Source organism: Dermacentor silvarum, chromosome 3, assembly GCF_013339745.2.
Source record: "Dermacentor silvarum isolate Dsil-2018 chromosome 3, BIME_Dsil_1.4, whole genome shotgun sequence".
Lineage (NCBI taxonomy): Eukaryota > Metazoa > Arthropoda > Arachnida > Ixodida > Ixodidae > Dermacentor > Dermacentor silvarum.
Genome location: NC_051156.1, coordinates 231,459,090 through 231,690,029, shown reverse-complemented (window position 1 = coordinate 231,690,029; position 230,940 = coordinate 231,459,090). Strand labels below are relative to the sequence as shown.

Below are 230,940 nucleotides of genomic sequence, written 5' to 3'. Positions count from 1 at the left end.
ATCCGCGTCGCCCGTCTGTCAAGGTCCACGCTGACATTTCTCAATGAAGCCTTGCCAAGTCACAGTAGCCAGCTTTCCTTCTCTCTAGGAAAGCTCCATCTGTATTTGGGCTTCGATTGATAGATTTGCTTCGAGCATGGAGGTGTTTAACAGCCGCATTTTGTTAAGATAATTCCAGATGATGCCTAAGACAATTTGCAGCGCTAAATTTAAAAGGTAAGCATTAAGAAAAGAATGTGTTTTTACTCTGTAGTTTTCAGAAACAGCATGACAGTAACAATTAGACGGTAATTTACACAATTACTCACGACTTTAGAGGAAGAGACGCTAAACCATGTGACAAATGACCTGACATTAAATTACTGACAATCCGGCAGCACAACACATACGAGACACAAAGAAGTGACTATGTCCCTTAATTTTTTTTTGTGCTCGCAGAGTGGCGTGAAGGAACAAGCACTGAGTGGCTTCGAGCATTGTCTTTTGCCCGAACAACGGCGTCATGGTTGAGACGGCAGTGGTCGCTGGTGTACGCTTACGCTGTAGCTTTGAAAGAAAACCGGCTGCAGCTCAACGTTTGCGGCGAGCTAGAACTTGACTGTGGAAATGCAGCGCGTGAATGGGCACTATGACAGGGATCATTTATCACGCACGACTGCGTAGATGCCACGGTGGCAGTCACGGGCTGCCAAAGAAGGAATTTGAAATATGTGCCTTGCATCTGGTTGCAACATTTATATGACAACGCCAAGAAAGCCATGGCGATTTCGTGGCATTTACACTTTTCACAGCGAAGCTGTTTAAGCCAGCTGTAATTTGTGGTTCGTGGTTCGTATCAATAAACTGCTACGCCGTAGCCATGGCAACCAGGAGGGTGACGCGGCGCATGCGCATGCAATCTCCTTCTCGCCAGCTCTCTCCCTTCCCGACCCCCACCTCTCTTCTCTCCGCGGCGCGCTGAGCCAGGAGAAAAAAAATCTGGCCGATTGATATCGAGCGGCTAGCCTCCACCGCGTTCGGCGTCGGCAAGCAACAGCGTTCTTGGCACTGTGCCAACCTTGGTTAGCCTGCCTGCGTTTGTGGCATGCCAGGAACGCTGTCGCTCGTACGCGCCGACGCGTCCAGCGAAAGTCGCGTGAAAAGTCGCGAAAGGGAAGGCACCTCTGAAAATGATCGCTCGAGAATACCTTGCTACATGCGTAGTCAAGTCAAACCAAGTTACGACTTAGCAGCAAGCAAGTTAATACCTAGCAGTAGCAGCCCGTAAGACTTGAGGATCGACAGTTTTGCTGTGCCTAAGCTTTGCACGACCGAGTGCAAGCTTGCCCGTTTTTTTGCAAAGCGTACAATCATTACATTCTACCGACGCTAACATATCGGGCAGAAACATTGAGGTCAAAAAAACTCGAAACAAGTTAAAGACGGTGCAAAGAGCGATGGTTAGACGAAAAAAATGTTAGGCGTAACAGTAAGAAACAAGAATTGAGTGGCGTGGATCATAAAGCAAACGGGGATAGCCGATATTCTAGTTGACATTAAGAGAAAAAAAGGGAGCTGGGCAGCCCATGTAATGTGTAGGGCGTATAGCCGGTGGACCATTAGAGTTGCGGAATGGGTGTCAAGGTAGGGGAAGCGTAGTCGAGGACGGCAAGACTTTAAGGGGCGGGGAAAGGAGGTCATGAAATCAGGAAACTTGCACGTGCGAGTTGGAATCAGCTAGAGGGATACCGGTGGACCATTAGAGTTGCGGAATGGGTGTCAAGGTAGGGGAAGCGTAGTCGAGGACGGCAAGACTTTAAGGGGCGGGGAAAGGAGGTCATGAAATCAGGAAACTTGCACGTGCGAGTTGGAATCAGCTAGAGGGATACCGGTGGACCATTAGAGTTGCGGAATGGGTGTCAAGGTAGGGGAAGCGTAGTCGAGGACGGCAAGACTTTAAGGGGCGGGGAAAGGAGGTCATGAAATCAGGAAACTTGCACGTGCGAGTTGGAATCAGCTAGAGGGATACCGGTGGACCATTAGAGTTGCGGAATGGGTGTCAAGGTAGGGGAAGCGTAGTCGAGGACGGCAAGACTTTAAGGGGCGGGGAAAGGAGGTCATGAAATCAGGAAACTTGCACGTGCGAGTTGGAATCAGCTAGAGGGATACCGGTGGACCATTAGAGTTGCGGAATGGGTGTCAAGGTAGGGGAAGCGTAGTCGAGGACGGCAAGACTTTAAGGGGCGGGGAAAGGAGGTCATGAAATCAGGAAACTTGCACGTGCGAGTTGGAATCAGCTAGAGGGATACCGGTGGACCATTAGAGTTGCGGAATGGGTGTCAAGGTAGGGGAAGCGTAGTCGAGGACGGCAAGACTTTAAGGGGCGGGGAAAGGAGGTCATGAAATCAGGAAACTTGCACGTGCGAGTTGAATCAGCTAGAGGGATACCGGTGGACCATTAGAGTTGCGGAATGGGTGTCAAGGTAGGGGAAGCGTAGTCGAGGACGGCAAGACTTTAAGGGGCGGGGAAAGGAGGTCATGAAATCAGGAAACTTGCACGTGCGAGTTGGAATCAGCTAGAGGGATACCGGTGGACCATTAGAGTTGCGGAATGGGTGTCAAGGTAGGGGAAGCGTAGTCGAGGACGGCAAGACTTTAAGGGGCGGGGAAAGGAGGTCATGAAATCAGGAAACTTGCACGTGCGAGTTGGAATCAGCTAGAGGGATACCGGTGGACCATTAGAGTTGCGGAATGGGTGTCAAGGTAGGGGAAGCGTAGTCGAGGACGGCAAGACTTTAAGGGGCGGGGAAAGGAGGTCATGAAATCAGGAAACTTGCACGTGCGAGTTGGAATCAGCTAGAGGGATACCGGTGGACCATTAGAGTTGCGGAATGGGTGTCAAGGTAGGGGAAGCGTAGTCGAGGACGGCAAGACTTTAAGGGGCGGGGAAAGGAGGTCATGAAATCAGGAAACTTGCACGTGCGAGTTGGAATCAGCTAGAGGGATACCGGTGGACCATTAGAGTTGCGGAATGGGTGTCAAGGTAGGGGAAGCGTAGTCGAGGACGGCAAGACTTTAAGGGGCGGGGAAAGGAGGTCATGAAATCAGGAAACTTGCACGTGCGAGTTGGAATCAGCTAGAGGGATACCGGTGGACCATTAGAGTTGCGGAATGGGTGTCAAGGTAGGGGAAGCGTAGTCGAGGACGGCAAGACTTTAAGGGGCGGGGAAAGGAGGTCATGAAATCAGGAAACTTGCACGTGCGAGTTGGAATCAGCTAGAGGGATACCGGTGGACCATTAGAGTTGCGGAATGGGTGTCAAGGTAGGGGAAGCGTAGTCGAGGACGGCAAGACTTTAAGGGGCGGGGAAAGGAGGTCATGAAATCAGGAAACTTGCACGTGCGAGTTGGAATCAGCTAGAGGGATACCGGTGGACCATTAGAGTTGCGGAATGGGTGTCAAGGTAGGGGAAGCGTAGTCGAGGACGGCAAGACTTTAAGGGGCGGGGAAAGGAGGTCATGAAATCAGGAAACTTGCACGTGCGAGTTGGAATCAGCTAGAGGGATACCGGTGGACCATTAGAGTTGCGGAATGGGTGTCAAGGTAGGGGAAGCGTAGTCGAGGACGGCAAGACTTTAAGGGGCGGGGAAAGGAGGTCATGAAATCAGGAAACTTGCACGTGCGAGTTGGAATCAGCTAGAGGGATACCGGTGGACCATTAGAGTTGCGGAATGGGTGTCAAGGTAGGGGAAGCGTAGTCGAGGACGGCAAGACTTTAAGGGGCGGGGAAAGGAGGTCATGAAATCAGGAAACTTGCACGTGCGAGTTGGAATCAGCTAGAGGGATACCGGTGGACCATTAGAGTTGCGGAATGGGTGTCAAGGTAGGGGAAGCGTAGTCGAGGACGGCAAGACTTTAAGGGGCGGGGAAAGCTACGTGGGGGAAAGGAGGTCATGAAATCAGGAAACTTGCAGGTGCGAGTTGAAATCAGCTTAGAGGGATACCGGTGGACCATTAGAGTTGCGGAATGGGTGTCAAGGTAGGGGAAGCGTAGTCGAGGACGGCAAAACTTTAAGGGTCGGGGAAAGGAGGTCATGAAATCAGGAACCTTGCAGGTGCGAGTTGGAATCAGCTAGAGGGATACCGGTGGACCATTAGAGTTGCGGAATGGGTGTCAAGGTAGGGGAAGCGTAGTCGAGGACGGCAAGACTTTAAGGGGCGGGGAAAGGAGGTCATGAAATCAGGAAACTTGCACGTGCGAGTTGGAATCAGCTAGAGGGATACCGGTGGACCATTAGAGTTGCGGAATGGGTGTCAAGGTAGGGGAAGCGTAGTCGAGGACGGCAAGACTTTAAGGGGCGGGGAAAGGAGGTCATGAAATCAGGAAACTTGCACGTGCGAGTTGGAATCAGCTAGAGGGATACCGGTGGACCATTAGAGTTGCGGAATGGGTGTCAAGGTAGGGGAAGCGTAGTCGAGGACGGCAAGACTTTAAGGGGCGGGGAAAGGAGGTCATGAAATCAGGAAACTTGCAGGTGCGAGTTGGAATCAGCTAGAGGGATACCGGTGGACCATTAGAGTTGCGGAATGGGTGTCAAGGTAGGGGAAGCGTAGTCGAGGACGGCAAGACTTTAAGGGGCGGGGAAAGGAGGTCATGAAATCAGGAAACTTGCACGTGCGAGTTGGAATCAGCTAGAGGGATACCGGTGGACCATTAGAGTTGCGGAATGGGTGTCAAGGTAGGGGAAGCGTAGTCGAGGACGGCAAAACTTTAAGGGTCGGGGAAAGGAGGTCATGAAATCAGGAAACTTGCACGTGCGAGTTGGAATCAGCTAGAGGGATACCGGTGGACCATTAGAGTTGCGGAATGGGTGTCAAGGTAGGGGAAGCGTAGTCGAGGACGGCAAAACTTTAAGGGTCGGGGAAAGGAGGTCATGAAATCAGGAAACTTGCAGGTGCGAGTTGGAATCAGCTAGAGGGATACCGGTGGACCATTAGAGTTGCGGAATGGGTGTCAAGGTAGGGGAAGCGTAGTCGAGGACGGCAAGACTTTAAGGGGCGGGGAAAGGAGGTCATGAAATCAGGAAACTTGCAGGTGCGAGTTGGAATCAGCTAGAGGGATACCGGTGGACCATTAGAGTTGCGGAATGGGTGTCAAGGTAGGGGAAGCGTAGTCGAGGACGGCAAAACGCTAAGGGGCGGGGAAAGGAGGTCATGAAATCAGGAAACTTGCAGGTGCGAGTTGGAATCAGCTTGTGGAGATGAGTTTGCACAAGGCTTACCCTACGAGCGACGGTCAGGAAAGGGCACGACGCTCCTCCACTCCGCAACGCACAAAGGCGCTACGGCAGGGTTCGTCGACTCTCCGACACGGCGCAGAGAAGGCTCCCGGAGTCAGATCGCCAACAAACACGGGTTTATTCACCCAAGATACAGCGCAGTACTACAGTCACGGCGCTTACGGGCCAAGGCTCGCCGCAAGACTGATCGAGTACGCGCGCCCGCTGCGCTAGGGCTAACCGGGTAGCGGTCCGCCAAGCGCGATAACGAGGAGTCGCGAGAACAAAGGTCTCATGTAACCACCTCGTTGCGAGCCTGTAAGCCTCTCCCGCGGCGAGGAAGCGCTCAGCGGACGAGAGCTCGGGTGGAGAGGGTGCCCGGGGGCCGCCGCGCGGGAGGCCAATCAGGGCGCGTCCCGGTGACGTGTCTCGCGGTCCAAGTCCAATTCTGGGGGGGGGGGGGGGAGAAGCACGGTTTGCGCGGGAAAGTAAGTCCGGCGCGCTAGCCGTGTCCGCCATGTTGCCGTTACGGCGGCGGTTCCCGGGGATCGAGCTAAGCGCCACGCGCGAGCTGGGGGACGAGGCGCGGGAAGGCACCTCGATCCCCACATTCCCCCCTCCTAAAGACCGAGGCCAGCCTCCTAAGTGGCTGACCGAGGCCAAGTGGCAAGGTTGACTCAGCCAAAGAGGGCTAAGCCAACGGGGCAAAGTCCAAGAGGGTGTCGTCGTCTTCCTCAGGACCAGGACAGGGAGAAGGCGCCACAGCAGTCCAAAAAGGTGAAGACGTCGCTTCTCTTGACACAAAGCCAGGGGTTTGCCTTGGCCACCAAAGTTCCGCACACCGGAAGGACCCCCTGCCAGGTGGAAGAGTCAGCAGCCCAGGCAGGACAGCACCATGGTTCAGCCAGCAACACTCGAGGTCCACCGGACTGGAGCAGCCAGGAACGCGCGAGGCGTGGCTGCCATTTTGGCGCAGCAGCCACCACAGAAGTCACTGGGCTCCCCGGATTGCGCAGGAACAGCAGGCCGGGATAACCGGCAGCCAGGTCAGCAGCGGCAGCCGGAGTGACCCTCCTCGGCCAGGGGTCAGCGCCTGATTGGGGACCAGCCACAATTAGCGGCAGCCTAGGCAGCAGGAGGCAAGGCTGGCACGGGTTCGTGGCCCCCAGAGGCAGGAGTCATTCATGGCGGAAGGACCAGGAGCAGCAGGCCTTGAGGTCGGCAACAGGCTGACATGGTAAGACCAGGGACAGCCGGCTTCGTGGTCAGCAAGACTGGTGGCACAGTGGAGCCAGGCGCAGGGAGCAGACTGGACGACGCAAGGTGAAGGACAGGAACGCCCCCCGGCATAGCCGGCGTGCCAAGGAAGTTGCCCGCCTGGCTGACAGCCCAAAAAGGGGCGTTTGCCAGGCTGAGGCTTGGGCAACACATAAGAGGGTATATTAGGCCCAAAGGGCCTGTCACCACTTCAACGTGCGCCTTCGCACCGTAGCTGTGTCTCTCCGTTCATCGGTGTGGTAGGGAATAAAGTCCGGCTACCAGCTGGTGGGAGAAAACCTGCCTAGGTGCGTTTCCGTAGGTTGTACCGGTGGCGTGGCCTGGGACCAGCCGTATCACGGTTTGCCTGCGGTTCGTTGACCGCCTCCCCCTTTCCCCAGTCGTTGCTACGGGCAACGAAAGGTTTGAGGTCCGAGACGTGAACTGGACCGCCGACTGGTCTCCCTTGGGAGTCAGCCAGCTTGTATACCAGAGGGGACATTTTGGTCTCCACTCGGTACGGGCCCAACTATTTGGCCGACAGGGAGGCAGAGATGCCTTTGGCGGCGTCACTCAAGACATGGTTGCGTCTGAGGACGAGATCGCCGACACCATAGTGCACGTCCCTATGTGACCGGTCGTACTGGGCTTTTTGTCCAGCTCGCGCTTTTGCCAGGTTGGAACGGGCCAGGTCAAGGGCCGCGTCCATCCGTGAGCGCAGTTCCGCCGCGTAGCCGGAAAGGCCGGCTTTCGTGGCGCACGCCCCGCTGCCGGTCCGCAGAACGCGGTCCATGGGGTTTGGCAGCTCTCTCCCGAAGTTAAGGAAAGCGGGCGTGTACCCAGTCGAACGGTTCACCGTGGACCGCAAGGAGAAGCCTATCTCGTTAAGACAGACATCCCAATCCCTATGTTGCTGGGCAAAGGCCGCGAGCAAGGCCTTCAGGTTCCGGTCAATCCGTTCTGTCGGGTTGGCCTGTGGGTGATACGTGGTTGTCTTGCGGTGCTTAATGCCAAAGGCAGCACACGCATCCACGAACATCTTGGCCGTGAAGTAGGACGCGTTGTCCGTTATCAGCTCCGCCGGAAAGCCAAAGCGGTTAAAGACCTCGGTCAACTTGTCCCAGATTGCGCGTGCCATTAACTTCCGAAGGGGAAAAAGTTCAACCCATTTCGTGAAGTGATCTGTGACAGCCAGGAGAAAAACGTAGCCTCGCCGGCTTCTGGGAAAAGGTCCCATAATGTCACAGGCCGCGACTTGCCAGGGTAGCTGGCTGTCGATTGGCTGCATGAACCCGGGGGGTTTGCCCGCGCGAGGCTTCACACATTGGCACACGCGGCATGAGCGGGCGTAGTGAAGAGCGTCACGCTTCATGCCTGGCCAGGTAGCGGAGCGGCACAACTTTTGGAAAGTCTTAAGGCCACTCGCATGTCCGGCCACCCGCGAGTCGTGGAAATAGCTCAGGGTGGCTTTCCTTAGACTGCGGGTTATCACCACCTTGAAAGACTCCTGGGGAGCCTCCTCAGATGGGATATAGCGCAGGAGAGCTTTATCGGCGTCAAGCAGATACGTATCCAACGTGCCCGCAGCAATACTAGCTGTCCGGGTACGCCCGGCGGCTTTGCCGCCCCACTCCTCTTGGGAGCTCGGCTCTTGGAGCCTGTCAACGATTTCTATTTACAAAACGGGTCGTTCTGCTTAAGCAGATACGGATCCCACGTGCCCGCAACAATACAAGCTGCGTGGCACTCGGCGCCAACAGCAATACCAGCTGTCCGGGTGCGCCCGGCGGCTTTGCCGCCCCGCTCCTCTTGGGAGCTCGGCTCTTTGAGCCCGTCAACGATTGCTATTTACAAAATGGATCGCTCTGCTGAGCCTTTAGCAGCTCTTGCCTGCTGAAGACAATACCCGATGAGGTAACGGGATCCACCAGGTAAACGTCCTCTCCCGGGGCTGGCAATCCGAGGATCGCTTCGCCGTCGGGGGTCGCGCCTTTCGAGCCATTAGAGACACAGGCTCCGGTCTCTACTAAGTGCATGAGGTTCGCGCCTTTTGAGCCATTGGAGACTGAGGCTCCGGCTTCTACTTGGTGCGAATGCTCACGGGAGTGGCGGACCAAAGGATCAAACGCCGAAACGGGGGCTCGCGACAAAGCGTCAGCCACCACGTTTGGACTCCCTTTCCGGTAGCGCAGAACAAGGTACCACTGCCATGTCAACGCCCAGCGCGCGAGGCGGCCCGATGGCTCGCACAAGCGCTTAAGCCGGATTGTACGTCTCCACGGCAAACGGCACGTACGCTAACGCCAACTTCCGGAGAGCAAAAAGGACCAACGGACAGGTGGTCCGCTCAATGCACGACCGACCGAATGGGGCCAGTAAACGGCAAAGAGAAGAGCTGGGCTGCCGCTCCGACAGGCGCATGAGGCCTCACATGACCGGCAGACGGATCGACAGCGGAGCGGGGTGACTCACGCACGTCGAAAATGTCGCTCGGATGCGCGTGAGACAAGCGGTAGGCGGAAAACGCGGCGACTTTGTCGGCTGAGCGGGGTGGCTCGCGCTCGACATTGCTTCCCAGCTGCGCTCGGGACAAGGAGAGGCCAGCGAGCAATTTGCACCAACAGCGAGGTAGGGAGGCTCAGCTGCGGCGCACGGGACACCGAACTGCGCTCGGGACAAAGGCAGGCCAGCGAGCGAGCTCGCGCCTACAGCGTAGCGGGAAGGCTGCACCGCGGCGTATTCGTCCGAGAAATGCGCTCGGGACAAAGGTGGGCCAGCGAGCGTATGCGTGCGCGTATCTAAGCAGGGTGGCTCCGATGCGGCACATGGCGCAGTGAACGACGCTCGGGACAAAGGGAGGCCGGCGAGCATATTCGTGCGAGCATCTAAGCAGGGTGGCTCCGATGCGGCACATGGCGCGACGAACGACGCTCGGGACAAAGGGAGGCCGGCGAGCGTATTCGTACCGGCATCTAAGCAGGGTGGCTCCGATGCGGCACGTTGGGCACAACTGGGCTCGGGACAAAGGCCAGCGAGCGGAGACAGCACGCCGGAGGGGCTAGTAGGCACCTGCTCCCCGCGCGTCTCAAACAGTTGATAAAACCCGTAACTGGCGTGGCTATATAGGACTAGCGTACACATCCGAGCTGTCGACATCACCTAGGGCGCTCCAAGGAAGGGATCGCTCCCAGTGGCCGAATGCATAGGGTCGCGAAGGCGAACTTACCTCGTGCTAACGGTGTCGTTCGCTCCGAAGGACGATAAGTCCGCAGCCAGGGGGTCAGGCAGGAACGAGGGCCGTTAAGGGGCCTGCTCTGATGCCATGCCGAAACCACGTTGGGCGCCAGTTATGTGGAGATGGGTTTGCACAAGGCTTACCCTACGAGCGACGGTCAGGAAAGGGCACGACGCTCCTCCACTCCGCAACGCACAAAGGCGCTACGGCAGGGTTCGTCTACTCTCCGACACGGCGCAGAGAAGGCTCCCGGAGTCAGATCGCCAACAAACACGGGTTTATTCACCCAAGATACAGCGCAGTGCTACAGTCACGACGCTTACGGGCCAAGGCTCGCCGCAAGACCGATCGAGTACGCGCGCCCGCTGCGCTAGGGCTAACCGGGTAGCGGTCCGCCAAGCGCGATAACGAGGAGTCGCGAGAACAAAGGTCTCATGTAACCACCTCGTTGCGAGCCTGTAAGCCTCTCCCGCGGCGAGGAAGCGCTCAGCGGACGAGAGCTCGGGTGGAGAGGGTGCCCGGGGGCCGCCGCGCGGGAGGCTAATCAGGGCGCGTCCCGGTGACGTGTCTCGCGGGGCAAGTCCAATTACGGGGGGGGGGGGGGGGGGGAGAAGCACGGTTTGCGCGGGAAAGTAAGTCCGGCGCGCTAGCCGTGTCCGCCATGTTGCCGTTACGGCGGCGGTTCCCGGGGATCGAGCTAAGCGCCACGCGCGAGCTGGGGGACTGAGGCGCGGGAAGGCACCTCGATCCCCACAAGCTAGAGGGATACCGGTGGACCATTAGAGTTGCGGAATGGGTGTCAAGGTAGGGGAAGCGTAGTCGAGGACGGCAAAACTTTAAGGGGCGGAGAAAGGAGGTCATGAAATCAGGAAACTTGCAGGTGCGAGTTGGAATCAGCTAGAGGGATACCGGTGGACCATTAGAGTTGCGGAATGGGTGTCAAGGTAGGGGAAGCGTAGTCGAGGACGGCAAAACTTTAAGGGGCGGAGAAAGGAGGTCATGAAATCAGGAAACTTGCAGGTGCGAGTTGGAATCAGCTAGAGGGATACCGGTGGACCATTAGAGTTGCGGAATGGGTGTCAAGGTAGGGGAAGCGTAGTCGAGGACGGCAAAACTTTAAGGGGCGGAGGAAAGGAGGTCATGAAATCAGGAAACTTGCAGGTGCGAGTTGGAATCAGCTAGAGGGATACCGGTGGACCATTAGAGTTGCGGAATGGGTGTCAAGGTAGGGGAAGCGTAGTCGAGGACGGCAAAACTTTAAGGGGCGGAGAAAGGAGGTCATGAAATCAGGAAACTTGCAGGTGCGAGTTGGAATCAGCTAGAGGGATACCGGTGGACCATTAGAGTTGCGGAATGGGTGTCAAGGTAGGGGAAGCGTAGTCGAGGACGGCAAAACGTTAAGGGGCGGGAAAGGAGGTCATGAAATCAGGAAACTTGCAGGTGCGAGTTGGAATCAGCTAGAGGGATACCGGTGGACCATTAGAGTTGCGGAATGGGTGTCAAGGTAGGGGAAGCGTAGTCGAGGACGGCAAAACGTTAAGGGGCGGGGAAAGGAGGTCATGAAATCAGGAAACTTGCAGGTGCGAGTTGGAATCAGCTAGAGGGATACCGGTGGACCATTAGAGTTGCGGAATGGGTGTCAAGGTAGGGGAAGCGTAGTCGAGGACGGCAAAACTTTAAGGGGCGGAGAAAGGAGGTCATGAAATCAGGAAACTTGCAGGTGCGAGTTGGAATCAGCTATCGGGAGACAGGGGTAATTACAGACAGGGCCTCTGGGAGAGGCCGTCGTCCTGCAGGGGACACAAAAATAGGTTGCCGATGAGGAGGAGGAGGAGGAATAAACTTTTATTGGGGAACCAGCACTTTATCATGGCCGGGCCTAAGCCTCCCATGAGGGGACGTCAAGGATTTGCCTCGCCGCCGCCTCACGGGCGTGCTGGGTCGCCCAGGTTTGGTCGTCGAGGGCGAAGCTCCGCAGAGCCTCACGCAACCTCGCCGAGAGGGTCGTGGTGTTAATTTGTGTGTGCTGTGCTGGGCACTCCCACAGCATATGCGGAAGCGTAGCCGGGTGAGTGCCACAGCACCGGCAGTTGGGGGTACTGTAAACTTCAGGGAAAATAAGGTGGAGGCGAGCGGGTGAAGGGTACGTATTTGTTTGTAGCAGACGTCGGGTGGTAGCCTGCGCCCGGCTGAACTTGGGGTGAGGTGGGGGGAAGGTTCGGCGACTAAGATAAAATGCCTTAACGAGATCGTTATAAGTAGTCAGATTGTCCCTGGTGTCCAACTCGTCTCCAGTGTCTACGGCGCGGTTGACTAGGCCTCGCGCAATGGATTGGGTGACCTCATTGAGGTTAGGGAGGTGATGTTATAGTTATAAAGCACCGCCAGGGACGCACCAACTCACCAAGCTGTCCCTACTTTTATTGCGATAGCAATTATATGGACACTTCAACCGGATTTCTGCCGTCGGCGTCGCCATCGCCGTGAGGTTCCGTATAAAGTCCAGGGGTGATAAAATCGTCGCCCCGCGCCGTATGCGCGAGTGAAACCGCGCGGGGGACGCGCGCTATCACGGAGAGCGAACGCACGGCGGAAAACAAACGCGACCGTCTCGCGAAAGACCGTGGGGGTATGAGAGGGAGGCGGGGCGACGCTGTGCTGCTTCACCAAATGCTTATCTTGCAACTGGGCGCAAGGGGAACTGGCCACTCAATCTCCCACGCGAAAGCAAGAAAGCGGGAAGGCAGCGCGGAAGGGAGGGGGGGCAGCTTCTCCTCTGCCAACAACTTCTCCTCTGCACAACTCCTCTGCACTTTGCGCCGCGGTGGCGGTCGCCCGCACCGTCTCTTATCTCCGCACGGCTCTGACCTTTGTATGCGCTGTGCATTCGCCGCTCAGTTTCCGTTGAAGCGATAGACCGCGCGAACCTTCGCCCTCTGTGGCGGCTGCGCTCGCTGCCAGAGTTTTGACAGTCGTTGTCTGCGGTCATTCAGTGTGATCTATTCATGTTTGCTTCTGCGCGCTGACACCACGCTTGTTAATTCAGTTAGTAAGCGAATTTGGCCAAGTTCATGCAGCCGATAAAACTACTATTTCTACTCCGAATAGCTCTCTACTAATTTGCTATCGTAATTGATGCTTCGCTTTTCCAGCGAAACTGCTTTCTTTTTATAATCAGTATGATGATCACACTTTTTTCAAACTTAAATGTACAGCATTGAATGAGAGCATTTGCACAAGCAACGATAAAAATGTCAGGCATATCGCACGCACTGTAGATGGTGGTGGTAAAAACTTATTTATTGGCCCTAAAATTGCTGCGAAGAGACTCCGGCTGGTCGGAGGTTTTTGGCTTGCGGTGGGGGGCCCTCCGTCCAGGGCTCCGCTTGCGGCTGCCACTCTGCGGGCCCGGTCAATCAGACTTAGCTGATCGTCCAGGCTCTCGCTGGCCAGCAGCTCTTCCCATCGCTCCACTGTGGGGTGTTGTATGGGGGGTAAAGCAGTAATAGCCTGACATGCATGCCCACGTGATATGATATAAGGTTGCTTTATCTGAGCACCATGGGCAGCGAGAAGGGTATGCGTAGGATGCATTTTACTGAGGATATGCAAATTGGGATACGTGCTGGTTTGGATTTGTCTCCAACTGACCGATTCCTCTTTCTTTAGTGTTCGGTGTGGTGGGGAATTGGCCGGTTCTTCTAAGTCCTCCATAGTGGTTTAGAATGATCGAGTAGTCGCACGGGACAGGAACGGGTTCCTCAGGGGAGCAGTTGGAGGGTTCTCGGCTCGTGTACCCTCGAGTTACCCTATCCGCCACCTGGTTTCCTTCCAGCCCCATGTGACCCGGGGTCCATATTATCCGATGCTGTATTGTGTGTGTGTGTGTGTGTGTGTGTGTGTGTGTGTGTGTGTGTGTGTGTGTGTGTGTGTGTGTGTGTGTGTGTGTGTGTGTGTGTGTGTGTGTGTGTGTGTGTGTGTGTGTGTGTGTGTGTGTGTGTGTGTGTGTGTGTGTGTGTGTGTGTGTGTGTGTGTGTGTGTGTGTGTGTGTGTGTGTGTGTGTGTGTGTGTGTGTGTGTGTGTGGTGTGTGTGTGTGTGTGTGTGTGTGTGTGTGTGTGTGTGTGTGTGTGTGTGTGTGTGTGTGTGTGTGTGTGTGGTGTGTGTGTGTGTGTGTGTGTGTGTGCGTGCGTGCGTGCGTGCGTGCGTGCGTGCGTGCGTGCGTGTGCGTGTGCGTGTGCGTGTGTGTTGAGGTGCTCGCCAGTGTCTGTCGCGCTTTGCATGATACGGAGGGCAGGCTGGCGGATGCGCCCTTGTAGATAGTTACGGCAAGCCGCTTGGGAGTCCGTCAGAACTGTGAGCGATCGTCTATGGCTGTAGCCGTGGGCAAGAGCGAGCGCAATGGCTGTTTCTTCGGCTTCGGTGATGTTGTGGCATCGTATGGAGGCGCTGGTCAGTTCTCGGAGTGTGTTGTCCAGAACTGTGGTTACTGCCTTGGTGTTCGTGCGGTCGTAGTTGGCAGCGTCAACATAGTATGTGGTGTTCTTGTGCCCGTACTCTCGTTCGAGGGCTTCCACTCTGGCTTCCCGCCGTCCCTGATGTAGTCGGTGGTCCATATTAAGGGGGATTGGGGCGACCTGATAGGTGGTGCAAAGGTGGTCAGGAATAGGGTTGCGGCGAGCTGCTTCATGGAGCTGGCCGGTATAGCCGAGACGTCGGAGTAGTTCGCAGCCCGTTGGTGTTTGTGCAAGTCACTGCAGCTGCGTGGCGAGTTGCGCTTCGCAAAGTTCTGCATAGGTGTTGTGCAGACCCAATGCGAGGAGCTTCCTCGTGGGAGTGCCCTGGGGTAGCTTGAGTGCCGCCTTATAGGCCTTCCGGAGCATGGCTTGATGGCCGTCCACTTCTGGGAGTGCAGGAGATGGCCGTCCACTTCTGGGAGTTCAGATGTTCTTTTAATGACGGTGGTGCAACGGTCCCGAATTTCTTTAATTTGCTCGCACCAGTCAGTGAGGTTTGTAAGGTTGCCAATTGAATTCTCGCTCTCGCGACGGAAGACGTCCCACTTTGTGATGCGGGCTTGTCCAATGGAGCGACGCATCGCACTCTCCGTAATTTGTGTACGGAGAATGCAGTGGTCGCTACCCAAGGATTCCTGTAAGTTGTCCCAATTATAGTTTGCACTACCACGGGCGAAGGTGAGATCGGGACAAGTGTCCCTGCATACGCTGTTGCCGATCCGGGTAGGGTTTGCGGGGTCCGTAAGCAGTTCGAGTTGGAATTTTTCGGTGGCAGCTGCAAGTTGTTTGCCTTTGACATCCGAACGATTGTATCCCCAGCGTTCGTCGAGAGCGTTGAAGTCCCCGAGGCGTACGAGTTCCTTCCCCTGGGCTAATTTGCAGGCACCCTGAACGAGACCGTGGAAGTCGGTGGATTTTTGTTTCGGGGGACTATATACATTGACGATTATGATGCTTCGCCTCTCGGCTTTCTTTTTGCGCCTGAGAAGTATCTCCACTATCACATGGTCGATATTCGTGTCTGGGATGTTGTCAAGACCAATTGCAGTTAACGCTTTGTTAATCAGGACGGCCGCTCTGCTTTCTGTCGGGCTATCGTAGGACTCATAGCCTGGGAGTATGGGTGATGTGCCAGGTTCCTGTAGCGCTATGACATCTGGTTGAGCAAGGTGTGTGTTAATGTATTGTTGGAGGAGGCTCCGCTTTTTGCGGAAGCCGCGGCAGTTCCATTGCCAGATTTCTAATGGTTCGCCAATGGGTGGGGTTGTGCTGCCCATGGTTAATTCGTCTTGTGTTGAGGCGTGGTTGTCGGAGTGTCGGCTTGCGAGGCCGATGTGAGGGTGAGGTCAGCGTGTGTCAACGCCGGTGTAGAGTAGAGTTCAGGGGCAAGCGATTCCAAGCTTAGTCTGAGAGGGACTTGGTCTTCCATGGTGCGGGAGCTGCGGGTGGCCCTCTTCCTTCGTTGGGAGAGCGCAGACAGCATTTCCCGTATCTCTTCGCGTGTGACTGCGGAGTCCGTCGGGGTGGGAAGCGAGGGCGGCATCTTAGGGGTCGCGCCTGTCTTTTGGGGTTGGTTTGTGAGTGGCGTTCGGTGGATTCAGGTGGCGATCCAATGCGCGCCATTAGAGCGTGGAGTTGAGCGCTGTCCTTAGCCTGACGCGCCTTGACGGCAGCCAGCTCCTGTTTGATCTTGAAGTTTTCCGCGAGAAGGTGTTCGTACGCGGGGGACTGAGTGTTGGGCGGAGCGATGGGTGTCGCCCCTACTGCTGGCCAGCTCACCTTGGTATCGGTGCCGGCTGAAGAAGTGGAATTGTGCTTCTCGGCAGACCTGCGAGAGGCCTGCTGGGGCTGTTGGCGTGTGGGTTGCTGCTGTTGCCCCTTGGTCTTCCGGTCCTGGTTCTGCGGCTGTTGCTGCTGGCCAGGTCCTGCAGGGGGTAGGGGAGGGAAAGACTGCGACCGCGAGTGAGAGAGGCTGCGCGAAGTCTCCCCCTCCTCGCTGAACCACCTGCGTTTGGGATTGGGTGGGTTGCGCCCACGGGGTTGGGTGGGTGGGGTGGGCCGTGCCCGCAGGGTCTTTAGTCTCTGTGAGCACTCTTTGGCGCCCGTCAGGTGGCCTTCCCCACATATTTGACATTTGGGAGCACAGGGGTGACCGTCCACGGCGTCGAGGGTACCGCACTGCCGACACACTCGAGCGTTCGGCGTATGACACGCGTCTGATCGGTGCCCCGGTTGTAAGCAGACTTAGCAGGCTTGCGGCGTCGGCATGTATGGGTGGCAGGATAACTCCCCCCCCCCCCCGTAATACAGTACATAGTGGGGGATGAGGGGGCCCTCGAAGGTGATCAAAGCAGATTTAGTAGCACCAAGCATCCGCGCACTGTGCACTCTCATCCCCTGCGTGCGCACGCGGAGGTTGGCAGTGAGTTCTTCAGGAGTAGTGCCGGGGTCTATCCCATAGATGACTCCACGCAACGTGTCTTTGGGGGCCGCCACGTAAGTGCTGAATTCGTGGTTATTCCCCCCAAGTGTCAGGGTGGTGATCTGGTGGAGAACTTGTGCGGTGTCAATATGTGGCGTGCTGGTAATAATAATGTTCGATCCGGGGCGGGTGCGGATGATGAAGTGGTCACCTGTGCAATGTTGTTGAGAATCACCCGCCACCACAACGGCTCGGGAGATTTGGTGTGTCGTGAAGTTCCGAATGGCCAGACCGTTTTTCGGCCGCATGATGAATTTTAGGTCTGTGCGTGGGAGCGGCTGCAGCTTCCATCGTAACTGGCGCGGCTCCTTCACACGTGTTGTTCGCGCCGACGCAGCGCAGGCCGCGTCTTTCGGCGCAGCGGGAGCGTTCCCCGCCGCCCCGGCGGCGGCGTGGCTGGGAGGAACGCTTGCAGGACCGGCTGCCTGCATTGTTTCCGCCCGAGCTTGGTCGAACTTTTTCTGGCGTTGGCGTTGACCCGACGGGAAATCGCCAGTTTCCAGTTCGCATCGGTGTCAGTCACCGGCCCCCACGGTGCAGACGAGGTGGGCTGAAGTACTGGGGCCTCGTCGTCGCTTGCCGAGGTGAGCTCGTCGAGTTCGAGGGTGTCCGTGGGGCCCAGGGGCTCGGAGGGGTTGACCGCAGGTTGCAGGCATGGGGTGGTGGTCGTGCTGGCAATCAGCGTGATGGGAGCGTCCATATTGGTGGTGGAGGGTGCCGCGTCGCCAGACCTGTCGGCCCGTACTCGCCGACGTGAACTAGGTCGACCCTTAGGCCTAGCGGGTCAACGCCCGCTTCGGATCTTCTCGAGCCGATAAAAAAGAGAAAATGCCCTACCGGCTCGGGAAAGATGTCCGGGTGTTCCGGCTCGTGAGTTCTTGGTGGTCCGACGCAATGTCGGTGACGATCTCGAGGTAATCTGGTCAGTGAGAGCACATGTTCGGCGGAGCTCAAGCGACACACATCCGCTCACTCCGAACGCTCCAGTCCGCACTGTAGAAATCAACGTTACGCGAAGGATATTGCAGGTATAGCAGACTATCCAGTCTCGTCTGGCGTTCTGCAAAACGTTACGAGATCGACGAACGTGTTTATGTAAAAAGAGCGTTCTGGCTTTTGACGTGAAACGTCTTTTATTTCGGTCAGCGTAGTTGCTAAACCCACATGCAACAAATAACACGAGGCACTAATATCGCTTGCATCTTTTCAAACCCACGCGCTTTACGCTGGTATCGTTGTGGAGTGCCCGTGACTCCGTCATGCACGTGTCGAATGCGCAGACGGCACCGTTGCGACATCATCAACTAACGCGCAAAAGACATCGGACGACAGCGGGAAGCACACAGCGCCTCTGTCCTGTGTGCTTCTTCTCACTGTCGCCAGTTGACGACGATGTCTGTAATAAGCACCCACTGTGTTCTCTTACGGCACCGTTATCGCGCAACGCATAACGACATCGGAGCTAAATTTAGCCTCCTTGCGCACGGCATTCACTGAGGCGCAGCTGAGCGATCCGAATGGTCGCGTGTCTGATGTAGTACCATCTAACTCAAACCGGTGCTCAGTAGCAGTTACAAGGACTACAGGTGTGCAATTTGTTCCACAAATTTAGCGCTTGCTCGGCTCTGACGCCCCTGCGTCTGAGACGTACGGTCATAGTCCCTTAATAGCTTTTTCTGGTCACGAAACTCCCGCCTCAGTTTGATATAGAGCCAGCGCCTGCCGCTAGGGGCGCCATAGTAAAAGAAAGGCCACCTAGCCGAGCGGTATTTTTTTCTGCTCTGGTCACGTTGCGGTTGCTTTTCGATTTTATTTACATTCTATTGAACTTGAACATCTGAGAGTGTTTTCTAACCGAAATCAAGGCGCGTACAAAAAGTTGTCGCAGTTTCACCGGAAAGGCGAAGCATCAATTGCGATAGCAAATTTGTAGAGAGTTATACGGAGTAATGATAGTAGCTTTATCAGCTGTATAAACTTGGACATGCATCAGCACCGGCAACACGCAGAACTGTTGTCGACGCCGTCGGCGTTTTGCCCGCGTTCGCACAAAACGCGTGCGGCGTTGGTGACTGTTGCCGGAGCCTCTGGGTGGTGGTGGTGAAAAACTTTTATTTGTACGACAAAACGTACGAGGAGGTATGCTCGGGACGACCCTGAAGAGGCCGCCCCTTACAAACACTAGGTGGAGTCCCTAGTACGGGACCCCAGTGGCAGTAGCCGCCGCCTGGGCGCGCTTAACCAGGGCCTTTTGGGCCCGTAGGTCTGAGCAGCCAAGCAGGGCAGCCTCCCACTCCTCCCGGGTAGGGTTGGGTAAGGGGGAAAAGGCAGGGTTGGATGGGCAAGCCCACACCATGTGGTAGAGGTCCGAAGACTTCTCCGCACAGTGCGGGCAGGCTCCAGTAAAGGCCGGATCGAAATGTTTAAGAGCCGCCGGGCACAGCATAGTGTTCGTGAAGAGACGGAGCAGGAGACGCTCCTCCTCCTTTTTGAGGCCTCTACACGGGCGGGGGTAGAGTTCGTGGCCGGATTGATAATAAGCTGTAATTTCTGTATACGAGTAGATTGGCTTTGGGGTGGAGTCCTGATCGGCGGGGTCAGAGAAATAAGGAGCCCGGTGAGAAAGCGCGCGGGCGGCAGCATCCGCTGCCTCATTTCCCTCTAATCCCATGTGAGCAGGAGCCCAAACGACGTATCGGGGGTCGGGGTCCCCGGTTCGGCAGCTAGATTGAAGGACGCGATAGGCCAGGAATGGTATCTGACCCTGTTCGTAGTTCCGACAGGCCCCTCGCGAGTCGGTAATGATGGTTTGAGAGCGAGAATCGGATGCAGCCAACGCGATGGCGACTTCCTCCGCATATGTTATGTCTCTAGCGCGAAAGCTAAGGCCGTTAACTGTTTTGCCTTCGTGGACCACCGCGGCCGTAAACCATCCCCCATGGTGTGGGCCGGTGGCATCCACGTAGAAAACGCCGGGTTTGGAATCATAATGGCGCGCCAGGGCCTCCGCCCGAGCCAGGCGTCTGCCATCATGGTGTGTGCATGCCATGTTCCGGGGAAGAGGGCGCACGTGCAGGGCATAGCGCCATTCTTGTGGCGTACGTACGCGCTCTTCCATCTGTCTGAGAGGTTGGAGGTGTAGTCGGGCAAGGAGGCGGCGACCCGACAGTGTCTGAGAAAGACGTGTGATTTGGTTGGTAAGATGAGCTTCCTTGAGCTCCCGATACGTATTCACCATCCCCAGGCCCAGAAGGCGCTGGTTAGAGGTGCTGACCGGGAGATCAAGGGCCCGCTTAATCATCTTTCGGAGGATGACCTCAAGGGCGTCCTCCTCATGCTTGCGGAGATGGAGGTATGGAGTCGAATACAAGATTCGACTAGTCACAAATGCATTAGCCAGCCGCAAGGCATCTTTGCATCTGAGACCCCCGCGCTTATTGGAAACCCGGCGGACCATGCGGCCCACCTGGTCCCCCACCTTCCGCAGCTTCCCTAGTGTTGTGTCGGACCGGCGGTGTTGGTTGATGAAAAGTCCGAGGACTCTAATTTCGTGTTGTTCAGGGATTCGACCATACTCTAGAGAGAGAGCAATTTTGGACGTGCATTTGGGCGAGGGGCGGAGATGCACGAATTCAGACTTTTGGGGGGAACATTGGAGGCCACAAGCGTGAGCATATCGGTCCACTATGGTCGCCGCTTGCTGCAGGTTGGCCTGCATGTCTCCCAAAGAGCCTTGCGTGGCCCAGATGGTGATGTCGTCCGCGTAGAGTGCGTGTTGCACCCCCGGGACAGCCTCCAGCTGGGCAGGCAAGTTCTTCATGGCCAGATTGAACAATAGGGGGGAGAGGACAGCGCCCTGTGGTGTACCTCTGGACCCTAGAATGTATGGGCCATGTTCGGTGTCCTGTATGTGCAAGTATGCGTGTCTCTGTGTTAGAAATTGTAAGACGTACTGAAAAGCGTTACGCCCGCAGTTGGTTTGAGAGAGATGAATTAGGATGATTTCATGAGTGACGTTGTCGAATGCTCCCTTAAGGTCCAAGGCCAGAACCACCTTGTCATTATGGGGGCATTCGATGGGGTCTAGGACTTCCCGATTAAGTTGGATGAGGACATCCTGTGCGGATCTGTGGGGGCGAAACCCGAACATGGTGTCCGCAAATGTGTTATGGTCTTCCATAAAAGTAGACAACCGGTCCCGCACCATCGTCTCCATTAACTTGCCCACACAAGAGGTGAGCGAGATGGGGCGGAGGTTGTCCGGATTTACGGCTTTGCCAGGTTTAGGAATAAAGGTGACAAGTGCTGTCTTCCAATCGATAGGGATGGGCACTTCTCCCAGCCAGATAGAATTGAAGTATGCCAACAGTGAATTGTAAGTCGAGTCTGGTAGGTTTGCCAGGAGCTTGACTGTAATTTTGTCCCGTCCGGGTGCAGTGCCACGTTTCATTTTGGCCAGGGCTGCCTTCAGGTCATAAAGCTGGAAAGGGTGATCCAGCTCGGCATTCTCAGAGCCTGCATATGAGTATGCCGTCCCTCGGGTATCCTGGGTAGTGCACAGGTATTGGTCCCTGAGCTTGTGTGCTAGCTGAGTTGTGTTACCAGCAAAGCCGTGGATGGCGCGCTGCAAGTGTTTCTGCGTTTCAGTGCGGGTTTGTGTGGGGTCAATGAGGGCGGGAAAGAGACGCCATGTGTTTCGGCTGGACATTTGTCGCGCAGCCGTATTGCAGCGGCTAACCCAGTTCGAGTCGGCGAGCTGGGCCGCATACTCTGCCGCCTTCTGGGTAAGCTCTGCTATGCGAGATTTTAGTTGCCTATTGTGTTTCTGATGGCGCCATCGGCGGACGAGGCTGTGCCGGGCTTCCCAAAGGTGGAGGAGGTGGTTATCCACATCCGAGACCGCCTCTGAGAGTTTGATGTGTGTTTCCGTAGAACGCAAGCTAGAAACCAATTGCTGGGACCAGGCCTGGTAGCCGTACGTGTGTATGGGAACAGTGTCCTGCCAATTTTGTCTGAATTTCGTCCAATCTGGGATGTGGGCTTGTTTGAAGGGTCGTGCCATGGGGCGTGTGCGAATGGTTGTGTTGATGAGACAATGGTCGCTACCGAGGGTTTCCTCAGTATTGACCCAGTCGGCGAACTGAATGTTGCGTGTGAAGGTCAAATCCGGACAGGTGTCCCTGGTCACGGAGTTGCCAATCCGAGTTGGGTGGACAGGGTCAGTGTGAAGAGTGAGGCCCAGCGTGGACGTAAGCTCCGCCAACTTGCGGCCACGCTTCTCTTCACGGCGGTACCCCCAGACCCGACTGGGGGCGTTGAAGTCGCCCACAATCAGGAGGGGGTCCCGGCCCGCAACTCTCAGCGCACGACTGAAGAGGTCCGCGAATGAGACGTTTTGGAGTTTTGGAGAGCAGTATACATTGAGGATGTGAATGGATGGGTCCTGTTTGCGGAGCGGGAGGAGAGTCACCATTACGTAGGAATAGTCGGTTTGGAGGTCAAGATCGACCTTGTTAGCTGTGTAATTTCGATGAACGCAGAGACAAGACGAGGGGTCCTCCTGGAACGTCGAATAGTTCGTAAGGGTGGCGCCCTTCCCTGGCTCTTGGAGGGCAACCACCGCGGGCAGATGCTCGAAGGTTGAGAGGAAAAGTCGGAGGTCCGCTCTCTTGGTGCGAGAGCGGAGGCCCCGACAGTTCCACTGGGTTATGATGATGGGTGACGCCGATTTGGAGGGGGCAGAACGCCTAACTTTAGGGGTTCCCGCCATGGTTAGGTTGGGCGTTAAGAGTGAGTGGAGCTGCCCCAGAGCCAGTCGGCAGGACCAGAGTTTTGGCATCTAGGCCTGCCAGGGTGCAGTCTTCGTCATCGTCAATGTCTACAATGCGACGCGAAAATTTGGAGGGGCGGCCGGATACGTCCCTAAGGGGACCCGCTTTGCGCAGCGTGCGGAGTTGCGCAGCGACAACTTGATTAACTTTACTTGTGATCAGCTCATCAATTTTCGCGAGCATCTGGGCCATCGCGGTGCCGATCAGGAGCTCCATTTTTGCGCTGAGGCGCGCCTCCATAGTCTCAAAAGAATCATGGCCCGACGGCTTCGGCAGCGTACTCTCACTATCCATAGACTCCGCATTGGAGGCGGAGGGGGAGGTAGGAGCAGACGGTGGGTTAGAGAGTTGAGCCTCAAGGCTCGCAATTTTAGCGCGGAGAGGCTCCGTGTGCTTACGGATCTCCTCGGCAATTAGAGTAGGAGAGGGAGGGGGGGATTGGAAAGGGGAGGCTGCCCCACCGGGACCGCTCACCTGTTTGCCATATTTCACTGCGTTCGCCCAGGCACCGGCTCCCGCATCCTTTCGCTGTTGCTGCTGGCCGCGGTTCCCCTTGCCGTCGTGTGGTGGCTGCTGCTGCGCCGCGTGGCCCTTGACGTCACCTCCACGTGGTGGCGCCTGCTGCGTTGTGACGTCGACGTAGCGTGATCCGCCGTGCGAGAACGCCGCATGATGACGAGTCTTCTTCCCCGACTTGGGGAGGCCGCTCTGCTGAGGGGTGGTCATCTTGGGTTGTCTGTACTTGGCTGTACATTCGCGCGAGTTGGTGGCATGGCTTCCTCCACAGACCGCGCACTTTGGGTTGCACTCGTGAGGGGTCCGCACCCCCTCCACTAGCTCCGCCTGCTGTCCACACAGGCCGCACTTTGCATTGGCTGGGTTGGGACAGGAATCAGCCCGGTGTCCAACGGTGCCACACAGTCCGCAGGCCGGAATGGTCCGGTAATAGGGTTGAACGAAGGTGATTTCCGAGTTGTAATGAATGTAGCGAGGCTTGACTCTGCCAGCAAAGGTGAGTCGTGCCTTGTTCGATGTGCCGAATTTTCGTATATCCAAGAGTTCGCCTGCGCGCCACTGCAGAGCCTGGCGTAGGGTGTCGGTCGTCTCGTGGTTGGCGACCGTGACCACGCCGTAGCAGACGTTCTCGCCATGTTGCTTCAGGTGGCCGTGGGCGGCCATCTTGCCTTTGTCAGTTTGTAGCTCGAAGTCGCCGAGCAGCTGGTCCGCCGTTTGGGCCTCCCGCGTGCTAGCGATGATGAGGTTCTGCTCCGGCGAGAGAAGCAGGTTGAGCGTCGCCGCCTTTTGTACTCCGACGAGAGTGACGAAGGCGGCGCCGAGCGCGCCACGTTGAAAGACGTCTCGTAGCGCCACTGGCTCACGAGGCTTGATGATGACGACAAAGTCTTCTGGGTGTGGTCGAGGCAGAGGCTTAGGCTTCCACGTCGTTGTAGGCTTGCTGCGCTTCGCGCCGGATCCTTGTGCCGCACGCGTGGCGGATCCTGTCTGAGTTGAAGGCGCCTTGCCGGCGGGCGGAGCCGATGGAGCCATTTTCATAGCTTTGCGCTGGGAGCGGCGCTCAACCATGCGAAAGAGATCTTCGTTGCGGATGGGGTCCGCAGCCGCAGATTGCTGTCCCTCGAGGACCGGGATCGTCGCCCACGCCATGGCGTCGGGATCGTAACCGCGTTGAGCAGAGAGATCCGTCATCTTGCAAGACCGGTCCGTTCTCACCCGCGCGCCGACGTAGCCGTTAGGCTCAGCGTCGGCAACGCGAGGTCGGAACGGAAAATCGCTCTAAGTTTGCCAAAAATGGGCCCACCTGGATGAGATTGGTGTCCTCGGGTGCCGGGCAGCTTTAGGAGTCCGATGGAAGCAAAATTGATGCGGTTGCACGAAATTGACCGTGGCTTTCGTCAGTAATTGACGGAGCCGATGCACCACACCACGCAAGAGGCAAACGCCAACCGCGTTCCCCGCCTCTGGGGGCGGCTCGGAGGTTTTCGACGACATCAGAACGGGACACTCGTCGAGCAGCGTCGGAAGTCTTTACCACCTTCTCGCCTCTCAACGTTTTTATATAAATAGGCACTTGGTGCCGCAGCTAAACTTCGCCTCCCTTCCCTCCCCCCTCCCTCCCTCCCTCCCCCACGGCCTTTCGCGCGTCGGAAGAAGGCGCGTTTTCTCTACATATGTGGTGATTGTAAAAGAGGAAAGAGACGCCTACTTCTGCAGCCCTTAACCCAGGCAGCACATTACATGGGGCCAACTAGGGCCGATGGTGGTTTTCAGCCGGCACTGGCTGGGCCACGAAGGCCCGCCGTTGCCTCCGTAATGCCAGTGCTGGCAGAACCACTGTAACAGACATCCAGCACTGGCCCTGCCTTCCCGGTGAATGCCCTTTAATGGCTAGGCCGGGTGACGCAAATGGCTACCCCGGGCCTGCTTTGCCGTTAGAGTGCCGTCATTGGCTGTACATCTCTAAACATTGGTTAATAACGTCCGTTCAAAGCTATAGGCATAGCCACATTGTTTAGCAGTTTTGATAGACCCGTAAATATCGGCCCGTCAAACAGAATGGCATTTCAATATTATTTTTCACGCAGCATTCGCTGGCCATTCCCGATTATATACGTATGTTTACAGCACGCAATATTTATTTGAATTTTTCACCGCTCACGCCAACTGCAACGAGATCACTCTGGTAATTTTTTTTTGTGTCTTACTAAATTATTATGTATGTTCTGCATATTTTGTTCGTTTTATTACAAAGGCTGTTAACTTTGGCGTAATTGTATTTATTCTGTTGAATCATTCGATCGGAGATTATTTACAAGTGACACAAGGGCACTTGCGCGCTTGCCGTGTGCATCCTCGATAGGCGCAATAACAAATTCAAGGGGGTGTATAATTAAAAAGCATGTGCGCTCACATGTGCGTCGTTTAAATAGTGTTGCGGATAGTGAATTTCAAAATACTGCATAACTTAATGGTGCCATCATCTGTACCACTTGCCAGTGATGCCGTTGCTAGCTGAACTTCTGTAGCGGCTGTAAATTTTGTTGCTAGTACAATACAAGTAATTTTGGATGACTGCTCCCTATATTATTTTTCTGTATAAAAAGCATATCGAACCGTGTAGTAGTGTCTCCTGCAGCCCGCTTCATTATAATCTTCGGTGCCTTTCCCGGAAAGCTCTGTCGTGCGTTTCTTTTTTTTTTTTTTTTTTTTATACCAGATGATTTTTTCTGACCAACGAGCACAGTAGGCGTAAATTCCTCTCCGCAAAAAGAATCGGGGGGAAAAAAGAAGTGGTGCCATGTTGAAGAAGAGGTTTCTGCTGGACTATTGGTGCATATTTCTAAAACAAAAGACTGCAAATAGAAGGGACAAGAATGTGAGACAAGCTCAACGCTAACTTAGAATGAAATGCTTATGTTGCACGACGCCAGATATATCTGCACTGAAGAGAAGGGGGAAGGCGGAGAACAGAGACAACGCCACAACAGATAGACGGAGGTGGGAGGGGGGGGGGGGGAGTGAAGAGAAAAGGTTTGGTCAGACGACCAAGACGAGTACACACGGAAGGGAACACGGAAGGGAACAGTTCACGGAAGGGAACAGAAAATAAAGAAAAATAAAAAAAGAACAGGAATGTTCGTGGCCCGCCGCGCCATTCCGAACCTTGACGGATGGCTGAAAGAGTTGAAGTTACCGACCTAGGACTGAGAACGAAGAGCGAGGCTAAGAATAAGGAGAATACAGGAAAATAGAATGGAAAAAGAAAGAAAATGAACGCTACCGGATAAAAATGTAAGCTACTGAATAAAATTAATTTCTGATTAAAAAGTTAAACAGGCGCAAAAAAAAACCACTAAAATATATATACATTTTTCAAGTATACTTGAACTCTTTTTGTGAGAGCAACAGAGATTTGAATAAATTGTTCGCTGACGTTTGCATCTTATATCAGCTAATCAATAAACCTATCGTTGTTTTGGCTTTGCAAAGAGGCATACATGAGCTGCCTTATTCCTTATTAAATTCAGAATCCCACTTACACCCTCAACGACACACATCTGGTAACTTCTTCCTCTTGTAGATATCTCGGGATACACATCTCACACGCAACATTTTTGGAATATTTATGTCGAGTTTTAAATTTACCAATGCCAACCATATGTTTGGTTTTCTGCTCCGAAATTTTCTTCATGGGAAGCTTTTATTTTATAAATACATGGTGGGGTCCAGTAGCGCACCCAGGATCTCTGCCAGGGGGGGGGGGGGGGGGGGGGGGGGGTTGACAGTTTGCCAATACCATCTAAACAGCACTAATTTCGATTTATTCACGGGAAATTGTCAAAAAATGCGCTTTTTGCGAGTGTGCAGACGATTGCGCGTATTACATCTTAGTTGCAGTACTCAAATGCGTAAGGAAAGAAAAGGGGTTAAACAAAAGGGGGGGGTTAAGTCGGCCTCAGGGGGGGGTTACAACCCCCGAATCCCCCCCCCCCCCCCCCCCCCGTCGGTGCGCCACTGGTGGGGTCAATCTTCGAATGCACCAATTCTGTCTGGAATCCAGCAACTGCTATACCATATCGCAAGCTCTCGAAAGTGTCCAAAACCTTGCCGTCCGTGTTTTGATACATACAATTAATTACTCACGTGTAGCCAGTGCGTCTTCTATAAAATCATCGCTTGATTCACCTTGTCGCCGTATGCGATCTCGCTTGAGTTTGTTTATTAGGATTTATTTTATTACTCCCCTTGCTTAAACGACACATTTTTCTACCTCCCACCTACGTTTCTTCTCGCAGCGGCCAGGTTTGAAACTTTGTTGCTTATGAAAGGAAGAAAAAAACTGCCCGCTTTTTTTATGCAATGCCTTCGGGCTTTGACACTATACTAACATAATAAAGTAAATTAATATGGCGAACTTGAACGAGATCCTTGTACTCGCTTTTTGGGCTTCACTTATATGTTATGCGCCGCGTAAAGTATTGTCGCGAGGTTTCTTAGATACGGCTGCCGCTCCTATGTGTCTATTCATTTTTTTTTTCGAAGGGGGAGGTTGTATTATTTAACTAGAAGCAAGAAATGCATGGGGGCATGTTAGCAAGTGATGTGCGCCGGACTACCCCTTTGCGCACACGTTGTCTTGCTCTACCGTTCTCCTGGGATAAGCAGCGCAAAAAAAATAATAATAAACATTAATTTATCACTTTGAGTTGTTCTACAGGCCCATTTGTCATGTTTTACATTTCAGCTATAATATATAATAAAATCAGCACGAGTGCTCCACAGCAGCTTCTGCAAAAATAATAATAATAATAATAATAATAATAATAATAATAATAATAATAATAATAATAATAATAATAATAATAATAATAATAATAATAAATAAAAGAATAAAAAAACGTGCGCGTCTCGTTCTTCACTACTATCAGGCGAAGTGACGTCAAATCACCAAGATTGCGTTTCACTCTCACCACGTTTTCCCTGCGTTCCCTCACTTTGCAGTGTCGAAGGTATGCACGGTCTATAATGCGCACAGCCGAGCCTGCGTTGCTAATCAGAACCGGATGGGCGCACAAAGAAGCGTGAATAATGCCCTGTCAAATTTGTTGCTCCCTGCGCGGACCTCGCCCGCTTCCAAAAAAAAAAAAAAACGTGGTGACTCTCGGAGGACGAGGGACCCGTACACATTCTGCTTCTGCCTGTGAGCTGTCGTAGCCCACATTTCTTGAACCATGTTTTGCTTCCGAAGCATGCATCAACTTGTCCAGCAACGTGTTCAGTACCAGCGGCTTGACCTTCGCCACTACAAGCTTGGTTCCACACTGCCATTGGGTAAAACATGAACAACTAGCAAAACGTTGAAACACTGCATTTACTGCGAAATAAACTAAATTATCGCAAGGTAAGTACAATTGTCTTATTTTTATTCTCAAGTATAGTGTTTCAACTAAGTGCATTGCCCAATACGTGTATTTTCTTTTTTTACAGAGATAATGTACGGCCACTTTTTACTACGTACGTACGCGGTGCTGCACCGCTTCAGCGTCAGCTGAAACGCACTGTCTGTTTAAAAACACGCAGCACGGCACATTTCGGCTAGTACACTCAAGAAGACCAAAGTTGGATTGTCGTAATTGGCCTTTTCCAGTAGGGTGCCTCGATGCCAGCGCCGCCGTTCAGGGTGGTGCCATCCTTTGACCGCACCCGCGCCGCCGCTTTCTCGCTGCGACGCCATCTTGAGTCACAGCGAGCGGTTGCGAGTGCTTGGTGCCGGTGCTTAGTTCGAGACACAGTGCGCGCGGATGCTTCGCTGACGCTTCTACTTGCTGGACAGTGTTCAGCCCCATGAATGACAAGCTTGTCAAGTGCATCGAGTCGACATGACGGGCTGTTGTGTTCCCAAGTGCACCGGATTGACGCGTAAAGGGCTTCGTGTTTACGCTTCCCCCGGGACCCAGAGCGAAGGAAGAGATGGGAAGCCCAAGTAAAGCGGTATCACTGGAAGGCAACGGATAGCTCCTACATTTGCGAGGTAAGTGTCAAGAAAGTTTAGATTATCGCATCGTGTTTTTCATTTAAATAAGAAAGTATTCTCTGATCCTCGCTCACGAACTAAGCACTGCACCGATGCTGAGTAGCCTATGGTTTGCGAGCGCAAGTCGCATAGGCTTCTGCCGTTTTGATCGGCGCAGTCTATGCGAGTAGTACCCTTATTTTAAGAACTGACGAAAATGCTTCGCCGCGAAATAGGCTTACATTAGCTACAAATCGTCATGTAAACCACCTATTTTACTTTTTCACGGGAAGCACACATCGTGTGTCTCTTGTTTCTTTTTTTTCCCCTCAGTTTCTTTTTTCGCTACTGGTTAATTGGGACTAAAGAACGCAGTGCTTCTTCTGGGGAGAGCGGCTGTTGTGTACGTGGCAAGCGAAGCATTGTGATTTTCTCTGATTTCTCAGCAGATATCTTGCGGATGTCGGGTTGTTACGTTATATAGCTGATTTTTTAGACGAATATATTTGTAGCGTGGTGCTCGTAAGCCGATGGTCATTCGTGCTCATTCCCGATCGTAGTGGGTACTGTGACGGTCTTTAAATGCCTGTGCACGGTATGCCCAGGTGTAGTAGAGTTAAGGGGCATCATGGGACCAAAATGTTTCGGCGCTTTCTGGCATGGTGTCTGTTGTAGCCTGTGCATTTCTTCGAAACGTGTGAAGTGAGGTAATACAGCCTTACTTCTGCGAAAATTTATTTTTAAGCACTGTAATGGCTTCTCTGTATTTACAAGGCAACTTTTCATATCAATAATCACTTTTGTTGTTTTACTTGTACTTAGAAACACTTTGAAGAGGACCAGTACGAGGGAAATCGACAGGATGGGCGCCGTCTGTTAAAGTCAACAGCCCTACATCATCATGGACTATATTTTCGAAGTGAAAAACATTGCTAATCTGTATTTGACTGTCTTAGTTTCATTTATGGTTTTTGTACGCGATATGTATGCAGTGTTGTTTATTTTTACAATGTAGTTATCAGTGTTCTAATGGTTATTTATAAAATGTTCTGTATTCGCCATCGATGTATTTGGCTGATGCGACGTATTCGATGGTAGCTGATGTATTCTGACTGGATATCTTGATTAATATTACCCGCGGTTGCGTTTTCTTGTTTTCGATTTATATTGTGTGTAATAAGGTTGATGTACTCACTTAAACCCCCCCCCCCCATTTAATGAATAAATTTTAAAAAACTCACTATCCCAAATTGTGTGTCGAGCAGTTACCTTGCGAATTTTTTTTTATCTCGTCTTTCAACATGACCTTCAGGCGCCACACAGTACATATAATTTTTCATGTACATATCTCTTTCATGATTGATTGTACTAGACATTATAAGTAAATGTATTTTGTGCATCGTTTGGTTTCTTGTGTGTACTACGCAAGATTGACACAGACAAGTTACGTTACATGTTTCTCTACAGCACTAACTAAACCTTATTTTCACATTGCAGTTATTTTTACACTAGCTTAATTCTGTCAGCACACAGTTTTGTGGGCAAAAAAAAAAGCAAAATTGCACGTAGATATCGTCAAATAATTGCAACGAACGCGAAGAGCACGCGCAACGCAAGGGAAACGAACCGCCGTGCGCGAGTGGCTGGCTACTGTAAAGGAGGCGTGACGTGTAAACCAAAATACAACAGCGAAAAAGAAAAACTTCCACACACAGGGGGTCGCAAACCTTATATACCAAGCATCGAAGCGCAAAAAAAAAAATAGTGCCTATTTCAAACATACACACGGCATGTTAAATGTAAATTGAATTAGGCAACTTGGGGCATGTTCCCGGCGCCATACATTTACCTCTTGGACCTTCGACGAGTTAACGGCTGTTGGTTATAAAGATGTGCAGATGCGATACCGATAAAAAAAATCCTCATCAAGGCAAAGCACTTGGAAGTCCGCCGCGAGTAACACTATTTATGAATGCAAGCGTAGCTGAGTCTCAGCTCGTGTGACTCAATATGGCGGCGCCAGCGGGGTTGTCTCCACCCTGGACGGCGGCGCTGGGCATCGAGGCACCCTATTTTCCAGTAATTTTCCAGAACTGCGGCGCGCCTCTAGCGGCGACTGCCAGAATCACGACTTGAGGCTCTCTCCCCTTCCTTCGCCCGTATTTACCGGCTGTCAATGCATGTGCTTGCGTGCTGTCGTGTCTCGTATTACTTGCGCCGGTGGTAATAAGGAAAAAAAGTTTATTTTATATCTTGATAGTTTCTTGATACGAACCACAAATTACGGCAGGCTTAAACAGCTTTGCCACAGTTTCGCCCTAAGGGCGAAGCAATGAATGCGATAGCAACACAGCAATGTCATACGAAGTAAGGTGAGCGGCTTTGGTAGCAATATGAATTGTAGTAAACATGAGCTGATTAAGTAAGCAGGTGTGCTGCGGCGTAAGTAGACCGACATGAAGAGAGACTCGATGACCACGAGAAGGCGCGTGTGAAACGGTGGTGTTGATGAGAAGCGCTTCCCGTGGGCAGCGCGTGCGAAGGGACACACCTGTAGCGCTGCACTGCCGACCCGGGCAGCATTGCATGTGTAGCGTGCGTTGGAAATAGTGGCCCGACTATTACTAACTGATTGAACAAGCGTGGTGTGAGCGCGCACAAACAAACATGAATAGATCACACTGAATGACTGCAGACAACGACTGACAAAACGCTGGCAGCAAGCGCATACGCCGCACCAACGGGCGAAGGTACGTGCGGTCTATCGCTTCAACGGAAACTGAGCGGTGAATGCACGGCGCATAAAGGTCAGAGCCGTGTGGAGATAAGCGAAGGTGCGAGCGAGCGACGAGCGCGGTTGTTGGCAGAGAGGAAGTGCGCCCCCCCCCCCCTCCTCCGCTCCCTCCGGGGCTGGCTTAGAGCACTGCACGGGCTCGGGCTTACCCGAAAGCCCGGGCCCGGCCCGGCCCATGGGCCGGGCCGGGTAGAGGAGTTTTTTCACGGGCTCGGGCCGGGCTTGGGCACGGCGTGTGCTTTTTTACCCGGGGCTGGGCTCGGGTTTTTTGACGCGGGCCGGGCTCGGGCTTTCTGCGAGTTATTCTCGGGCTTCTCAACTCTGAAAAACATGTATTTTTCGGTCTCGGGCCGGGTTCGGGCCGGTTTCGAGTCGGGCTCGGGCCGGGCTCGGGCTTAAGGCAAAGGGGTGGCGGGCGGGGCCGGGCGGGTAACGTAGACTATTTCCGGGCCCGAGCCGGGCCCGGCTCTCGCCATAAAAGTTTTCATCGGGCTCGGGCGGGCCGCCCAATGTAAAAACGGGAACGGGCCGGGCCCGGGCCGCAAAAATCGGCCCATGCAGTGCTCTAGGCTGGCTTCCCGCTTCCTTGCTTGCGCGTGGGAGATTGAGTGCGTTCGCTCTCCGTGATAGCGCGCGTCCCCACACGCTTCCGCTCGGGCATACGGCGCGCGGCGAAGATTTTATCTATAGGGAACCTCACGGTGACGGCGACGACGGCAGAAATCCGGTTGAAGTGTCCATATAATTGCTATCGCAATAAAATAGCAGCTGTCTTGTGGTGTGCTATTCGGTCGTAGGTGAAGCAAGCATGGACATCAACTTTTCTGGTGACGAGGTGAAGAAATGTTTAGGCTCAGGCGGCTCGTGGACTGCCGACCTGACCCATGTGCCGCGCGTGTGTGAGCGTGTCATTGAAGCCCATTTCGGTGCGTCTACTAGCCGCGGGCTGCAAAAGGGTTGGAAGTTTAAAGAAGTATATTCGCCGTTTGGCATGCTGTATCATACTTCTGGATGTGAGCTTCATATCCTAAGGAGCATTTGCCTCTGCTCAATGAAACCTGGGCACTACAGACAAGTCGTTGCCCTCCGCGAGGAAAATGTGACATGTGCTGTTCGAGCTTACTGCGACTGCGTTGCTGGGTGAGTGCTGAATTTTTTTTTCTTATTCAGTCGTGTTACTAAGGAGTGCCACTTCCAATGTGCTTGTATAGGAATCAGTGCGTCTTTTCCAAGGCTTGTTGCGGTTACTTGCGCCACCGTAACGCGTAGGTGAATCACGGGCGCATTTTACGAGGTGTAAAAACATCTTTAACGTGTCCGTCGCTTCCTTAACTAGACGAGACTGGACAGAAGTACATATCCGCTTGTCCAGAGAACATATGCGGACGTGGTTGTTTCCTTCAATAAAATATGTACGGACCTGTTACCGACTGACAAAGTAAACATGCTAGAACAGCATGGGCTGGTTTGATTTGGAGTTATACTATCAGCCTGTCAGAGGAAACCAGTAAAGCAGTCGTATTTAGGATCTGACTCTAATAATACTTTTATTGTTATTCCATGCCGAGGACTCTACTACGACATTCCTTTTGAAAACTAAACTGTCAGAAGAAAAAAATGAGTTGTTGATGTGTTGTTTCTACTTGCAGGCTCAGTCAAAGCTGCCAACACATTGCTGCTCTTCTTTTTGCTGTTAGGAGCATTCAGACGCCATCCTGCACCGGCATGCCTTGCAAGTGGATGGCTCCAACACAAGGTAAACAGTTTCTTGTGAAACGAAAATGCGCCTTATTTTAACAACCTAGCGATGTCTGTAAGCCGTGGTCTTGTAAAGTTGCCGCATAACGGTATGCTTGTAGGTCCGCGTATTATCATTATTTGCATATTAACAACTGTACTCCTTCACACTTCCCAGTCGTTTTCAAAAACTAGTGTACCATGTGCAGAAAGCCTACAGCAAACACAGTTTGCAGTACAGAACGTGTGTTCATGTGAAAAGAAAGTATGAGAAATGCGAATAAGCACCAACTTTTTAATCAAAAGTACAGTGGTACAAATAGGCAGGTAGATCAATCAAATCATAAATCAAAAACTGCTAGACTACAAAGAATACTACATGCATCTTGATTTTTTTTTCTTTCAGGTCACAAGCGCCAGCCATCACTGCCACTTTCGGACATAACATTCCGCAAGCTTGTGATGAACAAGACCGGGCGAGCCAAGGCGAAGCGATAGCTACCACCTGGATTCCAGTGAAAAGAACAGTCTGTTCTTAAGAACTTCAGAGAAAGAATGGCACAGTGCGCTCCACATTTGTCGTGGAATCGGTACAGTGCTAGCAAACCAGCACCCGTGCAAAACACCAGTGGCATCGCCGACATTGGGGACCTCCACTCAAGGGAATGCTGGACATAGTTTTCAAATTACTGGGCACAGCAGGTGCCACTCACAGCTGCAGAGAGAACCAAAATTTGCATAGACACGGTCGGCCAGAACAACAACCCACTGTGGAAAGCTGAAAGGACTGGCCGCCTGACAGCCTCTTCCACAGAATAATGCGCTGCATAAAGCCTGATGGACTTGTTAGAGACATTTTGTATCCTCGCCAGAAAGAGAACCTTGGACCAAGTGACCCAAGATTGTATGGACTCAGAAATGAAGCGGTCGCTGTGGAGAAATACATTGCAATAATGCAGCTGTATGATAAAGACATTGAGGTCTCTGAAACCGGACTTCATGAAGCTTACCCCTTCATAGCAGCATCACCAGACCGCTTGGTCACAGATGGGGCTCCTTGAGGTAAAGTGCCGTGCCTCTAAGGCAGGGCAGACCATTACCGAGGCATGCCAAGACATTTTGTTCGCAAGTGGTTGATGGTGTTGTTACTTTAAAAAGAGACCATCCTTATTTTTTTCAAATCCAGGGACAACTAGCGGTCACCGGAAAGACATGGTGTGATCTTGTTTTGTGGACGAACAGAACTGAGCTGCTGCTTAGTACCTCTGTTGAAAGGATTTATTTTCACAAAGATGTGTGGCATGAAATGCTGCAAGCACTGATATATTTTTACAAAGCTGCCATCATTCCTGAGCTCCTAACACGCCGCAAGAGGCGGTTGGGTTTCCTGTATACCACAGGGGCCGGATATGTGCCTTTCAAAAAGTACGCTCAAGGCTTTTACATTGCTGAGACATCGGATGACCCAAATGAAGCTATCATTAAGGAAACTGAAGTAGTGGATATTGTAAATAGCAAGAAACAAGTGTCTCTAAACTGCAGTAGCATTTGGTGGCTCCACGTGTTTTGTTCTTGGGTGAATGCTAAGGCTCAATACTTGTCAGGGTTTTAGCATTTCAACCACCCAATAATTGAGAAGAAAATGTGTGCTTTGAACAGTGAAAACTGCTTGCTTTCATGCTGAAAATTTCGTATTTAACTAGCACTGCAGTCAACACTAAATATAGAAATTTGAAGCTCTCTATTTTTCTGTAAAAGTGCAATTCAGTTTCGCATGCAATAACTTAGGTGCAATTATATGTATGAATTACAGTGTAAAGTACATGTCTTTTCCTTGGGTTCATTTGTAAGGATTAAATGTGTCCATTCAAACCTAGCAGAATTTGCGTGTTTGGGCAAGAACGACATGCCATGGCAAAGAGATGATTGAAAGCAATGAAGGAGAATAAAAGGTGTTTTCAAATTTATTAACGATTATCCAAACTCATTCATTCGATTGCATGTCAAGCTGTTTACTGAAAGACATTCTGGTCCAATGGCCAGAATGACCAAAATATTCTGGACCAGGAGGGAAAGCACTTCCTCTCTGGCACATTTTTTTTTAAAGTTTATTTGTCCATGCAGCATATACATACATAAATTCTGACACACTGCTACCACTGCATGTTGCGGGGCTCATTGAACCTCTTCGTCCTCTATCGTCTCTTTATCCTTATTTATCAGCGGCCCTCTAAAGTTTGACAAGTAGGCACATGTTGTAAAAACTGCATCTGCCAGGTCCAGCATGTTTATAGGAAATGGTTTGTCTAAAATGTGGAACTCCTTAATTCTCCTAATAACTCTCTCTATATGAACTCTCGCAATGGCAATATGCCTGGTTTCTTCAACATCCTTTCCACTCATTTGAGCTTCGCCAGTAATGCGAAGAGGAGGAATATGAAGTGAAACACCACGTGGAAGAAGGTCTTCAACTTTGAAGCCCTTATCCACAATTACACCATCGCCTGGTTCCAACAAATCAAGTACACCTGACTGTTGTACAATTTCCCTGTCACTGGTTCCTCCACCATACAAAGCAGACACAAAACTCACAAAGCAATCCGGTGTGGCTCCCACTAGGCACTTCATCGTGTTGGCATGCTTATAGTTGGAAAAGGTTTGTCTCTGGGTGTACACCCCTGAAGGCTTCTGGATGCGAATTTCTGTTGTATCTAATATTATGCGTGTGTTTGGATACCGTCTGAAGTGGTGTGAAATGTTGCACTGTATATTGGAGAGGGATGGAAAGCCAGTGATATCTGTGAGGAGTCTTTCTAACATGAGAATCCACGTCGAGAAAAGGCGACTAAATGGCGACATTTGTATGGCGAAATTTCGACAAATCTCCCTCGTGGGCATACCTGTCCGCAGGCGTACCAACACCATAAACAACTGCTCTTTGGTGTTGTGCGCTTTTATCTCTTCATGCTTTTTAAGGTGTCGATTTTGATGTACGACTAGGTAAAGGAGGTTATTAAACACATCCATGGACGGTAGGCTTGTGTAATACAGCATGTCTTGTTCTGTCTTCGTGTTAGAGAGACACAGTGTTGTTTCTTTCAGCTCATAGTAGCTCATTATCCAGGTGTCAGTGTGCTGCTGTGCTGCTTTTAAATGCGACTCTAGTGTCAGGTTATATTGTTCTGCACTAGCTAAACGGGCTTCAAGTTCAGCTATTCTAAGGCTAGACACATTGTCGGGCTGGCATGCATCATGCATGGCAGCACCACTTTCAAGATTGGCTGTAGAATGCTCAGGTGCTTCACTAGCCTGGGTTTCTGCATTTTCCCCAGAGTCAAAATGAATGTGTAATACAGGAGTCTTTGGAAGTTGATGTGCTGCCTCGGGTTCCAGCACTGGGCTGCCATCGCTGTGGTGTGGTGGATCGTCCGGGACAGCTGGCACCATTGATGTGTTACTTCCTGAAAGCTGGCTGCTCTGTGTGGTTGCTGGCTTTGTATCTGAACGAAAAAAAGAAAAAATGTGTAGACCTGCAGACAAAACCTAATGTTACAATCCTGCAGTTAAAACGTAGAAAAGTTGTACACATGCTTGTCAGCAACTAAGCGTGAAGTATTACGAGGACTACCATTAATGATTGCCCACTGCAGTACGCATTGGACTGATGCATGTACTGTCGGGCGAGTTTGGGGTGTAACAAAAAGTACAACCACAGTCTTCACACAAAGCGCTAGACGCATGAACCCTGCAGTTTATTAAACGGAGTCGGAAAGCTACACAAATGTAAACAAATAGCATTTACTACTTGCTTAACCGTACACGCTGATAGACTCAGAGAATACTCAACCTCCGGCAACTAGCGCCTATACAGCTTTTACTTGTGCCTTAAACCACTAATCAGAGCTGTAAATCTAATGATCACCGTCCCATCTAGTGATGACTGTTTCTGTTATTGACATTGTCCATTTATTACAGTAGGTTTATTTCAACTTGACGCATATGTGTGGATTGCCGAATAGTGTCTAACATTACTCACTTGGAAGCTGAGAACGTTTGAAAGACTGGCTCGGAGTACTTCGTCTGTTGGCCGACCTTTCAAAACGCACAACAGCATCTCGGCGGCTCGCAGGCTTGTGCTTAAATATGGACGGGACGTTGTCGGGGTGGTCCGGAAACCTAGATGGTTCTCCTGCAAACAGAAATCGTTCTTATATTGTCCAATACTTTACCCTTCAGTCCACAATCACCGCAGCTTTATCACACACGCAGAGAGATGACCTAGCTTTATATCCGGGCAAACGTCAGTAGTCGATGCGCAACTAAAACCATTCGGGGCGTTTGCATGAACCAGACAGAAGCGGGTCGATTCGACTTGTCAGGCTGGGATATGTCTGTCGAGATCATGAAAACGCGGTCACGTCGGGCTCGGTCATCCCAATTTCTGACTCGACCCGCTCACGTTGGGTTCATGTAAATGATTTCGTTACATATCTCCCCACTCACGCTTCGTCTTCGCGGCGACCGCACCTCGCCCGCGTTATCGTTAGCACCGCGCTGTCTGCTTAGCGGGCCGCGGCACATGTCAACCACTTGCTTGTACACCACACTCATCATTCATCTGATATGACGAAGCTCGAAAAGCAACAGCATAGGAAAGGCAATGCTACAAAAGCGGTGATTGTCGACAATGCGCACCGTTTGCCCGACGTGAATGTTATCAATCCGAGCGCAGGAGGCCTTACCTAATATGAAATGCTCGCTGCAAACGCGCGAGTTAGCTGTAGGCTTCCACGTCGATCCGTCGACATTTACTCAGTGCATCGTCATTCGCGGCGATTGCACCCCGCCCGCGTTATCGTTAGCACCGCGCTGTCTGCTTAGCGGGCCGCGGCACATGTCAACCACTTGCTTGTACACCACACTCATCATTCATCTGATATGACGAAGCTCGAAAAGCAACAGCATAGGAAAGGCAATGCTACAAAAGCGGTGATTGTCGACAATGCGCACCGTTTGCCCGACGTGAATGTTATCAATCCGAGCGCAGGAGGCCTTACCTAATATGAAATGCTCGCTGCAAACGCGCGAGTTAGCTGTAGGCTTCCACGTCGATCCGTCGACATTTACTCAGTGCATCGTCATTCGCGGCGATTGCACCCCGCCCGCGTTATCGTTAGCACCGCGCTGTCTGCTTAGCGGGCCGCGGCACATGTCAACCACTTGCTTGTACACCACACTTATTCATCTGATATGACGAAGCTCGGAAAGGAACAGCATAGGAAAGGCATTGCTACAAAACGCAGCGATTGTCGACAATGTGCACCGTTTGCCCGACGTGAATGTTATCAAGCCGTGCACAGGAGGCCTTACCTGATATGAAATGCTCGCTGCAAACGCGCGAGTTAGCTGTAGGCTTCCACGTCGATCCGTCGACATTTACTCAGTGCATCGTCATTCGCGGCGATTGCACCCCGCCCGCGTTATCGTTAGCACCGCGCTGTCTGCTTAGCGGGCCGCGGCACATGTCAACCACTTGCTTGTACACCACACTCATCATTCATCTGATATGACGAAGCTCGAAAAGCAACAGCATAGGAAAGGCAATGCTACAAAAGCGGTGATTGTCGACAATGCGCACCGTTTGCCCGACGTGAATGTTATCAATCCGAGCGCAGGAGGCCTTACCTAATATGAAATGCTCGCTGCAAACGCGCGAGTTAGCTGTAGGCTTCCACGTCGATCCGTCGACATTTACTCAGTGCATCGTCATTCGCGGCGATTGCACCCCGCCCGCGTTATTGTTAGCACCGCGCTGTCTGCTTAGCGGACCGCGGCACATGTCAACCACTTGCTTGTACACCACACTCATCATTCATCTGATATGACGAAGCTCGAAAAGCAACAGCATAGGAAAGGCAATGCTACAAAAGCGGTGATTGTCGACAATGCGCACCGTTTGCCCGACGTGAATGTTATCAATCCGAGCGCAGGAGGCATTACCTAATATGAAATGCTCGCTGCAAACGCGCGAGTTAGCTGTAGGCTTCCACGTCGATCCGTCGACATTTACTCAGTGCATCGTCATTCGCGGCGATTGCACCCCGCCCGCGTTATCGTTAGCACCGCGCTGTCTGCTTAGCGGGCCGCGGCACATGTCAACCACTTGCTTGTACACCACACTTATTCATCTGATATGACGAAGCTCGGAAAGGAACAGCATAGGAAAGGCATTGCTACAAAACGCAGCGATTGTCGACAATGCGCACCGTTTGCCCGACGTGAATGTTATCAAGCCGTGCACAGGAGGCCTTACCTGATATGAAATGCTCGCTGCAAACGCGCGAGTTAGCTGTAGGCTTCCACGTCGATCCGTCGACATTTACTCAGTGCATCGTCATTCGCGGCGATTGCACCCCGCCCGCGTTATCGTTAGCACCGCGCTGTCTGCTTAGCGGGCCGCGGCACATGTCAACCACTTGCTTGTACACCACACTTATTCATCTGATATGACGAAGCTCGGAAAGGAACAGCATAGGAAAGGCATTGCTACAAAACGCAGCGATTGTCGACAATGTGCACCGTTTGCCCGACGTGAATGTTATCAAGCCGTGCACAGGAGGCCTTACCTGATATGAAATGCTCGCTGCAAACGCGCGAGTTAGCTGTAGGCTTCCACGTCGATCCGTCGACATTTATTCGGCGCATCGCCTGGACCCACTTTTTTCTTTTCGCTGCGTGTAAAGAAGCTGCAGGGAAGCAAAAAAACCTGACCTTCGGAAGCTTGTTGCTGGCATTTGTGCACCCCACAGCGGCGCACCTCTGCGGCATGACAAGAAAGCTCGACAGCGGAGCGGCGAGCAGGCGAGCCTCAAAAAAACATGGCGCTCGCGTCCTTCCCGTCGTACTGTGCGCGGCCATCGCCACGCATGCGCAGAGGACCCCTTTGGAAAAGGTCAATTCCTTACTCAGGAAGTACATTCTGCGAGCTGACTGGTGTTCAGAACTTCCTGCAAGAGTATAATCTGTTGTATTGCAGCTTGCTTAGGTGTTTATCATGAAACAATGCACCCTTTCTTTGCTACCTCTGTTCTAAAAGCTTACGCATTGCCAAAGGCTAAGTACAGCTACCCACAAGCACTTATGAGAAGTCTTGTGATGAAGGCATAATTCATCATTCTTTACTTTATTTTTTAATGCCGCTCGGTGATGCGCGTGCATTGCGGCCGCAGTGTCGGGTTTCCTTCGATATGTTAGAACAAAAATCGCATATTTAGATGCAGCGGCATTTCCTACCTAATTTTTGCGTATTTCTGCTTCTTTTTTTTCAGCTTCAACAATTTGTTTGAATGGAGAAATCATATCTGTGAGAGATTGCTTTCAATATAATGAACACCATCATGGACCATGCAGTTCAACTGCCGTACAACTTGCATGGGAAGAAAAGCAAGAGACGGTTTAACATGCGGCTATGCAGAGTGGGAACAGGTGATACGCATTTAATTTCTCAGTTTTGTACCTTTTGCTTATATTATGCACTGCTGACAGTGTTGGGATAATAAAGGTATATGTATTGTATGCAGATGGTGCCTGAGAGACGCAGACATCGACATCAACCAAGCGCAAGACTTCATAAGAATGTGGCTGCCAGGCGCCGTCGACTATTGCAGAAGGCGGCGTTACGCCGAAGCGGCTCAACCCCCCGTAGCGTCATAAACAAAGCTTTCGTAGGTGGCCCACAAGATTGGGGATACGAGCGATAATCTGTATCAACCTATTTTAAGACCAATAAAGAAATTGTGTATATTATTTGGTGATTTTATAGTAGATTATGGCATGTTGCATCGAGCTACCGTGCAATATTTGCGTAATTTAAAATCGTAGGAAATAACGGCATCGCCCACATACATCATAATCTGCCAATATGGCCATGCCAGTGGGTAATGCGGGACAATAAATTGACTAAAAGCGGCAGAGCCGGCTATTGACCAATACCGGTGCTGCCAGTAGGCAAGGTGGGACACTAGAATGGCAATGAACGGCAGAGCCGGCTATCTGCCTGTATTGGCGCTGCCACACGATGGCCGAAATAGGCCCTTTAGTGGCATGGCCGCGCTGGGCCATTCTTGACGCGGGTAGCGCTGCCGGTTTCGGGCCTATATTTGTGCCGGTGTTTGCCGGGATATTGCCGTGCTGGGGCCAGCCTGGTTGTGCTGCCTGGGAAGGGAGCACGGCGCAGAACGCGCGTTTGTTCTCTGCCGTGGGTTCACTCACCGTGAAAGCGCGCGTCCCTCGCGCCCTTTCACTCGCACATACACGTTCGGCGCGCGGCGACGATTTCATCTCCATTGACGTCATACGGAACCTCACGGCGACGCCGACGCCGATGGCAGAAATCTGCTTTGGAGTGTCCATATAATTGCTATCGCAATAAAAGTAAACAATCTCAAAGTCAGCTGGCGGCTCCGTGTGCCAGCAGACGACGCGCATAAAATTATTCTTACTGAGCAATCTGTCGTTAGTTGGCCCAACCGGCTTCGCTTAACAACTTTTAAGCGACTTTTATGCGCTGTACAAATAATAAGACATTAACGGCCTGGCGTTATTAGGTGTAATAGAAAAAAGGGCAAAACTGGTAAGTGGTCACTAAGCTGAAATGAAAATAGGCCTGAAACAATCTTATTTGTCGGTACGTTTGTGATGCAAACGTCCAGCAGTGTGGCGCTATGATCAGTGATTCGGGAGGGCAGCTTAATAGTGTTCGAACAATTATATCTGGATAGAATAATTTCAACCTGCACAGTGGCCACGTCATCGCTTATGTTGATATTTACTCATCCATCAGAAAAAAAATGCATGTGCAATAAGTGTAACTTAGATATAAGGGTTTCAAAAGTATCAAGAAATTCAGACTTGCTGCTCGCGGCTGGCCGATACACTGCAGTAACTGCGAGATTTGGTAATCGGATTGCAATACATTCAAGGCTAGGGGTCATGAAAGTTAGCTCTTCAATGACATCATGAATAAGACAGTAGTTCACATAGAAGGCTACTCCTCCACCATGATTTGTAGTCCTGGTAACACCATTGTATGTGTAACAGTCTAATTTCGGAAGTACTGTCATTCGGAGTGAGCAATGTTTCGAATAGCAATATTACATCAAATTTTATAGTTATGAAATGAAGGAACGTGCTGAGATAAGAAATATTGTTTTACAGCGAGAGAGAGAGAGAAACGAAGAGGGAAAGGTAGGGAGGTTAACCAAGGGCGTGGCCGGTTTGCTACCCTACACTTGGGGAGGGTGAAAGGGGAAGAATAGATAAGGAAAGAAAAAAAATCAGAGTCAGTCATTCGCAGAGACAGTCACGGAAGAATCTCCGCTGTCACAAGCGTTCGTACAATCCAGTACTCTTCACGAACTGCAGAAGGGCTTTTGTGGCCTTTTTCATGCAAGAATGCATAGGCCATGGCCCAAGAATCTTTTCTTCCGAGAGCGTTCTGTTATCTAACAGTTGAGTTTAGTTTGGAGAATAAGTCGTTGAGTATCAAAAGATGGACAGTGACACAGAAGGTGCTCAAGAGTCTCGTCGCACCCGCACAAATTGCACGCCGCACTGTTGGTCATCCCTATTAGCAACGAATAGGCGTTGGTATAAGCGACACCCAACCACATGCGACACAGTAAAGTTGTTTCACGACGGCAGAGTCCAGGTGGTAGGCGAAGTCGCAAGTTAAGGTCAAGAGAGGGCAAACGTGAGTTGGTGAAACCCGGGGAATTCCATCGCCGAAGTGTGATGTGGCGAGCAATCGGTTGAAGTTGCCGCGCAGCATCCGTTCTTGAGAGTGGTATAGGAATCAGATGATGTGTGTGATGAGCGGAGCGTGCTGCTTCATCTGCGCGGTCGTTGCCGAGAATCCTGCAATGGCTTGGCAACCATTTAAATACAATGTCATGTCCTTCTTCGAGCGCGTGATGATGAGCGCGCCTGATTTCGTACACTAGCTCCCCGTGTAACGCTTGTGGTAGGGAAAACTGTAGAGTTTGTAAGGCTGCTTTGGAGTCACTGAAAATGGCCTAACGATTTGGCGGCTCCTGGAGCACATAATTGAGGGCACCTTGAAGAGCTGCAAGTTCTGCTGTTGTAGACGTGGTATTGTGCGAGTATTTAAATTGCAAAATGACGGCGTCCGATGCAACAACTACTGCTCAGCTAGAGCTGTTGGAAATGGTGGAACCGTCCGTGTAAATGTGTATGCGGTCAGAATAATGCTCGTTGATGACAAGCAGAGACAATTGCTTCAGGGCCAGTGTTGAGAAGTCTGCCTTTTTTCTAATCCAAGGTATTGAGAGGCACACGTGAATTTGCCGGAGACACCATAATGCCGATATTGGGCGTTTCGCAGGCTTGAAGCCAGATGGTATTGAGGCATGGTGTCTTGTCACAATGCTACAGAATGTAGCCTGTGGTCTTCGCACTGACAAATCGGCTAAATGATGGGATGGTGTTGAATGTGCGCTCTTGGCGTCTCACCGACGATATGAGTGGCGATCGGGTGCTCCTGTGCAATGACAATCGTTGCAGCTGTCGATGAACATCTCAGGAGGCCAAGACATGTCCGAAGTGCTTCGGCTTGTACGCTCTGTAGTGCAAGGATATTAGTCTTGCATGTGTTAGACAAGACAGGAAGACTGTATCACAGGAATCCTAGAAAACGTGTCGTGTATAGCTGTAACATGGTGTGCACGGATGGTCCCCACGATTTTCCAGCTACGAATTTAAACATTCTCAATACAAATTAGTATTTTTCTTCATGTGGGAGACATGGGGACTCCAAGTGAGGTCGCGATCCACGATAACGCCTAAGAACCTGTGAGTTTTATTGTACTCAATTGACTGGCCCTCGATGCACACCGGGTAGAAATACATCGGTGTTCGTGTAAATGCCACTAGTGCACATTTTTCTGTAGATATCGTCAGGCCTTGTCGGCGAAGGTATGCAGCTGTCAGGGTTGCCGCTTTCTGTACTCTGGCGAGCACTTGCGGCCTTGTCACGCCGGACGCCCAGATGCAAATATCGTCTGCGTGGAGCAAGACATTAGCCGTCTGTGGTAGCGTTTCGGCGAGCCCCACTAGAACAAGATTGAAAAGAGTAGGGCTCAACACTCCGCCTTGTGGGACACCACGACTGGAGATATATCTATTTGTCGGCCCATCTTCAGTTAGTACAAACACAGATCTCCGTGATAGATAACTCCTAATCCACCTAAAGACGTGGCCTCCAAAGTCAGCAGCCTCAAGAGCTTGGAGGATGGCTTCGTGGGTTACGTTGTCATAGGCACCCTTTACATCTAAGAAGAGTGCCACAGAGAGCTGCTTCAGAGCTTTTTGTTGTTGCACGGAGATCACAAGATCAATGATTGGGCCCTTTCTGTATGCGGGCCTACAAATACGGTTGTTTCTCGAAATAAACACTCAGTTGAAAGTTAGCGCTCGTCTCGTTCTCTCCTTCTTGTCCGTGTCTTCTAGCGCTATGACCACCTCTGATCACAAGATCAATGACGATGTCAATTGAAGACCGTCCACGTCGAAAGCCAGCCATAGACTAATAATGTCATAGTAAATGTCATAGTAATGTCAAGTAAATGTCATAGTATTCGAGGTACCATTCCATACGTGTTAGCAACATCCTCTCTATTACCTTACCAATGCAACTCGCAAGTGCAATCGGGCGCTACGATGTAAGGTTCCGCGGAGACTTCCCAGGCTTCAGTAGAGGAACCAGACGGCTACACTTCCAATCGTCGGGGACTATGCCGTCATGCCAATATTGATTAAAGATATCCAGAAGATAGCATTGTGCTGTTGAACCTAGGTGCCTTAAAGCAGCGTAAGACTTCGCCCAGCCTGCTTGTCCCCTGACTAACCTGCTTCGCAAGGACACTCCCTACATATGGTCCACTCAGTGTGAGGCTGCCTTCGAGCAGCTGAAGTTTTTGCTCATCTCTGGGCCACTTCTCCGCCATTTCGATCCGGAGGCAGTCACCGAACTGCATACTGATGCAAGTGGTGTGGGCGTTGGTGCTGTGCTCGTCCAGTTTCACGACGCTCGCCAGCACGTCGTTGCTTACGCAAGTCGTACCCTGACGAAAGCAGAGAGAAATTATACAGTCACGGAACCGGAATGTCTTGCTGTTGTTTTCGCCATCCACAAGTTCAGACCATATTTATACGGCCGCCATTTCAAGATTGTTACCGGCCATCATTCTCTCTGCTGGCTCGTTGGACTGCGTGACCCAGCTGGCCGGTTGGCTCGGTGGGCCTTGCGGCTCCAAGAATACAACTTTTCCGTTGCTTACAAGAGTGGTCGGTGCCACACAGATGCCGACTGCTTATCTCGTCTTCCCTCTCAGAGCAACGGCACTGATGATGACGATTTCGACGACTACCTAACTGCCATCTCATCCGACTTTCCTGACTTCGCCGTCTTCCAGAACGAACAACAGCGCGACCCTTCAATAAAACCGATTATTGATGCGACTCACCGATCCGAACGGCCTACACCATTTGTAGTTCAGGACGGTCTGCTCTACCACAAGAATTATTCTAACAATGGTGCTCCACTGCTTCTCGTCGTCCCAGAATGTCTGCGCCTTGCGGTACTTCGGGCCATGCACGACGACCTTACATCCGGGCACCTTGGATTCGCTAGAACGCTCCATCGCCTCCGACAACGTTTCTATTGGCCTCAATCGTGGAAGACAACCAAGCAGTGTATCGCCAGCTGTGATGTATGCCAACGCCACAAACAACCGACTACAGCTCCTGCAGGAACGCTGCAACCAGTTAGACCACCGACTTGACCTTTTGAGAAAGTGGGTACAGATTTACTCGGTCCCTTCCCCAAGTCTTCCACCGGCTGCCGCTGGATCATCGTGTGCGTGGATTATTTAACACTGTATGTTGAAACAATGGCACCTGTCGCAGCTACAGTAGCCGATGTTTCGGGTTTTCTTCTGCATTCGATTATCCTCCGCCACGGGGCCCCCCGTGTGGTGATAAGTGATCGCGGCCGGCAGTTCACCGCTGACGTCGTGGAAGAGTTACTACGCCTTTGTGGAACACAATATCGCCATTCTACGCCTTACCATCCGCAAACCAATGGTCTAACCGAGCGCACCAATCGTACACTCGTCAACATGCTTTCGATGTATGTCTCAGCGGATCATAAGAACTGGGATGCCGTATTACCGTTCATCACGTATGCATTTAACACAGCCAAACATGAAGTCACAGGATACGCACCTTTCTCCTCTACGCTCGCCATCCTCAAAGTTTTCTCGACACCATACTTCCTCTTTCACCCAACGAAGATGCTGCTGTCGCGCAGATATTGTGTCGTGCCGAAGAAGCACGCCGACTTGCCCGACTCAGAACTATCGTCGCATGCTCATGCTAAGGCTCGCTACGACGCACAACACTTGCCGGTCAGATTTGCCACCGGTGACTTCGTGTGGCTATGGACACCGGTTCGGAAAAGGGGACTGTGTCAAAAGCTTCTTGCCAAGTATTCGGGCCCGTTCGTCACTCTGCGATGCTTGAGTGAAGTGACCTACGTCATCGCTAAACTGACGGCTGATAACCGCCGTTCACGCAAGACGCAAGTCGTGCACGTCGCACGGCTGAAGCCGTACCATGAACGCGAACTCGCTCGGTGAGCTTCGTCTAACCCGGAGGAAAATGTAACGCCGCACCGGAAGAGAATAGAAGAAGGAGAAGTGGCGCGAGGTTTTTGGGGCATCGGCTGTTTCGGACCATCCCACGTCTTCTCTGCCCCTTTCATTGTAAATAAATCCATTCTACATCCGTCACAATATATATATATATATATATATATATATATATATATATATATATATATATACCCTTCTGCTAACAATTTTCTGTTTCTAGCTTTATGGCGAAAGCAATTAAATCGACACTTCAGGCAAATTGTCGCGGTTATCGTCGCCGTGCTGTTCCGCCTTAAATCCAAAATCTATATACATGAGCGGCCCATACCCTGTGGGTGCGGGGAAAAGCACGTAACAGGGAGCCGAAAAGGTTGGTGGCTTGATGGGCATTATTTCCCACGCGCTCAATATTCGAGGTAGTTGTAGGTCACGTAATCAAACGCGAATGGGACGGAGAGCACGCGTCTTCTCCTCTAGCCCTGCCATAGCTGTGAATGACTGCGCGGCTGACGCTTATGGGGCCCGCGTGCCATATCTAATTGTTGGTAATCGTTGGTGGATGCAATGATAAAGGGCAACCAGGGATGGCTGCTAACTTCATGCCTGATGTCTTCCTTGCTGGGCTGTTTTTCTGCGCCCCTAGTGTTGCAGAGTTAAGAGACAGAGGTCATCGCAGATCACTGACAGAGGCCGTCAGTAGTGGACATAAAAATAGACAGATAATGATGATGAATCTAATTTTCGGAGTTGCAGTGAATCGCGCAGCTGTACGAACCGTTTGCCTCCGCTTCCGGCGTTCTTCACAATGCTTGCTTTGTAAAAGCGAGTGCTCGAGGTCATCCAGCGAGGTATTTACAGGTTTACATGGCCCATGCTTATATGTCCACTATGCTTACTATTTTAACTTTAGGTGAATGTTTACTACAATTTATATGGCCACTATAACTCGTGTAAGGGCCACACTTTTCCGTCGCGATTTTGACGAGCCCTTCATGGGACCGGGCCATGTGACCTCATTTTTCCAACTACGCGTATGAAATCCGCCATAAACCTCCGCGATCGCCTCCTCTCGACATCCAGCAGCGAAGCACGAAAGTACGCTGCGCGCGACAATTCGCTGTTGAGCCCGATCAGAATGAACGCACGGGACGCGATTGCTTCTCATTTGGATGTCTTTTTTTAATATTGGCTGTCAAGTTATGGGTGCGGAGCTTACACGGGTGCGATCCTTACACGGATTTACACGGTAAGAATCTTCCTTCGTGTAATTGTCTTCTACTTCGCTATCACTAATACTGCTTCGCCTTCCCGGCCAAACTGCACTCTTTTTTTATTTTTTTAGTACTTTGAGTCCGAGTATAAGCGCTGCTGCGCACGACTTCTAGACTTCTATTTATTCTCATTTTGAGGGAATCCAGCTTGGCATCATTTCGGTTACTGAGTGAATTCTATATACAAGGTGTTTCAGCGAACAGTTTCCCAAATTTTTAAAGGTGGCCTGTGGCAGATAGTACAATTCTAGTTCATGAGCTCGTCTACTCGAAGAGGCGGGCATTACTTGTACAAAAAATGAAATGAATAATCGAATAATTAACAAAATTTACCAATTAAGTTTTTAGCTAATTACCTTATGGCCCATGTTGCAATTTACAATTATAGCCGTGGAGTGCGGATCCACTTTGAACTATTTCACAGGCAAACACCAGTGTCGAGATATTAATTCTCTAACTTTGCGGAGAAATACATTAGCGTGCTAGTCACTTTCTCAACAAAACGTCGTTTTATGAATCAAAGCACAAAAGTATGAAAAGAACAAATTGTGGGATTTTACGTGCCAAAATTGAATTGAATTGAAAAACCACGATCTGATTATGAGGCACGCCGTAGTGGAGGACTCTGGAATAATTTACACCACGTGAGGTTCGTTAACGTGCACATAAATCTAGGTATACGGGTGTTCTAGCAAATGCAGCCGCCATGGCCGGGATTTGATCCCGCGACCTCATGCTTAGCAGTCCAACACCATAGCTACTAAACAACCATGGCGGGTAAGCGCAAGAGTAACTGGAACGCCAATGCATTTCTCCGCAATGTTCGGGAATTAATATCTCGAAACTGGTGCCATCCTGAGAATTAATACCTAGTGCATCCGCCTTGCGAATTGCACGGTTAGAATTTGTAAATTGCAACACGGGCGATAAGTTACTATGTTAAAAACCTAATTGGTAATTTTTTTAATTAGTAGATTATGCATTTAAATTTTTTGTGCAAGTAATGTCCACCTCTTCGAGTAGACCAGCTCATGAACTAGAATTGTGCTATCTGCCACAGGCAACCTTTAAAAGTTTTTTGAAAGTGTTTGCTGAAACACCCCGTATTTATGGCCTCTGCATGCAAAAAGCGATGTTTCCATCCCTAACGCGTAAAAGTTGTAAACAATTAGAAGAGCTTTATTTTTTATTTTATTTTGTCGGCAGTCGTTAGCATTGCCTACTGGAAAGAAAATCAATATTGAGACACATATCACTCACGTGCTTTTCACACGCCGTTGATAGAAGACTCTACCGAAGGGGTCACTGAAGTCTGCAGGTTTTTTTCAGGGTCAAAAAAGCACGCAAAGTAATTTGAAGTGAGGTGAACATACATCAACATATTCATTTTCTAGGTATAGGCTATCCATTTAGTTGGATACCTCCTTCTCTTTCAAAAAAATGTCACAGTTTCGCCCTGAGGGCGAAGCAATGATTGCGATAGCAACACAGCAATGTCATACGAAGTAAGGTGAGCGGCTTTGGTAGCAATATGAATTGTAAACATGAGCTGATTAAGTAAGCAGGTGTGCTGCGGCGTAAGTAGACCGACATGAAGAGAGACTCGATGACCACGAGAAGGCGCGTGTGAAACGGTGGTGTTGATGAGAAGCGCTTCCCATGGGCAGCGCGTGCGAAGGGACACACCTGTAGCGCTGCACTGCCGATCCGGGCAGCATTGCATGTGTAGCGTGCGTTGGAAAATGTGGCCCGACTATTACTAACTGAATGAACAAGCATGGTGTGAGCGCGCACAAGCAAACATAAATAGATCACACTGAATGACCGCAGACAACGACTGTCAAAACGCTGGCAGCAAGCGCATACGCCGCAGCGGGCGAGGTACGTGCGGTCTATCGCTTCAACGGAAACTGAGCGGCGAATGCACAGCGCATACCGTGGGGAGATAAGAGACGGTGTGGGCGAGCGACGAGCGCGGTTGTTGGCAGAGTAGAAGTGCTTGTTGGCATATACATAACATATTCTTAACATAACTTTTACAGCGCAAGCTGTATATGGCTAGGCGAAACGAAAAACCGTTCGTCCCATGTTTCTCTAAACGTCTCCATTGGCTGCGCCGTCAGTTACGTCGTTCTCTACGTCGCACCCAAGCGCGCGAGCCATTGGCAGCGCCGTTAGTGACGTCGTTCTCTGCGTCGTACCTGCTCTGCCCGCAACGCCGTCTCCTCGGCTTGCCGTTGTCGCATGCGTTCGACATCTCAAGTTAGCTCGGCGTCGTGGTTAGCAGCGTCCGCCCGCCATTGGCGCTTGCCTTCCACTAGAAACAGACACATGTAACCAATAATTGAGAAACGCTTCAATACAGCGCCGAGATTAACCCACTTCTAAACACCGGGGCCGCACGTTTCAGCTTCGCTGGTTAACCATCTGTACGAAGTGCTTGGGCGGTGATTTTTTCTCTATTTCTTTCTGTCTTCTTTCCTTTCTTTCTTTTGTTCTTGTCCCTGGTATGTGCCATTGAGCTTGGACCATTTCTGCACTATCGCCAGGACCGGCCCACTTTTCAGTGTGAAACCACCACCACCACCGCCGATACTTGTGCGCCTATAAATCTGCGCTTATAAAATGTCTCAATCAGACTCAGTCCCTGCCAATAAACTGAAAAGTCTCAGCTGAGGACATCCGCGTTTTCAATTCCCTGCCCCTTTGTTCAGTGAAACTGAAAATTGTGCTCGACTGAGCAACACTGTCGCAATAGGCGACCATCTAGGAGTCATACTTTGCAGTTGTCACAACGGGCGGTTATTTCAAAACGCGTACCTGCCAAGCAACGGGCAAGCCTATGAGCAGCCTACTTTCAGCACTGCGCACGTTCTCTCTCATATGCCGAAGGCATCCTCGAGTGCAACGCGCTTTCGACATCCCAAGCACAGGCTCCTTTTAGTCACCCTTGTCCCGCCTTCTCGAAACTGCTCCAAGAGTGCTGTCAATCGTGTCACACGGTACGGATAGACCGAATTAGAAAAGCTCCTTCGTGGTGCGTGGTTCATAAGTCGCCAAAGAAGAAGAAAACAAAGGCGCCTTCGGAACCACGGGACTCGTGACTACGATCGAAATGGTGGAAGGGATCAGTGCCGCGTACTGATTTGCACGTTGGGTCAATGCTGCCCGCACGTCTAATGCACAGCGTACTGGATTCTGCTGACCACTTCAACTCTAAGTTAAATTCATTCATAGAGTGACGTTTAAAACCTAAAGAACCAAAAGCGACACACTATGCACGTGCGGAAACCTTGAAAAAAAAAGTTATGGTTGATCCTTCAGGAATCGGTAGGTGAAATTCACAGAAGCTTGGTGAACTCACGGTCCGTCGCAGCGAACGGCGAACGACTGGCGGGCGCAGGTTTGCTTGGCGTCCAGCTGCCGACTCGCTTTGGCGACGACCATTTTGGTCCGTAGTGTCTTGGGCAGCCAGTTGAGTTAGGAATGCGAGTTGGTCTGTTTCACGCTTGCGTGTCTCGCGGCCGGCCAAAGCGAGCGCCGTTGCCTTTGTGCGCCGCTTAATAGCGCAGCAGTTTTCTTTGTTGCCATAGCAAGCAAACCAGTAGGCGGCGTGTAAGCACTACTGATGCATGTTGAAGCTGCACTCCGTAGGCGACGAGGTGCCACAGTCTAATCCGACGCGGAAGACAAGCCATGTGCGAAAAGTTCTAACACCAGGCTATATAGCGTTGGAGCCTCCGCACTGACATTTACCTCGCAAATAAAGACTGCATTATTCAGACCTGCCTTGATATCTCCTTAGTTGCTAAAGTGTGCAGATATGTAGATGATCTTTTAGTTCTTATCGAATGTCCAAAAGAGGTGTTTGAGCAGGCTACAGGGAAAGTGTTAGATGTATTCAGGCAAAACCTGCATCCGTTAGAGCTGACGCATGAGCTACCTGAAAATAACTGTCTAGGGTTTTTGGACGTCAAGCTGTGCTTGTCCAGCAGACATTTGTGCTGGTCCTTCGAACCGAGGAGCGGGAAAACGCTTCTTTATTTTATTTAGTCAAATTAGTCAAAAGAGGAATCGCTAATGTGTGCCTCGTCAATGCCTTCAGAAGGTCATGTCCGCATTCTATATGCAAAGAAGTTTTGAAGAGCAGATTGACCGCTTCTTATCTGCCGGATACACGTAGACTTTAGTATCAGCCGTCACGGAAAAGCTTTTTAAGCAAATCAAGCAAACAATCGAGCACCACGTCCGCCAGTGGAAAAGAAAGAACTTGCAGTACTTCCGTATATACACGATGTGTCCCACAAACTGAAGAAGGTAGGGCAACGCGCTGGTGTTGCGGTGGTTTTTTCCGCTCCGGAAAAACTACCGAAGCTTTGCAAGTTTGGTTCACAAACCAGGCGTGGTGGTTCTGTGAAACGCAGGAATGGTTTAGTGTCCTGCACCACAGGCATGGTGTATGTGATTCCTCTCTCCTGTGGAAAAAAAATACGTGGGACAGACCGGCAGGTGCTGCCTAAATGATCAAATCAAATCGAAATATTTATTTCAACATTAATTACAAGGCAAATGCAACGTTGAGGATGACAGGTAAAAAGCCTTCTTGAGGCTTGATCGGCCCTGCATCCTATAAACTTGGCAGAGCAGTGGTTACAAAGCACAAATTGATGAAAAGAAACTCGTAAACAAGGCAATGTAAGGTTTTCAAGTCAGTTTTAAGAGTATAAGTATCAGAGCGTAGAAAAGCCTTAAATTCTGGAGTTCATTTTTCCAATATCAATGTCTATTTCTTTGAAGGAATTTAATAACATCGGTAAATTATTTTCAAGCATCTGTTTGCTATAATTTGTCCTATGTCTTACAACATTCCACATTTCAGTGCGGTGGGTGGTGTAGGCAGGTACATTGTGATGTTACTCATGTAGGTTGGCGATTTCCACTAGCGTAACTGTATGTTTCTTTATACTGAAGTAATACTCCCGTAGGAGTCTATATGTGTACAAGTCATGAATTTTTCTTATGTGGTACTTATCGAAGAGTAGTGCGGTGTGGTCAGTGTAAGATACATTGGCAATAATACGTAGCGCCCTTTTCTGCATGACAAGTATACTGTTAAGACTTGTTTGTGTGGTACTAAATGACCGTAATTGATATGCGAGGCAAACAAAGCATTACAAAGCAGTACTTTAACAGAAATGGGGAAAGTGTGTCTATTGCGACTTAGCATACCAACTGTGCTGCTGAGCTTCTTGAGGACTGAGTCTATGCGGTCGTCCCATTGTAAGTTGTTGGAGAAGGTTACACCAAGAATTTTAATTGTGTTCACAACCTCAATATTCGTAGACTCAAACATTAAATTGTGATGTTGTGGGATTTATTTACCTGGAGTTGGAAAAATTACTGCTTTGGTCTTGTTGCAATTAACCTGTAGACAATTCTTGTTTGACCAAGTGGAAAGCCTATCAAGAAGTTCATTTGCCATTCTGTGTAGTTATGAGACGATAGGAAAATGCTGTCATCGGCATACATTACAAATTTTGCTTGTTTGTAAATAGATATTAGATGATTGACATTAATGTTGAAAAGTAGCGGCCCCAGAATACTTCCTTGCGGTACACCTGAAATTAGTTGTTTGGTTTGCGATTTGAATTCATTTATTGAGACAAATTGATGCATGTTATTGAGATAGGAGGATAATAATGCGAGTGCTGTGCCCCTTACTGTAGCTTACTGAGGAGAATATTGTGATTGATGCGGTCAAAGGCTTGCGTGTAATCAACAAATATACCGATTGTTATAAACTTGTTTTCAAAGTTTCTTAATATGTAGTCTTTCTGATCTAACAGTGTCAGTTCTGTGGATTTGTGCTTCTGAAATCCATACTGAGATTCAGTTATAAGGTGGTATCTGCTACAAAATGATGACAACCGATTTTGAATAATTTTCTCCAAGCCCTTTGAGAAAATTCGGAGGACCGATATTGGGCGATAGTTTTTACATTTTGTTTATCACCTTTTTTTTAATGGGGGTTACCCTGGCAGTTTTCATTCTGTCAGGAAAAGTACCACAAGAAATACACAAGTTGTAAATGTACACCAAAATAGGGGCGATTTCATAAATGACATATTTAATAGGCCGTATCTGCAGGTCGTCTACGTCACAGCTACGTGAATTTTTAAGGTTCAAATAAACGGAACACACCTCAGCAGAGTCAGTTGGTACGAGAAAAACGGAATTTTTGTTTCTATGTGTTGTGATATCACTAGTGGGGCGAGAATTCGGGTCAAAATTCTTGGCTACAAAGTACTGGTTAAATGCGTCAGCAAGTTCCTGGTCTTTCAATAGGCGTCCATTTAATGAAATTTCTTGTGGTGACTCCGTTCTGCTTCCGTCCCGTAAGAGCGTTAATCTTGTTCCATAGTTTATCAGTTTGTCCTGTGCAAGATTCAAACTCCCGAATATAATACGTGTCTCTTGGCGTTCTTAATTCTTTTGTTAGCTTATTTCTAAAGGTCTTAAGCAATTCAAGATGTAAAGGTTCCCGAGCTTTTAGAAACTTGGCATACAACCTATCTCGTTTTCTCATTTTCCTTAAAAGCTCTTTGGTTACCCAAGGCTTTCGAATCTTTGTACCGATTTTTCGCTCTTTCGTGACAAAGTGTTTCCTGTATACTGCCAGAAAGTTACTAATGAAGATATCGTAAGCCTTTTCTGCTGTGTTTTCTAGAAAAACTTTATCCCAGCAGGTCCCTCGTATCTCGATCTGAAATGCTTCCAGAGAGTTTTCCGTGATGCTTTGCAAGGTTATACACATTTTTATAATTTTCTTGGTGCTTTCGGGAGCTTTAACAGACATACATATTGGCATATGGTCACCTATACAGCAGCTTAGAACGGCACTTGAGACATTGGTTGGGTCATAATTGGTGATGAAGAGGTCGAGCAGTGTTGCTGATGTGGAGGTTAATCTTGTTTCTGACTTTATAACATTCGCATACCCATAAGATGTAAGTAGTCTTTCAAAGTCTACTGTTTTACGAGTGGCACCTTTCATGTCAATGTTAAAATCACCGCCAATAATAACTGTCTGCCTATTCTCACTTGTAAAAATAAACAATTTCTCAAGAAAAGTGAAAAACGTGCAATAGTCTCCGTGTGATGTGTAGTGCGCGGTGCGATAATAGGAGACGGTGATATGTGTGGTGTGCGACAAGGCATTGAAACAAGGAGCAGACGACGTGCGCGCGCTTCCATGTTGATGGAAAACGACGACGCCGAAGACCGTCCGACCTGGCCGGGGCCTCCTGCCAACCCATTCCATCCGTTTGGGAACTGCTGCCCGAGGCCGGTGAGCGTCTACGCCCGTGGGCAGAACGAGAGCTGTCGGGCTACGGGCCCGAGCTCCACGACCAGCTGCCCGGCCAGAACGCCTGCGCCGTCTTCCCGTGCTGCCGAGCCGTCTATCTTCTCACTCCACACCAGAGCTGCCCCGCACTGGTAGCTTGTACGACGGTCCGATACAACGACCTTCTATGGTGAGACCAACACCACTTCTCTCGTCGTCTCGTCTCCGCTGCTTCGCGTCGAGACTATAGCACGCGCACACGCCCGCTTCCTGCCCGAACTTTCCTGTGTTTGTTGCTGTAATGTCTTGCTAAGCGTTTACTTTGATTCTTTATTCTCGCTTCTAGTTTTATTAAATGTTTGTGTGTTTTTCAACAAACGGCTTTGTCCGCGATTGGGCCAGAAACATTAACACAAAAGAACCTGTCATCACACTCCGTCAGGGGGACGATAACACGTGGTAAGAAGCAAACACTTGCTTTCAACACAAAGCATTTCGTAGTCATTGGTTATAGGACAGAAATCAGTTAACAAATCAGTTTTCATAGAGTCATCTATCAATAACGAGACACCGCCACGTCTTGATGTCCTGTTCACGTAAAATGTGTTTTATTGCGATAGCAATTATATGGACACTTCAACCGGATTTCTGCCGTCGCCGTGAGGTTCCCTATAGATAAAATCTTCGCCGCGCGCCGTATGCCCGAGCGGAAGCGTGCGGGGACGCGCGCTATCACGGAGAGCGAATGCACTCAATCACCCACGCGCAAGCAAGGAAGCGGGAAGCCAGCGCCGGAGGGAGCGGCGGGGGGGGGGGGGGGGGGGGGCGCACTTCTACTCTGCCAGCAACCGCGCTCGGCGCTCGCGCGCACCGTCTCTTATCTCCACACGGCTCTGACCTTTATGCGCCGTGCATTCGCCGTTCAGTTTCCGTTGAAGCGATAGACCGCACGTACCTTCGCCCGCTGCGCGGCGTATGCGCTCGCTGCCAGCGTTTTGACAGTCGTTGGCTGCAGTCATTCAGTGTGATCTATTCATGTTTGTTTGTGCGCGCTCACACCACGCTTGTTCATTCAGTTTGTAATAGTCGGGCCACATTTTCCAACGCACGCTACACATGCAATGCTGCCCGGATCGGCAGTGCAGCGCTACAGGTGTGTCCCTTCGCACGCGCTGCCCACGGGAAGCGCTTCTCATCAACACCACGGTTTCACACGCGCCTTCTCGTGGTCATCGAGTCTCTCTTCATGTCGGTCTACTTACGGCGCAGCACACGTTCTTACTTAATCAGCTCATGTTTACTACAATTCATATTGCTACCAAAGCCGCTCACCTTACTTCGTATGACATTGCTGTGTTGCTATCGCATTCATTGCTTCGTCCTTAGGGCGAAACTGTGACATTTTTTTTTTGTTACTTCGTTCTGGTGATGTGGAAGCTAATCCGGGCCCTGACAGGCGTACTAAAGCCCTGCTCATTCATTGCTCATTCATTGCCTGATGATCCCTCCGAAAAGATGACAGTCATATTTACACTCATTGAAGACCTTCATACGCGCTCAACACATTCCTCAAAGGTCCAGAACGAGTTGGCAACTGATGTTGAAGATATAAGGACGAGCCAAAAAAAAATCGAAGCTCAAATTACGTCAATCCAGAAGAGGCTTGATGAACTTGAAACAAAAACGAAATCGCTTGAGCTCCTAGAACGTGCTGTTGATCACCTAGAGGACTCAGTCAAGTCGGTTGACACCCATCTTGGCCGTCTGAACGAGCAAGAGGACCTTTCCCGGCGCAACAACCTAATTCTTCGAGGCATTCCAGATTTTCAAGAATCGTGGGAACAATCCGAGTCCAAGATAAGGGCCACCTTAACAGGTGCGCTTGACGCCCTGTCAGACAACGCGATCGAACGCGCGCATCGCTTAGGATCATATTCGCAAAACAAACGCCGCCCTATGATCGTCAAATTTTCTGATCTCAAATCAAAAGAAAAAGTGCTTTCTGCAAGAGCAGTACTGAAAGAGAAAAATATAAGCGTTAGCGAAGACTTTTGTGTAGCCACACTTGAAGTGAGGCGAAAACTATTCCAGTTTGCTAAATATCAACCTGGCGCACCCGCCTACCAAGTGCGTTACAAAAAGTTAATTATAAATAAGAAACAATATGTCTGCAACCTGATACGTCAATGTGTCAAAGAAAACGTGTCGTCACAAACACGCAGAGCTGCAGACAATACAGAGCGTGCGCCTGGGCGCGCACCTGTTACCGGGCAGTCGACGTCCACTGCTCGCTCTGTGAGATAGGAACGCGACAGGGTCAGAAAACGCAACCTATCGAATACCTCCTTTCTCTTTACTAACATCCGAAGCATTATCAACAAAGGCGTTGCACAGGAATCGGCCATTGACACATGCGGATCTGACATTATCGCGTTAACCGAAACATGGCTTCATCCACAAATCGGGGATCATGAATTATTCACTAACTCGTGCGATTTTTCTGTTTACCGCTGTGACCGCGATACACGCCAAGGTGGCAGTGTACTGCTGGCGATAAATAAAAGGTTATCTTCAGATTGCATTAAAATTACATCCAGTTTGGAGATTTTATGGGCAGTCGTAAAACTAGCATACCAAAAAATAATTTTGGTTGTCTTCTATCGCCCCCCAAATTTCACTGCAACATTTGTGAGCGATTTGCACGATGCCATTCATAGTGTTTGCTCTCGTCACACCACAGTGCCAATTTTCTTCCTTGGAGATTTTAATATGCCGAATATTATGTGGAAAAATTATCCCCCCACAGTGTATCCTAACTCCTCTATGGCACAAGATTTCTTGGAATTGTGCAATACCTTTTCACTGACCCAGATCGTTAAGGAGCCAACAAGAATAACCACGTCTGTTTCCAATGCACTTGACCTTGTTTTTACCACCCGACCCGATCTTATTTCCGACATAACATATGCTTGCCAGGTATCAGTGACCATTGCCTACTTTCATTTAAAGTTTGCCTCAAGCAACCTAAACCGATTAAAAATATCAAGACATTAAGAAATTATAACAAGGCTGACTTTCTCTCAATTAATAATGAACTCGCAGTATTCCTTGATGAATACTTGCGTGAATTTGAATGCCGTAATGTTCAGTCAAACTGGTGTATCTTTGTTAATAAAGTGACTGAATTAATAGATAGGCACATCCCTATTTACACGATCACCTCTAATCCAAAAAAAAAAAAAACATGGTATAATCGTCACCTAAAACGCTTGTCTAATAAAAAAAAAAAGCGCCTGTTTAAATCAGCTAAACTAAGCCGTACCAATGCTCGTTGGTCAGCCTACAAACAGAGCGCCGATGAGTACGCACAGGCCGTAAAAGACGCCAAAGATAACTTCCTAAGCAGCACATTACCTTCTATGCTTAAAACTAACCGTAAACAATTTTGGCGCATGGTTAATCTTAAAGACGATAATATAATAGCGCTCAGTGACCTTAATGGTGACGCTATACCGGCCAACCAGTGTCCCGGAGTACTATATGAAGTCTTCGCAAAACATTTTTCGTTACCCAGCAATTCCACTCCGCCCCACCTACGACCATGATATAATGTTCCCTCTCATTATCAGCTGTGATGGTGTCGCAAGCATCATTAGGTCCCTAAAACCGTCCTCTGCGCCGGGTTGTGATCAGATTAATGTGAAGTCCCTACAAAGCACATTTTGCTACACATCAATCATCTTAACTAAATTTTTCCAGCAATCAATGCACGATGGTATTCTTCCATCCGAGTGGAAGGTCGGGAAGGTAATTCCAATCCATAAATCAGGCAATAAACATTCCCCTCTAAATTACAGACCAATTTCGCTCACAAGTATACCTTGCAAGATACTAGAGCATATGTTGGCTTCTCACCTAGCTACGTTCTTGGAATCACATTCATTTTTCGCACCATCGCAGCATGGATTTCGCAAATCATACTTGTGTGAAACTCAATTAACACTTTTTGTACACAAACTAAACACCATTCTTGACAATAGGTCCTTGGCTGACTGCATTTTTCTTGACTTTTCGAAAGCCTTTGACAAAGTGTGTCACAAACTGCTCATTTATAAATTACGACTGCTTAACCTCGATCCCTGCATTTTAATCTGGATTGAAAGTTTTCTTGCTAACCGTTCTCAGTTTGTTTCAGCTAACGTCGCGAATTCTGAAGAATGCACAGTCCATTCTGGTGTACCGCAGGGCTCAGTCCTCGGCCCTCTTCTTTTCCTCATATATATTAACGATTTACCACCTTGCATTTCCTCATCCGTTCATTTGTTTGCCGATGACTGCGTAATTTTCCGAGAAATAACAGGACCAAATGACGCCGCTCTTCTTCAAGCTGACATTAACGCCGTCTTTGAGTGGTGTAACACCTGGCTTATGGAACTAAACACTAAAAAATGCAAATTCATGCGAGTGTCTAGAAAGATTACTAGTTTACCTATTTATCACCTAAATAATGTACTACTCGGCAGCGTATCTTCATATAAGTACCTCGGAGTTCATATCAGTAGCAATCTAACATGGGATACTCACATCTCTCATGTTGTCTGCAACGCTAATCGCATGCTCGGATATCTTCGTCGTAACTTTGCAAAGTCGCCTTCGTCTCTCAAACTAATGCTATATAAAACACTCATTCGTCCTAAGTTAGAATATGCCGCTTCGGTTTGGGATCCGTATCATAATAATTTGGTACATTCGCTAGAAATGGTGCAAAATAATTCGTCCGTTTTATATCTAATTACAATTGAATCTCGAGCATCACGGTAATGAGAGCTAACCTTAAACTACCTACGCTTGCTTCTCGGCGTGCGATGCTTCGCTTAAGCCTTTTTCACAAACTGTATCATCCTTACCTGCGCGATTTACTAATACTTCCTCCCCATTACGTTTCGCACCGTCTGGATCATGCTCATAAAGTTGGCATTCCGTTGTGTAAAGCAATCATTCCTACAGTCATACATACCACGCACATCAAATGATTGGAATTGCCTTACCCAAATTGGTAGTAACAATCTCAGATCATGAAAAATTTGTGACTTCATTAACGAATGCATTGTAACATCTTGTTGTATTTTGCCTCTTTATAGCAATTATTGTATAATTAGAAACACTGGACTGCTTCTTTGTATTTATTGTATTTATAGTATTTTTTGGAACATGTATTCTGCCTCTTCATAACTATTATCGTATAACTAGAAACATTGTGCTGCTTCTTGTAGTTAAAATTTTGTTGTTCTGTATTTTATACCACTCCCCTCTGTAATGTCCGTTGACCCTGAGGGTATCATAAATAAATCACTGCAGCGGTTTCACCTGGTGCCCTACGCACGAGAATCTTGCCGCCTGTGTGCCATACGGCCTGATCCCTTCGCCCATTCTTTGGCGAGTGTAAGCAGTTTCCTAGACCGAGACGTCATATTTTCACAGATGTACCGCTTGTCGTTGGGGCCGTTTAGAGCCTTTCTTTTAGCCATGAAGGCATTCTTAAGTTCATGGCGAGCACAGCGCATCCCTGGCGTCTTTCCAGGCTTTCGTGGCAGTCTGGAGTGCCACTACGTCTTCTCCAGTTGCCACTTTCAGCTCTCTCGCCAAGTCATTCACCTTCTCAAAAAGATCTTCCCCCTTCGTTTCAGCAATACCGTGGATTTCGACGTTGAGGCTTCTACTACGCCACTCAAGTGCCTCGATATCAGCCTGAAGCTGTCCTAGCCCTTTTGTGGAGCCGGATTTTTCAATATTCTCCACTTTGCGCCTAAGATGTTCTTTTTCTTGGTGGTCCTGGCGCTGCTGTACGACATCAAAGCGATCTGAGAGTAGCTGGATGGATTCTTCAATGCTGTTTATCGTAATCGGCAATTCGAGCAGCATGGTTAACTTGCGGTCCATATCTACAAGCCTAGTGACCACTTCACTATCAGATGTTCTTGTAACTGCGGTCATGCCGTTTCCTGCCCTACACTTTTCACACTTCCAGTGCTTCTTTGCAAACTTTTTTGCCTTAAACTGTCGCTCAGTGACGTCAGAGCATGTTCCTACGTGAAATAAAAATTCACACTCTGTACAGGTCACTGCAAGATCATCATCACTCAGCACACGTCGACATAAGTTACACCGCTCCATGATAGTAAGTAAACAAAAGACAATAGGATACCTCGACCTAGAACACTTTCAACCATGCATGTCACGTTTACATCGTCAGTAACCCATCACACTGGCAGCAATCAGCAAACGGCGGAGCGTCTATAAAACAGTGGGAAAAACACCAATAGTCACCAACCTGTGACAGTTGAGAAACAAGGATTGAGCGGGCTGCGTGCGATGCGCTCCGCCGCTGCTGCCAAAGTGAAGGCAGCTGTGGCCTGCAGGTGATAACAGCAACGCTTGCGCACAATGTTCGCGGCGATGTGGTCGGCCGCGATGCGGCGCGGATTCAAAAGGTCGAGGAAAAGCACAGGGCTACGAAGTTTGCGGCACCTTGGAAGCTTGTGGTTCACAGCCTCCAATTCCGGGACAGGGGCATAGCCAAACGTGCCTCAAACGAAATGCACCACTCTCAGACAGAACACGACTGGCCACCTGCTCGCGCAGAAGCGTCGCTCATGTCAACGTCTCACACGGTACAGGGTTATCTGAGCATTCATTGCCGTGATAACGGGTGTAAGCCCTACTTTGACAAAAGCGAAGTGCTGGATAGACATAATTCACAGCTGACACGTGAGGCCGATTTGATCAGGAAATTTGATAGCTCGTGCGTCAGTTCTCCTTCGACTGCACTTTCATCTCGAGAAATATCTTAACAACGTTTGAACGGCAAACAGCCAGTGCGCATTGTCAGCACGTGGCTATCATTATCAGCATTGGAAACGATGCTTCAGTGTTTGGCTGATTATTCACACGTTGCGCATGGTAGTACCATATTCCTTCATGTCCTCATGAATAAACTGTGCAAGTCGTTCTCTCGTGTCCCTGTCTTTCTTGCGCTGTTCTTTTTGTTCCAATGAATCCCCAACACGCCCCGCGCTACATCGGAACAGGCATCGTGGGGTGAAGCACGATTTTCCCCTCGCCCCGTGTCCTCCTCCTCGCCCCACCCCCGATCTGCGGCGCACACGTCTCGCCACTCGGCCGCTGCATCCGTCCCCGCGCAGGTGAGTGCTGCTTTTCGTTCCCTCATTGTGGGCCGCGCCGAGTCGTTACAGATTCTCTTGGCATCACGCACTAAGTGGTTCAAGCCCTATTCGCTGTTGCACGCCGGTCCCTTTCCGCAAGGACTTTCAACGTCAGCTCACTCAGTTCCATCACACATTAAAAAATTATTATGGGGTTTTGCGTGCCAAAACCACGATACATTGTTACGGTTGTGAGACACTAGGATTATCACGTACATTACGTGAAAAATGTACCAATGGTTTAAGAAACAAAAGCACCCAGATCCTACACACATGTTGGCTTGTATGTGACGAGAAGCTTTCTTGACGCGGTTAATTAAATTCTGTGCAAGCGTACAAGTCCATGCGTACGGGTTAAAAAACCAAATCTTGCGGTTTTACATGTTAAGAGTAGAATTCTGTTTGCTTTAATTCATCGTATGCAGCGTGCAACTTCATGTAATGTTTATGTTTATCCGCCACAGAGGTCACAATTTGAATATCACGCAACTTTTCTATTAGCGCACTACACCGCTTGCAAGGTATGCTGAAATGAAAACGCCAAATCAAGCACTGCGTGCGAAACAGCCGTATATCACGAGGACGATGTATAAGGAGGGGGGAACACGTATCTTGCCACATTCGACGATTCTGTACATGTTGTTTCACACCGACCCATTCTGGAAGTCTGTACAATAATAGGCGCGCATCCCGTTACCAAATTGGTAAGTCAAAGAACTCGTAGAATATAATGGTGCTTTGCATTATGAGGTCGCTGTACTTTAAGGATGCCAATGAGCCGACATTATGTCTTTTGTAGTGGCTTTAATTACGCAGAATGTAGGTGTGCTTACAAACTGCGTTCGGCTCACACGCAGCATATGTCAAATACTACTTTGTGAAAGCGGTCATCGTCACCCTGCTCTAGTATTCAAAAATGCGTCTCGCCTATCCCGTCAAGCTTTTTTTGCAAGTACGGATCCAGCATGTTTCACCGTCGGGCATAAACGCGCTGAATGCGTGCCTCGCGTTGTCCAACGGGCAAGTGCGCCCGAAAGAGCCGCAGGCTGCTACGACAACTGCCGCATCTGCTTTCGAAAATGAGGCGCGCTTTCACAGAAAGCAAGAACGCATTCCATTCGCTGCCTCTCGATGCGATACTATTGTGTGGTTCTCGCAAGTGGACCAATAATGTAATTACGCTCCGCTACCAATCTGCTTGAGTGATTGGCGGAAATGCGTCCGTGTTGCAGCTGCTGTCTGTATATTTCGCAATTACCAACATGTCAAAGTCTCAACTGCGATTCACAAATTAAGAGAAATGTTACCTAACGCTAAGTAGCGAAGCGCAACTCTCCACCAAACATTAACTCCGCGGAGCTATATATCTTCAAGTTGCCTTCAGTTTTCGTTCGCGAACTGGCGCCAATGACCCTTGGCAACAGTTTGATTGGTTGCTCAAAACCAGTTCCGTTTTGAAGCGTCAATGGAAGACTGTGCTTTAATCATACCGTTCTGCAGACCACTAATAAATGCTTGGAAATCGTTAGTGCGTGTATACGGCGTCGTATGAGACGTCGTGCTTCTGCATAGGTTCACAGCGTACTCAGGTGAATCCGCACACACTTATGGAACTTTGATGCTGCTTCATTTACCGAAAGTAGTGAATGCTATAGGTGGGGCTCTGCGCGAACATGATGGAGAATCTGCTTGCCGTAGCGAACTTAGGTAATCAGGGCTAGCGCGGGGCTTTCTTTTACTAACGAAACACGTTTGCAGGGGCCGATCCAGGTTTTTTCTGAGAGGGGGGGGGGGGGGGGGCGTCAGCTTCTGTCAATGATGATGATGATAGTAGTCTTTTGTATTTGTCTGAATTCACCGTTTTTGTTCACGATAAACCCCACTCTTATAAGGCTAGTTCAACAGCAATAGCGAAGCCAGGTCTCAGTTTCTCCAGACTTGTAGGAATAGAATGTTCCCCAACACAGCCATGTGCTTGGCGGCTGTGCCTGCTAATGTATATGTCTGTATTATTTCTGATAATAAAATTTGGGAATATGTGTTGCAGATTCGTTATAGGTGAGTAAGCATGGGTCGGTCTTTGGAATTCTGTTCGGACACCTTGATTTCCTTAAGACGCTTCGTGTTCGACTGAGACACCTTCTTTTGCTTTGGAGGACTAAGGGTACGGCCACCCTAGCGGCAGGAACACGCGGCAAAGACGCGCGTCAAGAACGCGCGACAACGCATCATGCCGCGCGCGGCAAAAGCGGCAGGAATCGGGGGCTTTGCGGCGTGCCGTGCGAGATGGGTTCGAGACCCATTTCTGCGGCAAATGCCGCGTGCCGCGAGATGAAGAACCAATCAAGAGCGACGAGGGTGACGTCACGGAGCCATCACAACCGGACCGCCTCCGGTCCGCGCCGGGTTTTCAGTCGACGATCGTCGTCTCTCGCATGAAACAACGAGCGCTCGCGGTGTTGTTCGCTCGTTCGGAGAGCGCGGGAGACCTTATCGCGCTGCCGCGCGATAAGAGCCGCTATTCTGGACGTTCCGCTATTTTCTACGAGGCGTGACGTAGGCGTGACACTTACAAAATGGCGCCGATAGCCCCAATTTGCTTTCGTAACGTGACGCAAGTTTGACGTTTCGCCTAATAAACTATAACGTACGCATTGAATCTAGCGTTCTTTATAAAGGGAAGCAGTTTTCCTCCCCAGTAAAACTAAAGCAGCTAGCTCAAAGCGTACGATTATTCCATCAAAATCGTTTCTCGCTTCCGTCGTCTGCATGCGCACGAGCTCTCGTCTGCTTCATTAGCTAGGATGCGTGTCCTCGGGAAACGGAATGAGTCATCGTTTATTGGTGCCCACGCGCATGCTTCCTACCTTGAGCCAACATAAGCGACCTACCAGTGATGATGAGCGCGCGCTCTAGGCCGCGTTATCGCAATCTCGTGAAACGCAAGTGACTCAGCCCGACTCGTCTGGCTGAGAAGCGGCCGAATGTCATCGATAGCGTTGCGCGCGCCACAGGTATCGGCTTGCGCGACGCAAGCGCCGACACTGCCATCTCTTGTTCACTTCGCTGCTTAATCGCACCGCGAGAGGATAAAAGTAGTAGTAAGTGGTTCTTGAGGAAAGGGAAAGGTTGGCGCTATCTTCTGCAGCCCTTGAGGGAGCACGGCTCAGCGCCATAAAAGTCCCTATATAAGAAAAGTACCGCCATCTACTCTTTCCTCCGCCGCCTCCTCTCCTAAAGCGCTTGCTTTTTCTTTACTTTTTGCTTGCGAAAGCCAAGTCGACGGTGGCGCACCTAGAAAGTCCACGTTGAAGCTTTCAGGCCGGCCGCGCGCCGCCGCCGGCGACTGCGGCTGCGCAGAGTACTTTCAACATGGCTCTGAGGCGGAAAAAAAGAAAATATAAAGAAGTGAAAAGCGCGCGCTATCATCGTCCAATAGGAGATACAGGATAACACAGGAGAGAGCGAAGCGACATTTGTCAAAGGATGGCGGTACTTTTCTTATATAGGGACTTTACGAGAGGAAACATCAAGGCTCCGCCTTGCGTACATTTCTTTTTATAAATTTTTTAAAAAGTCGCCGTTGTCATAGCCTTTGATGACGCGAAAAGTCATTAATATTGATTGCAATCCAAACGCAATAGTGAAAAGCGGAAAAAGTTGCAGAAAGTTTGTTAGTTTCAACCAATATTATTTAATATAAACGTGTTTTTAATAAAAACGATGGTTCAAAGCACAAATGCCAACACCACCCGAGAGCGATGCAAATGCTATGAGCACGCGTTGTGCGCAAAATATTTCCATGGCCCCAAATGACAGGGAAAATGCGGCGATATGCATGCCTCTCGACTGCCATTGCATATGGTCGCTCATTACCATAATTCGCGCGGCTCGTCGCACCACAACTTATGGCGGAAAATCTCTGCAATGGCGGCCCAGCGCAACGTCACGCAACGTCAAATTGACGTTTACGAAACAGTCCTTGTGACGCTCCTCACGGGATGTTTCTTCAGCCAATCAGCAAGCTGACATGCCGGCTGTCTTGGAACGCCACCACATATTCGCGAAATTGCAGATGCATTGCACGGGTTTCTGCACGCTAACGTCCACTTTCTTTTTAAAGCGCTAAAGTCGCAATATAGGTGCTAAGGACCACAAAAAAGTATTAGTCGATAAAATTTGCACCTCCACGTCACGTTTCGTCATTCTGACGAAAACGCAAAATTGCATTTTGCAAAACTTCCGTTTCTCGGCACAAATTTCAAAACACGTGACCTCTGGACAGCCAATGAGAAAGCCAAGATGGCGGATAATGGCGGCCGTGCAGCCGCCATGCGTGTCCAGGACAAGGAGGATTAAAAAAAATGCATTTTTTAAAAAATCCTCCTTGGTCCGGAATAGAGCCTAAGAATAGAGCCTAAGAATAGAGCCTAAGAATAGAGCCTAAGAATAGAGCCTAAGAATAGAGCCCGCGCTCTCCGAACGCGCGAGCAACACCGCCAGCGCTCGTTGTTTCATGCGAGAGACGAAAACCCGGCGCGGACCGGCGGCGGTCCGGTTGCGATCAACGTTCTTAGTCTAAGAACGTTGGTTGTGATGGCTCCGTGACGTCACCCTCGTCGCTCTTGATTGGTTCTTCATCTCGCGGCACGCGGCATTTGCCGCAGAAATGGGTCTCGAACCCATTTCGCGCAGCAAGCCTCAAAACCCCCGATTCCTGCCGCTTTTCCCGCGCGCGGCATGGCGCGTTGCCGCGCGTTCTTGCCGCTAGCGTGGCCGTACCCTAACGCTTCCGCTCCAACGTGCCAACCACTACGCTGGTTGTTTACGATATGCGAATCACATTGTATGAAGACTCATGACCGCCACCTACAAGAATAACGATGTGGCGTAGTAGCCGAGAGCGCGAGCCAGCGTCTTTTGCTTCATGTTTTGTTTCCCACGTGATGCCACCCTTTTACACAAGGTGCGCTTCTGCTCCTGTTTCTTGTAGTTTCGTTTACCACGCGACGCCATTGTAGGCCCGCTCGCTGGCGTTGGCCGCTGACGTCACGCTCCGCCACTGCGCGCTTGAGCCTCCTATGCTTCTTGTACGACAATAAAACAGTGCGTAGTTATAATGCAAAACTTGTAGCGTACTAACGGTACTGTGCTTGTACTGGATATTGTCAATGTGTAACTGTGATCACAATCAGCGTTACAGTTATAAAAGTTGCCTATGCGTAGTTCTTAGTTTATTTGTTAGTTATTATTTATATATGAACACTTCAGCGAGATATCTTTTTCATTAAGAAGGTTGGTCGCGGAACCACCTTATTAATTGTGAAACTGAAAGCTGCATACTCCTCCCGAAGAGCAGATAGATGAATCGTAAAAGGAGTGCAGGGCGAGTTACTCCTTTGAATAAGTTGGACACAACGTTCAACTCTTAAAAATAAAAAATGCACAGCTTAACAGTTTAATATTTCATTACGGTTTATCACTGAAAAGGGAATAGAACAACGTATAACAAAAAAATCACTGCTGCATTTGTGCACTGTTTGCTCCCTGACAAATCCCGAGTTCCCTGAAAATCCACGCAAGCCAACAGCGAGAGGTGTTGAGTGGACATCGCTTCGTTTATATTTAATTGACAAAGGCTCGTCTCACATTTGGGGTACGGGCTGGGTAGTTTAATTTTTGCAGAAATGCACGATACAATTTATGTGTCACATATAGATTGCGTAACAACATGGTATGAAGTTCTTGGTGTAAATCTGGCTAGAACTCAAATCATGAGCCATTCCACTCTGTGAAGGCGGAAGACGAGTGAAGCTGTTTAGTACAATACACAGAAGCCTCCCCATTACTACGACAAAACAGAAAGGAAATTCAAAATGGAGAACGGTAACTTGTCTTTCTGGTTTTTTATATACATTCGCGGACACTTACTTTAGGCAAAAGAAAACCCTAAAACAAAGACCGTAGCTATACTTTTTTGTATCCATATTTACCTTTGCTAGTTTCAGTGTCTTGAAACGGACGTTCGGACACGGGAGAAAAACAATTATAGGGGATGCTTAGAACTTACTAAGACTATGAAGGCGAAAGTCTAGTTGGACCCATAGCGATGTGGAATGAAGCTCTGAGCCCACGCGGCGACGTATACAAGGCGCTCGAGCGCGCTGCCACCGTTTCCGGAAGGTTCTACGTACTCCGCCGCTGACATTTCCATCCTCCTCCCCAGCGCCGCCACCGAGCTTGCCCTCAACGCCCGTACTGCGCTGCTGCTGACATTTGCCTCCTCCTCCCAGCGCAGCCGTTTCCCTTTCCGTAAACACCCTCCCGCGTCACCGCTGACTTTTCCCTCCTCCTCCCCAGAGCCCATGTTGCCTTTTCCCTCAACGTCCTCCTGCGTTGAGCGCGAGGGGCAGTATGGGAACGCTGACCTGATGAGCTGCGTCGGAGCCAGCTGTGGAAGAAGACGGCGAACGCGCGAGTAGTGGCGCGAGGCGAGCGCCCTCACTTTTTATTTCGATAGCAATAATATGGACACTTCAACCGCATTTCTGCCGTCGTCGTCGCCTTCGCCGTCACCGCGAGGTTCCGTAGAAAGTCCAAGGGCGATAAAATCGTCGCCGCGCGCCGTATGCCCGAGCGAAAGCGTGTGGGGGACGCGCGCTATCGCGGAGAGCGAACGCACGGCGGAAAGCAAACGCGACCGTCGCGAGAAAGACCGTAGGGGTATGGGAGGGAGGGAGGGGGGCGGCGCGACGCTGTGCTCCGGCACCAAAGGCGTATCTTGACACTCAATCTCCCACGCGCAAGCAAGAAAGCGGGAAGGTAGCGCAGGAGGGAGCGGGGGGCGCACTTTTACACTGCCAACAACCGCGCTCGTACTTTGCCCAGCTGTGTCGCTCGCACGAACCATCTCTTATCTCCACACGGCGCCGACCTTTGTATGCGCTGTGCATTCGCCGCTCAGTTTCCGTTGAAGCGATAGACCGCACGAACCTTCGCCCGCTGCGGCGGGTGCGCTTGCTGCCAGCGTTTTGACAGTCGTCGGCGGTCATTCAGTGTGATCTATTCATGTTTGCTTGTGCGCGCTGACACTACGCGTGTTAATTCAGTTAGTAATAGTCGAGCCACATTTACCAACGCACGCTACACATGCAATGCTGCACGGATAGGCAGTGCAGCGCTACAGGTGTGTCCCGTCGCACGCGCTGCCCACGAGAAGCGCTCCTCATCAACACCACCGTTTCACACGCGGCTTATCGTGGTCATCGAGTCTCTCTTCATGTCGGTCTACTTACGCCGCAGCACACCTGCTTACTTACTAAGCTCATGTTTACTACAATTCATGTTGCTACCAAAGCCGCTCGCCTTACATCGTATGACATTGCTGTGTTGCTATCGCATTCATTGCTTCGCCCTTAGGGCGAAACTGTGACATTTTTTTTTCTAAACCTAATAACGACCTTGAAACAAAGAGATTAAGGGCTTTCGCCTTTAAAATGTCGATATCCTTTTCTGTGACGTTGTAGCGTCAAATTCCGCGCAGTGGCGACGCGGCATTGAAGGGCAGACACACGAACTGCGAAGGACAGGGGGACATATTAAGTTGAACTATTTACTGTTAAGTTGATCAATAATCATTGGTGCACTCTGACAGAAGACAACATAACACTCAAAGAAAGACGGCGTGGCTCCCGCCCTGCGCGCCTCTCCTTGGTCCAGCTACAGTGTACTATATTGTAGTGGGCTCAGAGGAGAGCGCGGGCTGATGTGTTGCATGTTGCCGCCGAGAGGAGGCGCTGCAAGACGTTCCTCCTGAAGCATGGAGCTTCTTGTGCGCGAAAAATAACAAGGAAGGGACGACGATGAAGACCGAGTGTAAAGAGCGCTGACTTCCAACTGTTTATTCTACTGACGATGCTAGGCACACGTACGAAGCGTCAGCAGGAAAGGAAATGCAAGGAAAGAAACATCAGTCAGCATGAATGGCACAAGGTGATATCCACACGATCACCAACCATCTAAAAACCGTAGTTATTCCTTTGTCAGTGGTGGCATGCTTACACACCTCTCTCCCGCACGATAAATCTTAACCGCCTCAATTATCTCTCTGACGCACTGGTCTCTGTGTCGAGATACAATCCCGCTTTTTTTTAACTTCGGCTTTTGAATGACGACGCGTAGTCTTATAACCACATTTACGGCAGTGAATCCCAAGCTTGCTCTGATTACCGTCACTTACATTCTTGCTGTGCTCTCTTAGTCTAGTGTTTATGCATCTGCCAATCTGTCCAATGTATTCGGGTCTGCAAGCCAACGGCACGCGACATACGACACCCTCGTCACAAGAGACAAAACGATTCTGGTGTTGAATCTTGCATGGTTTCTTCTCTATGATTTCTTTTCTCTCTGCAAAGGATTGAAAGTTAGCGGAGCTAAAAATCTACGCGTTTTCCAATCTTCTTTAGATTGTGGGAAGTTTGGTGGATGTACGGAATAACGGCTCTTTTCCTGCGCATGTCCGAACCTGCCACCTTGCTTTTCGTTTCCTGCTGAAGCTTCGTACGTGTGCCTAGCATCGTCAGTAGAATAAACAGTTGGAGGTCAGCGCTCTTTTCACTCTATCTCTATCGTCGTCCCTTCCTTGTTATTTTTCGCGCTGTTGCACAAGTTGCAATGAACCAACTAGCCCAGCAAGCCACCGTTCTGAAGCATGGAGGAAACACGTTTTTGCACCACCATTCCGAGGCACGTTTTTGCATTTCGCCTCCATTGAAATGCGGCCGCCGCGGCTGGGATTCGATCCCGCGACCTCGTGCTCAGCAGCGCAACGCCTTAGCTGACTGAGCCACCCCGGCGGGTAATTCTTGTTCTCTTGCCAGGCTATTGAACGTTATCTTTGTCTTCTGCATAATGATCTTCAACTCCACTCTTACACTTTCTCGATTAAGGTCCTCAATCATTTGCTGTAATTCGTCTCCATTGTTGCTGAATAGGACAATGTCATCTGCAAACCGAAGGTTGCTGAGATATTCGCCGTTGATCCTAACTTCTAAGCCTTCCCAATGTAAGAGCTTGAATACTTCTAAGCATGCAGTGAATAGCATTAGAGAGATTGTGTCGCCTTGCCTGACCCCTTTCTTGACAGGTAACTTTCTACTTTTCTTGTGGAGAACCAAAGTTGCCTTGTAGATATTTGCCAATATATTCACTTTTGCCTCTGTACTCCCTGATTATGCAATGCCTCTATGACTGCTGGTATCTCTATTGAATCAAATGCTTTTCATAATCTACGAAAGCCATATGAAGAGGTTGATTGTACTTCGCAGATTTCTCTATTACCTGGTTGATGGCATGGATATGATCCATCGTAGAATATTCCTTCCTGACGCCAGCCTGTTCTCTTGGTTGGCTGAAGTCAAGTGTTGCCCTGATTCGATTTGAAATTACCTTGGTGAATATTTTGTACAATACTGAAAGCAAGCTAATGGGTCTATAATTCATTTCTTTAACGTCTCCCTTCATATGGATGAGTGTAATGTTGGCGTTCTTCCAGCTTTCTGGTACACTTGAAGTCGTGAGACATTGCGTATAAAGGGCCGCAAGCTTTTCAAGCATGATATCTTCTCCATCTTTTATTAAGTAGACTGTTATTCCATCTTCTCCAGCCGCTTTTCCCCGCGTCATGTCTTGTAAGGCCTTTATAACTTCATCGCTAGTTTTAGAAGGGGCCTCTGTATCCTGTTCATCACTACTTCGAATGAAAGTAGCTTGGCTGCTCGGGGTACTGTACAACTCAGTATAGAATTCTTCCGCTGCTTTTACTATGTCATCGAAATTGCTGATATTACCCTGCTTATCTTTCAGTGCATACATTTTGCCATGTCCTATGCCAAGTTTTATTCTGACTTCACGCTGCGTCCATATTTTACTGCTTCCTCAATCTTTTCCACTTTATAATTTCGGATATCCCTTACTTTCTTCTTGTTAATCAGTTTCGACAGTTCAGCGAATTCTATCTGATCTCTCATGTTTCACACTTTTATGCCTTGCCGATTCTTTATTAAGTCCTTTGTTACTTGGGAGAGCTTACCTACTGGTTGCCTTGGTGCCTTACCTCCCACTTCAATTGCTGCTTCTGAGATCAGCCTAGTTACGGTTACTTCCTGTTCTAAAGCTGCATATTTGTTTGCGAGCACCAGCCTGAATTGGTCTGCTTTTACCCTTACTGCGTTGGCCTGTTTCTTCATGACTAACTTTATTATTTGACGGTGACGTTCGTCCTCGGACTCATGGTCCTTCGACGCATTCACCGCTTTTGCACGGTCCCGCTTTCGCTGTTTGTGTTCGTGTTGCTGCTGTCGACGCCTCACCGCTCTATTATATTTTTGTCTCCTGCGTGAATGCGTTACGCCGCACCCCTGGCTTTTCCAGGTAATGGTAAGAGGCAACCGATGACACCGCGACTCAGTTAATCAGGCGCGAAGGCGCTCGCGCGGGCATCGGCGTGCTTGGCAAAAGGGACGTCCCCTCGTTCGCAAGATGCTGCCAACGGAACGAGTAAGGCACGGCCGGCGCCGGGAGGTCCAAGTGTTCATGAAAAAACAACTGTATACGGCAACTTCGCGACACTACACCCCTACCAAAAACAGCTAAGCTTGCGAGCGAGCTAGTTTTACTTCTACATGGCTGCGACCACTGGTACTCTGACTGACTGAATAAACTTTATTAAAACCAGCAAGAGGTGGCTGGGCCTAGGCCTCCCACGTGGGGACGTCGAGGTGTTGCCTCTTCGCCGCCTCGCAGGCTTGCTGGGTCGCCCAGAGTTAGTCGTCGAGGTTGGAGCTACGCAGGGCAGCGTGCCATCTCGACGAGAGGGTCGTGGGATTAGTGTCGGGGTATTGTTGTCCCAAAGCATGTGTGCAAGTGTGGCTGGCTGTGTCTTGCAGATATGGCACGTGGGATTGGGGTAAATGTCTGGGTAAATCTTGTTGTAAATGTGTCATCATCATCATCCTATATTTTATGTCCACTGCAGGACGAAGGCCTCTCCCTGCGATCTCCAATCACCCCTGTCTTGCGCTAGCGTATTCCAACTTGCGCCTGCAAATTTCCTAACTTCATCATCCCATCTGGTTTTCTGCCGACCTCGACTGCGCTTCCCTTCTCTTGGTATCCATTCTGTAACCCTAATGGTCCACCGGTTATCCATCCTACACATTACATGACCTGCCCAGCTCCATTTCTTCCGCTTAATGTCAACTAGAATATCGGCTATCCCCGTTTGTTCTCATCCACACCGCGTAACGAGGGGCAAGTGTTGGTTTGTAGCAGGCGGAAAGTTGTCGCCTGCGCTCGGGATAGCTTGCTGTGCGGGCCGGGGAAAGTCCTACGCTCTAAGTAGAAGGATTTCACTACATCATTGTAGCGTCTCAGGCGATCCCTACCGGTGGGGGCAGCCTCCCCGTCTCCCGCGCGGTTAACGAGCCCTCGCGCTAGGGAGTAGGTAACCTCGTTGAGGTTGGGGAGGTGCGGGTGGACGGTGCCTACATGAGCTGAAAATTAACCAGACGCGTGTAACCTGATGGTCGGTTGAGCGGGGTGCTTGTTGCAAGATGCGCAAGGCTTGGTGGGAGATACGGCCGTTGATGTAGTTGACAACGGCGGAGCGGGAATCAGAGACGATGGTATGGCATGTTGGGTCTAGTGTGGCTAGCGCGATGGCCACTTCTTGAGCTTCCTCAGCTTCTGGGGTTAATAGGCTGATAGCATGGTGGAAGGAGCCTTCACGTGTGGTGACGGCTGCAAAGCGGGTACCGTGGGGATATTCGGCTGGCGTCGACGAAACTCACACCGTCGTTGCGAGCAAGGGCTTTGGTGAGAGCCGTGGCACGTGCTGTGCGGCGTGCGCGGTTGTATTCGGGGTGCATGTTTCTGGGGATAGGGTCGGCGTGAATCCAGGCTCGTATGGTGGAGGGGATCTGGTGTTTATGGCCGTGTTGATGGTGGTGGGTAATACCGAGCGAGGTAAGGATGTGGCGGCCCGTCGCTGTGAGTGTGAGTCTCTCCCGCTCAGAGCGGCGTTGGGCCTCGATGAGCTCCTCCAGTGTGTTATGGACGCCTATTTGAAGGAGGAGGTCAGTGCTGGTGTAACCGGGGAGGCCGAGGGCTTGTTTATAGATACCGCGTAGGAGGATGTTGAGTTTGTTTTGTTCAGCCTTGTACCAATTTAGAAACGCAGCAACGTAGGTGATGTGGCAAATTACGAATGACTGGATTAATCGGAGGAGATTCTCGTCTTTCATACCCCCACGGCGGTTGGAGACCCGCTTCAAAAGTCTCATGGTGTTGAATGCATTGACCTGGATTTTTGCGAGGGATTTCTCCGTTCGCCTCTATAAGCATGCCGAGCACACGGATATTGGTGACGAGGGGGCTGCCATCCGTGAGGTGAAGCGCGATGTCTTCGTATTGGCGGTTAGCGGTGGAATGTCTCGGACGGCGGCCATGGCGAGTAGGCCTGTAGAGGAGGAGTTCAGGACTTCTCGGGAGAGCAGCGAAGCCCCGTGCCTTGGAAATAGGTCTCGACGGTTTCAATAGGCGGATTGTAGCGCCGTTTCCATATGGCCGTCACTGCCTGGATGGGCCCATATGGTGATACACCCCTACTAAACACAGCTGAGCTTGCGAGCGAGCTAGCTTTACTTCTACATGGCTGCGACCACTGGTACTCGCGAAAAATACTTTTAAAGAATGCCGGAGGCTATATTTTCTCGAGAGGGCCTTCACCCTGGCAGCAAGGGGCGATGCAAAAATCTGAAGGGGGGGTTCAGGACATCCGGAGATCCCCCCTGGATCCGCGCCAGCACGTTTGGAAGAGGTTGTGGGCGTTCAGTACGTCATAGAAGAAATGTTTTGGTATATAGGAGCGCTATAACGTTCCAAACTGTTTCCATTCCATTTCTGCAATCAACCCTCCACGTTTGGTCAAACATTATTCGGGCCGCTCCGCGTCGCCTGGCTTATCAGGCACCGCGAGAACTCCTCATCTGAGATTATGTGCACACACTGCTTATGCATGAATAGACCGAACAAAATAAAAAATAATTATTGCCGATCTACGCCTTTTCCGCCATCACGTTATTGGTCAACAGTTTTTGGGTGACGCCCACTTCACTTGTCTGTCACGCGACGTTACAAGACCACGAGAAGATGCCACGTGACAGTGAGTAGCACGCGTGCTTATTATGCCGAAAAAAAAAAGATATTTATTTTTTCCGGGATAGCCGGAGACTGCCCCATTCCAAAAGAAATAGAAGATGGCTGCCCGTGGATTGCTCTGGCACTGCCTACTCAGAGGTGCTAAGCAGAGTGGATTTATTTGCTTATAATAAATGAATTTGCGCGTGGCAGTAAAACGTCGCCGAGCCCCTTCACCACGTACACGACCTCGCTCTGCCAACTCTTCTTCGCTGAGGACCCGTTTCAGCGGCAGTTTTAACCTGCCACGCCGCCGCGATTTGTGGAATAGCCACCGAGAACTAATCAAGGGAAAGCGGGCCAATCGCAGACGCCGGCACCGCCCTCCTCATCAGGTTGTCTACTTTCACGGCGCTAGCTCGGGCCCATCGAAAACCCTCTTCACTTCTGCACGCTCTTCTTCTCAGCCAATTACATAAGAAAACCTGTCAAGGTAGGCAGTGCTATTCGCATTGAAAGCAAGCAAAAGTGACCTCTTTTAAACGAGAAGAGCGATTGATTGGGCTGTTGAAACAACGCTGCGGGTCACCTCCCGATGCTTGCTTGACGCTTACGTAAGTTTGACGTCAGAAGATTTGCGGCCAAATGCTTGTCGCTTTAACCAAGACTGCGCTGTCACATTCGAGTTGACGGGTTGTCAATTAATGTAGTTCTGGAAAAACGCATACTGCTCACGCTTCTGTGATTTTTTTCGCAAGCTTTACCGCAATAAGTCACCACGCACTGCGCATCATATCAGACCAGCCCATCTTGTGTCCTCGCGACATGATCATCAGCTTAAAGTGGCGCCTCCGAACTAAGCTCACTGACCGCTACTTCTTCGTCAGTAGAATCAGCTTCCAGCTGACATCGTGCGTATAACTACTGATCGTAACGCTTCTTGTTAGCGGTGTGAAAGGACTTTTCAAACTGTAAACTCGTGTTTGTTAATAATACTTCCACACTTTTTATCAGCGCATTGCAATACGTCATTCTCGCTGTACTGTTGAAGGTTGATTTTTCATTTTTATTAGTTGTGTTTTTAGTTGTATAGTAGCAGATGTATTTCTGCTTACGACGTATTTGCAAATCATGCCTGAAGTGCTTCGAATTGCTGTTATAGTTAATAGTGGCACATTTATTTATCTATGTCACATTACAGTTTTGTTGCGATTCAATTTTCGCTGTATTTATTTAGGTTGTTTTTATGCTTATTTGTATATGTTAAGAACTTGCGCTACCCTGATATATTCATTGTTATGTCCCCCCTATATAATGCCTTTCGGGCTTTCAGGGTACTTTGAGTGAGTGAGTGAGTTCTGAATGGAATAGTTTTACGTTATACGGCCTCAGGAGAAGCAAGATGCACAAGACCTAGCCATCGAAAACGCCCATATCGACAAAAATCATGGGGCACATACCTCAACAGTTTGCAGTAAGTATTACTGGTAACTTCGTAGTTGTCCGTTCTTAGCATTGCTGTATAATCTCCTATTGCTACGCTAGAGCGTTCGGGTTCGATGCCAACAAAGTACAGATTTGTTCTCGGCGGCACTTCGCCTGACGTGGCAAAAATCATTTTCGCCACCTACATTTGACAAGAGCAAGATGACATTCTACTGCCCGACAGACATGCGACCGTCAGATCATGGTTATGGCACTGTTTTTTACATGTGCTGCGGACATGTAACAATTGTGGAATACAGGTACTGTAAAAAAAAGCGCAAGAAACGCGTGACCCGACGGTGGCTGCCAGGGGCGTAGCCAGGGGCGCCAGGGGCGTAGCCCCCCCCCCGAAAAAAATTTCTGGCTACGCCCCTAGTGGCTGCGGAGTAAGGGCGCAGCACTGCTTGCTTTCATATTGTCACTGTTGGATGTGTGTGGAGGTACGTCCGGCAAATTGCGGCAAAATAATAAAGGGGGCTGCGGATCGCTGCGGGAATCGCTTTGCGCGAAGATGGTGTTTCCCTGCCTAGCGACTGTTTGCCAGTAGACAAGGCACGAACCAGTCGAAGACATTTTCACTGTCAACTGCCTCGCTTATCGTACATTCGTTGCGCACTATCATGCACGTGCTGAGTAAGGAATGGCGACGACGCAATGACATGACACTGGAATCACTGCGGCAAAATGAAGAAGGCGGAACGACGACTGGATGGCGACGATGTAAAGACGACATTCGCATGACGACGGAATGGCGATGTGACGGCGATGGCACGGTATGACGACGCTGGACCACGTGATGCGGTGGCCGATTGGATGACGGCATTATGGTGTTAGGAATGGATTTCAAGAACCCGACGGCATGACGATGCTAAAATAAATACATGACGATGACGACAATGCGAATCACTGCGACAATGGAATGACGAAGACTGCATGATGGCAATGCAGTGTTGCATTACGACAACGATTTATGACGACGACGCCCATTGTATAACGACGCTGGAGCGACTACGAAGTTATGACGACGACGATGTGAAGACCAAGTGCTGGTCGGTGGAATGCCAATGCTCGACGACTGTATGACGACAGTGACATGACGGAAGCGGCAAAATTCGGCAGAGGCGCTTAAAACTGCTTACGTGCGGGAATGCGACAGCGTTTGTAGGCCTCGGAATGTCGCGAACGCGCTCGTTTTATACACTCATGACGTGGCGCCACCCCATTGACTGCGCCGTCACGTGCACAATGACGCACGCACTAGGCGACAGCTTTAGTCAGCCAGATGGCTGCGAGGTGATGTGTGCAATGACGCACGCATTAGACACACCTTTAGAAGCGTGGAGCCGCCGTGATGTCGGGGAAGCGTGCTCGCACCCCGGAGGCCCACCGAGACCGAAATGTACCCAATTTTCTTACCGAAGCCAATAATTTACTTTGGTTACAGTGTGATAACGTCAAGCGCTGACGCGCCACTGCGTTATCGCGTGCACTGATATCAGCAGCGGATAAGCAACCGCTGCCTATAAAAGTGCGTCAAACGAATAAACGCATACATCTTGTTCTGCACCTGCCACGGCTGTTTCTTTGAGTACGGCTGCCGCACGCTTCTACATCTACTGGCGACGAGGATGGGATGCCGGCGGCTTGCCACTTGCTTCTGCTGTTGCTGCTGAAGACGACGACAGCCTGGCTGGTGCTGCAATGGCGAAGGTGGGAAAAATTGATAATTTTGATGAAAAGAGTGAGAGCTTCGAGTCCTACTTGGAAAGATTTGAGCTTTACGTCTTGGCAAATGATGTGGCTGAAGGCAAGAAACTATCTGTATTCTTGACGGTAGTAGGACCTCGAGTGTATGAAGTATTGAAGAACCTGCTAATACCTCACTCCCCAGCCAGCAGAACGTATGACGAGGTCACGACTCTGCTGAAAACCCACTACAGTCCCCGAAAGGCCGTGATCGCGGAAAGGTGCCGATTTAACCGAAGAGTGCAACTTGAGCAAGAGACGGTAGCCGAATTTATTGTTCAGCTGAAGCACCTGGCTAGAAGTTGCGATTTTGGCAAATTTCTCGACGAAGCGCTTAGAGACAGGCTTGTCGCCGGGCTACGCTGCGCCGACGCTCAACGTGAGCTGTTTGCAGCTGAACAGCTGACATGCGAAGAGGCATGCAAAATCGCGTTAAATCGTGAACTAGCTTGTACACAAACTCAACAAATGAAATTAGAAGAGCCCCAAGGTAGATCGCAAAGGTCGACAGGGCTAGAAGTTGATGTTCTGAGGAAGGGCAATCGTGCTAAGGAAAGCTACCGGGTCAAGACTGAACCCCTAGAGTGCTTCCGTTGCGGTAAAAGTCATACGCCCGAAAGTTGCCGGTATCGCGAGTACAAGTGCCACAATTGCGGTGAGCAAGGTCACTTGCGGATAAAGTGTAGACAGAGCACAGGCAGACCGAAGGCGCTAAATGCAATCGATTGCCGGGAAGACGATTCCGACGAAGATCAAGAAATATACAGCATGACAATAAATAAGTCTGCGTACTATGTCACTGTTCACATGGAAGAACAAGCCATAAGAATGCAAATTGACACAGGGGCTTCCGTCACCGTCATGCCGAAGTCTGTTTTTCAGCGCAAGTTTCCACACTTGACGGTCAAGAAAGAGACTGTTCCTTTAAGGACATACACAGGGGAACTGGTGCCGGTCGTAGGATCGGTGAACGTGCGAGTCGAGCATGGTGATCAAACTGAGATTTTACCTGTGCTGATAGTAGATGACTGTGGACGAGAGTTGCCATGTCTGCTTGGTCGTAACTGGCTGAGAAAGCTTAAATTGAACTGGCAGGAAGTTCAAGCTTTACAGCAAGACGATGCCGTGAATGAAATAAACAAGATGTATGCGTTTATTCGTTTGACGCACTTTTATAGGCAGCGGTTGCTTATCCGCTGCTGATATCAGTGCACGCGATAACGCAGTGGCGCGTCAGCGCTTGACGTTATCACATACAGGAATCGCCCTGAGGAATGAAACGTCAATCCTAGCATTTTTTACGTATTTTACTTGTAGTGGACAGTGTGCTTCGCGTCCGACGAAGACGAAGACAAAGAAGCTCGACATCATGGCCGCAACATCAGCTTAGTTGCCCCGACGAATAAATTTTTATTTGTTCCGTTCCCACAAGTTGGTGACCTCGTACGTGATCCCGCATCGCAACTATTCGTCCCACCGCTTCTCTTCGACGCCATGGAATCCAACTCCCAAGACAATGCCGCACCTTCCATCGGCACACTCAAACTTACCGAGTCTTGCCCCGCAGATAGTGAGCTCTGGTTTCTCCACATCGAAGCGCAGTTCCGCCGTCACCGCATCGCATCGCAGACGGCCAAATACGACAATGTCGTGAGTGCACTCAGCTCGACCACCACAGCTTTGATCCGCGACGTTTTGCTCACTCCCCCACCCGACAACCCCTACGACATCCTCAAACGGGAGTTACTTCGACCCACGACCGACTCCGAGTCACGACGCATCCAACAGCTTCTATCGGAGGAACTTGGCGACCGAAAGCCGACCGAGCTGCTTCGTCGCATGACCCTGCTACTCGGAGGCAATTCATCTTCAACGGACTCAAAAATCGTCCGCGAGCTCTTCCTTCAGCGTCTACCGAATCAGGTACGGATGATTTTATGTGCCTCACCTGCGACAACCTCCATTGAAGACTTAGCAACAACGGCAGATCAGATCATGGATACTTCCCATCCTTTCGTATCTGCCATCGACCGTTGTCAGGCACCCGTCTCGAGTCCGTTACAGTTAGAGCAGCGCTTTGACGAACTCAGCGCCTCAAACGCACAGCTTGGCTCGCAAGTGCATCAACTAACTACTGAGCTAGCTACCTTGCGTTTCTCTGCGGGTGGAGACCAGTCGCGTCATCGCACGCCTAACCAAAGCAACTCCCGCTATTCCACTGCCGCTATTTGTTGGTACCACGCCCGACACGGCACTCGTGCACGTCAGTGCCGTCCACCGTGCAACTTTTCGGGAAACGGTCGGGCCAGTCACTGATGACGGCAAGTGCTTCCGACCCTACGTCAAGCAGTCTCTTCTACGTCACCGACCGCGTAACGAAAGTTCGCTACCTTGTAGACACTGGTGCAGAAATTTGTGTGCTGCCGCCTACCTTTGACGACCGAAGACGACATCGCCACGCCACGTCCTTTCTCACTGCGGTCAACGGTTCTAATTTTAGAACGTATGGCAAGAAATCAGTGACTCTTCATCTCGGACTGCAGCGTCCCTTTCGATGGCTATTCACCGTCGCTGACGTCCGTGGCCCCATCATCGGTGCCGATTTTTTGTGGAAGTTCAACTTGGTTGTTGACCTACGCCTATGCCGCCTGCTGGACTCCACGACAAACCTGTCGGTACAAGGCATCACCACAACTGCACCGCCCTTGCGTCTCCTACAAGCACACACCCAGGTATCGACACCTTGGTCCACCATCCTACAAGAATTTCCAGAGTTATTTCAACCCCCCTCCCCTGATCGCCCAATCCTGCACAAGGTCACGCACCACATTGTCACGAAAGGACCACCAGTATATGCCCGACCACGCCGCTTAGCACCTGACCGCCTAAAAATTGCAAAACAGGAATTCGATCACATGCTCGAGTTGGGTTTCGTTCGGCCTTCTGCTTGGGCGTCCGCTTTACACATGGTTCCAAAGAAGACAGGTGATTGGAGGCCATGCGGAGATTACCGCGCGTTAAACAAGTGACGATTCCCGACCGCTATCCTATTCCTCACATTCACGACTTCACCGCTTCGCTTCACGGTTGCTGCATATTCAGCAAAGTGGATCTAGTTAAAGCTTACCATCAGATTCCTGTGGAGCCTTCCGACATTCCTAAAACCGCAATCACCACACCATTCGGCATGGTTGAATACGTCCGCATGCTCTTCGGTCTCAGAAATGCTGCTCAAACATTTCAGCGGTTCGTTGACCAAGTGCTACGTGGGCTGACTTGTTGTTTCGTCTATTTATACGACATTCTCGTTTTCAGCCGATCTGCTGCGGAACATGAATCGGACCTCCGTAAGGTCTTCGAACGTCTCCGTCAATACGGCCTCGTTATCAACGTCTAGAAGAGCGAGTTTGGCGTCGATTCCCTTGATTTCCTCGGGCATCGAATTGATCAACGTGGCATCCAGCCCGTCTCACGCCGCGTTCAAGTAATTAAAGATAACCCGCAACCGTCGACCACAAAGGAATTGCGGCAATTTCTGGGCCTCATCAATTACTACCGCCGTTTCATTCCTCGTTATTGTGCATCCGTCTTGCAGCCGCTGCACAGCCTGCTCTCAAAAAAAAAAAAAAAACCAAGCAAACACGCCTTTATTATGGACGAGTGCTGCTGAAAGTGCTTTTGCCACTGCCAAAAATGCTCTCGCTTCCGCCACTCTTCTAGCGCACCCAAAGCCAGATGCGCCAATTTTCGTTATGGTGGACGCGTCCGACATAGCTGTTGGCGCTGTTCTTCAACAGCTGGTTGACAATGCTTGGCAGCCCATACATTTCTTCTCGAGGAAGCTGACAGTGCAAGAAACTCGCTACAGCACTTTCGGCCGCGAACTCCTGGCAATCTACCTCGCAGTCCGCCACTTCCGTCATAACCTCGAAGGTCGCCGGTTCTTTATTCTCACCGACCACAAGCCACTGATTTATGCTATTACTTCCAACAGTTCCTCACACACGCCACGTGAAATTCGCCAACTTGCCTATATTGCGGAGTTCACTACCGACATTAGACATATCAGTGGTACCAACAAGCCCGTAGCTGACGCCCTGTCACGGATTCACATCAACGCAACTCAAGTCGCTCGTTCTGGCATCGACTTTATGCGCCTAGCTACTGCTCAGCGCACAGACCCCGAACTTTTGACACTCCGAACTGCGAACAATTCCCTGCGCTTCGAAGAGGTCTTGCTACCTGGCTGCGACTATACCGTCATTTGCGACGTGTCTACAGGTCGGCCTCGACCGTACGTACGTCCCACAAGAATTCCGACCACAGGTCTTCGACGCTCTACACTCCTTATCGCACCCAGGAGTGCGAGCTACGCAACGTCTTGTCATCTCCCGCTACCTTTGGCCCCGTATGAATGCTGATGTCCGTTGCTGGGCGCGGTCGTGTATCCAATGCCAGCGTGCCAAGGTCAACAGACACACCATGAGCGCGCCGGGTCATTTTCCACCACCAGACGTTCGTTTTCGCCATGTTCACGTCGACATTGTGGCGACGTAGTAGCCACGTAGTGGACAGTGTGCTTCGCGTCCGACGAAGAGAAAGAAGAAGTTCGACATCATGGCCGCAACATCAGCTTAGTTGCCCCGACGAATAAATGTTTATTTTTATCCGAGTCCTCCGTTCCCACATCCTCTTTGCGCCGTCGGCCACTTTTGCTATCATCTTCGGTCGCGCCGACTACGACGGATTTTCGCGTAAAGGGGCATATCATGTCTTCGCATTAATGACGACAACGCAGTGGTGATGATGGTGTGACTATAAAGGCATGACGACAATGGGATGACGACCGTGCAATCACTACGACCTGATGACGACGAGACAACCATGTCGTGTTGGGGCTCACGTCCGCGCCTACGTGCATCAGCTGACGCCGCGGTCGAGGGCGCGATTCCCGACAACAAAGGGACAGCCTGGCCGTCGCTCCGTCCAGCAGCGGGTGGAAAAGGAGAGTTGCGGGAAATGGGCGAACGCGCTCACAAAGACGACGGAGCGCCCGCCGCCACAAAGAAAGCCCGAAGCCGGGGATAAGCACCGCCAAAAGCCGTCGCTTAGAACCACATAATGAAGCGAAACCTTCGCGGATGGCACAGCGTCATTTCCGTGCAAAAGTAGCAATATAGGAAGACGCATTGTACTCTGTCAGAGACTGAAATAAGCCAATTAGCAACACAATATAGGACAAAAACGCTAAATGAGGGTCAAGAAAGAGCGCCCGCTGACAAAGGACGTAACTTCAAGGCCTGTAGAATTGTTCCCAGGTAAGACACAGCAAGTCATTGACTGAACTGTTTACCAACATGGTTGGTTCAGAGCCTCCACTGAGGCTCCCAACGAACCAGAACTTATTTCATGTCCACGTCGACGGTGTCCCTTTGACGGCGCTAATAGATACTGGAGCCCAGGTGTCCATAATGAGTTCTAACCTCCGTCGTCGACTGAAGAAGGTTGTAACGCCTGCTACTACACACGCCGTACGCGTCGCCGATGGCAGCACTGTTGCCGTCACTGGAATGTGTACTTCCCGGATAAGTATCGCCGACCACCACGTTCCAGTTCTTTTTACAGTGCTGACCAATTGTACCCATGACCTAATCCTCGGACTATACTTTTTTACGGCGCATTCAGCTTTGGTCGACTGTTCTACCGGTGTCCTTTCCCTCTAACTTCCTCTACTCGCGCATATTCGTGCTGAACTGCCGAAAAACTTTAGTACGACCACCTTCGTCCGCCTGCCGCCTAAAACCTTCACTTTCGTCGATTTGCTATCACGTTTATCTGTGACCGATGGAGATTACGTCGCTACACCTGTTCCTGCAGTGTCCTTTTGACGCGCGATATCACTGTGCCCCACTCCGTCGTAACCGTCGCCGATAACCGGACATGCCTTACCGTCTTCAATTTTGGCCTAACAAAGCAACTTCTACCCCAAAGCATATCGGTTGCAACGCTGCGTGCTATAGGAGATGACCACGTCACGGCGTTTTCAGTAGACGGCTGCTCCGATTCTTCACCGTGTCCACGGGATGCTATTTGCCTTGACGCAACCTTTAGTCCCATGATTGTTCGGTCCTATTGCCTGAACAAGCAGCAGCTCTCTGTCGCTATTTGGTTTCCTACCAAGACATCTTCGACCTCAACAATCGACAATTGGGGCAGACTTCAATTGTTAAGCACCACATAAATACTGGTGCTGCCAGTCCTATTCATCGCTGGCCATATCGAGTTTCTGTTTCAGAGCGTAAGGTTATTCAAGATGAAGTGCACAAGATGCTTGCCAAAGGCGTTGTTGAACCCTCGTCGAGCCCTTGGGCGTCGCCCGTTGTGCTTGTTAAAGAATGCCACAGTTTCGCCCTAAGGGCGAAGCAATGAATGCGATAGCAACACAGCAATGTCATACGAAGTAAGGTGAGCGTCTTTGGTAGCAATATGAATTGTAGTAAACATGAGCTGATTAAGTAAGCAGGTGTGCTGCGGCGTAAGTAGACCGACATGAAGAGAGACTCGATGATCACGAGAAGGCGCGTGTGAAACGGTGGTGTTGATGAGAAGCGCTGCCCGTGGGCAGCGCGTGCGAAGGGACACACCTGTAGCGCGGCACTGCCGATCCGGGCAGCATTGCATGTGTAGCGTGCGTTGGAAAATGTGGCCCGACTATTACTAACTGTGGTGTGAGCGCGTACAAACAAACATGAATAGATCACACTGAATGACTGCAGACAACGACTGTCAAAACGCTGGCAGCAAGCGCCGCAGCGGGCGAAGGTACGTGCGGTCTATCGCTTCAACGGAAACTGAGCGGTGAATGCACAGCGCATAAAGGTCAGAGCCGTGTGGAGATAAGAGACGGTGCGAGCGAGCGACGAGCGCGGTTGCTGGCAGAGTAGAAATGCGCCCCCCTCCCCCCCCCCCCGCTCCCTCCGGCGCTCGCTTCCCGCTTCCTTGCTTGCGCGTGGAAGATTGAGTGCGTTCGCTCTCCGTGACAGCGTGCGTCCCCGCACGCTTCCGCTCGGGCATACGGCGCGCGGCGAAGATTTTATCTATACGGAACCTCACGGCGACGGCGACGCCGACGGCAGAAATCCGGTGGAAGTGTCCATATAATTGCTTTCGCAATAAAAGAAAGATGGCACGTGGCGCTTCTGCGTAGATTATCGTCATCTAACCCGAATTACCAAAAAAGACGTCTGCCCCTTGCCTGGCATTGACGACGCCTTCGATTGTCTCTACGGTGCCAACTACTTCTCATCAATAGACCTTCGGTCTGGTTATTGGCAAATTTCTGTGGATGAAAAGGACCGAGAGAAGACCGCATTTGTCAGCCCTGATGGTCTATATCAATTCAAAGTTATGCCATTCGGTCTATGCAATGCCCCAGCCACATTCGAGCGTATGATGAACTCTTTGCTTCAAGGGGTCAAATGGTCAACACGTCTTTCCTAACTAGACGACGTTCTCGCATTTTCGCCTACATATGAGACACACCTTGAGCGCTTTTTGTCAGCTGTTCTTGAAGTCTTCCGCGAGGCTGGGCTCCATCTAAATTATTCGAAGTGTCACTTCGGTCGTCGGCAGATTACAGCGCTGGGCCACCTCATCGACGCGTCCGGTATTCAACCAGACCCGGAGAAAATTCATGCTGTCACGTCTTTTCCTGTACCTCAGTCTGTCAAAGACGTCCGACGTTTTGTGGGACTCTGCTCCTACTTTCGACGGTTCGTTAAAGACTTTGCAGCGATTTCCCGATCACTTACTGATCTTCTGAAGAAGGACGTGCCATTTACGTGGGGTCCCGCTCAAACTGCCGGGTTTGCCCAGCTGACTAACATTCTTACCACGCCACCTATTCTGGCCCACTTTGACCAGTCTTCTGCTACAGAGGTCCGTACCGATGACAGTGGTCACGCTATCAGAGCCATCTTAGCCCAACGCCAACAGGGACGTGATCGTGTCATCGCCTACGCTAGCCGCCTCCTCACAGCAGCGGAGCGCAACTATTCGATTACAGACCGTGAATGCCTGGCCCTCGTCTGGGCGGTTTCTAAATTCCGCCCGTACTTGTATGGCACGCATTTCTCTGTAATCACGGACCACCACGCGCTCTGCTGGCTTTCCTCACTCAAGGATCATACCAGCCGGCTTGGTCGCTGGGCTCTGCGGCTACAAGAATATTTCTATGCGGTAGTCTACAAGTCGAGCCGGCTACATCAAGACGCGGACTATTTATCACGCTATCCAGTGGACAAACCACCCGCCAACCCTGACACCGATGCCGGCGCTTGCGTTTTCTCGGTTTCTCAGCTGCTACACGTCGCCGACGAGCAACGCCATGATGCCACCTTGCGCGCCATCATTGATCGTTTAGAATCCTCACCTTCTGATTCGTCCCTTCATTTGTTTGTTCTCCGGGATGGTGTATTATACCGCCACGACGTCCGCCCCGACGGTCCTGCCTTACTCCTCGCCATTCCTCGGCACCTCCGGTCAGCTGTTCTCAAGAACTTAACGACTTACGAACGGCAGGTCACCTCGGCGTCTCCCGCAGCTACGACCGGATTCACCGACGCTTCTTTTGGCCAGGCCTTGCCCACTCCGTCCGGAAATACGTTGCGGCTTGTGATAAATGCCAGCGCCGAAAAACACCATCGACGCTTCCTGCCGGGTGCCTTCAACCACTCGACATTCCTTCGGAGCCGTTCTTTCGCGTTGGCTTGGACTTACTTGGCCCTTTCCCTCTATCAACGTCTGGCAACGCGTGGCGTACGCTGTGGCGACAGATTACGCCACGCGCTACGCCATCAACAGAGCGCTTCCAACAAGCTGCGCCACAGATTTTGCCGATTTTCTTTTACGCGACGTGATTCTGCAGCACGGAGCTCCACACCAACTGCTCACTGACCGTGGTCGGACATTCCTTTCTAAAGTCATCGCCGACATCATGCAGTCCTGCTCAACCAGGCACAAGCTGACTACGTCTTACCATCCACAGATTAATGGTCTCGCGGAGCGTCTCAACCGAACCCTGACGGACATGCTTGCAAAGTATGTCGTCTGACCATGCTGATTGGGACCTTGTCCTAACGTATGTCACATTTGCATATAACTCTTCGCGTCACGACACTGCTGGCTATTCCCCCGTTCTTTCTGTTGTTTGGCCGAGAACCCACATTGCCACTGGACACATCCCTTCCATCCGGCGCAGCAGAGACCAGCGAATAAGCACTTGACGCCATCACCAGGGGGCAGCCCAAGCTCGCGAAATTGCCCGCGCTCGCCTCCTGACCTCCCAAGAGAACCAACAGCGTTTGTACGATCGACATCACAGAGACGTTCACTTTTCGCCTGGATCTCTGGTACTCCTGTGGTCATCGACTCGTCATGTTGGCTTGTCTGAAAAACTCCTGTCTCGGTACACAGGCCCATATCGAGTGCTGCGTGCCGTGACTCCAGTTACGTATGAAATCGCTCCAGTCAGCACCAGTGCCTCATCTGCGCCGACTTCTACTGATGTTGTGCATGTCGCACGCCTAAAACAGTATTATGCCACGTACACACTAGCGGCAAAACGCGCGCGGCGCGCCGCCGGCGGCAAAACGCAGCAGCGGCAGGGCGGCCACACTAACCGGCGGCGCGCCGCTGCGGCAATCACGTGACAGACTAGACTCCTCTCCCCTTCTCGAACTATCCGGGAGCTCACGCGTGCAGATGATAGTGCGAAACGAGAAACAAGCGGTCGGGCGGGTCGGCATGGCACCAGTTTCCCGCGCGCACGTCAAGGAAGCGGGCCGCTCTCATTGGTCTCCTTCATCCGCGGCACGCGGCAAACCGCAAAAAATCGGTCCAGGAGCGATCCCTGCCGCGGCAACAAAAACCCGTTTCGCGGCTGCTTTCGCGGCGCGCGTCTTGCCGCCGGCGGCGCGCCGCGCGCGTTTTTCCGCTAGTGTGTACGTGGCATTACCCTCCTGTTCACACTGATATTTAGACGCACCGGGACGGTGCTTCTGCAGCCGGGGATAATGATGCAAGCATATTGCGTGTTTCTTCTGAACGATGCGCGCGGGTGCCCAGACGAAGAAGACGAACTGCTATTTGCTCTCGAGCTGTCGGCTGAACTGGCCAGCGCTGCAGCTATCCTTTGTAAATATACTTTTTAAATAGTCTCCATTACTTAATCCTTCGTTCGCGTAACAATATTTTACACAAAAACATAATAATCCAAGCCAAATAAATCTCAAATAACTTCCGAACATTCATGGCCTGCGCCTTAGCAATGCAAATTGCAGAAAGGACAGTCTATAATTGTTTTTTTTTTTTGTGCTAGGGCCCACAAAGTTTATCTCTCTTTCATAGTTTCAGAAAACTGTTTCGGGCAATAGTGCACCCCGCAGTCTGAATATCTGAAAACCGTTTTAATCGACGTCAAGGACTTTACACTGTCAACAAGTCCTTTTGCTCGCTTGTATGTTGCTAGCTTGCGGGGCGACGTGGTGGGAAGGGGTACGGGCAATGCGCCTGACATGTGCTCTGAGCACTTCTAACGTCATATGAGTTGTGTCTGGATAATCTTGGGCTATCGCAATGGTTTCCCCTGTTGATGTGCAACGTGGCAAACCAAGACATACCGTCAGTGCGTGAGCAATCTCGCTAATGCATAGGGTTACTTCGGCAAGTGTTAGTCAGTACAAATAAGCTGTATCTCAGATATCCGAGAAACAGCGTCTTGTAGAGTTGTAACATAGTGTGTATAGTGGCGTAGGCCATGAATGTTCTGAAGTTATTTGAGGTTCATTTGGCTTGGGTTATTACGTTTTCAAGCGAAGCTTGTATTGCCTCACTCGTGTCGGCGTTGATGTCGGCGTTGATGTTGGCGTTGTTGTCGGCGTACGAAAAAACCCAAGCCATTCGAAAAAAAAAATTGCTCGTCGGGCGGCGGAAGCGAACCACCGACCTCCGGGTTGCGAAACCACCACGCTGACCGATTCAGCCACTGTCGTTTTTTTTTTTTTTTTTCTTTTTTTTTTTTTTTTTTTATTGCCTGGCTTTGACACACAAAATTTCACAAAAGGAACAGTACAATATACAATTGCAATATACAGTAGGGGAAGGCGTATTCAACCACCATCGTGCTGGCTGTGTCTATTTAGAATTCGTGCAGATCCACAAGCGGCTCTACTCTTGAGAGCCTCTCGGGGGGTTCCGCTAATGCCTTATTGATTTCAACAAACCAGTGCATGCTCTCACGAAAATAAATTCGTGCAGGCCGTGCATCCTTATCAACGTAATATCCTGCCATTCTGTACCGCCAAATACAGTGGAGGTCCATAAGCATAATTAAATCAAAAGGCACCCCATCCTCGTTATCTACGCTTAAGTACCGAATGCCGTACAGGTCAAGTGGAAATTCTTTCCGTAGTGTTCTCTGTAAGACATCCCAGAAATAAACGCCTTCCCAACAGTGTAAAAAAACATGATCGATTGTCTCCGGCTGCTTGCAGATTAAACAGTGTGTTCCCCACGGCAAAAACAATTCCTTTCCCTCCAAAAACTTTTTAACTGCTAATGTTCCGGTGTGTAATTTAAAAAAAGAAATTTTTCGTTCCTGGCGGCACCTGCATTTTTTTAACTCTTTAAAACATCACTACCTGGGCCTCCACTGTACACGGACCTGTACAAGGGCACTGGGAAGACAATGTCACACAAAGCATAATACAGTTTTTTCCGTTTCACACTGAATAGGTAATCATTCGAAAACCACGCTGTTAGAAATCTTACACTCCATACGATTTCTTTGCAGAAACCACGAATCCCTCCTGAAAGCTCTTCGGTTGAAACAACGTACTCGGGCAGCCGTCGGCATAGCTTCATTCGGCATACAGTACGCGGAAACGGGTCTGTGGCGTCCCGAAAAAACATGAAGCGGTTTACCAACTGCCGTAGAAAAAGGTGACCCAGTCCCAGACGCCCGTCTTTTACCGTCCGAAACAAGTTGGTACGGCTGCAGCGCAGGCGCGGATCCAGGGGGGATGTCCGGATGTCCTGACCCCCCCTCAGATTTCTGTATCACCCCCTCGCTGATAGGGGGATGGCCCTGTCACAAAAAAATATGGCCACCAGCATTCTTCAAAATTATTTTTCGTGAGTACCAGTGGTATCAGCCATTTAGAAGTAAAGGTATACAGCTCGCTCACAAGCTTAGTTGTACTTCGTAGGGGTGTGGTGTCGCGAAGTTGCCGTAGTTAATTTTTCTCATGAACACCTTGGACCTCCTGGCGCCGGCCGTGCCTTACTCGTCCCGTCGGTGACTTCGAATGAACGAGGGGACGTCCCTTTTGCCAAGCACGCCGATGTCCGCGTGAGCGCCTTCGCGCCTGATTAACTTAGTTCCGCATTGGGGTGTCATCGGTTGCCTCATTTGCTGTCATCGGTTCCGCGACCAACCTGCTTAATGAGAGACCTCGCTGAAGTGTTCATATATAAATAATAACAACTAACAGCTAAACTAAGAACTACGCATAGGCAACTTTTTTTTTTTAACTGTAGCACTCATTGTGATCACAGTTACACGTTGACAACATCCAATAGAAGCATATAGTACCGTTCGTACGCTACAAGTTTTTCATTGTAACTTCGCAGTTTTATTGTCGTACATTAAGCATAGGAAGCTCAAAGCCGCCGGATCCGTTTATCTGAGTGGGCGTTCTCGCGGAGCGGGGCGATGCCTCGAGCAGCGGCTGCGAAGTGGGGAGCGTGACGTCAGCGGCCAACGCCAGCGCGCGGGCCTAGGATGGTGTCGCGTGGTTAGAGAAACGGGAGCAGATGCGCGCCTTGTGTAAAAGGATGACATCGCGTGGGAAACAAAACATGAAGACGCTGGCTCACACTCTCAGCTACTACGCCACATCGTTCTTCTTGTAGGTGGCGTCGTGAGTCTTCATACGCGGTTGATTTCCTTCAATGATTTCCTTTGGGGAAATCATTGATCATTACAGACTAGCCAGGGCTAGATATCCGGCAGCACATTGTTCATTAAACAAGTAGCAATCAGTGGCTTGGCGGCTAATACAAACCAATACTTTCCCCAACCCCATTGCCTTCAGTCACTATCACCCAGACGTATACACAGACATATGTAAACATTGTAACAACCGAGCAGACATTCAACACATAATCTGGGCATGCCCAAAGAAACAATATAACAATAACTGTTCGAAACCACAACAACCCAGTTTAATAATAAGAAATGAGGAGCAATGGGAGACCGTGCTGCTCAGCTCGGACCCGGATGTTCAAGCAAGAGTAGTCCAAATGGCTGAAGACGCCGCCGTGGCTCAGGGGCTGCCGGCCGACGTCTAAACGGGGGACGGGGGAGGCTTCTAGTCATTACTCCCTCCTCTAACCACATTTTGGGCAAAATAAAGTTATCTCTCTCTCTCTCTCTCTCTCTCTCTCTCTCTCATACGCGATGATTCGCATATCGTAAACAACCAGCGTAGTGGTTGCCGCGTTGGAGCGGAGCGTTACGCCCGTATTCAAGAACGTTCTTCAAGTCAACACAACACCTCGACTCAAGAGAGAAGATAGCACCGTCATCCCTCCACAGAAGTGGTCACTGAGCTTCATGATCATTCACGGGAATACTTCAGAATTGCCACATCTTTATCACTCGAGAGGCGGCGCTATGCTTAAGAAGGTGGAGTGGATCGAGGAAGAGCTTCGAGTCGAGGGCTGTTTGAGAATAGGGAAGTTAGTCCTCCAAAGCAAACGAAGGTGTTTCAGCCGATTACAAAGAATCTTCTTAAGGAAATCAAGGTGTCCCAACAGAACTCCAAAGACGGACCCGTGCTTACGCATTTATAACGAACCTGCGACAGATCATCCCAAATTTTATTTTAAGAAACAATACAGGCTAGATATACCGGGTGTTCAAAATTAAGCTTTATGGGTTTCTTAAAGTTAGGCACTGGGAGGCACGTGAAGACCACCTGCGCAAATAAGTTGTGTGGCCAGGGGTACACAAAGTGAGATAATTATCGCTGTCAGCAGCCGAATTAACTAAAATTGAATAATTAACTTTTTATTGACTGCAGTAAGTGTGTATGTTTGTATTCAAAAGTTAGAGGTAGTCGTGTTTCTACGCAGTTTCACTTGGAAAAATTCTTATAGCATGTCTATGCTCCCAGATATCCAACTCCAAATTTTAATTGTCCTTCGCATGATTACGCATGCAAGAGAGTGAGGATCGGCGCAAAGCTTCTCCGTGATGTGACGCGGCTGTTGGGTCCGGCGTTTAGTCTGACAACGCGGCGGAGGCATTGGCAAAGATAATAACTGCCCCCCTTCCCCTCACGGCTAGCGAAAAAAAAAATCGAAGAACCCGTAACCGCTGTCGTAACACGCGACCGCGCAGCCTGTAAAGATGGCGGCAGCTGCCATGCCGAGATAATGGCGCGAGCGGAGAAGCCGGAGGGCAGTGCGCGTGCGTAATGGTGACTAGACGACCGGGCATGGTCCTTGTTTGGGCTACGCAAATAAAGTGACTGCTGATTTCCAAGTATTGTAAGTTTTATTGAAATCAAAAGCAACAACTGCACCATCAACAGCAGAAACCTTTTTAGCTATGCTAACGAATATTTCATACTGCCGCTTTAACTTTGGTGTTGTCATGCACAAATCTCATGACAACACTTCACCCATCAAGATGTCAATGCCCTAAAAATGTTCAAAATGTCTCCCTTCCCCAGCAACGCAAAGCATAAACCGCTCTCGCGCCGAGTCGATAACTCTGCGCAGTACAATTGAAATTTGGAGTCGGATATCTCGGAGCACGAACACGCTAGAACAATTATTCCGACTGATACTGTGTATAAACACGACAGCGTCTAAGTTTTCAATACAAACATACCCACTTACTGCAGTCGACAAAAAATAATTATTCAATTTAGTTAATTAGGCTGCTTACAGCGATAATTATCATCTCACTTTGTGCCCCCCTGGCCTAATAACTTATTTGCACAGGTGGTCTTCGCGTGCCTCCCAGTGCCTAATTTTAAGAAAAGCATAAAGCTTAGTTTTGAGCAACCTGTATTATCGGGCACAGCCGCCAAGCACATGGCTGTATTGGGTAACGTCCTTTTCCTATAAGCTCGGAGAAACCGATATATAGGGAACACCACGGTGTGTGTAGTGTTAAGAGGTCGGATCGTCATCGATCTGCACACAAAAAAAGACCTCATGTATACGTAGCTGTGGGTCCAGCGGTGCATTGGACCACCAAGGACAACCGATTCAATAGCATCAAGTATGGCGTCATGAACAACATTGTGATAAGCTCATTTTGCGTCCTGAAACATAGCGATAGATAACTATTTACATTTTTTCCGACGTTAATGTTTATAATGGTTATAATGCGTGGGGAAGCTTATGGAACACGTCGTTCTCACTAGATTAAGCAACTACATGGAGGACAGAGGCCAGGCCCAAACTGTCCACGCAGGACGTCCTACTCCAAATCAAACATCAAATCCTCGACGCGCGGGGCAGAGGAACGGGACTAAAAGCCATCTTAGGCCTGGACCTCACCAAGGTCCGTCGATAATATTACGCACAAGGCGGTCCTATAGGAACCTCCAGGACCTGTGGGTAGGTCGCAACGCCTACGCCCGGGACTTTCTCTCGAACCGGACTGCTCAAATCAAGACAAGAGAAATCAAGTCGGATGATATAGAACTGGGTAGTAGGGTAACGCCGTAGGGCTTGGTATTGTCCCCATTTCTCTCGAACGTGGCCATGATTGGCCTGCCGAAAATCCTCAGCAAGAGCCGCGGCCTCAACCACAGCCTGTACGCCGACGACGTAACATTGTGGGTGGCAGGTGGCAGCGAGGCCAAATCGAGGAAACCCTCCAGCAGGCCACGAATGTCGTCGAACGCTACGCGGCGGAGAAGGGGCTCAGTTGCTCCTCGCAAAAGTCCCAACTCCTGCTGGTGTACCCTACGACCAGCAAACAATACGGAGGAAGACCGAACATTAGATCAAGGTGAACGGGGGCCCGATACCTATCGTAGACTAGATCAAAGTCCTAGGACTGCGGTTGCATGTGGAAGGCAGAAACCTCGGTAACATCAACGCGCTAGAGAACAGCGAACAGCAAACATTAAGATTAATCAAACGGATTGCCAATAGACACTACGGCATGAGGGAGGTCAGCCTAATTCGTTTAGTGCAGGCCTTCGTCATCAGCCGCGTCGTCTGTGTGGCACCGTAACTAACATTTGCCGTGGCAGAAAAAAACAAGATGGACAGACGAGCTTTCAAACAGGCAATTGGCGTCCCAGTCACTACATACAACAACAAACTCTTAGAGTTGAGGCTACACAACACGCTTGACGAACTAATGGAGGCGCACATGACCGCCCAATACGAAAGACTCACACAAACCCCAACGGGGCGACATATTCTACGGAAACTCAATATTCTCTACGAATCGTAACACGGCACGAAACTAAGCATTCCACTAGAAACGAGGAAGTAATTTAAAATTTCTCCACTGCCCAAGAATCTGCACCACAAGGAGCGACGAGAGGCATGACGTAGAGAGCGTGGCTTACGTAGACGCCGCGGAATGCAGAGAGCGTCGTAGCGACGCACGGAGAACCCCTTGCGAGCGGAACCATGAGAACGGATAACCCCGAAGTTGTGGAGCAAGCCGCCACAGGATTAACGGTGACCTCCACCAAAGCGATAATTATCATAAGCGACTCAAAAATCGCAGTTGATAATTTCGAGAAAGGACGCATCTCGCCAGAGGTGCTCAAAATTCTAAAACAGCGACCATCATCGCGGGACGCTCCAAATTATCCCCGGCAAAGAGGTGGCTCACAACGTAGCTCGAGGACTCCGAGCAAGTGAGCCGGCCCAGCCGGGAACGAGAGGAGACCGCATGGTCAGCTGCGAAGGGCCCGGTACCCACCAGCTCATACCACACTAACCAGGAAACCGGCGGTGGCCTGGCGCCTCCTGCAAACAAACATGCATCCTAACCCGGTGGCCTGCAGCAAATTATCTATCCCGGACAATACAATTATCAATGCAAATTATGTAAAGGCAGATCTGCCACATATTCTATGGGCATGCTCGAAGGCGGCTCCTTTCGAGGGCCGCAAAATTCTAAACCGACAGCAGTGGGAGACCAGGTCCAGGTCTGGGCCGTCCAGCTAGCTGAGGCAGCCGCTGAGGCCCAGGGGATCTCGACCGTCTGCCAGGCGGAGGGAGGCTGCGTCCGCCCTCGTTTGCTGGCATCAATAAAAGTTGAATCTCTCTCTCTCTTTTCCGACGTTAAAGTTAAGGTACCAGATCTGTAACATTATGAATGGAGCGGTGGGGATTTCGAAGACCAATCATAGCGTTTGGATAAGCTGTTTATAGCATCCCAGGTACCACCCTACTCTGGCAAGCATCATGCGCTCCATCACCTTCCCTACGGAACTAGCCAACACGATTGGAGGTTATGACGTGAGCTCTAGCGGAGACTTGCCAGGTTTGAGGAGTCGTACCAAACGGCTTGTCTTGCATTCTTAAGGAACGTTTCCATCCCACCAGGATTCATTGAAACTACGCATTTCGCGGTCGCTAACCCAGGTGGCACAAGATGCCGTACGACGAAGTCCTCCTGACAGTTTCAGGAGGGCCTTTGGTAGTATTTTCAAAACTATGGGACTTCCTATTGCAAACCTTTACCATGTAACTCCAACATGACTGTTGCAACAAACTTGACTTGATATGCCATCTGGTCACCTATCACACAAAGGAAGAACCGCTTGAGCTCCTCGGTGGTGAAAGGCAGGCCATGCGTGAATCCAGTGAATGCAGCATGATGCTATGATGCCACATTCGTTGGTTCACAATCGTACCTAGGAAGCCTATATATATGTTGATTGACCGGTTATACCCCTGCAGAAAACTTGTGAAAACAGGGCTTTGAATGGCCCGTGTTGCTCGGGAAATGCCCTCGCACGGTTCTCCAGAAGTGAGAAAGAGGTTTTCGAGGGTCTAGGGATTCACAAAATTTCGCACACTGTTGAGACTCCGGTATGTCCATTCGACGCTGGATCTTCTTTTGCGTGCGTCTGGGCCATATAGACCTTGTGCGTCGGTATCTTCGCTGGGCACGCCGACGAGCGCCCGAAACATGGAAGAGCACAGAAGAATGTTTTCTCCCACATTCATCTGTGCTCTCTCGCACGGAGTTAGTCCAACTCCACCTCAGATTCGGACACCAAAGTGCGTACGTAACTGATTGGGCTAGCTGGTTTTGAAACATCTTGTGCGAAAGCGTGAAACGTTAGACTGCGAGACAAGAACACAAATACAAGGCGACGAGCGCGGTAGATGCAACGGCTGCGGCTGATTTCCACAACACATTTACAGAGCACCCGAAACATGGAAGAGCACAGAAGAATGTTTTCTCCCACATTCATCTGTGCTCTCTCAAGCTGCGTGTTCTCTGTACTCATATAAATGTGTAGTGGAAATAGCAATCGTAACTACTCGCAACTAAATTGAACGTCAGGGAGGCGCAGCGAATTCTGGCTACACTGTGCAGCATAGCGGTCTCCGCGTTCCCGCTACTGCGGTCTTGGACGATTGTCTTGCAGTGCGATGTTGCTTTGCGCTGTTTTGGGAAAGGAAAGCAGTAGTTGACGCAGAGAACATTATTTCACTCGGTATACACAGTGGGTATAATACGAGGCTGAAGTGACAGCGTGCCCAAGCATGTTCTGTGCAGGGGGGCGACACCCGTACGGCTGCATCGCTTTTAGAGCTCGAAACGCCCATCAAGTAGAATGGCCGGGCATACGGCTCTCATGGCAGGCCACCAAAACAAATTTCGTGCGTTTGAGAATAAAATCACGTCACTTCGCTTTTTAACGAATATAGCGTAACATTAGCTTTTCTTCCATTGGAAGTGTTCCTTCGTCACACAGATGGCGCTAAGCACCATGATTAGAACGAAGAAAATTCCCGTTGGGTGGCGTGAAAGCAAGATGAATCTCATCTACAAAGGCAAAGGAGATAAGGATAAGACGAGCTCGTACAGGCCAGTTACAGTAACGTCGGTGATATATAGAATGGCAATGCAAGCCATAAAATTACAACTGTCGAAGTGGGTGGAGGAAAACAGTGTATTGGGGGAACTACAGAATGGGTTCAGGCCAGGCAGACGCTTAGAGGATATGTTTGTACTAACTCAGTGCATAGAGATTTCAGTAGCTAAGAAAAGACCTTTATGGGTAGCATTTCTAGATATTAAAGGAGCTTATGACAACGTAGACAGGGAATTGTTGTGGAATAATATTAACCACGAAGGCATAGATGACGATTTCGTGGAGCTGCTGAGGGAGATATATAGAGACAACCGAGTACAAGTGGTGTGGGAAGGTCGAAAAGGTAATGAACTGGTGGGAATTCACCAAGGATTGAAGCACTGTCTCCATTGTTGTTCACGCTTTATGTTAAGGGTATAGAAAGACGACTGGAAAACAGCGAATTAGGGTTTGATTTATCCTGCATGCGTAATGGACATATGGTGCAACAGAAGGTCCCTGGACTTATGTACGCAGACGACATTGTGCTACTATACTCGCGGACAACTTTCTGTGGCAATGAAGGCAAAGCTACGGGCGCGTGGCTGCTGCTCGTGTGCTACCACGCCTAGTAGTCCGGCAGCGTTTGACAGTGCTTTTGGTTGCTCGGAACAGACGCTGAATCGACGCAGCTTCCACGTGCGACGGTTTCGCGTTTGCCCAAACGCGGAAGGGAATGCCGCAATATAAGTTAACTTTTACAGTCAATTCTGTCTTATTTAACTGTTGCTTGTAAGGCGTATATGTTTTCTCTTTTCCAGCCTAAACTGGCGTGGATTAAAACGCGGGACTATTTTCAAAAGCGCTCTCACTTGTGCGCGCTTTTCCTCCGTAGCTTTCCCTTCATTGCCACAGAAAGTCGTCCGCGAGTTCAGCGGACAATAAAAAAGATTTACAGATACTTGCGAATATATGTGGCAACGCAGCGACAAATCTAGGCCTTACGTTTAGCACAGAGAAATTAGTAATTATGATCTTTAATGAAGAGACGAGTAATTACGTCGTGTCAATTCAACAGCAAGTCATACCCATAGTCAAGTAATATAGTACCTCGGCGTATACATAAATGAAGGAAAGAATTACCCAAGCGACCACCAAGATAATCTGAAAATAAAGGGGAAGCGGAATGCAGCAATAATGAAACAGAGCACTGTGGGGCCACAATAAGTATGAGATGGTGCGTGGAATCTGGAAAGGAGTAATGGTGCCAGCGCTAACATTCGCCAATGCCATTATATGCTTAAAAACGGATATATTGGCGGGTTTGGAAGTTAACCAAAGGCCGGTTAGCGTTGGGAGCCCACGGTAAAACCACAAATGAGGCAATCCAATGTGACATGGGTTAGGCCTATTTTGAAGTCAGAGAAACACAGAGCAAAATTAGTTTTGAAGAAAGACTCAGGAACATGGATGATAATAAATGGGCGGCTAAAGAGCACAAGTATCTGTACCTGAAAAGCGTGGACACGGAATGGAGAAAGAGGTCAAGATAGTTGGCGACCAAATACAGGATAATCGAAACTCTAAATAGTCAACCAGGAGTCATATCTGATTAACTGAAGCAAGCTAGGTGACTATTTGTCACCGTCCCGTTTCAAAGGGGATGCCAATAAATCATCATCATCGTGATTTGCGCTCGTCCTGGTATTATTTTCCGGGTGCCAAAAGTTTCGCGCTGTCGCACGAAAGGGTGGGCGCGATGATAAGAACCCTTCGCTTTAGTGCTACAATAAAAATGTTCAGCCGGAAGAAATGCTAAAATATTTCCTGAATAAGAACTAGTCGCCGATGTCTTTCTTCCTGCTTCTTTTTCTCGGGTTGCGTTTTTCCCTACCTTTTACTTGATTCATTGTGTATATTGTGCTTTTGAAGATGTGTTAATGTAAACATTGCATATCTGCTGTTTGCAGCATTATGAAAATCTTGCCTGTTTTGAATGTTTTTGTATGCATTTGCCTTTTTAGTGTGCGCATAATTGTCTTGTATTCTGCGTAGTGCGTTAGGCAATATTTTATTTTACAGTTATACGATCGTCTGCATACATCTCTACGGTACGAGTCTGCTCGTGTCAAAAAGGGCGTTCATTCAAGGCTGTTCATTGTAGTTCTTCGCGTGTGTGACCCCCAACAATTTTGCGACTCCCAACAAATTTTGAAATTGAATCTGGGCACTGTTTGGCAAAGTAAGAGATAAAAAAAAGTGTAGAATATCACGCACTAATACACTGTGAGGTCGGTATGCTTCTGAGATAACTATGAGGCGACACTATATGTGGTCGTTTGCAGAGCAGTGTGGTTCTCACTGGCACTAATGTGTCGATCACAATTTAGTCATTCCACATGACCCGACTTGGGGAAAAACTCTGTGATCGATCTCAATAATTAAAAATGTTTTCCAGACATCTTTTGATATCTTTTTTCAGAGTGTGGTTCCAGACGATGCTGTCGCAGCTGTGCCGAGCCCAGCTGTGGTCCAGAAGCAGCCGCAAGTGGACCTGCAGTGAGTCCAATTGTTGTTCAGCGGGGCAGGCAGGCATGCTACAGCAGTGTTCGTGATTCTGCTGGAAATATCGCTAAAAGCAAACGCTCAGAATATTTAAAATTATGTACGTCTAGTGGGAAAGTAACATTGTTCTCAATGCGGGGAAGCAATGAGACATCACTAAACCATACTTCTGACCGTTATGAAATAGTGACCGTCATGACATGACATGCGATTATATGTCATTCATGTCATGACATTTTTCACATGTCGTCCATATGAGGTCATGCATGCATTCCATTCATATTCTGATATATATTTAATTAAACGACCGCGACAGCATCACGTCATTCATACTATTTACGTCCGGGACATACATGTCATGACATATACGTCATGACATAAATACCATGACTAAATGTCCTGTCACTGATGTCATGACATATCATTCATGGTATGTATGCATGCATAATGTCGTGCCGCCAATGCCTATTCTGATGAGCGAACACTTCCAAAAAATTTTAAAGGTTGCCTGTGGCAGATAGCACAATTCTAGTTCATTAACTGGTCTACTTGAAGAGGCGGACATTACTAGCACAAAAATTGAAATGCATAATCGACTAATTAACATAAATTCACTAATTAAATTTTCAACTAATTATTACCTTGTGGCCCATATTGCAATTTACAAATTCTAGCCGTGGAGTACGCAAGGCGGATTGACTTGGAACGAATTCTTAGGATTACACACCAGTTTAGAGATTGTAATTTCCGAACTTTGAGAAGAAATGCGCTGGCGTTCCAGTTATCTTGCGCTTAAATGCATAAAACGACATTTTGTTAAGAAAGTAATTGGAACGCCAATGCCTTTCTCTGCAAAGTTAGGGAATTAACATTATTTTTTCCCGTCCCCTGTCTTCTCTTCTGTACACAGGATCCACAGGAACATAGGATCCGCCTTGCGAAATCCACGGCTAGAATTTGTAAATTGCAATATGGGCCATAACGTAGGATCCGCCTTGCGAAATCCACGGCTAGAATTTGTAAATTGCAATATGGGCCATAACGTAATTAGTTGAAAACTTAATTAGTGAAATTGTGTTAATTAGTTGATTATGCGTTTCAAGTTTTTGTGCAAGTAATGTCCGCCTCTTCTAGTAGGCGGACAGCTCATGAACTCGAATTGTGCTATCTGCCGCAGGCAACGACCCACGGTATCACGACGTAGGAGGATAGATAGATAGATAGATAGATAGATAGATAGATAGATAGATAGATAGATAGATAGATAGATAGATAGATAGATAGATAGATAGATAGATAGATAGATAGATAGATAGATAGATAGATAGATAGATAGATAGATAGATAGATAGATAGATAGATAGATAGATAGATAGATAGATAGATGCAAACGCCTGAAATTCGCAAAAAAAATTATTCGCATAAAAAAATCACACGTCATTCTACTGCTGTGAAGGTGGATTCCAGCGAAGCAGTTGAGGTGACACAGAATTTAGATCAAAGGTATGAGCCACTTTCTCTTGAGCGGCGGTCATCCCGAAGAAAGACACACGCACACACACTTTTGATCGGCGGCATACATTCGCGTGGCAAACTAGCGCCACCTCGGGGAGCCGGAGAAAACTGGATACGCGCGACAGGACTGCCACGCCGGGAGAACGGAATAAAACTAGGCACGCAAGCGTTTTGGAACGTCGACAAAGAGACGGCGGTGCGAGTGTACACATGGCCGACGTGGGTCGCACAGTGGCAAATCTTTGATAAACCCTCTATCTATCTGATTCTACTCATCTTGAAAATGGTGCCTATTGATAAGTAATCTACAGAAAATGCATATGCAAGTGATATGAGTTGTATGAGCTCTTGCATAGAATGTGAAGCGATTAAGCATCAAATTCGGGAGCTTAATTTTTGCACACGCAGATTTGTTGACGGACATGAAAAATCTAGAGAACCCTAGCCATAGACAGCTTCACTGTAATAAAATAAAATAGCTGACTGCTGAATGTAACGCATCGTTTGAAATTGGGCGCTGTGAAAAACAAGGAAATATTGTTTTGTATTTCCCACGTAAGAAAACGTGAAAACACTACGGGACTCCTTCCAGCAGCGGTGAAAGAGGCCCGCTTTGGTTCTGTAGACTTTGCTTCATAGTCGAGAAATATTTGGAGCACACTTAAGCTTCGCCTTTACGAGTGGAACACGGTATCATTCAAAGTTCCCTGACTGCTTGTCACGCTTCCCAGCAACTGCAGCTTTCTTTTTTTCTTCGACTGCGCATGCGTCTGCAGGCTGCCGAGGAGGCGAGCGCCATCTGGATGTTGGTGTTGCAAGGAGCCGAGCGGGGCGTGCAGCTCTGGATTGTAGAAACGCTGGAAAAGCGATTTGTGTTTGAGTTTCCGCGTAACAGAATTATGTTTTCTCGTATATTTAAATTACAATCCGACGCTATCATGGCTGTAGGTTGTGTTTTAAGTTGTACTTGGCGATTTTTCTGACGCATTTTGTGAAGTGACCACGTATTCCCAAGCAGAGTAACCGAGCAAAGAAAGTTTATTACGGGTATCGCGTGCAATATATAGCACACACCAAGAAAGAGGGGAAGGGACAAAATAGAGAGCGAGGGAAGAAAGTGATTACATCAGGTGCCCAGATTCATCGGCACGTGCGGTGCACGACTATATAACATTTTGCTTTGATAAATTCAATTATGTCAGTGTGATCACCTCTGCGCCACGTGGAGGGTCTGCGTGGTTCCGAATGCGGGGTTGGGAATGCTCACCAGACGGTCGGCGCCGACGCGAGACGCCGACACCGGATTTTTGTGACACGGGGCCCTTAACGCTTTCGCGTTAAAAGTTCTCCGCTAGTGTAGATTGTTAAAGATTCTTAAAGCACCTTACAACACCCGATTCTTTTAGAGACTCTACCAGCTCTTGGTTTCCGTGTGCCTAGTGCTGGCCACAATGAGCGGGAGCAATTCGTTAGCATACAGCGATACGCATCTTTTAAGCGCCCGTTGCTGTGCCGAGCATCGTCGGCGGCGTCACCGAGCGAACGAGCACAGCGAAAGATGAAACCAAACGCGGAGCGCAGCGGGGGGATGAAAGACGCGAGGAGGAAAGTGGAGAGGAGGGTGCAGCGCAACCATGAGGCGGAAAGCGGAGGAGAGTATGGCGAAAGGGTGAGGAGGAAAGTGGAGTGGCGGCGGCGACCTGGCATGAGGCCAGCATTGAAACAGCGCTGGCGTACGCTTCGAACCCACTGCGCATGCGCTATGTCGCCTGCGGCGCCGTCGCCGCTAGAGAATGCGCTCGCAACCGGTGGAAATGCAACGCAACCGGTGGAAATGCTTCGTCTGCCGCTGCTGCTAAACGAGCTGCCCGAGCAGAGGCTCAGCGCCGCCGCCGAGAGCGCACCCTGTTGTTGAGAATCAAATTCTTTGTCATAATATATCGCGAATTCAAAACACCTAAACAGCTGCACTCTAAATTGGCACTAGGGACTAGTATCGTAATCTACGGTGATCTTTTGGAGAAATATCACTCCATCCAAACCCATGTACAGGCACTGCAACGTTTTCTAGATCTCCAGATGTTTCCATAGAAGGAGCCTCCGTATCTTATTCATCACTGCTTCGAATGAAACTAGCTTGGCTGCTCTGGTAACTGTACAGGTCGGTATAGAGAATTCTTCCGCTGCTTTTATTATGTCATCGAAATTGCTGATGATATTTTCGCGATACACAAAGCTCAGGAGCTTTATTATAGAAGCACCACGCCGTACTCGGGAGAAGAAACCAGAGGCGCCAACAACAAGAATCTCTTCTTCTCTAGATGCCTTCCGGAATCTCGAGCAGCCCGGTCGTCGTCTTTGTCGGCGCCAGGGCGCACTTGTGCACGAATACCGACGCGGCATTACCCTCCCTCCAGAGCGAGCATCGTCCCGATGCTGATCAAATCGTGGCGGAAAGACTCGTAGTTGATAGCTTGACGGTGTCCACTTCACTCTGAATGATATGGCTTCATGCGCACTACGTGCACTACCTCAGGCACCTGTTGACGGCGTTTCGAGCAGCATGAACCGTCACCAATCACCTCCTAGGTCGCGTCGCTAATACGGCGTAGAACCTTGTATGGTCCGAAGTACCGGCGTAGAAGTTTCTCCGAGAGCCCTCGGCGTCGGACGGGAGACCAAATCCACACTCTTTCCCCGGGCGTATAAGCGGGAAATTGGTGGCGGAGATTGTAGCGTCGTGCGTCGCGTTGTTGCTGACTAGTTATCCTGACGCGGGCGAGCTTTCGTGCTTCCTCGGCGAGTTCAGTGAAATCTGCGGCATCTGCATCTGAACCATTGCAGTCATGAGGCAGCATAGCCTCAAGCATTGTAGTGACTTCTCGACCATGGACCAGAGCGAACGGCGTCATTTTCGTTGTTTCTTGGCGTGCCGTATTGTATGCAAATGTGACGTATGGTAAGATTGTGTCCCAGTTCTTGTGCTATCGACATACATGCAAAGCATGTCTGCGATAGTCTTGTTGAGGCGCTCGGTAAGCCCATTTGTTTGTGGATGATAGGCCATCGTCTTCCTATGGGCTGTGCCACTCAGCGTGAGCACAATGCGCAGAATCTCAGCTGTGAATGCGGCTCCTTTGTCGGTTATGATGATCGCTGGAGCACCGTGTCTGAGGACAATGTTCTCGATAAAGAATCGTGCTGCTTGAGCTGCCGTGCCGCTCGGAATTGCCTTGGTTTCCGCAGTACTGGCGGAGTTTGTCGACGCTGCCGTAACTCGTTGAACGCCGCTTCTTGCTCCTCTGGAGAGGCGAGATGCGCAAAATTGGCAATAAATCGTCGCTAATAAGCGCAGAGACCCATGAAGCGTCTGACCGCCTTCTTATCCATAGGCCGAGAGAACTTTGCGACTGCTGCAGTTTTATCGGGGTCAGGCTTAACTCCTTCTTGACTAACTACATGACCTAGAAACTGAAGCTCTTCAAACCCGAAGTGACATTTTTCAGGTTTCAATGTGAGTCCCGCGGACCGTATGGCTTGAAGAACTGACAGCAGCCGCTTTAGATGTTCTTCGAAAGTGGCGGAAAAAACAATCACATCGTCAAGGTACACCAGGCATGTCTTCCACTTCAGACCGGATAAGACAGTATCCATGAGCCTTTGAAACGGGGCTGGGGCCGAGCATAAGCCGAAAGGCAGAAGCTTGAATTCATAAAGCCCATCAGGCGTCACGAATGTAGTCTTCTCTCGATCACGCTCATCTACCTCTATTTGCTAGTATCCACTCTTAAGGTACATAGAGGAGAAGTAGCGTGCATGCCGTAGCCTGTCTAAAGAGTCGTCAATCCGCGGCAGCGGATACACATCTTTCTTTGTAACATGATTAAGCTTGCGATAATCAATGCAGAACCGCAAGCTACCATCTTTCTTTTATTGCGATAGCAATTATATGGACACTTGAACCGGATTTCTGCCGTCGGCGTCGTCGTCGCCGTCGTCGTCGCCGTCGTCGTCGCCGTCGCCGTCGCCGTGAGGTTCCCTATAGATAAAATCTTCGCCGCGCGCCGTATGCCCGAGAGGAAGCGTGCGGAAACGCGCGCTATCACGGAGAGCGAACGCACTCAATCTCCCACGCGCAAGCAAGGAAGCAGGAAGCCAGCGCCGGAGGGAACAAGGGGGGGGGGGGGGGGGCGCACTTCTCTGCCAACAACGGCGCTCGTCGCTCGCTCGCACCGTCTCTTATCTCCACACGGCTCTGACCTTTAAGTGCATTCGCCGCTCAGTTTCCGTTGAAGCGATAGACCGCACGTACCTTCGCCCGCTGCGGCGTATGCTTGCTGCCAGCGTTTTGACAGTCGTTGTCTGCTGTCATTCAGTGTGATCTCTTCGTGTTTGTGCGCGCTCACACCACGCTTGTTCATTCAGTTCGTAATAGTCGGGCCACATTTTCCAACGCACGCTACACACGCAATGCTGCCCGGATCGGCAGTGCAGCGCTACAGGTGTGTCCCTTCGCACGCGCTGCCCACGGGAAGCGCTTCTCATCAACACCACCGTTTCACACGCGCCTTCTCGTGGTCATCGAGTCTCTCTTCATGTCGGTCTACTTACGCCGCAGCACACCTGCTTACTTAATCAGCTCATGTTTACTACAATTCATATTGCTACCAAAGCCGCTCACCTTACTTCGTATGACATTGCTGTGTGGCTATCGCATTCATTGCTTCGCCCTTAGGGCGAAACTGTGACATTTTTTGACAAGCACCACAGGTGATGCCCATGGGTTGTTCGACGGCTGGATGACATCATCCTGTAGCATCTTTTCAACCTGCTGCTGTATTGCCTCGCGTTCTCTCTGAGCTACACGATACGGGTTCTGTCGGATGGGTCTTGCTGTCTCCTCCGTGATGATGCGATGCTTTGTCAGCGGCGTTTGACCAACTCGCGACGTAGACGAGAAGCAGTCCTTAAACTGTTCAAGCAGTTCCATAAGCCGGTGTCGATCTGCAGGTGTTAAGCTCGGTCCAATGTCGACGGCGGGTGTGCATGGCGTTGTAGGAGCCTTGGCTTCTCCCTGCACAGCAAAACAGTCTTCAGTGTGGTCGATTTCATCGAGATACGCGACAGCGGTGCCTGTACTGATATACCGACGTTCGTTTGTGAAATTTGTCAATAGAACCTCTGTACGCCCGTCGACTAAGGAGACGATGCCACGGGCGATGTCGACTCCTTGGCGGAAGAGAAGGGCGGTTGCATGTTCCGCGACCGCTGCTTCGGTGAGCTGTGTGCCACAACTGACGGAAACAAGGCTGCAAGACAGTGGCGGTATGCAGACGTCCTCGTCGATAATACGTAAGGTGCGGCGTTGTCGCTCTGTTCCATTGGTCGTGTCGTTAGCAGGGGAAAACGTTACTACGCCGTCGCGTATGTTGACAACGGCGCCATACTCCCTTAAGAAGTCCATGCCTAAAATGAGTGATTTGCAGGACTCCGGCAGAATCACGAATGTGGCGACAAAAGCTGCATTCCCGATCGTAAGCCTTGCAGTACATTTGCCTGTAGGAGTCATAATCTGGCCGCCAGCATTGCGAATATAAGGGCCCGTCCATTTTGTCCTGACTTTCTTGAGTTTGTCTGCCAGCGGCTCGCTCATAATTGAAAAGTCCGCGCCAGTGTCTACTAAGGCCGTCACATCGTGCCCGTCAATCGTAATAGCGAGGTCGGCAGTCACAGTTTTGTCGGCATTATTTACGTTTTGATCGGCGTCTTGTTTTCTCGGCAACAAGGGGGCAATTTGAGGACTTGCAACCTTCCCCCTTGAGGTCGCTGCTTTCAGTTTCCCCGCCGTGGGCTGGGAGAACGACCTCTCACGACGTCAGCAAAAGTGCGGCTGTTCGGCGAGGAGAAACGTGCTGGAGACGGTGAGCGCGACCGGAGATTCGAAGAGCTCACTTGCCGGCCAGCGCGGCTGTCGTCGAAGGGGACACGGTTTTCATCAGCCAGGCGACGCGTAGTGGCATATGGGCCGCCCTGGTAGCCAGCTGGGCGATGAGGGCAGAAACGATAGATGTGTCCTGGTTCTCCACAATTGTAGCCCAATGGTCGCCGATCTTCAGTGCGCCATATATCGGTCCTACGGAGCTGGGGCCGTCTGACAGGTTCCCGTTGGGCCCAGGCTGCGACAGGAGGCTGCTGACGGTATTGTGGCGCCGGCAGGGAAGACAAGGGACGGTAAACAGCGTCTGTATGGCTGTATGTGTTCGGTTGGTACGGCGGCTCAGACGGCGACGGACGGCGGACCGCGTCTGCGTAGCTGTATGCATTCGGCTGGTATGACAGATCGGTACGAGGCTCGGAAGGGGCAAGCACCTGTCGGAGTTCCTGTCGTACCACTTCAGCGACGGAGGCAACCGGGAACTCGTGTGACGGTGCGAGCCTAGCGTTCTCCTTCGCAATTTCCTCGCGCACAATCTGGCGTATCAACTGGGGCAAGCAGGTTTCATCGTCCGTAACCAGTGCTGCAGCTCCTGTCGGTGCCCCGGCAATCAGACGATCGTACTGTTGGTACCGCTGGTGCAGCGCCCGCTCGATTGCTGTGGCCTCTTTAATGAACTCGTCCACTGTTGTCGGCGGATTGCGCACAAGGCCAGCGAACAGCTGCTCCTTGACACCACGTCATGCCATTGCTGGAGCCGGGGTGGCGGCCGTTGAGGAAGACGATGTTTGCAAGACACCAAATTCGGGGTTCAAACCTTGCAGGCGGTGGCTCGTGCGGTGAACAGGCGTCTCGACGCGTGGGTGTCTTGTGGGGCTAGATGCAGGGCTGCTCGTAGGAGTGCCGATCATGAGGCGACGGTACCCAGCACCTCCACCAGTGTCGCGATACACAAAGCTCAGGAGCTTTATTATAGAAGCACCGCACCGTACTCGGGAGAAGAAACCAAAGAGGCGCCAACAACAAGAATCTCTTCTTCTCTAGATGCCTTCCGGAATCTCGAGCAGCCCGGTCGTCGTCTTTGTCGGCGCCAGGGCGCACTTGTGCACGAATACCGACTCAGCAATATTACCCTGTTGTTCTTTCAGTGCATACATCTTGCCTTGTCCTATGCCAAATTTTCGTCTCACTGATTTATAGCTGCGTCCACATTTTACGGCTTCCTCAATCTTTCCCACGTTATAATTTCGAATATATCCCTTGCTTTCTTCTTGTTGATCAGCTTTGACAGATCAGCGAATTCTATCTGATCTCTTAAGTCGGACATTTTCATGCTTTGCCGTTTCTTTATTAGGTCCTTTGTTACTTGGGAGAGCTTACCTACTGGTTACATTGGTGTCTTACCTCCCACTTCAATTGCTGCTTCTGAGATCAGCCTAGTTACGGTTTCATTCATTACCTCTATGTTATCTTCATCTTTCTGTTCTAAACCTGCATGCTTGTTTGCCAGCAACAGCCTGAATTGGTCTACTTTTACCCTTACTGCGTCTAGGTTGGCCTGTTTCTTCTTGACTAATTGTATTCTTTCTCTCTTCAAATTGAGAGAAATCTGAGACATCACTAACCTATGGTCACTGCACTTGTGTGTGAGTGGTTGTGGTGGTTCACAGCAGCTTCAAGGGCACATTTCCAACCGCCTGGAAATCCCGGGTAGAGCGCGATGAACTGTTTGGCGTCCCGTATCGCTCACTCGGCGAGTCCATTTGCTTCTGGATGGTATGGTGCAGCGAAACGAAGCTCTATGTTCCTCTCGTTAGCCCAACGTTTCACGCGATCACTTCTAAAAGCTGGACCATTGTCAGTGATGATTACTTTGGTGTGTTTGAACATATCTCGATTGAGCAGTGAGATAACGCTCTTGGAATCTTCTTTTCCGGGCTTGCATGCCACCATGCGTGTGCACTCATCAATGGCCAGTAGAAAAGCTTGCGTAGTTCGTACTCCTTCCCCCTTTTTTCTGAGCTCCGCGAAGTCAAGGTGTATAGTCTCGAATGGCTTTTCTGAATGTTTTTGGATAATTATTGCGCTTCCACGGGGCCTGAACTTCGCATTGCAGAGCTGGCATTGATGGCACGTCTTCACATATTCCGAAATATCTTGTTTCACCGTCTTCCAGTAAAATCTTTGTTTAATCTTCCAGTAGGTCCTCCAAAAACCGTCATGGCCACCGGATTCCGGAGAATAATGGTACAGTCTTACTATTTTTCCTACACTTGTTGCAGGCACGTGTAGCCTACCATTTTTGAGAGTCATCTCTTCCGTGCCGTCCCACAACATAAGGGTGACATACTTGTCATCTTGGTTCCTAATTAGCAGTCTTGACAAGGCGTCTGCATTTGGTAATTTTTCGCCTGGCCTGTGAGCGACATCAAAGGAAAGCTGTTGTATTTCGCTCACCCATCTGGCCAATCTTCCTTTAGGTTGTGAGAGATTAAGAATGTATGTCAATGCTCATGGTTGTCGGTGAATAGGCTGAAGTGTTTGCCTTCCAGGTACGTCCTGAAATAACGAAAGGCCATTACGACTGCCAATGCTTCTTTTTCCGTCGTTGGGTAGTTAACTTCTGCCTTGGTCAATGTGTATGAATAATAGCCGATCACTTTGAGCTGTCGCTTCGGATGCTCACTCTCATCCCTCTGGTATAGTACAGCGCCAGTACCATAATGGGAAGCGTCGGTGTTTAGCTCGAACGGCTTCGAGAAATCCGGTATTGTCAGCACGGGGTCCGACGATATAATTTTTACAAGCTGCTGATATTTCTCTTCGCATTGATTAGTCCACACAAATGGCGTATCTTTTTGAGTCAGCAACGTTAGGCATTTGGTCTTTAGGGCGTAGTCTTTTATAAAAGCCCTAAAATGTCCAGCGAGACCCAGGAACACTCGAAGAGAGTGCAAATCGTACGGTTTTGTCAGCTGGGAGATGCGCTTGACGGACTCTTCTTTCGTGCTTTTTGTTTGTCCGTCAAATAGGAAGACAACGGTGTTCTCAAAGAATTCGCTCTTCTTCAATCTTTAGCCCAGCTTTGCTAAGTGCTTCCCGGGATAGATGCGAACAGTGGTCATCACGAGTCTTCGAATAAATGATGATGTCATCCACATACACGTTGCAGAAAATTCCGGTGAATCGGCTAAGCACGCTGTTCATGATCTTCTGAAACCATGCACCAGAATTTTTCCAACCGAAAGGCAGTCGGTTGTATTCAAAAATGTTGAAAGGAGTAACAAATGCCGTGAATGGTTTGTAGTCTTCTTGCAGCGGAATCTGCCAATATCCTTTACAAAGGTCGATGCGGGAAAACCATGTACATCCGCCTGTCTCGTCAATAATATCGTCGATCCTTGGCATCGGGTATGGGAATAAATCAGTCTGACGGTTTACAAGTCTGTAATCAGTGCACATCCTGAAAGTGCCATCATCCTTGGGCACAATTGTAATCGGAGATGCAAAGGTAGATGTTGATGGTCGAATAATTTCAGCATCTAGCAAGCCTTGCAACTCTTCTTTTAGCCATTTCTTTTTTTCATAGGACATCCCATAGGGCTTTCTTTTAACAGGTGTCGCGTCACTGAGCTTGAATGGAACTTCAGTTACTTTTGCTGGAGGAGGGTAAACTGCGATGCATATCAGCTCCGGGAACTGTGTCGGTACATCCGAACTTTCTCTGACCAATTTGAGACGCGTTTCAGAGTCTGCGCACACATTGAGCTGGGATGTCTCAACCGGAATGTCAACAACGACTTTATCGCGCCATGAGATGTTTATCTTTAATTTCTTCATGTCAGGGCGTGCCAGTATAAAATTAAATGCGGCGTCATGAACAAGCAGTGCTTCTACAGTTGTTTTGCTTGTTTTAAACTCCACACACACGCGTGCCCACTTGTCTAGCACTCGAGAACTTCCATCGTAACTGTGTACTTTGGCAACCTTTCCATTGAATATTTGATCTTGCGGAATCAGTAGAGAATTAACTATACTAACTGATGCTCCAGTGTCAATTAATACTTAAATCATGTTTCTGTTGACGCTCATCTGTGCTTACAGTAGGCCTGCCGCAGACTTCGCCAAGTAGACGCTTTCTTTCGGGGTCTCCAAAGAGAAGGAAAAATCCGGGCTTACCAGTTCTTTTACTCGTTTCGGGTATGGAGTCCTCTCTTTGGCTGAGTCAATTTCAGCACAATTCACTTCAGTGCTTTGGCCATAGGACGCCTGGTCTTCCGGGGATCCGATGGTAGAGCTTCGACTACTGATGTTGCTCTCTTGGTCGTTGGCTAGTAAAAGGTCGTCGGGGACGTGTTTCAGTGTCTGTAAGAGTTCATCCAATGTGGCAGGTTGTCTCATCATGATTAGACGCTGATAATCCTTTGTCATGCCCAGAATAACCAGTGGCACGATTGATGATTCCCGCAGCTCGGGGTCGGCGCGTTGCAGAAGCAAACGTTTCTCGTAAAGGTAGTCGATAACCGATCCGTCTTGCTGCTTGTATGCAATGACCTTTCCCCAGCATTCTGTTGGGTTCAAAGCGAAGTCTCGCAGAAAGTTAGCACGCCATTCAACCCATGGTACATCTGTGTTGATGGGTACGCGCAATTCGAACCACTTCGCATTTCCTAAAAGGAAATGGCGCATATTATAGATGCGGTCACAGTCCGTGGTCCAATTGTTCTGCGAACATGCATATTCATAAAAGTGAAGCCATGTTGACGGGCTTAACGATGTACCATCAAAATGTTCTGGCTTGATAAGTGCTTTCACCGCCTGCTTTGTTGATAGTAGTGTTGATGACAATAAGGTCAGAAGCTCTCGCTGTGCCTGCTGTTCCTGATTTTTCAAAAGGTGTTGTATGAGATGGTCGGCAGCTTGAGTTTCGCTTTTAACTACCGTTGGTCTACTCGAACTGTCAATCCAGCGTTGGAAGTCAGTCACGCGCATATGCACTCTGACTGAGCCAATGGATTCGAGATTCTCAAGCGATGAATTGGCTCTATCGGCTAAGAAGGCCAAGAAATCCAGCGTGCTGACCTTTTCAGGTAACTCGATGGCATTGTCTCCATCTTCCTGGTAGTTCCTCGCCAGTAGACGACCATCTTCATGTCGGGCGATGGTGAATGACACCCACGTGGTTCAAAACTGCGACTGCGCCAAAATGTAACATTCCGTTTAATCAAACATCATTATTCTGGCCCTCACTTCTACCTCTTCTCTTGATCTCCCTTGTGCGCTTTTTCCTTCTCTTTCACGAGCGTTACAATCCTGTAGTATGCTGGGATCGGCAGAGAGTATGAAATTTATTTCATTCCTTGTTTCTCCATTAGGGCTTTTCCAGGTCCACTTCCTGTTGCTGCGCTTCCTGAAGAAGGTATTCATTATTCGGAGCCTATTCCTTCCCGCGAGTCCTACCAACATCTCGCCTCTAGTGTTCGTAGAATCGATGCCTCAGTTGCCAATTGCTTGCTTCTCAGCCTTCTTTTTCCCCACTTTTGCAGTGAAGTCACCCATGAACACAGTATACTGAGTTTGCACCTTTCTCATTAATAATTCAACATCTTCATAAAACTCTTCTATTTCTTCATCATCGTGACTAGAGGTTGGGGCGTAGGCCTGTACTGCCTTCATTTTCTACCTCCTATTCATCTTTATTACGACGACTGCTAAACTCTCATTAATGCTGTAGAATTCATCAATGTTGCACGCTATGTCGTTATGGACTAGAGGTCCTACCCCGGATTCTCTCTTACCTGGAAGACCTCTGTAGCAGAGGACGTGGCCTTTAGTCAGCACTGTGTAAGCCTCACCAGTTCTTCTCACATCACTAAGGCCAATAATATCCCAGTCAATGCCTGATAATTCTTCAAATAGTCCTGCTAAACTAGCCTCACTTGGGCGGGTGCGCGTGTTGAACGTTGCCAGGTTCAGTTTCCATTGGTGGCCTGTCCGGACCCAGAGATTCTTAGCACCCTCTGCCGCGTGGCAGGTCTGACCGCCGCCTTGGTCAGGTGCTCCGCATCCACTGGTGACTGAGGGCCATGAGTTAATTGTCGGAGTCATGAGGGAGGTAGTGGCCGAATACTGCAGCAGGGAGGCCAATTCCTGTTCTGGTGAGGGAGTGACTTTGATGAAGCTTATTGGGCCTTCCTAGTTTGTTGCACCTGAACTAGTATAGCCCCACTATAGCTCTCGGCAATATATATACTTTTTTTCTTGCCAGTGTCAGGCACCGCTCCATGCCTGAAAATGTAGTGTACTGGAGTAGGATTCGAACTTACGACCTTCAGATTTGAAGCCGGGTATTCTACCCCTGCTTCACGCCACCATGCTCTGAAAAATAAGCTCCATGCAAATTTGTCAATCGGACAACTGACGAAGGGCTCATGCAGACGCAAAGCTGCATTAAAACACCGTACGGTCTGGACGGGAGCACGTCAAAGGAACACATCTGTGCCCACCGCGGTAGTTTACGGCTACGGCATTGCTCGATGTCGCCGGTTCAATGCCGACCGTGGCAGCCGCATTTTAGGTGTACGTTAACCAGGGTGTCAAAATTAATCCGGAGTGCACCACTATGGCGCGCCTGGTTTTGGCACGTACATCCCCATAATTCAATTAAAATTTAACCCTTCTGTCACGATGCGATGTGCCATGTGAGGCGATGTTCAACCCTCTCGGAGATTATAAACAATGGCACGCAACAATGCCTCAAGCTGTGTGTTCTGTGGACTGCGCAGGCAAACAGGAGTGGTGCACGCAAGGTAACGTTTAACATCAATTCACCACTCTCGTATCGGATCAAACGCTGAAGAAATGACACATTCGCCGTCAATATCACCGCTAATTATCGCCAATCAAAGCAAACAGCATACAAAAGGTTCGCTTGTCCCAGACGGCGTGAGACCCGCATATTTCTTTAATGACACATAGCGTCTCCATAGTGCGTGCACAAATCTCTGAAACGCGGAGCGCGCGCCAGCCCCATGCATAGCTCCGTGCGCCATCTGTGCAGCGCCTCCTGTGGTCAGCGTTCCGTGCAGTCGCCGCACGCACTCTCCAGCGAGGAGACTTAGCGGCAACTTCGTGGCATACCGAGATGTGGCACCCAGCCGGGCCTGATGGTCGTCGCTCGCCGTGGAGGCATGCAAGCGTGGCTGCCATTGTTGAGACCAAAACTCGAGCAAAGCGGCGGCGAAGCCGGGTCAGAGATCGCGCCCCCGCGCGCAGACCGGCACTGCACGTGAGGAATGCGCTCTGCGATTAGCGTCATTATGGTAATTATTTATTGTTGCGCCGGGTCACGACGGCCTGACCCCGCGGAGCCTGACCTCCGACCGCAACATCCGCTTCATTGGCGCGCCGAGGGAAAGAACCTGTTCTGTGACAAAACGCCGATAGTACAACGCCGGCCCAACTGCCGCGATATCTCGCTGCCTCTCGTGCCTGTTCAATTCGTCAGCGCACTGTAACAGTCGGGTCCAGTAGAACACTGCTCTAGACAACACGTGACATCCCCAACGAGCTGTCAAATCTGAAATGTACTTGCTCTACGAGTGTGTTATAGTATACGAAATTAACAAGCACAATTGGTCACGACTGTGAATTCCATTCCGACATCATGTAGTCGTAATACTCCTCATGATTATTAACTGCTCATTTCTCTTGGCAGCACATGTATTCTATGACGATGGGTGGAGCAAAATACTTCAGTGCTGTCTTTGGTGTGATTACTGCGATAACAGCGGACACGGCCATTTTTAAAGTTAGCTCTGGTGCTAACTACATGGGAACGAAGAAGTCGTTTTTCTCGGCAACCACCGCACCGACTTGTAACTATTTGTTGCATGTAAACCAACTTAAAATAATAGGCCAGCAAACTCATTCGTGAGTCGATTCACTTATACTCACTCACACTAACCCGTCAGTCGAAGTGTGTCCAACTGAGTATAACTTAAGTGATTGCGGGAGTGACCCTAGCTGAGTAGATATTTGATGAGTACTCTGAGTCCGGGAGTTAGTCTGGCTAAGTAGAACTTTAGTGACTTAGTCTGAGTGAGTGGAATTTTACTTAGTCTGAGTCCGAGTGAGCTCTAAACAAGAAACCTCTTTCGCAGGAATTGTTCATAACAGGAAAGTAAAACGTGTCTTCATAGAAGTTGCAGCTTTGCTGGACTTTAAGGGATACAATCGAGAGGGTGCTCGGGGAATGTGAAGCTGTTGAAACTAGACATCACGGGCACCCTACCACGGCACAGGCATCACTTCACTTCACTTTATTACCTTAAAGGCCCTCAGGATTGGGGGTATTACATAAGGGGTGGGCAAGAAGTATAAAGTAATGTAGTGAGGAATATGCATGTAGGCGCCGTGGGCACTGCCAACGCTTCGGCGCGAGACCCGAGCTCGAGCTGCTGATGCTAAAAGCAAGGACTGTGCCTAAAAAGCCACTTCGATCCCTCCAACGAGCTTCAATAAATCACCCTTTCATTTGGTGGAGGTGCTGGGTAACCTCGAAAACTGGAACTCCGAAGCCGTATGCTACCCACTGCTACGATCATGCCTGAGGACACCGCCCAGGAATATACACCTCAGCCTCCAGCGGTCATCGTTTCTGGTGTGTTGCGCCAGCGTGATCCTGCCATCTTTATCGGCACCGATGATCATGACGTGTAGGATTGGTTGTCGTTGTACGAGCTGGTAAGCCGGCACAATAAGTGGGACGACGCCACCAAGTTGCACAACGTGTTGTTTTACTTAACCGGCGTCGCGAACCTCTGGTTCCGAGACCACGAACACGATTTCACCACATGGACTGCATTCAAGACCAGTTTTGCAGAAGTGTTCGGAACTTCGGGCACCCCGCTGTGCGCAAGCTTCGCGCTGAACAACGCCTACGTGGGCGCGCACAACAACACGCTGAAACGTTCACCAGCTCCATCGAAGATGTCATTGACCTGTGTAGGCGGTTGAATTCGTCAACGGCAGAACAGGACAAGATCACAACGCGAAAGACGAAGCACGTAACTGACACACTAATACAACGCGCAAGACAAAGCACGTAACTGAATCGTCACCGAGTCAAATCAGCGCGTACAGCACGTCGTAATTGCAGCCTCCGCGATCAACTTCAGAAACATTTTCAGAGCTAATTGCGGAGGCCACGCTCCGCTGTGCTGAGTACGGTGAACGCCACCTAGCGCGTTTCTAACGCGTTTGTGCTAGCGTGTTACGGCGTTGGTAGTGCTTCTTGATGCCAGCGTCCCTTCGAATGCTGGCATCGAGGCGTCGTAGTGCTGAGACCACCGAAGCGTTCACTGTCGGTGCGCGTTAGTGTCATAATGCAGTACTTCTCTTTTCTGCTCGTAGGCGGCGGCACCGCCCCGAGCAAGAGCGCGGGTACACGGAGGAGTGTTAGATATATAAGGCGCGTCTGTGTAGCTCTCTGCAAATGCGTTTGTGGCGCAATGGGTTAAACGCTCGGCGATCTATCGTCGGGGAAACACATTATGAAAGGCATTGATGAGGACGCCTTTCAAATGTTGTTAGCGAAGGATCCGCGTACCGTGGCTGACGTCATCAATTTGTGCCAAAGTTTTGACTAACTACGGAAACAACGCATCTTAGCTCGACGCCCACCACCCACGGGAGATTCGCTGGCAGCATTGGTTATTGGCGACAACCAGACAACTTTGCTGACGCAGATAAAAGAATTTGTGCGGGAGGAGGCTGCGCGACAGCTCTCCATTTTGCCGACCACGGAGAAGCCTTCTCACTCTTTGGCTCCAGCGATCCGGCAGATGATTCAAGAGCAAGTGACCGAAGCTCTTCCATCTCCGTCTCAGCCGGCTCCCGTGGCCGCACCTCTGACGTATGCTGAGGCGGCTGCACGGGCTCCTCGCCTTCAGCGTCTCGCCCACCGCTGTTCTCTCCTGCGCCTTTGCCTCGGCAGCCGGCGGCTCACTTCTTCGGTGGACAACAGCAGGATACACATCCTTGGCGCACTGCTGATAACCGCCCCATATGCTACGCCTGCGGCACCCCGGGACAAGTAGCGCGCTTCTGCCGCCGGCGTTTCCCGGCCTTCATGGGCACTGCGCGGGCCCCCAGCTACGGATTTCGACCATTTCGTATGCCACAACAGCCGCCACCGGAAGTCTGCGTTGCTGATGACCTACCAGCTCTGGAGTGCCAGCCCTTTGGTGCTCGTCGCTCGCCTTCCCCTCGTCGCCGCTCCCTCTCACCTATGCGTCATCGGTCCAGTGCCAGTTCTACTGAGACGGAAAACTGATTTCCGCAGTTCCTGCGGCACGAACTGCGTCGTCGTCGGAACATCGAAGTCCTCGCTTCTCCCCCGCTAACGTTACTGAAGTGTCAGTGGATGGCTTCAAATCTTTTGCGCTCGTCGATACAGGGGCTGCTATATCCGTGATTAGTGAAAAGCTTTGTCGTTTATTACGGAAAGTGACCATGACGCCTTCGGTACCATCACTTAGAACAGCCACTGCTCAACAAGTTCAGCCAGTCGCTATGTGCACTGCCAGGGTGCTGATTCGAGACATTTTGTACTCTATTGATTTCTTTGTGCTAACCTGCTGCTCCCACGATGTGATTCTCGGCTGGGATTTTCTGTCGCGCCATCATGCCGTCATTGACTGCGCACGTGCTGAGGTTCAGTTCTCCGTTCTGTGCGATTTGCCATCTCACGACTTACAAGTTCCTGATGTTATCAAGATCTGTGTAGCTTCAGATACTGACCTTCCTCCTCACAGTGCTGTATTTGTCCCTCTTTCATGCACATCGCTTGCCGACGCGACGGTCTTGTTCACACCCGCTGCCATCTTCAGTCGCCGCCACCCTATATCGTTGCCTTTCGCCCTCCTCACGGTTCACCATGGTGCTGCAGAAATACTGGTTTCTAACCCAAATTCGCACACTTTGGTTTTGCGCTGTGGCGAAACTATTGGCACCATCCAGACTGTCGACGCTGACGTTATTGTGTCTTTCCCTGCTGCCGACGACCAGGTTACAACTAAAGCCCCAACCAGACGTACGCGTTGTAACGCGTCCGCAGGCGCCGTGCGCCTGAGAGAGTTCGTGGTTGTGAAGAGGAAGAGGCGCTATTTTCTGCCTCTTCCTCTTCACAACCACAATCTCTCTCAGGCGCACGGCACCTGCGGACGCGTTCCAACGCGTACGTCTGGTTGGGGCTTAACGTAACAGCACTGACGCCCCATGTGCCATCTGACCGGATCTCACCGGATGTTTTTTGTCGCTCTATTGCCGATGACCTCAACCCGACACAACGTGAGCGACTACTTACCCTTTTAACTGACTTTCACGCCTCTTTTGACTTGAACCAAACGTCATTAGGCCGCACAAGTACCGTTTCTCACCACATTGATACGGGACGTCATGCACCATTACGCCAGCGACCGTACCGCGTGTCATCCACCGAGCGTCGTGCCATATCTGAGGAAAGTTGCGGACATGCTTGAACGTGGTGTTATCAGACCTTCCTGTAGTCATTGGTCGTCTCCCGTGGTACTAGTTAAAAAAAAGATGGCTCGATTCGTTTCTGGGTGGACTATCGTCGCCTTAACAAGATTACACGAAAAGATGTCTACCCTCTACCATGTATAGATGACGCCCTGGATTATCTACATGGTGCCGAATTCTTTTCTTCTTTGGACTTGCCATCGGGCTATTGGCAAGTCCCGATGGATGAGTCCGACCACTCGAAGACGGCTTTCATTACGCCTGACGGCCTGTATGAATTTACGGTGATGCCATTCGGCCTATGCAATGCACCCGCGACATTCGAAAGAATGTTGGACAATCTTTTGCGAGACCTCAAATGGAAGACGTGTTTGTGCTACTTAGACGACGTGGTAGTTTTCTCCCCTGATTTCACCACTCACCTCACTCGTCTACGCGAAGTTCTTACTTGCCTTGCCACCGCAGGTCTTCAACTCAACTTGAAAACGTACCGCTTCGCAGCCCGTCAGCTGACCATACTTGGTCACGTCGTTTCCAAAGGCGGCGTCCATCCCGACCGTGACAAGCTTCGTGCTGTCGCAGAATTTCCGTGGCCGACTACAGCGTAAGAGCTCCGAAGTTTTGTGGGTCTCTGCTCTTATTTTCGTCGCTTTGTGCGCAATTTTCCTGCATCGTCGCACTCCTGACGAAGCTCCTGGCTGGGCCTGGTGACCTTCGTGATTGGACTCCGGCATGTGAACAAGCCTTCATCACTCTGCGTCATCCACTTACCTCACCGTCCATTCTTCGTCACTACGACCCGAGTGCTCCGACCTAAGTTCACACGGACGCCAGCGGCGTTGGTCTTGGAGCCGTCCTTGCGCAACGCAAGCCTGGCTTCTCGGAGGCATCGCAAATCTCTGTTTAGATTCAGCACTTCGGAAGTCGTGCATTCACAAGGTGCAGGATAGTTTTAACCTTCAATTGGGGAGGCTGTTTTCAGCCGGCTTCCCTGGTTCGGTCATCTTGTCTGTGGCTGAGACGCTTCTTAAGAAGATAAAGCACCGTTGCAACCCAGATGCCGCGAAGCCCCTGGAGGGCTTCCAGAGGCCAGAAGTGGTGCCGTACATACACAAGGTCACACATAGCCTGAAAAAAGTGGCTAGCCGGTTCAACGTGCCGTTGGCTTTCTCGGTCCCCCAGAAGCTCGCTCAGCTTAGCCGTCGCACCACCTGTGCCGAGGAAAAGGGAGGCTGTAAAAAGAACCATGAACGACGTTTCGTTCAGTGTGCCAACAACGTTGTGTACGAGATTCCCCTGACCTGCGGCAAAGTATACATCGGCCAGACGGGGCGCTGCCTCAATGACCGGCTCAGGGAACACGCAAGAAATCTAATTAACAAGGAGAGAAGTCATCTTGTCGACCACTGCATGAACTGCCCGAATTGTGAACCACGTTTCCGATGTGCAAAAATTGTAGGCAGAAGCAGACAAAAAACGGCGCGTGAAACGTTGGAAGCATTTTTAATCATAAAGGCAGGTGAAGAGTGTGTCAGCGACACTTCTATTGCGCTGTATAAAGCCGAATTTGATTTTCTTTCGCGATATGTTTGATGTTTCCGGGGGGTTGTTGTGACGATGCGCCTGCGCAGCCTGTTGGTATATATAGCTGGAGATCGGCCTTCAATAAATCAGTTGTCAGTTTGCGCCTGTGCTCGTCTGGTCTTATCTTGTGTTGTGTGGTTTTGCGCTTTTAACAATGGTTCCTATGACCCACAACAAGCAGATGCTGGCGTCCTGAAAACGTGTGAGCGACTCCGCCAGCGGTACTACTGGCGAGGCATGTATTCTTATGTGCGCAAATACATTCGGTCATGTGCAGCCTGTCGGCGACGCAAGACAACTCCTCATACGACAAGCCCACTGCAACCTTTACCGTGTTCTGCCCGTCCTTTTGACCGAGTCGGGATCGACCTTTATGGTCCCCTTCCATGTACAGCTAACGGAAATCGTTGGATAATTGTCGCAGTAGACCATCTAACGAGATACGCCGAAACTGCTGCACTTGCTTCGGCGGCTGCTCGCGATGTCGCAGCGTTCATCTTACGAGATTTTATCTTACGGCATGGCGCACCGCGAGAGCTGCTCAGCGACCGAGGCCGCGTCTTCTTGTCGGACGTTATTAATGAGCTACTGGCAGCGTGCCGCACTATCCACCGCACCACTACGGCGTCTCACCCACAGACTACGGTCTAACGGAATGGTTCAACCGCACTCTTGGTGACATGCTCACAATGTACGTTGCGTCGGATCATTCCAATTGGGACGACGTCCTCCCTTTTGTGACTTACGCGTACAATACCGCCACTCAGGCTACCACAGGCTTCTCACCATTTTTTCTTCTTTATGGACGTGAACCATCATCTACCCTTGACACCGTACTTCCGTATCACCCGGACGCCTCTGAATTCACCCCGCTTTCCGAAGTTGCTCGACATGCTGAAGAATGCCGTCAACTGGCTCGCTCATTCACGTCGGATACCCAAGGCATCCAAAAAGATCGCCGCGACCACGATCAGCCAACACACTCCTTCGCCGTGAATTCTCAAGTCTGGCTTCGGCTTCCATTCCAATCTCCAGGGCTTAGCCCAAAGCTTGCTCCAAAATATCAAAGTCCGTACCGGATCGTCGAATGTACATCGCCTGTCAACTACGTGGTCGAACCGGTGACACCATCTTCGGACAAGCGCCGCCGTGGCCGCGAGACGGTTCACATCAGCCGCCTGAAGCCGTACCACGACCCCCTCGTCGTGTCATCCCCTTAGGTCGCCAGGATGGCTCACCTTTGCAGCGAAGGCAATTGTAGTGGGCAGTATACATGTAGGCGCCGTGGGCACTGCCATCGCTTCGGCGCGAGACCCGAGCTCAAGCTGCTGATGCTAAAAGCTAGGACTGTGCCTAAAAAGCCACTTGCGATCCCTCGAACGAGCTTCAATAAATCCCCCTTTCAGTAAATAAATACACAAGGAAAGAACGTTTAAGTACACGTTTTCTCGTGGTTAAATGTGGTAGTCATACAGTTCAAAATGTGGATGGGCAGATGATTGCGGCGATGTCGCGTGGAAGGCCGTTCCAGTCCGAGGCTGAGCGTGGAAAGAATGATGAGGCAAAAGAGGTTGTGTGCGCACATGGCAGGGCGACTTGGAGGGGATGACCAATGCGAAGTGAAATGCATTCCGGAGGACTGGTGTAGGGTGGATTATGAAGTGAGCTGTAAAAAAAAATTTTAAAAAAATTGTGGCGCTTCCCCTACCGGGAACAGGTGTGGTGGTGGTGAAAAACTTTTATTTCTCTAATAGAGAGAGTTTGGGGGCCACAGAGTGCCCCGCTACATGGTCGGCGTCCCTAGTCCGGGACACCGCATGACGAGGCCCCGTCTTGCGCCCGTTTCACCTAAGCCCGTTGGGACTCCAGCGAGGAGCAGTTGAGGAGGGCAGTCTCCCATGCCTCTCGGGAAGGGGTAGGGGAAGGGGGGAGGTGGAGATTTTTAGTGCATGCCCACACCATGTGGAAGATATCACAGGTCTCCCCACAGTGCGGGCACCGCCTATCCGTGTTGGGATCGAAATGTTTGATGATTGCAGGACAGAGTAGAGTACCTGTCTGCAGGCGCCTTAAAGTTCGCTCCTCCGCCTTACTCAGCCCCTTTGCAGCAGTCGGGAAAAGACGGTGGTTTCGCTATAATGTGTTATAATTTCCCTGAACCGCAGCAGCGGTAGGTTTGCCTCCGACCTAGAAGAGCTAGGGTGAGGAGCCCGGTGGGTAAGCGCTCGGGCAGCCGCGTCAGCGGCCTCATTACCTCGTAAGCCCTGGTGGCCAGGAGCCCAAATAATACGTTTCGGTGTTGGGTCAATGGCAGCCCGTCTTCAGAATTTGACTGGCTAGGGGGGAGATCTCCCTTGTCAAGTAATGATCACATGCTTTACGGGAGTCCGTGATGATGATTCTCGAATTTGGGTCCGCGGAAGTGCTATCGCTACTCTGAGGAAGTGCTATCGCTACTTCCTCAGCTCGCGCTGAATTTTGGGCTCGGAAGGAGAACCCATCAACGTGCTTTTCCCGGTGAACGACGGCGGCCGTGTAAAATCCCGCGGGCGACGGCCCTGCTACGTCTACATAGTATACACCAGGTCGGGAATCGTGTTGTCTCTCAAGCGCCCGAGCCCGCGCATGTCGTCTGCTTTCGTGCGTGTCGGTGTCCATGTTACGAGGGAGCGGAGAGACCCAGAGCATATGGCGCCACAGTTCTGGAATACGCTCTCCCTCCTTTGGAGTGCAAGCGTGTGTTGGATGTGTAAGCGGTTCAGCAGGCGGCGGCCGGGGGCTGTCTGCATGAGCCGCGTGTATTGGTTCACGAGGTGGGCCTCCCGCAACTCCTGGTAGGAGTTGAGCACCCCCAGCGCCTTGAGTTTTGCGTTAGAGGTAGTCACCGGGAGATCCAGGGCTCGCTCAGTTGCTTGGCGGATGATGGCGTCTATTCGCTCGTCTTCTTGCTTAGTGGTGCGAAGGTATGGCACGGCGTAGACAGGGGCATAGCCAGGATGCGGGGCTGATGAAGCCCCCCCCCCCCGCCCCCCGCCCTAAAATTTTTATTGCGATAGCAATTATATGGACACTTCAACCGGATTTCTGCCGTCGGCGTCGCCGTGAGGTTCCGTATAGATAAAATCTTCGCCGTGCGCCGTATGCCCCAGCGGAAGCGTGCGGGGACGCGCGCTATCACGGAGAGCAAACGCACTCAATCTCCCACGCGCAAGCAAGGAAGCGGAAAGCCAGCGCCGGAGGGAGCAGGAGGTGGGGGGGGGGGGGGGGGGCACTTCTCTGCCAACTACCGCGCTCGTCGCTCGTCCGCACAGTCTCTTATCTCTCCCACGCGCAAGCAAGGAAGCGGGAAGCCAGCGCCGGAGGGAGCGGGGGGGGGGGGGGGGAGGCGGGGGGCGCACTTCTACGCTGCCAACAACCGCGCTCGTCGTTCGTTCGACCATACCGTCTCTTATCTCCACACGGCTCTGACCTTTATGCGCCGTGCATGCGCCGCTCAGTTTCCGTTGAAGCGATAGACCGCACGTACCTTCGTCCGCTGCCAGCGTTTTGACAGTCGTTGGCTGCAGTCATTCTGTGTGATCTATTCATGTTTGTTTGTGCGCGCTCACACCACGCTTGTTCATTCAGTTAGTAATAGTCGGGCCACATTTTCCAACGCACGCTACACATGCAATGCTGCCCAGATCGGCAATGCAGCACTACAGGTGTGTCCCTTCGCACGCGCTGCCCACGGTAAGCGCTTCTCATCAACACCACCGTTTCACACGCGCCTTCTCGTGGTCATCGAGTCTCTCTTCATGTCGGTCTACTTACGCCGCAGCACACCTGCTTACTTAATCAGTTAATGTTTACTACAATTCATATTGCTACCAAGGCCGCTCACCTTACTTCGTATGACATTGCTGTGTTGCTATCGCATTCATTGCTTCGCCCTTAGGGCGAAACTGTGACATTTTTTTTTTTTCGTTATGTGATGCACTGCCGACCGAAACAACCACCGGCGCCGGGAATCATTCTGGATTTTGTCTACAATATCTTTTTCACGCTCGAAAAGACATTTCGGCACGAACATTGCGAACTCGGGCTGGATTTCGTGCTAACGTCCTTGAACCTGGAGTCACATAACGCAAGGATCCGAGCACAAAGTTTCAAGGGCTTTTCGATAGCGTGCGGGCGCGTCGCGGCATCACGAAGCACGCGCTCGCAATCTTTCACACACACAAAAATACTAAATGTCACCGTGACTGTCAGAAGGCAGCTGATAAATTTCTGCAAACATTGCCAGGAAGCGCGCCCAATGTGATCGATCAGCTGGACCAGGGCAGGCAAAGTGAAATAAGAGAAAGCAGAAGAACGTTAACGGTCTTTATTGAGATAGTTATTTCTTGCAGGCGGCAAGGTCTGGCTCTCTGTGACCATAGGGACAGTAGTCCTATGAGCTTAAGCAAAGCCCCCGCTGAAAATACTGGCATTTTCAGAGCGCTTCTTCGCATGCGAGCGGATTTTGGAGGTACATATCTGAAGAACCATTTTGAAAGTTGCCCCAGTAATGCCTCGTATTTAAGGCCAGATGTACAAAACCAAATTATAGAAATTTGTGGTGAAATTATCAAAGAAAGCCTAAATGCAAAAGTAAACGCTGCAGGCTGCTCTTCCGTACTTGCTGACGAAACGACGGATATTGCTGGAATCGAACAGCTCACTGTTTGTGAAAGGTACCTAAACAAGGATGCCAACGACATCGAAGGAGTGTTTTTAGGTTTCAGCACAGGAATGGATGCCCTCTCTCATTGCGACTGCAGGTTCTATGTAAATGTGTACAAACTGCTACAGATTCTAGTCACCTCTTCCAGTGCTGAGCGAATATTTTTTAACATGTGATTACTAAAAAAACTACTTGCGCACTGCAATGTCTGAGGAACGCATGGTTAAGCTGGCGCTTCTATACGCCCACAGAGACGTCGGCATCAACGTTTCCGAAGTCATTGACCTCTTCGCTAAACTTCCCCGCCGCCTGTAGATAGCGAAGCAGCAAAAATCAATGCATGTAAAATTATATGTTCCTTCACGTCCATAAGCTCGTAATGATGAAAACGTTTGACTGTTCATTAGCTTTTAAAACCGCAGAAATTTTCGCCGTTTATTGTAACAGTTAGCATTATGATCAAAATTATCATGCGAACACGAAAATTACGAGGACATCAATAACCAGTTTTGACCAACCTTGCTCATTAAAAGCCCGGCCCACGTGGCATTTCCCCAAAACACACTAGGATTTTGGGTAGTTCAACTTGCCGCGTCATCTGTGGCTTTCATTGGTCATTTTCTTTCTTTTTTAGCTACCTGCTTTTACATCTTTCTTTTTTTTTATCTGAAGCAATACTCCTCTTTAATTTTGGGTGCAAAATAATTGTTGCCGCTGTGCAGGCAGTTAAATTACACATCTTCGTATTGATTTCTACATTCTTCATCTATTATTCTACCCATACGGTGCTGTCGCGACCGCAGCATTGCCCCAGTGCATATCACGATTTATGCGATCATAGTTTTGTTCTTGCCTGGATCGTCTGTCTTTCTATGCGTAAAGTTTCCTATCTGTGACTGCGCAACATATTCATTTGTCTTGTTTCACGCATTATATACAATGACGTTTGCTTAGATACGTAGATTTATTGGAGACTTATGCGTATACTTAAATATCTTGATGCGAGGTTTTGTGCATACGAGCAGTGAACTTTGTTTCCAGCGACACTTTTTTTGCCCTTTATCTTTGCATTAGTATATTCCCTTCTATCTTCGCAGTTCTAATGTATATTTTGCTGAAGTCGTGCTCTTTAGATGTACTCACTGTTGCGACTATAATTTCTGTGCAATTACTCACAATACACGACCGGTAACAGCTGCTCCTGCGCAATCCATTGCAACGAAGGACAGCGTCATTGAGGTTTTTCCCTGGCCGCTGCATATGTACAAATATATATATTTTTTTAATTATGAGGTTTTACGTGCCAAAGCCACGATCTGATTATGAGGCACGCCGTAGTGTGGGACTCCGGAAATTTGGACCACCTGGTGTCCTTTAACGTGCACCTAAATCTAAGTACACGGGTGTTTTCGCATTTCGCCCCCATCGAAATGCGGCCGCCGTGGCCGGGACTTGATCCCGCGACCTCGTGCTCAGCAGCCTAACACCATAGTCACTGAGCAACCACGGTGGGTGTGTACAAAAATTTAAGCAAGGTTCTTGAATGACAGATTCCTCAAAATGTTTGTCCTCAACTTGTTCATTTCATGACCTTTACGTTTTTCATATGAGCGGCATGCACTGCTTTGCTGGTTGCGAACAAATATAGTTCTATAGTTCGCATGATATTTTCTTTACTAGTAAGGTCACGTTGCGCTGCAACGTGGCCCCACCCCCGAACAAAATTTCTGACTACACCACTAGGCGTAGAGGATCCGGCTAGTCACGAAGGCATGGGCTAGCCGAAGCGGGTCCCTGCCTCGCAGACCGCCCCGCTTGTTGGAAACACGGTGGATCATGCGCCCTACCTGTTCGCCTACTCTCTTGAGTTTCGCAATAGTGGAGTCCGGTCGGAGTCTGTGGTGAATGAACAGGCCCAGAATCCGGAGCTCATTCACCTCTCAGATAGGACCGCCCGACAGAGAGATGTTGACTTATCCTTTGGGTTCGCTCTGACATGCAGAAGCTCTGATTTGGCTGGAGCACATTGGAGCCCACAGTCCATGGCATACGCCTCGGCTGTGGAAGCGGCCCGCTGAAGGCGGTCCTCTATTTCCCCAAGGCTCCCCTCGGTGGTCCAGACTGTAATTTCATCTGCATATACCGCGTGTTGAATGCTTTCCACCCGGGCCAATTGGCTTGGGAGGCGCATCATAACTATGTTGAACGGGAGCGGTGATAACACCGCTCCCTGAGGGGTACCGCGTGTTCCCATCGTGTAAGGGCCATATTCCTCGTCCTCGATCCGAAGAAGGGCCTGGCGCTTAGAGAGGAAATCTCTTACATATGCGTAGGTCTTAGCGCCGCAATCGGGGGAATTCAAGTTGGCCAGGATGCTACCGTGTTTAACATTGTCGAAAGCCCCCTTCAGATCAAGGGCGAGAATGGCTTTGTCATTGTGTTGCATAGTTGCATGTGGGTCGTATTACGTCCCTGTGCAGCTGGAGGAGGACGTCCTGTGCAGACATGTGCGGGCGAAACCCGAACATGGTAGCTGCAAAGAAGCCCCTGCCCTCCAGGTATGGAGAGAGGCGATCCCGTACCATCGTCTCCATAAGCTTTTCCACACACGAAGTCAGTGATATGGGCCTCAGGTTGTCCGTATTCACGGCCTTACCTGCTTTGGGGATGAACGTTACAAGTGACGTTTTCCATTCGGGAGGGAGTGGGCGCCCGTCCCAGATTTGGTTCATGTATTCTAACAAATGGAAGTATAGGCTGAGTCCGGGAGGTTCGCCAACAGTTTCACTCTTATGTGGTCCCGTCCCGGAGCCGTACCCCGGCGCATTTTAGCCAAGGCCGCCTTAAGGTCATGCAGCTAAAAAGGGGCATCGAGTTTTTGATGGCGCTAGCTGATTCGCATTTCCACCTGCAAATTTCCTAATTTCATCACTGTCACGTACGGGGTCTGGCCCCGTCCGTGAAAGGAATGCGCATCGGTTGGTGGCAGAAGACAGACTCAGTTTATTTTCTACAAAAGACACAGGCGAGCGCCGCATGTGTTCGAGGGGGCAAACTCTCACAGCCCTCGGCCCCTGTCCGGTGGCCGCATATGGGTGGCCCAGATGCGGTGGTGCGTCGCTTGTGCACAACAATCACCCCACCTAGATTTCTGCCGTCCTCGACTGCGCTTCCCTTCTCCTGGTGCCCATTCTGTAACTCTAATGGTCCACCGGCTATCTTCCCTACACATTACATGGCAGCAGTCGTAAAGGGATGGCGTAATCAAGGAGTACAGGAGGCATACGTGAATATCATGGCAAATAACTACAAAGATTCCACAGCTACCTTCGTTCTCCACAAGAAAAGTAAAAAGTTACCTATCAAGAAAGGGGTCAGGCATGGAGACACAATCTCTCCAATGCTATTCACCGCATCCTTAAAATAAGTATTCAAACCATTAAACTGGGAAAGCTTAGGAGTGATGATCAACGGCGCATATTTCAGCAACCTTCGGTTTGCAGATGACATAGTCCTCTTCAGCAACACTGGGGACGAATTAGAACAAATTATTGAGGATCTTAACCCAAAAAGTGAAAGAGTGGGGTTGAAGATTAATTTGCAGAATACAAAGATAATGTTGAACAGCCTGACAACGGAACGAGAATTCAGGATCGCCAGTCAGCCTCTAGAGTCTGTAAAGGAATATGTTTATTTAGGTCAATTACTCACAGGGGACCCTGATCATGAGAAGGAAATATACATAACAATAAAATTAGGTTGGAGTGCATACGGCAGGCATTAACAAATCCTGGCCGCGAGCTTACCACCGTCGTTGAAACGAAAAGTGTACAATCATTGCATTCCACCGGTGCTAACATATGGGGCAGAAACTTGGAGGTTAACAAAGAAGCTGGAGAACAAGTTAAGGACCGCATAATGAGCGATAACGAAAAATGTTAGGCATAACGTTAAGAGACAGGAAGAGAGCGGTGTGGATCGGAGAGCAAACGACAATAGCGGATATTCTAGTTAACATTAAGAGAAAGAACTGAAGCTGGACAGGTCATGTAGCGCGTAGAATCACACATGGAATTCCAATTTGTTGTGTCAAGGGTGGAGCAGTGAATTGTCAGTGTTGAGTTTGTCTAAGGTGGTTGTTTTGAGATTGGGTCTATAAGGAGACGTCTAGTCTCAAGAGGTGCGTGTGGTCCGTAGTTTGGTAGCCGCGGTAGTGACTGGGACCGCGTTCGCTGCAGCGAGTCCACCCACACAACATGGGACTCGCAGGCGGCGAAAGAGGTCCCAGTTGGTTCTTCACAGCAAAGCTGCCTATGGCTGGGACCCCGTTCGTCGACCATCAATGCCTCGTATACGGTCGTAAGCAAGTAAACAAAATTCATGGGGCTGCAACATTCATATGGGGATGGATTACCAGCGAAGCTGTTTAGGCTGCATACATTATGAAATGATACATTTCTTTCAAGCGCCGCCGTGGTCACCGCACCTCCCATGCGTCTGCCGCTGCTGCATCTGTTATAAGCGCAGGCACAGGCGCCACACTGAGAATTGTAAGAGGAGTGACCTCCCACAAGGATCGCCGCGCTGCGAACCAATGATGACAAACCGTTCAGCCACCCTTGCGTTCGGCAATGCATTACGCATGTGTACGCGTTCTGGAGCGTCTTTTGTGAGCGGCAAGAAATTTAGACCGCGCCCTGGCACAGCTACAAACGCCACGAAGATGAAATTAAGCAAAGACGTAAGAAAAACTATCACAACTTTGTGTGCTAAGTGAAATCCCTGGGGATTAAATACCGCCTTTTTTTATAGAAATGTCGCAGTTTCGCCCGAAAGGCGAAGCATCAATTGTGATAGAAAATTTGCAGAGAGCTATTCGGAGTAGGGATAGTAATTTTATCGGCTGCATAAAGTTGGACACATTCACTTACTAACTGAATTAACAAGCGTGGTGTCAGCGCGCACAAGCACACATGAATAGATCACACTCGATCACCGCAGACAACCACTGTCAAACCGCTGGCAGCGAGCGAAGGTTCGTGTGGTCTATTGCTTCAACGGAAACTGAGCGGCCGAATTGACCCTTTTCGCGGCGATCTCGTGGGCGCTGCCATGTTTGATCACGTGGTGACGCGCCCATTGCTTGCCTCCGTTGCCTCCTTGCATATAATGGAAGTGCATGACGCCGGCGCAGCTTATAAAACCGCTGTTTTGGGAGATAACGTCGACGGTGACTGGGTGGACGACACGAACCTTTCATCACAGCTTCAGAGAACATGCAAAAGCGCTTTCGGAGCTGATTAAGCTATGTCCAAACGGCGCCAGCAGCGTATATATGGTGCTTGTTCTAATAGCGGGGCTAAATATGTATTCCAAGCTATCCAAACATTCCGCTCATGAATTGAATCAGGATTAGTGTGTTTTGCTCTTTGTTCTTTATTTGGCAAATATTTTGAAGCAGCGGCTTGTCAGTTTCTGACTCAGTAAAGTACCTCGGTGCGGCCACTATATATGGTTATTTTCGCCCTAATCACTCGCGGGTGTGCTCAGTTCTGATAGATTTGTTCTTGCTGCGCACAAGGCTTGAAACGTAGCTGTTTTGTACAGTTAAATACCTTGTAGCAAATATATATATTACCGCTAATTACTCGCTTACTCTTCTGGACCGTCGCGAAACCATTCGTCGACCATTCGTGCGTCATCGGTGTAGTCCGTCGTTTATTGTTCGTATTTAGTGCACATATATTCAAGTGTGTGCCCATTCACTTATTGTTGATACGTCGGCGATATATTGGGTGTAAGTTTTCCTGCCCTTTAAGATAGATGTGCAAGATAACGTGCGCGAAACTTACTATGACAGGAAGCAGCACTACGCTCTTTGGGATTGCTAACGAGTGGTACACACTCTTGCCGACGTTACGGGGCTGAAGCCCTTTCTTTGAAGGTTAGCGATACAATGCTGGTGGATGAGCAAATTTCTGTATCCTCGAGGAAAGCCGTACATCACGAAGTGCCGGTAACACGTTCGGACTGTTGCAGCAGCGGTCTGCGAACTTGGCCACATAGATTCATTCTATTCCTCAATATGCCAGTCACTATTTTTTGCAGCCAACTACTGCACACATCTTCAATCCACATGATTCAATCTAGCATGATTGGAGCACAGTGCGTTAGCGAAAACTCAGTTATATTTCCGACAGCTGATCACACTGAAGCAAGGTAGAAGCGGAAATGGTTTCGTATTCGTGCGCGGTCGCTGAGGAGACGTATGGCATTCCGACGTAAGCGCCATCTTGTTTCTCTAAAACAAACTGCTCCTCGAAAAGGGTCAATGCACAGCGCATACAAAGGTCAGAGCCGTGTGGAGATCGCTTGCAAGGTACGGCGCGCGCGACAACACCGGCAGCCCGTACCAGCGCAAACATAACAAAGAACCAAGCGCATGAACGCATTTCTTGGCAGAGTAGAAGCCGCGCTCCCTTCCCGCTTTGGGAGATTGCGTCGCCAGTTCCCCTTGCGCCCGGTTTCAAGATACGCATTTGGTGCCGCAGCAAAGCGTCGCCCCCCTCCCTCCCTCCCATACCACCACGGCGTTTCGCGCCACGGAATTCGCGTTTGCTTTTCGCCGTGCGTTCGGTCTCCGTGATAGCGCGCGTCCCACGCGCGCTTTTACTCGCACATACGGCGCGCGGTGACGATTTTATCGCACTTGGACTTTATACGGAACCTCACGCCAACGGCGACGACGACGGCGACGCCGACGGCAGAAATCTGCTTCAAGTGTCCATATAATTGCTATCGCAAGAAAGCTTTCTTAACTATGTGCTCAAAGGCGTTATGTGACCTTTTTATCCTGTTTCCCACTGGAGGGGGTTTTGCGTTAAACAAAGCTTACATCTGGCGAAAATAAGCGGCACGTTATGGGTTATGTGTACGCGAATTGATAGTGTTTCGGCTGATTACGTCCTCGGCAATAAATTGCGCAATCAAGCGCTCCCGAGCACATATATGATTTACCTTTACAAGCGGCGGAACATTTTGCAAGCAGCCGTTCCATAATTACAAAGGGCACCAAGATCAAACTTAGCAATAATAGGGGGACTAATGGAAAATATGTGTGTTGATCAAACACAGCTATCGCAAAACTGAGAAAGTGCTGCCAAATGTCACGCTGCCGTTTCCCAATACCCGGAATCAACTCTGCGCTGCAACACAATCTTCACATCTAACAGCAGTGAAGGGCATCTGAAGTGTCCGGTAGGCTGCCTGCTTTATTAGAAACGTTACAGAAAATTCATTAACTCTCGTTTTTGCGCTATTTCCATGCGTTACACGACGCTCGCCGGCTGTTTTCGGTGAAATAAACGAGGCGCCTTGTTTCTGTTTGGTGAAAGTAAGAGCCAGATAACGCGTATGCAAAACTGAAAGTGTCTGGGTTTATTGCTGCTTTTGGAATAATTTACGTGCGCTAGCACTCCGCAGCGTGTTGAGTGTTCTCCGAGTGCACAGAATTTGGCAAAACAGAAAATGCCACCTAGAATTAATTTCGCGAAAGTTGGGGGAAGGCTATTAAAAATCTTGCAAATGCGGGTGAAATAAATACTGCTCTTGCTAAAAAATTTAGCAAGTGTTCGAAAATATCATCTGCCGTTGTCAGTTATGATTCCCGATAAACCAAGATAACTATCTTACACCAAATTTATGTTTACTGGAAGCGGGGGTCATGTTTGGTGCAATATATGCCAGAACTAACTTTTCTGGCCAGATGAGAAGTGCTGTAAATAATTACTGAATATACAAGGTTCCGAGTAGGTTTCTTCGGGGTCCTCGATAAACTACAAAATACATATTGTTTATATTTGCTTAAAATTAGAGGCAGCTTATATGTAATATAAAACAAAGTTCAATGTGTGCGGATAAATTACAGGCCTTAGCTGTGAATTACCTATTCCGGTTATACGCAGCGTTATAACTGTTCTAGGAACAACGCAGAATTTAACATGCGACCCTCGCGGACCTGTTAACTGCAACAAGATCGCCTATCTGGTGAAAATTCTCGCCAAGTAAAATGTGTGTAGATGATTTACTGCACTTGTAAAATTGTCTGAATGGCGGTATGCGTTGGATGGTTTCAAGCTGACCAATCATATAGGGGCAACGTTTTAAAGTGTGTAATTGAATTAGAGGCACATGAAATTATTAATGCAACTGCTCGAAAGAAACGCTGGAAATTCGTCTGTGATTGAGTCACACAAGCGTGCAATTTTCGGACACAAAAGTGGGCGATTGGTTTTTTTGCGTCGGAACAAAAGTTGAACTGTCGAAAATGACGAATACAACAACATCAGAGGTGGTCATAGCGCTAGAAGACACTGACAAGAACGAGAGAACAGGACGAGCGCTAACTTTCAACTGAGCGTTTGTTTCGAGAAACAACTGTATTTATTAGCCCGCATACACAAAAGGCCCAATCATGTATGTATATAACAAACTAGCCCAAAAAGTCATACTTGAATACAACAAGCTGCTTTGAAAAATGAACGAGAAACATTTTTTGCGATTTTCTGTTGCGCCTTGCCTCCAAGCGGCCGCCGGCAGAAGCTGAAAGTTGACGTCATAACACCCACGCGTGGCCAAGATCGGCCACAGCTGTCGCAGTCTTTCGGGGGTGTCCTTGCAGCGTCGGCGCTCCACGCAGGTGGTTCGTCGCAATTCCCAGACATTGCTGCGCCCAAGGCCGCGACACGTGGCCGCACACGTTTCCTAGATACGAGAAGGTGCGTAAACTTTGGATGCCAGCGCCCAGCCTGGAGACCTATAAAATATGACCACTTCGTCGACGATGATTATGTGACCAGCCGGCTGAAACGGCAACGCCTAAAGCCTGACGCTGTGCCCTCGGTCTTGTCACGAAAACGCAAGGCACAGCGGCCCGTTTGAAAAGCCGAAAAGAGGTCGGTACTGTTTTCGCTCACTTGCAGCCTTCTTGTGCAGTTCCTCACGCGGACGGCATAACCTACTATTCAGTCATCAACGCAGTGTTCAAGTACTCCACACCGGCCTCGCCTACGTGAGCTCTTGAAAAAGCAAATGTAGAGTGGAAATGACAAATAATTCTTGCACAAGTGTCTGGTGCAGAGCGAAATCTTCGCGCTACGGTTCCCGAAAACTTGACCGGCACGTCCACGGCCGCCTGCTCTTCTTCGTCGCTTGAGGCGAATGGCTCGTAACCGTAAGCGGTTGTATTTCTTGCCAAGTTGGAATGGTCCTCGTCCTCAGACGTGTACTCATCGCTGGTAGAGGCACCAGAACTCGAATCCCCGACGAGCGCGCGTGTCCAAAACGCATTAGGCAGACCAAGTCCCAATTTGACCTGATGATGATTTACTGGCATCTCCTTTGAAGCGGGACGGCGGCAAATAGTCACCTAGCTTGCTTGATTTAATCAGGTATACTATACATGTTCTTTATCTAGCATTTTTGTATACCTCTCATTATTCTTTTTCAAAAATTTACCTTGTACCGCTACCTATGATTTTAAGAGATCAGGTCGTATCCATCTTTTCCCTGCTTTTTTTCCACCAGTACTCTAATCGTCTCTTGCTGATCTCTACGGCTGATCTGTTGATGTTTCCTTCCACTTTAAACCCAAGCGCTTCTGGGAGTTGCACGTTACCTACGGTTCTCGCTGGGTGGATCCCGTCGCATTCCATTAGGATGTGCTGAGTGGTCTCTGGATCTTTACTGCAGCATACACATGCCTCATCTAGTTCCGAATATTTGTTCCTGTATGTTTTGGTCCTTAGGCAACCGGCTCAAGCCTCAAATAGCAAGGCACTGCCCTTTGCATTATCGTACAGATTTTCCCTTCTAATTTCTTTCTTCTCATTCTTGTAGATCTCCATTGTCCTTTTTGTTTCCATTCTTTGCATCCAATTCACGGTATCTATTTCTCTCACTTTCTTTCTGATGACTCCGGGTTGTCTATTTGCAGTTTCGATTATCCTATACTTGGTTGCCAACTTCCTTGACCTCTTCCTCCATTCTGTGTCCACTCTTTTCATGTAGAGATACTTGTGCACTTTAGCCGCCCATTTATTTTCATCCATGTTCCTTAGCCTTTCTTCAAAACTAATGTTGCTCTGGGCTTCTCCGACTTCAAAAGAGGCCCAACCCATGTCACCCTGCACTGCCTCATTTGTGGTATTACCGTGGGCTCAGCCCAAAGCCAACCGGCCTACTGATCTTTGGTAGGGTGCCTCGATGCCCAGCGCCGCCGTTCAGGTTGGAGACAACCCCGCTGGCGCCGCCATATTGAGTCACACGAGCTGAGACTCAGCTACGCTTGCGTTCATAAATAGTGTTACTCGCGGCGCACTTCCAAGTGCTTTGCCTTGATGATGATTTTTTATCCGTATCGCATCTGCACATCTTTATAACCAATAGCCGTTAACTTGTCGAAGGTCCAAGACGTAAATGTATGGCGCCGGGAACATGCCCCAAGTTGCCTAATTCAATTTACATTTAACATGCCGTGTGTATGTTTGAAATAGGCACTATTTTTTTTTGGCGCTTCGATGCTTGGTATATAAGGTTTGCGACCCCTGTGTGTGAAAGTTTTTCTTTTTCGCTGTTGTATTTTGGTTTACACGTCACGCCTCCTTTACCGTAGCCAGCCACTCGCGCACGGCGGTTAGATTTCCTTGCGTTGCGCGTGCTCTTCGCGTTCGTTGCAATTATTTGACGATATCTACGCGCAATGTTGCTTTTTTTTTGCCCACAAAACTGTGTGCTGACAGGATTAAGCTGGTGTAAAAATAACTGCGATGTGAAAATAAGGTTTAGTTAGTGCTGTAGAGAAACATGTAACGTAACTTGTCTGTGTCAATCTTGCGTAGTACACACAAGAAACCAAACGATGCACAAAATACATTTACTTATAATGTCTAGTACAATCAAACATGAAAGAGATATGTACATGAAAAATTATATGTACTGTGTGGCGCCTGAAGGTCATGTTGAAAGACGAGATAAAAAAAAATTCGCAAGGTAGCTGCTCGGCACACAATTTGGGATAGTGAGTTTTTTAAAATTTATTCATTAAATGGGGGGGGGGGGGTTTAAGTGAGTACATCAACCTTATTACACACAATATAAATCGAAAACAAGAAAACGCAACCGCGGGTAATATTAATCAAGATATCCAGTCAGAATACATCAGCTACCATCGAATACGTCGCATCAGCCAAACACATCGATGGCGAGTACAGAACATTTTATAAATAACCATTAGAACACTGATAACTACATTGAAAAAATAAACAACACTGCATACATATCGCGTACAAAAACCGTAAATGAAACTAAGACAGTAAAATACAGATTAGCAATGTTTTTCACTTCGAAAATATAGTCCGTGATGATGTAGGGCTGTTGACTTTAACAGACGGCGCCCATCCTGTCGATTTCCCTCGTACTGGTCCTCTTCAAAGCGTTTCTAAGTACAAGTAAAACAACAAAAGTGATTATTGATATGAAAAGTTGCCTTGTAAATACAGAGAACCCATTACAGTGCTTAAAAATAAATTTTCGCAGAAGTAATGCTGTATTACCTCGCTTCACACGTTTCGAAGAAATGCACAGGCTACAACAGACACCATGCCAGAAAGCGCCGAAACATTTTGGTCCCATGATGCCCCTTAACTCTACTACACCTGGGCATACCGTGCACAGGCATTTAAAGACCGTCACAGTACCCACTGCGATCGGGAATGAGCACGAATGACCATCGGCTTACGAGCACCACGCTACAAATATATTCGTCTAAAAAATCAGCTATATAACGTAACAACCCGACATCCGCAAGATATCTGCTGAGAATAGAGAAAATCCCAATGCTTCGCTTGCCACGTACACAACAGCCACTCTCCCCAGAAGAGGCACTGCGTTCTTTAGTCCCAAATAACCAGTAGCGAAAAAAGAAACTGAGGGGGAAAAAAAGAAACAAGAGACACACGATGTGTGCTTCCCGTGAAAAAGTAAAATAGGTGGTTTACATGACGATTTGTAGCTAATGCAAGCCTATTTCGCGGCGAAGCATTTTCGTCAGTTCTTAAAATAAGGGTACTACTCGCATAGACTGCGCTGATCAAAACGGCAAAAGCCTATGCGACGCGCGCTCGCAAACCATAGGCTACTCAGCATCGGTGCAGTGCTTAGTTCGTGAGCGAACGTAGGTACGTGAGCGAGGATCAGAGAATACTATCCGTTGCCTTCCAGTGATACCGCTTTACTTGGGCTTCCCATCTCTTCCTTTGCTCTGGGTCCCGGGGGAAGCGTAAACAACGAAGCCCTTTACGCGTCAATCCGGTGCACTTGGGAACACAACAGCCCGTCATGTCGACTCGATGCACTTGACAAGCTTGTCATTCATGCGACTGAACACTGTCCAGCAAGTAGAAGCGTCAGCGAAGCATCCGCGCGCACTGTGTCTCGAACTAAGCACCGGCACCAAGCACTCGCAACCGCTCGCTGTGACTCAAGATGGCGTCGCAGCGAGAAAGCGGCGGCTACCACTGTACGGCGGCGGCGCGGGTGCGGTCAAAGGATGGCACCACCCTGAACGGCGGCGCTGGCATCGAGGCACCCTAACCTGCCGAGGATGCGAGCGCCATCTGGATATCATTTTCGCAAGTAAAATACCTGAGAGCGCCGCTGGAGGTCTGGTAGAAATGCTGGAAAAGGGGTTTGTGCTTGAGTTTCGTCGTAACACGTTTTGTTGACAGAATTGGCGCCACCGTCTAGGAGCTGCATCGTGGCACTAACGCGCGCCGACAGGGGGCGCAGCGGCGGTCTTCTGCCGAGGTTTCCGCGCATGGTTTGTCTTTCGCGTCCGATTAGCCTGCGTCGCCTACGGTACAGTGGCTAGAATACTAGAAGTGTGATCACCGCCAAGCGGCTGCAATGGGAGGTAGTGACGCCGCTTTACGATGTTTCCGCCAGGTGGCGCGCGCTGTCGTATACACGTTAGGCTCTCAGGCTGAGTACGTTGTTCAACGCTGCAACTAGCCAGTCAAACGTGATTCTTTTGCCTGTTTTCGCTGTTCTTTCGTGCTGCATTTGCTGGTCGGACAGCCTTGTCGTGCTTACGTTGTCTTTTGCGGAGTGTGTGCCATGAGCAGACGTCAGAGCCACTGTTTTGTGCCCAGATGCTCAACTGGGTACAAATCATGCAAGGAGAAACTTTCATTGTTTGGTGTCCCGAAAGACGACCATTTGTTCCAGCAATGGCAGCGTAATATACCAAGAGCAGACAAGCCTTTGGAAAAGAACGCTGCCGTTTGCGAGCTCCACTTCGATCAGCAGTTCATCTCGCGCCACTTCGAGCACGTTATTAACGGTGAGGTAGTGCGTTTGGACAGAGCTAGGCCTGTGCTATTGCCGCATGCCGTCCCAACGATATTTCCAAATGCTCCTTTCTACCTTTCGAAACGTGTGGCGCAAAAAAGAAACCCCAAGGAGAGGTCACACCCACCGCTTGTGATTCCTCAGAAAAGACGTCGAAAGGACGACGACCGGGAGCCGCAAGAGGAGCTGCAGGATGAACCGGAGCCACCCGACCTTCCAACTGCGCCCGTTTACGACTACAAGGACGTTCCACTTCCTTCAACACGGTGGGGAAGGCACGTGTTTAGTGAGGAACCGCTAAATGTCGCCTACAGCTTGTGCACGCCTAGCTCGGACATGAGCCTTCTACACGCAGAGAAACTTGTTAAATTTTGTGCCAGTGGAAGTGCCATAACACACGAAGTATTTGTGCGTGGTGTGAAGATTTAGATGAATGGGCCATGTCTTCTCTTCTGGAGGCTGTTGATGCCATGCCCGTGTGTTCAGGGGCAAGCTTGTTGTGCGAGTTTCCTTTTGCATCATCTGGTAAGAACTTGAAGGTATGGAATGGGAAGCTCTACCAACACAAGTGTAAAGGTACCTCAAGTAAAGATGAAAGACGCTGCATGAGTTGCAAGTACTTGAGGAAGCTCCTTGTCAATCAGAGATACCGGAAGAAGCAAGCAGCAGGCAAATTGACCCGTGCAACAAAGCTTAAAGCTAAAGCTCAAACAGTACGCCGCCTTAGAAACAAGGTGAAGACTCTCGACCAGACCATTGCACAACTAAAACTAGAGAATGAAGAAATTGAAGAGGGCGCACTCTTGAGCAAAATAGACAAGCTCCCATCCAAACAGAAAAACGCTATAATGCAGTGTTTTGAAGCTGCAAGGCGCAAGTCCCTAAATGGCATGCGCTACAACCCAGAGTGGATGTTGGAGTGTGTCATCATGCACATGAAGAGCCCACGACTTTATGAGCATGTGCGTAGGGAGAAAATTCTTGTGCTGCCCAGTCGTACATGCCTCAGAGCATTCATGAAGAAGTATGACACATGCTTTGGTTTTAACAAATGTGTCCTCTCGGGCATTTCTAAGAAGACTGCTAATATGGGAGACTTTGAACGTCATGGTGGACTAATCATTGACGAGATGAAACTTGCAGAAAACTTTGGTGTTCAGCGGGGAAGCGGAAAAGTTGATGGATTTGTCGACCTTGGTTCTTTCACTCCCGAGGCTGACAAAAGTGTTCCATGTGATCATGGTCTTGTGATAATGTTTCAACCTTTGTCAGGTTCATGGCACCAAATCTTGGGGGTATTTGCGTCTAGAGGCAATGTGAAAGCCCCACTGCTTTCCAAAATCATTTTAGAAGCAGTTGTCCTGGCAGAGAATGCTGGCCTCAGGGTAGACTATGTGACATCGGATGGAGCATCTTGGAACCGTGCAATGTGGCATCGATTTGGCGTATCTGGTTCGGCATCAGCTATTAAGCCTTCAGCACCTCATCCAACTGACGTCAAGAGGCGGCTTTTCTTTGTGTCTGACTTTCCACATTTAGTAAAGTGCATCAGGAATGGCTTCATCAAAAATGGCTATAAAACACCAGACGGGCATGTTGATGTTAGGCCAATCAGGATAGCTCACGACTTGGACAAGTGTGCTACAACGTTGAAAGCTATGCCGAAGATTACAGAAGTGCACTTGAACCCCAACAACTTTGAAAAAATGAAAGTTAATTATGCATTTCATCTCTTTAGCCTTGAGGTTACACGAGGGCTTTTCTTATACAAAGAAGCAATCTCAAAGTCATGTTCATATAGAGAAGCGACAGAACAATTTGTTCGCTTCATGGAAAAGCTAATTGTTGTAATGACATCAAGAGTGCCTTCAACGGCACTGAGAAAAAATTCTGAACAGGAAAGATTATTGCAGGGTGTTCTAGCATACTTAGACCGTTGGGAAGCCTGCACCGGACCTACGAAGGCAGGCTTTTTGTCTGCTAGCACTGCAGAAGGTCTAAGAGTAACTCTGCAAGGCACTTTGGAACTTTTAACATACCTGTCAGAGGAAGTGCACTACAAATATTTGTTGACTTCACGCCTCAGCCAAGATCCAATCGAAAAGCTATTCGGGATAATTCGTCAGTTATCCGGATGCAACGATCATCCCACATCGACCCAGTTCCTTACTGCCGTGAATTCCCTTAGCTTTTACAATTTGGTAAAAGCACCAGACACGGGCAACTGTGCAGGTGGCACACTTACGTCATTAGTTGGAACTGATGAAGTGGCCAACCATGTCGACAATTTACTGGACACTGGAAACCTGGACAAAGCTTCAAGTGTACTACAGGCATCGACTCTCCTTTCTGACCATGTGTATCCTGTGCAAGTCAGTGACGCAAGACTGGTGTACTATTTGGCTGGCTATGTGGCACGGAGGAAAGTTATGGCAACAAAATGCCGGGACTGTTTTGAGCAGCTGCTCACATCCCTCGAGAACGCAGATAAGGATCTTGCGTCATTCACATCATTCTGTGATGTTGGAGGGCTCTTGTACCCGTCACCTGAACTATTTTCATTTGTGGAGGCACTGGAGGACACATTCACATTGTGGTTCAGTTATAATAAGCTCCAAAGGGACACTATAGTTGAACTTCTTAACTCAATGCAGACCGTGCCATCTCTAGGGTGCGACTCACACAAGCAAGATCTGACGAGCAACATAATCAAGTTTTATGTTCTCACACGGCTTCACTTCTTCACGAAATCTCTGAACAAACAGAGAAGTTCTGCAAGAGAAAGATCAAAGCACCTCAAGCTTCGAAGAACGATGTGATGTGCATCACCCTGTAGTGTGCTAGCTTTGTTCCCTACTTTGATGCCCCCAACTTCAAATAAAATGTGTAAGAAGAGTAAAATGCTCTCCGATTTTCTGTGCAGTTGTTAATTGAAAAATATTTCCAGCGTGAATACGCAAGAATAATTAAGTCCTTAAAAACTATCTCATGCAAAATGTTAAGTATGAAGGAAATTAACATGAAGGAAATTGATATCAATGTCGCAGTAGCATTTTGTCGTGCTTATTGAGGTTGCTTATAACCTTGTGAAATGGCAATCCCCCCAAAATGTTAATCGGTTACATTTCTTAGCACCAAGGAACGATCGCAAGCAGTGGCAAGCTTAGCTGGCCGCGATGTTTGCGATTGTAAAGCTTCACTTATGATACTGTGCGTACGCTCATACCATACGGCGATAATGTTTGATAATATCTGCCGCGAAGTTCATTTATATATGATGCACTTACGCCCTGCAATATAGTAGAAGCACATAAAAATTTACGGTGCAAACAAAACCATATCCGCTACAAATCAGCCTTGACATAGCAGCTTCGCTGCAGCGAGCCGAGCGAGCGACGTGTAAGCTACAATCAGCGCCACCTAGACAGCGCCGGTCGAGGCATCGGTGGAGAGCGTCAGCGCAGGCGGCGCGGTCTGCACACTTCCCCTATTCTAGCCACTGTACCTACGGAGTGCAGCTTCAACACGCACCAGCAGTGCTTACACGCCGCTTACAGCTTCGCTTGCGATGGCACGGCAGCGGCGCAGAAAGGCAACGACGGGCGAATTTGATCCGGCGAGACTAGCGTGAAGCACGCTGCGAACTCGCAAGCTGAGCGCGTCGCAACTCTGCCCAAGACACTGCGGAGCTGCACCAAAATGCTCGTATACCGTCGCCGCCCGAGCCTGCAACCAGAGTGGTACGCCTTTCGCTGCAGCGGACCGTGAGGTCACCACTTCTGTGAAGACACGAGTCCTATACGAAAGAGGCATCAACCTATGTTTCGTACTTTCAATTGCAGCGCTCAAAGTTGCGTCGCCCGTTACAGCTTGTTCGTCACCAAAGTAATCGTTTGCATGTGATTAGGTACTGAAAGTAATTGTGTTACGCTGAGAGTCACCGCGTACGGTAATAAATCAATTACAAAAGTGCAAAGTATGTACGTGATTAGATACAATCCGTAACGTCTGTCTCCTAACGACGTTGAGTGTTCTCTTTTCTAAAGTGGAGCATGATTAATAGCTTCGTTGAGAGAGCTAAATTTCTGCTCTGCGCGCACCATGGCAGGACGTGCGTCGGAGCGTCGCGCACAACACAGGGCCCTCTTCGTCACGTGGCTATTCTGCCTCCGGGTTATGATTGGCGAAAACATCGCGGCTCCATGTGGAGGCAGCGTGAAGCGCGCGTTATATTGAAACGAAGCTCCCCGACACAGCTCGGAGCATCCACAACAACAGCGTGGCGCAATGCCGCAGAAACTCGGTGCGATCGAGGCCTTGACCCTGCAGAGCTGAGCGCATGCATTTCGGCGCAGGAATGCGCTCCGCGCGGCTGGCGATGGCGGCGTGCGATAAGTGACCCGCGGTTGACCCCTGGGGCGGGGTCGACAAGGCCGGCAATTACCCCGTGCGCAGGCATTGCACCGACCGAGGATGCTGGCGGCACGGACGGTCGCGACCGCTTTTTTTCGTGCGCTCGCAAGTCCGAAAATGCGGCAGTATTCGCTTGCAACCAAGACGGCTCTCATTTAGTTGTTCAAATGATTGCAGTCCACCAAGTCTTTACCGAGGCCGGCATCACTAACTTCGTACTATTATTTTTATTTTATTATTATTGTGCAATGCAGCAGGTCTGACAGGCCCAAGCCGGAGTGGAATGTCAAAACAAAGATTAGTACAAATACGGGTTCACAAATACAAGTTCACAAATAGTTAACACGTGGAGGAAAACAACAAACAAGTAACACTAAAGCAACAACATCTGTTCCAGTGATTTTTGAAAATCAGTCGCTTCAAAAATGCATTTAGCAAGAGCATTCCAGTCGGAAATTGTCTGTGGAAGAATAAAAACTAATGCATTGGTTTCAGCAAATATTGCTTTTAGTGCATGATCATGAGTGTCGAGTCTTTCTGGTATTTAGGTGTTGAACATATGAAGATATGGGCATGTCTAATTTACATTTCAATATATTATGCAAGAGCACTATACAAGCATATTTCCGACGCATTTGCAATGTTAGGATTCCATTTTCTTGCATAATCTTTGTAGGGGAGTAGGACCTTTTGTATTTACCAAAAATAAATCTAGCAGCTTTCCTTTGTATCATCTCTAGCTTATGTATATCCTGCTTACTTTGGGAATCCCAGATAACGGATCTGTTTTCTATTTTTGACATATTATACGCAAGTAATTCTCTCTACTGCTTATATAGAGAGAAGCAGGCAGCAGAAAGAGCCCATGGACAAATAACACAATTTTACGCTGTATGCGAAAGGAAAGAAAGAGTGTACAAAAAAAAAAAAAACCTTGAAAACAGTCATTTAGGCTTTAGTTCTACAATACTGTAATAGGGTCATCTGTTTTTTTTTTTTTTTTTTCTGAAAACAGGCTTACTGACGATATCCTGAGGCACACATCTCAATTCTGTCACATTACCTGCGTTACTGGATGAAACGGACACTTCGTGCAAGATTGATTGCCGCGTTATGTTCGCTAAATATTAACATTTATCTTATCAATTTTATCATTCTTAAAGCACATTGGCTAATTGCGGAATTCAATCCTAGCAGTAATGAATATCTATTCAGCAAAATTATCAGCTTCGAGAAACGCATCCTCAAATTCCATTTTTCACAGTGCCGACGCGTGTAACCACCAATGAATGTATTTGGCTGCAAACTTTGAGGGCGAAAAACTTAGGTGACGAAGGTGGCCAGACCCTACGAAGTCGGCGGTGTTGTGAAAAGCGCTAGAGTTCTGTCGCTGCTGTGCTACACCGACACGACACCGATGTTGGTCTGGCGACTGTCAGCGACAGCGTCCTGTCGGCGCCCCTGTCACACTGCGCGCCAACAGTATCGGCGGGAACGGACTCGTCGCCAGAGAGCCGGGTGGTTTTTGTTTCACACTGCAAGGCCACATATCGTACACTACCAAGTGAGGGGGCACAACACCGCTGCAGGAATACCCTCATTTATTTATTTAATTTATTTAGTTATTCGGGATACCTACATCGTATATTGGGGGGTTAAAATACAGGGGGTCAAAATGGAAAAATGTTCAGCAATATCAAAATAATACATCAGTAAATGTAACATCGGTTAAGCCCTAAAATTCGCAATAGCGGAAGACAAACTAACAAAGAGTACAGTAACGTCGAGAGAATGAAAAATAAAGAAAAAGAAACCGTGCACACGTATATATGTTCAAAGCTGAATAACAGACCATTCAAGGAATACGACACTCAATATCATTTGCGATACTAGACGCTGCCATCACTTCATTAGGGAGCTCATTCCAATCGTTAATCGTGTTAGGAAAAAATGAATATTTAAACCCATTGGCACGGCACTGATAAGCTCTAATTTTGTCTCTCCTAGATGACACGGCTCTTTAATGAACAATACCAATTTTTCATATATTGTAAAGCCATTTCAATCTCGGGATTTTCCTGCGTGAAGAGAGACCCTTCCCGTATCCGCTGACAGTAAAACTCCTGTTACGAAGCGTGCTGCTTGCTTCTGGGCGCGTTCTATTTTGGCTGTGAGGTTTTTAGTGTACGGATCCGCTTGCATATTATAGAATAGGTTCCAGGTCGGGTATTGTTTTTCCTTTCGCAGTAGCAACCGCTGAGTGCCCCACTGAGTTATAGCAATGTGTGTTAAAATAATGCATATGCTTCTATCTGGCGACAAATCCAGGACCTTAAAGAATAACTGCTGTTTTAGAAACAATTGAAAGCGGGCAGGCAGGTATGCGTAGCGACTTACACGCACATATGTCCTGCAGTGGACATAAATGTAGGCTGATGATGAAGCACTGGCAAGCGTCTGTCGATGTGTAGCTGCAGCAGTTATCCTCAAGAATACGTGTTCTTGAGGTTGACGCGTCATCGTTACAAAAATTTAAAAAAGGTGCATTACCAGTCCGCCCGCCGGAAGCTAATAATTCAATATCTGAGAAACTTAAGACTATTGAATCTAGATGCGAATATCAAATATCGACCAAGGCGATCTAATCTCCTCTTTTTTGACATCCCCGACAACTCCAATAAAACGTGGTCAGCGTCAGAAGGCAAAGTTATTTAAAAGAGTTTGGTGCTACAATTGAACCTTCGCAGGTTGAGCGTGCACATCGTCCCAAGTTTCCTAGGGCTGTGTTCGTATTTCCGCCAGTTTATTAAGAACTTCGCCCAACTTGCTCACCCACTCACGTGCCTTCTTCAGAAAGACAGTCCATACGTATGGACTACAGAGTGCGAGGACGCGTTCCGTTAACTGAAGTACTTGCTAACCTCAGGGCCAGTCTTGCGCCATTTCGATCCCGAGGTCGTGACTGAGCTGCACACTGATGCTAGCGGTGTGGGCGTTGGCGCCGTCCTCGGTCAACTTCACCATGGGCGCCAGCACGTCGTTGCGTACGCAAGTCGGACACTGACGCGAGCGGAGCGAAATTACACTGTCACCGAATTGAATGCCTGGCAGTAGTCTTCGCCATCCAGAAATTTCGGCCATATCTGTACGGTCGCCATTTCAAGATAGTCACGGACCATCATTCCCTTTGTTGGCTTGTTGGACTGCGAGGTCCTTTTGGACGGCTGGCACGCTGGGCGTTACGCCTTCAAGAATACAACTTTTCTGTCGCCTACAAGAGCGGTCGGTGTCATACCGATGCCGACTGCTTGTCTCCTCTCCCGTCGCCACATACAAACGCTAACGACGACGACTTCAACGACTACCTTGTCAGCATTGCCGAGTTTCCTGACGTCAGTACCTTGTGGAGTCTCTCATGTGCTCTTGGGACAAAGGAACGACAACACAGTAATGCAAACAATCAAAAGGGCATTTATTGCACCTTTCATACACTAATGCACACTAGCCGAATTACAACCAATAGAACATTCACATGGGCACGCGACAAATCAAGGAAGTCCGACTCACCGCGACCGGATAGCGAGGGAATATGTTCGCCCCATGCTATGACACCATCGCCTAGTCGTCCACGTGTACGGTCACGCGAACGGCGCGTTCGAACGATCCGTGTTCGTCCATACCGGTGCCCCGCTCCGAGCCACGCGAGACGTCTCGCGAAGCGGGCCGGCGCACGCGCGATGCGCTCGTGCGTGTTGTCCGCCGATCCCAAGCCAAAGAGGAAGCGCCGCTGACCCCTTTCTCCCAAGTCACCCCGCAGCCCGGTGGCGCCAGCATCGCGACACTCACGCCATCTCTCGCAATGCGCCGCAACCACCACGACCACCGTCGGCACTTAGCTACGCGGTGAAGCCGGATTACAGGAGACGCGTGAGAGTCGCGCATCCCCACAACCTTTAAATGTGAACAACATCGCGATCCTACACTGATACCCCCATTGGAGGCTGCCCGCACTTCAGGTCAGACCACGCCGTTCACGCTGTGTGACGGCCTGCTTTATAAAAAGAATTACTCTGCTGACGGCGCTTCGTTGCTCCTAGTCGTTCCCGAACGCCTGCGTACTGCGATTCTTCGCGCCATGCATGACGACATCACGTCGGGTCACCTGGGCTTTGCCCGGACGCTTCATCGATTACGCCAGCGCTTTTATTGGCCGAAGCTTTGGAAGAGCACAAGACAGTACATTGCCAGTTGTCTAGGTTGCTAATGTCATAAGAAGCCGGCGTCGACGCCTGCAGGCTTTTTGCAACCAGTGAAACCCCCTACTTCACCATTTGAAATAGTTGGTATCGACTTGCTCGGCCCCTTTCCCAACAGCTCTACCGGCATTCGCTGGATTATTGTGTGCGTCGACTACTTGACACGCTATACTGAGACTGCGGCGCTTACCTCTGCTACCGCCGCCGACGTGTCGTGCTTTTTGCTCCATTCTGTCATCCTACGCCACGGCGCTCCCCGTGTTGTTATAAGTGACCGCGCACGGCAATTCACCGCCGACGTTGTTGAAGATCTGCTGCGCCTTTGCGGTTCTACTTATCGGCATTCAACGCCATACCATCCACAAACCAATGGCCTGACCGAACGCACGAATCATACTCTCACCAACATGTTGTCACTCTACGTCTCAGCTGATCACAAGAATTGGGATGCTGTGCTGCCCTTCGTCACGTACGCATACAATACAGCCAAGCATGAAGTAACCGGGTATGCGCCTTTCTATCTGTTGTACGCTCGCAGTCCCCAAACTTTCTTGGATACAATTTTGCCGTTCACACTGAACGAAGACACATCTATTAGACAGATATTGTGTAGTGCCGAAGAAACGCGTCGGCTTGCTCGCCTAAGAACCATCTCCTCGCAAGTTTCAACCAAGGCACGCTATGACGCCCGGCATATACCTGTCACTACCTGTCACTTTGGCTTCGGGCGATCACGTTTTACTGTGGACACCTGTACGGAAGAAAGGCTTGTATCGCAAGTTTATCGCAACGTACAGCGGTCCATTCGTGATACTCAACCGAATAAGTGACGTCAACTACGTCATAGCAAAACTGACCTCCAATAATCACTGGTCGCGGAAGACACAAGTGGTACATGTGGCCCGCCTGAAGCCCTACCATCATAGGGTTCCCGAATCGAGCGCTACCAACCACGTAGTTCCTTAACTCGCTCGGCGAGCTTCGTCTGCGCCGCAGGAAGATGTCACGCTGCGCGGCGGAGCCGAAGAAGAGGAGATGGAAGGAGTGCACGCGGTGTAGATCTATGCCTGACTGCCTGCAATCTCGACTCTACGCCCCCTCGATCATCTTGTAAATAAACCGATCTCACCCGCAACAATATATATATTATAAGGATGTTTATTGGACGGCACTTGAAGTAGCGCAAGGGCGACTGTCCAAAAAGCGTAGCACGGACTCTCAGCACGAGCGACGCTCGAGAGCCGTAGACAACGACCCACTAGAAGGTACTGGAGAAGGAGACCCACTTCAAGGCGCTGGAGCGGACGACCCACTCCAGGGTTCCAACGCTTCGCTACAATTACCCCGGGTGTGAAAAGGGAGCCGCCCGGCGACGTAACAGGTTGTCACCATGAGTGGCGTCATGGTATATCTTGAGGCGCTCCACGTTGACGATGTCGCGCCCTCGACGGCGCATGTCCGAAGATGGTTCTGCGTGTTTGATTAGGTAATTTACTGGGGACGTGCGTTCGACGACACGATAGGGGCCTTCGTATTTGGGCATCAGTTCCGAAGAGAGTCCAGTTGCGGTGGTAGGGACTGAGAGCCAGACGAGCGCCCCAGGGGAAAACGTGGGCGCAGAAGTGGTGGTGTCACCGCGAACGCTCTTCTGCCGCTCTTGTTCATTAGTAGTAAAGGTCCGGGCAAGGTCGCGACACTCTTCAGCATGTTTGGCTGTGGCAGATATAGGCGTATACTCAGACGTGTCTGGCTTGTATGGAAGGATCGTGTCGATCGTGTGCGACGGGTGGCGGCCGTACAATAAGAAGTACGGTGAGAAGCCAGCCAGCTCTGAGGGGCGGTATTGTAGGCGTAGGGGACGAAGGGCAGAATGGCATCCCAATTTGTGTGATCGGCGGCGATGTACATTGAGAGCATGTCGCCGAGCGTGCGGTTAAATCGCTCTGTGAGACCGTTTGTCTGTGGGTGGTAAGCAGTAGTTTTTCGGTGAACGACGTGACACTCTTTGAGAATGGCTTCGACGACTTCCGACAAGAAGACACGGCCTCGATCGCTGAGTGCATAGGCGCCGACTACGGGGGGGGGGGGGGGGGGGGGGGGGCTCTGGGGCTCGAGCCCCCTCCGGAATTTTCGCGGTGGGGCTGAGCCCCCCCCCCCCCCCCCGGAAATCCGTAGCCTCCCCCCCCCCCCCCGCCGCCCCTAAAATGTCATTACCGGAGTTCTGTTACCCACATAATGTGAGGATTCTTTTGCGGCGCCTCCACATTTTCACTTTTGTTGTGGCTAAAAGCTTACGGCACCATTGTTCGCACGGTCGTGCACGGCTTCTAATTTATACTTTCGCTTTATTTCGGCAAATCTTGACAATATAAGGAAAAGCGCATTAGAAGCACCAGCGGCGGCTACCTCATCCGTGTTTCCTCACTTTAACACTTTAAAAAATTTCCACCGAGGAAGACACAATATATTTAAATATATACAAAGGACAAAGTTTATTATATATTTTAAAGAGAACGAGGTAGCCAACTAAATGGATAGCCTATACCTATAAAATGAATATGTTGATGTATGTTCACCTCACTACCTCACTTCAAATTACTTTTCGTGCTTTTTTGACCCTGAAAAAAACCTGCAGACTTCAGTAACCCCTTCGGCAGAGTCTTCTATCAAAGGCGTGTGAAAAGCACGTCAGTGATATGTGTCTCAATATTGATTCTCTTTCCAGTAGGCAATGCTAACGACTGGCGATAAAATAAAAAAAGAGCTCTTCTAATTATTTACAACATTTACACATTAGGGATGGAAACATCGCCTCTTGCGATGATACGGGGTGTTTCAGCAAACACATAAAAAATTTTTTAAAGGTTGCCTGTGGCAGATAGCACAATTCTAGTTCATGAGCTGGTCTACTCGAAGAGGTGGACATTACTTGCACAAAAAATTGAAATGCATATTCGACTAATTAAAAAAAATCACCAATTAGGTTTTTAACATTTAACTTATGACCCGTGTTGCAATTTACAAATTATAGCCGTGGAATTCGCAAGGCGGATGCACTAGGTATTAATTCTCAGGATGGCACCAGTTTCGAGATATTAATTCCCGAACATTGCGAAGAAATGCATTGGCGTTCCAGTTACTCTTGCGCTTACCCGCCATGGTTGTTTAGTAGCTATGGTGTTGGACTGCTAAGCATGAGGTCGCGGGATCAAATCCCGGCCATGGCGGCTGCATTTGCTAGAACACCCGTATACCTAGATTTATGTGCACGTTAACGAACCTCAGGTGGTCTAAATTATTCCAGAGTCCTCCACTACGGCGTGCCTCATAATCAGATCGTGGTTTTGGCACGGAAGATCCCATAATTTGTTCTTTTCATACTTTTGTGCTTTAATGCATAAAACGACGTTTTGTTGAGAAAGTGACTGGCACGCCAATGTATTTCTCCGCAAAGTTAGAGAATTAATATCTCGACACTGGTGTCAGCCTGAGGTTTAGTTCAAAGTGGATCCGCACTCCACGGCTAGAATTTCTAAATTGCAACATGGGCCATAAGGTAATTAGCTAAAAACTGAGTTACAGCTCAGGCCGACCTCTCTGCCTTTCTGTAAATAAATTTCTCTCTCTCTCTCTCTCTCTCTCTTTTTAATTGGTTAATTTTGTTAATTAGTCGATTATTCATTTCATTTTTTTAGTACAAGTAATGCCCTTCTCTTCGAGTAGACGAGCTCATGAACTAGAATCGTACTATCTGCCACAGGCCACCTTTAAACATTTTGGAAACTGTTCGCTGAAACACCTTGTATATAGAATTCACTCTGTGTCCGAAATGATGCCAAGCCGGATTCACTCAAAATCAGAATAAATAGAAGTCTAGAAGTCATGCGCAGCAGCGCTTATACTCGGACTCAAAGTACTAAAAAAATTAAAAAGAGTGCAGTTTGGCCGGGAAGGCGAAGCAGTATTAGTGATAGCGAAGTAGAAGACAATTACACGAAGGAAGATTCTTACCGTGTAAATCCGTGTAAGGATCGCACCCGTGTAAGGGCCGCACCCATAACTTGACAGCCAATATTTAAAAAAAAAAAAAGACATCCAACCGAGAAGCAATCGCGTTCCGTGCGCTGATTCTGATCGGGCTCAACAGCGAATTGTCGAGCGCAGCGTACTTTCGCGCGTCGCTACTGGATGTCGAGAGGAGTCGATCGGGGAGGTTTACGGCGGATTTCATACTCGAAGTTGGAAAAATGAGGTCAAATAGCCCTGTCCCATGAAAGGCTTGTCAAAATCGCGACACAAAAGTGTGACCCCTACGCGAGTTATAGCGGCCATATAAATTGTAGTAAACATTCACCTAAAATTAAAATAGTAAGCATAGTGGACATAGTAAGCACGGACCATGTAAACCTGTAAATACCTCGCTGGATGACCTTGAGCACTCGCTTTCACAACGCAAGCATTGTGAAGAACGCCGGCACCGAGGCGAACGGTTCGTACAGCAGCGCGATTCTCCGCAACTCTGAAAATTAGATTCATCATCACAATCTGCCTATTTTTATGTCCACTACTGACGACATCTGTGAGTGATCTGCGATGACCTGTGTCTCTTAACTCTGCAACACTAGGGGCGCAGAAAGACAGCCCGGCAAGGAAGACAGCGCGCATGAACTTAGCAGCCATCCCTGATCACCCTTTATCATTGCACCCACCAATGATTACCAACTATTAGATATGGCACGCGGGCCCCATAAGCGTCAGCCGCGCACAGTCATTCACAGCTACGGCAGGGCTAGAGGAGAAGACGCGTGCTCTCCTTCCCATTCGCGTATGATTACGTGACCTACAACTAACCCGAATATTGAGCGTGGGAAATAATGCCCAACAAGCCGCCAACATTTTCGGCTCACTGTTACGTGCTTTTTCCCGCACCCACAGGGTATACGGGCCACTCATGCGGCTTTTGGAATTAATGCGGAACATCACGGCGACGACAACCGCGACAATTTGCCTGAACAGTCGATTTAATTGCTTTCGCAATAAAGCTAGAAATAGAAAATTGTTAGCAGAGGGTATATATATATATATATATATATATATATATATATAGGAAAATCAGAAGCACAACTTCGCGGTTATCTTAGGTTTATTATTTTCCCAACAGTTTCGGTCGGTGGACCGACCTTTTTCAAGGGATCCGATCAAGGGATCGGAAAGGTCGGTCCACCGACCGAAACTGTTGGGAAAATAATAAACCTAAGATAACCGCGAAGTTGTGCTTCTGATTTTCCTAAATACGCTTGGCCCATTGAAAAATCCCAGTTACTACTATATATATATATATATATATATATATATATATATATATATATATATATATATATATATATATGTAGTGAAGAAGAGGAAGAAGTGCCCTTGCGTCTGTCGCTGTGCGCACCATCAGCGTTCGTGGACTGCCTCGATTGCGTGAGACGTCTAATAAATCGTCATATCACATTTGCTGGAGGTGCTGCAATCCCCGACCTCACCCTGGAACTTCGCAGCCGAACGTTGCCGACTGCTTCAGCCGCTACCATGCTCGAGCCTACCGACAATCCGCCAGCAGCTTCCGCCGCGCCCATCATTTGCGGCGCCGTCCAGCGGCAGCGCCCCCCCCCCCCCCCCCCCCCCCCCCGTCTTCAGCGGAGCCGGTGAGACAGACGTGGAAGATTGGCTCTCTACCTATGAGCGCGTCAGTGAGAACAACAAGTGGGATGACCCGACGAAGTTACGTTCCGTCATCTTCTATCTTGCTGACGTTGCGAACCTCTGGTTCCGCAATCATGAGCGGGACCTCCAAACCTGGTCCGCTTTCAAGGCAGCATTCACGGAAGTCTTCGGCCGCCCAGCCTTACGAAAGCTCCGTGCTGAACAGCGTCTACGCCAGCGCGCTCAACAGCCCGGCGAGACCTACACCAGCTACATAGAGGATGTCGTCGATATTTGTGCCCGCGTCGATTCTATCATGAGTGAAGAGGACAAGGTGAAGCACATCCTCAAGGGCATCGAGGACGACGCATTTCAAATGCTTCTCGCGCGAAACCCTTCATCTGTCGCAGCTGTCGTCACTCTTTGCCAGAGCTTCGATGAGCTGCGTCGCCAGAGGGTCCTTGCGCGCAGCGCTGTTGCACCTGGCCTCTCTCTCTCGGGCCTCACGCTTCCCTCCAACTCCTCGCCAGAATCCTCACTCTCCGTTCAGATTAAGGATTTTATTCGTGAGGAGGTGGCGCGCCAACTGTCTATGCTGCCTCTCAGCGATCGACCCCTACAGCCTGACACATCTCTGGCCGCTCCCATTAGGAGAGCCATTCGCAAGGAACTTGCCGACTCGCTACCTTTGGCTCAACCATGTCCTCCCGTGGCGGCACCTCTGACCTATGCCGCAGTCGCAGCGCGACCTGCGCCGCCGACATTCGCATTTCCTGCGACAGTGCGACCTCAAGCAGTGCCAACTCCCGTGTCGCCTCCTATTCCGCCTCGAAGCCAAGTTCAGAACCCTTGGCGCACACGCGACAACCGACCCATATGTTTCGCTTGCGGTTTCGCCGGCCATGTCGCGCGCTTCTGCCATCGTCGCATGCCACCTACTAACCCTGCTGTCTCAACGCCTGGGTATGGATATTCCCACGATGCTACCGGCCATTCCATGCATCCCGACCCAGAGTATCCGCCGTCTTCTCGACGCCCTTTCGGCAACCATCGTTCTCCGTCACCACGTCGTCGCTCGTTTTCCCCCTTACGTCGTCGCCAGTCACCTAGCGAGGGAAACTAGTTGCTGCAGTTCTGCAGGCACGAACTGCCAGCTTCGCGACTTCTACAAGGCCTGCACAGTCACCACGCAATTTACTGGACGTTTTGGTTGAAGGAACCGCCACAATTGCGCTTATTGATACTGGGGCTGCGGTTTCTGTTATGGACGAAAAGCTTTGTCGTAAGCTCCGCAAGGTCACCACGCCGTTGTCTGGTTTGCTACTGCGTACCGCGAGTGCGCAGCATATAGCGCCGCTCGCTCAATGTACCGCAAGAGTGCTCATTGCCGATGTTGTTTATGTTGTTGAATTTTTCGTGCTTCCTTCATGTTCACATGACATCATTCTTGGCTGGGACTTCTTGTCTCACCATCGTGCCATCATCGACTGTGCTCGGGCCGAAGTGGCGCTTCTCCCGCTTTCCGAAGCCTCGCTGCCTGACCCTTCTGAAAGTAAGGCCGCCAAGCTCACGGTTGTCTCCGATACAAACATACCACCCGAAATGTCGGTTCTTGTGCCCGTATCTTGCTCCGCCGCGCCAGACGCTACGGTGCTTTTTACATCATCGCCTTTTTTCTACGTCGCAAGGCTCTACCTCTACCATTTGCCGTCCTCAACAGTGTATCTGGATTATCCACTATGCTTGTGTGTAACCCGCTTCAATCCCCTGTGACCTTACTGCGTGGAGAATCCCTTGGTCGTGTTCAGCCCCTTGACCCGCTTCACATTCTCGATACTACCGACGACATGGCCTGTTATGAGCTCGACGCCCTCACTTCTCCATTGCTGTGCGCCTCATCATCATCATCATCATCATCATCATTGTCGTCGTCGTCATCAGACGTTCTTGAATCGGCCTTGGACGCCGATCTTCCACCTGCGTACCGCCAGCAAGTCCTCGCGCTTCTTCAGAATTTTCGCTCGTCGTTTGCTTGCGACCAACCATCCCTGGGACGTACGGCGACCGTCACTCACAGCATCCACACTGGTTCCCATCCACCATTACGCCAGCGACCATACCGCGTGTCGGCAGCCGAGCGACAAATAATTACCGAGCAAGTCGACGATATGCTGCATCGTGGCGTCATTCGGCCTTCCCAGAGTCCTTGGGCGTCTCCTGTAGTATTAGTACGCAAGAAGGACGGCTCAATACGCTTCTGTGTGGATTACCGTCGGCTCAATAAGATAACTCGTAAAGATGTCTATCCGCTGCCTCGGATAGATGACGCCCTCGACTCCCTACAAGGCGCGGAGTACTTCTCATCTTTGGATCTTCGCTCCGGCTATTGGCAAGTGCCGATGGCTGAAGACGACTGCGAGAAGACCGCTTTCGTCACGCCCGACGGCTTGTATGAATTTACCGTAATGCCATTCGGGCTCTGCAACGCGCCCGCTACTTTCGAGCGTATGATGGACACTATCCTTCGTAACTACAAGTGGAAAACATGTCTATGCTATCTTGATGATATTGTCGTGTTTTCTCCCGATTTCCCGATGCACCTCGTTTGCTTGCGTGAGATCCTGACCTGTCTCACCTCTGCCGGCCTCCAATTCAACATCAAAAAGTGCCGTTTTGCTGCCCGCAAGTTAACAATATTGGGACACGTTGTTTCGAAGGATGGTGTACTTCCTGACCCAGCCAAGCTTCGCGCGGTCGCAGAGTTTCCGATGCCCACTACTCTTAAGGCACTCCGCAGCTTTATAGGGCTCTGCTCTTACTTTCGGCGTTTTGTGCGCAATTTTGCCACTATTATCGCACCACTGACCAATTTGCTTACGGCTAGCAGCGGCATCTCCGCGTGGTCAACTTCGTGTGACGACGCCTTCAAGCAACTACGTCGTCTACTTACTTCGCCGCCGATTCTTCGACACTACGATCCGACAGCGCCCACAGAGCTACACACGGACGCCAGTGGCATCGGACTTGGTGCAGTCCTAGCGCAACGGAAAGACGGCTACGACGAGTACGTCGTCGCATATGCGAGTCGCACTTTAAAGAAGGCAGAAGCCAACTACTCTGTCACAGAGAAAGAGTGCTTGGCCATTATTTGCGCTCTCGTCAAATTTCGTCCATACCTATATGGTCGCCCTTTTGACATTGTTACCGACCACCACGCCCTTTGCTGGCTGTCCTCGTTGAAAGATCCGTCAGGTCGCCTCGGCCGCTGGGCACTTCGCTTACAAGAATATAACATCCGCGTTGTCTACCAATCGGGCAGAAAGCACTCCGACGCCGATGCGCTTTCCCGATCCCCGCTACCTTCCGATGTGGCTTCAGTTTCAACGCCCTTCGCATCCATGTCGACGATCAACGTCGCTGATATGCCGGCCGAGCAGCGTAAGGATCCCCTGCTTTCAACTATGCTGAATTTCCTCCACGATCCATCCGTCACACCCTCTTCTCGAACACTTCGTCGCCAAGCCGCTCACTTTGCTGTCCACGACAACGTCCTTTACCGCAGAAATTATTTGCCTGATGGTCGCAAATGGCTGCTTGTGATACCACGACACATGCGTACTGACATATGCGCTTATTTCCATGCCGCTCCTCATAATGGTCACGCCGGCGTTCTGAAAACGTACACTCGGCTGAGGCAGCGTTTCTACTGGCAGGGCATGTATCACTTCGTGCGCCAGTACGTACGCGCTTGCACTGCGTGCCAAAGGCGTAAAATTCAACAGCGCCCTCCTGGCGAGTTACAGCCGCTCCCCTGCCCGGCCCGGCCATTTGATCGCGTCGGCATAGACCTATACGGGCCACTTCCCTACAGTTCCTCGGGTAACCGATGGATAATTGTAGGCGTCGACCACTTGACGCGCTACGCCGAGACTGCCGCACTTCCGGCGGCTTCTGCGCGTGACGTTGCCTTCTTCATCTTGCGGAACTTCGTTCTTCGACATGGAGCACCACGCGAACTGCTCAGCGACCGGGGGCGTGTGTTCCTGTCCGAAGTAATACAAGCCCTTATCGCTGCATGCAGCATCGTTCACCGCAAGTCTACCGCCTACCACCCGCAAACGAACGGCTTGACAGAGAGGTTCAACCGCACACTCGGTGACATGTTGACTATGTACGTTGCCTCGGACCACAGTAACTGGGACACTATTTTGCCGTTCGTCACGTATGCCTATAATACCGCCACACAAGCTACCACTGGCTTTTCGCCATTCTTTCTGTTATATGGTCGCGAGCCCTCGTGTACAATGGACACCCTGCTCCCATACCGACCCGACGCTTCTGAATGCACGCCAGTGTCTGAAGCCGCCAAATACGCAGAGGACTGTAGGCAGCTCGCCCGTACCCTTACGACCGCCGCCCAAGGTCGCCAAAAGCTGCGGCATGACAGTAACGTGCCTACACCACATTTTCCGCCTGGTTCCCTTGTTTGGTTGTGGATCCCACCTCACAGCCCTGGCCTTTCAACCAAACTTCTTGCACGCTATGATGGTCCCTACCGCGTCATCGACCGTACCTCGGCTGTCAACTACGTTGTCGAGCCTGTGACGCCATCACACGACCTCAGACATCGCGGACGTGACACGGTTCATGTCAGCCGACTTAAGCCATACTATGACCCCCTGATCCTACCTACGCCGTAGGTCGCCAGGATGGCTCATCTTCTCTCCCGGGGGCCATTGTAGTGAAGAAGAGGAAGAAGTGCCCTTGCGTCTGTCGCTGTGCGCACCATCAGCGTTCGTGGACTGCCTCGATTGCGTGAGACGTCTAATAAATCGTCATATCACAATATATATATACATATTGTAATGAACAGACACTGAGACAGCACCCGTTCCTGGGCCGGCTATTCTATTATCCCCTCGTCGTCTTCCTCTCTCTCTCTGCGCGCCCGCAGTCCGAGCGCCCGAGCCTAGGTGCTTCTTTTTCTTCATTACACTCGGCCACACTGCCGAAGATAGCTCAGGTGGTTGTGAGAACACGCTGATTATGGAAACCACGGAAAGCCGTCCTGTGCGCAACCAGCTTCTCTGGAGGTCGGCACTGACTGTTGCGCTCTGGTCGCAGGTCCCGCCGACGATTATCTCGTCGCAGTTGGGAAAACGGGGCAGGCGATCTTGGACAGTGAACCACCGTCTGTCTCACAATGCGGGATTGGTCGCACTGGTTGCAGTCGGTCGTAGTACGAAGGTGCTTCGAGATGATCAAACCGACTCGTCTTGACAAATCGTCGCGCACAACTGGGCTGTGCTCTTCAAAAGCCGTACCGTCGGCAGGATGTGATAGGCCTGCGATGTGCATTGTGAAAGGCGGTGTTGCAAGCTTTTGAAGGCTCTAAGCAGGGGACGGCTGGGTCTGTGCTGAAACCGATGGTCTCTTGCGCGCCTTTTGAGATGGCTTCTTGTGCGAATTGCGCGTTGATAGTCGCTTGTGCGTCTTGTAGTTTGTTAGCAGTGAATGAATATCTCCGCATTCGGCCAATGACGGCTGCGAAGTCAGGAGTTGGGGTTCCGACCGGGTATGAAGTATTTCATGTTTAGGATCCGTGGACAAATTGGTGGGGTCCAGTAGTTGTAGCGCTCCATCATCAGAGCTCGACGATATATTAGACAGTTGGTGCTTACTTGCGGAACCGGAAGACGAGGATGGGCCCGCGATACCCAGCGGGAAAGAGCACCGGTACTCTTGAACTACAACCTCGTTTTCGGCGCCTGTAGTTCCGAGCTGAGCCTTGAGCATGAGCCCGGCGGCCTCCCAGCAGTGGGCCAAAAATGGGGCGGTGGTCCGCCGAGTGCTATGCCCCGCCTGGTGTGGGGCTGATATCGTCGTCCGGTGAGCCGGAGTTGTCGGTTGGTGATGCGCCACCAGGTGGTAGGTCGACACAGGAGTGGCGGTCGCCACGCGTTTCCCACCGTCTGGGATGAAGCCGCCGCCGACACCCGGTGAACCGGCTGCTGTGTCGGGGCAGCCTGCGGACATTGCTGCCGGAGGGACGCATGGTACACCTGTCGCAGCATCGAGGCTGTATTTCTCAGGAGCACTGTGGTTACTGGGCACGACTGGTGCGTCAAAGTTGTGGTCCCGAGGAGCTCCGACCGCAGAGCACTGCTGGCCGGGCTCGTCGCAGGCATACGTCGCAGGCATAGAAAAAAGAGGAAGTTGGGAGAGATAGAACAGCCGGCCCAGGAGCGGGTGCTGTGTCTCTTTGTCTCCGTTCATTACAATGGCGCAGCCGGCGAACGCCAAGTCTTAAGGGGCTTCAGCCTTAAGCACCGTCCTGCGGAGGCCTTGCGTCCTCCGGCTTCTCGCCGTCCAGGGTCCTTCCGGCGAGGGAACGCCGTCAACGCTTCCCTTCGCATAGATGCCGCGCCTGGGACTACGTCAAGGTCCGATCCGCCAAGGCATGCCGTCCACGCTGCCTTAGACATGGATCCTCGCCGTCGTACGTTCCTGCTGCGGCCAGGGAACGCCGTCCACGCTTCCCATGCCCTTCATCCCGGCCCCACAACATCATCGACCTCTCAGCCAGCAAGGGATGCTGTTCACGCACCCCTGGCCATGCTTCCAGCTGCAGTGAGTACCGCGGCCGCCACCAGCCCTGGCTCAAAGGATGCCGTCCACGCTCCCTTGGCCAGTGGTCCAGCTGGCCCGAGTACTGCGGCCGCTGCCGCCGCCTCAGTGTGCGCGGTTTCCGCCCCTGGTTCCTCGCCCGGTTTGGCACCGGGAACCATGGGTGATATAACTCGAGCCATCTCAACACTGTCACGACGGTTTGAAGACGCCGCCAAGATTCTGACATCCGCTACCGCGTATGGTATGCGGCTTCCTGTGTGCGACTTAGCACTTCCTGAGTTTCGTGGGTTCCAAGACGATCCTGCGCAATGGCTGAAGATTGCCGACTCCTTGGGCGACAGGCACGGTTGGTCCGACGGTGCCAAACGTTCGTATGCCGAGGGAAGGCTTCGTGAAGCCGCGGAAGCGTGGAACAGGTACAACGGTCATACGTACCGGTCATGGCGTGAGTGGTCAGAAGCGCTGCTAACAGTTTTCGGGAGCCTTGCTTCGTCATGCGATGATCGATTTATGCGGATGCGCGCTCGCCGCCAAGGCCCATCTGAAGATGTCGTCGTCTACATTTATGACAAATTAAGGCTCCTCGGCGCATGCAGCCTGACCTGGCCTTCTCCTACGGCTCGGCAATACGTACTGGATGGACTGCTAAATCCCATACATGGGGCCATTTTGGCGGCCCAACCCCTCGAAACAACAGCATCAGTTTTTTCTCGTAAAGCAGCCGAGCTGCAAGAAAGCGGACGACGCCGGCAGGCTCTCGCTACGCTGAATACAGGCTCCTCGCGGGACCTGCATCCTCTATCTAGACAAGGCTCTACAACATTCTGCGGCAGGTGCCAATGCAACGACCCCGCAGACTCCCCACAAGAGAACCACAACCGGGCTTACTACGAGACGTGCGAGCTACCACTACTTCAAGTGCACGTTGATAAAATCGACGACTTATGTCCTGCTGTGGACACAGACGCTGAACGGTCAACCATGAATAGTGTGTCGTCGGCGCCATCCACCAACGAGATGGCCCGCCAGCCCGTCTACGAGACGACGTTAGGCCCACGTGTTAAGCAGCGAGAACCCGACCAGGGCCCGGACCGACCTTCCCAGAGTCCCGCAATCACCCTCCTCGGGCAGCAGCAGCAGCCGCGCGCAGGTCCGCTCCGCCCGAAGCCACCACCGCACCAGGGGAGCAGCCGCAGCGCCCCGGTATCCTCCAGTACCCAGCAGCAACCAGTCCCAACACCCCATGGTTCCAGCAGCAGTGGCGGTGGCAATCCCTCAGCCCCGGCTCCTGCCACCAGAGATCACGACCCGGTGTTCAGGCAAGCGTCACCGGCCATTGACCAGAGCCATCCACCACCATGGTCGCCCACCTCCGTGAACGCTCCCACCGGGGCCATCGCCGTCAAGCGCAGCATCCACGCAGGCGTCAAGGCGCTCTTTCCAGGGTCAGCGCGGCGCCCAAGGCACAGCGGCCACCGCAACGAAGCGCCGCCCCAGAATGGCTCCGACCATGCCCTCCAGCCACCCAGAGCACCACCACCCGCGGACAGCCTCCCTAGCTACCCCTGTGACAGTCCCCGAAAGCCTGAGGAGAAGAGGGGAAGACCGGCAGCACGACCCACAAAAATCAACGGAGCACCCTCCAAGGGAGTCTCCCCAACCCCACCCGAAACATACAACGCTGAGCGGCAGGACAATCGACGGCAAGACCTGCGACCAGAGCGCAATAGTCAGTGCCGACCCCCCGAGGAGTTGGTTGCGCGCTGGACGGTCTTGACGACTACTTCCGACGATGACTATCCAATGATTTTCCAGCATCAGCGCGCATTCACAACCGCCAGAGCTATCTTCGGCAGCGTGGCCTAGTGTAAAGATGAAGACATGCACTTGGGCTCGGGCGCTCGGACACCGGGCGCTAGGGGGCGAACGAGAAAAAAGAGGAAGTTGGGAGAGATAGAACAGCCGGCCTAGGAACGGGTGCTGTCTCTGTGTCTTCGTTATTGCATTACAATGGCGCAGCCGACTACAACGGACCTGACTTAAGGTGTTCCAGCCTCCAGTGTTCCTCGCACGGTGCTTCGGCGTGCCGGGTCCCTCCTTCCCAGGAACGCCGTTCACGCTTCCCCCGGTTGGAGCCCGCCCCCTACCGTCGCAGGTACCCACTGCACCGTCCGGGGACGGCGTCCAAGCCTCCTCGGTGGCTCTCGGACAGGGATGTACTCATGCCTTCGTCCACGCCATCGCCGAGCTGACACAACAGCTCCAGGGCATGACGACCGCGTTCGCGTCCGTCGGCGGTTGCATCCTGCCTGGGAACGCCGTCCACGCTTCCCTGCCGCCGGCATTCGTGGAAATACCGACGTTTCGCGGCTTTGAAGATGACGTCATCCCTTGGATTCGTGCTATCAATGCCATGGGTGACCGTCATGCTTGGTCAGACCAACAAAGATGGCAGGTTGCGGCAAACCGTCTTTGCGGTGCCGCCAAAGCTTGGGATAAGTACGACGGCATCAAGCAGGGGTCCTGGCTTGAATGGTGTGCAGCTCTTATAGCTGCTTTCCGCCCGCTCCCGTATACCTGCGCTGACCTTACATCCCCGAACATCAGCTGCGGCTCGTCGTCGTCGAAGATCGCGGCCGAGAACCACCGGTTCAGCAACAGCGGCAGCGAGTCGATCCCTCAGCCACCCCCGCATCAATCACAGACCTCCGGTTCGTGCATTTCCACGTCGGCGTCCACCGCTTTCCATAGCGTACTCGGCAGCACGGCCTCCAAGACAGCAGATGAAGCTGCATCCGCAGCGGCGGCGGAAGCAGACGCATGCGGCGACGATGCGGGCAATCAGCAGTACGGCGACCCTTGGGACACGGACCAAGCCGCCGTGGCTCTACGGCTGCTAAGGGCCGAGGATAATCGCAAAAGCCCCAGTCCGGCACACGCCACCCCTGCCGCAAAGGGGGCGTCATCCACCAACGAGGTGGCCCGCCAGCCCGTCTACGAGGCGGCGTTCGACTTACGTAGCAAGCAGCGAGAACCTGACCAGGGCCTGGACCGAATGGTGCAGAGCCCTGTCCCACTCATACCTGGGCTGCAGCAGCAGCCGCTTGCAGGCCCCCTCCACCCGGTGCCGTCCTCGTGCTCGTCTTCGGAAGTTTCACTTGTACCGGGTCGCAGGGGAGGCATCACGGGGCAGCCTTCACTGCGGGATGCCTGTTGCCCGGGGCCAACACCGCACCAGGGGAGCAGTGACAGTATTGCGGTGTCTTCCAATGTTCAGCTGCAACCAACGCCAACACCTCGTGGTTCCAGCGGCAGTGACGGTGGCCGTCCTTCAGTTCCGACTCCTGCTACAGGATATCAGGGTTTGGCGTTCAAACAAGCGTCAGCGGCCCACAAGACCATTTGCCAGAATGACCCATTACCACGGTCCTCTATTTCCGAGAACACCCCTGCTGCCCCTATCGGTGCTATCGCCGTTAAGCGCAACATCCACGCAGGAGTGAAGGTGCGCCATTCAGAGTCAGTGCGGCGCCAAGGCATGGTGGCCACCGCAACAAAGCGGAGCCGATGGCCCTGACACCCGTGCTGCTCAATATGTTCAGGTCTACATTATTGGACAATGTGTGGTCATCCTTTTCCAAGAACAGTCGGCAAGGCCTGCGACCAGCGCGCAACAGCCAGTGCCGCCCACCAGAGAAGCTGGTTGCGCGCTGGATGGCTCACCAACGACGACCTCACACCCTGGACAAGTTTCTTTGTTGCAAGCGCGCCGGAAACTCAGTTCCAGCGTGGCCTAGTGTAAAGACGAAGTGAACTTGGCCGCGAGCGCTCGCAAGGCGGGCGCTGGAGCGCTAGAAGAAAAAAAGACGACGAGGAGAGAATAGAACAGCCGGCCCAGGAACGGGTGCTGTTTCTGTGTCTTCGTTATTGCATTACAATATATATTGTAATGGGGTTTATTGACGACTCAGAAACGCGACCGTCTCAGTTGAGCGTCGGACACCGAGAGCGCGAGCCCGTCTTTGTCGGCGGGCCGATGATGATAGTGCGTCCACAGGGCGCGCCAGTCACACAGGGCGCCAGTCTTCTTCGCTACAACTGCCCCCTGGAGAAGAAGGGGCCATCCTGGCGACTCAAGGAGAGGAGAGGACAAGGGGGTCGTAATACGGTTTAAGTCTCTGGACGTGGACTGTCTCGCGTCCACGACGCCTCAAGTCAGTAGATGGCGTTAGCGGCTCGACGACGTAGTTGACCGGCGTCGTCTGTTCAACGACCATGGTATTGAGCGAGGAGTTTAGAGCATAGACCAGGGGTGCTTGAAGGTATCCACAGCCAGACTAGTGAGTCCGGCTGGTAGGTGCAGGGAGGTCGGTCATCATCGCGACGGAATTTTTGGAGACTCTAGTCTTCCGCCGTGAACGAACGGGCCAGCTGACGGCATTCCTCGGCATACTTGGAGGCTTCAGACAGAGGCGGGCCCTCTGATGGGTCAGGCCGGTAGGGGAGAATGGTGTCGAGCGTACATGTAGGTTCACGGCCATATACGATAAAGAATGGCGAAAATCCCGTTGTGGCCTGTGAAGCGGTATTATAGGCGCACGTAACATATGGCAAAACGAGGTCCCAGTTGGTATGATCCGATGCCATGTACATGGATAGCATGTCGCCCAAAGTACGATTAAACCGTTCTGTTATGCCGTTCGTTTGCGGATGATAAGCTGTACTGGTGCGATGGACGGTATGGCACGCGGTCAGAAGGGCGTTAAGAACTTCGGAAAGAAACGCACGCCCTCTGTCACTAAGAAGTTCCCGCGGTGCCCCATGACGCAGTATGAAGTGATGCAGTAGGAAGGACGCAATGTCGCGGGCTGTCGCTGTTTGCAGTGCCGCAGTTTCATCATAGCGGGTGAGGTGGTCGACAGCGACGATAATCCAGCGATTGCCAGCTGATGTGTAGGGAAGAGGGCCGTAGAGATCGATGCCGACGCAGTCAAATGGTCGGGACGGACAAGGAATGGGCTGTAAAGGACCAAAAGGACGAGGAGCAGGAAGCTTGCGTCGTTGGCACGCTGTGCACGAGCGAATGTACTGTCGCACAAAATTATACATGCCACGCCAATAAAAGCGGGAGCGAAGCCTGGCGTAAGTCTTGAAGAGACCGGCATGGGCGCATTGCGGGTCTGAATGGAGAGCGGAGCATACATCTGTGCGCAGATGGCGGGGAACGACGATCAACCATTTGCGACCGTCGGAAGCGTAATTTCGACGATAGAGAACACCATCCCGCAACTCGAAATGAGAAGCGTGGCGGCGGATAGCACGTGAAGGGCGTGTTGTTGAAGTGTCAGAAATGCAATCCGTAAGTGCCGCAATCCAGGGATCTTTACGTTGCTCCACAGCCATGTTGACGGGCACAGGCGACGAAAACGCCGATTCGATGGCTGTAATGCAAGTCATGTCACTTGGTGTAGGCGACCGAGAGAGGGCATACGCGTCGGTGTGTTTACGGCCAGACCGGTAAATGACGCGTATGTCGAAGTCTTGTAACCGTAGAGCCCAGCGCGCAAGGCGGCCAGACGGATCTTTTAAAGTCGATAACCAACATAGAGCATGGTGATCTGTAACGACGTCGAAGGGGCGGCCGTACAGGTAGGGTCGGAATTTTCCAAGGGCCCAGATGATAGCCAGGCACTCCTTTTCGGTGACGGAGTAGTTAGATTCCGCTTTCGTTAGTGTTCGGCTGGCGTAGGCTACTACGTATTCATCATGCCCACTTTTTCGCTGTGCAAGCACGGCACCAAGTCCTACGCCACTGGCGTCGGTGTGGACTTCCGTGGGGACCGTGGGGTCGAAATGGCGCAGTACGGGAGGCGAAGTGAGCAAACGCCGCATGGTTTCAAACGCATCGTCGCAAGCTGTGGTCCAAGTAGAAAGTCGTGTGTCGCCGCGAAGCAGCTGAGTCAACGGAGCAATGATGGAAGCGAAATTCCGGATAAAACGACGGAAGTAGAAGCAGAGCCCGATAAAGCTCCGAAGTTCTTTGAGAGACGTGGGTTTCGGGAACTCAGCGACGGCTTGAAGTTTCGAAGGATCAGGGAGCATGCCATCTTTCGATACGACGTGTCCGAGTATAGCAAGCTGCTTGGCTCCAAAGCGACATTTCTGCAAGTTGAGTTGGAGGCCTGCCTCGGTGATGAACTGCAGGACTTGTTCGAGACGGTACATATGTGTGGGAAAATCTGGAGAAAAGATGACGACATCATCAAGGTAACATAGGCATGTCTTCCATTTGAGCCCACGAAGCAGATTGTCCATCATTCGTTCGAATGTAGCAGGGGCATTGCAAAGCCCAAACGGCATAACGTTAAATTCATATAGGCCATCTGGGGTCACGAAGGCTGTCTTCGGGCGATCAGCAGGATCCATAGGCACTTGCCAATAGCCTGAGCGTAAATCGAGCGAAGAAAAATACTCCGCGCCTTGCAAACAATCCAGAGCATCGTCGATGCGCGGTAAAGGGTAGACATCTTTGCGAGTTATCTTATTAAGACGGCGGTAGTCAACGCAAAATCGAATTGAGCCATCTTTTTTCTTAACCAGGACTACAGGCGACGCCCAGGGACTATTAGAAGGTTGAACCACTCCACGCTCAAGCATTTCGCTTACTTGGTTTTCAATAACATGGCGCTCCGCGGGTGATACACGATAAGGCCTCTGGCGCAATGGTGCGTGGGTGCCGGTGTCGATCTCGTGACGTACAGTCGATGTGTGGCCTAATGGGGCGTGTTGACAGTCGAACGTAGATTGGTATTTCCGTAGAAGGCTGAGAAGCTGCGAACGCTGCGTAGGGCTCAAGAGGGCATCCACTGAACTATGGAAGACGTCGTGCCTAGGCTGGGAACAATGCAAGCTATAGGTCAACGAGTTCACGTCTGAACAGGTGTCGTCAAGAGGCGCGTCAAAGATGGTAACCGAGTCGGCAGACTGAAGACGTCCAAGGCACTCGCCACGACGTAAGACGAGGGGCGTGGCCTTAGCGTTGGAAACGAGTAGTCTCGTGCAGCCACCACTGACAGTTAGGACAGCGAAGGGAAGGGAACATTGTCGGCGAACAAAAATGTCCGATGGGACAAACAGGGCAGTAGTGTCAGTGGCGAAAGTAGAGCAGGCATGCGCAATCACCGAAGAGTGCGGAGGGATCGTGGTGTCTTCTGTAACGACCAGTTTGTCGCCGAGATCGTCAAGTTCATGTGAGCGGGTGTCGGGAAGCGGAGAAAATTCAATTTCGGCGCGAGAACAATCAATGACGGCCTGATGATCGGAAAGGAAGTCCCACCCCAAGATGACGTCGTATGAACAGGATGAGAGGACGACGAACTCGACTGTATACGTGTATCCTTGAATGACGATGCGGGCGGTACATGCAGCAACAGGGGTAATGCACTGGGAACTTGCAGTCCGGAGTGACAGCGCAGATAAGGGCGTCATTACTTTTCGAAGCTTGCGGCAAAGTTCTTCCGTAACTACTGAAACGGCGGCGCCTGTGTCGACTAATGCCAGTGTGACGACTCCTTCAACAGACACTTCGATTACGTTCGTCGGAAGAGAGCGAGGCCTTGTGTGGTACTGGAACGCAGTTCTCGCCTCTTGAACTGCGGTAGCTAGTTTTCCTGCTCCGATGGGGCCGGACGCCGCCGCATGGGGGAAAGTGAGCGCCGACGAGGGGATGGCGAGCGACGATCACGGGCAGAAGGAATGACGTTGCGCGTGGACGTCAAGTGCGAATCACGTGGCGGTGAGAAGGACGAAGCTGGCGAAACGTAGGAGGAGACAGGTTGGTCATGACCTTGAAGCCATAAGCGACGGCGACAGAGCCGTGCCACGTGACCAGGGATACCACAGAAGAAGCACACGGGGCGATTGTCGGGTGTACGCCAGGGTCCCGTGCTAGCTGGTGATCTGGAGGTGTACACTGGAGGGATTGGACGTGGCGGTGCAGCAAACGGTGGCGCTGAAAAAGTCGATGGGGGTGGCCGTGCTGCAACCTCGGCGTAGCTGAGAGGTACAGACAATGGTGGCGCTGCACGAGGAGACTGTATGGCTTCGGACACTTGTTCTTGGAGCATTTGACGCAACGGAGGAGCCAAGGACGGCGTAGGTCCGGGGACAGCGGTGATTAGGGATAGCTGGCGGGCGACTTCGGAGCGTATAAATTCCTTGATTTCGCCGAGCAGATAGTCGTTGTTAGTGACAGCGGCTAAACTTGCAACGGAAGCATCGGGAACAGAAGAACGTCGAGTGAGCAGACGTTGCCGCCTGAGTTCGTCGTAACTCTGACAAAGTTCAGCGACCTCGACCACGGTTCGCGGGCTCTTCGAGAGGAGCATTTGGAATGCGTCGTCTTCGATTCCCTTCATCACGTGACGGATCTTGTCAGACTCAGTCATCGATGGATCGACGCGCTTACAAAGGTCTACAACATCCTCTATGTACTTGGTGAAGTTCTCACCGGGTTGCTGGGAACGGCTGCGCAAGCGCTCTTCGGCACGGAGCTTCCGCACCGCAGGGCGACCGAACACTTGCGTAATGCGCGCCTTGAAATCGGACCAGGTGCGAAGGTCGGATTCGTGGTTGTGGTACCACACGCTAGCGACACCCGTAAGATAGAAGTTGGCGTAGCTGAGCTTCGTAGCATCGTCCCATTTATTGGGGGCACTCACCCGCTCGTAGATCGAGAGCCAATCTTCGACATCGTATTCGTCGGAGCCGCTGAAGATGGGAGGATCGCGTTGACGCACGGGGCCAGGACAAATCAATGTTGGCGGTGCCGGAGGTGTTGTTTGGCTGGCGTCGTCAGGCATGATGGCCGGCAGCGTCCGATTGCGTAGTTCCAGGGTTGGGGAAGTAGAACCCAGCACAGCTCTACCAAATATGTAATGGGGTTTATTGACGACTCAGAAACGCGACCGTCTCAGTTGAGCGTCGGACACCGAGAGCGCGAGCCCGTCTTCGTCGGCGGGCCGATGATGATAGTGCGTCCACAGGGCGCGCCAGTCACACAGGGCGCCAGTCTTCTTCGCTACAATATATTGTGAGACGACGCCCTAGACGAAGGCAGAGCTCTTGTATTGTCACACAGCGCGAGACAGCCCACGAATACCAACCCGACAAAATGATGTTTATGATATATATATATATATATATATATATATATATATATATATTGTCACGACCTCGCAGGAGACGTGGAAGCCGGCGTACAGCACGTAAACAGGCACTTTATATGAACAGCAAACGCAACGTCGTTGTCGTCTCTGTTTTTCTACCCGCGCGCTACTTCAGCGTCGTTTCCATGGTCGGGCACATACCCGCGGCGACGATATAGCATGTGGCAATATATATACATGGGTAGGTTTCGGAAAGCTGATCGGGTCCCAGCCCCCCCCCCCCCCCCCCCGGAAAAATGAAAACTGTCCGCCTATGGCTGAGTAGCTCCTGGGGTGGACCGTGACGCAGTATGAATCGGTGGAGCAGGAAGGAGACATCTCGTGCTTTAGCCGCTGGAAGGGCAGCGGTTTCGGCGTATCGCGTGAGATGGTCAACAGCGACGATGGCCCAGCGGTTACCAGCCGACGTCAAAGGAAGAGATCCGTATAAATCGATGCCAACGTGCCCAAACGGCCGGTTAGGACAAGGTAAAGATTGTAGACCTGCTGGCGAGAGGTTCGGCGAAGATTTCCGGCACTGACAATCGAGGCAGGAGCGAACAAATTTCTGCACATACCGGTACATTCCCCGCCAAAAGTACCGTTGTCGAATTCGGTGGTAAGTAATTCGGTGGTAAGAATCGTTCCACACTGCGGATCAGAGTGGAACGATTCGCATATTTGAGAATGGAAACTGCGGGGTACTACCAGTAACCACTGGCGGCCGTCGGCGCTGTAATTGCGTCGGTGAAGTAGCTCGTCGCGAATGGCGAAATGGTGGGCTTGACGACGCAAAGCGCGAGTGGGTGGTGTTGCCGACGGATGAGTGAGCAAGTCTATCAGCGAGACAATCCATTGGTCCTTGCGCTGGTCTGTAGCGATGGTGTGAAGGTCGATGGAAGAAACGGCCAGCTGAGTTCCTGAGCAGCGTGCGTTGTCGTCGGGTAAGGGGGAGCGCGAGACGCGTCGGCGTCGGCATGTTGGCGTCCGTTGCGGTAGAGCACGCGGATGTCGTAGTCCTGCAGACCAAGTGCCCAACGGGCGAGACGGCCTGAGAGATCCTTCAATGACGACAGCCAGCATAGTGCATGGTGGTCAGTAACGACATCGAACAGGCGACCATACAAATAAGGGTGAAACTTCGTAAGGGCCCATATGATCGCCAGGCATTCTTTTTCGGAGAGGGTGTATAGTTGGCCTCGGCTTTAGTAAGCGTACGACTTGCATACGCCACCACATATTCAGGGAACCCTGGCTTGCGCTGCGCAAGGACAGCGCCAAAGCCAACACCGCTGGCGTCCATGTGTACCTCTGTAGGGGCCGTAGGGCCGTGGTGGCGTAGTGTGGGTGGAGACGTCAACAAACGACGGAGCTTTGCGAACGCGTCCTCGCACACTGACGACCACGAGTCGAGGGGCCCCTTACTGCCAAGGAGCTTCGTCAGTGGCGATATAATAGTGGCGAAGTTTCGGATGAAACGTCGAAAGTGGGAACACAGTCCTACGACACTTAGCAGTTCTTTGACGGACGTTGGTCTGGGAAACTCGGCTACTGCCCGAAGCTTGGCTGGATCGGGGAGGATACCATCCTTGGGCACGACGTAGCCCAGTATTGTCAGCTGCCGTGCTGCAAATCGGCACTTCTTTAGGTTCAACTGTAGGCCGGCGTTGCTCAAACGCGTCAAAACATGCCGGAGGCGTTGAAGATGCGTGGAGCAGTCCGGAGCGAAAACGACGACGTCGTCGAGGTAGCACAAGCACGTGTGCCATTTCAGGTTGCGCAAGACGGTATCCATCATGCGCTCGAAGGTCGCGGGCGCATTAGACAGTCCGAACGGCATGACGTCGAATTCGTGCAAGCCGTCGGGCGTGACGAAGGCTTACTTCGGTCGAGCGTCCTCGGCGATAGGGACTTGCCAGTACCCTGAGCGCAAATCGAGCGATGAAAAGAATTCAGCTCCTTGGAGGCTGTCAATCGCGTCGTCTATTCGTGGAAGCGGATAGACGTCCTTGCGGCTTATCTTGTTGAGCCGTCGGTAGTCCACACAGAACCGTACGAAACGTCCTCTTCGCAACAAGAACGACCGGAGACGCCCAGGGACTGTTTGATGGTCGAATAACATCCCGTCGAAGCATGTCGTCGACTTGCTCGTTAATTACACGACGCTCGGCAGGAGATATGCGATATGGGCGTTGCCACAGTGGCGGTTGGGAGCCAGTGTCGATGCCATGCGTGACAGTGGACGTGAGGCCCAGGGATGTCTGCGCGACATCGAAAGACGGGCGAAATTCTTCCAACAGGCACAGAAGCTGTGAACGCTGGTCCGGCGTAAGGTTTTCATCGATGGAGGAGCCAAATCGGTAGTCCACACACTAAATACACTAAATAAGTTTAAAGAGATGAAGGTTTACGCACGTTATCAAAAAAAAATGTCACAGTTTCGCCCTAAGGGCGAAGCAAAGAATGCGATAGCAACACAGAAATGTCATAGTAAGGTGAGCGGCTTTGGCAGCAATATGAATTGTAGTAAACATGAGCTGATTAAGTAAGCAGGCGTGCTGCGGCGTAAGTAGACCGACATGAAGAGAGACTCGATGACCACGAGAAGGCGCGTGTGAAACGGTGGTGTTGATGAGAAGCGCTTCCCGTGGGCAGCGCGTGCGAAGGGACACACCTGTAGCGCTGCACTGCCGATCTGGGCAGCATTGCATGTGTAGCGTGCGTTGGAAAATGTGGCCCGACTATTACTAACTGAATGAACAAGCGTGGTGTGAGCGCGCACAAACAAACATGAATAGATCACACTGAATGACTGCAGACAAAGACTGTCAAAACGCTGGCAGCAAGCGCATACGCCGCAGCGGGCGAGGTACGTGCGGTCTATCGCTTCAACGGAAACTGAGCGGCGAATGCACAGCGCATACAAAGGTCAGAGCCGTGTGGAGATAAGAGATGGTGCGGGCGAGCGACGAGCGCGGTTGTTGGCAAAGTAGAAGTGCGCCCCCCCCCCCCCCCCCCCCCCGCTCCCTCCGGCACTGGTTTTCCGCTTCCTTGCTTGCACGTGGGAGATTGAGTGCGTTCGCTCTCCGTGACAGCGCGCGTCCCCGCACGCTTCCGCTCGGGCATACGGCGCGCGGCGAAGATTTTATCTATACGGAAGCTCACGGCGACGGCGACGCCGATGGCACAAATCTGGTTGCAGTGTCCATATCATTGCTATCACAATAAAACGCTATTTTAACTATGATATCCTGAATTTTTTGTGCTTTAAACCTCAAGATTGTTTTGAATTAGTCTGTATGAGCTTGAAGAAAAAAAAAACATTGCTTGAAATTTTTCTCTGTGAGCTTGTTTCCGTTACTGTCGTTGTAAGCAGGGGGTGGCGGGGCTAGTCAAGCTGCTAAAAACCAGCTTTTTTCCCGCTATCCTCACCATTTATGTACATTTTTGTCTGTATTGATGTGCCATAATGGTGAAATAAAGCAAATATCAAAAATACATCTTCAGGCGACGAATCAGACTTCAAAACAGCACTGAACGTCTGGGCCAGTGCGTGTCATCGGGTGCGTCCACAACTTGTGCGTCATCGAGGGGTTCAACTCTGCCGAGACATTCCCCTCGCAGCAGTGTGACAGTATATGGGGATGGATTGCTAACAAAAATAGCGCTGCCACCGTGAGTTATTTGCACTGTCGCAAAGGGCACCAACAATTCTTTCTTAGTGCGAACGCGGTCAGATGGCGAAAGGAGTGCAATGGTGTCGCAGAGACCGTCGCAGTACACTGACACAGCCGCGGACGCATTCGGAGGCACTTGGGTATCGTCTGTGACGAGTATCTTGTTCGAAAGTGATGGTCTGTCTGCCGGCGTCATCTCTGAGAACGGCGAGAGTTCTATTTCGGTGGGTGTGCAATGAATGACGGCGTTGTGACGAGAGGGAAAATCCCATCCCAGGATGATGTCGTGCGAGCATGCAGGAATGATGATGAATTCGACGGCATACATGACGTCCCGAATGACGACGCGAGCTGTTTATACTGCTGTTGGGTGAATACTTTGGGCGCTAGCCGTATGAAGGGATAGCCCCGAAAGTTGCGTCGTCACTTTGCGTAGGACACGGCTAAGTTTGGCGTCCATAACGGATACGGCGGCTCCAGTGTCTATAAGGGCAGATGCGCGAACACCGTCTACAAACAAGTCTATTATGTTCCATGGTCTCTGCTGACGGCTTTCACAGTTCGATAGCGTCGCAGCCCTTGCCTCGTGGACTGCGACGACTACTTTTCCCAATCTCGTGCGACCTGGCGTGGCCGCATCGGCGACAATCAGCGACGTCGTGGAGACGGTTAACGGCGGGTAGATGGAGCTGGGCGGAGCGTCGGTGGCACAGGCGGCGGTGGTTCGTAATTAGGGCGGCTGGACTGGCTCATGACGGGTGATGTGACTCGAGGCCGCTGCACGCGATTGCAGAAACGTGCAACGTGGCCGGCGTAACCGCACGCAAAGCATATTGGACGGTTGTCGGAAGTGCGCCAACGGTTTGCCGGAGAGGTTCCCACCCATGGCTCAGGACGCGATGGACGTAGCGGCTGCTGATATGCCTGCATGCGGATGGAACCTAGTGACATCGGCGTACGTAGGCGGCACAACCGCTTCGAACGCCTGAGGTCCAGCGACGGCTTCGGCGTAACTAAACGGGGCAGCCGCAGAGATCGCTTGGGCCGGCCTGGCGACAACTTGAGCGTAGCTAAGTGGCACCGGTGCCGGAGGGCGCTGGTGATATTCGGGGATGACTTCGGTGATTTCCTGTTCAATCACTCGGCGGAGGGGAGGCGGGAGTGTGGTTGATGGCTGTTCCACAGGCTGCGGGTGAGCAAAGGGCAGCAGAGAGAGCTGGCGTGCGATTTCTTCGCGCACAAATGTCTTCATTTCTGCCAGCAAGGTGGTGTGGTCAGAAACGGTTGGCAAGCCAGCGAGATCTGCGTCCCGTACTGGCGGGCGACGGGTCAACGACCGCTGCCGGCGTAGCTCCTCATAACTCTGGCACAGCGATATTATCTCTGCCACCGTGCGAGGATTTTTGGCGAGGAGCATGGTGAAGGCGTCGTCGTCGATGCCTTTCATTACATTTTTAATCTTATCCGACTCGGACATGGTCGCGTTGGTTTTCTTGCACAAGTCCAGAATGTCCTGTATGTAACTTGTGAAAGATTCCCCGGCCTGCTGAGCTCGTTCGCGCAAACGCTGTTCTGCTTGCAGCTTACGAACACCAGGGCGGCCAAACACGTCGATAATGGCAGTCTTGAAAGCGGACCAGGTCGGGAAATCGGATTCGTGGTTGTTGTACCACAGACTTGCTACTCCCGCCAGGTAAAAGACCAAGTTGCTCAATTTGCCTACCTCGTCCCATTTGTTGGGTACACTCACGCGCTCGTAGATAGCGAGCCAGTCCTCCACGTCGGTGCCATCCGCGCCAGTGAAGATAGGTGGGTCGCGTTGACGAGGGACGCCGGGACATGCGGGTGGTGCGGGAGGAGGCGTTTGCTGGGTGGCGTCTTGCGGCATGGTAGATGGCAGTGCACGGGATCGAAGCTCCAGGGGCATCGAAGGGGTTTCGGAGCGGGTGTGAGGGTACAGCACCTTCCACCAATTTATAAGGATGTTTATTGGACGGCACTTGAAGTAGCGCAAGGGCGACTGTCCAAAAAGCGCAGCGCGGACTCTCAGCAAGAGCGGCGCTCGAGTGCCGAAGAAAACGACCCACTAGAAGGTACTGGAGAAGGAGACCCATTTCAAGGCGCTGGAGCGGACGACCCACTTCAGGGTTCCAACGCTTCGCTACAATATATATATATAGCTCGTTATTGATGTAAATGCCGGCGAGTGAGGCTTCATCGGTGGAAACACTCAATGACGTCCTCCAAGGCTTCTGCGTAGGCGATGGCAGTGCCGCGAAAAATGTGTCGATGCTCATTGGTAAAATTTGTGAGCAGTATTTCAGCCCGGCCATCTCGAAGGTCAATGATGCCTCGTGCCGCGCAAATTCCTAGGTTCAGCAAAAGGGACATGTTGCCTTCTGCTAGGAGTTGGCCGTTGCGCGCCCCTTCAGATATCACCTGAACCATAACGCTGGAACGGGGCGGTATAGTCACGCTGTCGTCGGAAACGCGAAGTCCGGCTCTATGGCGGCAGGCATCATCTTGTGCCGTAGCGTTCCTCGCAGAGAAAGTGATGTAACGCTTCCTGAGGTCGACGATGGCACCATAATCCCGGAGAAAATCCATTCCAAGAAATAAATCACGCAGGATAACGCAGCTAGCGAGAAACGTGCAATTTCGGATTCGTATCCTACTCACGCCAAGCGGTGCAATAACGTGTCCACCAGCTGTACGAACTTGCATCCCAGTCCAAGGCACAATAACTTTCTTGAGAAGGCTCGCCAATTTTCCGCTAACTGAGGAATCAGCGCCGGTGTCGACTAGCCCACTGACATTTCTCCCGTCGACGAGCACAGGTATGTTCATCGCGATATTGTCTGCAGGCTGAGGTACATGCGTCGTCAAATCTCCGTCGGGTCGAGGTCGCGTCGCTTGGAGGTCTTCAACACGTCGCGCATCAGTGGTCTCGCCTCGAAAGGTCGCTGACGTCAGTTTTCCAGGCGAGGGCTCGGAGACCGTCCCTGCGTCATCCTCGATGTATCTTCGCGACTTGGATAGGATCGCCACGATGATGGCGATCGCGACTGGCGTCTTGGTGACTGAGGCGCGCGCTGCTGGGCGATGAACGCTTCAATTTCGGGCGGCCTCTGTCCTAACCGGGGTCGAGGTGAATTGGCAGCGTAACCCTGCAGTGCAAGTTGGCGGTGGTGGCACTCTCGGTTAACAAAGCGGTCGTCGGTCGGGCGTGCGCCAAATGTCCGATTTACGTGTGACAGAGCGGTTGTCGGGAAAGTAAGGTACCGCCTGTGCCGAGTGGAAAGCAACGGGACTTAGCGGAGCTGATGCAGGGATGGAGCGGCTCAATGTGTCTCCATACGTCACACGCTGGAAATCGGTCGCCACGAGTGGGGATGTTGCCGATGCAGGGAGACTGCGCCTCAACGCGTCAGCGTATGTTGTGCGCCGAAATTCACTCGTCTGGGGTGTCCTTTCGGGGCGAGGTTGAGGTACCCCGCGTGAGTGCTGCACTTCGTCGCGCACGATGTAGGCGATGAAGTTGACCGTAGGCTGCTGCACCCGGTGCAGCTGTTGCAGCTCGTCGCAGACTATCGATCGTATTAGCTCGCGGAGCACTTCAATGTCAGTCGCGAAAGCTCCCAGACCGACGGTTGTCGAAGCAACATTCACTCGCCGGTCATACTAGTTCGACCGCTGCTGCAGCGCCTTTTCCATAGCAACAGCTTCTGTGAGGAACTCGGTAACCGTCCTCGGCGGCTTACGAACAAGCCCACCGAAGAGCTGTTCTTTGACACCCCGCATCAAATGACGGAGCTTCTTGTCTTCCGGCATGCTAGGGTCGGCTCGCCTGAAGAGACGTGTCATGTCTTCAACGTACATCAGAACACTTTCATTGGGGATTGGAGGGCCCGTTCTGCTCGCTCTCGGCGATCGGGGCTCGAGTACGTGTCCAAGAGCCGCCGACGTAACTCACGCCATGATGTCAGGGCCTCTTCGCGGTTTTGGAACCAGGCGCGAACACCGTCCTCGAGGCTGAAATACGCATTCTTTAATTTCGCTCGGTCGTCCCACTCGTTATAATCTGCTAGTCGCTCAAAGTCGTCCAGCCAGTCTTCCACGTATTCATAAAGGTCGCCGTGGAAGGAACGTGGCACTCGCGGGTTCTGCAGCGTTAAATGAGTTGGTACTGTCGCCGTACCTTCCACCGTAGCTATTGTGCTCCTGGTTGACGGCACAATCTCAGGGGCCAGTCCCCGAATTCTCCGGCTGGCACGGTGCACTGGTGTAAGCTCCGGTATGGCGCTGGTGTTCTTGCTGCTAGGAGGGGTCTGTTGCATAGGTTGAGGGCTACCCCGCACCTCCACCAGAAATGTCACGTTCTAGGAGAACAGGCGACCTGAAGCGTTGAGTTCGAGTCTCTGACCGCCAGCTGATCAAACACAAAGCTCAAGCACCCGCGCGTGGATCGGAGTATCTTCGTCTGCTTCTTCGCTGGCGCCCGCCAAAGCAGGTGCCGGCGCATGGCGCGTGGACTAGCGCGCGTCTTCTTCGGCTTGCTAATTATGTTGCACATGTTGCAAGGTGTGGCAATATATATATAGGTAGGTTTCGGAAAGCTAGTCGGGCCCCAGCGCCCCCCCCCCCCCCCGGAGAAATGAGAACTTTCCGCCTATGGCCCAAGTTGTCGATACGGACACTCGCGGTAGACGTGACCGGCCTCACCGCAATTGTAGCAGAGGGCTCGTCTGTCCGACGAACGCCAGAGATCAGATTTCCGCGGGGGTGCACGGCGACCGTCGACGTCAAAGCCAGCGTGCGCTGCTTGAATTGCGCCTGGCGGTGTCGTCTGAATTGAGAATGCGGGGCGAGCAACAGTCATGGAGTTTCGCAAGCATTCCGCATACGTACGGGGCTGAATATCTGCGAACATGGGGGCCGGTCCCGCATCAGTGGGCACCATGCACGTTGGGCCTCTGTGGGTATGGGTGGCTGTGCAGTGCTTGCTCAACCTCATCGCGGTTTACACTGGCAATGGAGCCAACCATTGGCTGTCTCACTCCGTAGAGCTACTCCATTTCTTTGCGGACGACAGAGCGAACAATTTCGCGAACCCATTCGGTGCTACTGCTCTCGAAGATGGCGAACAATTCGGGAGCTGACGTGGCATTCACCTGCCGGTCGAAGAGGGCAGACCGCTGATGAACTTTCTCCATCGTCACCGCTTCAGTGAGGAACTCGGCCACACTTTTAGATGCGAGAGCATCTTATGCTCGGGGCAGTGTCCGTTCTGCGTCGTCCGCACCCATACTGCGCTTGCGCAACTCTCCCTCATTCTCCTCTCCTACGCAGGTGTGCGCTCGCCTCCTCCCCTCTACCCCTCTCCGCCACAGGTGCGGCGCAGCAAATCATTGCATATTACTCTCTCTCTCTCTCTCACTCTCTCTCTCTAAGGGTACACCGGTAGGCGGCGCAAGTGTCGCGGCGCAGTATAAAGTGCGCGTTCGCTGTGCTTCCGTCATTCTCTCTGTGCAACGATGTGCGAAATGCCATGAACAACGTCAACGTCGGTGCTAGTTGCAGCGGCAGCGCCACCGCCGCGGAGCAGAGGAAGGGTCGAGAAGCCGAACGTAAACGTCAGCGTCGGCAAGCGGACCCCGAACTTCGGGATCGGTATCTTCAAGATACCGCGCGCACCGACGCTAGGAATCACGTACGATCTCTAAATAAAGACGCAACAACCCCGTACAAACGTATCCTCTCTTCTCAATACATTCTCTCACTCTAACTTTCATTGGGTTGTGTTGCCAAGTGAAACAAAACGGAAACTCGATGCGCACCCCGCGCGATGCTTTCGCATCCCACCATGGTTGCCCGTAGGTTGAGATGATGTGGTTTTTCTTTTTTTGGAGGATTTTGCACCAGACCAGCAAAACGTTGCTCCTTCACACCACGCATCAGGTGGCGTAACTTTTTGTCCTCTGGCATAGCAGGATCCGCTCGTTTGAAAAGTCGAGTCATATCCTCGACGTACATGGTGACGGTCTCAATTGACATCTGAACGCGGGATTGTAGTTCACGCTCAGCGCGTTCGCGGTGGTCGGTGTTCCTGTAGCACTCCAGAAGGTGATGTCGGAATTCACACCAGGATGTTAACACGTCTTCTCTATTCTAGAATCACGTGCGGGCTGCGTCCTTTAAACTGAAGTATACGCGCCGGCGTTTTGTGGCATCATCCCAGCAGTTGAGCGTAGCGACACGTTCAAACTCACTCAGCCAGTCATTCAGGTCCCCATAAAAATCTCCGTGAAAGGCAAGAGTCGACAGCGGGTCCTGAAGGGTACAGTAGGTCGGAGTAGGAGGCGTCGGAATTTCCGTGGTGGTTTGAGACGACGTCATAGCAGGCTGTCTCTGGTGGTAAGCTTCGTTGTCGACGGCTTGCCCTGTGAACTTCACGGGCGTAGGACTCGTGTTCCTGCTGACGGTCTTGTGCATGGGATGCGTCGTCGTCGTTGTACCTAGCAACCTCCACCAGTTTTGTCACGTGGTTGGACGACAAGGTGGTTTTGTCCTGGCTCAGAACCGTTCAGTCGGATCCTCTACTTTCTTGTCTTCTCCGTGCGCTTTCTCCCCAAAACGCTAGGTGGCAATATTATTACGTGTAGCTGATGCCCAGGGCTATTTACAGGGGAGCTAACGGAGGCAAAAATGGCGACGCTTGCTTGCTTGACCCTCATCCGTGGCGCTTACCCACTACGGGGGATTGGCCAAGAAGCCGGCGGTTAAAGGTTAAAAGGAAGGGGGAGAAGGAAAAAAAACTACACGAAAAAGTAAATCAGAGCGAAGTATAACGTTTATGATAATTTGGAAAGAGATTTATAGGGTAGAGACAGAATTAAAATAATTGTAATTGTATATAAGCAGCAACATTTTTTGGTGGTATTAGAATAATTTCGAAACAACAATTAGCGATTTAATGAGTTATCCAATTATTTATTTCGCGAATTTACTGGGTAGTCTTTTTATGTCACAGATATAGTCACAGAGGGCCACGCAGATGTTCCTGTGGCTAAAGCCCAATGAAGAAGCCCCGAAGGAGAGGATATTTGGAGTAGTTAAAGAAATACCCAATTTACGGAATGAAAATTCCAATTTCTTCCTCTGATCCCTAAAGCGACGACAAGATAATAGAAAGTGATCAATGTTTTCGGGTTCCTGGCAGGTAGAACACAGAGGGGACGGTGCCAGACCGGACCTGTATAGGTAAAAATTTAATGGTGGTATTCGGCAGCGTAATTTTGTTATGGAGATTTCCAATTTACGTGCGGGGCACCATTTATTGTCTCATGAAAAGGACAAAAGATTAAATTCCGACGTTTGGATTTTCAGTTTCGTAGAATCTTGTAATAGGGAAAAATTTCTAAACCTAGCCCTAGTGACATAAGCCGAACTAGGCATGACAGACATAATTGGTCCATCAAGAGATATCCACGCAAGTGTGTCAGCCATTTCATTTAAGAATATGCCACGATGGCCTGGAACCCATACCAATCGTACCAGACTTAAGTTAGGAGGGGTTAACAATTTAAATGTATCGGCTACAGTAGTGTCTGCAGATGCAATGAGCGATGTGCATACTGACAGTGCACTATAACCACTGTTGAGTAATTTGAAGGAAGTTTCCGCAAGATAATCGCTGCTAGTTCAGCCGAAAATATGGGCGTGAAATCCGGAAGGCGTACTGCATAAGGCCAGGATAGTGACTCGGAGAAAATACCCACACCCGCTTTCTCTTCATTCATTGACGCGTCAGTCGCGATCACATGATCTATTCCTAGTTGCGTTAAATGATCTTGTGACGTGCCGTTTAAGTATGTAGTGGGCAGGAGTTTGGCATTCGACGGAAACATATCGTCAAATTCTATCATTATATTAGGCAAGGGTTTGTCTGAGCAAGCGGTCTCGCGTTTATTAACATTTAATGGATCGAGCTCAGCTTGTACAAACAAAACTTGAGGTCGAAGTAGGCGGGACCAATGCTCATTGAAAAATGCCCTCATTTCTCTAATAAATACAAATTGTGATCGTCTCAGAGAAGATGCATAAATGTTTAAATACGTTTTTACTGTTAGAATACGGAATCTGCAGGGAAGAGTAGGCAGTCGTGCTTCTTGATATAAAAAAATGTTAGCTACAAATTTTGACGAACCAAGACAATTCCGAATTGCCTCCCGCTCTAGAAGAACCAGGGGGTTAATTTTGTACGCTGGCCCGCCAGAGAGTAGCACGCACCCAAATTCCAATATCGGACGAACGTACATGCGATAAATCATCATTAAAGTGTCTCTGCGTAGCCCAGAGCGATGTGGGCCAAGTTTGCTTATCATGCCAACAGCGCGTGTTGCCCTAGATTTAATATGATCAATGTGATTTCGCCAGCTCAGGCTTGTGTCGCATATTACACCGAGATATTTGATAAAGTCAATTTGCGGAATAATTTCCTGATGATATTAGAGAGAGATATTAATTGGTACATTCAATGGAAACACAATCAAGGTGTTTTTGTTAACATTGAGCGACATTCGAGTATTCGCAAACCAGGCTTCAAGTGTTCCAAGTATGACGACTGCAGTGTACTCTGTAATGAGTGAATATCACTCGCAGACGCAAAGAAAGCTATGTCGTCTGCATAGACATATACTTGTACACTATCGCACAATGGGATTGAACTTAGTAAAATGTTAAACAAAATAGGAGAAAGGACAGATCCCTGGGGAACTCCTCTTGTTTGACTATATTTTTGTGTCACCAAGCCACGCTGAGAACAATAAAATTTTCTCTCCTTTAAAAATTCATGTATCCAATTTATAATATATCGAGGGAAATCCATGCTATTTAAAACGGAGTATGACATGTTCTACACTATCGCAGGCTTTAGCTAAATCTAGGGTCACTAGAGCTGCCGCCTGTGTATCAAGCGGGAACACGTCGTCTCCTCAGTGCAGCCACGCTGTGTTCCGTATCATCACCCCCGGCGGCAGTATGGCTCGCCACGTGAACGATGTCACTTGCAGCTGACGATGACGCTGAGAGGTCGGCGGGATGAGTTCATACGGTCACTTGTCGCACCACACGGTATGGGCCAGTGTAGCGTGACAGCGGTATTTCGGAAAGGCCCACACGGTGGATGGGTGACCCGAAAAGAAAAAAAAAAGCGCGCGACGCGATGGTGGCAATCATAGAGGCGTCTCTGGTGCTCCTGTGAGGCCTCGAGACGGGTGCGGGCGAGCTGGCGCACGTGGTCGGCGTGTGCGATAGCGTCGCGGGCGTATTCGGCGGCTGAACGTGCGGGCGAGGGCAGCAAAGGGCAACGCGGGTTCTCGGCCATATATGAAATAGAATGGTGAATAACCGGCGGTGTCGTGACGCGATGAAATATACGCGAACGTCACGCGAACGCCAGTAAATAAACTTGACTTGACATATGGTAAATGAAGATCGTGGTGGTCGGCCGCAACGTACTTCGACAGCATGGTCCGGTTGAGGCGCTCCGTGAGGCCGTTGATCTGTGGGTGGTAGGACGTGATAAACTTGTGCTTTGTCGAGCAGGAGCGGAGGATGTCCTCCACGACTGCTGAGAGAAAGCTACGGCCACGGTCAGTGAGTGATTGGCGCGGAGCACCGTGCACTAAAATGATGTCGTAGAGAAGAAAGTCAGTGACGTCAGTAGCACAACTTGTCGGGAATGCTCTTGTGATTGCGTACCGCGTAGCGTAATCAGTAGCGACAGCGACCCATTTATTTCCGGAGCCCGAGAGAGGAAATAGCCAAAGAAAGTCTAGAGCAACGCCGAAAAAGGGTTCGGCGGGGACGTCGATTTGCTGGAGTCATCCAGCTGGAAGCGCTTCCGGCGCTGACAGGGCTCCCAAGCGCCAACGTAACGCCGCACGGAGCGGGCCGGCCAAAAGAAGCGACGGCGTACACGGTCGTATGTGCGCGAGACGCCCAAGTGCCCAGCCAAGGAAGCGTCGTGAAGTTGGCGGAGGACAGTCGAACGCAGGTGTGATGAAATGACGAGCAGAAGGTCAGGGCTGTAGGGATCAAAATTGCGACTGTATAATGTCCCCTCCTTGAGGAGAAACAACTGGAGATAGGCGTCACCAGGCGTTGACTCCAGACGGTCGATGAGGACTCGTAACGAAGGATGGTGGCGTTGCTCGTTGCCGATTTGAAGTAACTTGGACACAGAGAAAACGGAAACGATGGCGTCCGCATCAGCCGGTTCGTCGACGGGGTAGCGGAACCAACAATATGGATCCTTGTGCGAGCGTCCCGTCTTATATACCACGGAGAAGATATATTCTTGCAGGCGTAAAGCCCAGCGAGCGAGTCGTCCCGTGGGGTCTTTCAGCGAGGATAGCCAGCAGAGAGCGTGGTGATCAGTGATGACACAGAATGGGCGTCCGTACAAGTATTGACGAAATTACGCAACAGCTCACACAAGAGCGAGGCACTCGCGCTCTGTGATTGAATAATTGCGCTCGGCGGGTTATAGAAGTCGGCTGGCATAGGCTATAACGCGATCATGTCCACGCTGGCGTTGTACTAACACTGCTCCTATGCCGTGACTGCATCAGCTCGAACTTCCGTTGAGGCAGACGGGTCAAAGTGGGCCAGGATTGGAGGCGTGGTAGGGAGAGTAGTGAGCTGCGAAAAAGATGTTGCATGGTCAGGACCCCAAGAAAACGGGACATTCAAGAGGTCGGTAAGGGGACGTGCAATGGTCGCAAAATCATTTACAAAGCGTCGTAAATAAGAGCACAGCCCTACGAAACTACGAACGTCCTTGGTAGACTTCGGAACAGGAAAGTTCGTAAGGGCGCGAATTTTGTCCGGATCAGGTCGCACGCCTCTGGCATCCACTACGTGTCCAAGTACGGTGATTTGGCGGCGAGCGAAGTGACATTTTGACGAGTTCAACTGGATACCGGCCGGCGGAGCACGTCAAGAATCGCTGAAAGACGGTCTAGATGCGTGTCGAATGTGGGCGAATGAACAATGACGTCGTCCAGATAGCACAAACAGGTGGACCACTTGAACCCCTGAAGCAAAGAGTCAATCATTCGTTCGAAGGTGGCGGGCGCGTTACAGAGACCGAAAGACATCACCTTGAACTGATAAAGGCCGACAGGGGTAACAAATGCAGTCTTCTCTCGGTCCACGTCATCGACGGATATCTGCCAGTAGCCGGACCGTAAGTAGATAAAAGAAAAATTGGTGGCACCGTACAGGCAGTCTAGAGCGTCATAAATACGTGGCAAAGGGTAAACGTCCTTTTTTGTATTTTCTTCAGGTGGCGATAATCTACACAAAAGCGCCACGTTCCATCTTGCTTTTTGATAAGTACGACGGGAGAAGCCCAGGGACTACAGGAAGGCTCGATAATGTCCTTTTCGAGCATCGGTTTTACTTCCTGTTGGATAACTGCTCGTTCCGACGCAAAGAAACGATACGGACGTCGGTGAATAGGGTTCGCATCTCCAGTATTTATGCCATGGGTCACGACGGACGTTTGACCTAAGGGTCAATTGTCAAAGTCAAAAATGTCGCGATAGCCTTCAAGAAGGCGGCAGAGGGCTTCAGCTTGAATAGGTGTAAGGTCAGAGGAAACCATCTTCTCAATGTCGACGTCACTGCCGTGGGATGACGTCACGGTATGGGCTGAGCTGTAATAATCTTCGACTGTGAATGGCTCGACCTCATCATCCTGCTGAGCGCTAATTATAGCCAATGAGATCCCCTGAGGCAGGACGTGCGCGGTTAGCGCGAAATTGACAAGTGAAAGGCAGGTGCGGTTGCCAGTAATTGTCAGCACAGTGTGTGGCACGGTAACACCATGTGTAAGTATAACGGCTACAATTGGTGCGACGACGTAATTGTCGTCAGGTACAGCTGGTGAGGAAAAAAAGTCGACGTGTGTCACAGATTGAGGTGGTAGGCGAATAAAATGTATGCAGCTCAAATGGCTTGGAGGCGGGTCCACAGGGTCGACAAGAAGATCCAAGTCAAGGCGAAGTAAGCCGGCCGAACAATCAATGAGGGCAGAATGACTGGCGAGGAAATCCAGACCGAGAATGAGTTCGTGAGGGCAATGCTCGATGACGGTGAAGAGAACGACGATGTGTCTCTCGGCAATGGTGAGTCGGGCAGAGCACATTCCAACAATAGCGACAGTCCTCCGTCGGCGACTCGAACAGCTCGGTTCGGGGCAGGCGTCAGAACTTTCTTGAGCCGACGGCGAAGAGCAGCACTCATAATGGACACATGCGCCCCGGTGTCAATCAACGCGCACGCAGGAACATTGTCGACGAGAACGTCCAAAATATTCTTGCTCATTGGTAAGGTGAAGCGAGGATTTCGTGCCAATGTCGTCCTTGCAGCTTCACCTCCAGAAGCTGCACTGTCTAGTTTTCCGGTTGGGGGTGCTGCGAGTAGGTCGGAGAAGGAGCACGGCGTGACGGGGGCGAACGAGATTGACGGCAGGAGGGAGAAGGCGAGCGGGAGTAGCGGGGTCAGAGATGTCGCAGGGTCAGATGATGGGTTCGGCATAGAAGGAGCGAAGGAAAAGGACGCGCTAGAGGGACGAGGGTGGTAATCGGAAGAATAGCGTGGCGTAGAAGTCCAGCGGCTGCGGTAGTGGTGAGCGATACGTCCAATGTGTCGACAGTTAAAACAGATCGGCTTGTCGTCCACGGTTTCCCATTCGGACGGGTTGCGCTGTCCATAAGAAGAGTAAGAAGAGCGGGGTGGGAACGTGCGTAGAGAAAGAGGTTCCGAGCGCACGGAACGAACGGAGTGCAGGCCGACGTTTGACAGCTCTTGACGGACGATGGCCTGGATCAAGGAGATCGTCGCCCGGAGAATGATCAGGTGACGGGAATAAAGGGGCCGCCGGTTGTGCTGCTTCCACCTCACGACGAATGATGCGGGTTAAGTTGTCACATCGCGAAGGCTGGTGGAAGAGGTCATCACAGGATGACGTAGCAGCTGTGTTGGGAAGTCGCGTGATGTGCTCGGATACCCGGCGGCTTTTAGCATGCTCGAGACGGCGGCACTCCTTGAGGATCATATAGATGCTGGTGACGTTTGTAAACACCAGTAAATTGAAGGCGTCGTCAGCAGTGCCTTTGAGAACGTGATTAACCTTATCGTCCTCCGACATGTTCGGGTCAGCCTTGGCACAAAGAGCCAAGACGTCGAGAATGTACGACACGTAGGACTCGGTTGAGGTCTGTACACGTGTGGCAGGGGCCTTCTTGGCATTGAGTTGGAGACCGAACTGATTCCCAAAAAGGTTGCGGAGCTTCTCTTTGAAGAGATCCCAGCTTGAGATCTCTTCTTCGAGAGTCTGGAGCTATGCCCGTGGAGCTCCGTCGAGGTAGAAAAGAACGTTGGCAAACATAACAGTCGGCTCCCAACTGTGACTAGTGCTGACACGTTCGAATAAGCGGAGCCATTCGTCAACATCAGGACTGCCGACTGCGGTGAAAACGCCAGGATTCAGAGGGAGGGAAGCGGTGACGTAGGTCGGGGCTGCAGGCGGAGACGCTGGCGTAGATGAAGTGCCGACAGCAGGAGCCGAAGTTGCAGTGGCGCCGCTGCGAAGCTTCATGACGGGTACGGGGAACGTCCACCAAATAATGTCACGTGATGCCCAAGGCTATTTACAATTTATTTACAGGGACGGAGGCACGTCGTCTTCCTCAGTGCAGCCGCACTGTGGCGACTGTTCAGTATATTGTTACGGCGCAACTCAGTCCGACGACGATGTGACGTGTAGAGGTAGAATCGGTCTCGCCAGCCATCTTGTTTATGTATCGCTGCCTCTCTTATATATATTGGAAATACACCTGTATATGTGACTTCCCCAACGTAACAAATTGATGAGCGGGGTACCCACGAGAAACAACAACGGAGCTCCGCAGCAGTCGTCACCTCGGACAGGACATGAGGGACAAAACAGGACCCGAAATGGTGCGGCCCGCATCAACGCTTCCAACCCCGACGGTTGTCCTGGCTCAGCCGGTGGATCGAGGACCGTTCTGCGGCACCGACCACCTTGACGTAAAAGACTGGGTCGCCACGTATGAGCGTGTAAGTGCCCACAACAAATCGGATCCCACGATTATGTTGGCTAACTTGACCTTCTACCTACAAAGCACGGAGAAGGTGTGGTATGAAAACCACGAGGAAGAGCTTAACGACTGGGACACGTGCAAACACAAGCTGATGGACTTGTTCGGATGTCCCGTCGGTCAGAAGAGCGCCGCTAAGAAACAACTAGCGAGCCGCGTCCAAACGTCCACAAAATCATACGTCTCTTACATCCAGGGCGTACTGGCTCTGTACCGTAAGGCCGACAGCGATATGCCTGAGTCAGACAAGGTTGGCCATGTACTGAAAGGGATCGCTGACGATGCGTTCAACCTGCTCATGAGAAAAAATTGTGAAACGATGTGGGAATCTTCGTGTCCCATAACCGCCGCACGGGCAGCGAACGTCGCGTCAAGCGCATGCGTGCCAGGGAGAGTTGGGAGAGGGGAAACTTTCCTTCCGCTGGCGGCGCGCAGGAATCGCAAGCGCTATCAGCGCCACCGGGTGGGTCACGTGAGATCCCGCTGATATCACCCGGGTCTCTTTGGTCTCCAGCAAGCGGCGACGGCGGAAGTCTCCGCCGTCGCTCCCGTATTCCCGCACGTGATTCGGCAAACGCCGCCCCCCCCCCCCCCCCCGTATTCCCCAGTTGGTAAGTCGGAAGCCCTTCTTTACCTTGTGTATTATTCTCTTCGAGGGAACCCTCAGCGATGTCAACGATAGCTAGCTGGCCTGCTCGAAGTGTTAGTTGCAGTCGTAATAAGTGCTTTCCGAGTGTACATGTGGTTGTCGTCTTTTGTTTCCTCGAGCTTGTACCGGACCGCGGTTGATGCGCAGGCATGCGCCAACCGCGGGGCTCGGTGTGTTGAGGCAGAGGGCCGCTGGCATCCCCCCATATCCCGACATTTTGGCGCCCAACGTGGGGCAAGCTCTTAGAAAACGGGACGACGATCGGTTCGGATGCGAGGGCTTTGTCCGGACCAGCGTTAGGCCTCAACCGAAGGCGTGATATGCTAGCTAGATTGGGCATGTACTTTCTTGAGTGCAAGTTAACGCTGCACTAGGGTCACCGAACTCGTGTAGACGCTGAGATTTGCAGCAAGCTTTCTTTTAAGAGTACGCCCGAAGCGAGTGAGTGCAGCAGCCGACGCGGTGGTCGATTTTCCCTGTACATATGTAAATAGCCTCCTTTCTGTATCTTTGGCTCTGGGAGCTGGGCGCCGGAAACGCTGGTTAGGACGTCAGCGGGGCGCAGTCCCAGGAGTCTGCTCGGAAGCTGTGTGTTGAGCAGTGAGCGGGGACCACTTAGCTAGGCCTGCATCTCCTCGCGGCGGCTCATTGGAACCCTTTATGGGTCTTTTGTGGCATTGGTATCCGTCATGGACGCGATTAGGCCTAAGGCTCTGCGGAGCTGCCGGTCGCAAGTTCGAAGACGACCATGCCGTGACATTTAGCGGGTGCAAACGGATTCGCTATTTTTACTATACTCGCCCGAGCGTAGAAACCTCGTTCGAAATAGAAAGCTTATTTTGTTCAGATGGACCCAATATTTTGCGGGCGGAATAACCGAAATCTCGGGAGACCAGAGAGCGCTTTGTTCATACGAGCGTCGCCCTTTTTCGCGCTGTATCGGACCGGAAAAATTCGGTCGAAGCGAATAATTTCATTCAAACGAACTGGATTGTTTTTTTTTTTTCTTCTCGTTACCACATAAAGCTATGCGGTAGACGGGTGGTTCAGCATCGTGTCAGACGGCCGACGCTGCGGCGGCCTCTACTGCCTTAATTCTAAGTGTTTGTGGAGTGCATTTGAGCGACTTTGCAGAACGAGTGAAGCCGTCATGACTTGCTATTGCTGCCATGGTCCACGTCCCTGCCTGCTGTCTCGGCCCCTCCCTGTTCGCGGCCCGATGCAGCGGCACATGGCAGCCACAATGAGGGAGGCCCACCATCACACACTCCCACGAGGATGCGTCGGTGCGAGGTTCATCGAGCCGGCGCGCGCGCCGCTTCGAGAAAGTCCTGACCCGCTGTTCCCGGGTGGACATTGCGGCGCGCATCTTGAGGGCAAGCCATCTTCAGCCCCGTCATCGTCAACCACTATGACGGCTGCCACATGTGGGCGGCCGCCACACAGGACTGTGCTGCCTATCAACGTGGATTCGGACATTTCCTGCCGGAGTTTACCATCGCATCTGCCCGGATACTTTGTCAATACGTCGTTCCAGCGATTTCTCCGCCGTAGGGCAATATTTAAGGGTGGAGGGATGTGGGAATCGTCGTGTCCCATAACCGCCGCACGGGCAGCGAACGTCGCGTCAAGCGCATGCGTGCCAGGGAGAGTTGGGAGAGGGGAAACTTTACTTCCGCGGGCGGCGCGCGGGAATCGCAAACGCTATCAGCGCCACCGGGTGGGTCACGTGAGATCCCGCTGATATCACCCGGGTCTCTTTGGTCTCCAGCAAGCGGCGACGGCGGAAGTCTCCGCCGTCGCTCCCGTATTCCCGCACGTGGTTAGTCAACCGCGTTCTTGCCGCGGCAAACGCCCCCCCCCCCCCCCCCCCCCCCTCGTACTCCCAAGTTGGTAAGTCGGAAGCCCTTCTTTACCTCGTGTATTATTCTCTTCGAGGGAACCCTCAGCGATGTCAACGATAGCTAGCTGGCCTGCTCGAAGTGTTAGTTGCAGTCGTAATAAATGCTTTCCGAGTGTACACGTGGTTGTCGTCTTTTGTTTCCTCGACCTTGTACCGGACCGCGGTTGATGCGCAGGCATGCGCCAACCGCGGGGCTCGGTGTGTCGAGGCAGAGGGCCGCTGGCATCCCCCCATATCCCGACAACGGTAGAGGACATCATAAAAGAGTGTCAATGCTTTGAACAGGTCAAGAGCCGCCGCATTGCAACGCCGTTCACACGTCTGCCGAATACAGATGCGACATCCTCTTGTGACGACAGGGTGGGAATGTAGTGACCATCATCATCAGACGACCTGCCACGGATAGTGCGGCGAGAACTTGAAGTCATGGCTCCTGCAGCCTTTCTTTTCCGCCCCGCGCGGTGAGCCGAACAACTTGCCTACAACACCATTTGTACGGCAATAGTCCGCAAAGGACTCGCAAATCTGGGAGTTGATTATGTATGTGCCGTTGCCGCTTCACAGCTGTCTAGTGCTCGTCGCCCATCCAAGGTCAACGGTATCCAGCCGAGTAGCGAAACGCAGGCGATCGGCTAATGCCTGCCGGTCACGTCGCTCGCCATTGTAACAAGCGACCGTCATTCACCAGTTGACCAGAGCCCGCGTAGTGACGAGCATTTGACGGCCAACGAGCTTGTCGACCCTATCGCCGCAGGCTCGCCGACGCAGCTCCCGGAGCTGCATTGACGACTCGACCGCAAAACCATCTTCGCCGACCAACCTGAACTTGATGAACGTTGTAGTCGGTGGCGTCCCAGCATTCATTGACACTGGCGCGCACATATCCGCGACGGCTGAACAAAGTCCTCGCACACCTGCTGCACGCCTTTGGTATGTGCACTGCTCGCATTGGCATCGCGGGGCGCGTAACCGTTTGCCATTTTGGAACAATGCCCTTACGACGTTATACTCGGCCTAGACTATTTATCGTCCCGTTCAGCCCTCTCTGACTGCGCGTCTAGTGTCATTCAGCTTCAACTGCCCCACGGCTGCTATAGTCTAGCTGTCACACCGCCACGGTTATGCACTCCCGAAGACATCCGCCTGTCGCCTCAAGCCACAACGTACGTCACTCTAATGTCGTTCCCATCTGTTCCTGACGGCGTCTATGTGCTACGGTCCTCCGCTGGCATACTGTTTGAAAGGAATTTGGCCGTTACCCATACCGTGCTCACTGTTACAGGCAATCAGACTTCTCTCCCTCTCCTCAATTTTAACTGCTCGACTCAAATTGTTCCAAGAGGCATGTCTTTGGGCTGCATCTTGTCTGTCAACGATTTCGAGATATCGGCGCTTGACGCCGAAATTCCACCTCCTTCTAAGGAACCTCTGATTCACCGACTCTCGCAGATTAACTTAGCAAGATGATCGCGCCTGACCATCTTCCTGCACAAGCTGCTGACCTCCGCCGTCTCTTGGAAACTTACCGCGAATTTTTTTTTTTTTTTTTACCTTGACGGCCGCCCTTTAGCCCGGACATCGTTGGTCACCCATCGTATTTACACCGGAGACGCCAATCCGATACGCCGCAGGCCGTACCGTGTTTCACATGCCGACCGACAAGTGATACAACGAGAAGTCGATAAGATGTTGACTAAAGGCGTCATCGAGCAATCTTCCAGTCCGTGGGCGTCCCCTATTGTCCTTGTCAAGAAGGACCACAGTTGGCGCTTTTGTATCGATTACCGGCACCTCAACAAAATCAGGCGCAAGGATGTCTACCCCTTGCCGCGTATTGATGACGCTTCGGACTGCTTGCACGGAGCCAAGTATTTCGCGTCCATAGACCTTCGATCAGGCTATTGGCAGATCTCGGTAAATCACAAGGACCGTAAGAAAACTTCCTTCGTAACAGCTGATGGTCTCTATCAATTGAAGGTTATACCGTTCGGCCTTTGTGATGCCCCGGCTACCTTCGAAAGAATGATGGACTCCTTACTACGCGGCTATAAATGGTCTACATGTCTGGGTTATCTAGACGATGTGATAGTCTCTTCACCAACTTTCGCGAGGCATCTAACGTGCCTGCCGGCTATTCTTGCTGTTTTTCGACGCGCCGGCCTGCAATTGAACTCATCCAAGTGCCACTTTGAACGTCGTCAAATTACTGTTTTTGGCCATCTCGTCACTGCCGCTGGTGTTCAACCCGACCCAGTATAGCCATAAATTTGATTACCAGTGAGCATTCACAAATAACTGGAATCCTTTATTCCTTAAACTACCTCTCTCGTTTTATTAAATACTTAGTATGTAATTCACTTTTTCTTTTGTCTTGTTTGGGGTACGGCTTGTCAAGCTAATATCGATAGATTGTATATTCTGCAAACAAGACTCTTCGCGCTATTTGCAACAAGCCCTACGAATTTAGATGCGAAGCAGCTTATGGTCGGGGCTATGTCACTCCCTCTCTCCCTCCGCCGTGTGGCGTCCACACCTCTACTGCGCATGCGCATCCTCCTACCCCTTCTCTCCTTGTCTCGTCTCCATATATATATATGTGTGTGTGTGTGTGTGTGTGTGTGTGTGTGTACGCTAAGTTCCGGCTTCCGCTTCCGGTTCCGGAAGCCAGCTCCGGAAAACGCTTCCGGCGTTTTGCCCGAATGATCCCCCGGTGCTTCGCCCACTTATCATCATTCACTTCGTGGATATGCGGTGATTTTTTTTCTTCAGCATCTTTATTTCATGAGCTTAAGACACCGAAAGTAAAGGTCCTCTAAAAGTGCTGTTTAGTACTTGCGTATAAAAAATGAGCATCAATAAATAATAAACTGTATTACCTTTATGGCTCCCTTGAAGCAACACGAAGCTCCCTACAATACAAGAAATCCCGAGTTTAGTGGCACGTACCAGAATCGCGCACTAACTACGGATCGCCAATGTTGCGCTACAGGCAACCTGGGTTACTAAACGATCTTATTGTTAATGCAATTGATACTTTTATATCTTATGTGAGTTTTATGCTGTGCTTGGGCATTGCATCATTGAGGTGTTTCTATTTCTTATGCATTTTGTTTTTATTTCTCACCTGTGAGGTATGTCGTAGGGCCTAAGATGTTAAGTTTCATTCCTCTCACCGCCTCCTAGGCAAGACTGGAGGCTTCGTGCAGGTCCCGACATTCTCAGCACTCGTCAGTGCAGATCTGGTACAGTTGGTAATGGGCCGGTTCTGCGCGAGCAGGAATTGACACTGAACTGGGGTTTTGGTATTACCTGTCACGTTGGCAATCGCAGGGACATTTTTGGAACTGCCAGGCAATACAAGTTTTCCTGCAATGTTACCTACTTGGTCAAAACTTATCGACCCGTATTTCTATGACCGTCAACGCAGTTGCAGAGCAGATATTCCCTGGATTTATGAATTATTTTACTGCAGTTTGGGCTTGCGGATGCCGGTTGTTCCCACTACACTAAGGTAACCAATGGCTCTAGTGAATGGCACCGACTGTATGTTTTCCGATGTTGCTTATTCTGGTAATTGAGTGATTCTTAACCTAATCATAACTAATTACTCAATTAACATTGTTTTGACACAGTTTGATTAACCGAGTAGTTTTGTTAAATAACATGAGAGAACTAAGCCTCGACGTTCTACAAGCGTGAAGGTGCCAGCCATAACACATGTCTGCTAAGATCGTTAACTATGTGTCAGACACAAACAAAAAGCAAAGACAGTAGAAGCTGGTAACTTGTAGCTCGTTTCTCTTGTGATTGCAGGGCAAGACAAGCCATCGTCTCCGAACATCTTCAGCCGTAAGACCAACAATCTCCACGGGATGAGCGATGCTTTTAGTAGCGAAGAAGAGAATGACTACGCTGAAGTAAGTGCAGTATAGCTGGGGAAATCGTTCGCTGTTCTGCGCTGGTTTCTACACGAAACACAGCACAAGTTAAAAGGATTAACAGCTGCCGTTTAATGTCAGCAAGCACACATCCAATACTTGCGCGTAGTGTGCGCCGACGGACGCGCCACTGGTGGCCGCCCTGCTAAGTGCACTCGGGAAAGTAGGCAGCTGCCCGCCATAGTTTTCTGCGTCGTTGCTCATAACTTTTGCGAGGTTAGGTGCTCAAATACTTGCAAAAGCTTGACGGCGACACGGTTCTAACCATTCCCTTGACGAGGGGGAACAAGGGAAGCAATCGATCGCCGCCGTTCGGCGTGAAATTTCTTGTTATCACGCTTTCTTTCGTCAACTCGATGTTTTTTGCAGTCGATCACGTTTACACGGGCAAGCGACCAAGTTCATCGCGGCCTACCCATGTTTCGGTTTGTCCGCAATGCAGCACGCGGGTTAAATGCATTTCGCTTCGGTTCTGAATGCCACTTCCTTATAGTGTTGTTCTATAGCTAGGGTAGAACACTGCACGGGCCGGATTTTTCTGCCCGAGCCCGGCCCAGGCCCGCTTTACAAGGCCCGAGCCCAGCCCGGGCCCGTAATACAGAGCCCGAGCCCGGCCCGGGCCCGGGCGTACATGACCGAGACCAGCCCGGGCCCGGCCCGGGCCCGTGGTATTGAGCCCGGGCCTGGCCCGGGCCCGGGCGTTCATTACTAAGCTTAGCTAGGGCCCGCGTGTGCATGACCAGGCCCGGCCTGTAAGAGAAAAACAAATCTTTTTTTACTTACAGATTGTACCGTATCTTTCAGCCTCACGTTCTCGAGGTTTAATCAGCTGCAGTATATAAGCAATAAAAGGCCGAAATCTTTGTTTCTCCCACGGGAACATCAGTAATCCGGCCCATTGCCTGTGCTGCTATTCTTCCGCTGGTGCCCATGCACTTACCTTGATTTATACGATATGGTTCTATGATGTCATTTAGTATGCAAATATACAGGGTGTTTCATTTTAGCTGAACCAAATTTTTTTAAATTGCCTGTTGCATATTGCACAATTATATAATAATCCTTGATCTAAACTACTCGATGACGCGGTCATTACTTCCACGAGAAAACAGAACGCCTAATTGAAGAATTAACATAATTACGCTAATTAACTTTTTTATTAATTATTTTACGGCACATCTTTCAATCTACGAATTATAGCCGCTGAGTTCGCAGGCGTATCCACTTGGAACGAATTCTCAGGACTGAACCAGTTTCGAGATATTAATTTTCAATGTGTCCGACGAAATCAATCAAATCAAATCAATTTATTCTCCAATTTACATTCTTGACGGTCATTTTGGACTAAAAGCTACATACGTAGCTTGACGTGACCCAAAACACCAAGGAAGCCAATAGTACGTCATCAAACAGTGTGCGCACACGTACAATAATTCACATATCTTTCCAGCTGTCGCTGGAATTCCTCACGGACGAAATAGCTATGAACGGAAAAACAGAGAATATTTCCGTCATGGCGAGTTAAGGGAATTGGGAAAAGTTTTAACAGAATGCATTTTAAACAACACTACAATAGCAATCATCATCATCATCAGCCTATATAAAATATACAATAGCAATACTAGCTATACAAAACAACGCAACACCAGCTATACAACATAGCATGAGACTGAATTTTACAAGATTAACATTTGCTAAGAAAACGAAACAGGATGTACATTATATACTCAGAGCCATACACGAAGGCAGAATAATAATCACATCATATATATTACAAGCTACCAAGGTATGGGCTGAGTTCTTTCTTACTGAAATTATCGACATTTTTGTATTTGTTCAAAGTGAATGGTAGGTTATGTATCAACGACTGATGCTTATAGTGTTCTGAAGTATTGAATGGACCATATCTCAGGATTTCTTGTGTTCGCATTAATGCGACGACGCTCTAATGAGGATAATTGTTTTATGTAGTTCCAAGCTGACGCGGATGGCCTAATGGATGGTCAAAACGCCTAATTGAATATTTAACATAATTATGCTAATTAACTTTTTAATTATTCATTTTACGGCACATATTTCAATCTACGAATTATAGCCGCTGAGTTCGCAAGGCGTATTCACTTGGAATGAATTCTCAGGACTGAACCAGTTTCGAGATATTAATTTTCAAAGTGTCCGACGAAATGAATGGGCGTTCCAGTTAACTTTTTGAGGAAAACGCTGTTTTATGCATTGAAGCACAAAACTGGCCTTAGCGCTAAAATAATGCAATAGTATCGACAATGGTAATAGTGCAATCGCAAAAGCGGTAACATGGAAATAGTTTGAGGAGTGGTTCTTTGTATAATTTATTTTTCCTTACGCGGAAACAATCTTTGTTACTGTGAAAAATAAAAATAGCGTAGCTTGCACTGCCGGCGCAATGCTAAAGAGACAGCGGAGATGATGGGCACCTAGCTAGTCCTGGCTTTTGGGCTAGGCTAAGCACTACCAAGTCATCCCCAGCATTCCCCGTAATTGATTTATAATTGATTGATTATCGATTAGCTATTGATTGGCTTTCGATTCTCTATCGCAAGATATTGGCCACGTATTTGGGCTAGGCTAAGCACTACCAAGTCACCCACAGAAGTTTCCGGAAATTATTGAGTATTGATCGTTTATCAATTGCCTATCGATAGGCAATTAGTCCCCACCATTCTTAGCTAGACTTATTCAGGCTCAGCTTCGCTAGTTCACAGGTGTATGTGCCATTGCGCTTGGACCCTTTCTGCACTGCTGCCAGGATCGGCCCACATTTTTGGATTCAGCGGACACATTAGGGCCGGCTGAAACAGCTCCGCTGTTAAAAATGAGAACTTCATCTGTTTTACTATTTTCTTTGATAAGATATAGTCATGTGATAAGATATACAGTCAAGAGATCGGTGTGGATCTGAGAAAAAATCGGGATAACCGATATTTTAGTTGACATTAAGCGGAAAAAATGGAGCTGGGCCGGCCATGTAATGCGTAGGATGGATAACCGATGGGCCATTAGAGCTACAGAATGGATATCAAGAGAAGGGAAGCGCAGTCCAGGACGGCAGAAAACTAGGTGGGGTGATGAAGTTAGAAAATTCGCAGGCGCAAATTGGAATCAGCTATTGCAAGACAGGGTTAATGGGAGATCGCAAGGAGAGGCCTTCGTCCTGCAGTGGACATAAATATAGGCTGATGATGATGATGATGACAGTCATTTTGCACGTGTCACTTCAGCTTGGCACAGAATGCATTGAACCATGCAATGCATAACGGTTGCGTGTGCTCGAAAGCCTACTTAGGTCCTTTAATGAGCGGGCCCGAGTCTGGCCCGGGCCCGTGGCTTCAAGCCCGAGTCCGGCCCGGGCCCGTGGCTTTAAGCCCGGGCCCGGCCCGAGCCCGCCAAAAAAAACGCTTCGGACGACCCGGCCCGTGCAGAGCTCTACTCGCGATCGCCGTCTCCCAGACGATTTTCACCTCCGCCCCAGCGCTATTCTCCCGAGCGGTCGACCAGTCCCCGCCGGGAAAACTAACTGAGGCGATCTTTGGGGGCGAGGTCGCTGACGGTCGAAGCGCTGAAGACCTCCGACGGACGCAGTTACGGAAACACACCGATCCGCCATCACCTGCAGCATTAACGAGACGACCGGCTTTCGCTCGATATACCAGTGACTATTGACGGTTATGCCGTGAGTGCTTTAGTGGACACCGGCGCAGACTACACGATCCTAAGCAGGAAAATAGCAACGCAGCTGAAGAAAGTGATCACGCCCTGGCATAACTCGCAGATTCGGACGGCTGGCGGCCACGTCGTTAATCCGCTGGGCGCCTGCACGACTAGAGTTGAGATTCAAGGATCTACATTCGTTGCGAGCTGCCTTGTCTTACGCGAATGCTCCCGCGACGTTATTCTTGGGGTTGACTTCCTGCAGGAGTACGGCGCGATTATCGATCTGCAAGAGCGTCGTATCACTTTCTCTGCCGCACGAGCAATCGACGTGCAAGACGGCCAACGGCGCGACGACGTACTTCGTGTTTCGGCAGACAGTGTAACGCTTCCTCCACGAGCCAGTGTCCTCGTCGACGTTACATGCTGTGGCTTACGCGATAGCGAAGCGGTGGCCGAAAGTAACTTGGAACACCTACTGAAGCAAGGTGTTTGTGTGCCTCGAAGTGTTATACATTGTGATGGAAACGACAAACTCGCCGGTTTCCCAGTTGGGCCCAGGATCCTTTTAATAATGACACGGCAGACGGGAGCTTGCTACACGAAACACAGACTTTAACAGACACGCTAGCACGATACAGACTATTTACATACACATGTACGTGGACTAGAGTCCGCGAATCGCTTGTCCTAAATAAACATGTGCCTAGCACTCATGCGCCACCACTCGCCCGTGTGCCTCGTCGTTGCGGTGCCCGTGACGGTGGTTGTGACGGTGGAGCGTCGTTGTGGCTACGTCGCTGCTGTGGCGCCGCACCTTGTCGCGACGTGGAAGCAGGAAGAAAACAGCAGGCCGGTAGAATACCAGGCCACTGCTCTAGCTGGCCAGTAACGCCTGGCCTGTCACGCCTCGGCCACTATAACGTCGGGCTCGGTCGGCGGACAGGTAGCTCAGGCACCCCGGTGGCCAGCAGGAAGCACTGCACCAGGCCGCTATCACAGCAGGCCGCTGGCGCGCAGGAAGGCCCAGCCACGAACTGGATCCCCGACCAGGTCCGCACGGTAGCTGGACACCCGGTCGCCGGTACCCGAGCCTGGAGCCGCCATTTTGCGAGCTTGCGTTCGAGGCTGCCACTAGCTCTCACGCTCTGCGTGCTCTCGTCGCTTCTTTTTTCATGGCACGTGGTCATCATCCATTATCACCATCATCAATCCTCTTCTTGGTGCTGCCATACAATCATCATTCCAAGCTGGTCTTCTCTCCACCGCACGCCACTATCCACATCATCACAAGGGCCCCCCACTTAAGATAGTTGCCCGCAACTATTCTAAACAACACAGGAGGAGGGGTGCGCATGAGTGCAGGCACGTGCGATCGTTCAAGAAAAGTTCTTGGTTTTCAAACAATTCATGTTTACACAATGATCAGAAAACACGTGGAGACTTTGGAACACAAGCCAAAGTTCTCACAAAAGAAATGGAAAGGTGTCACAATCCAAAGTTCTAAAAAAAAAAAACTGCAGCACTGTGAGCGGCAATCACCATGGCACAAAGTAATAGTGTCCAAGGAACACGGATAACCGTTCACATCTTTGTCAGAGTCCGGAGTAGAGCATGCCGGTGCAGGTATACTGAATTATGTTACCCGCTCCCAAATTAACCGAACCGCGGATGTCTCTATCTTACGTATCGGTCTTGCATGTGTTAACCGCGCACGCCAAGCAACGCCAGATGTGCTGCATCGTGTGAGGTCAGCCGCTCCTATGTGCCTGACATATGCTTGCGCAAAACGATTATCAGGTATCGCAGATCTTTGTGGGATCTCAGAATGGAAACGAGCTGTCGAATTGCCTGAATGAACTTTTTCATGATTCAGTGGAAGATTCAGAACAGCCCTCTGGTAGTCTCTGTTCACATTTGAAGGTGAGTGACGACACGCTTGATTATTACTTACAGGCGATTCATTGATAGACCTTGGGTTTACCTGACATGTTGAAGTGCTCACGCTTACGTCATCTACCGTTGGAGTCATTGCTTGGATACTAGGCATTTTCTTTGACATCATAGGTGAGTCCACTGTCATAGATTGAGAAAGATTGGCTCGGTGAGATTGCTGGCAATCTCTATCGCTGGTTATACCAGAGTACAAGGCTGCGTCTTGTTTAGTGTCATGCAGGACGGGGTTCGCATGCACTTTCGTTTGCCCAGCAGCCTCTTCGGTTGAAGTGCATGAATCCGACAAGCAATCAAAACCTAAAGACTGCTTTGATAGTGAGTCCAAGTTCAACTCTTGTGGTTTATCTTTGTGGCTTAGGGCAGTTCTTACATTAGTTTTTTTCAACGTTGCGAGCTTCGTGTTCAGGCAAAACATACAATGTTTGCTCACGCGACAAGCAAGCTTGAGCCGCTTTATAGCCCGTTTTCAAACCTAAAGACTTGGTTGCGCTCGGAGGCGGGGAAGACAAGGCAATAACCCCATTTACAGCTTCACCATCGGATGGAGTAATGCTGCCGAAAGTCGTAGCGCTTGAGAGCGCTTCACGAGCTGCGATCTGCAATTTGAGAACGCATAGCTCTTCTTCATGACGCACTCGCTCAGCTTGAAGCTGCACTGCATGGCGAGCTTTTTCCATTTCTCTTTCAGCAGCACGCCTCTCACACTCCAATGACCGCTGATGTTCCACCCAGTCTCTCAACTCTGCTTTCTCTAGTCCCATGCTCTCTCCTAGCTCGATTAGTTCTTTTAGATGCATTGCCTTTCTGTCCTTGTTTGCAAGCTTACAACCTGCCTCGTCCTCTCCAGTGGGTACGCGTTCGAAACTTTGGAGATTCGCGCGGAGGTCGTCACGTCGTTCGTCGAACACTGGCAGTAACTTCTGGGGGTTGAAGCAGGCTAGCTTTGGTGACGATACGGGCGCGGCTGCGGCGGATGTCTCGCTCTGCGCTCCTTCTTGAAGCTTGAGCTTCAGCTGCAAGATTTGTCGCTGCCTTTCGTCGGCTAGCCGCTGACTTTCTGCTGCTGCTTTGGCTGCCTCTAGCTCAGCTGCTCGTTCGTCCCTCTGCCTAGCCTGTTCTTTTTCAATCCACTCGCGAAGTTCAGCACAAGACAAGCCTAACTGTGCTGCAGTGGTGGCTAATTTGTCTAAATCCATATCGGATGTCTAGTGCTGCGTGTATACACCCGAATGCCGGTCTCCGCGTTTGGGATGTTACTGGCGGATCCTGGCAGGCTCGCCAGATTGTGATGGGAAACGACAACGACAAATTCGCCGGTTTCCAGTTGGGCCCAGGATCCTTTAATAATGACACGGCAGACGGGAGCTTGCTACACGAAACACAGACTTTAACAGACACGCTAGCACGATACAGACTATTTACATACAGACGATTTACATGTACGTGGACTAAAGTCCGCGAATCGTTTGTCCTATATAAGTATGTGCCTAGCCCTCATGCGTCACCACTCGCCCTAGTGCCTCGTCGTTGCGGTGCCCGTGACGGTGGTTGTGACGGTGGAGCGTCGTTGTGGCTAGGTCGCTGCTGTCGCGCCGCACCTTGTCGCGACGTGGCAGCAGGAAGAAAACAGCAGGCCGGTAGAACACCAGGCCACTGCTGTAGCAGGCCAGTAACGCCTGGCCTGTAACGCCTCGGCCGCTATAACGTCGGGCTCGGTCGGCGGACAGGTAGCTCAGGCGCCCCGGTGGCCAGCAGGAAGCACTGCACCAGGCCGCTATCACAGCAGGCCGCTGGTGCACAGGAGAGCAGAGCCACGAGCGGGATCCATGACCAGGTCCGCACGGTAGCTGGACACCCGGTCGCCGGCACCCGAGCCTGGAGCCGCCGTTTTTGCGAGCTTGATGATGATGATGATGATGATGACCTTTTCTTTGGCGCATACCCACTCACGGGGATCGGCCAAGAGTCGGGCAGATTTTATATACGTGCTAAGTGAATAAATTTAGCAAATGTTTAATTTTGGTAAATATAAGAAAGCGAATAAATTCTAATACAATTCAGTGGACAATAAATATATAAAAAAGTAGGCATACTAGTACAGGAGGGAATAAGGTAATGATAAATGGATTAATATGATTAACAATGGAACCGGTTTGATTCAACAATGAATTTCTCTATGGCGATGCATACATTCCTGTGTGAGTGTCCAAGCACAGAAGCTCCGAAAGACAGCAGTTCCGGAGAGTTCAATGGCAGGCCGAGCTGTCGCATTGCAATTTGCAATGTTCTTTTTCTTAGGGAGGAGAAACGCCGGCAGTCCAGTAAGTAATGGTCGATCGTTTCGAATTCGTTACAGAAATGGCACAAAGGGGAGATCGCCAGACCAGATCAGTGCATGTAGAAATTTAGGCGGGGGACTCGACATCGCAGTCTTGTTAATGTCACCTCTGTTTGTCTGGATTTGCAAAAGTTCCTGCTCCAAGGGAATTGTAAGTGGTGCAGTTCGGAGGATGATGTTAGTTCTGATTTTGATGCCATAAGGGTGTATCTTCTAAACCTGGCAGACGTTATGAAACCTGTCGCTGGAAGAAGGGAACACACAGGGCCTGTAATAGAAGCCTTTGCCAGGCTATCTGCCGCTTCATTCATAAATATGCCTTTGTGACCAGGTACCCATACTAATCGCAAATTCTGCAAATGACTTGGAACCAATGAGTGCAAATTTTTTACTATATGCGACTCGCCAGGAGCAGTAAGTGAGGTGCACAAGGATTGAGAGTCTGTTAATACTACCGCGGTTGTTGTGGGAGGCTGTAGCTTACGCAAAGCTAAGACAACAGCTAGGAATTCCGCTAGGAATATTGGAGTATAGTCGGGGAGTCGAACAGAAAAAGACCAGTCTAATGCAGATGAAAAAATTCCAACCCCGGCTTTTTCCTCACTCTGCGAAGCATCTGTGGCTATAATTACGTTTGTTTGGAGCTTGTCCAAGTGATCTTGGAGTAAGCCGTTAAGAATATGCCAGGGAAGTTGCTTCGCATGGTTGGGGTATATGTTATCATAAGTAATAACCAATGAATTTTGGATGCTGCTTACCGTGATTATATCATTTAATCGTACATTTAACGGACTTAATAACGATTCTGTTTTATTCACCTGTGGCGTGTGAAACCGAGGCCATGGGACTCCAAAAAATAAAGCGGGTTGACCAATAAATATCGACTGGGATCTTCTTTGCGAGCTTGCGTTCGAGGCTGCCGCTTGCTCTCACGCTCTGCGTGCTCTGTTCCACTTCTTTGTTCATGGAACGTGGTGGTCTTCTTCCACTATCATCATCACCAATCCTCTTCTTGGTGCTGCCATACAATCACCATCACTTCAAGCTGGCTTGTCACGCACGTTGTCTTGGCACCGCCACACGCCACTATCCACATCATCACATACATATTCGTGCTGGTCATTCGCAATTGCTTGTTACCAACTTTAGCTACGAGCACCGACACCTGTTCCGCGGCACTTCGTTAGCGTTTGCTGACGCAGTAGCAAACGTTAACAACTGCTTCACGTCAGAAGTAGTGGAGACTGCAGACACGTCTCTGGGCCATCTCGACATCAATTCTGAACTGTCCACCGATAGCCAGACAGCACTGCGCAAGCTCTTGCTTGAATTCAGGACCTGCTTCGCAAATTCTTCCAAGGTACGCCAGACTTCCATCACTAAACACAGGATCATCACGTACGAAGACGCACGCGCGATACACCAGCAGCCTTACCGCGTGTCGGCAAAAGAACACGAAGCCATACGTACGCAAGTCCGGGAGATGCTTGACGATGGCGTCATCGAACCTTCCAACAGCCCGTGGTCGTCTCCGGTCGTTCTTGTCAAAAAGAAAGACGGAACGCTACGGTTCTGTGTCGACTACCGCAAGCTCAACAACGTGACTAAAAAGGGCGTGTACCCGCTGCCGCGTATCGACGACTCGTTAGATAGACTGCGGCGTGCCCACTATTTTTCTTCTCTCGATTTAAAAAGCGGGTACTGGCAAATCGAGGTAGACGAACGCGACCACGAGAAAACAGCCTTTGTGACTCCAGATGGGCTCTATGAATTTCGAGTGCTTCCTTTTGGCTTGTGTTCAGCCCCGGCTACTTTCCAGCGAATGGACACTGTCCTTACTGGACTGAAGTGGCAGGCCTGTCTTGTGTACCTGGATGATGTGATCACCTTCTCTGAAACGTTCTAGCAGCATCTTCGCCGCCTACGGAGTGTGCTAGAAGCCATCCGATCGGCAGACCTCACACTTAAGCCCGAAAAGTGCCACTTTGGTTAGGAAGAGCTCAAGTTCCTCGGGCATGTAGTAAGCGCCAAAGGGGTCCGACCCGATCCAGACAAGCTTGCCGCTGTGGCCGCGTTTCCAGCTCCTGCCGATAAGAAGGCCGTCCGGCGCTTCCTGGGTTTATGCGCCTACTATCGCCGGTTTATTGAAGGCTTCTCGAAGATAGCGGAACCCATGACTCGCCTTACAAGGGATGATACGCCATTTGTGTGGCATAATGAGCAACAGGCGGCTTTTGCTGAATTACGACAGCGCCTGCAGTCAGCACCCGTTCTTGCACATTTTGACGATGATGCTGATACTGAGGTGCATACCGACGCCAGCAGCATTGGCCTTGGCGCACTGCTCGTCCAGCTTCAAAATGGAGTAGAAAGAGTTATAGCGTATGCCAGCCGCTCCCTGTCCCGTGCCGAGGCAAATTATTCGACTACGGAGAAAGAGTGCCTCACGGTCGTGTGGGTGATCATCAAGTTTCGCCCCTATCTCTATGGTCGTCCCTTCAAAGTAGTGACGGACCACCATGCCCTCTGTTGGTTGGCAAGCATGCGCGACCCTTCAGGACGACTGGCACGGTGGAGCTTGCGGCTACAGGAATTTGACATCACCATCGTTATAAGTCTGGCCGTAAGCATGAAGACGCTGACACGCTGTCCCGCGCACCCATTGATCCTGCCTGTCAGGAAACAGAGGATGATGACGGCTTCCTGGGCGCCATTAGTTCGTCGGACTTAAGCAGACGGCAGCGTGACGACGGTGAGATTCGACCGATCATCGATCATTTAGAGGGTCGCGACACAACCATACCACGCCATCTGTCCCGCTCGCTGACGTCCTTCTGTCTGCGAGATAACGTGCTGTATAAGAAGAATGCTCGTTCGACCAGCCGTGCTTACCTCCTGGTGGTTCCAAGGGACATGCGCGACGACGTCCTCTTCGCTTGCCATGACGAACCCACATCTGGTCATTTAGGCTTTTCACGAACACTCGCTAGAGTAAGCGAAACGTACTATTGGCCCGGGCTTTCGGCAAGCGTCAAACAGTACGTTAGAGGCTGTCGTGAATGCCAGCGCCGCAAGACACCATCCGTTAAACCGGCTGGCTTACTTCAGCCAATTGAAGCACCTCACACGCATTTCGACCAAGTCGGCATGGACATTCTCGGACCGTTTCCTCTGTCTGCCGACGGCAACAAATGGGTGATCGTCGCGACTGATTATTTAACACGCTATTTGAAACGCAGGCGATCCCATGAGCCACGGCCTCAGAGGTAGCGCAGTTCTTTATGCGCCACATCGTCTTGCGTCACGGTGCCCCCTCCACTGTAATAACACAGATGGACAGCATTCACAGCGCAGCTTATGGACGAAGTTTTTGAATTAAGCAACACCAGGCATCGCAAGACGACCGCGTACCATCCGCAGACCAATGGACTTACCGAGCGACTGAATAAGACGGTCACAGACATGCTCGCAATGTACATCGACGTCCAACACAAAACATGGGATCGGATATTGCCTTACGTGACCTTCGCGTATAATACCGCCGTGCAAGAGACGACGCGCTTCACGCCCTTTCGCCTTCTCTACGGTCGCGAAGTCCAGACGATGTTGGACGCTATGCTGCCGTGTCAAGACGCTGACCTCTTGACAACTGACGCCGAGGAATTCGCAGAGCGTGCTGAGGAAGCTCGACAGCTCGCGCGGCTGCATATCGGCCAGCAGCAGCAGGCAGACGCACGATGCTACAACATCCGCCACAGGGACGTGTCCTACAACCCCGGGGACCAAGTTTGGGTGTGGACCCCCGTTCGCCGTCGTGGCCTCTGTGAAAAGCTTCTGAGCCGGTATTTCGGTCCGTATAAAGTGCTCCGCCGCGTCAGTGACGTAAACTACGAAGTTGTTCCGGACACAATATCGCAGACACGGAGTGGCACACAAAGACAACCGACCTCAGACATAGTTCATGTTGTGCGCATGAAGCCGTACATTACGCGTCCGTAATTATTTTTTTTTGTTTTCATTTTTTTTCTCATTCCCTTCTTTGTTTCTACTTTTCATTTATCTTTGGGAGCTTGCTTCTTCGTTCATTGACTGTGCCGGCGTGACGGCTACATTTTTTTTGTGTACTTTCGTTTTGCCTGCCTTCTTCTTTGTCTTTTACGCCTATTTTTTTTTTTTTTAACATCGTGGCGACGCTTTTGTTCGGAAGGGGGGATATTGCCACCTGTAGGTAGTGGGTCGAGGGCAAGAGTGGGTCGAGCCCAAGAGAAGAAAGAAGACCGCGCGCTCCTTCTCTGGTCGAGCCAGCCCCGACGGTCGCGTCTTCCAAGAGCCAGCTGCTCTACGTTTATTAAACCTTCAGGACCACTTCTCGAGGCTCGTGACAATATATTGCGAATTTACATACTTTTATGTTTGCGAAAGAGTGGTTCTGTGTGTTCTATACTCGGTTGTTGTCTCTGTATATCTCCCTCAGCAGTTCCACGAAATCGTCATCTATGCCCTTCGTGCTTGAGAATATCCCATAAGAATTCCCTGTATACGTTGTCATAGGCTCCTTTAATATCCAGATATGCTATCGATAAAGGCCTATTCTGAGCTACTGAAATCTCTATGCAATGAGTTACTAGAAACATATTCTAAGCGTCTGGCTCGTCTGAACCCATTCTGTAGTTCCCCCATTACCTCATTTCTCTCCACCTACTTCGACAGCTCTAATCTTATGGCTTAGATTATCATTCTACGTATATATATATATATATATATATATATATATATATATATATATATGTCACCGACGTTACTGCAACTGGCCTGTACGAGCTCGTCTTATCCTTATCACCTTTGCCTTTGTAGATGAGGCCCATCTTGCTTTCACGCCATCCAACCGGAATTTTCTTCATTTTAGGAACTTGCTCAATGGCATTAGTCAGCAGTTCCTTGCTCTTGGAACTGAGGTTTTTTATTAGCTGTATTGGTATTTTGTCGGGTCCTGCGGTGGTGTTACTAGGGTCGTTTTCTTCCGTTTTTTTTTTTTTTTTTTTTCGAGTAAAAGCTTTCTATGCTAAACTTTGATCTCTCAGGCTTCTGTGTTGTTCCTGGATCTGTTGTCTGGACTATGATTTCTTTCGCACCGAATTTATTCCTAATAACGTCTGTGATGTACCGCAGCGCATCGTCTCCTTCGTAGATGTTACCGTCTTCATCCCTTATAGCCGTTTGCGAATTTTTAGTTGGAGCTCCGAATGCTCGCTTACGTGGTTCCAGAATCTTCTTGGTGCGCCTTTGACTCTTTTGAAAATGTTATGCACCCAACTTTCACTTGCGCATTTAATTTTCTCTTGCACGAGCTCACTCGCCACCCTTTTTTCTCGGTATTTGTTCCATTTAAGGAGCACCTCTTCTTCGTGTAATGCCAACTTTTTGGCTTCTCGATGATCCCTTGAAGCCTGCTTACGCTCTTCTGTAGCTTGCTTTACTTCTTTGTTCCACCACTTACGTGGTTTCCTAATCCAACAATTATTTTGCCGTGTCTGTCTTATTCCCTGCTGCACAACGTCTACCAGCACGTAAAACCCCATAATTTTAACCTCTATCAGTTCCTGATTTCCCAGAGTGTTGTAGGAAACGCCTGAATTTTCTTCCGTGTGTGTTTTTTTTTTTTTTTTTTTTTTGATCTCTGTTATTTGTTTTCATTCATCTTTAGAAATTCTGATGATTCGTGTTTTGCGCTAGTATCTCTCCCAAATGTTAAGGTCAAACATTTATGATCGCCAGGCTCTCTTTTCTTTTGTTTCCTTTTCCCCCTTTTCTATACTTATTTTTTCTCTCCCTCTCCTGTCGAATCCCTTTACCCCTCAGGGTAGCCATCCGGAGATAATCTCTTGTTAATCTCCCTGTCTTTTCCTCGGCTGCGGGACGGCGGTGCCATCTGGGAGCGATGGCTCACACTACTTCACCCCCAGCAGTAGAAGGGGACGACGCCGGCCTGCGCATGCGGGTCGTTGGTGGAGAGGGGGCCGCGTTGACCGGAGGAGGTGGCCTGACGTTGCGCCGCCAGCTAACCGCGGTCGCATCTGCGCCTCAGAGGGGTACCCCAAACAAATGGCGCAGATTGCCTCTTTCAAGCCCTATAACGCTGGTTGCGTTCAAATGTGCATTGCATTATTCACCAACATGAATAAAACGATCGGTTTCACTTCGCACTCACATTTAATCAACACCCAACACTTGTTTCAGCCCTTCTTGTGCATTTACAGAAAGCTTCACTCTATGTAATTTCCAACAGGGCACGTTAGATTTGCTGCATTTTTTATTTTTATTTTTCACACGCACGACTTGTTTCTCGATAACTGCAGTACATTCAGTTATTGGCAACATTGTCATACTTATCCACTTCGTTTGTAATATAGCCATTCACGACATGTATGTTTCGCGACATCAGGCAACTATAGCTTTACGGCCACTATCGTCTAGATGCGAGAAGTTGCGGCGTTCATTTTGGAGGGTAACCTCAAATACCTGAAGCATACGCCAAATGCGTCAACTTCGTTTTCGAATTAAATTTGAGAGCGTAAGTAAAAGCGCGGCAAACACGTGTAATCTGCTGCGCGCGAAACTTATTCTAGAACTGCTTTGTGTAAGCGTTTTATATCCGTTTTAGAGTCCTAGGCGCCCGTTCCTGCGTTAAACGTCGGCGTGCCTCGGCGGCGTAACTTAACGAATGAGCACAGCGAACGTGCAGTGGGGGCTGAAATACGGCGTGGAGCATGAGGAGGATAGCGGAGAAAGCCACCAGATGGCGCTCACGTCCGCGCGGGGGAAGAAAAAAAAGAAACCAGAAAGCTCGCCTTCGCCGCAAGCATTACCCGGTTGCATAGGCTGCTGGGAAGCGGCAACTGTGTGGCCGGTCTAAACATAGCGCCGTGCGCGTGGCTCTGCCAGTCGCTGCGGTGATCGATGCAATGCCTCAGTATATGGTGAAATGTAAACACACATGCGCTCAAATTTCGCATTATGAAGTATCCTACTTGTCGGCAATCTTGAGGCGACATGTAAATATTAAATTGTACGTAAACGCATAAACTCCAAAATTTCAAATTTTCACACCGTTAGCGAGCGCAGAATCTAAATTCCCGCTGTCCGTCATAGTGCGACTTTGTTTGTTCTGACGCACTATGGCGGCGTAACTGGACGTGTCACCACCCTGCACGGAGAAGCATGGAATCGAGCAAGGAGTTATCGAGCCGCCCAAGCTATTGTCCGGTAGCAGCGCTCTCCAGTAGTAGTTGTCCTGTCGATGTTGTCTTGGAAACCGTCCTAGCTCCAGTCACAACGAGTACAGAAGATGTGCTTAGTGTCAGCTGACTTTCTTTCGGTTAGCGGCTCAATAAATAAGTCTGCCACATACATGCGATAACACAACGACAAGTAAATCATTCAGAGTAAGAGGGACAGTTGGCCATTTCCATTCTCTGCATCACAACCATCTTGCAGGAGGAGGACAGCAGTGACTGTTCACTCCAGGGCTGCTGTTGCTGTCGGCGCAGTTGCTGCTGCTGCTGCTGCTGCTGCTGCGGCCAGGTTAATCCGGCGTACCGGCTGCCCGACCGGACGACTGTGGCCAGCACACAGGAGGAGGCTATGGTGGTGATGCAGTGCGTTCAACTGCACTTGGGCGGCACGGGTGCACCGCAGCCATTGCTGCCCATGGGCACCCTCGTCACTGCCCTATACCGGCACAGGGACTGGATCTGCGTGCAGACGCCACATGGCGTGCGCGGTTTCGTGCGGCACGGAAGCTGTGCCCCACTCGGCACATTGCTCGCCCCGAACACCGGTCGCCGTCAGTCCTCGGCCACTAGTAGGGACTTGACGCTGCGCCGGAATCTGGCCCACCACGGCGGCAGCCACAATGCGGCCCGCGTCGCCGACAAGTTGTTTCTTGAGAAGAACATCGACGTCTGGGCCAGCGACCAGTCTATGGCATCGCGCCTCGTCGATGCCGCAGACACGAGCAGCGTTTGATGACAATAAAAAGGCAGTGATGTGCCCCAAACCAGCTTCTAAGTGCTGAAATGACATTTCAGACTTGCCACTTCGTTGCGTTTAAGGTGGCAGTCTCGAGAACTATATAGGGATGTGAGCCATATTATATTTATGTGTATGAGGGCCATATCGCATTGGGAAGTGCGCTTTCGAATTGCACTTTGCAGTTTCGCCCAGCGGGAAGCGCTACTCGATGACAATCAACAAAAAATAATGGCGTACCCTCTGAGTTTCAACCATTACGGCAAAATAGTGTAACGAAATGCGGTCTGCTGTGCCTTTATAGATGTTGTGCCTCTATATATACAATTCAACAGAGTGATCTATATCTAACTCAACGTTAGTTGTATTGTTCGTCTTAAACGAGGCAGTTGGTTCTTTATTAGTCGGCTTTCGTTTCCTCAAGTTACCAGGCGTTGAGACGCAAGCCTATTTGCCACCGTGTGGGCAGCAGCGGAAACGCAAAAGCTCAAATGGCGGCCGCAGAGGTGGCATTTAAGGGTGTCTCGATGCGGTCTCTGGAGAACCGGGAGTGCATTGAGGCACCTATGCCACTGGAATAGGCGGACTGAGAAATAAGCCGTACCGACGCTGTCTTGCCAAAGGCACCGAAAGCTGCAGGAAGCAAGAAACTTCATGCTTTCGATGGTTTTTAAATGCTTGGCGAAAATTTGCCACTTTGACAGTATCTATCTTGCCGCCTACGTCATGGTGCTCTCATGATCGTTTCGTTAACTTGGTATTTACCAAAATCGGCACAGTAGGACAGGAGTGTAGGACGAACAAAAATCATAGATCATGACATGAATATCATGACGTGTGTGTCATGTAGGTGATGAAACAGCTGCCTACGTCTTGGTGCTCTCATGGCCGTTTCGTTAACTTGGTACAAAAATTGGCATAGTATGACAACAGTGCATGACAAACATAAATGATAGGTCATTACATGAATGTCATGACATGCGTGTTATGTAGGTCATGAAATGTATGCCTAAAATGACAATGACCCAGCGAAAAAACATTAACACTCAAAAACCGCTAAACCACTGAAAGGGTTCGGACGTGGGTACTAAGGGAAGGAAACACTAAAAGATGATGGTAGACGTCATAGTCATGAGCATGACTGCAAAAATGACAATGACTCGGCGAAAAGAGATTAACACTCAAAAACCACTGAAATGGGTTTGCACGTGGATATATTAACTGAAATAAACACTAAAGAATGATGGTAGAAGCCATAGTCATGACCATGACTCAGCAAAACGACAATGACTCAGCGAGAAAAGATTAGCACACAACAACCACTGAAATCGGTTCTGACGTGGGTACTAATTGAAGGAAACACTAAAGGATGATGGCAAAAGACATAGTCATGAGCATGACTCAGCAAGAAAGACAATGACTCAGAGAGAAAACATTAACGTATAAGAGCCCACCGAAATGGGTTCTGACGTGGGCATTAAGTGAAAAAAACACTAAAGGATGGTGGTAGAAGCTATACTCTTGAGCATGACTTAGCAGCAATTATAATGACTCAGCGAGAAAACATTAACACTCAAAAACCACTGAAATGGGTTCAGACGTGGGTACTAAGTGAAGTAAAAGGCTAAAGGTTGATGGTTGAAGTCATAGTCATGAGCACGACTAAGGCTTTCGGAGAGCATCAAGACGTAGGTGGCTGTTTAATGACCTACATGACACGCATGTCATGACATTCATGTACTAGCCGAGTTCCTCAGGAGTCCCTTTAGCTAGGCCTTTAGCTGCGTCAGGCCATGAAAAGAGATATGGCAAAACAAGGTGAATAAATACGGCAGCGTGACCAATAGCTGAAGGTACTGTATTCATCGAGATACAAATCGTGCGCGTGAAAGGTAAGAATGATAAAGAGCAAATCGATAATCATCGAATTCTTGCACCCACGCCGGCCACTCAGACGCCTTGTCAAAGTTGAAGCTCGTTGGTGGCTGTACAGGAAAGAGCTGGCACGAAATACCACTTTCCTCACGCGCCATGGCTCGAAGCTCTTGTCCCGTTATCGTGGTCGGCCGTAGCGGTATCTTCTTACGTCTCCCGTGGTTCCAACCGAAGACCACTTCTGACACCATGTCGTGTTTCCGCGACGAACGACACCGCCTTGAACACGAACGGGAAAGAACCCCCTCCTTTATTGCTCATATATACACATGTGTGCATGCCACGCATGCCCAGGGCATCGCATCAGTGGCATGACAAGAACTAAACACGATAACACAGGAACGATTATGCCACAGTAATGTCCGCCTACCTGAGTAATCAATCTCAAAGACTATAATTATGTTACATTTTACAGGTGATTCTTAAAAATTTCTAAAAGCTTTCGACTGATCATCCCATCTAGACCTTTTCACAAACCGACGTTTGAGTAGCGCCGATGGATGGATGGATGGATGGATGGATGGATGGATGGATGGATGGATGGATGGATGGATGGATGGATGGATGGATGGATGGATGGATGGATGGATGGATGGATGGATGGATGGATGGATGGATGGATGGATGGATGGATGGATGGATGGATGGACGGACGGACGGACGGACGGACGGACGGATGGATGGATGGGTGGATTGATTGATTGATTGATTGATTGATTGATTGAGCCCTTTACAGAAAAGTATGAGGTGTTCAGCCGTTTCCTCTTCTCCACACGCACAGCACAACGTGTCTATACCTTGGTACTTGACTCGGTACATCTTAGTCCGCAATACTCCCGTCCTGGCTTCAAACAACAAAGAGCTTCCCCTAGAATTATCGTAGATATTTTCTTTGGCAGTTTCTTGCTTGAAAGTTCGGTATGTGCCCAGTGCTGATTTCGTCTGCATCCCTGTTTTCCACAGACCCCTCTCTGTTTCCTTAACCTTTTTCTTAACCGCTGTTTCCTGGTTTGCACCCCTCCTGCAGTCCAAATATTTGATTGACAGTTTTCTGGTCAGCTTCCTCCATTTTGTATCAACATTCCTCATGTACAAATAACTGAAAACTCTCCTTGCCCACCGCTTTTCTGCCATTTCTCTCAATCGCTCCTCGAATTCTATCTTGCTGCTGGCTTCCCTGCCCTCAAATGACGTCCATCCCATGTCACCCTGTACCCCCTGATTTGGTGTATTTCCCTGTGCTCCCAGAGCCAGTCTACCTACCCCTCGCTGCTTAACTTCCAAGCTTGCTCGAACCTCTGATCTCATGCACAGGACCGCATTGCCGAAGGTTAAACTAGGGACCATCACCTCTTTCCAAATCCCTCTCACCACTTCGTACCTATTGTAATTCCACAGTGCCCTATTTTTCATCACAGCTGCATTTCTGCTACCTTTAGCCGTTACATATTTTTCATGTTCCGTTAGGTACTCAGCCCCATTGTTTATCCACACTCCAAGATATTTGTACTTATCCACCACCTCCAGCGTAACCTCCAGCATCCTATGCTCGCTGCCCTGATTGTCATTAAAAATCATTACTGCCGATTTTTCTTTACCAAACTTCAAACCTAAGCTATCTCCCTCTTTACCACAGATGTCCATTAATCTCTGCAAGTCTACTACTAAAGATTACTTACTGCATAAGTAATCTTAAAGATTACTTACTGCATCTTCAAAGATTACTTACTCCATCTTCCACATCTAGAGTGCCCAGTATGTCCCACAAATCCTTTTGGATTACACTGTCATAGGCTCCCTTGATATCCAGAAATACGAGCCATAGGGGCCTGTGTTCCTTTTAAAAGATTACTTGCTCCATCTTCCACATCTAGAGTGCCCAGTATGTCCCACAAATCCTTTTGGATTACACTGTCATAGGCTCCCTTGATATCCAGAAATGCGAGCCATAGGGGCCTGTGTTCCTTTTCTGATATTTCAATACACTGTGTCAATGAGAACAGATTATCTTCTAACCTTCTTTGTTTTCGGAACCCATTTTGTAGTTCCCCCAGCACCTCCTCGCTCTCCACCCATGCCTGCAGTCTGTCCTTTATAATCTGCATCACCACCCTGTAAACCACTGACGTCACTGTTATGGGACGGTAGTTGTTTATGTCGGCTTTGTCCCCCTTTCCCTTATATATCATGCTCATCCTGCTCAGTCTCCACCCGTCGGGGGCTTTACCGTCCATTATCATTTTGCTCACTGCCTCTCTTAATGCTTTCTTAGATTTTGGCCCAATTTCTCTTTATTACCATAATTGGGATGCCATCAGGACCGGTCGACGTACTACTAGGAACCCTTTTCTCTGCCCTTTCCCACTCGCTTTTTGCAAGTGGAGCCACTGCACAAACAAGTCTATCCTCACCTGATTGAGCACAAGCTATGTTTCGTTCTTTAAATTTTTCTGTCATCATTGCTCTTATATGTTCAATTGCCTCATCTCCTTCCAGCCGAACACCTTGAGCTGTAACTATAAATCTCTGCTCTTGGCTAGTCTTATTACTCAAGGAGTTGAGATGTTTCCAAAATTTCTTCGCTGATTTTCTATCCTTTTTGTTTACTTCTGACAACCATTGGGTCCCCTTCCTTCTAATCTTATCATTGATCAAATGGGATGCTTCCCTTCTACAGTTTAAGAAGTTATTCCATTTTCTGCCTACATCAGCTTCTGGTTCACTCCTCCGCTTTGAATATCTGTGTTCCCTGGATGCTTCCTGACGTTTCTCTATGGCCTTCATAACCTCCTCATCCCACCAGCTCTTGGGTTTACGTCTTCTGTTCCCTTTTGGCCTGACTCGTAGCTTAGCAAGCTCTAGCTCAAATAGCCCTGTTAAATTTGCATATGTCCATTCTGTTTTTGTATCCTCTGAAATTACTTCCTCAATTTGTTGGGTTGCTATTTCCAGCTGCTTTTCCGAGTAAAATACTCCACCTGGTTGTTCATCTTGCCTCCTACCTACTTTCATTTCGCTTCTAAAACTCACCTTAATACGTTTGTGATCACTACCTAGACTTCTGGAGCCATATTCATCTATGTTCATTACCTTTAGCCTATCGACTGACAACGGCATCGAGCGCACGACCTACTAACTCCAGACCTGCAAAGATCTCCCTGCTCCAGCACACCTGGCCTAGTTCACCACTTTTGCCGCTAGGGATAGAACGTACGAGCAGAGTGGCGTTAGTTATAACCTGTTCGCTGTCGTCTGCTTCCGCGATCGGTTCCAGCGCTCGCACTGCTATTTCGGCAGCCACAGATCGTCTACATTGTTTGTAAATGCATAAATTCACGCAAATAAAAAAGAAAACAAAATTTGCAAATGATTGCTTCTCATTTCAATCACGAGATACAGTAGGAAGAGCGGTACAAGAAAGGAAAACGAGTACAGCCGGCAGACAGTAACATTTCCTCCCGTTGCCTTCGCAGTAGGGGGAAAAATCTGATTACCAGAAGATTCATAGGATAAAATATAGTACAATGGAGTAATAATGAAATACAATAATAAAGAACTTGATATATTGATATGAACAAGGAAATTTAAAATAATCACGTAGACAATATGTATACGCACACCACACAGAAACTGCGTAAATCTTCAGACGCTTCAGAAGGCATGCAACTTCAGCCTTGGCTACATGCAGATTGCTTGAGTTAATTACAGATGGGATAACGTAAACGATCACATTATGGTATACTGCTGTGTGCCATCATGTAAAGCAGAACAAAGCAAGGACTATAGCATCAGTTTTCACAGTTTCATAAAAGCTTTGCGATGCGTATTTGACGGGCCGAACAAACACGTAAACAATCGCTCGATCAGTTAGTTCGTTTTTTTTTTTTTTTTTAATGTGGAGCAGCGTGAAATTTCCGCATAATGGCAAACCGAGAAAGAATTCGTGTACTATTTTACGTGGTATTACATACCACTACAATGAGTACGCTTAAACAATTTTGACATACTAGCTGTTGTCTTCACAATAAATTGTAATATATGCTAGCAGCCCGCTACAGAAGAGCAGGCGCACACATTCGAACGCCGCCCAGCCGCCCGCCGAGTAGCAGACGATGATTATTATTATTATTATTATTATTATTATTATTATTATTATTATTATTATTATTATTATTATTATTATTATTATTATTATTATTATTATTATTATTATTATTATTATTTATTGGCATCCCCTTTGAAACGGGGCGGCGACAAATAGTCACCTAGCCTGCTTGATTTAATCAGGTATACTATACCTGTTCTTTATCTAGCATTTTTGTATACCACTCATTTTTATTTTTCAAAAATTTGCCTTGTACCGCTGCCTATAATTTTAAGAGATCAGGTCGTATCCATCTTTTCCCTGCTTTTTTTTCCACCAATACTCTAATCGTCTCTTGCTGATCTGTTTATGTTTCCTTCCACTTTAAACCCAAGCGCTTCTGGGAGTTGCACGTTACCTACGGTTCTCGCTGGGTGGATCCCGTCGCATTCCATCAGTATGTGCTGAGTGGTCTCTGGATCTTTACTGCAGCATACACATGTCTCATCTAGTTCCGAATATTTGTTCCGATATGTTTTCGTCCTTAGGCAACCGGCTCGAGCCTCAAATAGCAAGGCACTGCCCTTTGTGTTATCGTACCGATTTTCCCTTCTAATTTTTTTTCTTCTCATTCTTGTAAATCTCCATTGTCATTTTTGTTTCCACTCTTTGCATCCAATTCACGGTCTCTATTTCTCTCACTTTCTTTCTGATGACTCCTGGTTTTCTATTTACCATTTCGGTTATCCTGTACTTGGTTGCCAACTTCCTTGACCTCTTCCTCCATTCTGTGTCCACGCTTGTCATGTAGAGATACTTGTGTACTTCAGCCGCCCATTTATTTTCATCCATGTTCCTTAGCCTTTCTTCAAAACTAATTTTGCTCTGTGCTTCTCTGACTTCAAAAGAGGCCCAACCCATGACACCCTGCACTGCCTCATTTGTGATATTACCGTGGGCTCCCAAAGCCAACCGGCCTACTGATCTTTGGTTAACTTCCAAACCCGCCAATATATCCGATTTTAAGCATATAATGGCATTTGCGAATGTTATCGCTGGCACCATTACTCCTTTCCAGATTCCACGCACCACCTCATACTTATTGTGGCCCCACAGTGCTCTGTGTTTTATTATTGCTGCATTCCGCTTCCCCTTTATTTTCAGATTATCTTGGTGGTTGCTTGAGTAATTCTTTCCTCCGTTTATGTGTACGCCGAGGTACTTATATTGCTTCACTATGGATATTACTTGCTGTTGAATTGACACCACAAAGTTACTCGTGTGTTCATTAAAGATCATAATTCCTGATTTCTCTGTGCTAAACTTAAGGCCTAGATTTGTCGCTGCATTCCCACAGATATTCGCAAGTATCTGTAAATCTTTTTTATTGTCCGCTAGTAACACAATGTCGTCTGCGTACATCAGTCCAGGGACCTTCGGTTGCACCATTTGTCCATTACGCATGTAGGATAAATCAAAACATAATTCACTGTTTTCCAGTCGTCTTTCTATACCCTTGACGTAAAGCGTGAACAACAATGGAGACAGAGGGCATCCTTGCTTCAATCCTTTGTGAATTCCCACTATTTCATTCCCTTTATACCTTCCCACACCACTTGTACTCGGTTGTCTCGATATATCTCCCTCAGCAGCTCCACGAAATCGTCATCTATGCCTTCGTATTGAAGAATATCCCACAACAATTCCCTGTCTACGTTGTCATAAGCTCCTTTATTATCTAGAAATGCTACCCATAAAGGTCTTTTCTGAGCTACTGAAATCTCTATGCACTGAGTTAGCACAAACATATCTTCTAAACGTCTGCCTGGCCTGAACCCATTCTGTAGTTCCCCCAATACATCGTTTTCCTCCACCCACTTCGACAGTTCTAATTTTATGGCTTGCATTGCCATTCTATATATCACCGACGTTACTGTAACTGGCCTGTACGAGCTCGTCTTATCCTTATCTCCTTTGCCTTTGTAGATGAGATTCATCTTGCTTTCACGCCACCCAACGGGAATTTTCTTTGTTTTAATCACTTGCTCTATGGCATTAGTCAGCAGTGCCTTGCTTTTTGGACCAAGGTTTTTGATTAGCTGTATTCGGATTTCATCGGGTCCTGCTGCTGTGTTGTTAGGGACATTTTCTTCTGCCTTTTTCCAATAAAAGCTTTCTATGCTAAATTTTGATCTCTCTGGCCTCTCTGCTGTTGCTGGATCTGTTGTCTGAACTACGCTTTTTCTCGTGCCGAAGTTATCCCTAAAAACGTCTGTGATGTACCGCATCGCATCATCTCCTTCATAGATGTTACCGTCCTCATCCATTATAGCGGTTTGCGAGTTTTTAGTTGGAGCTCCGAGTGCTTTTATATGCTTCCAGAATCTTTTTGGAGCGCCTTTGTCTCTTTTGTGAATGTTATGCACCCAACATTCACTTGCGCATTTAATTTTCGCTTGCACGAGCTCACTGGCAACCATTTTGCCGACGATGGATGGATCGATGAGGCTGAACCCTTTAAATCGGGCGGTGGCATACGCCACCTAGCCATGACTATTAACATATTTTGTACTTTATGGTGGGTGAAATTTCACCCCTGCCTTGATTTCATCCACCAATCAGATAACCTCCGTTTGGTTATTTCTACCCGCTTAAAGTCTATTTTGCCTTCACTGTCCCTAAACCCCAATGCTTTGAAAAAAGCAGCCCCGTTTCTTTGCACTGTAGGGTTAAGGCCTTTACAGAAAAGTATGAGGTGTTCAGCCGTTTCCTCTTCTTCTCCACACGCACAGCACAACGTGTCTATACCTTGGTACTTGACTCGGTACATCTTAGTCCGCAATACTCCCGTCCTGGCTTCAAACAACAAAGAGCTTCCCCTAGAATTATCATAGATATTTTCTTTTACAATTTCTTGCTTGAAAGTTCTGTAGTTCCCAGTGCTGATTTCGTATGCATTCCTGTTTTCCACAGACCCCTCTCTGTTTCTTTAACCTTTTTCTTAACCGTTGTTTCCTGGTTTGCACCCCTCCTGTAGTCCAAATATTTGATTGACAACTTTCTGGTCCGCTTCCTCCATTTTGTGTCAACATTCCTCATGTACAAATAACTGAAAATTCTCCTTGCCCACGGTTGACGGAAGAAGAAGTTTCGGCAGAACACGCTCTTTTCACATGGGCTCCGCCGACTATCGACGTTTTAGCCGAAAACTCGTCAAGTGCACTTGCCTCGAGTATCCGACCGGGTTCCACTCGACAAATGCTTCGTTTCAAGACCAAATTCAAGTCCGTGAATAAATTTTTCCTCATCCCACGCGACTTTGAAATTCGAAGCGGCGGAAGCCCCGTTAGGCCTCGACAGGCTTAGCGCGTGAGCGACCGCCTGACCAGTTGTTAATAACAGGATTGCTCCTGCCGAGCGTAGGAGATGGCTACATCCGAATATATGGACCTCCAAATAACTCCCCCGCCTCCGAACACCAACGCGGACGAAAACGGGGACACAAGACTAATTTCCGAAGCGGGGACTAGCAAAAGTCAAGGGATCGCCGCCCACAACCAGGCGACGGACGGCTGGCAGTTAGTCCTATCGCGGCGGCAGCGAGAGGCTGCCAAGCACAACGACAAGGCTTCCAACAACAAGATTACCGGACAGCAGGCGGCGCGAAACGAGACGGGCATAACGGCGAGACAGGCACCGGTCGTCGCAACATGCGCCCGACGAAGCCTCTACCACCCTTACCGAAGAATGACATCAAGATAATACTGAAGCCCCACAAGGGACTAATGCTCAAGGAATATATTAGAACAGAGATACCACAAGCGATTATTCGGGCTACCGGGACGATAATCATAGGAAACGAACCAAACCAACGGAAAATCACAGGAGAGGATTTCATACTGCGAATCCGAGAGGGAACGAATATCATAATCGTCTCCACACCTGCACTAGAAATGGCGGACGTCATTCGTCGAATCACATGCATTGAGCTGCGAGGCAAACGACACCCCTTCAACGTGCATGTAGCGGATCCAGAAGATAGCTACAAAGGGGTAGTGCACGGATTCCCAGCACACACCGAATCAGCTGATCTCGAGCAACACCTGCGAGTCAGGACCCAAGGAGTCAGCATAGCAAGGGCCCGAATGCTAGGAAGCTCAAACACCGCTCTCCTCACCTTCTCGGGAGGCACGCGCCCCAAATGCGTGTACTAGATGGGAGTAGAGATGCGGTGTACGGAGTACAGACCGACAATCCAAATGTGCCTGGAGTGCATGCAAGAGGGACACCGCTCGGACGTGTGTCCCAACCCCAAGAACATATGCCGTGGCTGCGGACTCGAAAATCCACCCCCACAAGGACACGAATGTGAAGTGCGCAGTGTGCAGGGCGGCGGGGCACGAGACGCGTCGGTGCCCGAACACACTGATTGCCGCCAAGCGCGGGAAGTCTACTCGCCAGTCTCGATCGCGGTCGGGACGGAACACGACAACCGGGGCACTGGTTCGAGTCGACGGAGGAGGAAGACCTCTACCGACGCCGATCCAGATCGCCCCACAGAAGCAGAGCGATGAGCAATACCCTCTCGAGGGACCCCTCCAGCTCCAGGGCTTCGCAGCGGTCGAATTCGCCACTGCCTAAAAAACAGCAGGTGAGCTGGGCGAGGGTTGTTTCTCCCACTGCTCCAAAACAAAATGCTGGTGAAAATGATAAACGTATTCTGAAATTGGAAAAGGAAAACGCGCGACTAAGAGAACAGCTCTCAGGAGAAGAACGCAAACGAAAATCACTTGAGAAGCAAATGTCAGTGTTAGAGGCACGCCTCAATAACACAATACAAGACCTGGTAACGCCGCGTCAGTCTAAAGAAATAGCCAAAACAAAGGCGGCGGCAGATATAACCTCGGTCTCCGCGCAGTCTCCGACAACCCAAATCTCAAATAGCGCACAGATAACGGCAACGCAGATCCAAACAATGATCGCGGAAAACCTGAAAATATTCATGCATGAAATGATGGCGTTAATTAACCAAAAGTTAACAGAATTTGACCAACTATGCACAAATGACTTCGAGAAACACAAGGTATTCGTGGCGGAACAGCTTAAGGCAGTCTCGAAGGCTGTTCCCACCAAAAAACGCGCAATTGCGATAAGAGCGGGTTCGGCAAAAACTAAAATAAGCCACTGCGTAACAGAATCTGACGGCTCGGACACGAAAACGTCACGGGCTTAAAATAAGAGTGGGCAACATGGCTAATTACGCTAAGAAATCCCAACGAATACAAAATTCAGAACAATTAGAGATATGGCAATGGAACTGCCGCTCCTTCTCCAGGAAAGCGGCAGTGCTCCACCAGTTTATCAAAAACTCCTAAATCGCTCCGGACGTGATATGTCTGCAGGAGGTCGGGGCCAAGCCGGCCAAACTGCAGGGATACTACACTCTGAGCGATCCTCAAAATTCGAAGGTCACCACGCTGGTGAGCAAGTCGATAAACGCTCAATTATTAACACTTCCGAAAATTGAGGGAGATACTAATTCCATAGTTATCAGTGTGATGCCAAAGAAACGAAGTAAGGCACACACAATAATCACAAATCTGTACAGTCCTCCCAAAAGCAAAGGTAACGACCTACCCCACATTCTCTCAGCAACGAAAGATTTAGCGGGCACCAGGGATAAGGCTGTGATAGTGTGTGACTTTAATGCGCCCCACATACTATGGGGATACGCGAAAACGTCGCCCAAAGGGTTCCTACTCGAGCGCACCGCAACGGCCTTGGGCTTGCGGGCAATCAATCAAATCGGCAAACCGACGCGCACGGGTAACAGCGTCAGCAGAGACACGGCGCCCGACCGTGCCTTTACAATTAACGTCAGAGAGGCACAATGGGTTTCATTCGACGAAAATCTGGGAAGCGATCACGACATAATCCGAATAGCGCTCTCGACGCCCAACATACGGAGAACAATAGGAATCACTAAGTTAACCGACTGGCCTCGTTATAGAGCACTCCAGAGGGCGCTGGAGGAGTCGGATACCTAGGGTGCCTCGATGCCCAGCGCCGCCGTCCAGGGTGGAGACAACCCCGCTGGCGCTGCCATATTGAGTCACACGAGCTCAGAGACAGCTACGCTTGCGTTCATAAATAGTGTTACTCGCGGCGCACTTCCAAGTGCTTTGCCTTGATGAGGATTTTTTTTATCGGTATCGCATCTGCACATCTTTATAACCAATAGCCCTTAACACGTAGAAGGTCCAAGACGTAAATGCATGGCGCCGGGAACATGCCCCAAGTTGCCTAATTCAATCACATTTAATATGAAGTGTGTATGTTTGAAATACGCACTATTTTTTTTTGCGCTTCGATGCTTGGTATATAAGGTTTGCGACCCCCTGTGTGTGGAAGTTTTTCTTTTTCGCTGTTGTATTTAGGTTTACACGTCACGCCTCCTTTACCGTAGCCAGCCACTCGCGCACGGCGGTTAGTTTCCCTTGCGTTGCGCGTGCTCTTCGCGTTCGTTGCAATTACTTGACGATATCTACGCGCAATTTTGCTTTTTTTGCCCACAAAACTGTGTGCTGACAGGATTAAGCTGGTGAAAAAATAACTGCGATGTGAAAATAAGGTTTAGTTAGTGCTGTAGAGAAACATGTAACGTAACTTGTCTGTGTCAATCTTGCGTAGTACACACAAGAAACCAAACGATGCACAAAATACATTTACTTATAATGTCTAGTACAATCAATCATGAAAGAGATATGTACATGAAAAATGTGTGGCGCCTGAAGGTTATGTTGAAAGACGAGATAAAAAAAAATTCGCAAGGTAGGCTCGACACACAATTCGGTATAGTGAGAGTTTTTTTTAAATTTATTCATTACATGGGGAGGGGGGGGGCGGGATTCAAGTAAGTACGTCAACCTTATTACACACAATATAAATCGAAAACAAGAATGCAAACAAGAAAACGCAACCGCGGGTAATGTTAATCAAGATATCCAGCCAGAATACATCAGCTACCATCGAATACGTCGCATCAGCCCAACAGATCGATGGCGAGTACAGAACATTTTATAAATAACCATTAGAATACTGATAACTACATTGAAAAAATAAACAACACTGCATACATATCGCGTACAAAAACCGTAAATGAAATTAAGACAGTCAAATACAGATTAGCAATATTTTTCACTTCGAAAATATAGTCCATGATGATGTAGGGCTGTTGACTTTAACAGACGGCGCCCATCCTGTCGATTTCCCTCGTACTGGTCCTCTTCAAAGTGTTTCTAAGTACAAGTAAAACAACAAAAGTGATTATTGATATGAAAAGTTGCCTTGTAAATACAGAGAACCCATTGCAGTGCTTAAAAATAAATTTTCGCAGAAGTAATGCTGCATTACCTCGCTTCACACGTTTCGAAGAAATACACAGGCTACAACAGACACCATGCCAGAAAGCGCCGAAACATTTTGGTCCCATGATGCCCCTTAACTCTATTACACCTGGGCATACCGTGCACAGGCATTTAAAGACCGTCACAGTACCCACTACGATCGGGAATGAGCACGAATGACCATCGGCTTACGAGCACCACGCTACAAATATATTCGTCTAAAAAATCAGCTATATAACGTAACAACCCGACATCCGCAAGATATCTGCTGAGAATAGAGAAAATCACAATGCTTCGCTTGCCACGTACACAACAGCCACTCTCCCCAGAAGAAGCACTGCGTTCTTTAGTCCCAAATAACGAGTAGCGAAAAAAGAAACTGAGGGGGAAAAAAAGAAACAAGAGACACACGATGTGTGCTTCCCGTGAAAAAGTAAAATAGGTGGTTTACATGATGATTTGTAGCTAATGTAAGGCTATTTCGCGGCGAAGCATTTTCGTCAGTTCTTAAAATAAGGGTACTAGTCGCATAGACTGCGCCGATCAAAACGGCAAAAGCCTATGCGACGCGCGCTCGCAAACCATAGGCTACTCAGGCAGCATCGGTGCAGTGCTTAGTTCGTGAGCGAACGTAGGTACGTGAGCGAGGATCGGAGAATACTTTCTTATTTAAATGAAAAACACGGCCGGTGCGATAGTCTAAACTTTCTTGACACTTACCTCGCAAATGTAGGAACTATCTGTTGCCTTCCAGTGATACCGATTTACTTAGGCTTCCCATCTCTTCCTTCGCTCTGGGTCCCGGGGGAAGCGTAAACAACGAAGCCCTTTACGCGTCGATCCGGTGCACTTGGGAACACAACAGCCCGTCATGTCGACTCGATGCACTTGACAAGCTTGTCATTCATGCGACTGAACACTGTCCAGCAAGTAGAAGCGTCAGCGAAGCATCCGCGCGCACTGTGTCTTGAACTAAGCACCGGCACCAAGCACTCGCAACCGCTCGCTGTGACTCAAGATGGCGTCGCAGCGAGAAAGCGGCGGAGCGGGTGCGGTCAAAGGATGGCACCACCCTGAACGGCGGCGCTGGCATCGAGGCACCGATCACGACATAATCCGATCACGACATAATCCGAATAGGAGAACAATAGGAATCACTAGGTTAACCGACTGGCCTCGTTATAGAGCACTCCAGAGGGCGCTGGAGGAGTCAGATACCGCCCCGACCAACATCCGGGAATGGACTCAATTCCTTCAACGAGCACACGGGAACATGACCAAAGCCATTGAGCGCACAGCAGAGGTGCCGGTGATAGACTCTCACCTGGTCAAACTATGGGAAGAGAGGCGGAAATTGACCAAGAGGTGGAAAAGACAACGTCTAAACAAACACCTGAGACAACGCATCGCTCTCTTGGCAGAGCAAGCCCAAGGCCACGCCAACGAGCTAGCTAAAAACGAGTGGGCGACGTTCTGTGGAACCCTACAGGAACTCCGGGAACGACCAGTACGTGGCGAATATTACGCAGCATGCTGGACCCGATGAGTACACGTACTGAGAATAACAAGAAGCTCCAAATTACAGCAGACAACTTCGAGGGTACAGACCAAGATCTAGTCGATGCTCTTCAGAACAAGTACATAGGACCCTCACCCGCGATGGGATCGTCCTACGCGACGAGACAATACGCGGGGGAGGCCAACCCTAAATTAGACGAAGAAATAACGTACGCGGAAGTGTATGAGGCGGCACAATCCGCAGTTAAAAACTCGGCACCGGGCCCAGACTCGATCACAAATTCAATGATTCGAAACATGGATTCGGTAGCCCTAGCGAAAATAACAAAGGTTTTTAATAGCGAGTGCTGGGCCAAGGGAGACTTGCCCCAAGAGTGGAAATTGGCTAAAATAATCATGATCCCCAAACCAAAAAAGAATCCCTCTATCGATACGCTCCGGCCGGTATCGCTCACGGCCTGCCTGGGTAAGCTCTATGAAAGAGTGATCCATAGCAGATTGCAGCGATACCTGGAAGAGCGGAGCTGGTTCCCGGACTCCATGATAGGATTTCGCATGGGTTTATCTTGCCACGACGCGTTCCTCCTACTTAGAGACGAAATTCTAACTAATATACCGTACGGCGACGAGTGATTAGTCCTAGCACTAGACCTCAAAGGAGCCTTCGACAACGTCTCTCACGCCGCAATATTGGAGGAACTCGAACTCGCGGGTTGTGGTGAGCGCACATATGATTACTTAAGAGCGTTTCTTTCCAACCGCGAGGCGAGCATCAGTATTGGCCAAATCACATCGGATTTATTTAAAATGCCTAACAAAGGAACACCTCAAGGAGCGATAATATCTCCTCTGCTCTTCAACATGGCGATGTGTCGTCTCGCGCGTCATCTGGATACCCGACCTAGGTTACACGCTCTACGCGGACGACGTCACGCTGTGGACGAGCAGAGGTTCACTAGGGGATAAGGAATATACGCTCCAAAGCACAGTATTAGTGGTAGAGAAATTTTCCAGATGGAGCTGCCTGAAGTGCGCGCCCGAAAAATCTGAGGTCATCCGGATACACGCGAAAGGCTACAAATCCAGAGGATCCATTAACATCGTAGTTGAGGGCCAATCAGTCCGAGAGGTACCCACGATGCGAGTCCTGGGTTTGTGGCTGCAGAGCGACGGGAGAGCAGTACAGACGCTCAAAGCCCTAAAATCCATAGCCCACAACATAGCTCAAATGATACGTCGCGTGACGTATCAAAAAGTAGGAATGCGAGAAGACGATACCATAAGGCTCGTACACATTTGTGAATACAAATGCTCGTACACAAATGTGAATCACATTTTAATAACATGTCCGGCGTTGGAGGACAAAAGACAGAAATATTTTTATGAACTTTACAAAACACTAACACCACTTCATCCCTCCCTGATCCTAGCTGAAAATGCACTTGTATCTCTAGACAATGTTTTTAAGTTGTTAGATGAAACAGGTTTCTTAAACAAATTTTAACTAATGACCTTTGTTGCTTGAAGCACTTCCATCAAATTATATATTTTCATCCTGTGCATGGCGCATCATAGCCTTAGTTGCTTTTGCGCCATAAAACCTTACCTAACTAACTAACTAACTAACTAACTAACTAACTAACTAACTAACTAACCTAAGGCTCGTGCAGGCCTTAGTGGTTAGTCGAATCACGTATGGCTTACCGTACCAAATCCTGAACAGGGAGGAGGAAAGGCAGGCCAACACAATAATCCGAACCGCTTTCAAAGCTGCTCTGGGCCTGCCTAAATGTACTTCCACGGAGCGCATGTTAGCTTTGGGAGTGCACAATACTTTCGAAGAACTGAGGCAGGCCACTCTGATGCGACAGAGGGAGCGCCTCAGCTTCACAAAAACTGGTAGAGCAATATTGGCTAGACTCAATATCCCAGCATACCCCATGTATCTCACCGAACAGGCTGTACCTCTCCATCCTTCGGTGAGATCCAAAATTACAGTAGCCCCAATTCCGAAGAATATGCATCCCGAGTACAACAAAGAAAGGCGCAAAGCACGCGCACAAAACATTCAATCAACGTACTCTAATAACCATGGGTACAACACGTACTAGACGGACGCAGCTGTGTATGCAGAGGTGACCGGCCAGCGCTATCAAAGGAGGTACGCACTGGCAGTCGCGAACGTGATCTGCCAGCAGCAAATAACCACATCGGCCACGGCGGGGTCCCCCACCTCGGCCGAAATATTAGCAGTGGCGATCGAACTCGCTCATGCGGAGCGTTCGCAAAGGGACTCGGTCATTGTTACGGACTCGCAGGAGACGTGTCGCATGTTTATTAAGGGGCACGTGACTGTGGCTAGCCTCGCGATAATCCCCAAATCCTTCAACCACCATCATCGCCTACTCTGGTGCCCGGGCCACGCGGTGGTACAGGGGAACGAAAAGGCAGGTCGAAAAGGCGTTAGCTCGAGGGTTTACTAACCGAGCGACGGCGTCCTCTTGTAACCCCAACCACTCGCACTATCCCTCACAAAATCCTACCAATTTAAATGCCAAAGACATGCTTGCTCATCAGCGCGGAGTCCGCAGAAAATACCCGCCGCCTCACCCACAACTTAGCGGGGAAGAGGCCGCCGATTGGCGTAAAATACAGACTGGGGTATTCCCCCATTTAAAATTGCTAAATGCCATGTATCCCACTCGTTATAGGGCCAACTTTCCTTGGTGCGGTGGCATACCTACCCTAATTCAGGTAACTTGGGAGTGCGCTAAGCACCCTCATACACCAAATACCAGTGACACAATGGAGAAGTGGGAGGCACAGCTCGCCCGCTCTGACCTGGCAAGACAAAAGTCTTTAATTAGCCTGGTCAGGCAGGCGGCAGCGGCCAGTGGGGCCCTGGACTGAGAGGCTCCGACCACCCCTCCTTAATATCTTTTCTAATATCTATTACAATAAAGTTTCTATTAAAGTTAATTTCTCCTTGCCCACCGCTTTTCTGTCTCTCAATCGCTCCTCAAATTCTATCTTGCTGCTGGCTTCCCTGCCCTCGAATGACGTCCATCCCATGTCACCCTGTACCCCCTGATTTGGTGTATTCCCGTGTGCTCCCAGAGCCAGTCTACCTACCCCTCGCTGCTTAACTTCCAACCTTGCTCGAACCTCTGATCTCATGCACAGGACCGCATTGCCGAAAGTCAAACTAGGGACCATCACCCCTTTCCAAATCCCTCTCACCACTTCGTACCTATTGTAATTCCACAGTGCCCTATTTTTCATCACAGCTGCATTTCTGCTACCTTTAGCCGTCACATATTTTTCATGTTCCGTTAGGTACTCAGCCCCTTTGTTTATCCACACTCCAAGATATTTGTACTTATCCACCACCTCCAGCGTAACCTCCTGTATCCTATGCTCACTGCCCTGATTATCATTAAAAGTCATGACTGCCGATTTTTCTTTACTAAACTTCAAACCTAAGCTATCTCCCTCTTTACCACAGATGTCCATTAATCTCTGCAAGTCTTCCTTGCTGTCAGCCATAAGTACAATGTCATCCGCATACATCAGTCCTGGTAATGACTGTTTAATCCATTCTCCTTGCTTGAAATAGGAAAGGTTGAAGCCAAGTCCGCTCCTCTCTAATTTTTTCTCTAATCCTTGTAAATACAGCATGAACAACAGAGGTGACAGAGGGCACCCCTGCCTAAGCCCCTGCTGTATCTCTATAGGCCCAGATACCTTGTTTTCCCATTTTATAAGCACCTTGTTACTTTTATAGATATCTTTTAAAAGATTTATTACTGCATCTTCCACCTCTAGAGTGCCCAGTATGTCCCACAAATCCTTTTGGATTACACTGTCATAGGCTCCCTTGATATCCAGAAAGGCAAGCCATAGGGGCCTGTGTTCTTTTTCTGCTATTTCAATACACTGTGTCAATGAGAACAGATTATCTTCTAACCTTCTTTGTTTTCGGAACCCATTTTGTAGTTCCCCCAGCACCTCCTCGCTCTACACCCATGCCTGCAGTCTGTCCTTTATAATCTGCATCACCACCCTGTAAACCACTGACGTCACTGTTATGGGACGGTAGTTGTTTATGTCGGCTTTGTCGCCCTTTCCCTTATATATCATGCTCATCCTGCTCAGTCTCCACCCGTCGGGGGCTTTACCATCCATTATCATTTTGCTCACTTCCTCTCTTAATGCTTTCTTAGATTTTGGGCCCAATGTCTTTATCAACATAATTGGGATGCCATCAGGACCTGTCGACGTGCTACTAGGAACCCTCTTCTCTGCCCTTTCCCACTCGCTTTGTGCCAGTGGAGCCACTGCACTGACTAGTCCATCCTCACCTGATTGAGCACATGCTATGTTTCGTTCTTTAAATTTTTCTGTCATCATTGTTCTTATATGTTCCATTGCCTCATCTCCCTCTAGTCGAACACCTTGAGCTGTAACTATAAACCTCTGCTCTAGGCTAGTCTTATTACTCAAGGAGTTGAGATGTTTCCAAAATTTCTTCGCTGCTTTTCTATCCTTTTTGTTTACTTCTGACAACAATTGGCTCCCCTTTCTTCTGATCTTCTCATTGATCAAATTGGATGCTTCCCTTCTACAGTTTAAGAAGTTATTTCATTTTCTGCCTACATCAGCTTCTGGTTCACGCCTCTGCTTTGAATATCTGTGTTCCCTGGATGCTTCCTGACGTTTCTCTATGGCCTTCTTAACCTCCTCATCCCACCAGCTCTTGGGTTTACGTCTTCTGTTCCCTTTTGTCCTGACTCGTACCTTAGTAAGCTCTAGCTCAAATAGTCCTGTTAAATTTGCATACGTCCATTCTGTTTTTGTATCCTCTGAAATTACTTCCTCAATTTGCTGGGTTTCTATTTCAAGCTGCTTTTCCAAGTAAAATATCCCACCTGGTTGTTCATGTTGCCTCCTACCTACTTTCATTTCCCTTCTAAAACTCACCTTAATACGTTTGTGATCACTACCTAGACTTCTGGAGCCATATTCATCTATGCTCATTACATTTAGCCTATCGTGCATCCTATCTGACATTAGTGCATAATCTATCGTCGACTGCAGGCTCCCTACCTCCCATGTTATGTGCCCTTCACACTTCTCAGTACTGTTGCATACAACTAAGTCATGCATTTCACACATATCCAGCATCATGTTGCCTGTTGAGTCTGTGTACCCGTCCATGTCTTCTATGTGTGCGTTCATATCTCCTAGTATAATAATCTCGCACCCTTCTCCTAGCTCATTAATGTCACTTGATATGCATTCCAGCATTTTTTTGTTTTCCTCTTTGGCATTTGCTCCTGTCCACAGGTATACAAAGCCAAGGAGTGTCTGCTCTCCTGCAACTTTCCCTTTTAGCCATAAATGC

The 230,940-nt window shown here is 50.1% G+C and overlaps 2 protein-coding genes across 2 annotated transcripts; one reads left to right on the top strand and one right to left on the bottom strand.

The window, feature by feature from the left end:
• Positions 1-32,757: 32,757 nt before the first annotated feature.
• On the bottom strand, positions 32,758-40,581 carry LOC125944444 (THAP domain-containing protein 11-like). The gene is made up of 4 exons (XM_049664945.1): positions 40,268-40,581; positions 37,678-37,830; positions 36,558-37,141; positions 32,758-32,850 (listed from the first exon to the last, which is right to left on the bottom strand). Exons 1-4 carry the CDS (start codon positions 40,557-40,559, stop codon positions 32,758-32,760), a joined length of 1,122 nt encoding a protein of 373 aa, XP_049520902.1. The 5' UTR covers positions 40,560-40,581.
• Positions 40,582-63,097: 22,516 nt separating this feature from the next.
• Positions 63,098-210,625, top strand: LOC119446858 (uncharacterized). The gene is made up of 4 exons (XM_037711434.2): positions 63,098-63,189; positions 101,260-101,336; positions 194,460-194,563; positions 210,060-210,625. The coding sequence occupies exons 2-4, from the start codon at positions 101,276-101,278 to the stop codon at positions 210,588-210,590; spliced, it is 696 nt and encodes a 231-aa protein (XP_037567362.1). The 5' UTR covers positions 63,098-63,189; positions 101,260-101,275; the 3' UTR covers positions 210,591-210,625.
• Positions 210,626-230,940: the final 20,315 nt, after the last annotated feature.

What these genes read in the sequence shown, in the direction of transcription:
- LOC119446858 (XM_037711434.2), top strand. Translation starts at nt 101,276, where the DNA reads ATGCTGTCGCAGCTGTGCCGAGCCCAGCTGTGGTCCAGAAGCAGCCGC. An exon ending in CAGCCGCAAGTGGACCTGCA is followed by an intron (nt 101,337 to 194,459) that starts GTGAGTCCAATT and finishes TTGTGATTGCAG; the next exon opens with GGCAAGACAAGCCATCGTCT. An exon ending in AAGAGAATGACTACGCTGAA is followed by an intron (nt 194,564 to 210,059) that starts GTAAGTGCAGTA and finishes ACCATCTTGCAG; the next exon opens with GAGGAGGACAGCAGTGACTG.
- LOC125944444 (XM_049664945.1), bottom strand. Translation starts at nt 40,559, where the DNA reads ATGGCCGCGCACAGTACGACGGGAAGGACGCGAGCGCCATGTTTTTTT. An exon ending in CAGCGAGCATTTCATATCAG is followed by an intron (nt 37,831 to 40,267) that starts GTAAGGCCTCCT and finishes TTCTGTTTGCAG; the next exon opens with GAGAACCATCTAGGTTTCCG. An exon ending in AGCAGTTGTTTATGGTGTTG is followed by an intron (nt 32,851 to 36,557) that starts GTACGCCTGCGG and finishes ACCCTTTTGCAG; the next exon opens with CCCGCGGCTAGTAGACGCAC.